At 46.6% G+C, this 218,708-nt stretch overlaps 1 protein-coding gene across 2 annotated transcripts; it reads left to right on the top strand.

The window, feature by feature from the left end:
* Positions 1–527: 527 nt before the first annotated feature.
* Positions 528–209,883, top strand: STAT6 (signal transducer and activator of transcription 6). Of its 2 annotated transcripts, XM_029594880.1 has the most exons (23): positions 528–802; positions 25,376–25,483; positions 71,620–71,754; positions 72,872–73,013; positions 115,247–115,330; positions 116,080–116,241; positions 138,782–138,930; positions 139,850–139,981; positions 140,577–140,765; positions 143,820–143,907; positions 144,174–144,296; positions 144,684–144,776; positions 175,455–175,661; positions 180,455–180,549; positions 181,209–181,345; positions 181,923–182,069; positions 182,570–182,633; positions 183,172–183,261; positions 183,946–184,056; positions 185,426–185,518; positions 193,730–193,801; positions 200,610–200,729; positions 207,399–209,883. In XM_029594880.1, exons 4-23 carry the CDS (start codon positions 72,933–72,935, stop codon positions 207,541–207,543), a joined length of 2,382 nt encoding a protein of 793 aa, XP_029450740.1. In that variant the 5' UTR covers positions 528–802; positions 25,376–25,483; positions 71,620–71,754; positions 72,872–72,932; the 3' UTR covers positions 207,544–209,883. The 2 variants fall into 2 exon arrangements, with proteins under 2 accessions (XP_029450740.1, XP_029450739.1); XM_029594879.1 differs by lacking the exon at positions 25,376–25,483.
* The last annotated feature ends 8,825 nt before the right edge of the window (positions 209,884–218,708 follow it).

Genomic DNA, 218,708 nt, shown 5'->3' with positions numbered 1-218,708 from the left:
TCCTGAAATTCTCTGATGTACATACCCTCCCAGCAGGCCTTCCTCTCCTCCCATTGGCTCTCTCTCCCATGCACCCACAGACAGGGAGCTAAAGGGCACCTATAGGAGCTAGGGGCCTTGCTCTATGCTTACAGTATGGGAAGCAACAGGAAGCGGGAGAGGGGCTGAACAGCACAGCAGCATCTGCAAAGTGATAGGGGCATATGTGCTCCTGCCCAGGCTTATATTAATAGTGTACAGGCACTATAGTTATAACATTCAACCTCTTCATACCCACTTCTGCATTTCTCCCTTGCTGTGTATTTTACTTATTGACTCATAACATCTCAAACAGCAGGGAGAAGGAAATGCACAAGAGGTGGTGGGGGGGAGACTCTTAGAGGAAGTAGGTGGGTTGTTTTTTTTTAATGCTTTATTTTCTGTCAGTGGTGCTGCGAATGCCGGCCTCCCCTACTCTTCCCTGCCTCTTTTCGGTTTTTAACATTCTCCTGGGCAGGGTCACTCATGCAAGCCTCGCCCCCCTTAATCTCTTCCTGTACCTCCTCCTCTTCGTCCCCTTTCGATTTCTCAACACCAATCAAAAACTATATAGAACAAGAGGCACAGGTCGGACTGGTATCAGGAAACACAAACGCAGTCCAAACATTTTGAGGATTTATTTTACAAAACACTCACTTCATCCCTGCAGGGGGCCGCTTCCCCGCGCCAACCGGGAAGAACCCCCCACCTCTAGGCGAGCGCATGGATTAAAAGGCCCAGCCGGATCGGAGAGTTCAGCGCCTGAACAGGATCTCTGTTGGGGGTAAGTTCGTTTTCCAGCTCTGGAATGAGGAGTTCTCCCTTTGACCATTTAGATGGCGGAAGCGGGGCGTTTAGATCTGGGGGGGGTCCTTCTGAGGGATCGGGCGGTGGCCACCAGGAGCTGGCGTGAGCGGCCCCGATCGCCTTAGCAGAGTTCCACCCCCCCTTCTGACGTCACATCGGGTAAAGTTCCCTTGTAACACTGGAAAGTTTCAAGACTTGTGCCGAGACCTGGTCCCTGCAACTGGGCCCGGCTTTACCGACCACCCCCAGGGCTGAGCCAGGTCAGGTTTTGCTCCATTTCATGCATGGAAGGGTAGTTCTGATTTTTCCCATCGATGTCCTTAAGGAGATCGGAATACAACTCCATGCAGGCAAAGCAGTAAAACTAGGACTTGCTCACTTTGTTCAGCCATGCTCTGCTGCACCTGGCTTCCCTCCCTATTCAAGGAATGGTCTCTGGGCTGTAGGGGTGGATTCCTTAGATGGAAGGAGGATTTTTTTTGGGGCGGGGGAATCAGTTTGAATTTTCGCCGTTTTGCTTTTGAGTTCGGTGAGGCCTGGACCTTAGCAAGAGAGAGGAAACTGTGGAAGAAAGTTTTGATGCTGCCACGGCTGCTGAAGTTGGCTCAAGGTTACTTGATCCTTTTTCCTTTTTAGTACCTTCGTGTATTTTGTTTGTTTGTTCCCCTTCCCTAGACTTGCTGTCTTGCAGCACCAGCCCATGTGTGCTCCTCTCGCGACCCCTTTTCCTTTTAAAAGGGAAGGAATTATTTTCTTTATATTTTAGATAGTTTGGGTTTTCATTTCCTTTGATTTGTGTTTGTGGTAGCTTCTCCCCCAACCTATTTATTTTGCAATGCCTAAAACGGGCCGTTGGGAAGAGAAGCAAGAGCAGAAGAAAGCCAGGCATTAAGTCTGCCCCTGTCCCCGAAGTAAGCCCCAAACATCAATGGGCCCAAGGGGGTCCATGAATTTATAAGACCCCCCCCCCCTTAATAAATGAAAGGGCCTTGCAGGCCGAGAGTGCGAGAGAGGAGACTTCTGTCATCAGTGGTTGACCGAGATCAGGACAGCCCCCAGGGAATATCAGGATTTGGTGGCTTCTGTGCCCTAGGGAAGTTAGGGGAAGCAGTCCTCAATCCCTCAGGAGGAGAACACCTTGGTCACCCCTGACCCTCAGGGAAAGAGTGTGCTAGTTTCCCACAACACCTCGAGAGAGAACATCCTGGCTGACCTTGATCCCCCAAAAAGGGATAGCCTGCCCCTTCCTGATTACCAGGGAGGGGATGTGTCTGCTGTCCTTGAAAGGGGATATCCAGGTTGCTCCTGACCACCAGGAAGCACACATGCTAACCATCTGCAATCCCCAAGGAGAGGGGATTTTTCCCCTTTCTGCAGGTGAGCTCCTCTGGGATGAGGCCCTGGAGAGTCTGACAGGGAACAAGGGAGCTCCCAAGACGCTCCTCCCCAAGGAAGCGAAACATGTTCCTCCTTTCTAAGACATGGAATGGGGTCATGGAGACCAGCAGGGGCTGCTGGAGACCGCAGCCGTTGCCTTATCTGCTGCGTGAAAGCAGTTGGTGCCCACCTCCCTCCCCCCCCCCCCCCCCCCCCGACATAATGTTCTTCCCCGGTTGGGAGGGGGGCCTTCTGATGATATAATGGACATGCAAGTGAGTCTGCAGGCTAGGTAGACTGAGGGGAAAATCCCTGGCACCTATTATTACATCTAGTGGTCTGGACCTCAAGACAGAGGGTGTGGCTGAGATGGGGATAAGGGATGCGGGGCTCCCCGCGGAGCATCTACCTGGGCCAGATCTTGATCTAATGACCCAGAGATTCTCCCCACTCCCCTGGCTGAAATGACATCAGTGACTGAGGGCACAAAAGTGGGAGGTGCAGGTGAGAGTGGGCATAATAGCCCCTTGCCACTTCTGGCAGGATAACCCATCTGAAGAGGTAGCTGAAGAGGGGACCACCCCAGTGGTGGTGGAGCCCCCTGTTATAATACTCGGCCCGTCTAGCTGCCCTATGTGTCCCTGGCCTCTTATGGGAAAGGCCCGAGAGCCATAGGCCTGGAGGAGAAGGGGGACAGTTATGCCAGATAGCAGCAGCACACCATCAGAGACAGGTGGTGAGGCAGAGATGGAACCCCCCCCCCCCCCCCTGCTCAAGGCACGAGGAGGAGAGGGCAAGAAGGTAAGGAAAAAAGAAAAACACTTGGCTGATAGAAGCCAATTTGTAACTGCATGTGGATTATTTCTCTTGCTCAACAGAGGAAGAACCTGCCAGGCGGTGGAGCTGTATGCTGGCAGCCTATGGTGTCATGCCGTAGGCTGCCAGGCCTTAACATCCACCAGTACGCCTCTGCTGCAGCTAACTTGGTGGGGACCGACAGCCATGCTGGCCAGAAAAGCAAGTGGGCAGCCTCTGGGGTAGGACATCAAGCTTGGGGGCACAACCCAGTGGTTGCAACCCCTGGAAGAGCCAGGGACAAGGGTGGTGCTGTTCAGATGCACCACACTACCTCTTGGGTGACCTTTTTGCGGCTGCACCTGAGTGCCCTAGGGGAGGTCATACTGGAGATCTTTGCGATTCCCTTGGGGCACAGAGATGCGGAGCTGTGCCACTTAAGTCTTTTAGGCAATGGGTTAATGCCCGGTTGCCTGAGAGAAGCATAATGATAGCAGAAATAAAGCATAAAAACAATCAAATTATAGTAAAATCAATAAAAACAAATTAAAACCAACAGACGCTAAAATTGACAAGAATGGGATAAAGTGCTTCTGTAGCCACGAATCAGGAGGGAGTAATGTCAATGATTCTTACTACTGGCTGGAAGGAAAAGCTTTCAAGAGAAGGTTTGTCTTGAAAGCTTCCCTAAATTTAAAGCAATCCTTTGCTAAATGAAAAGTTAATGGAAAGGAGTTCCCCGGGAGTCATTGTCTGCCCTAGAGACCTTACAGCTGTCATCTGTGCCCCTCCCCTATGAGCTCAGCAGTGGACGATGGGGACCCACGAAGTGGTATGCTGCGTGGCGGTGAATGCAGCCCATGAGCCTGCTGTTTCCACACCGATCCTCCCCCTACCTCTGTAAAGCAGAGGAGTTAGGGGAGAGAGGAGGAGTGCCTTAAACCAGGAACTGGCCTGCCTTACTGTCCCTCCGGCCAGAGGAAGGGTTCCGAGGGGGGGTGTGAGCCCAAACGTAGGACTGCCCTCTTGGGCCGTTTCCTGGGGCTAGGACCCCTGCCCCCTTGTGATGAAGTACAAGACAACCCAGATGCAACCTGGCGCAGAAGCCTGCGTGTTACCTTTTGTGTGTGTCTCAAAATTTGTCTTTTTTTGTTGTTGTTGAAGTAAGCAGCAGCTAGGATTAGGGATCTTTTCGATTTATATCTTTTAAAAAATTTTCCCAAGAATTTATCAGGGTTTATTATGACAAAGAGAATGACAGGAGAAAATCAGTGGGGAAAAATATGACATCATTTTTCTGGGTAAATATCGGAGTTTTGTTTTGGTGGACAGAAGCTAGGACAATAAAACAATATTAAGCAGATTTTTTTCCACTCACCCCACACAGACAGACATAGTTCCCCCATACCTAGACAGACACAGAAAGACAAGGATATCTCACATGCAGACAGAAACCCAACACCCAGTCAATGCACAGAGACCCAAACAAACAGCAGGCAGACCCACCACCCCCGGGCACGGAGAGAAAGCAGGCCGAGGGTGCGCACACAGAGACCAAATCACACCAGTCCAACACAGACACACATGCCACATACTACAAAGGTAAGGGCTGGAAAATCTTTCAAAAAAACTGAAGGTTTCAGCAAAAATTTTGTAGAAGCTGAGAAAACTCCATCCTATACTGCACATTTTTTTTTGTTTTGCTTTTTTGCTGTTTTCACCAATTTTTCCTATTTATCTCTTTTTTTTTTTGTATTTTTCTTAGTTCATCTTTTTTATTTTCTTATGTTTTAATCAGTTTTTTTTTGTTTTTTTTTTACACTTTTTGCCTTTATTTTCCCTTCTCAACCTCCTCTTCCTCTTTCTCTCTGGCCTCTTTGCTCATTCCTCCCTCCCCAACCTCACCACTTCTTTTCTCCGGCGGGCAACAGCTGTGATTTCTCCTCTGGGCAGCAGCAGCGGGAACTCCTCCTGAGGCCTGAGGATGGCAGCTCTTCCTGGGATATGGAGTGCCGCAGTGGCTGTTCCTGTGTTCGGTTCTGCCGCAGAGTTAGCAGCTCCTCTCCCTGGCCTATCAAAAGAGACGCATGGCTAGGCCACGGCACGCTTACACTGATATCACGGCGTTCTGGCAGTTCCCTCCCTTCTGAGCTTGCAGTGGCTCCTTGGCACTGAGACTTGACAGCGTAGCCATTTTGTTTCTGTTCCCTGATTAGGCAGCCGGTCTGCCTGCCCTAGCGTGTCCCTTTCTCTCCCCACTCCACTGAGATTCTCCCTCTTCCGCCGCGCCCATTACAACAGCATTCCTCCTTAAAGGTGGTGGCTCCAGGCTTCTCCTCGCTCCTTCGGCAGCGCTCTTCCCCGAGGCTCCTGCGCCCTGCAGCAGCACTGCGCTTCTGCCTTAGCGCGGGGCCGGGGAGCCTGCCGGGAAGTGCTTCTGGTGAGCTTGGCCCGCTTCAAATGCCGCATTGGCGGCACCGAGCAGCAGGCTCTTTGGCTGCTTGGGGGAGGAGGAGGCGGACGCCACAGCAGCGACACCGAAGAGCGAGCGCTTTCGCTGGGGGGGGAGGGGGATGGGATTTGAAATGCTGCAGGTCCTTTGGCCCACGCTGGAGACCGAGACACTGCATGTGCAGCTCTGGAGCTGCTCTTTAATCAGTTAAAATAAGGGTGAAAATTGGTTTAAACCTCAAACGAAGAACCCTAGGTATGAGTATAGTCTTGTTAGTATCCTGTAGTGTTTAGTTTTCTCCACCACCCCTGTTAAGGAGAGGGCAGAGAAGTAATGATGTGGTCATTTTTTCTGAATATGGCACTAGGGTAGAGAGAGACTCTCTCCTGATTATTATGTCCCTTCCCCAGAGGTGGATAATACTTTAAAATCGTCAGCTCAGTGTGCTGCAGCAGTCAAAAAAGCAAACAGAATGTTAGGAATTATTAGGAAGGGAATGGTTAATAGAACGGAAAATGTCATAATGCCTCTATATCGCTCCATGGTGAGACCATACCTTGAATACTGTGTACAATTCTGGTCGCCGCATCTCAAAAAGATACAGTTGCGATGGAGAAGGTACAGAGAAGGGCAACCAAAATGATAAAGGGGATGGAACAGCTCCCCTATGATGAAAGGCTGAAGAGGTTAGGGCTGTTCAGCTTGGAGAAGAGATGGCTGAGGGGGGATATGATAGAGGTCTTTAAGATCATGAGAGGTCTTGAACGAGTAGATGTGACACGGTTATTTACCCTTTCGAATAATAGAAGGACTAGGGGGCATTCCATGAAGTTAGCAAGTAGCACATTTAAGACTAATCGGAGAAAATTGTTTTTCACTCAACGCACAATAAAGCTCTGGAATATGTTGCCAGAGGATGTGGTTAGTGCAGTTAGTATAGCTGGGTTCAAAAAAGGTTTGGATAAGTTCTTGGAGGAGAAGTCCATTACCTGCTATTAATCAAGTTTACTTAGGGAATAGCCACTGCTATTAATTGCATCAGTAGCATGGGATCTTCTTGGTGTTTGGGTAATTGCCAGGTTCTTATGGCCTGGATTGACCACTGTTGGAAACAGGATGCTGGGCTTGATGGACCCTTGGTCTGACCCAGTATGGCATGTTCTTATGTTCTTAAGATCACATGGATAGCAACTTTGTCTTTGTTGGAGCTTGAAAAGAGCACTGAGCTTTCAGTCTGTCAGGTGGGAAATCGCCAGCCAGTTATTTTCAGAGCTGGTTTCCTTTTTGTGATCACCACGCGGGGATGCGGCTCTCACTGGTTTGTGCCCGTGACGGCCTGGGTCTGCCTTTAAATGGACCTCGGGGTAAGCACCCGTGGTGAGGGCTGCCACATTTAACATTTAGGGCCTGTTTGTGTAACAGATTCCATGGAAACCACCCATGGCGGGGGCGGCCTTTGGCAGCCCTGGCCACGTTCACCAGCGACTTGAAAGAGGTAAGGAGGTCAGCGGCAAAACCAGGACTGGATCAGCCAATCTGGTTGGGTCCCTGCTCCTAGGTCTCCCTAGGCCCTTGCTGGCTCATGAGCTGCAGGGATGGGTTCCTTGGCTGGAAGGAGGATTCTTCGGTGGGGTTTAGTTTCTTTTCCCATTTTCTTTTGTGTTTGGTAAGGCCTGGTCTCTAGCAAAAGAGAGGAAGCTTTGGAGGAAAGTGCTGCTGCTGGCTCAAAGTAGCTTGTCCTTTATTCCTTTTCAGTTCCTTAGGGTCGTGTTTCTTGCCTTGAATCAGAGCAGCAGCCCAGTTCTGCCGCTCCCTATTTAAAAGGGAAGGGATTATTTTCCCTCTGTCAGTATTAATTATTGTAACCCCTGGCCTAGTGTCCCAAAAATCACATCTGTTCAGCTGGTAAAGTCGTCTTCTCCTGATGGTTTTTAACCTCTGAAAGTCCAGAATTCCCCCTGATGGAGGGGAGGGGAGATTACCTCCTAGGTCCTGAGTGTTGTTCCATAGTTAATTTAAAATTAAAGTCTCTTGTATGCAACAGTAAGAATCACATTGGAAGCGTTTGGTGGTTTCCAGCTTTAACGTTTGCTGATTAGTGATGGAAAGTTGATTAAAAATATTCAGTTGCAAGTTCGTTTAGATGCAATGCATTTTACAACCTCAGAGCTTCTAATAAATTTGTGGTTCTCAGCTTCCAGTTAATGTAATTCTGTTACTGATGCCAATTGATATCTCATTCCTAATCCATTCCAATTAATGAGTTAATTTGGTGGATAGGATAATTTTTTTTTCTCAATTCAGTTTTTTGTCAAAGTCACATTTTTCCTATCTTAATCCAGTTGTGCAGTTATTCTCCTTACTTCCCTTAGTTGTACCTGAATGGTACCCTCCATGCTTCTGTCTTTAACATCTTGGTGATGTGGATGTGGCAACACAGATTGGTGCCACAGATTTTCTTCTCCTTTTTTTCCTTGGAGAAAAGATGGTGAAGGGGAGATATCATAGAGATCTATAAAACAAAATGGAGTGGAACAGGTAAACATGAATTAGTTATTTACTCTCTGAAAAAGTACAAAGACCGGGGACACAAAATGAAGTTACTAGGTAATGCATTTAAGACAAATAGAAAATATTTTTTTACCCAATGCATAATTTAACTCTGGAATTCATTGCCAGAGGATGTGATAAAAGATGTTAGTGTGTGTGTGTTTAAAAAAGGTTTGGACAAGTTCCTGGAAGAAAAATCCATAAACCATTATGAAGGTGTTCTTGGGGGAAATCCACTGCTGATCCCTGGGATAAGCAGCATGCAATCCTTTTTATTTTTTTTTTAACTTTCTATTTATTGAGATTTTAAATCATACAAAGAAACCTTTGCACAATAACACCAAGAGAAACAAAAAAAGAAAAATGAAAAGTAATAAAACAGTTTACACAGTTTATATATATATATATATATATATATATATATCTCCCTTAATAATCTGCAACAGAAAGGGGGGAAATCAGAAATTGAGAATTAAGAACATGCCATACTGGGTCAGACCAAGGGTCCATCAAGCCCAGCATCCTGCTTCCAACAGTGGCCCATCCAGGCCATAAGAACCTGGCAAGTACCCAAAAACTAAGTCTATTCCATGTTACCATTGCTAATGGCAGTGGCTATTCTCTAAGTGAACTTAATAGCAGGTAATGGACTTCTCCTCCAAGAACTTATCCAATCCTTTTTTAAACTCAGCTATACTAACTGCACTAACCACATCCTCTGGCAACAAATTCCAGAGTTTAATTGTGCGTTGAGTAAAAAAGAACTTTCTCCGATTAGTTTTTTTTTGAAACCATGTTTTATTGGGTTTTTATAAATAAAGGATACAATAACAGTGAAAACTCGAAAGGTAACAATGTACAATTCCGATGGTACAAAAATCCAAGATAACATATGACAACACAACAAGGTACAGACTTATGATGAAATCATCAATACTATCCCATGAAAGTAAACAGCTAAGGTAGGGTTACCAGCATAAAACAAAATAAATCATATCGAACAAGTCCCTCCTTGTAGTCCTTGTAACTTTGCTGCTCTTTACTTAGTTACCCATTCACATAGTTATGCCCCACCCCCCAGCCCCCCCCATCCCCCCCCTCCTAGTTCCATTTCAGTTAATTGCAGAGAACAATATACACATGAATAAGAACATGAACATGAACATGAATGTGAATGTCTGCTTATAGCAACATCGAGGTCTACATCAAAGTCATAGCATATGGACAATAATGGTAGACTTGGCAAAGTGAATAATACAGTTAAATATGTCCACTGTTATTATTACGGTATGGTATTAGTGGCTTGGATTGTAGGTGACAGGTAATCTGTTAACGGGGACCAAGTAAGCGCAAGTAGAGCCGAATTCTTTGCAGATAAGGTCCTTGCAACTGCCAGTTCAATCGCACAGAGATGGATCAGCTGTTTGAACCACATATCCTTGGTCGGCGCAAGATGGGTGGTCCACGTCTGCAGGATGGATTTTTTCCCCAACAGGCCTGCCTTTGTTAAGAATAGCATGTTGGGGGCACTCAGAGAGCCGACAGTATTTGGCAGCGTTCCAAAAAGCCAGAGAGAAGGATCCATGGGTAGTGTCACATGTAACAATTGCGAGCAGAAACGGGAAAGCTGTGCCCAAAACGATAGGATTTCCCGGCAGTCCCAAAAACAATGGTAATAATCTCCATCTTCAATCGTGCATTTGGGACATTTGTTAGTGGGAACAAGCCGCATGTGGTAGGCTCGGTTAGGAGGAATGAAAATTGCCACATGAATTTATAATGAGTTTCCCGAAGTAGTACATTGACAGTGATTTCAGACGTAGTTACGATACTGCGTTTAAAGTCTTCCAGTGTAATTGTACATTTAGCCCACTGCGCCCACTTACGATAGAGCTGGTCGAGAGATGGCAAGGATGCTGATGCTAGTAAGGACTTCGTAAGTTTGGAGACAGACAGTTTTTTTACTGGGCCCGGTTGTAGGTGTTCCTGTATCCGCTGGGTATTCTGTAAGACCGACGTTGAAAAATTTAAGCTGCGAATGAAATGTCTTATTTGTAGATAAGCAAAGTAATCCGAGTTTGGAAACTTATAAACCACCTGCAGTTCTGGAAACGTGAGAAAGTGACCCGTAGTCGCCTCAAAAAGTTGGTAGACGTAGGTAAGCCCAGCGTTTTGCCATTTGTGAAAGGTACCCCTACAATGTCCAGGTGCAAAAAGCGGGTTGCCAACTATCTGTAGTAAGGGAGTCATACGTGTGGACAAATGATGCTTAGTGCAAAGCATAATCCATGCTTTCCGACAGGAGCGTAGTAGTATATAGTTTTTAAGGTGGTGGGGGAGCAGTGTAATTGGCAAATGCAGTAATGGGTTCAAAGACGTAACTCCATACCACTCCAGGAGGTGGGTGCAAGGGACATACTTGGACGTTGAGAATAACCAATCATTTACATAGCGAAGGGTACATGCCATGTTGTAGGTTAGCAGGTCTGGGCAACCCATACCTCCCGCCTCCACTGGAGCAGTCAGAACCGCCATAGGCAAACGCGCTTTTTTGCCCCTCCAGAGAAAGATTCGCAGTGCCTTTAAAAAAAATTGATAATCCTTTTTGGTGATCCATAAAGGGGCCATTTGCAGAAGATAAAGCCATTTGGGGAGCAAGATCATTTTGACCAATTGAATGCGGCCTGAGAGTGAAAGAGGAAGGGACGCCCATTGATGTAACTTGATGGTGGTTTGATTTAATAGTGGTTGTATGTTCACTTGATATAGCAGATTGATGAGGGTGGGTATGCGAATTCCCAAGTATTTGAGTTCCTTAGAGACCCATCGCAAAGGGAATTCTCCAGTCCAAGTGTTATGTACCGAACCCGTGACGTCAATGACCTCGGACTTATCCAGGTTTATTTTTAGACCTGCGAATTGACCATACTGATGCTGCAACCGTAATACTTCAGGCAATGATTGTGTGGGTTGGGTAATAAAAACCAATACGTCATCAGCGAAGGCCGCTATCTTAAAGTCGTGACATGGCCCCCCAAACCCGTGGATGCTCGACGATTGGTCTAATTTGCGCAGCAAGGGGTCTATAGCCAGTATATAAAGTAGTGGGGATAGAGGGCATCCTTGTCGGACTCCACGCCCTAGGTGAACATCGTTGGAAAGATATCCATTGGCTATTATCCGGGAAAGAGGGCAGTGGTATAAAAGTTGGAGGTATTTCAAAAACTCTCCGCAGATTCCAAAACGTTGAAGGGTGGAAAAAAGATATGACCAGGCTACCCTGTCAAACGCCTTTTCAGAGTCAAATCCGATGGCAAGTGCGGGGATTTGTTGAGATTGGCAGATTTCCATGGCAGACCAAGCTTTAAGATGTTAGCATGCGGGGACCGTCCCTTTACAAACCCTACCTGATGGTGTGATATTAAGAGGGGTAGTAGAGCATTCAAGCGTTCTGTGAGTACCTTCGCTAGGAGCTTTAAGTCGCAATTGAGTAGAGAGATCGGGCGGTAAGATGAAGGTTGTAGGGGGTCCTTGCCAGGCTTCGGTAAGACCGTGATGTGAGCTGTGTTAAAGGAGGAAGGAAAGTGCCCCACCGCCAGACCAGCTGCATAAAAGCTAGTAAGAGGAACAGCCAAATGGGGTTGGAGTATTTTATAGAAGTCATATGACAGGCCGTCTGGTCCGGGCGACTTCCCTGCATGGGTGGAGGATATGGCTTGCGAGACCTCATAAGGTTGAATCGGTCGGTTGAGGAAGTCCTGTTGAGGGGCAGTGAGCTGTGGCAGCGTCAAAGTTTGAAAAAAGTCCTGTTCCTCTGCTTCCCCCTTCCCATGGTCTGGAGTATATAGGTGTTCATAAAAGGTACGGAATGACTCACAGATGTCCCGTGGGTTTGAGGTGATGGTCCCAGTGGTAGAATACATGCGATTTATGAAGGTTTTCCGTCTGGTAGCCCGGACCAAGTTCGCCATTAGTTTGCCAGATTTGTTTCCAAAACGGAATAGATTCTGTTCTCCTTTCTGAATAAAGGCTTGCGCTCTCATATGTAGGAGTGCGTTCAGGCTCCCTAGGATGCTATAGTATTCTTTTCTGTGTTGGGGGGAGGGAGACATGTTAAGTTCACGTTTGCTTCTCGCAAGTCGTTGTTCATAATGCAAGATGTTCTGATTAAGTTGCTTATTTCGCCGGTGGACATAAGCTATGATGTCTCCTCTTAGGACCGCCTTCCCTGCCTCCCAGAGAAGCTGAGGGTCTGAAGCATGTTGTTGGTTATTTTCCATGTAGTCTTTCCATTTAACCTGTAGATAGTCCTTAAATTTATTATCATCTTTCAGATAGCTAGGGAATCTCCATATGCGGTCGCCTTGCTGGCCATGAAGAGGAGATAAGCTAAGAGATATTGGAGCATGATCCGAAATTACTTGTGTTTCAATGGACGCCTTCTGTATCTGGAAGAAGAGAGCCTGCGAAACAAGAATATAATCGATCCGAGATAAGGACAGATGGGAACGTGACACATGAGTATAGTCTAATTCGCCTGGGTGGAGCATCCGCCATACATCCAAGAGTTGTAGTTGGTGACAAAGGAATGCGATACCTTGCTTAGTTTTAGGGGACCGTCTTAGTTGCGGCGGGCTTTTGTCAATGGAGACATCGTGCACACAATTGAAGTCACCTAAAAGGAATATTTGTCCCTGTGCGTGAGTGTGAATTAAATTACTGATGGATGTGAAAAAGGAGTGCGAGTACTCGTTGGGAGCATAAATGTTACAGAGCGTGACTGGTAGGTTGTTCCAATGGCCAATCAGCAAAATAAATCGACCTTCTGGGTCCGCGATGCTTTTGACAGTGTGGAAGTTCGCTGTTTTGCTAACTAGTATTGCGACCCCAGCCTTTCTGTTGACTGCCGCTGAAAAGACACAGGAACCAACCCAATCTCTTTGCAGTTTTTGACTTTCCTCTGTAGTGAGGTGTGTTTCTTGCAATCCGGCTATGTCCGCATGAAGGCGTTTAAGGTGATCAAGGACTTTACGACGTTTGATTGGCGAGCCCAACCCATTGACGTTCCAGGAGATCAGGTTAGGCATGTAACAGGCTGAGCAATTGTTGAAACAGTTGTGAAAATGACCAAATGTAGGTAGAGGTGGAGGCTCCCAGCCTGGCCTCCCCTCCATTCAAAGTAAACTGGATTCCCAACCAGGCCCGTACTATTTGGCTGTGGTATTGTTGCATGGCAACAAATTGCAGATGGAGATAAGAGTGTAGATTTAAGAAGTGATTGAGTACAGAAATGGAACTAGCGCTAACTAACATATCCCTCCCCTCCCCCCATACCATTCCCCCCCCCTGTTGAGTCCTTAGAATAGAAAGCCTCAATCCTGGAGGCGTAGAGGTCATTTGATTTGTGTACGAGCGCTGTAGCTCCATATCGTTGCCAGCAAGACCCCAAGAGAGAAAACACCGAGTAAAGCCAGTGTTCGTGGAGACATACGAGTTAAATTGGCATGGCAAGTAATTAGGGATCTCTAACTGGTTGGAGAACTAGGCAGAGCAAAAAGGGGTGAACACAGGAGATGGTCTTTTCCCTCCTGAACTGAACAAGGCAGAATGGGAATGAGATGAAGCTTCCCCCATATCCACCAAGATGGCGTCGCAGGAGACATAGAGAACGTAGTGAAGCGGCAACGTCCACAGCGCTGTTATCTTAGCCCTGCTCCCCTGATGCTGAAGTGGTCGGGATGGATTTCAAAAAATCAACCGCTGAGTCAGGTGTTTGGAAAAGGAGTTGCTGGTCCTTATGCCAAATCCGGAGTTTCGCTGGATACTGAAGGGCAAACTTAATTTTTTGCTGGAAAAGCTGGGAACAGATAGGTGAGAATCCTTTCCGTAGTTCAGACACCCTTGCGGAGTAGTCCTGGAAGATCCTAATATTGTGCTTCCCATAGGAGATGGTTGGTTTGCGCCTGTAAGCTTTCCAAATTTCGTTCTTATGAGTGAAACTAAGAAACTTTGCTATGACTAGCCGTGGCCTGATGAGGTTTGTTTTTTTTACTCCCAAGCGGTGTGCCCTTTCCACTTTCAGGGAGCCCTTGAACTGTTGTAAATCTAAAACCTCAGGGAGCCATTGCTCTAGTATCTCTCCCATAGCTGCATCCTCCAGCTCCTCAGGAAACCCCAAAAAACGAAGATTGGTTCTCCTTTCCCTGTTTTCTAAATCGTCTACCTTGTCGAGGAGCTGGGCTAACAGTTTCCCCTGCTTTTCAGCTTTAGTCTCAGCACCGCGGGCATCATCCTCCAGCACAGAAATTCTGCCTTCGGCATGGTCAAGACGAGGGGAGAGCTCAGCTATTGCCACATGCACCTCTTCTATTTGTGCCTTCAGCCCTGCCAGTTTTTCATCCAGAGCAGCTTTTATAACGTGCTCAATAGCAGGCAGCGTGAGCCCTGCTGAAACGGGATCCCCGGCGATTTCGCCCGCGGCGGCCATTTTGGCTTCGGAGCCCCGCGTTTTATCTTTATCTTTTTTAGTCGTTCTGGATGCCATCGGGGGTGGCGTTTTATTCATATATTTGGCGATGGACATATGCACTCACAGTTTCTCCGGTGGGATGAAGTTTGGAGCCGTAATTGCTGTTTAAAATCGCGCTGAGAGAGCTAGGCACTCGGAGCTCAAGGGTTTTCCGCCTTCCCCGGCTCACCACATCACGTGACCTCTCTCCGATTAGTTTTAAATGTGTCCCATGCTAACTTCATGGAGTGCCCCCTAGTCTTTCTACTATCCGAAAGAGTAAATAACCGATTCACATCTACTCGTTCTAGACCTCTCATGTTTTTAAACACCTCTATCATATCCCCTCTCAGCCGTCTCTTCTCCAAGCTGAAAAGTCCTAATCTCTTTAGCCTTTCCTCATAGGGGAGCTGTTCCATCCCCTTTATCATTTTGGTAGCCCTTCTCTGTACCTTCTCCATCGCAATTATATCTTTTTTGAGATGCGGCGACCAGAATTGTACACAGTATTCAAGGTGCGGTCTCACATTGGAGCGATACAGAGGCATTATGACATTTTCCGTTTTATTTACCACTCCCTTTCTAATAATTCCCAATATTCTGTTTGCTTTTTTGACTGCCGCAGCACACTGAACCGACGATTTCAATGTGTTATCCACTATGACACCTAGATCTCTTTCTTGGGTTGTAGCACCTAATATGGAACCCAACATTGTGTAACTATAGCATGGGTTATTTTTCCCTGTATCCATCACCTTGCACTTATCCACATTAAATTTCATCTGCCATTTGGATGCCCAATTTTCCAGTCTCACAAGAATTAAACAAATCTATATTTATACAACTGACAGCGTGGATATTTATCACTCTAAATAATGAGCCAGGTACAACCCTGACTCTGGGTTGTCAGCAGAATTTGCACTCTGGTACTTAAAAACATTTCCTCAACTGGTCAGAGTCAAAGAAAATAAGTGATTACTCCCTTCTTAATTACACATTTAGATGGATATCTGAGAAGGAACATAGTGCCTAAAGTTAATACCTCAGGATGCATTAACAAAAAGCCCTTACATCGATCTTGGGTTATCTTAGCTAAGTCAGGATAAATTCTGACCAAGACCACCCCCCCCAAAAATAAATAAATAAATAAAAGAAGCATTGAAATTCAAAAAATAAGACTTCATTTCTAAGGCAACATCTTGCTCATGAAAGAAAGAGAAACCAGCACTGTAGACCTTTTGGCCACTTCAACATTAGAATTCTCCAAATAAGTAGATAAGTTCATAAAATCAAGATTGGGGTGAAAATGAACTTCTTGATTAAAGCTTGGCTTAAAGGGAAGAAACACCTTTTTATCGAGGGAATCTTCAGGACTTCAAGGAAATAGTGTCTAAGTGTTAAATGAGGCAATTCACCCAATAATTTTGGAAAGTTTAAAAATCTCTAATTTAAATGCTTGGCTTGATTTTTCCAAATTTTCCATCCTCCTAGGGAGGAAATGGCACTCCCGAATTATTGTGGCATTCACAGGCTTGATGTCCCCAACATCTCTCCCCAGGGACTGCAAAGTCTCTGAATGCTCCTGCAGGATTTTCTGATGATTCAGAGCAGGTTTATCCAACTTCTGAGAAATAACCTCAACCCGTGAAGCGTGAACTCTGCAGGATTGGGACAAATCTACAATAAAATCCCAGAGAGCATCTAGGGTGACCACTGCTAGCTTTATAATCAAAGGGGGAACCCAAGAAGCAATCTGCTCACCATCCAAAGCGGTTTAAGCCCCTGGCAGATTCGGTTCCAGCGCGGCTGCACTCTTCCGCAGGGAATTGGGAACACTGCAGTGGTGAAGAGTTCAACCCCTCTCCAAGAGAGATGCCGGCAGCACTCTCCAGGCAGGAAGCAACAATGAGATCATCAGAACATGCCCCCACTGTGTCAGAGTTCGTCTGGGGTGATGTATCAGGCGGGCTGAGAGAAACGTCCCCAGGTAAAAATAGAGCTCCCCTCTCTGTCTCGCCAACATGGCTTGAAGCCCGCAATTCAGAGGTGGAAACGGCGTATTCAGCAATAGCCCACTGATCCATGGGGGAGCAAGGGTTTGGAAGAATAGACCCTTACTCTTCCTTTTGTGAGGCATTCTCCAAAACAAGAAATGGACCAAGAAACCAGGAAGTGGAGAGTGACTGAATACGTGACCACTCTTGGAATTTCCCCCCGCAGCATGCAGTCTGTCTGTCCCTTGGGATCCTGCCAGGTACTTGTGACCTGAATTGGCTACTGTTAGAAATAGGATACTGGGCTTGATGGACCTCTTGTCTGACCCAGTACGGCATATCTTATGTTCTTTCCCCCAGGAATGAACCCAGATTCATTCCTCCCAGGCTCCTTCAGGCTCACTACATTAGTTTAGTTTAGTTTTTCCTTTTGGTTGGGTTAACATTTAGAAACTCTCTCCTACAGGCCGATACAGTAAAGTCCGTGGGAGAGCGGGCGAACGCACCGGCCACTTGCCGGTGCGCGCGATGCAGTATTTAAATTAGGTCCGGCGGTAGATCAGGGCAAAAGGAGGCGCTAGGGACATTGGTGCATCCCTAGCGCCTCCTTTTTGACAGGAGCGGCGGCTGTCAGCGGGTTTGACAGCCGACGCTCAATTTTGCCGGCATCTGTTCTCGAGCCCGCTGACAGCCATGGGCTCGGAAAGCGGACGCCGGAAAAATTGAGCGTCCGGTTTTCGGCCCAACAGCCACGGGCCGATTTCAAATTTTTTTTTTAAACATTTTTTACTCTTTGGGACCTCCGACTTAATATCGCCATGATATTAAGTCGGAGGGTGCACAGAAAAGCAGTTTGTTTTTTTTGTAATAAACTGTTTATTCACAGGGTAGCCATCAGTAAGAAAGAGGCACAGCCAGTACATAGTAAGAAAAATTATACAAAGAAAGAGAACAGCAATAATACAGGCAGTACATCCATCACATCAGAACAACCCCGTCTTTTTAACATTAACAAAACCACTCCCAACCCCCCTCCCCCCCAAGGAAGAGAAGCAAGTAGCAAAAGAAAAACGTTGTTCAGAAATAAAGAAAACATAAAACGAAATCAGAGAACATGGGCAGCAGTAAAAACCATTATCCCTATGTCCAAATACAAGGCCTCACCCAAAGCTATTGTAGCATAAAAACCAAAAGGGACAGTCCCAACCACTTAACGCCAGTGGAAAGGTATGTTCAAAGAGGAACCTGACAATGTGACAATTGCCACTGCCGATACCATTTCCAAGGCTCAGCAAAATGCGCTAAACGATCATACTTAATTGCAGTTAATTTCTCCATATAGTACACCCAGTGAAGGCGCCTCAAAACACTATCAAACGGGGGCACATGGGCACTCCGCCAATTACGAGCTAGGACCCCCAGTAGGGCCATTAGAGCAGCCTTCACAAAGGAACATTGAGATTTAGGCAAAGTATCCACAGGAAAATTCAAAAGCGCAATTTGAGGAGATAATGTTACTGGGGTGAGCAGCACCTCACTGAGCCAGCTCTCCAGCTGACGCCACAGGGGCCGGAGAGCAGGGCAAGACCACCACATATGAAAATAGTCGCCAATCTGTCCACAGTTTCTCCAGCATTGAGTACTTCTGCCAGAGAACATTTTAGCCAGTTGAACCGGCGTATAGTACCAGCGTACTAAAACTTTATAACTATTTTCCACTATGGAGGCCGAAATAGTACTCCGGCTAGTCCGCAGAAAGCACTGGTCCCAGTCATCTGCCGGGACTTTAATTTCCAAATCTTTCTCCCAAGCCAAGAGAAATTTTGCGGAGTAGTCGCTCACCGTATTTAATACACCATAAAGTTTAGAAATAACTCCCCGCACCTTATGCGCTTTATCACACATACCTTCAAATAAGGATTTCCCTTTAAGCATATCCGGGAACACATCTTTAGAGTACAAAAAGTGGCGCAATTGGCCATAGGCAAAATAATCCGTAGAGTTCAGGAGGAACTATGTTTTAAGATCAGCAAAAGACATGATAGTATCCCCCCTCCAAACCTGTCCTAGAAGAAAAGCAGTTTTTACTGCTTTTCTGTGCACTTTCCCGGTGCCGGAAGAAATTAGCGCCGACCTTTGGGTCGCACTGATTTCTGAAAGTAAAATGTGCGGCTTGGCTGCACATTTTACTTTCTGTATCCCGTGCGCATACCTAATAGGGCCCTCAACATGCATTTGCATGTTGAGGGCGCTCTTAGGTGCCGCGGGTTGGACGCGCGTTTTCCTCCCCTTACTGAATAAGGGGTAAGGGAAAACGCGCGTCCAAGAGCAGGCTAACAGTGCGCTCCGTCGGAGCGCAGTGTACTGTATCGGCCTGTTGGTTCTTAAACATGCCTAAAAAGGGGCCTTGGTTTGGTTCCTATCTTTCCCCAGAAAAGATGGCTTCAAATTTAAGGGGGTCTGTGGGGGTCATACAGTGGCCTAAAGCCCCCCAATTAATACTTGAAATGGCCTCACAGCTGAGACGTCTTGGGGGGGGGGGGCGCATCTCCATGTCGTGAACATCTCCTCGAAGCGACCCTGTGGTCCCTGGAGTGCCTTCAGGGTCCCTGGAGGTAAAGGAGCAACACATGTTGAGGTGGCTCCCCTGCTGATTCCCCACTCTAAATGGTAGGAGGCCTGAGCAGAGTGAAAGTGGCAGTGAAAAAGGGGTGGTGCATGACAGCCCCTCATTCCGAGGGAGGGACAAGGGACCCAGGGATATTGCATTCCCAAGAGACTGTACAGCTGTCGCTGCTGATCTCCCCGGTGGATGTTGTAGTGAACAAACCCCCCCCCCCCCCCCCCCACTTCCCCGTTGGATCAGACTCTGCATATCCCTGGTGGAGATGGATTTAAAGGGGGAAGCCTCTTGAGGTGGTAATTAGCTTGCCAATTAACATAGCATTTGTACCAACTGCTCCTATGCCGGATTTTCTTCCCACCATGCCAGAACACAGGAAATAGGAGAGAGAAGAGCCAAGAGCTGAAGCGCCTACTTGCCTGTTGGCAAGAGAAGGGTTCTGTGGTGGGGTGAACCTAGAGGCAGGCATGCCCAGGTAGTCATGTGTAGGATCCTTGCCCCCTCCTCCTCCTTTTTTTTTTTTTTAACTCTTTATTTAACATCTTTTTCAACAATACAAAAAAAAATACATTATTCGCACACAAAACAGCATTAATAGGTACAGAATCACCATCTGTACCACAGTTCAATAAAGAATTTAGAATAATTAAGTTATTACCTACAGTACTCCAGAAAGGGACCCCACATTTTGTTCATATTTAAAGCGTGCATTTTAAAATTCATAGCATGACCGTTCAATATCGGCAAGCTCTTGCACCTGAGCACACCAGTAATCCAAAGTTGGCCCAGTTTTCCAGAAAGTAGCTATTGTGAATCTAGCAGCCAGCTAAAATAGCCTGACTAACATCATGTGCCTGACTGGAATTAGTAAGCCTACCCATCTACCCAACAGCTCCAGCCCTGGCCCAGTAAAAACAGGATAACCCAAAATATCCGCCACTGCCAACATGATCTGAGACTAAAAATAACTAGTACTTTGACAATGCCACCATCTGTGTATGAAAGTGCCCACTTCCCCACAGCCATTGCTAGAATCAGTGTATATTTTTGAATAAGAAAGTGGGGTCCTATAAGGTCCGTGTAGCAGTATGATCATCAGAGCCACCCTCTTCGCACAAATGGAAGCATGATGAGAAGTCCATATAGTTTTCCAGTCTTTACTAACTTGCGTCAAATCAAGGTCCATGTTCCAAGTCTTGGTGAATTTAGGAGAGGTTGCTTTTCCATATTTACTGGCTAGAATACCATGATAGATAATTTCAACACCTTGGATTTGTGCATCAGGGTCACCTAAGAATGACTCCATACCATTCAAAGGCTGCAGAGGGCTCCCCAAATCAATCCGTCTCATTAAGGCCTGACGCAACTGCAAATATTGAAGTTGCGATGCTGGGTCAGTTTCAAAGTCTTCCACAAGGGTTTGGAATGACTGTATCCCCTCGTCCATACTCCCTCCACTCCTTAAACACAGGTGAGAAGGTGCAGCTAGGCTAGAGTGGGTTACCGTAAAAGGGAGAAATGGGAAATAATTCCTTTCCATCCAAGTGATGGAAACGGATAACCTGCCACCAAGTCCGCAACGTATGCGCCAAGATTGGACTTCCTCTGCAGAGTTTGTGGCATAGCAGTGAGTCGCGCGGCATAAAGGGAAGCATAGCCAAACTCATGACATCAGCCTGTTCGCTCTCCAAAGCTATCCAATGTGCATCCGAGACACAAATCCAAGCTTTAAGACACACATCTTGGCAGCCCGGTAATAAATATGGAGATTGGACAAAGCCATTCCCCCCCTGTTGTTTACTCATCCAGAGCTGGCTTAACTTAATCCTAGCCGGTTTATAATTCCAAATAAACGTACCCATCAGGCTATGTAAATCGTAAAAAAAAAAACGTATTTGGCATTGTACATGGGACATGCTGAAACTGATATAACAGTCTGGGTAGAATATTCTTTTTTAGCAAGTTAATTCTACCAGTCCATGAAATAGGCAGATCATCCTACATCTGCAGTCTTTTTTTTCTTAATCTCCCCAATAAACCTGCTAAAAAATTTTAACAAACAAACTATGCATATCTCTGGGGAAGTACATACCAAGATATAAAAACCTATCCTGCACTACACAAAAATCAGATAAGCAGCTCGGGATTGGATGTTTACTATTAATGGGGAAAATTTCAGATTTATCTAACTTAACTTTATATCCCAAAAGAACACTCTACTACTATAGAAGATTCAGGAGACCTGGCCCTGACACAGAGGGAACCGACAAATAAATCAGAATGTCAACTGCATAAAGTGAGATCTTTTACTCTCTACCCCCCAAGCTTAATACCACAGATTTCTGAATGTTGCCTTATTGCCACAGCTATATCAAAAAGGGTTGATAAGGGGCAACCCTGGTGCATACCCCTAGCTATATTAATATATGAAGACAGGGATCCATTTATCAAGATGTGGGCCCTGGGCCAGTGGTACATAGTCTTAATCCAGGCGAGGAACTGATGAGGTATTCCAGCATTTGCGAGGGCCCGAAAGAGAAGCGGCCATCCCAAGGCTTTCTCAGCATTTAGAGAGATAACCAATGACACCCCCCTGGCTTGGCCAAATGTAAGATATTAGTCATCTAGTATTGGCAGTAAGACCCTACCCCTCACAAACCCGGCCTGGTCCCTGTGAACAATATTTGATAAAACAATCTCCAAACACTGATGCAACACCTTCGCTAGAATCTTTAGCTCTGAATTTAATAGGCAAATAGGCCGCTAAGAACCACATTCAGAAGCATCTTTTCACTTCTTATGAATAGGAGAGATCATAGTATCAGCCATATTGTGTAATGCTGTTTCCATCTCTGATGCCCTTTGAAAAAGTAAACAAGAAAGGGAGCCACACCCATCAGAGATTTCTTATAAAACGCTACATGAAAACCATCTGGTCCCGGACCCTTCCGACCTGGTAAAGCTTTAACTGCGTTCTGGATCTCCGTCGGAGAAATAGGGGCCACCAATTTATTTTTCTGGTCATTCCATAATCGAGGCAAGTTAAGGCCCTATTTTAAAAAAAAAAATTCTGTGATGTTCTCTTCATTTGGAGACGCAGGCAGATTGGAAAAATACTGCTCAAACAACCGCTCTGTGTCCAGGGCCGGTGCTAGCATTTTTGCTGCCCTGTGTGGAAAAATTGCTGTGCTGCCCTCCACCCCTCCGTCTTTTTTTTTTTTTTTTAACATAACATTTTTGTTGTTTTCCGCAATACCCAACACATAATGCATCTGATGACAAACTATTCTCGAAAGCTCATGCTTTAATAAATTGGTTAGTTTATAATGTGCTAACTCTTTTCATTTCAGCACACAATAGAAACTGGCAGTCTCATGCTCTGTCCCAATCCCCTTTCCGCTGCCAAAAAAAAAGCCCTGCTCCCTCTGGCAATCAAAACTATGAAAATTAACACACTCCTCAAACCTATTTTCCCCCTTCCACAGGTCCAAAATGTCTAAATTGTGAAGGAATGATCCCCAGGGGCTCCTTCTCCACCTACTGGTCCATAAAAGGGATGCTGGCTGGGCCCTGTAACCGACACCAGTTTGCTGTACAGGAAAACATGCATTGCTGTGGTGCCAACCAGAAAACCCTGCAAAAAAAGGACACTTGGAACCCATATAGTACTAAGCCTATTGTAATGCATTTTAGGTGTGGGTTTGGCCCTTGGACAGCCAACAATATAATAAAAATCACATACCAAAACAGTAAATGGCAAGTACTCAAACAGGAACAATCCTATCTATGAAAAGGCAAATATACCTCCTATTAAGAAAGCAGAACAAACCTGTCTGCTCTAAATTCCTACATAGAAACTATACATACTAGCAAAATACCTCACCTCGCTTACACATGCAGAACACAGACAGAACCTGACCAAATACAGAATAAAGAGACCGTAAAATATAAATAGAAATGTGTAAACAGAAACAGCTGGAAACTCCAACAAGTTAATCTATATATTATGAAGCCGTGGAATAACAGAAAATTAATCAAACCTCATAAATCAAACAATAAAATCAAGAAATGTAAATCAATCATAATAAGCCATACTAAGGCAAAGAATATTGCCAAAAAGATGACAAACAGAATAAAATCCAATAATTTAAGAACTCATATATAAAGTTTTAAAAATTTCCAAACGGCAGTGAAATATTTCAAAATAGACACATCAAATACCTAATAATTTAAAACAAAAGGGAAAAATACCTCGCCTCTCATACCTGAAAACTTTTGATTTTGAGTCACCTTGAGCTTGTCATGGATTAGTGGGGGTGACAAAAAATGTTCACTCCCTCCCTCCCCCCTAAAGGCAGGCTCCCATTCACAACCAACCAACTAACCTGTCCTCCCCCCCCCCCCCCCCTTCCAAGGCAGGCTCCCATTCTTGAGCGCTCATTCCAGGCAGGCTTTCATTCTCATATACACAGATCCCACCCCATCCCCCCTCAGGCAGGTTTATTTATATATACATACATATATATATATTTATTTATTTATTTAGTACTTTTTTATACCGACGTTCATGATGCAGATCATATCATAATCGTTACAATAAAACACAAGGGTAATGGAACTAGGGAGATGAAAGCCAGTAGTAGAAAGCTAACTCAGAAACTATAACAAATCAATTACAATGTCTGAGATGGTGTGCACTGAATAGAAGGCCTTAGTATGTGAACTGTGGCATAGCTGAGGCAGGACTGAGTTAGGGGAAGGCTTGTTGAAATAGCCAGGTCTTGAGTTTTTTCCTGAATGTCAACAGGCAGGGTTCCTGTCTGAGATCGGGGGGGGGGGGGGGGGGGATGGCATTCTAGATGACTGGTCCCGCTGTCGAGAAGGCCCGTTCTCTGGTGGTTGAAAGATGGGTGGATTTGGTAGCAGGGGCATGCAGAGATCCTTTGTAAGCTTCCCTGATCGGTCTTGAAGCGGTGTGGAGTCTGAGTGGGAATTGCAGGTCGATGGGGACCTGGTTGTGAATGGTTTTATGAATAATGGTGAGGGATTTGTGTAGGATTCTAAAGCTTATTGGTAGCCAATATAGATTTCTGAGGATGGGTGTGATGTGATCTCTTCTGTTGGTATTTGTTAGGATTCTAGCGGCCGCATTTTGGAGCATCTGAAGAGATTTGGTGGAGGAGGCGGGGAGACCTAGCAGGATGGAGTTGCAATTGTCTATCTTTGAGAATAGAATGGCCTGGAGGACAGTTCTGAAGTCGTGAAAGTGCAGAAGAGGCTTAAGTCTTTTTAGAACCTGTAGTTGTGTGGTTGATGAACTTCTTTAAGTTCAGGTAGTTGTCAATTAATACTCCAAGATCTCTAGCTTGGGTGACTAGAATGTTGGGGTGAGTCAGCTGAGGGATGTCACTGTATTCAGGGGATATGAGGAGAAGTTCCGTTTTGCTAGAGTTAAGTACCAGGTTTAGGCTGGTGAGGAGGAGGTTGATAGCTTGGAGGCAGTTGTCCCAGAACTTAAGTGTTTTCGTAAGGGATTCAGTTATAGGGATCAGGATTTGTACATCATCGGCGTAGAGGTAGTGTTTTAGTTTTAGGCTTGTTAGCAGCTGGCAGAGGGGAAGGAGGTAAATGTTGAAGAGGGTGGGAGATAGGGAAGAGCCCTGAGGTACTCCTAGTGACGAATTGATGCGTGGGGACTCTTTGGTATTGATTTTGACTTTATAGCCTCTACTACTGAGAAAGGAATCGAACCAACTGAAGGCCATTCCTGTTATTCCAATGTCGGATAGTTGATTTAGGAGGATGGAGTGGTTTACTGTGTCAAAAGTTGCCGAGATGTCGAAGTACTAGCAAGAAGGAGTGTCCTTTGTCCAATCCCATGATGAGGTGGTCTGTGAAGGAAATGAGGAGGGTTTCGGTGCTTAGCGATTTGCGGAATCCGTATTGAGTTGGGTGAAGTATTTTATGATCTTCAAGATAATCTGAGAGTTGACTATTGACTAATTTTTCCATAAACTTGGCAACAAAAAGCAGATTGGAGATAGGACGGAAATTATTGGGTTCCCTTGGGTCCAGGTTCGGTTTCTTAAGAAGGGGTTTGAGGGTGGCGAGTTTTAGAACATCAGGGAAGATTCCTTGTGATAGAGAGCACCTCAGCCTCACACACACATATCTCTCTCTCTCTCTCTCTCTCTCTCTCTCTCTCTCTCTCTCTCTCTCTCTCTCTCTCTCTCTCCACACACCATCTACAGATCTTTTTGCCGCTGTTGCCACCTGATGCCTCATTCCTTGGAAGACAGGAGGATTCATCCCATAGCAGAGCTGCAAGCTTTCTTCCTGTTGCTCCTCCATGTGTGCAGGTCAGCCTACGATACTCAACACTGGCAGTGTTCCTGTATGCTCATCTGGTGCATTCGGGGGGGGGGAGGCTGGCCAGCACAAGAGGAGGGATTGCAGAATGAGCTACCTGGTTTTCTTCTGCTGCTGCTGCCTCCTGGGCCCCCTTTCTTCGTAGCCGCCGCCCTACCGGGTGTGCTGCCCCATGCAGTTGCACAGTTTGCACACCCAGTCATGCAGGTCCTGACTATGTCCACTGAATCAGCTGTACACCTTTCCCTTCAAGTCATGAAGTAAGATAATGTTCGATTTTTCCCATCCACTCTTTTACCAACCTAGCCAACAAAGTTCCTGGCTTATGTCCATGCTCATAGAATTTTAACTTAGAATATTTTAAAGTACAGCCAATCTTCTCTATAGCCAGTGATTTTAATTCCCACTGTTTAGCCTCCAACAGTTTGTGTATGTGAGGAGCAATCTTGCTTATGCCTCTCCATCAGTTGTATAATTTCATCAAAGAGATCCACAGCTCTTTCTATGCAGGGTGTGGCCTGCTTGTTACAGCGGTTGCTACCCCTAATTGAGCTGGACGTTCACTTGGATGCAGATACGGCGCTGCTCTCTAAATTGGTGGTGGGGTGGAGGGGAATTAGGGCTGGAGGGTACTGGAAGCCAATAGTAACAGGTGGGAGAGAAAAAAAGGGGAAAAAAATGGATAAAGTGCGTAGCTTGCTGGGCAGACTGGATGGGCCGTTTGGTCTTCTTCTGCCGTCATTTCTATGTTTCTGAAGGAAACTAGCCTATGCAATAATTCTGCCACACATAAAAGCCTTAGAGGCCGCCCATCTAAGACCTGGTTCATGTTACTCTTCTGGATTAAATTATTAAATTCAGAGACTGCTTTTTTGATCAGGTCAGGGAATGTTTTATCACCTAGCAGTGAGATATTTAGATTAGAGGTTGGGAGTACACACAAAATAATCAATTCTACTATACATTGCATGTCTGGGTGAGTAAAAAGTGCAGTCTCTCTCCTGCGGATAATGCTGTCTCCAGACATCCACCAGGTGAAACATTCTGGAAAGATCATTAACATTAGAACTACCAGTTGACTTTAACTTGACTTTTGAAGTTTTATCAAGGGCAGGACATTCCAATCTCCCCCCACTAATAAATTATCAAAACCAAATGAGGCTAGTTTATTCGTCAGATGTTGATAGCAATCTTGCTGCTCAGCGTTCGGACCATATACATTCACAAGCATGAAAGTCAGAGTGTAATGTACATTCCAAAATCACATATCTATCCTAGTGCACCTGCAAGGACAGATTTTTGTCAATTAAGATACAAACTCCACAACTGCGAGAGCTGTACGAGACATAATATACGGTTCTAACCCATCCTGTCTTTAATTTCTTGTGCTCTTGCTTTGTCAGGTGTGTCTTTTGCAGAAACAACATTTGAGCTTTACTCCTACATGCAAACTGCAGAATTCTTTTCCACTTAACTGGGGAGAAAATCCCTCTGACGTTCAGAGAGACACACCTAACACAGTTACTCGTAATACAGACCTAAGAGCAGCAGAAAAAATACAGTAAGTGGAACTAGATCCCCCTAGTCATACTTGCGAGCAACAACTGCAACACTTGAACCTAGAAATTAGTAAAGAATTATCCCGTAAACCAAATTTTCCTGAACTGGCGAAGTATGAAGCAAGAAATTGTGAGTGAGAGCAATGTGTAGAGAGTATGCCTTTTATCCCCAACCAACCCTTACCAACAAGTCAGCTTTAACAGCTCTTGGAACTGAAACCATACCACTGACTCCATGAGCCCATTGCCCCTCAGATGGGATAAACTCTCGGAATCCGAGGAGTCTGCCCAGTATCCAAAAAACCTCCCCAACTGAACAAGAAATCCACACAACACCCCATCCTAACATAAGACGACTTGCAATACATATCCTGTACCATTACCCACTCCCTACTCCTCTCCAATCCATCAGTCTTCTCACAGCTACCCATTCCAATAGAGAGAAAAAACAGAAATTTGCATATGTAGGCATATTACAATTTAATGAATAATAAAGGCTGATAAAAAGAATCAAAAACTGAGTGATATAAACAAGCAGCAGGGCAGCCACCAAAGGTATGTCCGAGTCAACATGCAGTATATCACACTAGCCCCACACTTTACTCCACCCAGAGATGATTATTACTCCCATAAAAGTCTATTGAAGAAGCAAACGCAATGTACTCGCAAGCCGAGAGTGCTGGACTCTAAACTTGAAGGCTGGACTCACACACTACAACCCAAGAAAATCTCGCGTAGTGCAACCAAAGGCAGTAGTAGCTGCAGGCACATCCGGCAGTTCATCAATACTTGTGTATACTGGAGGGTTCCAGAAATATCCTCTTGAGGACGTGCCTATGCCCTTCCAGTTGCTGGCGGTTGTAAAGCATCTGAAGGATGTAGTAGCGGCGCCTTCAGGAAAACTCACTGTCTTGCGTACCGCCTTCAGCGAAAACTAGGGGCCTTCTATTCATCCCCACATATCAGGACAAACCGCCAAGACCCCGTAGCATCCACAAATTCAATGGTAACAGAGAAAAATAAAAACATCAAAAACATTAACCCCACCCTCACCCTCACCCTGGTCACAGCAGTCCAGAATATGGGGCTTGCACGCTGTCCCATCAGCAACCCAGTCCCGTCCCCCCCCCCAATAACAAAAGTTTGCTTAGAGAAAAGACGGCCATAAAATAAATTAAAAAACAAATCTTTTATGTCTCGCTGCTAGTGGAAACAGCCTGCTGCTTTTTTGCAGGATGAGCTTCCCCTGCTTGCTTCAAAAAGCGCCGCACCTCAATCGGCAAATCAAAGAGCCATGTTTTGTTGTACAGGGTGACCCGCAGACGTGCCGGGTAGAGCAAGGCATAGGCCATGCCATGTTTCTGCAGCTCCTTTTTTATCGGGCCATACTCCACCTGCCACTTCTGTGTCGCAACAGAAAATTCCTGAAAGAGCATAGCTTTCTTGCTTTTGTATTTAATTTCGCCAATCGCCTGTGCCTTATCCAGAATATGCACTTTATCTTGATAGTGATGGGACTTGCATAATTATTGTGCGTGGGCACCCGCATGGCCCCGCAGGTGGTACAAACACACGATGCGCTCTCTCAGTTTTTACTCGGCTTCCCTTCCCAGTCTGCCCTACTGTTTCAGGAAGCCAGCGCTTGAAGAAGGAGGTCTGATCAGTACACTCCTCACCCTCCAGGAAGCCTACCAGCTAGATGCCCTAGATTTTCTCGAGTGCCGCTGTAAGCCTCAGTTCCAACGCTCCACTTTCCTACTCACATCTGATGCCGACATCTCTAAGTCCTCCATTCTCGTTTCCATCGCATCGAGCTAGGAAGAATTCTCCTGCACGGAAGCTACAAGTTCTGCTATTTTTTCAACAGTGTTGGCAAGTTCACTGTTGATTGTAGAAGCAAGCTTGATGGAAATAGGCTCAAACAGCTGTAACTGAGCATTAGCATCTAAAGGGTTCCCAAGGACATGTCATTCTTTTTCCATGGCCCGCTCTTCGGCTTCATTCCCCCTTGCTCGCCAGTGCTTTTTTTTTCCCGGATCTCTTGAGACTTGACAGGCTGAGCTGCCTATATAGAGGGCAAGGACTTCATGGGCACATTCCTAGACATCGCTGAGACACAAAAAAAAGGCTGTCTTTTGCAAGGATGTTGAAGGATTTAACTCCAGGGGCCTAGGTGCTCACTCAGGGCACGTCCTCTCACATGCAGCTCATCACGTCAACGGATCACCCCTCCTTCCTCTTGAAGACTGCGAAAACGTTCAGGCTGTTTAACATCCAGGCCCTGGATATTGCTGGAGCACTGAAGTGTGTATGTGTGTCTTGAAATGGTGTTCTGTACGTATCCTTTTAAATGAGTTAGTTATGAGTGTGTTATGTGCAATTGTCGTAACGCATGGGTTCTCCCCTCTCATGCCTACTAGGGCAGGGGTGGCTGACTCCAGTCTTCAAGAGCCACACACAGGCCAGGTTTTCAGGATATCCACAATGAATGTACATGAGAGAGATTTGCATACAATAGAGGCAATGCTTGCAAATCTGTCTCATGCATATTCATTGTAGATATCCTGAAAACCTGGCCTGTTTGTGGCTCTTGAAGACTGGAGTTGGCCACTCCTGTACTAGTGGAAAATGGTGTGCTCTTGTTCTTTAGTTATTGCAGCATTAGAGAAAAGAGATGTTTCCTTCCCTCCTTTGCATGTGAAGAGGGTGCCACCCTAGAAAGTGGGTCACTATTGAGATTCTTAGAGATAAAGCAGCAGTAGTGGGCAGCCATTTGCCTGGCAAACCAAGTGTCAGGAAAGTCACTTGGGACTCCTGTAAGTGGTAGTTCTTTCTTTTGAGCTTTGAAGACCAGTCTGTCAGGTGGGAAAACACCCGGCAGTGTTTCAAGTCATTCTTTTTGATCATCCCATAGGGATATGGGGCCCAACTGATTCATGCCCCTTGGCAGCTCGCAGCCAGGTTAATGCCTGGAGGTCTGTTAAAACAGGTCTTAAGGATAGTACCTGTGGCAGGGGCTATCTAATGGCATCTCCCTACCACCTTAACACTCGGAGCTGTTTCTTTAAATAGATCCTGAGGAAAAATACCCATGGTGGACGCTGCCTTTGGGGGGACCTCACTACATTTACCAGTGGCTTGAAATAGGTCCCTAAAAAGGTCAGAATACATCTCCAGGCATGCAAGGCAGCAAAACTAGGACTGGATCACCCTGTTTGGATGACCTGGGGTGAATGTGCAGTCAGCAGTCTGCAGTGCTGCTCTCACATGCAACTGACGGGTACCACAAATTTGCATAATGCAGTTGATTCTGAAATTTAAAAGGATAAAAAAAAATAAATGGAATAGCCCAAAAGTGTCTGTCAAGGAACCAAAAGGACCATCAAGCCCAGTATCCTGTTTCCAACAGTGGCCAAGCCAGATCACAAGTACTTGGCAAGATCCCAAGGGGTAGTTAGATTCCAAGCTGCTTATCCCAAGAATAAGCAGTAGATTTCTGTAACTCTACCTTAATAATGGTTAATTGACTTTTCCTCCAGGAACTTGTCCAAACCTTTTTTAAATGCAGCTATACTAGAATGCTAGAGCTTAAATATTCATTTAGCTTAAATATTCATTGAGTAAAAAAATATTTTCTCTTATTAGTTTTAAATGTATTACCCAGTAACTTCATTGTGTGTCTCCTGGTCTTTGTACTCTTTGAAAGAGTAAACTGATTAATGTTAACTCATTTCACGCCACTCATTATTTTATAGACCTCTATCATATCTCCCCTCAGCCATCTTTTCTCCAAGCTGAAGAGTCCTAATCTCTTTAGCCTTTCTTCACTGGGGAATTCTTCCATCCCCTTTATAATTTTGGTTGCCCTTCTCCGTACCTTTTCTAATTCTTCTATATCTTTCTTGGAATGTGGTTTCCAGAACTGCACACAATACTCAAGGTGCGGTCTCACCATGGAGCGATACAGACGCATTATGATATTCTCAGTTTTATTCTCCATTCCTTTCCTGATCATTCCTAGCATTCTATTTGCTTTCTTGGCTGCTGCTGCCACTAAGCTGAAGATTTTAACATATTTTCAATGATAGCACCTAGATCCTTTTCCTGAGTGATGATTCCTAATGTGGACCTTTGCATTGTGTAGCTATAATTTGGGTTACTGTTCCCTAAGTGCATCTCTTTGCACTTATCCACATTAAACTTCATTTGCATGCCCAGTCTCCCAGTTTTGCAATATCCACTTGCAATTTCTCACAATCCTCTTGTGATTTAACAACTTTGAATTATTTTGTGGCATCAACAGATTTGATTACCTCACTCATTGCTTCCATTTGCAGGTCACTTACAAAACATGTTAAAAAGCAGTGGCCCCAGAGCAGATCCCTGGGGCACGCCACTATTCCCTTTCTCCATTGGGAAAAGTTACCATTTAGACCTACTCTATTTTCTATCTTTTAACCAGTTTCTAATCCACAAGAGGACACTGCCCCTTTTTAATTTCCTAAGTAGTCTCTCATGAGGGACTTTGTCAAATGCTTCCTGGAAATCCAGATACACTATATCTACTGGCTTACCTTTCTCCACATGTTTATTTACACCCTCAAACAATATAGCAGATTGGTGAGGCAAGACTTCCCATATCTGTGTTGGTTTTGTCCCATTAAACCATGCTTATCTATATGTTCAGCATTTTTGTTCTTTAGGTTAGTTTCTACCATTTTGTCTGGCACAGATGTCATCCCTTGATCCCTTTTTAAAAATTGTCGTTAGTTTATGGCACTGCTTCTGTTGGAAAGCCAGTGCAGAAAGGAGAATTAGACCACAGTTTTTCTCCAGTTGATCTTGATCCCCCTAGCTAGTCTAGTTTTCAGGGTATATGCTCAATTTAACATGCATAAGAGAGATTTATATGCCCTGCCTCCATTGCATGCAAATCTATCTCGTGCATATTCATTGTGGATATCATGAAAACCAGATTGGCTAAGGGGAACTCCAACTTGAAAAACACACAGGCTGCTACAATACAGTGCGCTCGGCTGAGCACACGACTTGACTGGTGCTTGGATGCGTGTTTTGGATGTGCATCCAAAATCCCTCATGCAGTAAGGGGATTAGCACATCCAAAATGTGCATCCAAACAAGCGCGAAGCTAATAGTGCTCATCACATGTAAATTCATGTTGATGAGGCTATTAGCTATTACCCCCAATGCAAAAAAAAAAAAGTGTGCCCAACACACACATTTCAACTCTCAAAAATTTATGCCTGTCCCAGAGTAGGCATTAATTCTTGAGGCATCCCAAAAGTTTACAGAAAAGCAGAAAATACTGCTTTTCTGTAGTTCCTCTGACTTAATATCGTGGCAGTATTGTCAGAGGAACCTAAAAAGAACCAAAAAAAAAAATGTCGCCAGCGGTCAGGTTAGGAAAACGGAGGCTCGTAAAATTGAACGTCCATTTTCTTAACCCGCTGACAGCCATCTCTCCTGGGTGCCCAATGCAGAGGAAGTGCTAGGGACGCAAAATGTTTTTCAGCGTCTCCTTTGTTCCGTGGCAGACCATTTAAATATTAAATCTGGCACCCGGGAGAGTTGGATTGCACACGTTAACAGAGCAGGTGCCCATTTAACATGCACCGATATTGCATCAGCCTGACTATTAGGTTGATGCAGTAAGATGCATTCAGCCGAACGCATGGTTGTACCAGCATTTCAATGCACATTTTCTGCATGCAAGACTTATTGCTGATGCAGCAAGGAATTCTGTGAGTAGAAAATGTGCTTTGAAAATGGAGAGCACTGTTTAGCGCTCTTGCATGGAAATGAGCAGATTAAGCAGTACTTCCCGATGACGAGGGGTGCATTGGTCCTAACCCAAGTTCCATTACCATTGGAAATTTTTCTCCTGGTCAGAGTTGGCGTCCGGACTTACCAGTTACCTGGCCCAACAGGAAAAACATATTTTCTCTGTGATTTCCCCCCCCAACCACCACCACTACCACTTCTTTTTTTTTTTTCTTCATTTATAGAATTTTCAAAACTTACAAGAATACTTCTTGTTTTTGTAATAAAGAGAACTAATAACAATCATTCAATTTGATATAACATTTAGAGGTAAACTAATACATCAGTTGTCTTCTATAATCAAAGAAATTTAAGTGAAACCTCTTAATCATGAGCCAATATTCAGAAACAAAATTTAAAGAAGATAATAATGCAACGTTACTGCCCCTTCTCTGTTCTATAGCCGGTATTTCATTAGCAAGGAAACTTTTAAGATGCATGTTCGGCCTCAGACAGACGGACATTTTGCAGTCTATGCGCTTTTTAAAACTCCCAGTGAATAAGCTTACTGCATCGGGCATTAAAGAAAATTGTTAATCTGTGCGTTAAAACTGTGAGCTGAAATCCAGCACACGGTTTCTTAACCCATAGATTACTGCATCGGCCTATGTGTCATAGAGTATTGGTTCTTAACCAGTGTGTCGGGATATACTGGTGTGTCGCCAAGGAGGTGGAAGGTGTGTCACCAAAAATGTGACATAGCAAGCCTCTGCTTTCTATAACAGCCACATGTGCTTGCTGCTTGAGGAGAGTGCAGAATAAGGCGCTGGTACTTAAACTTCCTCATCACCGCCCCCTGTTGCTGCTTTTTCCTGAACCCTGGCAATCACTGCCACCACCAATCCAGGCCAGAAAGGTTGCTGGCATGCTGTGTCCTGTCTCACCTCCTGCCTCCCCCTTGCTCTTAGAGTTTCAGTTTTTCTCTGTGTGCTTGTTTATAGTGTATGGTCTTTTGTTCTGTATTAGATAAGAGTAAGTCTGCATTTTGCATGTTTGACAGAAGTGAGGGATTCTGCTAACTAGGATGTAGATTCTGTGTTGGAATCTAGAGCAGTCAGGCTTTCTTTCGGGCTGATACAGTACTGTGTTTAGACGAGTGTTTTCGACGCACTAGTTTTACCCCTTATCCAGTAAGAGGTAATAGCGCATCGAAAACGCGCATCCAACCCCCTCCCCCCCCCCCCCCCCCCGCGAAACTAATAGTGCCAGCAACATGCAAATGCATGTTAATGGCCCTATTAGCTATTCCCGCGCATCCAGAAAGCATTCATCTAGGCCAAAAGAGGTCATGGCAGTACCGCTGTCAGTTTCCCCGAGGAACAGGAAAGCTGATGCGACTTATCTGTTTCAATAGGCCATGGGCTTTGAACAGTGGCACCTACCCCACCAGTCTGCGGTGGTGAGTCCGCGCTTAAGAAAGCTAGACATTCCCAGACACATGCTTCTGCCCCTCCGGGGCGTGAACACAGGGAGCTCGACGGCATAGGGGAGAAAAATGTTCCAAGGGGATATGCTGGTGGCCCGTATTGCAGCCTACCAGCGATACATGACCCAATATAACTGCAACCTATGGATGCAAGTCCAGGACTTTGCGGAGGGCCTCTCCCAGAAACAGCAAGAGTTCCTTGCAGCCATTGCGTCACTGGGACTCGAGGCCGGTAGACATGAGGTCAGGTCCACCTATGATGTCTTCGAAACCGCTGCCTGCCTAGCTGCCGGTGGAGTAGGCGCCAGGCGGCTAGCTTGGTTCAGGATAAGCTCACAGACCTCCCCTGTACAGGAGAGAACCTGTTTGAGGATAAGGTGAAAGAGGTCATGACGCATCTGAAAGTTCAGCCTTATACTCTTCAGCAACTCTCCGCCAGTCCTCCAGGCCAGGCTCTAGCAAGTCCTTCTACTGGTCAAGGAAATACTTCCCTTCGATTGCCCGTATTCGCCCACCTCAGTCCAGCCCTTGAGGCTGTGGCCAGCAGCAGCAAGTTCCGAGGGCCCAACCAGTCTCCCAGCAGGCCCCATCTGCCGGCTTTTGACTGGCGACAAGGGGGCACAAGCCAAATGCCAGTTCCCATGGTGGCCAATACCCCAGTCAGCGAAAGGCTTCTTTGCGTTGCCCGTCAATGGGAGACAATCACTTCGGACCATTGGGTCTTCTCCGTTATCTGCCAGGGCTATCACCTGAATTACAGTAGGTGCCCAGAGACTGCTCCCCCATGTCCATCAAAGGGTACGGCCACCCATCATAAGAACATGCCATACTGGGTCAGACCAAGGGTCCATCAAGCCCAGCATACTGTTTCCAACAGTGGCCAATCCAGGCCTTAAGAACCTGGCAAGTACCCAAAAACAGGTCATCCTTCAGTCAGAGCTTTCCGCCCTTCTAGTGACGGACAATGGTAGAACCTGTTCTCTGTGAGCAGTGGGGCCACGGTTTCTACCTGAAGTATTTCCTCATTCTAAAGAGGGATAGTGGCTTGTGCTCCATTCTTGACCTCAGGGCGTTAAACCGTTTTCTCGTAAGAGAAAAATTCAAGATTTCTCTCTGGGCACGCTGATCCCGCTCCTCCAAAGAGGAGACTGGCTGTGCTCCCTCGACTTAAAGGAGGCTTACGCCCATATTGCAGTTGTCCCCAACCACAGGAAGTACCTCCACTTTCTGGTGAGGATGGCACATTTTCAATATCAAGTGCTGCCCTTTGGGCTGGCTTCGCCCCACGCGTCTTCACGAAATGGTTGGCGGTGGTAACTGCCTTCCTCAGGCGTTGCTCGGTCCACGTCTTCCCGTAACTGGACGATTGGCTCATCCGGAATGACTCACACTCCGGAGCCGTGAATGCTCTAACCTTGTCGGTTCAAATCTTACAGGCATTGGAACTCGTTATCAACTTCCCCAAGTCACATCTCAATCCATCTCCACGGCTGGACTTCATCGGTGCCAGGTTGGATATGGCACAAGCGAAAGCTTTCCTGCCCAGGAATCAAGCAGTTGCCCTCTCCTCACCAGCTACCCTCTTTCACAACAGAAAGAAGGTACCGGCCCATCTGCTGCTCCGCCTGCTGGGCTATATGGTGGCCTCAGTCCACGTGACCCCCTTGGCCCGCCTCCGCATGAGGGACCTGCAGTGGGCCTTGCGGTTCCAGTGGCAACCGGAAACATACAGAGAAGGGCAACCAAAATGATTTACAAAAAGGAAGTCTCACCTCACCAATCTCCCTCATTTTTTGAAGGAGTTGATAAACATGTGGATAATAAAGAGCTGATGGATAAAGCGCAGTTGCTTACCTGTAACAGGTGTTCTCCTAGGACAGCAGGATGTTAGTCCTCACATGAGGTGACATCATCAGATGGAGCCCGGCACGGGAAACTTTGACTGGCCGACTGAGCGTGCCCAACCTGCCGCTATCCATGCATCCACACGAGGTCCCCCTTCAGTCCCGGTCCAATCTGAACTCGGGCTCCCATTCCAGCCCATGCCACCCCAGGTAACCCTCGCCATCAATGCCTCACCTTGGGTGGAGGCCCACATGGACAGCTTGCATACACAGGGCCTCTGGACTGCGGCGAGTTCCGCTGCCAGATGAATTTTCTGGAGCTGGGGGCAATCCGGTACGCCTTGTGGGCCTTCCAGGACAGGCTGTCCTCTAAGGGCCTCCTCATCAGAACAGACAACCAGGTGGCGATGTGGTACATCAACAAGCAGGGCGGCATGGGCTCCTTCCTTCTGTGCCAGGAAGCAATACAGGTCGGAATATGCCCTCTCCAGAGGGATGTACCTACGGGCCACATACCTGCCGGGTCACTTGAACACGCTGGCGGACCACCTGAGCCGGTCCTTCCAGCCTCACAAGTTTTCCCTGAACCCGGCAGTGGCAGCTGACTTATTCCGTTGCTGGGGCACGCTGGACATGGACCTGTTCGCCTCTCCCCTCAATCACAAGGTAAGCATGTTCTGCTCCCTGATTCTGGGGAAGAACAGTCTGGCCTGCGATGTGTTCTCCCATCACTGGGGATAAAGTCTCATGTACGCGTACCCCCCTATTCCGCTTCTCTTGAGAACTCTGATGAAGCTGCAAGAGGACGGGGGGACCATGATCCTGGTGGCAACCTCCTGGCCAAGGCAGATATGGTTCCCTCTGTTCCAGGACCTGTCCATGAGCACACAGTTCCGCTGGGGACGGCTCCCGACCTCCTATCGCAGAACCAGGGCACCCTGTGTCACCCGAACCTCCGGGTGCTGGCTCTCATGGCGTGGATGTTGAGCCCATAATCCTCCAGTCTTTATAGCTCTCGGATGGTGGATGGTGTTTCCAGGGTCTTGATCGAATCCCAGAATCGTGTGGTGCTGTACACGCATCCAGAATTTCTGCCGAAGGTGGTGACTGCTTTCCACATCAACCAGTCAGTTATCTTTCTCACCCAAGGGAATGTGCCCTTCACACTCTGGACTGCAAGCAGTTGCTCGCTTTCTACTTGGACCATACTGCAAGGCACAGACAATCCACCCAGCTCTTTGTGTCCTTTGATACCAACAGGCTGGGAGCAGCAATGGGGAAGCAGACCCTATCCAACTGGCTAGCGGATTGCTTTGCCTTCTGCTACGAGCAGGCAGGCCTCCAGCTGGCCGGCAGGGTGAAGGCTCGCTCTTTGCGGGCTATGGTGGCATCAGTGGCTCATCTGCGTGCGGTCCCTGTCGCCGAAATGTGCAGAGCCGTGACCTGGAGTTCACTCCACACATTCACGGCTCACTACTGCCTCGACAGGGATAGTCGCCAGGACCGCACTTTTGGCCAGTCTGTCCTCTGCAATCTATTCCGGTCTTGAACCCAACTGTTCTCACCGTACTCTCTTTGGGGCCAGACTATCCCTGTTTTTCACACAGCGCTGCTGTTGTGTTGTGCCCTTTGACACCTTGTTCGGCAGCTGTGGGGTCCCTCTGATCACAGAGGGGGGGGGGGGCAGTCGAGCTCTGTAAACACCCACATGTGAGGACTACCATCCTGCTTGTCCTGGGAGAAAGCAGAGTTGCTTACCTGTAACGGGTGTTCTCCCAGGACAGCAGGATGGTAGTCCTCAGGAATCCCGCCCACTTCCCCACGGGGTTGGGTTCACCTTCATTTTCTTTTATTTTTCGCTCATATTTTGCAATGTTACGAGACTGAAGGGGGACCTCGCGTGGATGCATGGATAGCGGCAGGCTGGGCATGCTCAGGCAGCCAGTCAAAGTTTCCCGTGCCGGTCTCCATCTGATGATTGATTTACTTATTTTTAGCTTTTATATACCGATTTTCTTGCATTAGATACAAATCAAACCGGTTTACAAAGGACTTGCCTGAAGGCGATACATGGAACCATGAATGTAAACGAAAGAAACTTAGGGTAACATAGTCAGATAGTTAACTGACCAATTTAAAACAATTAGAAATTACATAGTAATAAAGGTCACAGTAAGTGAAACAATCCAATTAATTGTGCAAGGATCCATTGGGATGTAGGTAATAAGAAGTTAAGAAGAGGGTTAGGAATAGAGGAAAGATAAGCAAGAAAAGACTAAAGGGTATCTGAGGGTCACCCTCATGTGAGGACTAACATCCTACTGTCCTAGGAGAACACCTGTTACAGGTAAGCAACTGCGCTTTATCCATCAGCTCTTTATTATCCACATGTTTATCAACGCCTTCAAAAAATGAGGTAGATTGGTGAGGTGAGACTTCCATTTTGTAAATCCATATCTTTTCATATGTTCTGCAATTTTATTCTCTCTTTCTCACACACACACATATTCAGGCCGATGCAATACCATGTGCTGGCTGCAGCGTACGGCGCAACATGCAATTTGTCTCGCATTTTGGACACACGTCCATAACGCCCAATGCAAAACAGGGGTTAGCACATCCAAAATGCGTGACTAACCAAGCACGTAGTTAATAGCGTTCATCACATGTAAATTCATGTTGATCAGGTTATTAACTATTCCCCTCGATAATACAAAAAAAAAAAATGTGCGCCCGAAAAACACATTTTTACCCTCAAAAATTAATGCCTGCCCCGGAGCAAACGTTAATTCTTAAGGAGCCCAAAAAGTTTACAGAAAAGCAGAAAATACTGCTCTTTTGTAGTTTCTCTGACTTAATATCATGGCAGTATTAAGTCGGCGGAAATGAAAAAGGAAAATCTTAAAAACAAAACAAAAAAAAAACAAGTGTGCCTGCAATCAGGTTAGGAAAAAGGATGCTCAATTAACAAGCGTCCGTTTTCCTAACCCTCTAACAGCCACCTCTCTTGGGTGCCTGATGCCGAGGAGGCGCTAGGGGCGCACAATTTCCCCAGCGCCTCCTTTTTACCGCAGCAGCCCATTTAAATATTACATCAGGCTACCCGGAGAGGTGCATCAGCGCATGTTGTTGGGAGAGTGAGCACTCAATGATGAGCGCCCGTTTTGCACGTGCCGATATTGCATCGGCCTGATTGAGTTAAAACATCTCGGTGCCAGGTAATAGAAAAAATGTATTTATTATTAGCTTACTTTTATACTGTTTGTGCCAGCTTTCTCAGACCCTGGTTTTACTTTTAAGTCCTACTTTGTGCCTGGGTATTTACAGCTCCCAGAAGCTCCCAAATTCTTATCCAATAGCTCTCAGGGTTTTAGCACTTAAATGTTTACATCGGTGAATCCTCAAAAGCAATAATCAGCTGACCATCAGGTCATGATTATATGTAATTGCTCTTTTCTGTGGTCTTCTTGCGTGACAGGTTTTTTTTTTCACTTCCTTATTCATCATATGTATGTAAGATATTGCTCCCTTGTGCTGTAAATGTTTAGCAAAGAGGCCTTATGTCTGTCGAGTAAAGGTAATGACCTCTCTGAAATTCCTGCAAACAGTAATAAGGTGATCTTTATGATTTTAAGGTCAGTGTTCATTTCTGCTGAGGCCCAACTGGTGTTACTAACCTTTTTTGATCTGAGTTGATCGGGCTCAGATCAATTCCATAATATATTTTAAAAAGTTTTTATTATGTGTGTTTGTCTCTAGGGCCAACTTCTATTCAAATTCTTTTTTTGCCTGCCTTTTCAGTGTTTACATTTAACTTGACATGCTCATGCTTTTTCTTATTTTCTTCAATTGGATCTTGTTTCCAATATTTGAAAGAAGTTCTTTCGGTTGTACAGCATATAAACATAGAAATGACGGCAGAAGACCAAACAGCCCATCCAGTCTGCCCAGCAAGCTTTCACACTTTTTTTTTTCTCTCATACTTATCTGTTACTCTTGGCCCTTATTAGTAACTTTTTGGTTCTAGTTACCTTCCACCCCCACCATTGATGTAGAGAGCAGTGCTGGAGCTGCATCTAAGTGAAGCATCTAGCTTAATTGGTTAGGGGTAGTAACTGCTGCATAAGCAAGCTACTCCCACGCTTATATGTTTACCCAGCCTGTGCCATTCAGTCCTTGTTGGTTGTTGTCTGAATATAATTCTTCTTTTCTTTATTCCCCTCCTGCCGTTGAAGCAGTGAGTTGCGCTGGATATGTATTCCAAGTGAAGTATCAGACTTATTTGGTTTGGGGTAGTAACCGCCGCAACAAGCAAGCTACTTCTGGTTTTTTATGAATGCAAATCCTTTTTACCACATTTCCTCTTGCCGTTGAAGCATACAGCAATGCTGGAGTCGCATTGACAGTGAGAATGTTTATTGAATAAGGGTATTAATCTCCAGGTAGTAGCTGTCATTCCCGCACGCTACCCCCATGCCTCTTCTCTTCATTCACATCCTCTAGACTTTATGGATCCAAGGTATTTATCCCATACCCCTTTGAAGTCCTTCACAGTTTTGATCTTCACCACTTCCTCTGGAAGGGCATTCCAGGCATCCACCACCCTCTCCGTGAAGAAATACTTCCTGACATTGGTTCTGAGTCTTCCTCCCTGGAGTTTCAAATTGTGACCCCTGGTTCTGCTGATTTTTTTCCAATAGAAAAGGTTTGTCATTGTCTTTAGATCATTAAAACCTTTCAAGTATCTGAAAGTCTGTATCGTATCACCTCTGCTCCTCCTTTCCTCCAGGGTGTACATATTTAAATTCTTCAATCTCTCCTCATAAGGCATTCAATGAAGACCATACACCTTTTTGGTCGCCCTTCTCTGGACCGCCTCCATCCTGTCTCTGTCCCTTCGGAGGTACGGTCTCCAGAACTGAGCACTGTATTCCAGATGAGGCCTCACCAAGGACCTGTACAAGGGGATAATCACTTCCCTTTTCTTACTCGATTATTCCTCTCTATGCAGCCCAGCATTCTTCTGGCTTTAGCTATCGCCTTGCCACATTGTTTCGCCAACTTCAGATCGTTAGACACTATGACCCCAAGGTCTCTCTCCTGCTTGTGCACATCAGCCCTTCACACCCCATCGAATACAGTTCTTTTGGATTTCCACACCCCATATGCATGACTCCTCATGTCTTGGCATTGAATCTCAGCTGCCATATCTTCGACCACTCTTCCAGCTTCCTTAAATCCCGTCTCATTCTCTCGACTCCTTCCGGCGTGTCCATTCTGTTGGAGATCTTAGTGTCATCCGCAAAAAGACAAACCTTACCTTCTATCCCGTCCGCAATGTCGCTCACAAAGATATTTAACAGGACCGCTCCCAACACTGATCCTTGCGGCACTCCGCTTAACACCACTCTCTCTTCAGAGTAAGTTCCATTTACCATCACACATTGTCTTCTGTCCGTCAACCAGTTTGCAATCCAGGCCACCACCTTGGCACTCACTCCTAAGCTTCTCATTTTATTCACCAGCCTCCTGTGCGGGACCATATCAAAAGCTTTGCTAAAATCCAAGTAGATGACATCGAGCGCTCTTATTCGATCCAATTCCTTAGTCACCCAGTCAAAAAAAATCGATCATGTTTGTCTGACAGGACCTTCCCTTGGTGAAACCATGCTGCCTCTGGTCCATCAATTCTGTTGCTTGTAGATAATTCACAATTCTTTCCTTCAGCAGCGACTCCAATACCTTTCCCACCACCGAGGTGAGGCTAACCGGACTGTAGTTTCCAGCCTCCTGTCTGCTCCCGCTCTTGTGAAGCGGGTCCACCGTCGCTCTTCTCCAGTCACTCGGCACCAGTCCCGTTTCCAGGGAGCTATTGAACAGGTCACACAGCGGAGCCGCCAGCACATCTCCGAGCTCCCTCAGTATCCTGGTATGAAGCAATGCCCAAGGTCGGTACAAGGGTGTTAGGCATCCTAGGCAAACCTTACAGCCTTGCACCTCCATCCCACCTTGTCACATCCTCCCTACACACAATTAAAAATTATACATTTATAAGAACAAATTTTACATGAAAAAGGATATTCAAAGTATAGTCTTCTAAGATAAAATATCACTTACAATATGTATATTATATTTACATACACTGCTGTGGTTTCAACTAGAAAACCCTGCAAAAAAGCAAAATAGACACTTGGAACCCATATGGTATTAGGCCTACTGTAACACACCATGGGCTTGGCCCTCTGAAAGTCACAAGAAAACAGAATTACAATACAATAACATTTCTATATCAAAACAGCACTAACTGCCAGCACTCAAGCAACAAAAACCCTATCTATGAAAAGGAAAGCAATGCAGACATTATAATAGGGGGTGTATTGGTGTTTTAGGGCCTATTAGGAAAACATAACAAGCCAAGCTGCTATAGATCTCTACATTGAAACTATACACTAGTAGAATACCTCACCTCTGTTACACATGCAGAACAAAGACAAACCCTCACCAAATACAGAATAAAGTGACCATAAAATATAAATGGAAAAGTGCAGACAAAAACTGAACTGGAAATCGCAAGAAGCCAGAATCTGTATGCAGTGCAATAATGGAAAAAAATAAGCATTAGCATTCCTCATAAAACAATAAAATCAAGAAATATAAATTTCATCAATAGTAGTAATACCACATAAAGAGTATAATTCAAAACCGCTAACAAATAGAATAACAACTAATAATTCAGAAAATATTTATATAAGTTTTTAACACCAATAAAATATTTCAAAACAGACACATCAAATAATACCCAGTAATTAAAACACAAGGATTTTTAAAAATCCCCTGCTTTCCATACCTGAGAACTTTTGATTTCGAGATGCACTGAGATTGTCATGGATTAGCAGGAAGAGAGGACAGAGGTTTGTTGCACACAAGTGTTTTGTTCTATCACACACACATGCTCTCTCTCACACACATATACACATGAACACAAACGAATATGCGCTCTCTCACTCTCACACACACACGTATGCTCTCACTCTCAGACCCACACTCTCACACGTACACATGCACAAACATGCTCTCATTCTCTCAAACGCACACATGCCTTTATTCACTTACGGGTCGATACAGTAAGGACGCGTTAGAGTGCGGCAGTGCTGGGCGCACCCTCGTTTGCCCCATGCACTGTTCTGATCACATACCGCTCGATACTCTATTGAAATGGCATGCAAATGCAAGCCGTGTCTGCGAAGCGTTAGGGGAAGCGTTAGGCCCGCGCAACTGATTTTACTGTATAGGCGCTTAATACAGCGCCTATACAGTATCCTGGGTGCGCTGGTACCTGTCATTTCAAATGACAGGTACCAGCGCCTGGGCTACAGAAGGAACCCGCAGTCTGTCACGTCACGACCATCCCTGTGCTTTCATTGGCATGAGTGCCCGTCAATTTGGGCGCTCATGCCAATGAAAGCACAGGGACGGCCGAGACGTCACGCCCGCCCGTCCCAGTGCTTTCATTGGCTTGAGCGCCCGTCAATTTGGACGCTCAAGCCCATGAAAGTTCGCTTCGCTTCCAAGGCCGTAACTCAGCAGTCTTTTTTTGGGGGGTAGCTTTCAGCCAGAAGTCGAGCTGGAGTACCTGCGGGAACATCGTCGAGAGCCAGGAGAACCGGGACCGGGGGGGGCCGCTGCAAGCCGCTTTCGCCGCTGGCTGCCCCCTCCGGAGGACGGCAGAGAAGGTTGAAGGGGCTGAAAGCAACAAAAAGTAAGTTGATAACATGTCAAGTAGCTTCGGGAGGAGGGGTTTTTAGGTTTCTTTTTGGGGGAAAGTTGCTGTCTACCCTTACCCCTGCCTCTAACGCAGGGGTAGGGGTAGGGGGTAAATTAGCAGGTTAAACGCGCGGCTAAACTCCAGGTTAAAAAGGCGATAGTCAGGGCGCGCGTTACTGTATGGGAGGGAATAGCTAATTCGATGGTTTACATCTAATATATATGCCGCGTGCGGGTTACCCGGTGATTTAAAGAGGCGGTGAGGATGGGTTAAAGGGGATAGTGTATCGCAGGAAGGGCTAACGCGGCCGGAAAGTGAGTAGAAAGCGGGTTAGGAGCGGGGTAACCACAGCCCTACTTTACTGTATTGGCCTGACAGTTAGGTTCCTTGTCTCATTCATACACATAACCTTACACAGGCTCCCTCCCTCTCACACCATTGCTCTCTCCTACACTCACAATCCCGCTTCACCCCCACATACACACCCTCATACAAGCTCCCTCTCTCTCACACTCACATACACATTCCCTAATAAAGGCTCCCTCTCTCTCTCTGTCTGATACACCCCCTCATACAGACACTCTGTTTCTTGCACATACATCCCCTTCACACAGGTTCCCTTTCTCATACACACACGCATATGCACTCTCACTCTCTCACACAGGCTCCCCTCTCTCTATCTCATACACCCACACAGAAGAGCCGCTTGCAGCCTGCCTAGTCTGCTTCTCTTGGCCACGAGCAGGATGGGTGTTGCTCGCAGTTGCCGAATAGTGTCTCTGCCACAAATGAGATGAGCCCCACTCGTGGACCACGGAGTCTCTACTCCTCTTGGCTGTGAGTGGGATGGCTCCACTCGCGGCACCACATGCCTGCTCTATGCTGCCCCCTACTGGATGGCACCCTATTTCTTTTAGAATTGCATTGTCCATCTGTTTGTTTTGTCCAGGCAGATAGATGGTAGTATACCCCAACCACTATACTCTTCCTCCATCACACATGGAACTTCCACCCATAGAGATTATACAGTACATTTAGTCTCCTCAAGGATCTTTCTCCTGTTATATTCTATGCTATACCTAACATAAAGCACCACCTGTCTAGCAAATTGATCCACCCTACCATTGCGATATAATTTGTACCCTAGTATAGCAGTTTCCCATTGGTTATTCTTCTTCCATCTGGTTTCTGAGATGTCAGTTATGTCTACCTCTTCATTTAGTGCTATTATTCTAACTCTTCCATCTTACTTTTTAGATTTTTGGCATTAGCGTACCGACATTTCAAGGTTTGTTTATTTGTAAATATAACTTTCTTAGTAGATGACAGGGATAATTTTGAATCTTTTAATTTTGTTTTTTACTTATGGTCTATGGTAGCTTTTACTGGAACCTCTCTATCAGGATGCCCTAATTCCCTGCTGTTTTAGTATCATTGAAAATGCCTGCCTTCGAACTATGCGCTGCTGAATGACTATCTGCTTTTCCCGTGTTCTAGTTTAAAAGCTGCTTCTATCTCCTTTTTAAAGGTTAGTGCCACCAGCCTGGTTCTACTCTGGTTAAGGTGGAGCCCATCCTTTCAGAATAGGCTTCCCGCTTCCCCAAAATGTTGCCCAGTTACCCAACAGAACTAAAGCCCTCTTCCCTGCACGATCATTTCATTCACGTATTGAGGCTGCCTCTGGGTTCCTGCGAGTGGAACAGGGAGCATTTCAGAGAATGCTATCCTGGAGGTTTTGGATTTCAACTTTCTCCCTAAAAGCCTAAATTTTGGTTTCCAGAACCTCCTTCTCACATCTTCCTATGTTGGTGCTCATCCACAGCACTGTCTAAAATCCTATCTAAGTGATTGTACGGTCCATCACCTTTGTACCAGGCAAGCAAGTTATCAAGTGATCCTTACATCCACTAGCCATCCAGATATCTACATTCCTAATGATCAAATTGCCAGCTATGATGGCCGTCCTAACCTTTCCCTCCTGAACACAAGCCCTTGGAGACCTATCCTTTGGTGCATGAGGATTATACAGGGGTAGCCAACTCTGGTCCTCAAGAGCCACAAACAGGTCAGGTTTTCAGGATATCAGCAATGAATAAGCATGAGATTGCAAATCTATCTCATGTATGTTTATGCTGTTTGTGGTTCTCAAGGATTGGATTTGGCCACCCCTGGGATAATTCATCATCTGAAGAGCAGGTCCTAGTTTCAGGATTCCTTCCTGCTACTCCATCCATGTGACCTTGCTCCTCCAAGGCCTCACAGGTGCTACTAGACTGGAGTTAGGACTTGGCTACTATGTCCCTAAAGGTCTCCTCTATATGACTCTCTGTCTGCCTCAGCTCCTCCAGAGATTGGTCTCATTCTCTGAGAGCCAGGAGCATTTTGCACAGTGTGCGCACACAGAACCTCTCACCAACTGTGTGCTTCATTAAGAAGAAAAGGTAAGTAATTCTAAGTTTGTTTGCCTGAATAGGAAGGAAGGAAAGATAGGTAATTCTTAAGTGTGTCTGTCTGTCTTTCCTTCCCATCCATGCCTAAGCAGATTCTTTGATTTGTAGACTGTCATCCCATTTAAAAGGACAAGAGACATTTTCACACCAAAAATCAATCATGGATTTATCTAAAACAAGAGAGTGATCTAGCACTTATTAGATTAATAATTGACTCCTTGCAGGCCTTTGCCAAATTAACATTAAATACACCACATAATGGCCTGACACTGACTTCTACTACTAATGTTACTGCTTCTAGTGCCTGAAGAGTACTGATTTTTGAGACATATGTGACACTAGGTGAAGTTTGTGAATCACAGTTTGGGAAAACCTGCTTTAGTATGACTTGCTAAAATAGAGAGGGTTGTAAAGAATAGTGAAAGCATGGATTCACCAGGGGAAGATCCTATCAGAAAAATCTGATTTTGTTTTTTGATTGGGTAGCTAGAGTATTGGATCAAGAAAGGGTCTTTTATGTGATTTACTTGGATTTCAGCAATGCTTTTGATATAGGCCCGCATAGGAGGCTTGTGAATAAAATGAGAAGCTTGGGACTCAGTGCCAAAGTGGTGCAATAGATTACAAACTGGTTAACTGACAGGAGACCATGTAATGGTAAATGGAAACCTACTCTGAAGGGAGAATGGTGATAAGTGGAGTGCCACAAGGATTGATTTTGGGACCAGTTCTGTTCAATATCTTTGTGGACAACATTGTGGAAGGGATAGAAGGTAAAGTTGGTCTATTTGCAGATGATACAAAGATTTGCAACAAAGTGGACACTCCTGAAGGAGTAGAGAGAATGAAATGTGTTTTAAGAAAGTTTGAAGAATGGTTGAAGTTTTGACAGCTGGGAATTCAGTGCCAAGAAGTGCAGAGTCATGCATCGGGGTGAAGTAATCCAAAAGAGCTGTATGTGATGGGTGAAAGACTAATATGCACATACTGGGAGAGTGACCTTGGAGTGATAGTATCCAGCGATCTGAAGGTAGTGAAGCAATGTGACAAAGTGATAGCTAAAAACCCGAAGAATGCTGGGTGTATAGAGAGAGGAATAACCAGTAAGAAACAGGAGGTGATAATGCCCTTGTACAAGTCCTTGGTGAGGCCTCACCTGGAATACTCTGATCAGTTCTGGAGACTCTGTCAATCAGGATAGAGACAGGACAGATTTGATCTAGAGAAGGGCGACTAAAATGGTGTGGGGTCTGTATCGAAAGACTTATTGAGAGAGGCTGAAGGATCTAAATATGTATACCCTGGAAAGGAGGAGGTGCTGGGGAGATTTGATACAGATCTTCAGATACTTGAAAGGTTTTAATGATACACGATCTTCAAACCTTTTTCCATTAGAAAGCAGACAGTAGAACTAGGGGTCACGAAATGAAACTCCAAGGGGGACGACTCAGAACCAACATCAGAAAATATTTCTTCAGGATAGGTGGTGGATGCCTGGTAGAGGTGGTGAAGCCGAAAAGAGTAAATGAATTAAAAAATATTTGGGATAAACACTGTGGATCCCTAAAGGCTAGAGGTGGAAATGAAGGAAGGGTGCATGGGGGTAACCTGCAGGAGCAGCTTCTTTCCCTAACAGAAGGTATGGGGTTTACTATCCTTAACCAATTAGCTTTCATGATTCTGATGCGATTGCGACATCATTCTCCACTTCAGCGGTGGAGAGAAAAAAGGGGCATAGGATTCAGACGACAGCCAAAACTGGGCCCTGTCTTTTATAGTCTGGGGTACTAATACGCAGACATTAGGGAAAAAGTACATACAGGACTGCTTCTATAGTCAAGTCCAAAAGCAATGCACAGTCAAGCAGCAATGTCTGAATTATCAAGAAGGCTGCTCGCCTCTTAAAAAAAAAAAAGAAAAGAAAAAAAAAAATGTTAGCATCTATTTTGTTATGGGTTTCACGGTGCTTGGTTTTGATTATCAATATTACTACCTTTGACATAAGGCTTGGGGTTAACCTGCATGGAGCGGCAGTTACTGCCATAAGAAACTTGCTGGGCCGCCTGGATGGACCACCTGGTCTTTTTCTGCCATCGTTACCTTGTTACTATGTTAAAGGACTTTAGTTTATTTTACAGTTTTTAGTTTAGTTTACAGTAGCTGTATATATTGTACACTGTACATATTGTATATTTGTATATAATTAACCTCTTCTATCTCTCTTTAATTCCTCCACCCCAGTTCAACAGCCCTTGTTAATTGTAACTGCATCTCTTCATCACGTTTATTTATGTTCGTTGTTGTATTCATCGCACCCCTGTTTTTTATGTAAACCGACATGATGTGAATTTTTTCATGAATGCCGGTATAAAAAAACCTTAAATAAATAGTTTATGCATCCCTAATCCCTTAGCAACCTAAATTAACAATGAACACAACAATAATATGATTGGGGCAGCAATCCAGCAGTGAGATGGGGGGCCTTCCAGTCTTTGCACCGAGTGCCACATATATGATTATCCAAAGATTAGCTTACCCCCACAATCTGTCTCCCCCCCCCAAACTTTTAAGTCCCAAAATTACCCAGTAAAGTGATACTCACCAATCCTCTTTAGCCCCTAGCAAAATCTTTTCCTCTCAATGTTTCCTCCCTTGCTTATTCACCCACCCAGTAGCTTCTCTCTCTATCTCCCCCCGTACCCTGTCTTACCGTTCCCTCCCATATCTACCCAGTATTAATTTTTTTTGTATTAAAATGTTTTTATTGGATATTGTGCATAAGAAATATAATCCTTAAAAGCAACAATAAACAAGCATCCAAAAAGTTTGTTCAGAACATAGAAACATAGAAATGACGGCAGAAGAAGACCAAACGGCCCATCCAGTCTGCCCAGCAAGCTTCACACATTTTTTCTCTCATACTTATCTGTTTCTCTTAGCTCTTGGTTCTAACAACTCCCAACCCCTCCCTTTATCCCATACAATATGCAAGAAAGTCATATCAAATAAAATAGAATAAAATAATACTGATCAAAAATGGCCATGTGAACATAAATAGATTGATATTCAAAAGCATAGCTAAAAAGGAGAAGAACTGCTCAGGCACAATAACACATTGCGTAGTGCACCAAAAGGATTTCAACAGAACTCAACAAGATTTGACCAGGGGAGTACAAAATATAAGATAAGATAAGCAGAAAGCATAAATGAAGAGTAAAAGGAAAGGAATAGATATCTGAGTGCTAACTGTCTTTCCCCTGCAATCATCTCCATTGCACAAAGGGCCCCATATATCCCTGAAGGCTCTAAGACCATTATGTTGCAGTGCTGTAATATGTGATAAATGATAATGTTTATGTAAACGACAAACTATACTTTAGAAAGAGGGACGATCAGGGCTCTTCCATAGCCGGCCAATTTCGCACCTAGTTGCTATAAAAATCTGCTGGCATAAGCGGTGTTGAGACTTTGGAGACCCCAGCCACTGGTATCCCCAGCAAAACGTGCCTAGCACTGAAATGGTTATCAATTTCCAACATTGTAGATGTCCAATCAATAATTCTGTACCAAAAGGGCTGAATTAACGGGCATTCCCACCATATGTAGATATAAATACCTATATGCCCACAATTTCTCCAGCACAGATTGCTCACCGCTGGAAACAAGTAATTTTAATGGCGTAAGATGCCAGTGAAACATCTTATAGCAATTTTCTTGAAGGTTAGCCGATACTGAACGTTTATTGGCCTTAGAATAGATGTCATCCCATATATCTGTCTCTTAACGCTTCCCCCCAAATCCAACTCCCAGGCCTTAAGGTGTGGAAATTTTTCATCTTTGCAATAACTGAGAATATCATACACCTTGGATACTAGGCCCTTTAACTCATCCGCTTGTTCACAAAAATTTTCGAACATTGATTTACCCTGTCTAATGGCCAAGATCTTCTGTTGCCTATGGAGAAGATGTCTGACGTGCATATTCCAAAAAATGTAGAGAGGTCATATGGTAGCAAGAAATTATGGAATTAACTGATATAACCTCACTACCCTCTATCAAGTGACAAAACTTGTATGTGCCATGGGATTTCCAGCCTGAAAAGGCATGTATAGGCCTACAGATGGGGAAGGCCGTGTTGTGAAATAAATGGGAAAGAGAAAAATAAGAAGCACTACCCACAGCCCTATGTCTCCACTGTTTCCAGACTTGCATAGTAGCTAAGGAAATAGGCAAAGTGCGCAAGGGACATCAAGCAGAACAAGGCTGCCAGGGAAGAGCTGCCAAGGGCAATAGACCCACATGCTCTGCTCCAGTAGCATCCCTTGTTTACGCTCTGCAAAGCGGTGCTGCAGCAAAATACCAAGAAAGGGTGGGTATGTCCAAGCTACCTCTTCTCTGAGGCTGATATAGAATCGCCGTAGCTGCAAGTGGCGGGCGTCTTTTCTCCAAATAAAATACAAAATTTTTTTTTGCCACAGACGTAGAAGGGCATTAGGCATGGGGAGAGTGTTAAATAGAGAAACTTGGGCAAAATATTCATCTTAATAATAGCTATACAGCCTAGCCAAGAAAAGCAATGGGGCAGATTTTAAGAGCCCTGCTCGCCTAAATCCGCCCAAATCCGGGCGGATTTAGGCGAGCAGGGCCCTGTGCGCCGGTGCGCCTATTTTACATAGGCCTACCGGCGCGCGCAGAGCCCCGGGACTCGCGTAAGTCCCGGGGTTTTCTGAGGGGGCGTGTCAGGGGCGTGTCCAATCCACGCAGCGTTTTCGGGGTGTGTCGGGAGCGTTTCGGGGGTGGGCCCGGGGGCGTGGTTATGGCCCAGGGCGGTCCGGGGGCGGGGCCGCGCCCTCCGGACCCGCCCCCAGGTCGCGTCCCGGCGCGCGGGGATTTACGTCGCCCTCCGGGAGGCGTAAATCCCCCGACAAAGGTAAGGGGGGGGGGTTTAGACAGGGCCGGGCGGGTGGGTTAGGTAGAGGAAGGGAGGGGAAGGTGAGGGGAGGGCGTTAGAGAATTCCCTCCGAGGCCGCTCCGATTTCGGAGCGGCCTCGGAGGGAACGGGGGTAGGCTGCGCGGCTCGGCGCGCGCCGGCTATACGGAATCGATAGCCTTGCGCGCGCTGATCCAGGATTGTAGCGGATACGCGCGTATCTACTAAAATCCCGCGTACTTTTGCTTGCGCCTGATGCGCCAGCAAAAGTACGCCAATTCGCGCGGTTTGAAAATCTACCCCAATCTGTTTTACCTGTCCAAATCCCTGCACACCGCCTTTATTAATGGTGTATAGTTCAAATCATATAAGTCATCTATATGATATGAAAACCTAGGCACTTCAGGGATGCTTTTGCCCATTGAAAGGGAAAGATGCTAAGATTAGACTGGGTAATTGTGTCTAAATTGATATTCCAAAATTCTGATTTATCCAAATTGACTTTAAACCCCAAAACCCTGCTAATGCATTGTAATTCTGATATAACTCCAGGTAGCAAAAAAGAGGGATCAGATATAGTGAAAAGGATGTCATCAGCAAACAATAATGACTGCCAACCTCTAACCCCTAATCCGGTGGGATAATCGAATTCGAGTGGTGAAGGGTTCCAAAAAAAGGGGCAAATAGTCTGGTTCCAAAGCCTATTGCAAAACATCCTCCATACCCTCCGTTCACTTTTACCCTCGCTTCAGGAGCGTCATATAATTTTTCAACCCAGTGTAAGAAGGAGGGACCAAACTGCATTTCCCAAAGAGTTTTGAATAAAAAAGGCCAATGTACCATTTCAAATGCCCTTTCGGCATCGATAGACAATAACACAGTTGGTACCTTCTCCCTATGAACCCACCAGAGCAAGTCCACAATCTTTCGCACGTCATCTGCTGTTGATCAGTGTGGAATAAAACCCACTTGGTCATAATGTACTATGTGGTAGAATCTTATTTAAGTGCTCTGCCAAAACTTTAGCTAAAATTTTGAGATCCAAATTAATTAAAGAAAATGGCTGACAAGATCCACACAAAGTAGGATTTCTCCTGGGTTTTGCCAGAACTGAAATACCTGGAACATTGGAGTTAGCTGCTAATGATCCTCCCTCCCTCAGATCATTAAACATATCAGTCAGGGGAGTCCCTAACCACTGGGAGAGTTTCTAATTGTATACACTAGTCAGTCCATCTAAGCCTAAGGATTTGCCCACTTTCAGTATCTTAATATTAATAACCTGAACAACTTCAGGCATGCTAATGAGGCTATCTAAAAGATTTTGTTGCTCTGGGGTATTGAGAGAAGATATTCATCAATGTTAATATCCAGTATAGAGAGATCGGCGCTGTAAAGAGTTTTATAAAACTCTGAAAAGCAATCCTGAATGTTTCTAAATCTCGTGACCATCTTTCCCTGGGCATTTTTAATTTTGGAAATAGAATTTCTAAATTGTAAGGCCTTCAAACGCTGCGCTAGGTATCGGCTAGCCTTATCCCGCCCCCCCCCCCCCCCCGAAATGCTCCTGTTTTATCAGATCAAGTTGGTGAGCAATATTAGCATTATCCTATAGCTGTAATTTAGATCGAATTGAGGATAATTTATGTAACACTGATCTGGATTGTGTATGCATGTGCTTCCTAGAAAGCCACCCTAATTCTGCTAAGCGAACGTTTAGAATTTTGAGATGAGAAGAGATAACGTTTAGAATTTTGTTTGATATTAGAAAACCCCTTGCCACCGCTTTAGAACATTCCCAAATTACGAGTTCAGATGTAGAAGAGGAAGCATGTAGAAGAAAATTCTCCCACATTCTTTGGCACACAGTTTCAACAAAAGCATTGTCCCTCAGTAAATTTTCGTTAAGGTGCCAGAAGCGCTGATCACAATACAAATCATAAGAACATGCCATACTGGGTCAGACCAAGGGTCCATCAAGCCCAGCATCCTGTTTCCAACAGTGGCCAATCCAGGCCATAACCTGGCAAGAACCCAAAAACTAAGTCTATTCCATGTTACTATTGCTAGTAATAGCAGTGGGTATTTTCTAAGTCAACTTAATTAATAGCAGGTAATGGACTTCTCCTCCAAGAACTTATCCAATCCTTTTTTAAACACAGCTATACTAACTGCACTAACCATATCCTCTGGCAACAAATTCCAGAGCTTAATTGTGCGTTGTACATTGTGTAACTATAGCAAGGGTTATTTTTCCCTATATGCATCACCTTGCACTTATCCACATTAAATTTCATCAGCCATTTTGATGCCCAATTTTCCAGTCTCACAAGGTCTTCCTGCAATTTATCACAATCTGCTTGTGATTTAACTACTCTGAACAATTTTGTATCATCTGCAAATTTGATTATCTCACTCGTTGTATTTCTTTCCAGATCATTTATAAATATATTGAAAAGTAAGGGTCCCAATACAGATCCCTGAGGCACTCCACTGCCACTCCTTTCCACTGAGAAAATTGTCCATTTAATCCTACTTTCTGTTTCCTGTCTTTTAGCCAGTTTGCAATCCACGAAAGGACATCGCCACCTATCCCATGACATTTTTACTTTTCCTAGAAGCCTCTCATGAGGAACTTTGTCAAACGCCTTCTGAAAATCCAAGTATACTACTCTACTGGTTCACCTTTATCCACATGTTTATTAACTCCTTCAAAAAAGTGAAGCAGATTTGTGAGGCAAGACTTGCCTTGGGTAAAGCCATGCTGACTTTGTCCCATTAAACCATGTCTTTCTATATGTTCTGTGATTTTGATGTTTAGAACACTTTCCACTATTTTTCCTGGCACTGAAGTCGGCTAACCGGTCTGTAGTTTCCTGGATCGCCCCTGGAGCCCTTTTAAATATTGGGGTTACATTAGCTATTCTCCAGTCTTCAGGTACAATGGATGATTTTAATGATAGGTTACAAATTTTTACTAATAGGTCTGAAATTTCATTTTTTAGTTCCTTCAGAACTCTGGGGTGTATACCATCCGGTCCAGGTGATTTACTACTCTTCAGTTTGTCAATCAAGTCTACCACATCTTCTAGGTTCACCGTGATTTGATTCAGTCCATCTGAATCATTACCCATGAAAACCTTCTCCAGTACGGGTACCTCCCCAACATCCTCTTCAGTAAACACCGAAGCAAAGAAATCATTTAATCTTTCCGCGATGGCCTTATCTTCTCTAAGTGCCCCTTTAACCCCTCGATCATCTAACTGACTCCTTCACAGGCTTTCTGCTTCGAATATATTTTAAAACGTTTTTACTGTGAGTTTTTGCCTCTACAGCCAACTTCTTTTCAAATTCTCTCTTAGCCTGTCTTATCAATGTCTTACATTTAACTTGCCAACATTTATGCATTATCCTATTTTCTTCTGTTGGATCCTTCTTCCAATTTTTGAATGAAGATCTTTTGGCTAAAATAGCTTCTTTCACCTCCCCTTTTAACCATGCCGGTAATCGTTTTGCCGCCTTTCCACCTTTCTTAATGTGTGGAATACATCTGGATTGTACTTCCAGAATGGTATTTTTTGACAATGACCACGCCTCTTGCATATTTTTTACTTTTGTAGCTGCTTCTTTCATTTTTTTTTCTAACAATTTTTCTCATTTTATCAGTTTCCCTTTTGAAAGTTTAGCATGAGAGCTGTGGATTTGCATACTGTTCCTCTTCGAGTCATTATATCAAATTTGATCATATTATGATCACTATTGCCAAGTGGCCCCACCACTGTTACCTCTCTCACCAAGTCCTGTGCTCCACTGAGAATTAGATCTAAAATTGCTCCCTCTCTCGTCGGTTCCTGAACCAATTGCTCCATAAAGCTATCATTTATTCCATCCAGGAACATTATCTCTCTAGCGTGTCCCGATGATACATTTACCCAGTCAATATTGGGGTAATTGAAGTCTATAATAAAGGAACAGTTAATTGCTTAAGTGCAACGAGCTACACTTGTCTCCACACCAAAACGTTGCAAACTACAAATTTCCTGGCGTGTAGCCAGATGGACTCAGGACAAATGGGATAGTATCCGCGTGCTAGCAGTTGGAGACGGATCTGACGTCAGCACGGGGGCGTGTATATATCCCCACAGGAAGCGCAGCTGTTCAGTAATTTCCGTCTCCAAAGCAGTTTGGAGTGCCTGCACGCTGGTTCAGCGTGCTTTCCAAGACTACTTTCATTTTTGTTTTCTTCTCTTCTAGATTCTACTTTACCTTTCTTCAACACCTTTTTGAGCCCCGCGCTCCTCAGGGGCCGTTCTGGCCGTGCCCCCCAGTTGAGCTTCCCGGGGTGACTGCCGTGGTCCCCCGGAGGTGTAAGTCCTCGGTCCCGCCGAGGCCCTCGCTCCCGGCGTGGACGAGGTGGCGGGTGCAGTGCCTCAACCGCGGCGGTGAAAGGTATCGGCCCTTTCCACTCGCAGCCGGAGACCGCCTGTGATCCTGCCCGGCAGCGCTGAAGATTTGGTGCGGCGTACGTCTCTTCACCCAGGTCTCCGCTATCTCGAGGACCGGCGGCGTGGCAAGCCGTGGAGGACGCCATTTGTGGCCTTACTCAGGTATTCCGCGCCTGTAATGGGCGCGGCTTTCTTTCCTCCTTGTTCTTGCTTATGGGCTGCCACTGTGAGTATGTACCGCATATTGCTGCTGTCTGTCTGCCATTAGGTGTATCTTGCTACCTGCTTAGTGTTGTGCGCTTCAGGTAGCGGCGGCGGCCGCACACTGTTGCTATTGTGTGCCTGTTCTACTCAGCGCCTCTTGCTGCCACAGCCTGTTGCTATTGTGCGCCTGTTATTTTCGGCGCCTATTGCTGTCGCATACTCTTGCTATTGTGCGCCTGTTTCTACTCAGCGCCTATTGCTGCCGCTTACTGTTGCTATTGTGCGCTTGTTTTGCTCAGCGCCTATTGCTGCCGCTTACTATTGCTATTGTGCGCTTGTTTTGCTCAGCGCCTATTGCTGCCGCTTGCCTTTGCTATTGTGCGCTTGCTCTATTCAGCGCCTATTGCTGCCGCATCCTATTGCTATTGTGCGCCTGTTCTAGCCTGCGCCTATTGCTGCCGCATACGAAGCGCACGCTTGCTATATTTTGCTCATGGATCAGCTCGCAGCCGCGCCGCCACTTGCCCTAGACGTTTCAGCTCTGGGCCTCTGCTCCGCATGCCACCTTCGTGCCACGCGCGGTACTGACCCCGACTCCCTGTGTACCCAATGTGCGGCGGCCGGGGGACCCTCCGGCCAGGACCAATCTCAGCTGCAGTTTTTTGACAGTTCACCTGCGGCTACCCCGGATTTGGGAGGCAGTCTCGACCGCTCGGGAATCCCGGGGGATCTGGTCCCCCGGCGTTTTGAGGCTGCTTCCATTTCCTGGGTGGATCTTTTTCAGGGAATTCATGCCTTTGTCCAGATGCAGACGGCTTCGCGTCCTGCCCCTACGGTCCTTGCTGCGCCTGCTCTTCCGGCGGTTGCTGCGGTTCCTGCGGTGGCGGCGTCTCCGGCGCATGCTGCGGCTGCCGCCATGATGGCAGCCTCTAGGGATCCTGTTCCGGGACCCTCGCAGCCTTCTCGGGAGCGGGACCTCCCGCTATTGGACAGTCCCGATCACTCGGACCAGGAGGTTTCACCGGACGAGTCTGAACTCCCGGACGAGGGGGACCTCCCCCCGGGGATTGCGCCATATAGGACTATGCGGCGTTTTTTCCCTAAGGAGGACCTCTCGGACCTCGTATCTCAGTGTCTGGCGGAGTTGGAGATCACTGGACCCAGTGCTTCGATTCCTTCTGCGCAGAACCCCCTGCTGGAAGGTCTTCGTCCTACAGCCCGCCATTTTCCTTTCTTGCAGGCAGCTCAGCAACTCATTGATTTGGAATGGGCGGCACCGGCGGCCTCATTTCAAGGGGGCCGGGCCCTGAAAGGCATGTACCCATTGGCACCGGCTCTCCAGGACCTCCTGGCATGCCCTCAGGTGGACGCCTTAATTAGCGCTGTGGTCAAGCGCACTACCATTCCTGTGGAAGGGGGTTTGGCCCTCAGGGAGCCCCAGGACAGGCGGATGGACGCCATTCTGAAGCAAAATTTTGAGGGTGGCGGCTCTTTCTTTGAGGATTGCGGCCTGTTGCACGGTGGTCACTCGTGCCTGCTTGTCTCAGGTCCGGAACAACGCTCCGGCGGCTGACATGGAGCCCGCTCTTTCCTTCCTCACCGATGCCGCATCGGATTTGGTTCGAACCATGGCTAAGGGGATCTCGTCTTCCGTGGCCGCCAGGAGACACCTATGGATCCAGCCATGGTCCGCTGATACACCTTCAAAGTCTCGCCTCACCAAATTGCCTTTTCAGGGCTCATTTCTGTTTGGCAGTGACCTTGATAAGCTTGTCGCTTCCTGGGGTGCCTCTCCTGTGCCTCGCCTACCAGAAGACCGGTCCAGGAGGGGACAGCGCTCCGGTCCCCGGCCCTCCAGGGGCAGGGGTTCACAGCGATTTGTTCCATATAGAGGGCGCTACCAGACGCCGCGTCCTCCGGCCAGGAATCAGTCCTTTCGGTCCAGGCTGCGCAGACGGGGGAACGGGCCGGGCGGGGGTCCCGGTCGCATCCCACAATGAGAATTTGCCGATTCATCTGGGGGACGAAGCCATAGGGGGCAGGTTGACCCTCTTCTACCCCAGATGGGTCGAGATCACGTCGGACCAGTGGGTCCTCGCAGTTATCCGAGAGGGGTATTATCTGGACTTTCATCATCTTCCTCCGGACAAGTTTGTGGAGTCTTCATGTTCCCCGCTCAAGAAGGCAGCATTGGAGGCCACCCTGACGAGGCTCCTGACCTTGAACGCCATCCTCCCAGTGCCTGCCTGGGAAGTGAATTCTGGACACTATTCCATTTATTTCATAGTACCCAAGAAAGGGGGCACTTTTCGGCCTGTGCTGGACCTCAAATCCCTCAATCGGTACTTACGGGTGTCGAGGTTTCGCATGGAAACTCTGCGCTCCATCAAGGCCGCAGTCCAGCCCGGAGAGTTCCTCACGGCATTAGACCTGTCCGAAGCCTATCTTCATATTCCGATACATCCAGATCATCAGCGCTTCCTACGCTTCAAGGTTCTGGACCGCCACTTCCAGTTTCGAGCTCTCCCCTTCGGGTTGGCCACCTCCCCAAGGACATTCACCAAGGTGATCGTGGTTGTGGCGGCGGCGCTCAGGCGGGACGGGATCTTGGTCCATCCCTACCTAGACGACTGGTTAATCAGGGCGAAATCCCGAGTGGAGAGCCTGCGGACAACCGACAGGGTGATCGCCCTTCTGGAAAGCTTGGGCTGGGTCATCAACCTCAGCAAGAGCTGCCTACAGCCTTCCCAGTCCATAGAATATCTGGGGGTACGGTTCGACACTCGGGCGGACACGGTCAGTCTTACGACCAAGAGACAGTTGAAACTTCGGCAGCGTATCCAGTATCTGTTGGGAACCAGTCGGCCGTTAGCTTGGGATTCTCTGCAAGTTCTGGGTCTCATGGCCTCCACTCTGGACGTGGTGCCTTGGGCACGAGCCCATATGAGACCACTACAGCATTCCCTGCTCTCTCGCTGGAGCCCCCATCACCGAGCCTATTCCACGCACCTCCCTCTACCGGTCCATGTTCGGACCCAGCTGCGGTGGTGGTTGCGGTCCGACCACCTGAGCAGGGGGTCGCGGATGTCCTTGCCCACGTGGATCTTGCTCACCACGGATGCCAGCCTAAGCGGCTGGGGAGCACATTGCGAAGAACTCACCGCGCAAGGGCGCTGGAACAGGGAGGAGTCCACATGGAACATCAATCGCCTGGAAGCCCGGGCAGTCAGACTGGCCTGCCTTCGTTTCGCTCCACGGCTGCGGCACAGAGCTGTCAGAGTGATGTCCGACAACGCCACCACGGTGGCCTACATCAACCGTCAGGGCGGAACCAGAAGCCGACAGGTATCTCTAGAAATCGCCCCACTCATGGTTTGGGCAGAGGCGAATCTGCGGGACATCTCCGCCGTCCACATTGCCGGGAAGGACAATACCACAGCAGACTTCCTCAGCAGGGGACGCCTGAATCCAGGCGAGTGGCAGCTGTCCCCCACAGCTTTCCAGATGATTGTCGATCACTGGGGGATCCCGGCCATGGATTTACTGGCAGACAAGTCCAATGCTCAGGTACCCAGATACTTCAGCCGCAGACGCGACCCGTGCTCGCACGGCATCGATGCTCTGGTCCAGCCGTGGCCTCTGGGGACTCTTCTATATGCCTTTCCCCCGTGGCCTCTACTGGGTGCCCTCATCCACAGGATTCGGTCACACCAGGGCCTAGTTCTTCTGGTGGCCCCGGACTGGCCAAGAAGACCCTGGTACGCGGACCTCAGACGCCTGCTGGCAGGGGAGCCTCTCCCCCTGCCTCCTCTCCGGGACCTTCTACGTCAAGGTCCCATTCTGCACGAGGATCCGGCTCAGTTCTCTCTTACGGTCTGGCCATTGAGAGGGCTCGACTGAAGAATAAGGGTTACTCGGGGCCTGTGATTAATACACTCCTCCAGGCTCGCAAGTTTTCCACATCCCTCACCTACGTACGGATCTGGAGAATCTTTGAAGCATGGTGCGACTCTCATGGCACCAGTCCACATGCCGCCACTATTCCTATTGTGTTGGATTTCCTGCAGGATGGGCTTCAGAAGGGTCTCTCCCTCAGCTCCATCAAGGTTCAGGTAGCGGCGCTATCGTGCTATGGGCCCAGGAGAGGTGGCAAGACTATCGCCAAGCACCCTGATGTTTCTCGTTTCCTGCACGGCGTCAAGCATATTCGTCCGCCACTAAAGTGGCCTATACCCTTATGGAACCTTAATCTGGTTCTGGATTTCCTTGCGGGATCCACCTTCCGACCCCTTCGGGGCTTGTCTCTACGGTCTCTGACCCTGAAGTTGGTATTCCTGCTGGCCGTATGCTCCGCACGCCGCGTCTCTGAACTACAAGCGCTGTCCTGCCGTGATCCCTTTCTACGTATCACTTCGGAGTCTATCCATCTTCGGACGGTTCCCTCCTTTCTCCCTAAAGTGGTTTCACAATTTCATCTTAACCAAACCATATCCTTGCCTACCACGGTAGGTTTGAAGAAATCTGAAGAAGGCCGTTTATTACGCCATCTCGACATCGGCAGATTGCTGCCCAGGTATCTGACTATGACTCAAGACCTGCGGAAGACTGACCATCTGTTCGTCCTACACAGCGGGAAGAAGCAAGGTGAAGCGGCCTCTCGGCCCACCATTGCCCGCTGGATTAAAGACGTGGTCAGAGCCGCCTACGTGGCGGCTGGGAAGGCGCCGCCTCTACAGGTTAAGGCTCATTCTACCAGAGCCCAAGCGGCGTCTTGGGCTGAATCCCGGATGCTGTCACCGGCGGACATCTGTAAAGCGGCGACATGGTCCTCCCTCCATACCTTTTCTCGGTTCTACCGTCTGGATGTCCAGGCCAGGGAGGACTCGGCTTTTGCGAGGGCGGTACTGCATGGTCCTCAGGCAGCCTCCCGCCCAGGCGGGGTGTAAAGCTTTGGTACATCCCATTTGTCCTGAGTCCATCTGGCTACACGCCAGGAAATGTTGAGATTACTTACCTGGTAATCTTGTTTTCCTTAGTGTAGACAGATGGACTCAGCATCCCGCCCAGCTGCCTGTGTACATGGGTTTTCACTGATTCCAGGTAAGCCTTTGACTTTTGTTTTCCTAAGAGCGTACACTCTGCCTATATCCACGCCTTCCGGTTGGGAAGGCTGGCGGTCTCCAGCCACTGTCAATCGGTCAGGGGAGGCCTGTTTTCACTTTTTTCTTTACTTTTCATTGAGCGTCAGTACACACATCCATAACAGCTTTTGCAAGGAAGATTACTGAACAGCTGCGCTTCCTGTGGGGATATATACACGCCCCCGTGCTGACGTCAGATCCGTCTCCAACTGCTAGCACGCGGATACTATCCCATTTGTCCTGAGTCCATCTGTCTACACTAAGGAAAACAAGATTACCAGGTAAGTAATCTCAACATTTTTTTTCTTTTTTGTACATTTATTTATTTATTTAAAGCTGTGGGACCATCATAACACCCGCGGTTTGTTTGGCAGTAAGCCAGGCTCTCAACCACAATGGGTCTTGTTTAATCATTGGTCCGTTAAAGTCCTTGAAATACTATTTTATTGTTGAATTTAAACACATTTTTTTCTTTTTTTATATATTATAAAATTTTTATGAAGTGACGGTGTTTGATTAGGAAAGGACGGTATTTTCCTTACTTGTGCGGAGCACCGCCGCGCTTCCTTACTTGTCTGTAGCGCTACCGCGCTTTGTAGATCAAGTTGTTCAGGAGTTTCTTTTAAAGAAATGAAAATTTGTTTAAATTCAACAATAAAATAGTATTTCAAGGACTTTAACGGACTGATGATTAAACATGACCCGTTGTGGTTGAGAGCCTGGCTTACTGCCAAACAACAGCGGGTGTTATGATGGTCCCACAGTTTTAAATAAATAAATGCACAAAAAAGAAAAAAATTTGTAGCTTGCAACGTTTTGGTGTGGGGTAATTGAAGTCTCCCATTATTACCGCACTACCAATTTGGTTAGCTTCCCTAATTTCTCTTAGCATTTCACTGTCCGTCTCACCATCTTGACCAGGTGGACAGTAGTATACTCCTATCACTATAGTCTTCCCCGACACACAAGGGATTTCTACCCATAAAGATTCAATTTTGCATTTAGTCTCATGCAGGATGTTTATCCTGTTGGACTCTATGCCATCCCGGACAAAAAGCACCAACACCGCCTCCTGGGTGCTCCTCTCTGTCATTGCGATATAATTGTACCCTGGTATAGCACTGTCCCATTGGTTATCCTCCTTCCACCATGTCTCTGAGATACCAATTAAGTCTGTCATCATTCACTGCTATACATTCTAATTCTCCCATCTTATTTCTTAGACTTCTGGCATTAGCATACAAACATTTCAAAGTTTGTTTTTGTTTGTATTTTCATTCTGCTTTTTAATTGATAGGGATAAGTTAGAATTTTTTAGCTCAGGTGAGTTTTTAGTTACAGGCACCTGGACTACGTTTCTTATTATTGGAACCTCACTGTTGGGATGCCCTAATTCTAATGCATCATTAGTATCCTTTGAAGATACCTTTCTCCGAACCATGCGCTGCTGAGCGACTGTATGCTTTCCCCTTTGTTCTAGTTTTTAAAGGTTAGCACCAGCATTCTGGTTCCACCCTGGTTAAGGTGGAGCTCATCCCTTTGGAAGAGACTCCCCTTCCCCAAAAAGTTCCCAGTTCCTTACAAACTGAATCCCTCTTCCTTGCACCATAGTTTCATCTACGCATTGAGACTCCGGAGCTCTGACTGCCTCTGGTGACCTGCGCGTGGAACAGGGAGCATTTCAGAGAATGCTACCTTGGAGGTTCTGGATTTAAGCTTTCTACCTAAGAGTCTAAATTTGGCTTCCAGAACCTCCCTCCCCACATTTTCCTATGTCGTTGGTGCCCACATGTACCATGACAGCCGGCTCCTCCCAGCAATGTCTAAAAATCCTATCTAAGTGACGCGTGAGGTCCGCCACCCTTCGCACCAGGTAGGCATGTTACCAGGCGATCCTCACGCCCACCAGCCACCCAGCTATCTACATTCCTAATAATCGAATCACCAACTATGACGGCTGACCTAACCCTTCTCTCCTGGGCAGTAGGCCTTGGGGAGATATCCTCAGTGCGAAAGGACAATGCATCAGCTGGAGAGCAGGTCCTTGCTACAGGATCCTTTCCTGCTGCACCCCGTTGATGCTCTCCAATCATGAGACCTTCTTCCTCCAAGGCAGCACCAGGGCTGGCAGTCTGAAATTGGGACTTGGCTACTATGTCCCTGAAGGTCTCATCTATACCTCTCTGTCTGCCTCGGCTCCTCCAGAGATTGGACTCGTTCTCTGAGAGCCAGGAGCTCTTTGCGTCGCATGCACATGTACAACTTCTCACCAGTGGGTAAAAAATCATACATGTGACACGCTATGCAAAAGACTGGGAAGCCCCCCTCTTGCTGCTGGACTGCTGCCTTCATTTCAATTTTGATCAGTTCCTAATTAGTTTTTTAGGTTTCCTATGGGAGTAGGAATGTGTCTAACGTCCTTTAAATGTATTAGTGAATTCACTATTTATTTATTTATTTTGAATTCTTATATACCGACATTCCTGTAAAATATACAGATCCCACTGGTTTACAGTAAACAGAACTGTTGCGGGAGGGCGTTACATTAAACATTGAACATAAGAGCATAAGAACATTCGAAACATTCGGAGAAACGTTTGGGAGAAAACATTAAACATTGGAAGCAATAAACATTGAACATTAACTAAGAGCATCAGAGCATTCAAAAACGTTTGGAGAAATCAAAGGAACAATTGCAAACCAAAAGAAGCTTAATGCGGAATAACTAAAAGACTTCAGTACAGAAAACTAATGCGGAATAACTAAAAGACTTATCAGTACCGAATAATGGAAAATGAAACATTAGACATGATGCTTGGATTCAGGGGAGTAAGGGAGGGCATATGTGGGAATGAAGAGAGGGAGGAAGGGCTAGGGGGGGCAGGAGAAGGAGGAGGGAAAGAGCGGGCGGAAGTAACTGAGGAAGAAGACATCCCAAAGAGGCCAGGAGGCAGGGTAGAAAGAGTGGCGTGCTCAATTATTCTTTGAGCCTTAGTTCATGTCCTTCGAACGGCATCAGAGTGAGCCTTGGGTTTCCGGGAAAGCTTGACTGAAAAGCCACGTTTTTAAATGTTTCTTAAAGGTTGATGGCAAAGTTCTTGATGTACATCAGTGGCAGTGTTCCATAGAGTAGGGCCCTGCTGTTGATAAAGCTCGCTTTCTTAGAGTGATTTGGCCGGGGGGGGGGCATACAAGGTGCCTTTGTACGCTCTTCTGACTGGTCTATCAGAGGTGTGTGGACGGAATTGAATACTAAGTTTGAAAGGGGCGATGTTATGGTATGTCCTTGTGGATCATCATGAGACTTTAAAAGAGATACTAAATTTGATGGGTAGCCAGTGAAGAAACTGAAGGATGGGGAAATATGGTCTCTTCTATTTGAGTTGGTGAGTATCCTAGCTGCGGCATTCTGGACCATCTGCAGGGTGTTTGATAGTTATTGCAGGGAGACCAAGCAGGAGTGAATTGCAGTAGTCTACTTTAGAGGGGATAATAGATTGAAGCACTAAATGAAAGTCTCTAAAATGCAGGAGAGGTTTTCAGTTTTTTAAGTACTTGTAATTTAAAGAAGCATTCTTTGGTTGTATTGTGGACAATGATTTTAAATTGTATTGGTTGTATAGCCGAACCCCTAAATCTCTGGCAGAAGGGGAATGGTTGATAGCTGTTTTAGCGAATTGAGACGCGCTTGGGGAGTTGAGGAAAACGTGGTTTTCATCCGAGAAATGATGAGGATCTCTGTCTTATTTGGCTTGAGGATCAGGTTTAGGCTAGTGAGAAGACTGTTGATAGATAGTAAACAACTGTTCCAGTAAGACCAGGTTTTTTGAAGAGAATCTGTGATTGGGAGAAGAATCTGGACATCATCAGCGTATAGGTAATACATTAATTTTAGGTTAGAAAGTTATTGGCAAAGTGGGGAGCAGGTAATATTAAAAAGGGTAGGAGAGAGTGATGATCCTTGTGGACTCCCAGGTTTGACCTGATGGGGTGTGATTCCTTATTATTGATCCTGACCTTGTAAAATCTACTGTCTAGGAACGATTTGAACCAACTGAATGCCACTCCTTGGATACCAATGTCTGATAGACCGCTCCAGAAGAATGGAATGATTAACGGTAGCAAATGCCGCAGATAGGTCGAGTAGTGCTAGTAGGTAAGGTTGGTTTTTTTTCCAAGTTTAGGAGGATGGTGTCAGATAGCGAGGTTAGCAGGACTTCGGGATTTGAGTTTTTTGGAATCCAAACTGGAATGGGGAAAAGAATATTGTTTTCCCTCCAGATATTCTGACAGTTGTTTATTTACTATTCTCTCCATAATTTTGGAGATCAGAGGTAGGTTAGCTATCGGTCGGAAAGTTTGCAAGGGTCAGTAGTCGGAAGGTTGGGTTTTTTAGAAGGGGTTTAAGAATGGCTAGTTTTAGTTGGTCTGGTACCCATCCTTGTGTCAAGGAGGCAGTTATGATATCTGCTAAAGTTTTTGAAATAATGTTTGGGATGGAGAGAAGAAGATTGGAGGGTATTGTGTCCAACGGGTGTGAGGAGGGTTTTAGGCTTCTTGAGGATGTTTTCGATTTCCAGCGAAGACGAGGTCTCGAAGGAATCTAGAATGGAGCTTCGATTAGGAGATGTAGTGCAAGAAGGGTGGGTTATCAGTTGGGAGGTGGAGAGGTGGCTTTATGAGGTTAGCTATCTTTTTCTCAAAAAAGATGGCCAGCTCTGTGGCTTTGTTGAAACGCTTGATCATCTGGTATGGTAGGGGGGAGAAGGTTTTGTGAGAGATGAGACATAGGAGAATAAGGCTTTAGAGTAAAAATGAAGTGGGGGATTTTTTTGGAGAAGAAATCTTTCTTGGCTCTGAGAATAGCATTCCTATAGGCATTAAGACGGGATTTATAGTCTGATAGAGTTGAGGTAGATGGGTTCTTGTGCCATCTGTGCTCTTTGCTACTAGATCTTGCTTGAGGGCTTTTGGTTCCGGAGAGAACCATGGTTTCCTATTGTCCTGGGGTGGGTGAAGTGATTTTGTGATGGTTGGGCAAGATTGTTCTGCAACTTTGCTAGTGATCCTGAACCAGGATGTAGTTGCTGAGTGAGCGTCCGTGAGATCGAGTTGAGCTAGATCTTTTGTAAGCAGCTTACTAAGGTGGTCTATAGAGTCAGGGTTTCCTGAACTGAATTGAGGTTTTAGGGAAGACTGGCAAGGGTGATCTTTGATTTGTAGCTCTGAGGAAATGATATGATGGTCTGACCATGGGACTGAAACGCAGGGTTGGGCAGATAGCAGAGGTGATGCCCTCGTTATGAAAATAAGGTCCAATGTGTGGCCTGCTTTTGGTGCATGGGGCTGTTTGACGATTTGTCTGAGGCCCAAGTGGCTGAGTGCAGTGAGTAGAATTTCACAATTGGGGGATTGCGGTGAAGCATCCACATGTAGATTAAAATCTCGCAAACAGATAGCTGGTTTATCCATGTTAAAATGTTAGCAATAAATTCAATCAAAGGAGAGGGGGTCGGAGTCAAGATTTCCTGGGGGTGCGTAGATCAGGGCCAGGTTGGAGATGATCAGAATTGAAAAGGGCTAATTCGAGGTTGTTTGTTATGGTAGATAGTTGCAAAAGCGAGGCCTAGTCCCTTTTTTGCTGCTAGCAGAAGACCTCCTCCTCTTTTTTTTAAGTCTAGGGATTGAGTGGATATCGTTTAGATGATTGGGGAGCTGATTCAATAATACTGTGTCTGTTGGTTTCAACCACGTTTCTGTGATTGCGCAAATATCAGGTTTAGAGCCTATCAGATGGTCGTTGAGAAGATGAGTTTTTTTTGGTGATTGAACTGAGCATTAAGTAAGGTTAAAGAGAGTGAGACCGAGCATTTGAGAGACTGGCGAGATCATGATTGGGATTAGTCTTTGTTGCCGTAAGCCTAGCGCCCGAGGCCTGTTGATCCTGTGATTGAAGGTTATGGGTATAATGAAAGAACGCATCTTGGGGGAGGGGTAGATGAAATGTGAGATGTTGAGAAGTCAAAATGCTTGAGGAAATGGATCGGCGCGCGTGTGGAATGGACCCCGCGGGTCCGGCGTCTGTGTTGAATTCAACGGGTGTATCCTTTCAGTTGTGATAGAAACTAATTGTAAAGACTGATGGTGGATATTTTGTTAGGGAGGTCGAGAGTTGGGGTCCTAGCGATGGAGAGATAGCTTGAGTGCAGGATGGAAGTGTTCAAGTCCTGATAAGATAGTTGTCAGGATGGAGCGAAGCGAGATTAGAGTTGAACTGGAGGTCCAAGAGGATCTGGAGTTCTCGTTGGTTGATGGCAAATTGGGAGCGGTCGAGAATAAGGTCACTGGGTGGTACTCCGGTGCTACACGAAGGGGCGCACAAAGGGGCCTGCACCTTCGTGCGCGACGCTCTGGCGTGCGGCACCTAGATAAGGTTTAAAATTTAAAGCCCCGCCTGTCCTCTTCTGATTGGCTGCCCTGCCGCCGTCGGGTTGATTGGCAACTTCTCTGGGGGGCAGGCTTCAGCCGCGTGCGTGGAGTAGGAGGCCGGAACGGAGCCAGGCCTAGCCTCGCGGTCGGCGGCGGCCCTGCCCGGGTGAGTGTGGGTATGCAAGGCCTTACCCCCGGTGGGGACGCTGGCGCCGAGCGCACAGGCCTGGTAGTCAGATGCTGCTGCTTCCGGAGGTGAGTCGAACGAGAGGGAGCTTCGCGGGCTGGGGTTTAAATTAAAGCTATATGTCTGGTAGTGGCCTATGGGGTCTGATCAAACTTTCAATAAAGGGTTTTTTTTTTTTTGTTTTGTTTTTTTGGTGAAAGTGGCACCTGCCTATAAGTAAAGGATGATCTAGGGGTGGGTGGGCAAGGGGTGGGAGTGTTGGGAAATATAGTCTAACTTCAGTTAGTCAGCCAGAGTGACTCACTGCTCTCTTGATTAACAAAATGTTTGGTACCCCTATTCAAACCAAATCACACTACCTCAACACCTTTCCAAGGTGAGTAACTGAGCTGAACTTTCACTTTTTTACTTAGGTATATAACGCTGCTCCTAGCTTATTTCTAGCTTCTGGCTACTTTTTGGGTTTTTTTTTTTAAATACAAACACTCAGTTTCTGCTTACTAGCTGCCTTATTGATTGACTATTTAAAAATACAAACAGTCTAACTTGTTTATTCACTGCCTTACTGACTATTAAAAGCACAAACACACTAAATAATATTCCCAAATAGTTAACTTTGCCCCAATACTTTTAAAAAGACAATATCCAAAGCAAAAACTTACTAATTCCTTCAGCCACCAGCAAATCAATGAAAGATACTCTAACCCAGAGAGGTGCATGATCAGACCAGGTAATGCTTCCTATCTCTGCCTCAGTCACCCGATTTTGTAAAAGTTTATCCACAAAAAAATAGTCAATGTGGGATTAGGACCCGTGGGGAGCAGAGAAAAAAGTATAAACTCGCGAGAACCAACAATTCCTTCACCCCTTGCATTTGGGAATGAACTTGTGTATTATCTAGCTGTAAACTTCTGGTGAGATTAAAATGCCCCCCATGATCAGCAATTCTTTCAAATGAGAAAGCAAAACTCCATCTAGCCTCTGAAAAAACGAGACCTGGTCACAGTTTGGTGAATAAAATATTAACCAGAGTTATAACCTCACTACCCACCCTGTTAGTCAGCAAGAGATATCGACCATTTGGGTCAGGGAGATGAAAAAGTACCTCCTGTGTGAAGAAATTAGAGATTAGGATAGCAAACACCTGCATATTTATTGCCCACTGAACTTGCTGCAAAAAAATCGATTGGGAAATTCTTTATGAAAAAGTCGGCGTTCGTACTTTTCCCATAAATGAGTTTTTTGGAGAAATGCAATGGCTATATTATGCTGTTTGAGTTCTGCAAATAAGAGTTGGCGTTTCTGAAAAAGTATTAAGACCCTTGACATTCAGGAGAAAATAGTTTAGCCGTCATTGCAAACTACAATCACAGTTAACATTGGGGAGATCATGTATTGTGCTTGAATGCTCCATAAAATGAAATACGAGCAATCCTCTCTAGCAACATAAAAATAAAACCAATATAACAGAAATACCCATCCCAAAAAGAATTCTGTATTTGAACGACCCCCCATCACCCGGGTAAATCCTCCAACTCCTGGGGGACATTAGTGACCGACCAATATAGAGAGAGAGCCAGCCCCCCCCCCCCGACCCTACAAATGAGACACTAGCTAAAGTCAACCAACACAATTTTCCCCACATACTAATTGTGGCCACAACAGGAAAGGCTTTCAAAACATGGCGCAATGAAACTAAAAGTGCATAACCAAGCATGTAAACAAATAAAGTTCAAGCATAGAAAGGAAAAATTCAGGACTCCAGAAATAGTCCATATGGACAGACTGGCCCCTGCAGAGCGTCCACATCTTCCATCATCCCTGATCAGACAGAGCAGAGCAGGAGATCTCCCGACTGTCTGCTTAGTCTCCTTCCACCTGTGCCAATCTCGGCTGCCATCTTTGAACTGGAAAAGTAAGAGAATATTGGCTTGTTTGAAAGCGACTACTGCTTCTGACAACTGTTTTTACTCTGTACATGATTCCCTTGACCACAAATAGCAAGACCAAAAGGAAAGATCTATCTGTAGTGGAGATACGCGTCTGCGATGCTTTGGTAGACCTCTCAGCTCGAAACGTTTGTGGAGAGTAGCAGACGCTAAATCTTGAAAAATAAAAATGGAATGGCCTTCCCGAGTAATCGGACTGCTTCCTTGCCAATTCAAAAATTAGTGATTTTGAGCATAACTGTGCAAGCAGAGTACAATATCCTGAATCTTATCAGATCTAGAGCCCAGTGCTTTATGTGCCCTCCCCCTCTTGACTGGGGTTAAGATGGCTGCCAACCATCCCTGTGTATTGGTCTGAAGCATAGGATATAAGTGCAAATGTTTTTGCCACTAACGTGGCATCTTTATAGTTATCAGATTCAGGGATTCCCTTATCCTTAAATTGCAGCTTCTGGAGCGATTCTCGATGTCCTCTAACTTTTCTGCTAGCGCCGCCATGTCAGTAGAGACAAGTTTCTGCTGCTTCTGAAAGATTTTGTAGTGACCCCGCATGGCCCGTCCGCGCGCATTTCTAGATCATCAATGTGATTACCCAGCGCTGACAAGTCCTCCCTTATTTCAGATATGGACTCAAGTAGCTCTTTTTTTCCTGCTGCTTAAGAACTGACCTATAACTCCAGGAAACCAGCCCCACAGCTCCTCTCTTGACGGGAGGAGATCTGTAAGATCAGAAGCCGTCAGGGGTTACTGCAGATACGTCGCCCATGACCGAGCTTGCAGGAGGGTCTTTGGCAGCCTGCTGTCAGGCCCGGAGAAATCGGCTGCGTGCAGGGAGTAAGAAAACTGCTTGAGGTCGGCAGTTTTGCATTTGGAAACCTTCCAGGTGGTAAAATCAAGAAAGCAGCCACGGCACTCTTTGTATATATAATTTTACCAAGGGGGAAATTGGCAAATAAGATCGGGTTTGTGGAGCTCAGCGCCTATGCGGCCATCGTGGTTGATACAGCATTCGTTTTCCTTTCTCTCCCCTTACATTTGTGTCACCAGGCTCGGGTCCTCTTTCTTAAACTGCCTGGTGAGATGAGGTTTTGCCAGCAGCCACAGGCCTCCTGCATTCCTCGGCTAAATGGTGGGGTGGGCTCTTGGCAGTGGCATTGCCGGCACCATGTGCATTTTTTAAAACTTGCAGATCAGCATGTCCGAAGTCCCGATTTGTGGATTCACAGTGCACAAGGAAGTGCTGACTGCAAGTTTTTAAAAAATGCTTATGGTTGGTGCCGTGGGTTTCTTAAGCCGATAAGCAGCACCTCAGGGATTTAGTCATCCTTCCCCTCCACCCCTCTCCAAATGCTGTTGTTCTAGCTTGACTGCTTAGTTCGCCTAATGAAAGAACTGGCCCCCAACTTTGCCCCGCCTATCATTCCTCACCTTGGGTCCCACATTGACCCAAGTTAACCATTACCCTGCTCCCTCCTATCTTTCCCTTACACCCCCTAATAACCATCATCCTGCCTCCTCCTTCTCATTCCTCACCTTGTGATCTCTACACTGCCAGTAATAACCATCAACTTGCCCATCTTATCATTCCTCACCCCATGTCCCCTACACCAGAAAGTCCAGGGGATGCTCAAACTGGTCCTCGGGTGCCCCCCCCCCCTCGAGGTAATGCATATTCATTAGAGATATCCTGACTGGCTGGCGAAGCCCCCAAGGACCTGTTGGAACCCTGTTGTGTTCTACACTAGCATATCACTTTGCTGGAACTGAATTTAATATGCTGTACACCACACTCTTGTCTATTTCTATATTGTCTGATACATGTCTAATCACCTTTCTAGTTTAGTAACACTGAGCCTGGCTAGAAGAAACCATGTTTGTGCTCAACAATGCATCAGTTCTTTTGGACTCATCTGTGTTTTTTGCTTCTTTTTTTTTTTTTTATTCTTATTGGATTAGAGATTCTGAGATCTCCAAAATGTCTTTGTGGGAGTATCGTATCCAAGATGCCCCCTGAGTGCTTCAGCGCCCTGTATGTGGACCTCCCGCTGAAGCTGCGTCACCTCCTGGGGAGTGGCTGGAGAACCAACCCTGGTAAGAACGGCGAGGATTACCCCACACCTCTCTTTTCCCATCCTGGAGCCCTCTTCCTCCATCAGCTCTTCTCCCTTCCCCCTGCCTTTTGCCTGGCCCTCCTGCCTACCCTACTCTTCCCTTGGGCAACCTGTGTTTCTCACAAGTGTTTGGTACGTTGTGAAAGACCTTTGCTGGAATAAGCTGGGGTCCTTTGTTCTTAACCTGTCAGGTGAGCTGCTTGCTGGGGGAGAATCTGACCAGCAGAAGTCTTCATGCCTTTGGAGCTTGGGTAGGAATTTATTGCTCCCTTGTCTTAGGATTCACCTGCTCTAGGCGAGTAGCAAGAATTGATAAACCCGAGCCACTGAATTACTGGAGGAAGCCCCCTTCCTCACCCGTGGGCCTTTGCTAAGCCCTCAAGAACTTGGCATCGTGACATTAATTGCACATTTCATTTTGGTTATGACTTATTCATGTACTCGTGAATACTGGGGGAGCCATGTGTGCAGTTTTTTATATGGAAGGATGTCCGTATTTGGGACCCGTTGAGTGGGAGGAGTCAGGCGAAACTGCCGCTAGAATTGCCACTGAGCAGACAGGTTCCTAAATATTGGCAGGAACCACCTGTGCATTTTGGGTTTTTGTATGTTTCCTTGACTTTGTAAGCACATGGTCAGAGATGTCGTCAAAGTAATTTCCTGTATGAGAATTGGTTCTTCCTCCAGAGAGCACCTAGCCATGAACCAGAGGGAAAGCTTCATTCCTGAAATTTGCAATGCTCAGTACTGTTTTTCTTTTACTTGCATCCTAGCGTATTGTGATAACTGTGGTCCTGCTTACTCCATTTGAAAGCGGTACTGCAGATTCCAGCATGCACCCGGAGGGCGAGATGGCAGACGTGCCAAGATTGCCTGACACAGATCCTGTGGCTGCTGAAATAGCAGCTGCTGGACGTTTTTCCCATAAACCATTAGTCTCCAAGTGCCTGGTGGAATGCTAAGGTGTTTTTAGAAGTTACTTGGGATACAGGGCCCTCCCCAGCAGCTACCAACTTCTGGAGCCTCAGTTTGCAGATTTAGTTTATTTGCTGTATTGTGGACTTTATGTCTTTCTCTTTCTCTCTTTGGGGCGCCAGGGAATTTCTCCAAGGCTCAGATGCTTTTTGTGCCAGCACAGTCAACACGATCCTATTCAGTATGGCGCAGGAACTCTGCAGTGTGCTACCGGACTGCAGCAGCGAGGCTGAGTGGATTCGTCAGTGCGTGAATGAGCTGGAGGTGCGTTAGAAAACTCTGAGCAAGGTTAAGGGGAAGCTAATGGCACCCCTAGCTTCCTGCAGGGGAGCTGCCCTTATAAAATCATCACGTCTACGTATGAATCTGGCTTCCCTGCACCCGCCTCATCCTCCCCCCCACTCCCACCCCCGCATAACTTTTGAACTGTTAATTATCTGAACGAAAGTGGATGAAGTGTCCAGTGACCTCGCACCACTGGCTCATGCATTTTATGTGCTTCCACTAACACTTCCAGCATTTAGAATTCCTGTTTTCCTACAAGGAAATGGGCCAGGTGACTTCAGTTGAAGTCTCAGGGAGGTCAGAACATATTGCAATATAATTATTAAGCTGCCCTGCTGATGGTTGACATCAAGCATTTTTTTTAAAGCTGCCCCCTCCTTCGGTTAGCATTGAGCACTGTGCAAACTAACCTGCCCTTTGTTTAGTGCCTGTGGTCAGACAAGGAAATTAGGCGGCATCACAGAATGTACACACAGTCTCCATGTGGTCCCAGGTTTTGTTATCCTAATGTATGTGGCTTTCAGTGACTTTAGTAGGGGTTGATGCGCCTCACTGATACTGTTGAAATTAACATGAATTTTATTGAAATAGTTACAGCTCTATTTTTTAGTGGTCTTAAGTGCCCCTAAGTTAAGTGTGGCCAATGAAAAATGCACATAAGTTACTTAACTTTGGTGACTTTATTTGAGTTTGATATTGTTGGAATATTGTTGCCTTTTGGAGTCATTTGTGAGGGGGTGTATAGAGTTCCAGCAAGGTTGGATCTGGAGGGCGGGTTGATGAGCGGAAAAGTGGTGCATTCTCGAGCCAAGTGTGATTTTGATTGTACCATAGATTGTGGAGAATGGTGAGTGTTTTGTATTTTATGCGGGAGGCTATAGGTAACCAGTGGAGGTCTTTTAGGATAGGGGTAATGTGATCAGATTTAAGTGTGTTTGTGAGAATTCTGGCCATGGCATTCTGTAATAGTTGGGGGGTTTGATAGTGGAGAGAGGGAGGCCCAGAAATAAAGAATTGCAATAGTCCAGTTTAGTTAAGATAGTTGCCTGTAGGACTGAGCGGAGGTCTTGGGTATACAGCAGGGGTTTAAGTTTCTTTAGGATGTGCAATTTGAAAAAAACTTGTTTTTTATGGTATTGTGGATGTGAGATTTGAAATTTAAATGTTGGTCAAGATAGACACCGAGATCTCTCACATTGCAGGTGAATGCATGGGAGGAGGGTTGGTGTTGCTTAAGGCAGGGAGCGAGCGAGCTGGGGGATTGGAGATTGTGAGGAGCTCCGTTTTAGTTACATTTAAAGCGATCATCAACCCGCCCCTCCAGATCCAACCTTGCTGGAACTCTATACCTCCCCTCCCTAAAAACTGCTCACCACACCTCAACCAGAGAAAGGGCTTTCTCCATTGGCCGGCCCTTCCCTGTGGAACACCCTGCCCACGGCCCTCCGTCTAGAACCTACCTGTCTAAATTTAAAAAGGGCTCAAAACCTGGCTCTTTACATTAGCATATCCAGATGTTGACCCAAACTTAGCTTGCAACTCTAAACCCCTCCCCCCCCCCCTCATCACTCTCCTCCCTCCTCCTATCTGCCTCTCCTCTTTCTCCCCTTTTCTTCCCCCCCCCAGCAAAGACCCCTAAATACTGTGTTATTAGTTCCCCCCCCCCCCCCCCCCTTCTATCCCTTTCACTGACATCACTGGTCTGGTACCTATCAGCCCACCTGTACATATAGTGTCTATTGTTAATTTATATTTTTTCGAATGCCCACCTGTACATATTTTGTTTATTGTTAATTTATATTTCGAATGTTCCTATAAAATCTCTCTCTTTCTCTATCCTTCCTACTGCTGTCCTCTCTCCTCCTTAATTGCTGCTCCCCCTTCCCCATCCCTGTTTATTGTATTTCAACTCTCTTGTTAATTTGTTACAATGTAAGCCGGCATGATGTTCGGACGAATGTCGGTATATAAAAATCAACAAATAAAAATAAATAAGCATACGTGATTTTGGAAAAGTAGCCACAAATGTATTAAATTGCCTTAACGTAAGTGGTCCTAAGTTAAATGGGCATTCTCCTTAAGATTTAGTTTATTTCTTTATTTAGATGTTTAAATTCCGCTTTCAGCATTTCAAAGCGAATTACATTCACGTACTGTAGGTATTGTCCCTATCCCCAGAGGGCTTGTAATCTAACAAGTCGATTTTTTTAAAATGAGCGTGCAAGCGCCATACGTGTGCACATTTGGCGTGCGAGCAAGGATATGCTAGAATTGTAATCGTGTGCCGCACTTATGCGCGTATGTTTTAACACGCACCAACCGCGTGTAAGTATGCTCTTAATTTTAAGAGGTACTCTTGCACAGCTAGCGCGCATGTGTCTTCAGTAGGGGCCTTGTCTGCTTTTACGTGCTTAGACAGAAAGTTTTAAAACCTGCTCGCAGGAGGCACATTCCCAGTTTTCCAATTAGTCCACCAGTTTGTCCAGTTAATATTGAGGTCTTTCAGACCCCTTCTGGTTCTTCATCCTGCCCAGTTGACCCAAACACCCTCACCCTATCCTTAAGCCCTAAAAACTTGAGATCTAAAGACTTGCTCCTCATCAGGAGCAGCAGTAAAGCTATGTGGATTCTAGCTTATGCATGCTGTGGGATTCATTTTTAAATTCGGAGTTATGCGCGTGGGGCCTGGGCTCTGCCCGGAACACTCAAGCCCCGCCCCTTTTCCACCTCCGTATTCTTCACGAGCGCATGGATTACTTCCACGCACACTTTGCGGCTTTGTAAAATCCACACTGCTTGCACGCGGCCCACCTACTGCGCATATGTAGGCATTTTTGCATGAGCAATGCTTTTGAAATCGACCTGTAAGTTTGTACCTGAGTCAACAAAGGGTAAAGTAACTTGCCCAAGGTCACAAGTAATGTTAGTTGGGGGAAGGGATTTGAACCCTAGTCTTCCCTGGTTCTCAGCTCATCACCTTAACTACTTAGGCCACACTTTGTCTTTTAAATAATTGGTCACTAGGCCTTTCTTTTTCCCCAAGATTAATGGTCATGGGTAGATTGGCCCCAAGTCTAATGATTGTAACATAAGTGGATTAAGTTGCTTTACTTAGCTTCAGTGACTTTATATGAAATTGATGCCGCCGCATTGATATGTCCTGAAATTAAAATGGATTGTAGCGAAGTAGCTACAAATTTTTTGTTTCCTCAAAATGTTTTATCCTGTGAAGACTCGTCAGTAAGAAAATAACCCAGTGATATAGAAATGTTTTCATCAAGTTACCATTACAGAAGTATAGACAACATTGTAACTATTGAGCTCTCTTAATTTAGACCAGTTAGGTTAAGATCACTTAAATTAAAATCACTTCAGTTTACTCAATATCTTAATATGGGGCTGTAATAAAGTAGTCGAGGAGAATGCGTGACCAAGAGAACTTCAGCTGTTCTTAGTAATGAATACCAGTGATAAATTAATCCAATGCTGTTTATTTAGTAGCTCCAAAGGAGAAACTTTAAACCCATCCACCAGCCACCCAGCTATCTACATTTCTAATAATCGAATCACCAACTATGATGGCCAGCCTAACACTCCCTCCTGGGCAGTAGCACTGGAGACTTGTCCTCAATGTGAGAGGACAGCACATCACCTGGAGAGCAGGTCCTTGCTACAGGATCACTTCCTGCTACACCAGGATGATGCTCTCCAACCGGGAGACCTTTTTGATCCAAGGCAACACCAGGGCTGCCAAACTGATTTGGGACTTGGCTACTGTGTCCCTGAAGGTCTCATCAATGTACTTCTCTGTCTGCCTCAACTGCTTCAGGTCTGCCACTCTAGCCTCCAGATATTAGACTCATTCTCTGAGAGCCAGGAGCTATTTGCACTGGGTGCACATATATGATCTCTCACCAGCAGGTAAAAAAAAAAAAATCATACATGTGACACTCGATGAAAAAGACTGGAAAGCTCTCCTCTTGCAGCTGGACTGCTGCCATCATCTTAATTTTGTTGAGTTCCTAGTTAACTCTCTCTTATGTATGTCTGTACAGTGCTGTGTGTGTGTCTAGTAGTGCTTAGAAAGGGGCACATATGAAGAAGCAGGGTGAGGCCTGTGCAGTGCTTGATGCGACCATCAAGTGGGCAAGATTTGACCCCTGGTGGGTGTTAGGGGTAGTGCAGAAGCGTTATTGGACACTTCCAATAGCAGAAAAAAAAAACCTGAATGCTGAGCCTCTTTGTCTCTACTGCAGTCTGCCAATTTTCCCAACAGACTGGAAAATTGGAAACTGCTGGAAGGGGGGATGGAATGAACCATTTCAACCCTATCAAAGGTGAGATGTGAAGATATAGGGAGAAGGGGGTCATTGATGTGTTAGAATGAGAAGATGATAGAGAAACAGTAGGATTTAATGTTTGATTTGGTGGAGAATTAAAAAAATACCCAAGTCATTGTTCCCTTTTAATCTGATTTCCAGCTCAACGCGAATACCCTCTCCGCTCCATCCCCTCATCTCAAACCAGGGCGAGAAGAACCTTATGGTAAGACTATGAACATAGTTAAAAGCATTACAATATATGGAAAAGAGGTTTAATCAGACCCTCAAACCTCACTAGCAGGAGCCCCCCATCCTTCCTTGCTCTGTGCCTCAACGATGCCTTGCCTTGTTAAACTGGTTGCCTACGGCTTAACTTCCTCTGACAGTTGGGGGATGCTGTAGTTGAAGCGTTCACAAAAACCCTGAGGGATGGATCATGGTCATTATTAAGGGTGGCACCCAGTGGCTGTGTTTACAGCCCATGATAGTAAGTTCAGGAAGGAGCTCTAGTGCATGGCTCCTGGACTCAGAATCACTGCTGGCAGTGACCGACTAGGAACATGGGAGGTTGGGTCTATTGAAACGGAGGAAATCTCTGAGTAGTTACAAGTAAACTCTTGTGATGCCAGAACCCCAGCACTGGTTCCAACTGAGCTGGAAGGCGATGTCAGGAGGATTTACCAGTTCTAAAAAAGTTGTAGTGAAATAGCCACAAATTTATTTATTTTTTTTCCAATCTAAACTTTTATTGGAAAACGATGCAAATCAGCAATAAAAATATTTATAGCATAAGCATTACGTCTCAGCCCTTTTTTTCCATTATACAATTACAACTCTACTCCATTATCAACACCCACCCACCCATCCCTCTAAAGCAGAGCCGCAGCTATCCTATGGTCAATGTGGCCTCGGCATAGGTGCCATCTACCAGGAGGCACCTCCACTCCCTGCAGCTGAACAGTTGCCTTCTGTCGAGCCAATAGAACCCTAAGAGCTCTGCACGTGTTCCTGGTGTTCTGTCTAATCTGAGAGAGTTCTTTTCACTGAACGCACAATTAAGCTCTGGAATTTGTTGCCAGGGGATGTTGTTAGTGCAGGTTAGTATAGCTGTGTTTAAAAAAGGATTGGATAAGTTCTTGGAGGAGAAGTCCATTACCTGCTATTAATAAGTTGACTTAGAAAATAGCCACTGCTATTACTAGCAACGGTAACATGGAATAGACTTAGTTTTTGGGTACTTGCCAGGTTCTTATGGCCTGGATTGGCCACTGTTGGAAACAGGATGCTGGGCTTGATGGACCCTTGGTCTGACCCAGTATGGCATGTTCTTATGTTCATATGTGGGGGTAGTGATGTAGCAAATTGGGAAAACCATGACCAACATGCAGCCCAGCTCAGAGGTGGCTTGCGCACCCCCCTCCCCCCACCCTGGATCAACGGGACCCGGAAGACGCAGCTGCAGTGCGAAGCAGCGCGATTGCGGGGCCGCCGGAGCAGTCTCTTCCTCCCATCAGCCCTCTGACAGTGAGGAGCAGCCGGCCGCAGGTGCAACAAGCATCAGCCTCCACCCATCTCTCTCTCCAGAAGTGAAGAGCAGCGCAGCCCGGGCACAAGCATTGGCCCGCCTCCTACTGGCCAGCCGCATGCTGTCAAGAGCATTGTGGGGCCTTGGAAGGAGCATGGACCCAATGGAAGCGACAACATAGCCGGCAGTGCCTGGAGGAGGAGCAGCGCGATATGCGCTGCTGGAAGGAGCAGGAGGCTAGTACAGCAATCGTCCTCTGCTACCCTGAAAGACATTTTTCCATCTGTTGCGGAGCTGAAAAAAAAAAAAAGAGACTTCTGCCACTTCTGCTTTGAGAGGGAGGGGGAAAGTGAGTAAGAGAGAGGGGCATATGAAGAGCATGTGCATCAGTCCAAACAATTAAGGCTGCCTGTTTACAAGAAACCCATTCATGAGTGTTTCTCTTTCAGTTGGGCCTGTATTGTGGAACGCATTGCCGTGTTTTTTTTTAGGAAGCAGTTAAAGGCCTCTCTGATGATTTTCAGCACATAATCACCCCAGGAAGCAGGTAAGTGCTGTGTTTATGATTTCTTGGAGATACTGTTTTATTGTCCAGTTTTCATAATTTATTTGTTTTTTATGTATTGAGTTGTTTTAGTAGATATTTTATTATATTGTGCTGTGCGGATTTATTAGATTGTGAGCTGCCTAGCACAGAGTGTTTCGGTACAGGCGAAATATAAATAATTTTAAAATTTAAAAAATATGTATGTGTGTGAGCGGCAGGTGTGTGTGTGCATGCAAAAGAGGTGAAAGTGTGTGTGCAACATCTCCACTTCTTCTCTCTCCCAGCTAATCCATAACGATCTCGGGCATTCGGAAATCCAACGTTTCCAGGTATGGAGAACAGGAGATTTTTTTAATAGATAGATATCTATATATTATCTAGATCTAGATATCCTTATTAGTTTTAATTATTGGATACTCTTTGTGTCTATTTTGAAATATTTTATTAATTTTTGGAAAATTGCATATGAGTTTTTTTAAATGATTGGATGCTATTCTATTCACTGGCTGTTTTGAATATAGTTTTAGTACTATTGATCATTATATATCTTGATTTTGTTCATATTTTATGAGGAATGGTGATGTTTCTGCTTTTCCATAGCAGTACTTGCATGTAGATTCTGGTTTGTTGCAGTTTCCAGTTCAGTTTTTGTCTGCACGTTTCTATTTATACTTTAAGGGTCTGTCTATGTTCTCTGCATGTGTGAGTGAGGTATTCTGTGCATGGAGCTATAGCAGCTTGGGCTTATTCTGTTTTCCTAATACATGGTGTATTGACATTTGAGGACCTGTTGTGATATTTGCATTGTTGCTTTTCATAGCTGGGTTTGCTGCTGTTTGAGTGCTGGCACGTAGTGCTGTTTTGATGTGGAAGATTTATTGAATTGTAATTGTAATTCCATTTTCTTTTAGCTTGCTTGGGGTCCTGGAGAGGAGAGTGGGAAGAGTGCTAGATCCTCCCACAGGATGCTGACCAGAACTTTAAAGTCCCAAATATGTTACTTGGGGTTCTAGTTTATCTGCACAATTTCTGGTTTCTAATTTATGATACCTTATTCTGAATCTGACGAGTATTTGCCCATGTTCTGCATGTGACAGAAGTGAAGAGTTTTGCTAGTGTTTAATTTCTGTGTAGGGTTCTGTAGATCAGCTTATTCTGTTTTTTCCCAGTAGAGGTTGTATTATATCTATACAGACATAAGATTCATGCTTTTGGAACCAGGGTCACATTTACTGTATGTCTACTATAGTTTTAAACAATAAGTGTTATGTTTTAAAATGTAAACCACAAACCTATAACAGTCCTCCAACTCATGGTGTCATGTGTGTGTAAAAGCAAGTTTGCTTACCGTAAACGTGTTTCCATAGATAGCAGGATGAATTAGCCATGCTGTCTGGGAGCGTCCGTGACCCGGATCAGTAGGCGGAAGTTTTCTCCAAGAGTACAGAGTTTTGAACTCTGTGCGGTGAGGGTTCCCGCGCGATTGCCAATTTACCCTCAGTCCTCTTGTAACAAAGCGAGAAGTACATAGAAAAAAGTAAAAGGTAGAGTCAGTGTAATGTGAAGACTGTCTAGGGTAGGAGGGAGGGGAACGCATGGCTAATTCATTCTGCTATCTATGGAAACACCGTTTATGGTAAGCAAACTGGCTTTTTCCTAGCAATAGCAGGCTGAATTAAGCCATGCTGTCTGGGAGCACCCAAGCTCCCCGTGTGGTGTCAGAGGTGTTTGTTGTGTAGGTCAAGATGCCACCCTTGAATTCTGAACGGTAGACAGTCTTATTTTTGAGCCATGGTTGACAGGAATTGGCCGAACCCATGCTGCATCAGAAGAGCTCTTGCTGTGTAAACAGTAGTGCGCTGTGAAAGTGTGGAGAGAAAAAATGAAGTTGCCGCTTTGCAAATGTCCAGCGGAACGTTTTTGTAATGGGGGGACTGACGTTGCAGTTGCTCGTATCTGGTGTGCTTTTGGTCTCATATTCAATGGTAGATTTGCACTTATTGTAGCAAGACGTAATGCATTGGGACAAACAACTAGCCAGAGTTCTCCTGGAGACAGGTTGGTTGGGAGAATTTGGGTTGAAAGAGAGGAACAGCTGAGATGGCCTGGATTCAGAATGTGTTCTCTGTTTGTACTAAGCCAATGCTCTTTTAACAGTCCAAGGTGTGGAGAAGCTTATCTCTGTCATTCTTATGAGGTTTAGGGCTTGAAGATTGGGAGAGTAAATGACTGGTTGATATGAAAAGCAGATACCACCTTAGGGGAGGAAGGCAGGATGAGGACGGAAGGGTGACCTTGTATGAAAAAATTCTAAGTACGGGGAGTAGTGAACTAAGGCTTGTAGTTCACTTACTCTCCGTGCTGATGTTACCCGCCACCAAGAAAACAGTTTTCCAAGTAAGGTATTTGACATGACAGGAGTCTAGAGGTTCAAAGGGAGGTAACATCAACTGTTCCAGTACGATATTGAGATTCCATGGGTACCGGCGGCTTTGTGACCGGTGGTCTCATTTGCAGAATGCCACACATGAATCTGGAGATTAAAGGGTGGTTGGAAATGGGTAGTCCGTTGTGAGTGCGATGGAAAGCTGCAATTGCACTAAATTGCACTCGAATGGAGGCATATGCTAGACCCTCTGCGAAAAGAGTATGGAGGTATTTCAGAAGATGTGTTATCGTTGTAGAGAAAAGCGGTCTGCACCATTCTGAGTAACGACGCCATTTTTCCGGCATAGTTATGCCTGGTGGATGGGTTTTCTGGATTCAATGAGAACGCCCTCAAGTTGAGATGAGAGTCCTAGGTAATTTAGTACGTGCCATTCAGTCTCCATGCTTTCAGATGGAGGGATTGATGCATTGGATGAAGAAGGGATTCCCCCATCCTGAGTTAGAAGGTTGGGGATGGTTTTCCAGTAAAATTGACCATGGCTGCCTTGGCCAGGAAGGAGGCTATAAGTATCATGTCCGCTGCAATCTCTGATGCATTTTTGTATCATTTTTGATATTAGTGGAATGGGAGGGTAAGCATAGTGTAGGCCCTCCGTCCATGGAATGAGGAAAGTATCTGGAGCACAACGAAGTTTGCTTGGGTAGATGGAGCAAAATGCCTGTGTTTGGCCGTTGCTCTCTGTGGCAAACAGCTCCATGGTTGGAAAACCCACTGTTGGAATATGTTGGACACCACCATCCTGGTTCAAGGTCCATTCGTGTGGATGGAAAATTCTGCTGAGGCGGTCGCTGTTAAATTGTCTAGACCGGGAAGGTAAGTGGCTTGTATCGAGACTTAGTTAGATATTGCCCAAGTCCAGTATCGAAGCGCTTCCCGACAGAGAATCCAGGAACCTGACCCTCCTTCTTTGTTTACGTAGAACATGGCTACCTGATTGTCTGTGTAATACCATGATATGTTTTCCATGAAGTTGGGTAGAGAAGGTTTGAAGTGCCTTCCAAATGGCTCGAAGTTCGAGGAGATTTATTTGAAGGTTGGACTCCCGAAGAGGCCAACGACCCTGAGTTTTTAAGTTGTTTAAAAGGGGCTCCCCAGCCCTTCTGGGATGCATCCGTGGTGAGAGTGACTTGATGAGGATGCCGCTGAAACGGTGCTCCCGAGTTCAGGTGGTTGGTGTTTATTCACCATTGAATGTCTGTAACGCATTTGTCTGGTGAGGCATAATCTGGTCAAGAGTGGTTGGCCAAACTGTGACCATTGGTTCTTGAGTCCCCATTGTAGATGACGCATGTGGAGTCTTGTAATATGGGACTACATGGATGGCTGCGGCCATATGACCCAGTAGTTGAAGAATTTGTCGTGGCCGATGCATGCGATTGAATAGATGCTGAGCTAGAGAAGACAGAGATTGTATCCTGTCGTGTGGTAGGTAAGCCTCTGTTGCACAGTATTGATGAGTGCCCCAATGAACTGTAGAACCTGTGTTGATTGTAGATGGTATTTTTTCGTAATTGATTATGAATCCCAGCTTCTGAAGACAATTGATTGTTTGGAATGCATGGGTCTTTAAAGGTAGTCGGTTACGAGGCTACCAACAGCCAGTCGTCGAGATAGGGAAAAATCTGTATCGAGAGCTGTCGGCGATGAGCCACCACCACCGCTAAGCATTTCGTGAATACCCTCGGGGCTGAGGAAAAGCCAAAGGGTAGAACTTTGAATTGATAATGATTGTTCTGAACTTGGAAACAAAGGGTAATGCTAGGAGGAAGGGTGCATGGGTATATGGGAATAAGCATCCTTCAGGTCTAATGGAGCATAGCCAGTCGTTGGCTTGCAGAAGAGGCAGAATACTCTTGAGAGAATTCATCTTGAATTTTTCTTTTGAATGGGTTTGTTGAGGTTCTGCAAATCTAAGATTGGTCGAAGACCTCCCGATTTTTTTGGAATGAGAAAATAAGGGAGTAAACCCCTCTATTTTTCAATGAGATTGGGATTACTTGAATTGAATTCTGCAACTATAGAGTGACTAGACTGTTCCTGTAGGTCTTTGGAGTGTTGTGATGTGTTCCTGAGAGGGGAAACTTGAGGAAGTGTGGGAAAAAGTTAGAAAATTCAATCTGTAACCTTCTTTTATGATGTTTAGTACACAGCGATCTGAAGTAATCACCTCCCAGCTGGCATAAAAGTGTTGAAGGGAGCCTCCTATGTAGTGCGGTTGGGGGTGGCTCTGGGTAACATCAAAAAAGACTGTTTTGGAGGTGCTGCTGGAGTTGGTTTTGGAGGTCGTGGTTGGCGAGGACGTCCACGTAAGGCTGAGTTTGTGGTTGATAACGCTGATTGGGGTAATACTGTGATCTATAAGTTGTAAAACCGATGCGATGTGCGAACGGCCATCGGTATAAAAGAGACTTTAAATAAATAATAATAAATAAATTATACGCCTTGAAAGATGCCCTTGTATAAGGTCTTCTTCTGAATGAAGGGTAAATCTTTTAGAAGAAGGATGAGGATCTGATGATGTCAAAGATTGAACTGCAGTATCTGTTCTGTCTCCCAGACAAGGAATTCACCAACTTGTCATGGACATCGTCCCTTATGGAACTAGCCCTTAACCATGCCTGCTCCATGCTGCGATTGCTGTCACTGAGGATCTAGGCCGATGATTCAAATGACTCCTAAACAGAACAAGAGTAAATGTCGAAGGCCTTCCTCCATGTCTGTAAGATGGTTGCGGTAGGAGTTATCGGAAGCCACACATGCTGGACGTAATCTCTGTAGCATTCAAAGAGGTATTGGATTAACGTAAAATTGATGGTGCTGTATCTTTGTGGTCAGCATGGAGGAATGATGTACCTACGGCCAAAATCATTCCAGGGATGTAAGATCTTTTCCCGGTGGTGAATTCGCATGAAGTTTTGATCTTTTAGCACGTAATAGTGCAGATTCTCTACTACTACTGAGTTGTGGTGTAATTGAGTGGACTCATAGACCGTGAATTTCTCGTTCGGTATTTTAAAGTCCGTCTTCCTTGAGGCCGCTGAGGTGGTAAAGGGTTTTCCCCACATTTATGTAGAAAAACCCGCGTCTAGTAACAGCATGTGGTGATACAGCTGTTGGCTCTGGCGCATTTCAGATATCTTTAGAATCCCTAGACCTTAGCACGAGGGTTGGGAACCTTTCCTGTTTCAATGTTTAGGAGAGATCCTACTTTTTCTATGAATTTAGCGTAGGATAAATCCTCAGGAGGAGAATAAGGTTCAGGAAGGCCCTCGGGGGGGGGGGGGGGAAATCTGACGGAAATCCTGTAGATGAGGAAGGGGACGAAGTAGAACCATTGTGAATGTGGAGAATCTGGTCGATCCGGAACTGGAATTGATTTTTCTTGTTGCTTTTGTGACGGGACAATCGGTAGACATCGAGGAGAGGTTGGAGAAGATGGACCTGGAATCTGGGGATGAATGGCTTCCAGATCTTGAAAGAATGTATTCAAAGCCAGAGAATTTGTGGACATCGCCTTTGATGCTAGGGTATATTGTGAAGACGTTTGGAAATGGTGCTGAAGGTAGGGGCAGTGTTCCCAGAGACAAGTCCTGAGAAGGACGGCATGGTTCCGATGGTGGATTGAATGAGATCTATGAGAAGAAGACCAATCCGAATGAGAACTATCAGCCTCTGAAGAAACATTAGTAGAGAGGTGAACCTACTTGTGCATCAGAATCCATCCGTGGAGAGTCTGGCATTTGGAGATGTTTTTCTCTTAGCTTTTTGTTTGGAATGGTGTTCACTTTATAGTGTATCCTGGGGAGAGGCAGATGATGGAGCTGTAGGTGGGTCATGATGTTGTGTACGCTTTGCACACCATGATGGTGATGTCTAGCATGTTTTTCTTTTGCGAATTATCATGGTGAGATGACCCAGGTAAGGAAGCAGCTCTTCCAGATGCACTGTCCGACGCAACGATCATCGATTCCAAAGCATCGTGTGCCGATGAAATGCAAGAAGTCGCGACTTGGCTGAGGTGTCGATGCGCGCGTGGGCTGCGCCTTGCGCCAATGTGTCGTGCGTCGTATGCTTGCTCCGTCTTGGTCTCCCATGCTCCGTGTGCTTTCGGCGTCGAGGAGCGGGAATGAGTGGGTACAGAGCCCTGTGACCCAAACGGTTTCATGAGTGACTTTTCTAACGAAGGAATCGAGGGCATCGAGCCTCCTTTTGGCAAGCCCTGGTGGTGTTACCAACCGACCTGGCCGAAGGTGCCCTCCAGTGATGTGGATCTTCTTGCTGGAATTTTCTGAGTTTCTTCCGCCGGGCCTCGGTGACGAATGAGGTTATCGGAGGGCCGCGCGATTTTTTCGGCGCGCTGTCTTCGGGCCCGGGGCGACATCTGACCACAGTCTTGGCATGATGCTGGGTCATGCTCCGGTCCCAAACAAATATAAACAATATTATGTCCATCAGTTATGGACATAATTTTCCCACATTGGCAGTACTTGAAACCCGATGGCGTCTGAGCCATCGCTGCCAAAGGAACGGGAGAAAAATGTGAGAAAAAATTAAAGAGACAAGTGAGGAGAAAAAACCCCGCATGCAGTCCTGCTCACAGAAAAAAAGAGACACAGGTAAATCGGGCAATCGCGCGGGAACCTCACCACGCAGAGTTCAAAACTGGACTCTTGGAGAAAAACTCCACCTACTGATCCGGTCGCGACGCTCCCAGACAGCATGGCTAATTCAGCCTGCTATCGCTGGGAAATGGGTGCCACATTGCTTGGCTATGGCTCTGCTCCAAGGGAGTAGATCATCCAAGATCAAAGCAAAAGAAGTGGCATTAGTAAAGTAGCACTAGCTGTGAACAATTAAGTAGGTAGTACAAGTAAGAACAATCAAAAAGAAATAAATTCACAAGTATCTTTCCGATCTTTCTCAGTGTGCCACAAATGTATTTTGAGTGGTTTTAAGTTAAGTGGGCTTAGGTAAACTGGTCCTAATGAAAATGGATGTCTTTCTTTACTTGACTTCAGTGCTTTTAGGTTAGATGGATGTGCCTTATTATATTTATGAAAGTAATATGGATTATTGTGAAGTAACCATAAACTTATTTTATGGTTTTTAAGGTGAACTGGTCTCAAATTAGGGTGGTCCTAATAATAAAATAATGATTTGAGTTACATTTACTTGACTTGAGTGTTCAACTCCAAATAAGTCACTTTTTTATATTGAAACTTACATGGGCTATAGCAAATTAACATGCGTATTTTAAGTGGATTTAATTTGTGGCCCTAAGTTAGTTTATTTTATTTATATATTTATTGTAAAATCTTTTCTATACCGTCGTTAAGCGGGTGCCATCACAACGGTTCACAATAAGGCACAAAACTATGTTGTTATAAACTGTCCTAGAATTCTAACTCTTAAACAGGTGCCATCAAAAATACTGTAACATAATATCATAATAAATACTATTTGGTGAGTGTTATAAATCATGTCCAGTTTTTCTAACTCCGTTAGAAGATTGGTGTTGCTTAACTCTAGTTCTTTGTTGTTTAAGATAAAAAGAAGAATTTAGAATATAGGAGAGAAGATACACTTTAAGAAGAAAGGTGTGTGTGTGTGTGTGTGGGAGTTTGCCTGACCGCAACTAACATTTCCCTGGGTTCTACTCTCCATTCTCTTTGTGGTATGCTTGCTTAAATAGCCATGTTTTTAAATTTTTTCTGAATGTTTTGATGTCTCTTTCCAATCTGATTTCTACCGGCATGGTGTTCCATATTATAGGTCCTGCTAGGGATGAGGGCCCTGTCCCTTACTTGTGTTAATCTGGCTGGTTTGAATGACGGAATAGTTAGCAGTGCTTTTGTTTGCTGACCCTTAGATTTTCTGTGGGGGTGTATGTAAGCGGAGGGCTGTGTTCAGCCACTCTGCTTTTTCGTCGTGTATTAATTTAATGAATGGTTGCATAAAGCTTTGTAGTGTATTCTTTGTTCAATGGGTAACCAGTGTAATTCTATTAAGGTTTCAGTGATATGGTCTCTCTTTACTTTTCCCAGTTAAAATTCTTGCCGCTGTGTTTTGTTTTAATTTAAGTGACTCTACTGTAAATGGATTTAAGCGATATTATTTATTTGGTACTTTTTTATACCGACATTCATGACACAGATCATATATCGCTTTACATGGAACAAGGGGTTATAACATTAACTTTAACATATAAGCAGATTTAAAAGTTACAATATTGCAATTAGTTGATGTTGATGTGCCTTATTAATATTTTTTAAATTGTCATGAGTTGTAGTGAAGCACCCACAGATTTATTTTAATTGGACTTAAGTGGTGGTCTTAATAAAAGTGGATTTAAATGACTAGAGGTTGATACACCTCATTGATAATTTCTAAATTAATATGGGCTATAGCAAAGTAACCACAAATATATTTTGACCAGACCTGGCACGACTGGGTGTACATACTGTGCATTTGCATGGGACGGCACACCCGGGGCGGCAGCAGGAGATGCCGTGAGGCCATCTTCAGAGCTCAACCCACCGGTGGCTGAAAGAGAGGCCTGTGCTTTTATTTGCGCGTTCCCGCACACAGCTTCCACTCCCCCCCCCCCCCTCCCCAAGCAGGAAGGCTGATGGCCGGATTGGAGCTCATCCCATCACAGCCCGATGACAACAGGAGGCTCTGTGTGTGTGTGTGTGTGTGTGTGTGTGTGTGTGTGTGTGTGTGTGTGAGAGCCTATATGTCTGTGACAGCCTGTGTGCTTTTGTGTGTGTTTGGGTGCCTGTGAAAGTCTGTCTCACATATAGGCTCTCATAGGCACATACATACACATACACACACAATGTATCTGTGAGGGAGAAGGAGCTGTGTATGTGAGAGAGAGTGTGTGAGAAAATTAATGTGGTGTTGTGCGTGTGTGTGATAGGGAAGATAAAATTTGTACAGCCCTACCTTCCCCAGTCCACGATAATCAAGTTTCTGGAAATCAAAAGATCCCAGATATGGAGAGCAGGAGATTTTAAATCCTTATTTCTTAGTGTCCAGACGGATGAATCCAGAACCAGTGGATTATGCACTTCTACCAGCAGATGGAGACTGAGCAAAGCTCACATCACAGTATATATATATCTCTGCAGTGACATCAGCCTGCCAGTATTCTCCATTTCTAGCAGATGATGGACATGCATTCCCTACTGGGGATTGCTTTAGTTCTAGAAGGAGAAATTAAAAGGAAATTTAATTTGCTCCACTCTCCTGTGGTGATACTAATGGTCCCTCCCCCAGTTGAGAATTCATGAGGTGATTTTTGTGGGTCCCTCAGATGAGTGCCTTGTTTGGTAGCTGTTTTTTCAGCCAGCCTGGACTTAGCTGTTGAAACAACTGAAAGGCAGCAGGTAAACGAAGCTGAGCGTGGCGATGACGGTATATGCCCTCTCTCCCCACAGCTGGAGATCAACTCTGTCCTCAGCAGGGATGGGCTGAACTCCAGTAAAGATTATAAAAAAAAAAGGTGTGGTGGGGTTTTTTGTAGGGCTTCCTCTTTCCTCCTGTCTCCGTGCTCAGTGCGCTCATCTGACATTCGTTCCTGCCTCCGAGGGAGTTTAAGGATGTGAGCAGCCCTTTTGGGGCTAGGCCTCACTCTTAGGCTTTTCCCTCTGCGCCACGTGGTAGGCCATGTTGGTTTTCATACTTTTTCCTGCGTGTTAGGCTGCCCTCTTCAGGACCGTTGTTTCTTGCGAGTGCGTTCGGATGTGCGTCCAGTTTTTGGATGCTTAGTAGGACACCTGCTTGGGTGTCCAGTTGGCAGCGGCATCTAATTTGGATGTGTGCTTCCTGTACATATAATCTGGGTGGCATTGAGGGCGCTCAGTTTTTGGGCACTCTTCAAAGGCACAGGGTTGTTAAATTTTGGATGCTTAGATTTTGCATGCCTAAGTTTTGGACGCATACATTTTGGTTGCCTATTTTTTTACAGTGCGAATTCAGCTGGACGCACGCCTTTCAGTCGCCTGCTAAACATACTGACAGTCTGGTGCCTGTAGCTAAAAAACGTAAGCACCTTATCTTCTTTGCTGCTTGTCATATTCGGGCATCTCAGGCTGGCATTCCCTCTAACTTGTGCCAGCGCAGCTTGGAGGCTTAGGGAAAATTGCCTTCTTTTGATTTTACTAAGCCCGTGTCTTCCCAGCCTGATGAGGGCCTAGATAAAGTCATGCCAGAAGGGGCGCCTGATCTTGGAGCTCCCTTCACTGGTCGTCAGTGGGAGGAGGTAGCTCAGTGGGCACAGGACAGATGTCTCCTGGTTTTGGCATGGATCCTTCTGCCTTTTCATTGGTGGAATTTTTTCAAGGATTGCAATCCTTTCTTCAGGCGTAGTCCTTTGCCCCAACCAATCTTGCCAGGTCAGAATCGCAGGTGGTGACTTTCCGCATGCCTGGTGCAGCAGTTAAGTTCCGAAGTATACCTAGATCTGCAGCCGGTATTCCTGATGGGCACCTGAATAGCATGGATGATGAAGCCGATCCTTGCGCCATGGAGGATGGGAAAATTCCTCTGGGATTGAAACCATATAGGACTATGTTGTGGTTCTTTCACAGAGATAAGTTACTGGCTCTGATTTCCCAGACATTAAAGATGTTGGGAGTCCTGGGGCTGAATCCATGTCTGAGCCAAAGAAGAATCCCATTTTGATTTCTTTACGTAAAGCCTCTTGTTTTTTCCGTTATGGAGGCCATTCAAGATTTGATTGATCTTGAGCAAGTTGCCCCGGAGTCTAATTTCAAATGGGAATGAGTCTTGGAAGGCCTGTACGCACTGGATCGAGTGGCGAGAGAGCAGTTGCATTTTCTGAAAATGGATGCACTTGGTGTGCTGTCTCCAACGGATGTCCCCGTGGAGGAAGGAGCGGCCTTGAAGGATGTGCACAAAAGAAGGATGGAGGCCATCCTTAAGCAAGCATTTGAAGCAGTAGCTTCTCTCTCAGGAGGTCAATGAATCTGGTGTGAATTCCAGGGTAGTAATGGAGCCAGCAGCCGCCTTTTTGGCAGATGTGGGGTGCGATTTAGTCTGAACCTCAGCCAGAGGGGTGGCTTCGGTAATAGCAGCCAGGCATCGGTTATGGCTGAGAGACTGGTCAGCCGATGCAACTTCTGAGGCTAATCTTATGAAGTTGCCCATTAAAGGCTTGGTCTTGTTTGGGAGTGAGTTGGAGAAAATGGCCAATAAGTGGGGCGAGTCCCCCGGTTCCTTCATTTTTGGAAGATAAGAAGCGGACACCGTGCTCCTTTAGCATGAAAGGTCGTGTGAGGGGATCCAAGTGTTTTCGACCCTACAGAGGAGAGTGGCCTTTCAGAGGACTTGACCTTTCGGTAGGTCTCAGTCCTTTTGTCCCAGACAGCCCAGACGGGGAACAAGCTCGGGTAGTGGAGCCCCCCCCCCCCCCCCCCCCGAGCCTCCCAATGAAGATGTGTGGACCCACCTCCAGGAACAGGAGATAGGGGGTCGTCTCTCTCTCTTTTATCAGAGATGGGTCACGATCACGTCAGACTGGTTGGTCTTGGAGGTGATACAAGATAGATATGTGCTGGAGTTTTGCAGTGTTCCTTGGGACATGTTCATGGTATCTTCTTGACACTCCCTGCAGAAGAGGCAGGCAGTGGAGTGTACACTGTCAAGGCTTCTTAGTCTGAGGGCTGTGGTTCCAGTGCCCACGTCTCAAGAAAATACGGGCTGATATTACATTTATTTCATTGTGCCCAAGAAGGAGGGCTCTTTTCATCCCATCCTGGATCTCAAAGAGGTCGTCATTTGCAGGTAACTCATTTTCAAATGGAAACCTTGCACTCAGTGACAATGACTGTCCAGTCAGGGGAATTTCTGACCACCTTGGATCTGTCCGAGGCATACCTGCATATTTCCATCTGGATAGAGCACCAATGTTTTCTGCGATTCACAGTTTTGGGATGTTCATCAGTTTCGAACACTGCCTTTTGGTTGGCCACTGTGCCCAGAACTTTTTCAAAGATTATTGTGGTGGTGGCGGCAGAATTGAGAGAGGATGAAATTCTGGTGCATCCATATTTGGAATTCAGGCCAAGTGTGTGGAAAAGAGCCTCCTGGTGTCATGTTAGGTGATCTCCTTGTTGCAGGAGCTCGGTTGGGTGGTGAACCTGGCCAAGAGCAGCCTTTAGCCATCTCAGTCACTAGAGTATCTTGGTGTTTGGTTCAACATGAAGCAGGGCAGGGTTTTCCTGCTGGAGGGTCATATTCAGAAGTTGTTGGCGTAATTGCATCCGATAATCACAATACACGCGACAGTATGGTTATCTACAGGTGCTCGGATTGATGGCAGCAACCCTGGTGCCATGGGCGAGGGCGCATATACATCCTCTTCAGTGCTCCCTGCTGTCTCATTGCAGGCCACCGTCTCAGGGCTATTTGATTTGGCTCCCCTTGCCGATGGAGTTCTGCTCTCAACTACAGTGGTGCTTACAAGCGGGTCATCTAAGAAAAGGGGTGGCCTACATCAATCAGTAGGAAGAAATCAAAAGCCAACAATTGTTGCAGGAAATAGACCAACATGGAAAGGGCAGACGTGCATCTTCAGGAGACCTCAGCTTCGAACATTGCAGGAAAAAACAATGTAAGAGCAGACTTTTTCAGCAGACATAGTCTGGACCCAGGAGAATGGGTATTGTCAGACGAGGCGCTGGAGCCTTCCATTTCTGGATCTGCTGGCAACTTCTCACAATGCAAAGGTTCCTTGATTCTTCAGTCGCAGGAGAGATCCAAAGGCATTGGGTTTCGATGCTCTCGTGCAGGTATGGCCGGAGGACAAGCTGCTATATGCCTTTCCCCCATGGCTCCTCTTTGGCAGAATGGTTCAGAGGGTCAAAAGTCACAGAGGGATGGTGCTTCTGGTGGTGCCAGATTGGCCCAGGAGACCATGGTATGCGTATCTGTGAAGGCTCCTGGTAGACTCCCCCCTCTGGTTACCGGCGCACAGGGATCTGTTGTGGCAGGGGCCTCTTCTTCATGAAGATCTGACTCAATTTTTGTCTTACGGTATGACCCTTGAGAGGGCAATGCTTGCTGAAGCATGGATATTCTACTGCAGTGATTGCCACCTTGCTACAAGCAAGAAAGTTCTCCACTTCCTTAGCCTGTCTGTGGGTTTGGCAAGTGTTTGAGGCTTGATGTGAAGATCGAGGGGTGCCTCCTCGTTCGGTTAAAATCCCACTCATTTTGGAATTTTTGCAGGTTGGATTGAATAAAGGATTGACCCTTAATTCCTTGAAGGTATAGATGGCAGTTCTTGCCTGTTTCAGGGGTCAGGTGAATGGTGGACCCTTGTTGGCTTATCCAGATGTGGCCCTTTTCTTGAAAGGAGTGAAACATCTTTGTCCTCTCTTGCAGTTACCGGTGCTGGTTTTGGATTTCTTAGTGGGCCCTACGTTTCGACCGATACATAACCTTTCCTTGCAGTTGCTGGCATTGAAAACAATGTTTCTTGAGGCGATTTGTTCTGCACATAGAATATCAGAGTTACAGGCTTTGTGTTGTCAGGAGCTGTTCCTTCGAGTGACTCCAGGGGCGATACAGCTGCGTACTGTTCCTTCCTTTTTGCCAAAAGTGATCTTGGATTTTCACTTGAATCAGTCCATTTCCCTGCTGTCTCTGGATAGGGAAAGAAATGCGGAGGAATATAGCCTGTTGTGGCCCTTGGATGTCAAGAGATATATCGTGAGGTATCTGGAGGTTTCTAAACCTTTCTGGAAGACAGATCGCCTGTTTGTCCTCCACGGCGGAGGTAAACAGGGCAAGCTAGTTTTGCGGGCTACAATAGCTCACTGGATTAAGGAGATAGTCATGGCCGTGTATGTCCATTACATAGTCAGGTTAGGGCTCATTCCACTAGGGGTCAGGCAGTGTCATGGTTGAAGGTTAGATTGATGTCTCCCATTAACATTTGCCGAGCTGTGACGTGGTCCTCCTTACACACCTTTTCCAGGTGTGCAGGCCAGTAGGATGCAGCCTTTGCAAGTGCAGTTTTGACCATGGGCAGTCTCCTGCCCTTTTCGGGAGTAGCTTGGGTACATCTCACTGGTTCTGGATTCATCTGTCTGAATGCTAAGAAATGAGAAATTATTACTTACCTGATAATTTCCTTTTCTTTAGGCCAGATAAATGAATCCAACTTCCTGCCCTTGGCTGCCAAATGATTGTGCTATAGTCCTCCTGCATGTCTAAATGTTCCAGGGGTTACTGGTAAGTGTTAATCCAGTCCTTTGACTAGTGTTAATACATTCTTTATCTGAGTTCAGTGTTTCCTGTTGGCTAAGTATTGAAATGGTTATTTGTTATTAATCAAGTTCTTGCTTGACTGACCAGTTGACTTTTGAAGAGAATACTGGCAAGCTGATGTCACTGCAGGGGTATTTATACTGTGATGTCAGCTTTGCTCTGTCTCTATCTGGCTTGTAGAGGTGCATATTTATGTATTAAAAACTTTTCTATACCGTCATTTATTAATGCACCAACACAACGGTTTACAATTAGGCACGTAAATAAGTTTGGTTTATAAATTATCTCAAGGGTGCCAAAATTTTTCGGTTACATGTTTCAATAATATACTGTATATGTAAAATGGATTGGAATTTCCATTTATATGATTAATAGGATAATCATATACATTTTATACTGTCCTTCTCTTAAATTAATAATTATGATAAAAATAATAAAGTAAGCAATTAAGCTTTTAGGTGACTTTCAGCTGTGTGTAGATGTTCTTACTCACCGACCTCACTTTGAAAAGCTTTTTTGAAGAGCCATGTTTTTAAACTTTTTTTTGAAGAGTTTTAAGTCCATAACCCACTGGTTCTGGATTCATCTGTCTGGTCTAAAGAAAAGGAAATTATCAGGTAAGTAGTAATTTCTCATTAGTTTTAATTATTGGGTGTAATTTGATGTTCTGCTCTTTTGAAATATTCATTTTTGGGTGGGGGGGGAATAGAACATTTTTTAATTATTGGATTTTTTTATTCATCAGATGCTTTGAAATATTTTATTGGTGTTTGGGAATTTTGGATATTCTATTCATTAACTGGTTTGAAATATTTATTCTTTTTACAAATATGATTTTATTATATGATGTTTTATGTTTCTTGATTTTATTTAATGTTTTATGAAGAATGGTAATGTTTCTGCTTTTCCATTGTTGCTCTGCATGTAGAGATTGGCTGCTTGTGGGTTCCAGTTCAGTTCTTCTCAGCATGTTTCTGTTTATACTTTCTGATCTCTTTATTCTCTCTTTGGTGAGGGTCTCTCTGTGTTCTGCATATGTGACAGGGGTGAGGGCGAGTCAGTTTTATTTGATGGACTAGGACAGAGACTGAATGAATTGGGGGGGGGGGTGCAGTAATTGTTAGCATAGGGCAGCAAAAAACCTAGCATCAGCCCTGATTTTAAGCGGTCCTAACTTGAGATATGCATTCTTTGTGCATCTGCCACAGATAACCCTATACTATCTACAATTAATACAGCACGTAACTGCATGGATGTTGTACAAACCAAATTATCCTAACTCTCATGGAACCATACTGGGCTACCAGTTCCATACCAGGCAGGGTCAGATTTCCCATAAGGCCAACCTAGGCCATGGCCTAGTGCGCAGCAGTCAGGGGGGTGTATACAGAAGAAATAATCAAACATTTACAAATTTTTCAGTATTGTTTTGAAAAGGCCATGTAAAATGCTGTTTTTAAAATTTACATCCATATACTTTAAATAAATTGAGCGGTACATTTACGTTGCCCATTTCTACAGTTTGCGCTGTCTTGCTCAGTCACAGGCAAAAAGCATTTGCTATTTCTTTCTCACACACTCAGCATAAACCACGTGTTAAAGGAAAATTCCAGATTTGGCGTTACAATAGTGATTCCAAGTGATTCATTATGCTCATAGCGCTTGTCTTCTACATATCTACTGATAATAGGTACGTAAAATATACCGTTACTACTTTTATATACTGTTTTGTTAACTCAGGGGCTGAAAGCCATAAGCAGAAAAAGTTGATGGGGGTGTTCGCCAAATTATAAGGGGGCTGCGATTTTTATTACAAAACATGAAACATACACAACTTATGGCTTGTTTATGCAGCATCATTTAATGTGGTGTAACGTAAGTCTGACACAAAATGCAAAACATTTCAATAAAATTCTATAATGTCTGATGAGAATCAATGTAAATCTTCTGCATTTTATGTCAATTTTATTTGCTGTTTTTTTGTATCGAATACGCCATCTGGGTGAATAATTTGAACTAACCAAAGAAGTAATCGTCGTGCCTCGTATGGGTTATATAGGCAGACGTCTGCATTTTGCGGGCTGGCCCGACCCGAACCTGCGGGCCGGGTCGGGTTCAAAATATTTCAGCACAGGTCGGGTCGGACAGAAGAATGTCCGCTGGGCGATGCGGGTCCCGCGGGCTGAAAAACGTTTTACTGGTTTTGGTCTGTTTTATTTGCTTCTGGGTTCACTCGTCGCAAGCTTAAATATGTTTCGAATAACTGGCAGGGATTACATATTAAATTGAAAATTATAAATCAACCTTTGAGGGGAAGGGGGTGCAGAATTGTGCTTTGGCCTAGGGCGTAGACATGTGTGTAAATCCGGCCCTGATACCAGGCGCAGTTCAAAGCCTTATGCATTGCCTTCAGGTCACTGAAAGCCTATCTAAGAGGCTGCCTAACCCCCCTACAAACCCTCACATCGGCTGAGATCTGAGACATGGGCTCCCCTCCTCTCCCCTCCCCTCCCAAGACTGGGCCCATACCTGTAAGTTCTTGAACCGCTGACCCTGGGAATGGGGGGGCTGAAGCCCTGCCAGGTGAGCTATGTTTTTGGTGGAAAGTTGGGGAAGCAAGTAGTGCTGTTACTTTCCAGGTAGTGTGGGCTGTGTTATGCACAGCCAGAGGCTCATTGGCCCAAGGTAGGCCCAGCCCTTTAGCTCAGCTGTTTTAAGTTCTAGCCAGCAGAGAGTTCTCTCCTGACACAACGTTTTCCCCTTTCCTTAGGGCTGGGTCTGAAGAAGCTGTTTGTACTGCGCTTGTGGCTTGCCCCATAAACGGGCCTATACAGTACAAACGGGCCTATACAGTGTCCAGAACGCGCGATTACACGCGCATTTTGGACACGCTAGCTTTACCCCTTATTCAGTAAGGGGTAATAGCGCGTCCAAAACACGCGTCCAACCCCCCCCCCCCCCGAACCTAATAGCGCCCGCAACATGCAAATGCATGTTGATGGCCCTATTAGGTATTCCCGCGTGATACAGAAAGTAAAATGTGCAGCCAAGCCGCACATTTTACTTTCAGAAATTAGCGCCTACCTAAAGGTAGGCGCTAATTTCTCCGGGCACCAGGAAAGTGCACAGAAAAGCAGTAAAAACTGCTTTTCTGTGTACCCTCCGACTTAATATCATGGCTATATTAAGTCGGAGGTCCTGAAAGTTAAAAAAAAAAAAAAAAAAAAAAGTAAAAAAAAAAAATTGAAATAGGCCTGCGGCTTGCGGGTCGAAAACCGGACGCTCAATTTTGCCAGCGTCTGGTTTCCGAACCCGTGGCTGTCAGCGAGTTCGAGAACAGATGCCGGCAAAATTGAGCATCGGCTGTCAAATCCGCTGACAGCCGCCGCTCCTGTCAAAAAAGAGGCGCTAGGGACGCGCTAGTGTCCCTAGCGCCTCTTTTTACCGCTGGCCCTAATTAAAATAAATTAAAATACTGTATCGCACGCACAGGAGAGTGGCCTGTGCGCGCGCTGGGAGAGCGGGCACTCGCCCGCCCTCCCGCGTTTTTACTGCATCGGCCCGAAAGGAAGCCTCTTGGCTACCTTGTTTACTCTCCTGCTTTATTCTAAGGCAGGAAGCACAGCTTGTGTTTGACCGTGTTCTTTTTATTAAAACTGCTGATGAGGAGAACCTGTTGTGCCTGTGTCTTGATCAGACTCTGGCAACCTTTTGCCCAGTTCATCTCCCAGCTCTGGAACTCTCTTCCAATCGAGAGAGCTAATGTTCAGTTGTTCCCACTGTGTGTGGCCCGTGGCTGGCTTTTTCAGCAGGCCTACCCTTCCTTCCTAGCTGGCCTCATGCTCATGTGACCTGCAGCCTGTCCCTTAGACCTCCACTCTCACCAGAACTATATGTTTATGCTACCTAATGCAGAATATTTGTATGTCTGATATTTAGTGCATTGCCGCTTTTAATTTATAAATCCTGCCTCCCTGCCCCTCCAGTTGCATTATTGATTTTGACTTCTCTGCCCTACAGTTTGGAAACCTCTTGTGCACAACATGTTTTTGCAACGGCTCTATTTTTATTCTTCCCTCTTCTCTCTCGATCCGTCCCCGCTGCGTTATACCAGCCCTATACTTCATATCCCTGTCCTGCAGATGTAATCCTCTCATGTGTTTCATGTTTTGTAATGTTTCTTTAGCCTCTTAGCCACCCCCCCCCCCCTCCGTTCACCCCTATATATATCACATTATCTGCCGACTTGATCCTTGCTACCTAACTTTCAGGAAAACAGCTAAAGGCATGGCTTTCCAACCGGGCCTTCCTGCGTGTCTGCTCGCCCCTTGTTTCAGCAACCTGCACATCTGATTAGGACTTGAAGTTCTCTACCCTAGATTCCCAATGCCGTTCCACTATAAATTTGAACACCACTGTAAATCATTGCAATTCATCTGTATTTCAATTGAGCATAATCTGTCTTTGAGGCCTTTCTTGGTAAAAGGTGGGATATCAGATGTCAATACATAAATATCGTCTCTACCTCACAGGTGTAATCCTCTCTGTAATCCTGTATCTTATTCTGAGTACTCCAGTGGAGTAGTGAGGAATAAACTCTTGTAATAAATAAACAAAGGAGCTTAAGTGGTGCCAAGTTAAATGGTACTAAGACAAGTAATGTAAGTGGTTTTAAGTTACTTTACTCAGCTTAAGTGACTTTAGTTGAGGTCGATGTCTCCTTGATATTTTTAAAATTAACATAGCTTACTAAGTGGGCTTCATAGAAACATGACAGCAGAAAAAGACCATTACAGCCTATGTAGTCTGTCCATCCAGACCAGTTAGCTTTACAATCCCTACCACTCCCCTGTATTTATTTTAGGCTTTCTTGAATTTAGATATTGTCCTTACCTCCACCACCTCCACGGGGAAGCCTGTTCATGCATCCACCACCCTCTTGTAAAGAAATATTTCCTTGTGTTACCCCGAGCCTACCCTCTTTCACCCTCATCCCATGACCCCCCTCGTTCTAGAACATCCTATCTTTTCAAAGAGGCTCGCCTCCTGTGCTTGGAAGTCTTGGAGGTTTTTTAAATCTATCGGTCATCTCTCTCCTATCCCACCTTTTCTCTAGGGTGTTCATGTTTAAATATTTAAGTTTGTCCCATAAGCTTTAGAATGAAGACCACTGACCATCTTAGTAGCCACCCTCTGCACTGACTCCAACCAGTTTATATCCTTTTGAAGATGCGCTCTCTAGAACTGTGCACAGTATTCCAAGTGAGGTTTCACCAGAGACCTATATGGGGCAATATCACCTCCTTTTTTTGTGCCAACCATTCCTCTCCCTATGCACCCAAGCATCTTTCCTGCTTTTGCTGTTGATTTATCCACCTGTTTGGCCTGTCTCCAGTCCTTCAGGACTACTCCCAACTCTTATATCATTTGCCCTTAACCCCCATTACATTTGGAATTGCTTTTTTTTTTTTTTTAAACCTTTATTCCCTGTACGTACTAGGATCAGTCCAGACGGTGGGTTATGTCCCCCGTCCAGCAGATGGAGTCAGAGCAAACTTCGGAGGGTGCTGGCATATAAGCTGGTGCACCCCTCCTGTATCCTCAGTATCTCTCTGACTCCAGCAGATGTGAGAAGGGGAACTCTTGGTTCCCTCTACTCAGTGACTTGTCACTTGTTTTTTCTTATTATTCTGTCTTCCGGTGGATCAAGTAATTAATCTTATTAGTTTGAAAACAAAAAAAAAAAAAAAAAAAGTTTTGTTCTGGTGGTGAGCCGGCTCGGCCGCCGCCACGTTTGTTTCTATTCAGGCTTGCCATTTGGACTGCCTCTTTCTTCCTTTCCCCCCGTCTCGCTTCCTATCCCGGTGGGGCACAGGGTAAGTGGTTTTTTCTTTTTGGGGGGGAGTTTTTGTACTTCTTTCCTTCTAGCTCGCTTTGGCGTTTCTCCGACGGTGGATGCTGGTGGGGCCAGCCTCTCCCCTCACTCCAGTCACGGTCTTTCGCCCTCTCCCCGCGGTCCCGCGACGTCACATTCCCCGGGACCGCAGGCGGCAAGGACGTTGCATTCCCCTGCCGCCCCCGGGGCCGTTGGGGCGAATTTGAGTTGAGCTCGGGCGCGGCGCCCCGCTCCTCCCGCGGCGAGTTCTTCGGCGTTGCTGCCTCGTGCATTGGCCCCCCCTCCCCGGACGCTTGCGATGCAGCGCGTCCGTTGTTCAGCCTGTGGCGGCCCGGGCCAAGCCGCATCGAGGGACGGTCTCTGCGGCAGGTGCCTTCCTGGTGGGGAGACTAGCACCGCTCTCCTGCCCACTTCTCCCCCGCGAGCCGAGCGCCGCGGGCCTCGGGGGCTGGGCCCGCCCCCGTCGTTGGCGGGAGCGGCGGCCATCTTGGAGCTGGAAAGTAGCATGGGCTCTGACGCAGAAGAAACCTCGGGGGATTTTTTACCTCTGGCGACCACGAGCCTGGATCCGGGGCCTCTTCCCTCCTCCTCCTCCTCCGGGCTTTCCAAGGACCCCCTTCCCACCCCATCAGCGGGCCCATCGGGTTTCTCGGCGGATTTTGTGGTGCTCATGCACCAAGCGTACCTACAGAGCCTGAATCCACTGGGGGGCTCGGTTCCCACTCCTCCTCCCGCTAAGGCCCCAAGGCTGGCAGGTGCGTCGGTGGCAGGATTAGGGGCCGGGGGAGGCTCCCCCAGGGCCCCCCTGATTACGCCCGCGCCCCTACCGGGGCTGGGGGGCGACCCTGCGTCGCAGGCGGACGACGAGACACTCTCAGCACACCTGGAATGCGACGACCCACGGGTCCTGCGGATCTTCCGCAAGGAGGAATTGACGGATCTCATTCCGCACGTGCTTCAGGAATTGGACCTTGACCCCCCAGTCGAGCCCCCAGGGCCTCCAGCGCCTTCCGTGGCCTCCGCTACATCCAAGGGTGATCCTGTCTTAGCGGGTCTCCGTCCCATGGCACGGACTTTTCCGATCCATGATTCCTTCCTTCACCTCCTCGTGAGGGAGTGGAATAACCCGGAGGCGTCCCTTCGGGTTAGCAGGGCCATGGATAAGCTCTATCCTCTCCCGAGCGATTTCCTGGATCTTCTGAAGGTCCCCAAGGTTGACTCAGCGGTTTCCGCCGTCACGAAAAGCACCACGATTCCGGTCACGGGAGGCACTGCCCTACGGGATATCCAGGACAGGAAGCTGGAGGTCGCCCTCAAGAAGATCTACGAGGTCTCGGCACTGGGAGTCCGCGCGGCCATATGCGGTTCCCTTACCCAGAGAGCCGGTCTGCGATGGGTCCAACAGCTCCTTACTTCCCAGCAGTTGCCACCGGACGAGGCGGCTCACGCTGACCGGCTGGAGGCGGTGATCGCTTACGGAGCAGACACGTTACATGACTTGCTGCGGGTCCTGGCGAGGACCATGGCGTCGGCGGTGTCCGCCAGGCGCCTCCTGTGGCTTCGGAACTGGGCTGCGGACGCTTCCTCCAAGTCTAGCCTGGGGGCCCTGCCTTTTAAGGGCAGGTTCCTCTTTGGAGAGGACTTAGATCAGATTATCAAGACCCTGGGAGAGAACTCGGTCCACAAGCTTCCAGAGGACCGTCGCCGGTCCTTTCGTCCGTCCACGGGGACTCCCAGGAACAGGTACCGCGCTCAGAGGCGCTACAGGGGTCCCAGACAGCAAGGCCCGAGGACCCCGTCAAACCGGTCGCAGTCGTGGACTCGGCCCTTTCGTGGCCGCAGACCCTCCAGGGACTCCTCGGCTCAGGGAACCCCCGGCAAGTCAACGCAATGATGCCAGGCTGGCCCTCTCCTCGCTACCCCGGATTGGGGGGCGGATTGCTCTGTTTTACGAGGAGTGGGCCAACATCACCACGGACCGCTGGGTCCTCGACATCCTAAGGCACGGTTACGCGTTGGAATTTGTCCGGTCTCCCAGGGACAGGTTCCTCTTTTCTCCCTGCGGGTCCAGCAACAAGCGGCTGGGGATACAGCAGACGCTGGACCGCCTCCTGGACCTGGGAGCCATTGCGCCCGTCCCCTCAGGAGAGGTGGGCTCGGGTCATTATTCAATTTATTTCGTGGTTCCCAAAAAGGACGGATCCTTTCGCCCTATTCTGGATCTCAAGGAGGTCAACAAGACGCTTCGGATCTCCAGGTTTCGTATGGAGACGCTCCGCTCCGTCATCGCGGCGGTTCATCAGGGGGAGTTCCTAGCCTCCCTCGATCTCACGGAAGCTTATCTGCACATCCCGATCCGTCCGGACCATTGGAGGTACCTTCGTTTCAAGATCTTGGGTCAGCACTTTCAGTTCCAGGCGCTGCCCTTCGGTCTGGCGACCGCGCCCAGGACCTTTACCAAGGTTATGGTAGTGGTGGCAGCAGCGCTGAGGAGGGAAGGCATTCTCGTACACCCTTATTTGGACGACTGGCTCATCAGAGCGAAGTCCTTGCCGCAAGGGCGGGCGGCTGTCGACAGAGTTGTGTCCTTCCTACAGTCCCTTGGCTGGGTGGTGAACTTCAACAAGAGCAGTCTCCTTCCGTCCCAACGGTTGGATTTCCTGGGGGCGCGCTTCGACACGGTACAGGGCAAGGTCTTCCTGCGGCCGGACAAGGCGCAAGCCCTTCGGGAGCTGATCATCAGGTTTTCTGCTCTCCAGGTTCACACGGCGCGGGACTACCTGCAGGTCCTCGGCTCTATGGCGTTCGCAATCAGCCTGGTCCCCTGGGCGTTTGCCCACTTGAGGCCCCTGCAAATGTCCCTTCTCTCGAGATGGAAGCCGGTCTCTCAGGACTATCAGGCGATCCTTCCTCTCCCTCCGACAGCCAGGGCCAGCTTGCGATGGTGGTTGGATCCCAGGAATCTATCCCAAGGATGCCCCCTGGAGACGCCGGACTGGATTGTGGTCACCACCGATGCCAGCCTGTCCGGCTGGGGGGCAGTGTGTCTCCGGAGCTCGGCGCAGGGTCTGTGGACGAAAGAACAGACGACCTGGCCAATCAACCGCCTGGAGACTCGGGCGGTCCGGTTGGCTCTCGTGCAGTTCCTGCCCATGATCAGGGGACGAGCGGTCCGAGTCCTCTCGGACAATGCGACGACGGTGGCCTACATCAACCGGCAAGGGGGCACCAGGAGCAGACTGGTGGCGCTGGAAGCGGCGCGTCTGATGGCTTGGGCGGAACGTTTCCTGGACCGTCTGGAAGCCTCCCACATCGCCGGGGTGGACAACATCCAGGCGGATTATCTGAGTCGTCAGGTGTTGGATCCGGGAGAGTGGTCCCTCTCCGACGAGGCGATGGCTCTCATTGTCAGACGCTGGGGGACGCCCGCGTTGGATCTCATGGTGTCAGCGGTCAACGCGAAAGCCTTTCGGTTCTTCAGCCGTCGGCGGGAGCGCGGCGCGGAGGGCGTCGACGCCCTGGCCCTTCCCTGGCCCCCTTGGCTGTTGCTCTACGTTTTTCCCCCCTGGCCCCTCGTGGGCAAGGTGCTAAGGAGAATAGAAAAACATGTCGGTCAGGTCATTCTAGTGGCTCCGGAGTGGCCGCGGCGCCCGTGGTTCGCGGATCTCCTTCGTCTGGCGGTGGGCGAGCCCCTTCGTCTCTCGCACCTCCCACGGCTGCTCCGCCAGGGCCCGGTATTTTCGGAGCAGGCGGAACACTTCTGTCTTGCGGCGTGGCTTATGAGAGGAGGGGCCTCTTGCGCAAAGGCTACGCCGGTCCCGTGGTAGATACGCTCCTCCAGGCGCGGAAGACCTCCACTTCGGTTGCTTATGTGCGGGTATGGAAGGTTTTTGAGGTCTGGTGCTCGGCGCGGGGGGCTCTCGCGACTGCAGTATCCCGTCATCTAGTGCTGGCGTTCCTGCAGGAGGGGCTGGAGAAGGGCCTCTCCTATAATTCCCTGAGGGTGCAGGTCTCCGCTCTCGCGTCGCTGGCTCGTGCCGCGGGACGGCCTGGTCTGTCGGCTCATCCGGACATCTCGCGATTCCTCCGGGGAGTTAAGCGCCTACGTCCGCCGGTACGTCCTCTCTGTCCTTCGTGGAATCTCAACCTGGTCTTGCAGGCTCTAGGGGGTCCTCCCTTCGAGCCCCAGCGGCAGGCCACTCTCAAGGACATCACTCTGAAGGCGGTCTTCCTGGTCGCTATCGCCTCGGCGCGGCGTATCTCCGAGCTGCAGGCTCTTTCGTGTCGGGAACCCTTCCTCCGGTTCACGGACTCGGGGGTTCACATCCGGACTGTCCCTTTGTTCCTGCCGAAGGTGGTTTCCTCCTTCCACGTGAACCAGGTAGTGGAGCTGCCTGCATTCCCGGCTGATGCTCCCCTGTCACTTCGCCGCCTGGATGTGAGGCGCACCCTTCTTCGTTATTTGGAGGTGACTAACGAGTTCCGGGTCTCCGATCACCTTTTCGTGCTCTGGTCGGGGCCTAGAAAGGGTAGGCAAGCGTCCAAGACTACGATTGCGCGCTGGCTCAAGGACGCGGTGACTTCGGCGTACATCGGTTCCGGTAAGGATCCCCCGCCGGGTCTCAAGGCTCACTCTCTCCGAGCCCAGGCGGCCTCCTGTGCGGAGTCCCAGCTCGTCTCGGCGCAGGAAATTTGTCGTGCGGCGACCTGGAAGTCTCTCCACACGTTCTCCAGACATTACCGGCTCCATGTACAGGTATCTGAGTCTGGTTCCTTTGGGGACAGGGTCCTTCGAGCAGGCTTCCCGGGGACCCACCCGGTTTAGGGAAGCTTTGGTACATCCCACCGTCTGGACTGATCCTAGTACGTACAGGGAAAAGAAAATTACTTCTTACCTGCTAATTTTCGTTCCTGTAGTACTATGGATCAGTCCAGACGCCCTCCCTGGACGTATCTTGAGATCTAGGAGGGAACCTGCTCGTTCGTCTCTTCTGTCTCCCTATTCTCCTGGTTATTCTCCCTTCGGGGATCTGAAACTGTGTGTCTGTGTTTGTCCCTGTTTGGACAGTTCTTATTGCACGTTGCATAGTTTTCTTTTTCACGGTTTGTGATTGATTGTGCAGGGTTTTGCTTGATCCACCTGCCTTGGTCTATCCAGTACTCTTCCTTGGCTTTGATATTCTCGATACTGAGGATACAGGAGGGGTGCACCAGCTTATATGCCAGCACCCTCCGAAGTTTGCTCTGACTCCATCTGCTGGACGGGGGACATAACCCACCGTCTGGACTGATCCATAGTACTACAGGAACGAAAATTAGCAGGTAAGAAGTAATTTTCTTATTTTCTATAGGGAGTCAGCCCAATCCAGTTGTAATTTTATCATGATCAGAGTACATTGTGATGCCATCAAGGATTTTGTGTAAAAGCTGCCTCATCACCGGTTAACATCGAGCATTTTGAAAACTGCCGTGCCATTGGTTAGGTTGTCATAACCATAAGCTTTATGACAACCTTGTTTTATGTAACTGCTTTTCTGCACTTTTGTTAAATGGTAAAGTTTCACCCCTGTTTCTTGTGAACCAGCATGATGGGACCACCGTCTTGAATGTTGGTATATAAAAAACTTAAATAAATAAATAAAATAAGCAAATTGATATTCTCCGCCTTGAACAATATGGTTGAATGATGGTGAAATATGAGACTTTTTAAAATATAAATAAATATCCTCTAAAAAGGAAAGTGTGAACATTTCGTGATTCCTCCATCTCCTCATTTAGGGGTAGATTTTCAAAAAACGCGAATAGGCGTACTTTTGCTGGCGCATCAGGCGCAAGCAAAAGTACGCTGGATTTTAGTAGATACGCGCGGAGCCGCGCGTATCCACTAAAATCCTGGATCGGCGCGCGCAAGGCTATGAATTCTGTATAGCCGGCGCGCGCCAAGCCGCGCAGCCTACCCCCGTTCCCTCCAAGGCCGCTTCGAAATCGGAGCGGCCTTGGAGGGAATCCTCTAACGCCCTCCCCTCACCTTCCCCTCCCTTCCTCTACCTAACCCACCCACCCGGCCCTGTCTACACCCCCCCCTTACCTTTCTCCGGGGATTTATGCCTCCCGGAGGGAGAAGTAAATCCCCACGCGCCAGCGGGCCTGTTGCGCGCCGGGACGCGACCTGGGGGCGGGTACGGAGGGCGCGGCCACGCCCCGGACCGCCCCGGGCCGTAGCCACGCCCCCGTACCCGCCCCAAAACGCTGCCGACACGCCCCCTAAATGCCGCGACGACCGGGCCCGCCCCCGACACGCCCCCCTCGGAGAACCCCGGGACTTACGCGAGTCCCGGGGCTCTGCGCGCGCCTAAATCCGCCCGGTTTTGGGCGGATTTAGGCGAGCAGGGCTCTGAAAATCCGCCCCTTAATGTTTAGTATTTTATGAAATTCTGTCCATGTGCACTACACTGTGTCAGGCAAATTACTTGGTCAGCAAGGCCCTGTTTCCCAAAGACCAGGACCATCTTTAGCTAATTAATGTAAAAGCTTTCATGAACTGCTTTCCTGGGTGCATGACCTTCCAGAGTGGTGAATAACATGTCCAATCAAATTGCCTCCAAGATAATACTTAAAACCATATATAAATGTCTTACACTGGAAGCATAAAGAGGTCCATATTTAAAAGATTTGTCCAAGAACATTTTTGAGTTTCTTGGGCAAATCTTAGGTTTCAAATATTTTCCCCGTTCACCGTTTACATTTTGCTCAGTACCCGGATAGAAAAAGAGGCAGGAGTGGGGGAGAGGCTTCCCTTTAGCCGATTAGCACTGATAGCTTTATAAGGATGGTGCTCAGTTATCTGGGTAAGTCTGGTCATGTCGGAGGATTGTCCTAGATAACTTTATGTGAGTATCTTTCACTTAGCCGAGTACAGTCAGCAGAACGTGTGACCAGTTACATTCTGCTGAATATCTGAGTAAAGCTACCCGTATAACTTTCCCGCTACTCGGCTTACTCAATATGGACCTCTAAAATTAATTTAATGACATTGGGCAAAGCATGCCCAGTGTGCAGACTATTGTTTTTCCAAAGCCAGAATCGAAAGGCTGCCTCTGTTCACGTAAAGCCTGCCAAGAAACAACTGTTCTTACATAGAAACATAGAAATGACGGCAGAAGAAGACCAAATGGCCCATCCAGTCTGCCCAGCAAGCTTCCCTCATTTCTTCTCCCATACTTATCTGTTTCTCTTAGCTCTTGGTTCTAATTCCCTTCCACCCCCGCCATTAATGTAGAGAGCGGTGATGGAGCTGCATCCAAGTGAAATATCTAGCTTGATTAGTTAGAGGTAGTAGGGGTAGTAACCGCCGCAATAAGCAAGCTACACCCATGCTTATTTGTTTTTACCCAGATTATGTTATACAGCCCTTATTGGGTGTTTATCTTCTCCCCTGCCGTTGAAGCAGGGAGCTATGCTGGATATGTGTGAGGTATCAGTTTTTTTCTTCTCCCCTGCCGTTGAAGCAGAGAGCTATGCTGGATATGCATCGAAAGTGAAGTATCAGGCACATTTGGTTTGGGGTAGTAACCGCCGTAACAAGCCAGCTACTCCCCGCTTTGTGAGTGTGAATCCTTTTTTCTTCTCCCCTGCCGTTGAAGTTATGCTGGATATGCGTGAAGTATCAGTTTTTCTTTTCCCCTGCCGTTGAAGCAGAGAGCTATGCTGGAAATTCGTGATGTATCAGTCTTTCTCCCATGCCGTTGAAGCAGAGAGCCATGCTGGATATGCGTCGAGAGTGAAGTATCAGGTACATTTGGTTTGGGGTAGTAACCGCCGTAACAAGCCAGCTACTCCCCGCTTTGTGAGTGCGAACCCTTTTTTCTTCTCCCCTGCCGTTTAAGCAGAGAGCTCTGCTGGATGTGTGAAGTAACAGTTTTTCTTTTCCCCTGCTGTTGAAGCAGAGAACTATGCTGGATATGCATTGAAAGTGAAGTATAAGAATGGAGTGATCAAGCTAGTTGAAAGGCATCAGGAATAGAGGAAGGTGGAGGTAGTAATTTGGATATTTGGTTTGGGGTAGTAACCGCCGTAACAAGCCAGCTACTCCCGTCTTTGTGAGTGCAAATCCTTTTTTCCACATTTCCTCTTGCTGTTGAAGCTTAGAGTGATGTTGGAGTCACAGTAACCATGTGTATGTTTATTGAATAAGGGTATTGTCTCCAGGCAGTAGCCATCATTCTGGCGAGTCACCCACTCTTCATTGGCGGCCTCTTGACTTTATGGATCCACAGTGTTTATCCCACGCCCCTTTGAAGTCCTTCACAGTTCTGGTCTTCACCACTTCCTCCGGAAGGGCATTCCAGGCATCCACCACCCTCTCCGTGAAGAAATACTTCCTGACATTGGTTCTGAATCTTCCTCCCTGGAGCTTCAAATCGTGACCCCTGGTTCTGCTGATTTTTTTCTTATGGTAAAGGTTTGTTGTTGCCTTTGGATCATTAAAACCTTTCAAGTATCTGAAAGTCTGTATCATATCACCTCTGCTCCTCCTTTCCTCCAGGGTGTACATATTTAGATTCTTCAATCTCTCCTCGTACGTCATGCGATGAAGATCCTCCACCTTCCTGGTCGCCCTTCTCTGTACCGCTTCCATCTTGTCTTTGTCTTTTTGTAGATACGGTCTCCAGAACTGAACACAGTACTCCAGGTGAGGCCTCACCAAGGACCTGTACAAGGGAATAATCACTTCCCTTTTCTTACTCGATATTCCTCTCTCTATGCAGCCCAGCATTCTTCTGGCTTTTGCTATCGCCTTGTCGCATTGTTTCGCAGTTTACTGCTAAACTGGTCTCAGACTGTACAAACCCCTGTCAACCCTGGGACCCATTAATTTCTTCTTGCCCGCCCGCATTTCCAGCCCAGAAACAGCCATGTCTTGACCTTCTTCCCGAAGGCGAGATAATTTGTTTCTCTGAAGGCAAGATATGCTAGTGATGGTGCAACCAAGGAGTAGGCCCGTGATCTGCATCATATCAGGAGCATCTTTTGCAGATGAGGAATTTTTAGTAATGCACCCTGACTAGACCAGAGGGTTAGGAAGCAAGCCAGAGCTTGCTCCTGTCTGGTGGTCCCTTGGCGCGGCAATGGCCGTCATCAGCGGCGACTTCTTCTGTTGGCAGCGTGGCAGGATGCACACTCTGTCGTGGCTCCTCCCCCTCAGCGCATCTGGCATCCCTGCCGGAAGTTCCCACGCTGAGAGCGGGAACTTGGGGATTTAATCACTGCATCTTCAGCACCTTCCTGCCTCGGCAACAGGCTGGCTCGTGCTGGTGCTTTGTGGTGCGTCTTTTCGTGTTTGCTTCGGCTTGGACCTTGGATTGGATTGTCTGCTGCTTGCCTCTGGTAGCCCTTGCAGGATCCAGGACTGCTCAGGTGTCGAACTCTGTCGCTTCCCTTCAGAACCTGGTCAGCCTTCAGATTTAAGATAAGACTGTTACTCTATTCTATTGGGATCCACATATCAAAACACAGAGTTTGCAACCGGGAGTACACCACTGTAGCTTTCTTGCTAAATAAGAGGGACCAGTTCCCATAGAACCTGAAAAGCCAGAGTCTAGAGTTTAAATTTAGCCCTTTCCACAACTGGAAGCCACTGTAGCTACTGAAGCACAAAGCTTGCACTTGCATGATGTGAGCTCCTGGTTGCCGTTCCTGGTTGGTAATTCATCGTTTACATAACCACTATCGCCTGGCTTATCTAACTGCATTGTGCAACAATCGCTTATCTTCCTTTGAGGCGATATGGGGTCCTTTCGAATCATGGCTTCACTCTCTTTTTTTTTTTTTTTTTATTTGTTTATTCAATTTTACATTTTATACACAAAGAATCCTTTGCATTCAATCAAGAGGAATATTCAAAAGAAAAGTGTTACACCAAATAAATTGTAATAATACAACTATTTTTAAACTGAAATGTTTATCCCCAATTTTTCTAGGTAATAATGGGAAATAGGAACAGAAGAAAAGAAAAAATAGAAAAAGGAGAGAAGGAAGATTTAAACCAATACTCTCTTATCAACCCATTCCTTTATAAATTAGAACCAGATCTTTTAGGTTATAGGGGTTTCCTTTCTAGCATCTATGAAGCCCCTTAACTGTTCTGGATTAAAGAAAATATATGTGTTCCCAGAGTATTTTACTACGCATCTTGCAGGATAACGCAAAAGAAAATTTGCACCAAGAGATATAACTTCAGGGCGCATTGTTATAAAGGATTTTCTGCGTAGTTGTGTAACCCTGGAAAGATCAGGGAAAATACGGATCAATCCACCCAAATATGTTATATTAATTGCTTTAAAGTAATGTTTCATAATTAGGGCTCTGTCGAACTCTGAAAACAGAGAAACAAAGAGTACAGTTCTTTCACATATCTCTAGTCCAGAGCTTTCCAAATATTCAGATAGATTATTAAAATTCCCAATATCCCCTACTGGGGATATCTGTATTTGACTCTGTCTTTGTCTTAAAAATAAGATCTTTTTTACAGCTGGTATCTGCTCTTCTGGAATCTGTAGGATTTCTTTCAGATATCTCTTGAAAGTCAGTAATGGAATTTCCCCCACCACTTTTGGAAAGTTCAAAACCCTTAGGTTTAGTTGTCTGAGATAATTTTCCACAGATTCAAGCCGTCGTGTTAAGACTGCCTGGTCTTTCACACATACAGCATTGATATCCGACATTTGTTTTAAATCTGTTTTTACTTGCTGTAATTCTTGTGATTGTTCTGTTCCCCTCAGATGTAATTGCTTTTCGATAGAGTCCATTTTGAGTGAAATTTCCTCCGTTTTTTGGGTTTGCTCATTAAATGCCATGGTTAACCCCGCAACCAAATCCCAAAGGGACTCTATTGTGATTTCCGCCGGTCTTTTTACCTCTATGGGACCTCTTACTAGGCCACCCGATGCCTCCCCTCCACCCACAGCTGTTCTAGTTCTCTGCAACATATCCTCATTTTGGTACTCACTCCTTGCTGCAGTTTCAAGAGGGCTCGTGGCATCGGGTGATCCCTCCACATTCGCGGTACTTCCCGGGAGTCCGCCCAAAGAAATCGCTCCTGTAGCTCTTCGCACTGGCGACTCAACTTTCCCGGCTATACACGCTGAGGTAGCGTTCGGCGGTAATCGTGGTTCTGGGGGGGACAACGATATTTCCCCAAGCGGAGAGGGGACTCCTCTTCCCATACCGCTAGCGGGGCTCGTTGTTCCTGATGGAATGGGAGATGCATATTCGGTGATTACCCGCTGTCCTGCGGTTGGTGAGGGCTCAGGTAGGTAAACCCTCACCTTCCCCTTTCTTTTATGCGGCATTTAGGAGAAATTATTAAGAAAAGTCCAATATGAGAAAATGAAAGGCAGGAGCGTCAGAAAATGCATCAAGTCAGAGAGCCATTTTAAATCCTCTCCAATTCTTCAAATACTCAAAATTTTCAGTCTATAGCGACACGCGCCGGACGGCGACAAGCGCCGAGGGAGACCAGCTTTTATACTGCCAGTCCCCAGCTGATGACGTCGGCGTCGTCGACTCGTGGGCGGGGCTCCAGGGGCCGGGAAAACGCGTCTGCTCTACCCCTTCAGGAAGAAATCAAAACTCAGCTGGTTAGAAATTCTTTCACAGGTAAATATTTCCTCTGCTCCGTCCATCAAACGCCGAGGGAGACCAGCTTTTATACTGCCAGTCCCCAGCTGATGACGTCGGCGTCGTCGACTCGTGGGCGGGGCTCCAGGGGCCGGGAAAACGCGTCTCCTCTACCCCTTCAGGAAGAAATCAAAACTCAGCTGGTTAGAAATTCTTTCACAGGTAAATATTTCCTCTGCTCCGTCCCCATGACTTCACTCTCAAGATCTAGCTGCTTAATAAGGTACCCAATCCTTTTTGTCTTCTCATTTTGTTTGGTGTTTAATGGTGCCTGGGGAGGTGTTACCCATGTTAATGAGTTTCTTTTAAATGGTTCTATTGATGTAGTTTTGTATTTAATTATGAGCGCTCTGAGCAAGGATGCTTGTTTAATACTGTGTACTACGACTTTTTTACTTCTTCCTTTGGTATGTGTTGACTTGCTCTTGTTCTGCAGGGGGGTGGGTTGGGGAAATCTCTTGGGAAGAACAGATGTCTGTTTGCACGTATTAATACTTTTAATGTGTTTTTTTTTCTGTTACATCCAATAAAAATAGCCAATTAAAAAAAACTCTTTTCCTGTTTTGTTTTGTTTTTCTATTAGTTCTATATCTGGAAATATGTTCCTACGTGAGACTCAATATAAATTTATTTGCTTTGTTTCCCCAACATAGAGCTTTTCTGGCCAAAATGTGTGTCTGAAATGTTCCATTGTTCCTAGTACCTTGGATCACACATTCTGGTCATGCACTTAATCACTCAGTTTTTGGTACAGAATCAAGGTATATATGGCTGATATTGTAGGTTGTTGTCTTCCATGTGCTTCTCGCTTGATTTTGAAGACCACACTTTTTTTTTTTGGGGGGGGGAGGAGGTCACGCCTTTGGTTTAACCTGTCAGAGAAATGCTTTACCTACGTCAGCTGTTACGGAGAAAATGCATGCTAAATGGTCTCTGCCTCGACGTAAGGCAGGGTGCCTACAAATTTGGTTTCCTTACTTAGATGCTCTCCCACCTGAAGCACAGAGCTTGATTTGGGTTGACTGATTTTAATTTGTTGGGTTTATTTTCTTTGTTATTGTGCGATTTTCTTATTTATTGTCTGCTATACATGGATTTGCGCTTATGCCCATTTTGTTTTACAAACTGCAGAATGGGGAAGGTTTGGGGAATAATGGAGGGGAAGGGATGAGTGTGTTCATTTGTATGTATTTTGGTTTGGGGGTTTTATGTTTTGTATTGTGTGTAATTTGTAACTTTAAGAACATGCCATACTGGGTCAGACCAAGGGTCCAACAAGCCCAGCATCCTGTTTCCAGCAGTGGCCAATTGAGGCCTTAAGAACCTGGCAAGTACCCAAAAACTAAGTCTCTTCCATGTTACCATTGCTAGTAATAGCAGTGGCTATTTTCTAAGTCAACTTAATTAATAGCAGGTAATGGACTTTTCCTCCAAGAACTTATCCAATCCTTTTTTAAACACAGCTATACTAACTGCACTAACCACATCCTCTGGCAACAAATTCCAGAGTTTAATTGTGCATTGAGTAAAAAAGAACTTTCTCCAATTAGTTTTAAATGTGCCCCATGCTAACTTCATGGAGTGCCCCCTAGTCTTTCTACTATCCGAAAGAGTAAATAACCAATTCACATCTACCCGTTCTAGACCTCTCATGATTTTAAACACCTCTATCATATCCCCCCTCAGCCGTCTCTTCTCCAAGCTGAAAAGTCCTAACCTCTTTAGTCTTTCCTCACAGGGGAGCTGTTCCATTCCCCTTATTTTGGTAGCCCTTCTCTGTACTTTCTCCATCGCAATTATATCTTTTTTGAAATGCAGCGACCAGAATTGTACACAGTATTCAAGGTGCGGTCTCACCATGGAGCGATACAGAGGCATTATGACATTTTCCGTTTTATTCACCATTGCCTTTCTAATAATTCCCAACATTCTGTTTGCTTTTTTGACTGCCGCAGCACACTGAACCGATGATTTCAATGTGTTATTCACTATGATGCCTAGATCTCTTTCTTGGGTTGTAGCATTGTGTAACTATAGCATGGGTTATTTTTCCCTATATGCATCACCTTGCAATTGTCCACATTAAATTTCATCTGCCATTTGGATGCCCAATTTCCCAGTCTCACAAGGTCTTCCTGCAATTTATCGCAATCTGCTTGCCATTTAACTACTCTGAACAATTTTGTATCATCTGCAAATTTGATTATCTCACTCGTCGTATTTCTTTCCAGATCATTTATAAATATATTGAAAAGTAAGGGTCCCAATACAGATCCCTGAGGTACTCCACTGCCCACTCCCTTCCACTGAGAAAATTGTCCATTTAATCCTACTCTCTGTTTCCTGTCTGTTAGCCAGTTTGTAATCCACAAAAGGACATCACCACCTATCCCATGACATTTTACTTTTCCTAGAAGCCTCTCATGAGGGACTTTGTCAAACGCCTTCTGAAAATCCAAGTTCACTACATCTACCGGTTCATCTTTATCCATATGTTTGTTAACTCCTTCAAAAAAGTGAAGCAGATTTGTGAGGCAAGACTTGCCTTGGGTAAAGCCATGCTGACTTTGTTCCATTAAACCATGTCTTTCTATATGTTCTGTGATTTTGATGTTTAGTACACTTTCCACTATTTTTCCTGGCACTGAAGTCAGGCTAACCGGTCTGTAGTTTTCCGGATCGCCCCTGGAGCCCTTTTTAAATATTGGGGTTACATTAGCTATCCTCCAGTCTTCAGGTACAATGGATGATTTTAATGATAGGTTACACATTTTTATTAATAGGTCTGAAATTTCATTTTTTAGTTCTTTCAGAACTCTGGGGTGTATACCATCCGGTTCAGGTGATTTACTACTCTTCAGTTTGTCAATCAGGTCTACCACATCTTCTAGGTTCACCGTGATTTGATTCAGTCCATCTGAATCATTGCCCATGAAAACCTTCTCTGATATGGGTACCTCCCCAACATCCTCTTCAGTAAACAACGAAGCAAAGAAATCATTTAATCTTTCTGCGATGGCCTTATCTTCTCTAAGTGCCCCTTTAACTCCTCGATCATCTAAAGGTCCATGGGGGCAATTTTCAAAACCCCATGGGAGTTTCCCTTTGAAAATGATAGCCGCAGCTGGGGAAAAGTACTTGTGAAGATTTAAAAATCAAATATCTGTGCATACTTTAACTCCCCCACCCGCAGGCAAAGGTACATGCATTGTGAAACAGCATACATGATTTTAGGTGCAGTAAGGTCAGGTAATTGTTGAAAGCCCATGTTTTTAATGCAGGTAAATACGAGTGTACTAGCATAAAACATTTTTTTTAAATTGGCCTTTCCAGCCTCTCAGTGCTCAGAAAATAAGAATTTAAGCTGTTTGGTTCAGGGATTTTATAACCATATAGATGATCTAGTCTAGTGCATTGCTTGTTGATGGCTCGTATTAAAATCTCTAAAAAGTGTGTGTAGGATCCTTAGCTACTTGCTTTTGCTTGTACTGCAGATCGCGGGCAGGAGGCATCCCCTGAAGTTGGTGGAGGTCTTCACATCTATCCTGGAGGGAGAGAAGAGGGTGATCTTGAAACAGGTATTATATTTTTATGTTTCCTCTCCCTACCCCCAACCTGAGAGCTGCTGGAAGGTTTGCAGCTGGGAACACAAACCATTTTATATTAACCTCTCTGTGCTCCAGCAGTGTTGAAGCAGAGCTGCCATGGGACCTTCTTGCTGGAAGGGAGACTTTTGGATCAATCTTTCATTTTGGACTTTCCATCCCAGTGCAGTGTGGTATTTGTTGTCCCTGCTTCTTTCATTGTGAAATCAGAGCCGCATGGCCAAGACTGCATCCAGACAGGAAGCAGATGTCAAGCCAGACCTTGCAGCTGTGTTGAAGGGCCAGATGCCTTGTATAAGTTCCAGGGTTTTTTTTTATATTGATAAAGAACACCTTTATACAAAATGAATATGTCCAGAAAAAAAACCCAATACGTGAATGAATATGTTGCATGATCAGAACTGTAGATGAAGGGGTCTCTGTACCCTATAGATACACATACATACTGCCCACACTTTACAAGAGTGAGATGGGTGTCTTGTGTAAATGGATTTCTCTAGGAGGCAGGTCTGCCTTATGATGATTAGAAAGAAGCAGTCCTGTAATCACGTTTGTTTCTTGGCTGTCCCCCATCCTTCCCTTTGCCTTTAATCTCTCTACAGGGCCGGCATATGCTGCTGGACTCTGTCCCAAACTGTAACTAATTTATAATGAAGGCATCAAAAAAGTTATAATGATCTTTTTTCTTTATCTTCCTCTCAACCCCCCTCTTGTCCATACAGTTTAATCGCTTGCCAACGAGTTTCTACCAGAAGCAGGAGGAGATTAAATTCAACCTGGCCATCCAGAGACTGCGTTATAAACTTGGCGAAATCCGCACGACGGAAGAGAGCCTGAGGCAGGCCAAGGAAAACACATCAATCCATGAAGGGACGCTGAAAGGGGCAAGTGGAACCCTGAGGATGTCTTATTAAGGGATGGTGGGGAGCTGAAGGATGTATGGAAAAGGATCATAGATTGGGATAGGCTAGGAAAAAAAAATGTTTTAATTTTCTTACTGGGAGGCGTTTTCCACAAATTTAGTTTTGTTTAATGTTTATTTTGTTTTTTTAAATTTCCAAAAACAAAATAAAACATTAAAAAAAAACCACAACAAAAAATGGCCTTAAAAAAAGAAATGGGGCATCTCTACAACCATCCCTTCCACCTGTAAAAAAAAAAAGGCCGGGTCCAGAATCCTCCCTGGTCCCCACTTACCTGGTCCGAGGGGATACAATGACGAGGGCTAGGCCCTGGGAGGGATGGTTGAGATGTCGAGCCTATCCTAAAACCAGGCCCAAAGCTGGGACCCAGCACAGAGCCCAGTCCAACACCAGGGCTTCAGCTAAGGCCTGACGCAGGGACCTAGCCCAGAGGCTGATGCCTTGGCCCAGGCCCAGACCTGGAAACTGGAGACCAGGCTGCAGAGCTCCTCTTCTTTCTTCTTCTCTTCTATTCTTGTCCATTTGAGGATGTGCTGGAATAACTTTTGATTTATAGTGGTTTAAATTAACTCACAATGAAGTGTGGAACGAGGGCAAACACACTAATATGAACACAATCCAACAGGTGTGTAGCAAAAACAAATCAGAAAAAACAATTTAAACAGGAAAAGTTCAATAATTCCAAAATGCCAAATCTTTATTGAAATTGTTGGATTGAGTTTAAATGAACTGCCATACAACAAAATGGCACCCTCTGCTGAGGAAGAAGATGTCAGAGTTGTCAGAGTTAAGTGTCTTTTTAAGAAGAGAGGAAGAAATAAGACCATCTCCAGGGCTGGGCCTATGCCAAGGCCGAGGCTCCAGCACCAGGCCTGGGCTGGGTTCCAGCCTGGAACCTGGGCCTAGCCTGAAGCCCTGGCATCAGGACCAGTTTTTCAGGCCAGGCCTAGGCATCAGAGCTGGGCCACAGCATTAGAGCCACGATGTATGCAGCAAGTGGGGGCCAGGAAGTTTCACAACCCCAGCAAAACTTTTCTGGACTTATGTCTTTATTCAGGTCTCAGCCAAGGCCCTGGTGTCAGGCTGACATAGGGGCCAAGGCTATGGCCCCTATGTCCGGCCTAGGCCCATGCCTAGACAAAGCCCCGGTTTCAGGCTTGGGCTTAGACCAAAGCACCGGCATCATACTTGGGGGTATACCATGGCCCCTACTTTGGTCTTTGGCCTATCCCTAGGCGAGGCCCCTCCCTAGGCCCAAAAGGTGACTTTTTTGTTTTTCAAAACGAAATGCAAAAACCGATGAAAACTTGTCGGATTTTCAATCATTTCGCTTTGAAAATGAAATGAAACAAAGTAGTATATATTGTTATTTCCTATTTCATTTCCAATGAATGCACATCCCTAGTCATAGAATGCAGGTTATCTTGAGAAGCTCAGCTATAAGGCAAGGTGAACAGATGGCACTAGGTCATAAGGGCCGGGCTGAGCCAGTCCTCTGTTTGTCCCCAGCGTATATATGGACTTCTGGAACAAGGGATTCATGACAGAGGCTCTGAGGGGCAGTGTCCCTGTAAGCCATATGTGTGTTTGTGTACATGTAGGTTGTGAAACAAGTGCACAGAGGAAAACAGCACAACAAGAAAAGGAAGATTAGAAGGGTGTTTCAAAGATACTACGCCTGAATTTGTACACACATTGCACACAAGAAGTTTCCTGCACTTACACAGCTCACAAAACAATTAGAGGGAACATTGCTGAGGAGATAGACTGGGGAGGATCATCAGGGAATATGTTTCCATGGAAAGGGTGGCGGTGGCGACTTATTGGTAACAGAGTGGACATGGTATAAGCACAGAGGATCCTTGGTTGCTAAAAGTGGGGAGAGCAGAGAACGAAGAAATTGAATATGAAATGCAGGCATCCATGTGGCCGGGTTATGTGCAGGCTGTGATTGTAGAATTGACTGGCAGCTGGGTCTGTCTGGCAGACTGCTAGTTCTATAATATCTAGAAGTAGTAATAGAAATACAGACACTCACATAGCCGGGGATTGTCTGGCAGGCTCTGCAGGGGACCTGGAGGCTGAATGTTCATAGTTGTTTAGATTATTACAGAACCCTCTGTTTAAGCAATGGGAAAGATGAGGTACTGGAAGGAGCTAAGACAGGATCCTTGGCAGTATAAACAAGAATGACTAGGTAGGCTGGATGGGCCAGATGGTTCTTTTATTGCCACTATTTCTGCCACCAGTTTTCAAAAAACCTTAAAACAGTTACGTTATCTGGCTAACTTTAGCCAGGTAAGTTATCGCAGATATTTAGTAGGCTGAATGTCCTGCTGAATATCCTTGAATCAAGTTATCCGGCTGCCTCTAGCCAGATAACTTTAAAACCTAACTGGCTGAAGGGGTCACGTGATGCGGTAGCCTGGTGAGTCGCGTTCACTAGAGCTCCGGATGCTAGTCCTCCTAAATCTGCCGATCCAGAGTGACAAACCTTAAAAAATTGCATCTTGGAGGAGAGCCAGCAAAGAGGCACAGACCCAGCACAAATATCAACTGTCTGCAATGGAGAGGTGATGTCCGCGAAGCCGCCCCAAAAGGAGAAAGAAAAGGCTAAACCTGGCGGTGCAGATTCTAAAATGGGCGGCAGGAGAGCTTTCTGACGGTGCGGGCCTCGATGAAGCGGCGATTTCCTGGCTGACTGCTGCAGTGATGGCAGCGTTGGAACATAAATTTGAAGGTATTGCAGAGAACCTTTTCGGCTGTCAAGGAATCTTTAGGGGATATTGGCCGACGTATAGAGATTGCAGAGGGCAGGATCGCGGCAGTGGAGGAGGACCAGCAAGCCCTCGTGGCCAGGGTATCTGCTTTAGAGAGTGAAGTGAAAACAACTGAAATTAAACTGGAAGACCTGGAAAATAGGGCAAGGAAAAATAACTTGAAATTCATGGGTCTACCAGAGGATAAGCAGGAGGAACTGCAAAATATTTTGGAGACTTGGCTCCCTGGAGCTTTGAAATTGGAGGCCTTGGAAGGGAAGTTGGCTATTGAGCATGCCCACTGGCTAGGCCCAAGGAGGGAAACAGACGCCCACGCCTAGTGATTGCCTGGTTCCTGAATTGGGCACAATGGTCGGCCGTACTCTCTGCTTATTGAAAAAGCAGGGAATTGAGATACAATGATCACAAAATTGTGATCTTTCAAGATTTTTCAGCAGCAGTGGCAGAGAAACGGAGGCTTTTTTCTACTACCTGCAACAATCTCTATAACAAAAACATCCATTTTGCGCTTCAATTTCCAGCACTTTTGAAGGTGTGGCGTGAAGGCAAGGTGTACACGTTTGGCATCATGGCTGGGCAATAACGTGGGCCCTCAGTAACCATTCAAGATTTTGTCAGGCTATGGAACTCTTTCTCAGGAGTGGAAAATTGTCCCTAAATGATCAGCTGATGCAGTGTGAGGCACACTTGTTAAGTTGTGTGCCGTGTTTTGAACTGATCTCTACAGCGGTCTACTGCGGATGCCGATCACGGTTCTGTTGTAATATTTTACCTGCTTTGGGAATCTAAATATGTACTTTCTCTAACCTAAAGATGTTAAGACACTACTAGGAAGGAGGGTTAGCACCCGAGCGCATTAATTACTGACCTCTAGCCCAGATTTCCGGGCAGTTATATATAAATCACAAGGGGGATGGGGGCTCAATTTACTTCAGGCTACAATTCGGGGGAGGGTGGTGCAGGGTCGAGAGCTTTTGGTGCCGATAGAGACGGGGGACATCAGGGTGGAGGCACTGAGAAGGGGAAGACTGATGATCCAGGCTGGGAGATCATCGAGCCGCCTATGGCAAAGGAAAGTACATAGGTATACAACCCAGATGGCAACAGGATACAGTGAGAGATATATCTTGGAATGTGGGAGGTATAGGTACTCCAATCAAAAGGCAGAAGGTGGGAATTGCAGGAATACAGGAAAACCACTTGTCGGCTGGGGAAAGTCTTAAGCTGAAAAAGCAATGGGTAGGACAATGCTACTACACCCCTGCCCACGGTCGCAAGGCCGGTGTGGCTATTTTGATATTTAAAAATCTCAAGTTTTAATTTTTCCATCAATATTCTGATGACATGGGTAGATATCAAATTGTGGTGGGGAAGATACAGGGGCGGGAAGTTATGATATGCAATATATATATGCCCCAAATTCCATATACACATGCATATTTTCAGGGTTGCTTCCGGTACAAAGAGACCCTCTAATTTTGATGGGGGACTTCAACTGTGTTCATGAACATGGCCTTGATAGATCCAGTCCGACGATACCAATGCCGGACCTCACAGGAAAGGATATAGTTTACCTGTGTGCGAAATTACGCTTGCTGGATATCTGGCGGACATTAAATCCGACTGAAAGGGACTATACACATGTATCGAGGGCTCACTCTACCATGTCATGGATAGACTACATTTTAGTTTCAGAATCTCTATTTGATAGGGCGAGCCAAGTAAAAATTGGGCCGATTGAGATTTCAGATCATGCCCTGATTTGGGCGGATGTGGAAGTGAGAACGGGGAACACCCAGGCTCTTTTATGGTGCTTCCCGAGTCATATGATGGGAGATAGGAAATTTACAGAATTTTTACAGGGGAAATGGAGAGAATTCAAACTTAATAATGCGCAACATAAAATGGACCCATGGTTATACTGGGAGACCAGTAAAGCGGTCATGAGATTACTTCTTATATGATCGCGAAATCCAAGGCGATGTCTAAAAATATCCTAATGCTAGAAAAGAAACTTGCACAAGATAAAGCTAGGTTGGTGCAGCATATTATTAATGAGGCAAAATTAGCATATCAGTCTACCTTATATACTCTAAATTCCCTTCTACATGAAAGGGCGCAACAGATGCTACGTAAAGGGGCTCATAATCTATTCCGGTTTGGCAAAAAATTGGGTCGCTTGCTAGCTAATATGGTGCACCTGACCAGAGGGAAAATTATTATTGATAAACTGAAGAATGGGTCAGGAGAATTGTTGCATATGGGAGCAGACATCTGTGCGGAATTTCGCACTTTTTATGAGCGTTTATACACTGAGGACAGGACAGGGGGACCTCAACAAGAGGAAGAGTTTTTTATGGGCTTACGGCTCCCCCAAATCACTGAAGCAGAGTTGGTTCTTAAATATGCCAATTCGGATAGAAGAACTCATAGGGCCTATTAAGGGAAGTAGGTCTCACAAAGCTTCTGGTCCCGATGGCCTTAGTGCTGAATATTTCAAGTGCCTGCTTAATCAGGCCACAGGAGATCTCCTAAACTTTTACCAGGAAGCTCAACGAAGGGGTCAATTCCCAGGGGGGGTCACTAGGGCTTATATCACGGTACTCGAAAAGCCCGGTAAGGACCTATCATCGCAGTCGTCTTATCAACCTATATCCCTTTTAAATTTTGAAGCAAAATTATATGCTAAAATCCTGGCAGATAGACCATAATAACCTGGAACCAGGTCGGTTTCATCAAGGGTCGGTCTATTAGTACCAACTTGACTAAATTGTTAATAGCTATGGGAGAATGCAAAAAGCAAGACACAGCAGTGCTGATCGTCGGATTTGACTCTGAGAAAGCCTTTGACAGGGTGTCTTGGGACTATATGTTCTCCACATTAAAACGATATGGCTTCTCTGGAAATATTATCCACAATATTGCTATGTTTTATATAGAAGCCCCCACTCAGCGATCTTGGCTAATGGGCAGGTCTCTGAGGATTTTCAATTGCACCGGGGAACTAGGCAGGGGTGTCCCCTGTCCCCACTCCTTTACATTCTCACAATTGACCCCCTCCTTTGCAAGATAGAGGCTGATCCCCTAATAACGGGTTTTAAAGTGGGGTCGCGGGAATTTAAATTATCAGCATTTGCTGATGACGTCCTCGTCTTTTTAACCTCGCCTCAAAAATCGCTGGGGAGAGTTTTGCAGCATCAAGCACTGTTTGGCTTTTTTGCGGGCTTAAAAATAAATGTGGAGAAATCAGAGGCCATGGACTTGGGCGTGGCGGTAAAACAAGGTTGGGAAGGTATATTCCTGTTGAGGTGGATAGACTAGGAAATGCGATACTTAGGCATTCAATTGACCCGTGACATGGTTAAATTATATGAGGCTAATGTAGGACCCTTACTCAAAAACATGGATCACAAATTGAAAATCTGGAGTGCTTTGCCTCTGTCTCTTGACTGGAAAAATGTTCTTGCTGAAAATGATGGAGTTACCTCGCTGGTTCTGTTTTGCAGCAAGTTTCACTCTGGTTATTAAAAAGAGAGATTACCAAAATTAATAGTATGGTGCGCAAATACCTGTTGGATGGTCGGACAGCGAGACTAGCACTGAGGACCCTGCAATTGCCTAAAACTCAAGGGAGTTTGGGATGTCCTAATTGGAGGGACTATAATTTAGCATGCCTTTTGCGACATATTAAAGATTGAATGGACGGAACTGGAAGGTTCACCCCTCGTGTATTCCTTAGTGACTGGTTATACTCTTATACTCCCATAAACATGATGCAGATCCCATACTCCTCGGCCATGGTCCCATATCAAAGTCATTTGATAATTGCTTCGGGGAGACAGGCATGGCGCTATCTCTGCTTACATAAGCTGTGTCTGGGTAGCTGTCTCACACCCTTACTTACCCTGAGGGGCATCCCTCAAGTTCCGACAGGACTTGAGAACCAGGTGTTTCATCGATGGAGCTGTAAAGGATTAAAGGGGGTATATCAATTGTATGACCATAGGACGGGGGTAGTCCGCAGCTTTGGTGACGTCCAGGAACTACACAACATTACCCCGAAGGATTTCTTTGCTTTTCTGCAAGCTAGACATTACATTCAGGCTATGTTCGGGATGCAACCGGTGGGATGGGCTTTGGCAGTTTCTTACCCTGGGCCCTGGTAGGGCCAATTCCTGTTCTACATTTTCTAAAGCCTTACGTGACATCCCTGATCACTCTGCCCTTCGGGCCATTCAAAACAAGTGGGTAATGCTGGCAGATATTTATCTGTCACTAGATGATATTGTTAAGGTACTGGACGGCTGCTATCAGGTCTCTGAAAATATTACTATACAAGAGACAGGGTTCAAGATATTACATTGTATGTTTATGCCTAGAACTAGACTAAGATATGCTAAGATGTGCGATTCCGACCTTTGCCTGAAATGTCAAAAGGAGAGGGATTCCTACTTCCATAGTTTCTGGGAATGCGAACAACTGGTGATATTCTGGGAGGAGGTGTTGGATAGTTTGGGTCAAATGTTACACACACTGATCTCTCGTGATCCCAAATTCTGCCTCCTAAGACTTTTCAATGACTCTCATGCTGGACTTTTGACATACGAGCTTACATTCCTTGGCAAGGCATTACTTATTGCCCTACAAACGATTATGCAATTATGGATTACGACTGATCGACCGATGGGGGAAACACTGGCACTCTCGTCTGACTCACCTGCTACAGCTCGAATATATGACAGCAAGTTCAAGGTCATTGCAGGACAAGAACGTTTGTTTTGCCATATGGAATAAGTTTTGGAACTCGCTACCACGCTCCAAGCAGGACTTTATTCTTACTTATACAAACTATACATACCAGGACTCCACAATGGATACCTCCAAGGCCTAAAAGGAAGGAAAGACTTTGGGCCCTGCAGGGGGGAGGGAGCCTGGGGGGGATTCCAGTGCTGATGGGGGTCACAATTGCTGTTGACTGTTATTAATGTGTTCAGTTGCAATAAAACTTCAATAAAAAAAAAAAAAACCCTAACTGGCTGTCTTTGAATATTGCCAGTTAGGTTTAAAGTTGTCCAGCATCATGTGGCTGGATAACTTAAGTCTTAACTGGCTATTTTCAAAACATGTATCCGGTTAAGTGACACAAGTCTTTAAAAAAAAGAAATGAGGTACCGGGGCCTATCAGCTCGATCCCCAGTCCCTCACTCAATGTTGAAAAAATGTGCCTTGCCAGGCTGAGCCCCACCCGCAACCTCCTAAAACCATACCAAATTCTGTTTAAAAAAGAAAAGTTGGAGGGATTTCTGCCAGCTGCCCCCCTGCCTAGTTAAGGCAACTTCTGAAATCAGTGCTCCTCTTCTTCACCCCCCTATCCTCAACCCTGACCCTCCCAAATGAATCTCTGACGGCACTGCTGGCACTTAAGCTTCAGGCGCTGCTTCTATCAGAGCAACACTGGAGGCTGCCAGGATCGCAGAATACTGCACTCCCAGCCCAGAAAGGAGTTTTTCAAGGTACTGGGCGGATGGGGGGAGGGAGGAAAGGAGTGGGGAGGCATTGATTTTAGAATCAAATAGTGCTGTTGGCTTGACAATTTCACAAGTGCTGCCAAAGTGGTATTTATTTATTTTTAATTTTTATAGACCGAAGTTCTTGTAAGAACTACAAATCACTCCGGTTTACATAAAACGATGAACTGCCCAAAAGAGAAAGGGGCTTTACATGGAACCATAGAACAGTTGGAACAATATAACCAATGACAATTTAACATAGTAATAAATAAATATTATATATACAGTTAAACTATTTAACGTAGAAATAATGACATATTAAGGCTACAATAGAAATACAATAAAATTACGGTGAACTTTTGGATTCAGAGATTGTTGTACAGTTGCAAAGACATGATAATAAGACTTGGTGTGTTATTCATGATTTGGAGATAACTAGTATTTAGGAAGTCCTCCCGTCTAAGTAGCTTTGAGAGTTTGGGAAGGCTTGTTGGAAAAGCCAGGTCTTCAGTTTTTTTTTGAACTCTTGGTGGCTGGGTTCTAGTCTTAGATCTGGGGGGAGTGCGTTCCACTGGTGGGGGCCTGCTGAAGATAGTGCTCGTTTGCTCAACGATGATTTTACTTGGTATATACCTAATGATTAAAATAAAGGGGAAGAAAGGAAAAAAATTGTGGAATGACAACAGTGGAGTAAAATTACAGGTTACAGAAAGTACAGCATCGGGGACCCGTTTCAGGGTTTGGTGCCTGTCAGTATTGTCCCTGGTCAGGTTTCCTTTCTGCCCTGGTAGCAGGATACCATGCATTTTGCTTCTATAGTTGCCGTTTCTCCAATTTCCCCCAGGATTATACAGAGGTTTTCTGCTCATTCTTTTGTGGAAAGTCTTTGATTTTTCTTTTGTCAGTTTTGGGAAAGAGAGCTGTCTCTGATATTTTTGTATTGTGCAGAACACAGGAGGAAATGCAGTTCTGCTTCTCTTTCTCCAGTCTTGCATTGCATGCAGGAGTCTGGCTTCTTGGGGGTTTCCAGTTTGGTTTTTGTCTTCATCTTTCTGAGGTGTATATTCAGTAAGCTGGTGAGCGGACAAGTTATCTGGCCAAAATTAACTGGATGATTTATCCCAAATATTCAGCAAGATAATCAGTGGTATGTTTAAAGTTATCCGGCTTTCAGTAGCTGGGTAACCTGCACCTAATCAGATATCTTTAAAGATACCTGGTTAAGTGGTACTGTTAAATGTTAAAAAGTGCCTTATGGGCCTAGGGCTTGATTTCCACACCCCTCCCCAGTATGTCATAACTGGCCCTGCCAGGCAGAGCAATCTCCACCAACAACTGAAAATAAATTATATAATGGGTTGCAGATCAGCCCTTCCTTACCTTTTTTGTTGTTGTTGTTGTTTTAAAAGTTTCCTCCCACCCTATCTTCTCATCCTCTCCCCACCCGCAACCTCAGGAACATAAACCCCTGCTGGGAGTGATGTATCTCTTACCTCTCCTAGCGCTTCCGGTGCTGCTCTGACCGGAGAAGTGCTCGAAACGTAAGCTACCCGCACCTTATGCTTCCAGTACTTCCAGCGCTGCTGGGACAGCAGCAGTGCTGGAAGAGGTTACAAGTGAAAATCAATTAAGTTAGCTACTTAGGCCTGCCCTCGGAATGCCTTTTTTTTTTATCAGGCTAAGTTTATAGCCAGATAATGGCTTATCCAGCTATGATTTAGCCGACTAATTGGCCCAATATTTAAAAAGGTTGGCAGTTAGCTGGATAACTTGAGAGTCGTACGGCTGAATGGCTTTGAATAGGGACCTCTATATTTCTAGTCTCTGATCACTTATTCTATATTTGGTGAGGGTCTTCCTGGATATTTTTGTATTAATGACAGTGGTGAGGTATTCTGCTAGTCTGCAGTTTCTGTACAGGGATCTTTAGTGTTAAAGCTTACTCTATGCTTATGGCCAGGGACACAAGAACACTTAGACTCAGTAAAAGTATAATGTATTTTTATTAGTCAATATAAGTGTTCTCGGGAGATGCTGGATACTGGGTGCCCTTAGTCTTACAAACTGACCAGCATTTCCTTGTATACAGAAAGTGATCCTTGTTTTATAGATAACATTCAAATACAGGGTAGAAGGTTCTAGAGACTTGCATGACTGCCCAAAGGATCATTTACATAAGTTGTGATGTCAACTGCATGATTAAATCATTGCTAACTATCCCTGATTGGCTTCCCAGGATGTGTAGCCCATTTCCCATGACTTTCTTTGTTCTGGTTAAACTCTTACTGGTCAAGACAATCAACACGTAACCTCTCGCTCACCCACTCCAGCTTTTTACATCCTCCCCACTGAATCTCACCTCCAAGCCATTTTTGTAACCCCGATTGATTATCTGTCATTCCCTTCCTCTCCCTTTTTGTCACATATCCCCCCAGTTGATACTCTCACCCCTAGCTCCTCTTACATCCCTCCTCTCACCTTCCACAGCCAATCCCTCTCCCACTGACCCAACCCTCAAGCCCTTCTGTATCTGATCCCTCCCTTCAAACAGCCCCCATCCAAACATCCCCTTGACTAGGATCAGCAGCAACATTTCCTTTGGGCCTCAGGCGATAAGTGGATGGCAGCTCGTGGGAAGAGAGGGCAGACTGATGACAGGGGCAGCATTTTTCTCTTAGATAAGTTCAGTGATGGGAGATGATAGAGAAGAAGTGACAACCTGCACAGACCTGTGCACCCTCTGCCCACTCTTGCCCAATGGCTGGTCCAATGCCTGATGTTGAACTGCAACTGGCAGCAGCATTAGTAATGAAAGTCAGTACAGGATCTGTGAGCCAGTAAAAGCTCACAGGCCCTGCAGTGGCCCCAGTCCCTCCTCACACATGGTTTCCTGTTAAAATGGAAACTCATGCGAGAGCAGGACCAGAGAGTGCATGCTAGCTCAAAGATCCCATACTGATTTCCACTACTGCTGCTGGTGATGTCTGAAGAGGACTGCCCTTTGAGGCATTTATGACCCCAGCTGGAGGTTTGTGACCCACAGTTTGGGAAGCTCTGGTGTAAGGGAAACACCGCAATGGTCAGTAGGAAGATCTTGGCTGCCATGGTAGGTGGATAAGGGCATCACACCCACTAAAGCTTGTTCAAGCATATTCCAATGTTTCACAGACCTCTTCCTATGCATATCTACCAATGCTCTGAGTGAGGAAACAGCAAAATACCATATCAGATTGGGAATTCCTAAATTGCCCTGCAACTTGTGTTGAAATAGAGTTTACCGGGCAACCCTCAGTCAAATAAAATCAGAAATCTTTTTTTGCCAAGAGCGTAGGATAGGGAGAGTCATAAGTAAATAGAGATGGCGGATAAAGATATTCATTTTGACGATAGCTATACAGCCCAGCCAAGAAAAACTATCCCTATGCCACTTCTCTAGATCCATCAGTGGAATATACTTCAAGGCAATAAATCTGTTATACAAGGACCTATGAGAACCCCCAGGTATTTAAGTGAATGAGTGGCCCATTTAAAGGTAAACTGCTGCTTAATATTGTTAACCTCAGACTCTGTTAAATTAATATTCAAAATTTCAGATTTATAAAAGTTGACCTTGAAACATGAAACCCCACTGAAATTACCCAATTCAGCTACAATACCCACCAATGAAGAACAGGGATTAGTCACCATAAACAGGATGTCATCAACAAATAAAGATAACTTAAAGTGTAAATCCCCCAATCTAACCCCTGTAATCTGGGAGGACAAGCGTACTCTAGTAGTTAAAGGTTCCAAAAATAAGGTGAACAGCAATGGAGACAAGGGACAGCTCTGCCTCGTGCCTCTCCCTGCCCCAAAGCTGTCCCAGAGCTATTTATCTTGACTCTATCTCTCGGTAATTCATATAACTTCTCTATCCATTGAAGAAAAAAAGGCCCAAAGAGCATTTTCCCCAGTGTTTTAAATAAGGACCAATGCACTAAATCAAGTGCTTTTTTTAGTGTCAATGGACAGCAATACAGATGGAATGTTTTTCTTATTGATCCACCACAAAAGGTCAACAATTGCAGCCATACGATTGGGTATAAAACCTACTTGGTCAGCGTGGACCAGTGAGGGCATGATCTTATTCAGCCGTTCAGCAAGAACAGCTGAATATCTTCAGATCTAAGATAATCAATGAAATCAGTCTTTATGATCCACAAAAGGGGGATCTCTGCCACATTTCTCAATGACCGAGAGCCCAGCCACATTGGAGTTCACTGAAAAGGAGTCCCCCTCCCTGATATAATTAAATATATCCGTTAAAGGGGCTACTACAATATGGGAGTACCACTTGTAATAGCTGCTAGAGAACCCATCCAAACCCAGAGATTTACTGGATTTTAACATTTTAATAACGGTAAAACTTCAGGGGTGCTGACAGGGCTCTTTAGTGAGAGAGGGAAGAGATACAGAGTTAAGATAAGGATATAGATGATCTTAATATAATTATCTTTACCATTAAGAGAAGCATAAAACATTATAAAACAATCCCTTATGTCAGAAGACATAGTGACCATTTCACCTTGCATATTTTAATTTTAGCTATAGAACTTTGAGCAGTCATGGCTTTCAGTCACCTAGCTAGTTATCAACAAGTTTTATTTCCCCCCCTTCTAATAATAAACCTGTTTGGTTAATTCACGTCAATGGACCTAATTCATCATCAAGCGATTGAAGCTCAGACTGAGCCTAAGAGAGTCGCTTAAAAATAGATTAGACTGGGTCATCATATGCAAACGAGACGTGAAATTTTAACCAATAATGTAGTCCACAACTTCTCCCTTTCTTACTTATGGAAAGTAGCATGGGGGGTCTCATCAAAGCTTTAGAGCAATTACAAACCGCCTCCTTAGAAGTAGATATGGCAGCATGAATCTGAAATACTCTTGTAATTGCTCACCTAAGGAATTAGAGAAAAGTTTGTCTTTTAGTAAGCTTTCGTTTAAACACCAAAAACGTTGATCTTGATCTACATCCTAAAAATGAACATCGATCCAGGTAGGCGAATGATCGGACCAAGTGATATTCCCAATTCCTGCACTTGGTTCTCTAAAGCTTTATCTATAAGGAAATAATCAGTATGAGGTGAAGAGTAAAAAGTATAAGTATGAGAAGTGGGATATCGCTGCCTCCAAATGTCAACAAGACACCATTGAGGCATTGTTGCGACCGCGGTCCTGATACGGGCGTGGCTGCTAGATCATGGGAGAACATGAGCCCCTGAACCATGGCATGACTCAGAAGAGCCCCAAGCCACACCGTGGGAGGTGAGTGCATGCAAGCGCAGGCGGAGCAGGAACAAAGCAGGATTGGAACTAAAGCAAGGAACTCAGAACAGGACCAAGCAGGATCAGCCCTCCGCTGGTCTCAGGAGTAGCCCTCTGGTCACTCGAAAGCCCTTTCAGACCCGCCGCTTGGGAACGACGACGGCATGAGGCCAGACGGAGGCTGAGGGCAGGAACAAGACGAGAACTTGGAACTTGGAAGGACTCAGATGAGGACTCAGGTTACTCGGAAGGACTCAGATGGAACTTGGAAAGACTCAGACAAGGACTCAGGTTAATCAGAAGACTCGGACAAGGATTCAGGTTACTCAGAAGATATCAGGCAAGATTTCAGGACTCAGGCGAAAGTACTGGGTGAGAACTGCATCGCAGCGTGCCCTACACAGCCGCCCATGGCTGGTCATGGACCACACTGAGCGAGAAGCAGACTCCAGGCGAAGTAGTGGAACTTGAGACTGGAACATGTCGAAGATTCAGTAGAGGCCTGCACTGGGGCGCAATCTACACAGCTGCCAGTGGCTGGTCGTGGACCACGCTGAAGTGGAACAGGTTCTTTCAGAGTCTTGGGTATGGACGGCAGCAGGCAAGAAACTCCAAAGACGGCACAGGATTCAAGACTCAGGATTCAAGACTCAGAACTTTAAAAACAAGGGTCTTCCGGAGACTTGCGCTGCAGACAAGAAGAAGGCCTGGTACCATGAAGCGCCCTACACAGCCCCCCATGAGCTGGTCATGGACCACGACAGTGGCACACCAAGAAAGGTGGATACAGGAAACTGGGAACTGGTTGCAGAGGAGAAAACGAAGGCCCCAGGAACACGGAACATCTGGAAATCAGGACTCAGGAACAGAACCACAGAACTTCTAGAGATCAGGACCAAGGAACAACAGGACATGAACAGGCGACGAAGGAGCTCTGATGAAGGACGAGACCAGGAACACGGAACAAAGAGCCATCTAGACAAGTGAAGACCACGGAGGACCTGGACCAGCACAGAAGAACATGGATGACCATGGAGTCCGATCCAAAGGCCTCGAGGAACTGGAAGTGAGCCCTTTTATAGGGCTGAAGCAGGACGTTGAAGAATAAAAGACTTCTGGTGGGGCCGCAGGCTTTTCCCGCCACTGGCCCTTTAAATAGATTGAAGAGGCGCGTGCCGGCACCTAGAGAGGGCCCAGGGATGAAGCGGGACCATGGACACCCGCCTCACTACACAGACTGAGGAAGGGGCAGGCAGGAGTCAGGAGCGGACTCCAGGCCACAAGATGACATCGCAGCGGCTTCCCCGGCCGCTCAGGGATGACTTCGGCAGCTGTAGGGTCCTGGCGGCGGCACAAGGCCGCAACAGCAAGGAAAGCAATGGTGGTGGCTTCCCGCTACCCAGAAGGTCCAGCGGTGGCACAGGGCTGTGAAACAAGGGCGGTGGTGGCAGCTCCATACCGCAAAGGAACAACAACTTGGCAGCGACACCAGGCTGTGAAAGCGGACAACATCAGCAGCCTGGGGTGGGCTCCGCAAGCAGGATCATAACAGACATAGAGGACAACAGTTTCCTCATCCCTTGCAAAGACTAATTAGCTTGATGAGAATTATACAAATTTGGATTTCTGGTGAAATTAAAGTCCCTACCTAGAATTAAATGACCCTCCACATGGGTTATCAGTATTTTGTCCAAGGTTTTTAAAAAGGAAGTCTGGTCAGAGTTAGGAACATAAATATTTACTATTATGAAAATATCTCTATCCACCCTTAATTTTACTAAACAAAATTGACCTTGAGGTTTAGCAAGTTGAAGAAGCTCTTTGTGAGCAGGGTGGCAAGAAATTAATATGTCTACCCCAGCATACTTGCCCCCTTAAAACTTGCTGATACGTTATGTGGATAATCTTGAAAGGAAAGAATATGCTTGTGTCTTCTGCAAATTCATCTCCTGGATCAATGCTATAGAGGCCTTATAAGCTAGTTCTTGGGATAGAAAGTGATGCTTCTGAAAGGTGTTAAGACCCTTAACATTCAGGGAAACTCTCCTGGCTACCATAGATAAACATATAGTAACAAGTATACCAGGGTTAAAATATTGTGCTCAGATCATTTAAATCAAAAATGCCATGCCAGTTCTTCAGAGTATTTGTAAATACATAGAAAAACGTGAAACATCTCCCCATACGTTCTCCATAACCCATGATATGAACCACCATACCCAATTGGCGGATGCTTCTCCCAGGGGGCTGAATCAGACAAAGATGAACTCCCAACAAATCTCCCCCTTGATAAATAATAAAAACCAAAAAATGTCCAACACAAGAATATAGATTGGACCCTCAAAAGGAAAGCGTTAAGGCATAATCACTCTGTAAACTACAATAGAGATTAAAGCAAGCAACAAAGAGCTTCAGCTGGAATAATCTAAGGACAAAGGGGCCCTGGTTAGACAAGACCAAGCGCGAGTCCTCTGAATGCTGGCGCAGTCTCCTGCTGCCATTTCCTGCTCAAAGCTATCTTAGATGAATGTCCATCTTTGGCACATTGGACACCATTTTAGATACTGCAAAACTGATTAAGTTTTCTTGTTTAAAGGCCTCCGTAGCCTCGATTAGTAATTTTATCCAATAAGTGGTTCCTTTTGACCATAAATTGCAATCCAAAGGGAAAAGTCCAATGATAGCGAGTGCCCGCTATGTGCAATGAGCTCGTCACTTCCCTCAGCTCATAACATTTCTGAAGGGTAGACGAAGCTAAATTATTAAAGATGGCGAGAGTGTGCCCCTTTGAGCCACTCATTCTTTTTCCTCGCCGCATCATATATGAAAGACATTTGTTCAAAGCTGTGCAAACAGAAAAAAATGTCTCTGGGGCGCTTATCCAGCTTAGGGCCCAAAGCTCCGTGGGTCCATTCAATTTTAATAGGCAGCGTACTGCTCCGTAGTATCAGCATTACTGGCAGTAAGTATTAAGGCACAAATTTTCGATGCTATAACTCTGGTGTCCGCAGATTCTGGAACCTCTCAAATGATTCTGGAACCTCTCAAATGATTCTCCAAGTCTTTTATTTTATCAGCCAATAGTGTGCGTTTGGCACGCATTAGCTTCTGTTGAGCGCTTCACCGTGGCTCTCAACTCTGATTCCAACTAATCGACTCTGGCCCCGAGTGTAGCTAGATCTTTTTGCATCTCTGAGATTGAAGCCAGTAGATCAGTTTTATGTTGCTTCATATTGGATCTCGGTTCGAGGAACCAGCCCCGTAGATCATCTCGTAAAAGTAAATCGACAGGCCAGAACTGATTGGGAGTGTAATCATGGAACTTTCTTGATCTTTCCCACCGGCGTCACCTTTGTGGCCTGCTCACCGTCCTCTCCAAGAATCTCCAAGGCTTGCTTCCTAAATGAAAATGGATTTAAATCTGCCAGGATTTTTTTTCCTGCCATCAGGGAGAATTAATTAATAAAATAATGGTTGAGGTGTCTGAAAATCACACTGATAGCAGTTGTTGTCGAAAGATTCAGTAGTCAGGGGTGAGGAGCTCTTCAATTAGACATCCATCTTGGATGATGTCCTTATAGCAGCCCCCTCTCAGAGTATAAATTCTAAAGGTCAAATTGGTAAAATATACAGAACAATGGTACGGAGTGAGGAAGCTCCTGGATTGAATAGCTGGGACAAATGGGATAGGGAGAATGGCAAATCAACTGATCCCACAGAGTGAAATCAGATAATTTAAGGAATTTGAAAGTGTTCGCTCTCTACTGATATAGAATATTATTGAGGGACTGTTTGACTCCGGTGAGGATGAAAGCTGTGGAGGGACAACATCTGATGGAAATAGGTTGTATGGAAATAGGGGAGATCTATGTCACAGAGTCTTCACTCTGTACTGTTGGTCTCAAGAATATGGAGGGGTAGATAAAACAAATGTATTTGACTTCTTATGGTGAGAAGAAGAGTAATTCTGAGAAACTGGAATGTATGTATTTATTCATTTTTTATTGATATTCTACTTTTTGGCACTTCAAATCTGATTCCATTCAGATACTGTAGGTACTTCCGTATCTCCATAGGGCTCACAATGCAATGATACAGTTTGTATCTGAGGCAACGGAGGGTTAAGTGATATGCCCAAGGTCACAAGGAGCAGCAATGGGATTTGAACTCTGGTTGGTAGCCCCAATGTTAATACCCCAATATTCAAGATTGGTTGACAGAGTTGAGTAAACAATTGGAAGGTTTGTCATCAAGATGAAAGGAGAAATATGAAAGAATGGAAGGAAGTCATGAAATTTTTGAAGGACACCAAGGATATGAGCTAAGAGTTAAGGATGGAAGATGTGGCAGGGAGGAGATGGGGAATAGGAATAAAATGGAAAGGAGTTTCCTATCTCAGCTGGTAACAAAGTTGAGAAATGAGATGCTAAGGTAGTTTATTCTGTTAAAAAGTATTTTATTAAAAAAAAGTTACTGAAATTTGAAAATGTATAAAAATTATATGGCAGTTGTAACATGTCCGTTAAAACTAATACAATGGGTTTTTTTTTAGTTTTTTTAAATTATTTATAAGAGATTTTTTACAGTAGCATAAAGAAAAATGTAGTTGAAAAAAAAGTCGATCCAGATTCCATTCCCCAATAAAGAGTTTCTATGGCGTACCAAATATATTCAACACAAAATGAGGAAACAAAAAAACCAGAACAATAACCAAAAGCAATCCAAAATACAGTGAAACCATTAATGAGAACCTAGGGGTAGATATTCAAAAGCTATTTAGACGGATAAATGAAAATATATCTGTCTAAATAGCTGAACTGCAATATAACTCTCTTCAGGCTATATTCTAGCTAGATCAGGCTATCTTCTCCCGATCTTCACCACATCCAGATCTGGAGAGACTTGAGACTCGGATACCCATATATAAAGATCAGGAGAAACTCAAGATTAGCATTCCAGTTGAAACAGCAATTAAGGGAAGTGATGAAAGACGTCTAAGTTAAGTTATAGTGAGTTTGAGAAAGACTGTGTGGTTTTTGATCATCTGTTTGCAAGTTTTGTTGTACGATATATTCCCCTGAAGAAAGACGATAGTGTCTGAAACATGTACGTGTCGGGACTTTTAAACATTGATTCATAACAGATGGTTTTAAGATATATATCATAACAACAGAGCGTCATTACACCGTGGGAAATATCATCCGTAGTTTTTGAGTTCTTCAAATATAACAAGATTTGTGAGTCTTTCAACAAGAATAATCTTTATTGGATGTCATATTTCAAAACACAATTAAAATATTCTTCAAAAAAATATATAAGCAAAAAAGCACTTTCAAAAAAGGTTTATACATCAGGAGGAGGTTGGAGGTTAATGATTATAACAAGCATATAAGGTGCAGGGACGCCTACATGATTATTTGAAACCTTCAACTAAGTCCTATAAACATTTACACTGGACGATAACATTTTTAACAACATTTTTATAAAAATTTGTACCACAGTCGTGTAGGCTATAATAATCAGCACTTTTGAAAATTATTCAAAAAAATTAGTACTTTAGAGAACAAAAATTTAGTATATATAGTAAACATATCTACAGGAAAAAATGTTTTGGTACAGTGATTGAACAGGGTGTTCATTTTGTGATTTAGTATAGATTATACATCCCTGTCAGGTGGCTTTGATTTTTATAACTTTTAAGATAGCCAGGTAAATAAATAAATAAAATAGGTATATTCAGCACTCCCGCCGCACTGCTGAATATCCTGGTTAAGTTGGCCAGATAGGTGTATCTGGCTAACTTATCTAGCCGCTTAGCAGATGAATATGGACCCATTAGTCATTTAGGACATTTCTCTGTCAAAAAATTATCTAAATATGAAACTTTCAAAGAAAACAAATGTATTCCCTTGATAAATAACAATACACTTGCAAGGATATTTTAAGAAAAAAAAGTGGCCCCGTCGCCAACACTTGAGATGTCACTTGAAAAAATGTCTTCCTTATTATAGCCTGCGTTGATCTTGATAAATTAGGGAAAATACTCATCCTCTAACCACAAAAGTGATCAGATCTATTTTGAGAAGAGTTTCAAGACACTGTCCCTGTCTATTTCTTCCGCAAATCGGGCAGTTGGAGTTCCAGTCCCTGTAACGTGTTCTCAAGACGACTCCAATAAACCTGAAATTAAATGTTCCAGATCTCCTCCTTTACTGTATGTCACCCCTTAGCTGCGGGTAAATAAAATAAAGCCTACCCACAGGAAGGATCAGATGTAAAGGAATTTTAAAATTTTATGAAAAATATTTCTTTAAGGCTTCATAAAATGACTCCATTTTGAACTTGGGGGAAATTTATCTTCCTCGAATTTCTGTATCTCTTACAGAATGTTCTAGTGTTTAAACAGTCTTTAATTAAGACCACCTCATTATCATGCATCAATAGTTTGAGAGAAAATACTACTTAGCCTGGACTAGATATATTTTTTTTAATTTCATTTGTTTTATATTTTGTTGTGTTTTAAATAAATGAAACAAAATCCAAAGCAAAATTGTAAATGTCCTGTGCACCCCCCCCCCCCCCCCCCGCCCCTATTGGGTACTGCGTGGCATAAACTCGCTGAAAGCCAAACGTTGCAGGCAGAAAAGCTCTTCCAGGGGCTGTGCTGGCATCAAGCCTCCAGAGAGGGTGCATTGGTGGAAGAGGGTCAGGGAGCCATACTTAGGGTCAATGGGACTAGCACTGGATTGCAATAATCCAGCCGTGCTGTTACCGTGGCAAGAGTCACTATGAAAGTGGCAACTCTTTACTGTTTCCAGGACTTGCTTGGGCATGGTGAATCCTAAATCCAGTAGAATTCTGAAGCTTTTGACTGTATGTTTTGTGTTTTTTTTAATGGGAGGTCATAGGTTCCGAATGGGATTTTCAGGTAAGGAACTTGTGTGTGCATTCTTTGTACCCAGAGAATCTCAGTTTCTTTGAGGTTCAGATGGAGATTCTTATTTTTTTGTCTGTTCTTGGATGGTATGAAACACGTGTTTAGCTTATTTATAGCGGTTGGTAGGTCCAGGTCCAGGTCCATTCTTAATATGAGCTGGATATCTTCCACATAGAAGAGTACTGGTGACAGTATGGAGCTTTGTGGGACTCCCACAGTTTAAGGGCCAGGATGCTGATGTGTCAGCGAAATGTACAAATTGTCTGACAGAAAGGAAATGAACCAGGTTTGGATCTTGCTGTTTAGGCCAGCTTCTGCCAGTTGAAAACATGATACTATGATGTGTCAAAGGCTGCTCAGAAATCCACTAGCACCAGCTGCCTGGCTTCTATCATGATATCTCAGGAGATCATCCAGCAGGGCCATGAGGAATGTCTCTTCCATGACCTTTTTTGAAACTGGACAGATAGGAGTCCAGCCAGTTTTTCTCTGCTAGCCAGTCATTTGGATGAATTATTACTGACAGTTCTACTGATTTCCCTAGGAAGGGATTATTGAACACTAGATGGCAGTTTGCAGGTTTGTCTGGATCTAGGTTTGTCTCTTTTTCATTAGTGGCCACACTATAGCTTTTTTATTTTTTTTAGTAATCTATAAGCAGCAGGCCCTCAGTGAGGGAGGAATTAATAATTTTGGTTGCCTAGGCTGTGAGGCCCTTGCTAGTGAGCTTTGCTAACTTGGATGGACATGGAACAAGGAAGCGCGTTGTTGGATGTAACATGGCCAGGATCTTACTGAGACATGTTCCACGATTGGGGTAAAGACTGCAGACCACTGGGGTAGTTGGTGTTACTATGTGGTTCCTGCTTTTCATAGAGAAACAGGAAGTGAAGCCCATAGGTGTACTGGGGTTAAACCCAGGACTGACTCAACTTGTCCTTGTGACGTGGTAAATAAGGACCTCCAAGTTCATCTCTTCTGCTGCAGACCCTTCCTCTCCATTACAGGTCCCCTGTGCTTTTCTTGGGCTTTCTGGGATTCTGTTACTGGTTTTGTCTCCTCCCCCTTCCTGTTCCCCTCCCTTTCTGAGAAGAAAAATTTCCTGAGTCTGACCCTTTGTTCTAGAATGCCCTTTCCACCGGTAAATGTTTTGCTTTTTTGTGCATTATTTATGCATTTGAATTATTTCAATGTCTCTCTTATCATCTCACACACACATTGGCAGATCGGATCCCCCGTGCAGCTGACGTCATTTGTAATACGATGGCCCATAGATTGGCTCCCAAAGGCAAGATGGGCGGAGAGAGGGGGAGGTGCCAGGAACAGGAAGGCGGAGTCATCTAAAGCAGGGCTTCCCAAGCCTGTTCTGGGAACACCACAGCCAGGCTGTATTGTCAGGATATCCACAATTTAATATGCATGAGATACATTTGTATATGCTGGGCTTCCAACATATGTACATTGTATGCTAATTGTGGACAGGTTTGGGAAGCTGTGGTTTAAAGAGTTTGAAAACTAGTAACATCAAATTATAAGATAACGAACCGCTGCCCCAACTCATCCCATGTGCATTGTTTTTGACTCTGCCCAGGGCACAGTGATCGCTGTCTTGGGAGATATGTAAATAAAAATGGCTAGCAGGAAGCTATAGCAGTCCGGCAGAAAATTCTGCTGGACCAATTCTGTCATTGTGAGATGATGGGCCAGTTCTGGTTTTTGTTGACGCCCATCGCGATGTATTCCGTGGAAGAACAAGAGACCTGATTGCATTGGGATGTGAGTTTGAAAACCAGAATGGGCCAACATCTCACAATGGCATAGAGGGACCGGATTTCGTGCAGGTCTAGTCTCTTGCTGGCCATTGTACACCAATTGCACGTTGCCCGGTTCACTTATTATCTGACGCTGTCCTGTTCACGTGCACTCCCCTTTCCTCCCTCTCTGACTCTTTCACTTCCTCAGCAGCAGTGGGCGAGTCAGATAATGGAGGCAGTGACCGAGCTGGAGAATGTCCAAGTGCAGCTGTTAAAAAGGATCCACATCTGGAAAAGGCAACAGCAGTTGGCTGGAAACGGGGCCCCCTTCAACGGGAACCTGGATGCCATCCAGGAGAGGTGAGCGCTTCTCTGGCCCAAAGGGGGAGGGGGGGGTGGCGGCTATAGTTTCAGAGAGCCAGAGAAGAGGTCCATATTTAAAGGGTCTGTCGGGCTAACCTTTGAGGTTAACCAGACAAGCCTCAGTCTTTAAAATTTCCTCTTCTTCCACATACTTACTGGCTTAAATTTTGTCCAATAAACAACAAACCACAAACCACTCCTGGGGAATTTTCAGTGAATGTGTTCATGACCGGACCCACAAAACAGCAATAAAAAAGCAATGGGAAGGACCAAGGCCCTCAGCCGAAATGGAGCTAAGTAATTTGATATATAAGTAAAGTGAATCAAGTGGGTCTGGCAAACCGAATATAGCATACGGCATTAAAGATTTTTAAAGTAATCAAGAAAAAATTAAAAAATAAGAATAAATAAATAAAACTGAAGATGAAAGTTAAAATTAAATACGGTATACACTAACATAAAAAGATAACCTAGCAGTGGTTTTCATAAGGGTGTTTCTGGGGCATGGCTTCGCTGTGTCCAAGCAGCACTGCTGGTCAGCGCTGGCTGGACAGAGGAGACACAGCTGCCCTAAAGTTAGCCCGACAACTTTATTAGGGTAACTTTAGACCAAGCATTCAACCGGCTTGGAGTGCGGCTGAATGTTTTTGGATAAAGTTAACTGGAGAAAGTTGTTTGGGTAACTTTGTCCAGTGGCCCCACCGGCTGTACATTGGACCTCAAAGTGTACCTGGAAGCCCTCTGCAGCGAAATACACGGAAAGTACGTTGGCAAACGTTTTCAGATGAGTTGCGATGGGCAGTGCATGTGGCACTTTGGGGTGAAATGCGATTTAGAAATTAGCAGCCACTCTGGAGGTGGGAACTGGGCTGTGTTGGCAAACCCTGAGGAGGAGGATTTTTGATTGTTCCCACAGGTGTGAAGGTCTGTTTGATGTTTACCTCCAGTTGCCCCAGGAACTGACAAAGGCGGCAAGTGAGCTGGGAGTGGAACATTTCCGAGGAGTCCCCGAACGCCTCAACAATTCCCTCTGTGCCTTGGTTAAGAGGTAGCTGGCCCTACATGTATTCACCACTATTTCTTGCCTGGCAGCTCTTCAGGGCAGGGACCTCACTGTTTAACTTTCCAGTTACATCCTCCGCACTATAAATAATCAGGGATAGATCCATTCTCTGACGTTCTCTTGTTCTCTATTCCAGGGGGTATTATAAGTGCCATGATAAACTCCAGGGTGGGCATGAAATGATTTGGATGCAATATTTGATCCTTAGGCATAAAAATCCTTTAACTGATCTTTTTCTGCAGAGCTGCTGGGTGACACCCGGCTCTTGGGTGAAAACATTTGGGTCAATCCTGATTTTTGAGTTTCCATTTTCAATGCATTGTACTAGTTGTAGTCCCTGCTTCTTCCACTTGAAATTGCAACTAGAGGTGCCACCGTGCACCAGGGATGTGAAAAGGCCTCCCTAGAGGGGGGACTGAGTGATATGCTGGTCCTGGAATGTGCTATTATCTACATAAGACGTGCACCTGCAGTACCATCTGCAAAGCCTGCTTCCTAGTTCATGGAACAAACTGCAGACTTCACTATTATCAGTTCTTTATTGTTTTCCCTCCCCCTGTCTCCCCACCACAATCTCCAGCTCCTTCCTCGTGGAGAATCAGCCCCCACAGGTCCCGAAGACCCAAACCAAGTTCCAGGCCAGCGTGCGCTTCCTTCTGGGACCGAAGCTGTTCAACGCTTCAGCCAAGATGCCTGTGATCAAGGCCAGCGTGGTGACGGAGAAACAAGCTCGTGACCTAGTGCGGAGCCCTGGGGGTGAGCCCTGGAGGTGAGCGATGCATGGTAGGGGGGATCTTAACTTTCTGATTCTGAGAAGCTGGCAGGGCACCCTCCTCGACTCTTCTCCAAGTGGGCCCAAACATTTTGGAGGCTTCATACCTTAATATGGGGGGGGGGGGGGGGGGGAGCGGGGGCAACCCTACATCTCATGAATTTTGCGGAATTGAGGCTATTAGTTTTATAAGGACGTCCAGAGAGTAAAGATGTTCTTATAAACAGGAATCATGTCCGTAGGAAGGAGCACCCTGGAGCTGTGAGAAAATGTCATAAGCAGAAAGAGGCCAGGCTGTATTTTATATTTTTGAATTTCTGATGCTTGTTATATTGCTGTACACTGCACAGAGCTATTTAAGAGGGGGCAGTATAAAATGCAAATGAAGACCTAGACACCTAGCTCAGAGAAAATTTTCAATTTACCACTCTGAATTTCTAAATTCAGGTACCTAAGATGTAGGGTGGGGCCAGGTTGTAGGAACAAATTGAATTCTGTTTGCTGATTTCCAGCATCAGGTGCCTAAAGTTAGATGAGTGAGTAGCAGGCCTAAAGTTATGGACTCGGGTACTTTTCAAGGCCATTTACGTACATAAAACCTGGTTTTTATGTGCATAAATGCTAGTTACAAAATCGGAGGGCCTCTGGTTGCAGAAAAGTGCACATTTTTAACCTGGTTTTGTGAGTACTTTTATGCAAATTCAGGCGTGTGAGGGATGAAGTTGGGGGTCGGAGCCAGCACGTGCATGCTTACCTTGTAGATGTCCATATTCAGTCACAATACAGCTTACCAAGTTAGCTGAGTAAACTTTATCCAGCTAACTTTTCCTGAGATATTCAGCGGTGCAGCCATGTCCCTGAATCTACTTGGCTGTCTTAAAGTCAGAGGGATAAGTTTATCCAGCTAACTTTAGGACAGCTAAATAGCCGTCCTAAACTTAGCTGGCTATCTAAGATGGATAAGCCAAATATTGACACTTATCTTCCTAAGTTAGCCAGGCAAGTAACTCCGCCCTGAAACAACCCTGTCCCGCCCCTCACTTAGGGGCCGATGCAGTACAGTGCGCTCAGCCGAGCGCACTCTATAACCCCGCAGTCTGACGCGGGTTAAATAGGCGCTAATCCAACCCTAATGCAATTAGGGGGATTAGCGCCTATTTAATGCGCGTCCGACGCGGAGTGAATGAGTTAGCGCTCATCGCATGCAAATGCACGTGAATGAGGCTATTATTCATTCACTGCAATACAAAAAAATAAATATGCGTCTCAGACGCACATTTATCGCTCAGCTATTAACGCCTGCCTGGAGTGCAGGGAAAAAAAAGTACAGAAAAGCAGAAAAACTGCTTTTCATACTTTTAAAAGTTAAAAAAACCAAAAAAAACCCAGCTGGTCGCATTAAGAAGACCGATGCTAATATGCTTGGCGTCTGTATTCTTAACCAGCAGACTGCCGGTAACCACGACCCCCTAATTATAATATAGCATGGCGCCTCCCTTGCAGGCGCCATGCACACAGTAAGAAAGCGGGCGCTGACTCTTCAGCTCCTGCTTTCCGCGCTTTTTTTGTGCATCGGCCCTTTAGCCAGCCATCTATTTAATAGTTAGCCAGCTAAGTGGCAGCCATTCACCATGCCCAAATATTGAAACAGTGCCAGTTAGCTGGCTAAATGGTGCTGAATATTGACCTCCTAGGTTTTTTAAATTATATGTCTGTGTACACTCACAAATTATGCCTTCCGAAGAGGAAGTGAAACTTTACGCGAGTGACTCTCTGCACGTAAATGTTCAATGATGGGGAATTTTTTAAGAGCAAAATTAATTGTACAAATTCACTCTGAAAATCCTTAATAAAATTTGTGTGCAAAGTACCCTTGCAGTCTTTCTTTGCTGCTCTGCAGGGATCCTAATACTGACTTCTCGCAGGCCAGTATTCAATGGCTTTGTACGAGTAACTTTTGCAGTTACCTGGAGAAAACCCGGGATTTAAAAATTTCCCCTCACTCCCTGGCTCCGTTTTTTCTCTGGGTAACGAGTTACTCATCTACCAAGGAGGGGTGCTGAGGCCATTCCGGGAACGCGGTTTCACTTTGTTTGAGCAGCGCTGATATTTAGCTCGAACCAGACCAAGTTATCCTGGTAAGCTTGGTCAGAGAAATACTTGTTTTATTTATTTATTTATTTTATTTTAAAGTTTTTATATTCTGCAACCAGTGTTTAAAATCGACACTTATCCGGGTACCTTCCGCTCAGTATCTGAGTAAAGTTAACCAGGTAACTGTCACACTCGCTCAACCACTGAATATCCTACCTCTCAGCTTATTTTTTTTTTATTATTGGGCCTAAAAGTTGTTAAACTAGGATTTACTGATAACAGGAAGAGGATACCTGAGCGTCTGGAGAAGATTTTCTTACAAAGTATGACAAGTCCGTTCAGGCTGGATTTATACAGATTGTCACTGGCAGGGAAAAGGGGTGCAGGTGGCAGGTTTGGGGACAGTCTGGGGTCTCCTTTTATTTATTTATTATTAGAATTTATTTACTCGTGTTTGCATAAGCATTGCTGTGATTAGCAACGATGAGAGCAGCTGGCATTGCGCCCTGGCAGAGGGACCTCCATGTCTAAAGGTTTCGAGTGGGTGGGGGGATGAGACCAAATAGGGCCATTTTGTGAGGTATTGGGGGTGGGGTGGGGTGGGGAATCAGACCATTGGCTTGAACTGCACTTTTTTTTTTTTTTTCATATATATGGTTCAGTGGCAAGTTATTTGGCCACACAAGGCTAGATACTGTAGACCTGCTCTGAGGCAGATCCTAAAGTTATCTGGCTAACTTATTGCCTGATTCACTAAGTCTTTTCTCCCATTCTGTGTCTATGGGAAAATACCTTGATGAATCAGGCCCTTAGCTGGATACAAATGAAAATCAGCTAAGCTAGCCACATAACTTGGGCCCTCCCCGGAACACCATATTTTTATTTTTTTTAGTCTGGATAGACTTTAGCCAGATAATGTCTTACTCTCTCTGACTCATGTTTTCTCTCTCCATCTAGTGAAAACACGGGTGAGGTTGTTAACAATATGGCACCACTGGAGCTTAACATCACATCCAAGACCTGCAGAGCGATTTTCAAGAATTTGGTGGGTAAAACAGACAGGCATATCCACAGGAACCAGGAATTTTCTTTACTCACCCACAGTGTCCCATCACAGAATAAGTGCAGCACAGGAACACACTCACACTCACACACTTGCACAGACACACATTCCCACTACGGAACAGGTACAGCACAGGCATTTCTCTCTTGCTCTCTGTCTTTCAGATTCTGTCTTATTCTGATTGTCTGCCTGGGTCTGGCTGTCACTTCTCACATTCTGTCTGGCTCTTTTTTTTTTTCTTTACACAGCTGCTGAAGAAGATCAAGCGCTGCGAACGAAAGGGCTCAGAGTCTGTAACAGAGGAGAAGTGCGCTATCCTGTTCTCTACGGATGTCTCTCTCAATGCTCATAATGTTACCTTTCATCTACAGGTAACCTGGGAGAAGGCGAGAGGGGAGGGGGAAAGGGGGAGCAGTGCACCCTGTATAACTCTTCTCACAGCTCCTTCCACCATTTCTTAGTTCCAATGGAAAGGCAGCATTGTGCATGGAATAACAGGAAACTGTGAGCCACCCACAGAATTTTAGATAAGGTACCATCAGGTATATATATATTAGATAATGGTACATGATATACACTGAAAAAAAGCAGGCAACAGAGTTAACTGTTATATAATGTTATGTATTACAAATAGATGTCCAAGTTACCTATAGAATAACTTATGTCCAAGTTACCTATAGAATAATGTATATAGCGCTGTGATTTGGGTACAGATATTCAACTTAAATAGTGTTGGACTTGCGTTGTTGCTCTTGCAGGCCCTCTCCCTGCCCCTGGTGGTGATTGTTCATGGGAACCAAGATAACAACGCGAAGGCCACCGTGCTGTGGGACAATGCCTTCTCTGAGATGGTGAGTGACAGCGGGATGGCCAGGGAGGGAGAGCGTGGCCTTGGATTGTGACAAGTTGTATGAGGGGAGGAGGGGGGGAGGGGGGTAACAAACGACAAGGAAATCAAATCATGATCGTAAAAGAAATGCACCCCCTCCCCCCCCACACACACACACTTCTCATCCCCTCTATCCCAGTTCTGGTGCTGAGTCCTGAAAACAGCCCCGACAAGAGCATCTGGTGTGGGGGAATGCGATAGGGTGGACAGGCCCCACACACTGTGAAACAGGAAGGGGAAGGGTTAAAGCACTGACATTTCTGGATGGGTGCAGGGAAAGCGAGAAACCCAAGTGAGGCTAATTAAAGCAGCCAGTGAGAATGTGTAGTCAAAGCAGGTTAAGTCTCTTAAGGGCTACAATAGGCAGCCCTGTGAGAGAGAAGAAAACCCCAGAAGCCAAGGAAAAGGTATTTAAAAAAGACAGGGGGGATCCAGGACTTAACTTGACAAAACCCCAAGAGTTGAATTTCCTGACCTGCTGAATGGCTACATTTTAGCCAGGTAAGTTATTACCCAACCCAGCGGCATTCACTCCCAGCCTTCAAGGGCTACAAACAGGTCAGATTTTCAGAATCTCCCCAATGAACATTCATGAGACAGATTTGCATACACATTGCCTTCATGGCATGCAAATCTGTCTCATGCATCTACCTTAAGGAGATCCTGAAGCCTGACCCCTTTCTGGCCCTTGAGGGCTGGGAGTGGCTCAGCCAGATAAAAGGAGGCAGGTCAGAGAAATACTGGGGGCTCGGTTTAGGCTAACTCTGGTCGGGGAAAAAAAACACAGGCCTAAAGCTAGTCGGATAACTGAAATAAACCTCCAAAACAAAACAAGTGCTCAGCAGCAGCCAATTCCCTGTACGTACCCGGATCAGTCCAGACAGTGGGTTGAGCCTCCTGTCCATCAGAGGGAGACAGAGAAAAACTGAAAAGGTATCCTATATCAGGACAGTGCTCACCCTGCATCCCTTCAGTATTTCTCTGTCTCCCAGCAGAGGCAAGCCGTTGAACCTGCGGTTCCTTAGCTTTCTCTGTTTTCCACACTGTGGTGATTTCTTTCTTTCTCCTTCTTTTATTTATTTATTTATTTATTTATTTATTAATTATGCATTTCACAAATATTGACAGCAATTTCGGCATGTCAAGGAACGGGTACAAATAATATTACAGGTAATTCAGAGACTGAACTGCACTCTATTTAAATTTAAAGTATAAATTAAATTTCCATTCAATAATTTTCCAAAAGAATACAGTCTGGAATCTAAGCAAACCCCCGTTATAAAGCAAAAGGGAGATCCAAAAATGTTATTCATGAGCAAAAAAATAAAGCATTTATAACTAACATCAAGCAGTTATGCTGTGCTTACTACTACTATTCCCTTAACAGATCTCAGCAAGATCTAGGTAATTTTGCATCAATAAATCTGCGCAGTTCAAGCGGCTCTAAAAACACAAACCTCTCGTTCTGGAATTTAACTACACATTTACAGGGGTAATAAATCACAATCTGAGCCCCAAGGGTTTTCCCCTCTTGGCACATTGAAAGAAAACTTTTTTCTGCGTATTTGTGTAGTTTTAGTTATGTCCGGATATGTCCACACTTTTTGACCCAAAAACTTCTTTTCTCTATTTTTAAGAGATAATCTTAATATTTTATCTCTGTCTGCTGCATTTATAAATTTCACACATAAAGTTCCCCGTTGCTCAATTTGCTCAGTCATGCTTTGTTCCAAAAAAGCTGTGATGTCTTCCATCTCTTGTTGTTGTAAACCATTTTTTTCTTGGTCTTTATTCTCTGTTTTTCTTTGATTTATAAAGAAAATTTTCTCCATTACTGGTATTTCTCCTGATGTTAACTTCAAAACTTCAGATAGATATTTCTTGTACATCTCGTAAGTAGATATTAGTTTAACACTGGGGAAGTTTAGTATCCTAAGATTTTTATATCTCAATTGGTTTTCTAATGTCTCAATTTTCCTGGTATTCGCTGTATCTCCACATATCAGCCCTGTTTGGGTTTTCTCTACAGATTCCACTCTATTCTCAAGAGACTGAAATTTTTCTTTGTGCTCAGACAGTACCGGATCTATCTGGGAAACGCGATTCTGCGTTTCTACCAACGTTTTATTCAGGATCTCAATAGATGACTTCAATTCCATGAGGACTACCCACACATTTTCCAAAGTTATTTTAGACGTTTGTGGAACGCTTATAACATTTTTGTTACTCACTGTTCTCTCCGTGCAGAGTTCTTGCCTCTCTCCTGAGGCCTCTGCTCGGCCCTTGCTCTCCTCCGGTGTTGAAGTTAGAGGATCTCCTCCCCCTCTAACTTTCTGGCTCGACTCTTCTCCCAACGGGTTTCCCTCGAAGGAGTCTGATAAGTCCGGCAACTCCGGTCGGGCTTCCGTTCCCAAGTCCGGGGATAGGGCAAGTCCAGGAGGCAAAGGTTTAAAGGGAGCCCCAGGGCTCAGCGAGGTGTTTGGGCCTTGTTGCGTCGGCGTTTGCTCTTCGTCGACGCCCAAATCGGCCACATCTCCCGGGGCATTAGCACTGCTCGGTGAGAAGAAGTTCCCAATTGAGAGCTGTGTAGAAGAGGGAGTCAGGGCTGTCGAGGTCTCTACCCTGACTCTCCCTTTTCTTTTTGTATGCGGCATAGTTTCGTGGAAATTCTTTCAGCTCGGGAGCTCATTTCTCACACGTCCTGCTTCAGAGACGCCATCTTGGATCTCCTTTCTTTCTCCTTCTGATTGTTTCCAGGATTAAGCATGTATTGATTAATTTCTATATGTGTAAAAAAAAAAAAGAATTTGAAGGAAATCAAACTTCTTGTCTATGTGAGACAGCTCTGTCTCACAGCTCTTACATTTTCCCCTTGAGTACGCAGCCTGGGACCCCTCTTCCTGGTGACCACTTGCCTGGCTTAAAGGGGTGATACTGGTGGTCCAGTCACTTCCCCTTTTCGTGCCTGCCTCAGGTCTTTTAGCAGAGAGGCTCCCATTCCTTTGCTCGTTTCTTTGGGGAAAAAAAATGACCATTGGAGGCACAGCTTACCCACGCTTTTCATTAAAGGCTCCAGCAAGGTAAGCAGTCGGGGAAGTGATTACTGGTGGTCCAGTCCTTCTCTTCACCCGTGTGTGTCTAAGCACTGTGTAAAAAAAAAAAAAGTTTCTTTTCCCTGTACGTACCTGGATCAGTCCAGACCATGGGTTGAGCCTCCTGACCAGCAGATGGAGACAGAACAAAACTGAAAGGGTATCCTATATCAGGACAGAGCCTACCCTGCAGCCCTTCAGTATTTGTCTGTCTCCAGCAGATGCGACAGCTCACCCTGCGGTTTCCTGGTTTCTCTTGCTTAGCCCTTGCTTTGGGGCTCCTTTCTTCTCTAAATATATTGGATCAAGCAAGTATTTGTTATCTTTAAAGTTAAGTTTAAAAAAAAAAAAAAGTTAAAGTTGGACTCTGTTGATTTCCATCCAGGAGACAGTTTTCTGTCTCCTCGCTTTTGGGGGGAGCCTAGGGGGGTTTTGCCCCTTGTTTAATATAGCTTAGACTCCCTATCCCCGGTGTTCCTCGGCTATGGGGTGATACTGGTGGTTCCAGTCACTCCCCCTGCACAGCCTTCTCTCTTCTGGGACGTTTATTCCCCGGTGCTGCCAGCAGGGACGTCTATTTCTCCTGCACTATCCGATTGAAAAAGAAGGTTTCACTTTCCTCTCGGCAGCCTTCTTTGAGAGACGGGAGCGTGCAGAGTTCATTCTCCTGCCTCCGCTCCCTCAGCCTCGGCAGCTCAGCTGATTTTCATTGCTGCTCCTTCTCTGCCTCATGGTCATGCCGCGCTCTTCCCTCTGTATTGCCCGCGGGGGAGTCTTTGATCCGACTCTCTCGTGAAGGGCTGTGCTCCAAGTGTCTGCCGAGGGGAGAGGGCCCCTCCACGGCAACGGTCACGTCAGGACCCCGGACAAGGCCTAGCAAGCGCATGGTCACGCCATTCCTGGGTCGGCAAACCGCGGGAACGGCGGCCGTCTTGGGTTTTTCGGCTGCTCCTGTCTCGGGGCAGCAGGACACGCAGGACCCAGATTTTTTTGATTTTCCCCCCCCCCCCCCCCCAAATTTGTGCCCTGTGCAGTCTCCAGATGCAGGTCCTGATGTTGTCAGTTTCCTTAAGGGTGCTAAGCATTTGAAGCCGCCTATTCGTTCCACTTGTCCCTCATGGAGTCTTAATTTGGTCCTCCGGGCTCTCTGTCAAGCTCCCTTCGAGCCTCTCCGCCGCTCTACTCTCAAGGATCTCACTCTTAAGGTGTTCCTAGTTTCTATTTGCTCCACCAGACAGGTGTCGGAGATTCAAGCATTGTCGTGCAGGGAGCCCTTCCTGCATTTTTTGGACTTGGGGGGTCTCCATCAAGACAGTCCCGTCTTTCCTGCTGAAAGTTGTTTCTTCCTTTCATGTCAATCGTCTGTGGAGCTCCCCGCGTTCTCTCCCGAGGATATAGAGAGTAAGGTAGGGGATGATCTATGCCGTCTTGAAGTGAAGCGCGTCCTCATGCGTTATCTTCAGGTCACCAATGAATTCCGAGTTTCGGATCATCTCTTTGTCTTGTGGAGTGGGCCCAATAGGGGCAAGCAGGCCTCTAAGACTACGATCTCTCGCTGGTTGAAGGAGGCGATCGCTTCTGCCTATCTCTGTCAGGGCCGGGTGGTTCCGGAGGGTCTGAAGGCTCATTCCTTGCGTTCTCAGGCTACTTCTTGGATGGAGAATCAATCGGTCTCTCCACAGGAAATATGCAGGGCAGCCACGTGGAAATTTCTGCATACATTTGCTCGGCATTACCGACTTGACGTACAAGTGCCAGTATTTGGTTCCTTTGTTCGGCAGGTGCTTCGAGCAGGACTGTCTCGGTCCCAACTTGTTTAGGGAAGCTCTGGTACATCCCACGGTCTGGACTGATCCGGGTACGTGCAGGGAAAGGAAAGTTAGTTGTTACCTGTTAATTTCCTTTTTTTTTAAATTTAATTTTTATTAGATTTTCAAATTATACATTCAGACACTTTTGCTACAGAAAGAAAAACAAATTTCAATAGGAACACTAATACATTCTATATAAAGAAAAGAAACAATCTGTTACAAAATCTAAACAAAACATTATAGGCAATATAGAGAGGGCAAGATAATTTTAAGCAGGGTATTTCCGGAAATTTACTACTATAAAGTAAGCATAGCACACGCTCCATTTCTTTCTATTAACCAACTACTCCTGAGAATACTTAGGAATGAGAGTCCAAATATTGCCTCAACTGCTCAACTTCATTAAATATATATCTATTCCCTTGATAAACAATTACACAGCGACATGGGAACCTTAAGAAATATTTTGCTTCTCTAGAAATCACTTCATTTCTCATCTGAAGAAACAATTTCCTTTTCTGCTGCATTGCTCTTGTTATGTTAGGGAAAACTCTTATCTGTTTCCCATAGATTAAATTCTTCTGCTTACGAAAATATACCTGAAGAATTCTATCTCTATCCGAGAGCGATGAAAAAGTTACCAAGAGAGTAGCTCTTTTCTCAATCATTGTCTCATAAGATCTTTCAATTATATCTGACAAATTATCTTCTGATTTTTCCTCTTGGTTCTCTTCGTCTCTTCTTGATGGCAAATACAGAATCTTTGAGATTAGAGGCAACGATGTTTCTGCAAAGCCCAGTATATTTAGAAAATAACTTTTCAAAAGTTCCTTATGTGGAATCCATTTTGTTTTAGGGAAATTGAGGAACCTTAGGTTAGGCCTCCTCAGTTCATTTTCAAAATATTCCACTTTGTGGAGCATTATGGAATCCGATTTAATCAATTCAGTTTGCACTTCTTTCACTTTTGTTACTTCAACCCCAATTTCTGTAATTTTCTTTTCCATTTGGGAAAGCCTCTTCTCTTGACTCTGGACATTTATTACATTCTCGCTAACCATTTTTGTGAGGTCAACAATAGCTTTATTTAATGTCATGATAGCTTTCCATATTACTTCTAATGTTACCTTCTCAGGCATTTCAAGATGTGTCGGCAGGAGTACTTCAAATTTGGATTCTTCCTTTCCTTTCTCCGGAGCACGCCTTTCCTCAGACATACGCAGTTCCCCCTCATACCGATCATCAGACCCCTGATCTTCTGGGCTCCCCGAGATATTCATCTCACCAGCTGTATCTCTCGTGATGGTCGGTGTCCTTGGGGTTAGCTGATCCATTAGTGTTGTCCATAGTTGTTCACCCCTCCATCATCGAGGAGGCCTGTTGGAGGAGTCGGCCTTGTTGGTTGTCCGGGGCTGAGGGATGTTTCTGCTGGCCCGGAGTCTCGCGGCTGCTCCCCGCCAGCTTCTCCTGCGGCCCCTCCCACCGGCAACGGTAGCATGGATCTCCCGAAGGCGTCTTCGATTCTGAGTTGCCTAGCTGCTTCGGTTGGAGTCGAGGTAAGATCACGAATCTTAGCTTTTCGCTTTGTATGCGGCATTATTGCCAAAGAAAGAGCTCAGGAAAATAACTAAAAGTAAGTAATTCAGGAGCTACACAGCCTACGTGCTGCTATGCGGCGGCCATCTTGCCCTCCAAGTTTTTACCTGTTAATTTTCGTTCCTGTAGTACCACGGATCAGTCCAGACACCCTTCCCTTCACTTCCTGCCGTCTGCTCGAAGCTTCCTTCCTCTTTTTGCAGGATATGGAATGTTTTCTCATCTGTGATTATAATTAGAGGAACCGGAAGCATCTCTTTGACAACGGACATTTATGCAAGAGTGCTCATCTACAGAGTCCTTTTTCCATTCCATTCCCTGTTTATATTTGTTAAAGTTTTTGAGTTCTCTGGTTACTTGCTCGAGTTCTCTTGTTACTTGCTTGATTCCTTACTGTTTATCTTCATATTTTCTGCTTTGACAATGGTTATACTGAAGGGCCGCAGGGTAGGCTCTGCCCTGATATAGGATACCCTTTCAGTTTTGGTCTGTCTCCATCTGCTGGACAGGAGGCTCAACCCACGGTCTGGACTGATCCGTGGTTCTACAGGAACGAAAATTAACAGGTTAGAACTAATTTTCCTTTTTTGTCAGCTGCAATCTAGGACCTCTGCCCACCTGAATTGTCGCGTTTTTGGCTGATTTCGTGTTTTGTGAGCCATTTTTTCCCCTACAATGCTGCGGCCATCCTGATGTATAGCATGTGAGGAATCGGCTGCACGGTTTTCTAGGACTTGGATTTGCTCGAGGTGCCTTCCAAGGGGGGGGGGCAGCTCTTTTTCAGGGTCTGCAGCAACAGCCAAGCCTTGTAGGGCTAAAAAATGTCAGGCTCTGCAGGAGCTCAGAGGTGATCCTTTCTCCCTCAGTGCAGGGACGACAGCCATCTTAAGCACATGTGCTGCAGCTCAGGCAAGGGCTGTGGGGGAGGGGGAGCTTCCTCCAACATTGTATCCAGTCCCTGCAACTCCTGATGAGAATGCAGATCAGGATCAGGTTTTTTTTACAGGAGGACCCTGCTTTTCCAGGAGATCAGGATGTTGATTCTGATTCCTTTTCTTTAGATTTTGTCCTCCTTATGCATTGAGCCTTTTTGGCTTCCAGGTCTCTGCAAGGTGGTGCCTTGCCAATCAGACCTACGCAGGGACTGCCCCCCAAGGTAGCCAAGCGTGCTGATGTTCCCGCATCTCTAAGGGTCGCAAATTTAAAAGGCACAGTGGTTTCAGGAGGGTCTGCCACTCTGGACATGCCGGGCAGTGCGGCTGCAGGTGCAGGAGCCTCTCCTCCCCCTCCCACTGGGGGAGGGGGGCATGGATGAGGAGCAAGGGAAACAGGCTTCTTTGGAGGGTGATGACCCTCAGGTGGTACGTCTCTTCCAGAGGGAGGAGTTGGAACCCCTCGGGGTTCGATCTCCACAGTCTGTAGCAGTCTCATGCAGCAAGCAAGCCTCAGGTGGGTTCAACAATTACTCAGCACCCAGGACCTCCCGTCTGCAGAGGCGGTTCAGGCAGAAAGGCTGGAAGGCACAATTGCATATGGGGCTGATGCTCTCTATGATCTCCTCAGGGAGCAAGCCAGAGCTATGGTCTCAGTGGTGTCAGCCAGGCGATTGGGCTGCAGACTCCTTTCTAAATCGCAGTTCGGCTCTCTACCCTTCAAAGGTAAGTTACTTTTTGGCGAAGACCTGGACCAGCTTATCAAATCCTTGGGTGACAACAAGGTTCATAAGCTATCGGAGGACCGTCCCAAGCAGTCCAGATCCTTTTTTTCCGTCGCGCTCTAGTTTCCGGGGGCAGCGCAGGTACAACAAGCTGTGTGGAGCTTTTCAATGAAACACCTCCACTTCGTCTCCAGCATGGTCTCACTCTTTTCGGGGCAGACAGCCCTTCCGAGACTGTACCCATCAAGGCACCGCTGCAAAGTCCTCACAATGAGATACGGTGGCCCATTCCTCCGTTCCAGAATTAGGTGGTCGGCTGTCCCTATTTCTTGAGGAATGAGCCAAAATTACTTCGGATCAGTGGGTCCTCGAAGTAATCGAAAGAGGCTACGTGTTGAGTTTGCTCAGGATCTCTCGGACCTCTACTTGATCTCTCCCTGCGGAACTCGGAAGCGCTCAATGGAGTGCCAGACTCTCGACAGGCTCCAGGCACTTTGTGCCATAGTCCTGGTCCCCCTCCAGGAACAGGGATCCGGCCAGTATTCCATCTACTTCGTCGTCCCCAAAAAGGACGGCTCCTTTCAACCGATCCTGGACCTCGAGAGTCAACAAGGCCCTCAAGGTTCCCCATTTTCGGATGGAGACCCTGAGGGTAGTCATAGCGACGGTTCGTACAGGGGAGTTCCTTGCCTCTCTCGACTTGATGGAGGCCTACCTTCACATCCCGGTCCGCCAGGAATACCAGAGATTTCTTTGTCTCAACATCCTGAGATGACATTTTCAGTTTCAAGCACTCCCATTCGGTCTCACCACCGCACCACGCACATTTACCAAGATCATGGTGGTAGTGGCGGCCTTCCGGTGGGAGGGAGTCCTAGTCCACCCATACCTGGATGACTGGCTCATTCGGGCATGATAGCGGTCAACCGGGTCTTGTCTGTTCTCACCTCCCTCGGGTGGATGGTCCATTTCTCGAAGAGCAACTTCAAACCCTCTCAGGTCCTCGAATTCTTAGGAGCATGCTTCGACACTCGTGTGGGCAAAGTTGTTACCCAAGGCCCGTGCACTCAAGCTCATGGGTCAAGTTCAACATCTATTATCTCTCACGGTCCCCACAGCCTGGGATTATCTCCAGGTTCTGGGCATTATGGCTTCAACTATAGATTTGGTTCCCTGGGCCTTTGTGCATATGCGTCCTTTGCAGAAAGCTTTGCTATCATGCTGGAAGCCAGTCTCTGAGGAGTTTGACACCCTTATCACTTTCCGATGTTACCATCAACAGCATGCAGTGGTAGCTCTCTCTCTCGCCCACCTGTTGAAGGGGATGCCCTTGCAGACACCTCAGTAGATTGTTGTGACAACGGATGTAAAGGATGTACACCTCAGTAGATTGTTGTGACAACGGATGTAAAGGAGGACATCGTGAGGCCAGGGTAAGACCAGTGCATCCACTCCTTCTGAGCAGTGCTCCCTTCTGCGGCTGAAGAATCTGGGGGCCTTTGCATTGCTCAGAGTAATCATCAGGTCTAAGTGAGGGACCCCCCACTTGTGCACGATCATATCCATCAGCTCTCCGGACCACTCCCACTCTCCGGGGTCTAGATTCTGACAACTCAGGAAGTCATCTTGAGTGTTCTCCTTCCCTGTGATGTGCCCCCCCTGGTGATTGATATAAGCTACTGTGGTGGAATTGTCACCGCTGGGGAGCGGTGTGTCAGAATCAGTCTACCCAGGGACGATGGACCCCAATCCAGTCTCAGTGGCACATCAATCGTCTGGAGACCAGATCGGTCCATCTGGCTCTCAAGACTTTTCTGCCCTTGATCCATCACAAAGCTGTGCGAGTCCTTTCCGACAATTCCACCACGGTAGCTTACATCAATCACCAGGGGGGCACCAGTAGTTGTCCGGTTGCCCTGGAAGCCAGCAAGCTGATAGCCTGGGCGGAGCGCCATCTGGAATGGCTAGCGGCCTCCCACATCACGGGGAAGGAGAACACTCAAGATGACTTACCCTGGCCTCACAATGTCCTCCTTTACGTGTTCCCACCTTGGTCTCTGGTGGGAAAGGTACTCAGAAGAATAGAATTCCACAGGGGGCCGGTCATCCTCGTGGCGCCGGAGTGGCCTAGGAGACCGTGGTTTGCAGATCTGGTGAACTTCGCTATGGACTGTCCTCTCCGCCTCGGCCATCTGCCAAACCTGCTCAAACAGGGTCCAGTATTTTTCGATCGGGCGGATCGCTTTTGTCTAGCGGTGGCGACTAAGGAAAAAGGGTTATAAGGAGGAGGTTATCTCCACTATGTTGCAGGCCCATAAGACTTCTACCTCTCTGGCTTATATTCAGGTATGGAGAGTGTGTGAGACTATGTGTGCTGAGTCCGGAGTTCCGGCGCTTAAGGCTTCGGTGTCCCAGGTTCTCTCCTTCCTGCAGAATGGTCTCTCCAAATGTTTGTCTTTCAATTCCTTGCGGGTACAGGTTCCTGCGCTCTGTTCCCTCCTTGGGTGGGTCGATGGTTACACATTGGCGACCCATCCGAATGTCATTCGGTTCCTCAGGGGGGCTAAGCACTTGAACCCGCCTGTCCGGGCTACTTGTCCGTCGTGGAGCCTTAACTTGGTTCTCTGCGTTCTTTGCGAGGTGCCCTTCGAACCCCTTCGGCGAGCCACACTTAAAGATCTGACCCTTAAGACTGTCTTTCTGGTCTCTATTTCCTCAGCAGGAGAGTGTCCGAGCTCCAAGCCTTGTCTTGTAGGAAGCCTTTCCTTTGCTTTTCTGTTTCAAGTGTTTCTCTCCAAACAGTCCCATCCTCCTTGCCAAAGGCTGTGTCCTCCTTTCATGTAAATCAGTCAGTGGAGCTCCCTGCTTTTTCTCCAGAGGACATTAAGAACATAAGAAAATGCCATACTGGGCCAGACCAAGGGTCCATCAAGCCCAGCATCCTGTTTCCAAAAGTGGCCAATCCAGGCCATAAGAACCTGGCAAGTACCCAAAAACTAAGTCTATTCCATGTTAACTAAGTCTATTCGAACATGCCTGGTGCGGATCTACAACGCCTTGATGTGAAGAGGGTCCTACTGCAATATTTGCAGGTGACGAATGATTTTCAAGTCTCTGATCATCTGTTTGTCTTATGGAGCGGGCCGAGTAAGGGGAATAAGGCTTCTAAAGCTATTATTGCTCACTGACTAAAAGGGGCGATTGTATCAGCGTATATTTGTCAGAGACGGTTGGTTTCGGAGGGCTTAAAAGCTCACTCTTTACGTTCTGAGGCTACCTCTTGGGCGGAGAGACTGTCAGTCTCGCTGCAAGAAATCTGCAGAGCAGCTATTTGGAAATCCCTACATACCTTTGCGCGTCATTCTCGCCTTGATGTTCAGGCGCCAGTCTTTGGCTCTTTCGGCAGACAGGTACTTCGAGCGGGACTGTCTCGGTCCCACCCTGTTTAGGGAAGCTTTGGTACATCCCACTGTCTGGACTGATCCGGGTACGTACAGGGAAAGGAGAATTGGTTCTTACCCTCAGCCAGAGGAGTAGCCTCGGTAGTGGCAGCCAGAAGACAGTATTGGTTGCGGAATTGGTCTGCTGACGCGACCTCTAAAGCGAATCTCACAAGGATGCCCTTTAAATCTCTCCTATTCGGAAGTGAATTGGAGAAATTAGCCAGCAAGTGGGGCGAATCTCCAGTGCCTCAGCTACCGGAGGACAGGGTAAAAGAGGAAGACTTACTGTACACCTCCTCCCCCCCCCCCCCCCCCCATGGCCACTACTGGGCAAGGTCATCTGCAAGGATGCAAGGGGACTATTTCTCTTAGTGGCACCGGATTGGCCAAGATGCCCATGGTACGTAGACATGCAAAGACTCCTTGTGGGGAGCCCTCTGTGCCTACCTCCACACAGGGACCTTCTCCAGCAGAGCCCGATTCTTCACGAAGATCCATCTCGATTCTCTCTCTTACGGTCTGGCCCTTGAGAGGACTCACCTGAAGTAGCACGGTTACTCGAAGGCCGTGATTGACACCCTGCTCAGCGCTCAAATTCTCAACATCCCTGGCATACATACCGATCTGGAGAATATTCGAAGCCTGGTGCGAGGACCATGGGATACTCCTGTGGACGGCCAAGATCCCCATGATTCTGGAGTTCCTACAGGACGGTATGAAGAAGGAGTTGTCACTCAACTCCCTCAAGGTCCAAGTGGCAGCCCTCTCCTGCTTCAGAGCCGAAGTGAATGGAATCAGTCTATCAGCTCATCCGGATTTGACCCGATTCCTAAAAGGGGTTAAGCAATTTCGGCCACCCTTAAAGTGGCCAGTGCCCCTATGGAACCTCAATCTGGTATTAGACTTCCTAGCGGGGGCTTCCTTCAGACCAACGTATGGTCTGTCACTATGCCTCTTAACATTGAAGACGGTATTCCTGGTGGCAATACGTTCAGCTCGTCGCATCTCCGAACTACAGGCACTATCCTGTGGGGAACCGTTCCTTAGGTTCACTCCTGGAACCATACAGCTGCACACCGTCCCCTCCTTCCTACCGAAAGTGATTTCAGAGTTTCATTTGAACCAAGCCATCTCCCTACCATCTCCGGATGAACATACGGACTCTGACGACTCACGCCTTCTTCGCCATCTAAGTATCTGCAGACTCCTGGTGCGATACCTGGAAAGATTGGGACCGGTGCGCAAAACGGATCGCTTGTTCGTTCGTTCTCCACAGCGGAAAGAATCAGGGAGAAGTGGCCTTGTGGGTGACCATAGCTCACTGGATCAAGGAAGTAATCAAGGCAGCCTACATAGAGGCAGGAAAGCCCTTACCACTGCAGGTTAAAGCTCATTCTACTAGGGCCCAGGCAATATCTTGGACATAAACCAAGCTGCTGTCGCCCACCCAGATCTGTCGGGCGGCGACATGGTCCTCCTTACACACCTTCTCCAGGTTCTACCACCTGGATGTTCAGGCCCGAGAAGACGCAGCCTTTGCAAGGACAGTATTAAGTGGGCCACGGGCAGCCTCCCTCCCTGTCTGGGAGTAGCTTTTGTACATCCCACTGGTCCTGAGTCCATCTGGCTACACGCTAGGAAATGGAGAAATTACTTACCTGATAATTTCGTTTTCCTTAGTGTAGACAAATGGACTCAGCATCCCACCCACGGCTGCCCCAGAGAAGAAGGACCTCTGAAAGTGAACCTTGAGATTAAGCAGATATGAAGCCATTGCCTACCCCTAGTTCAAGGCACTCGCAGTTTGTCCGGTGTCTGCGTTAATTGGTTGAGTGCACTGGCGGTCTCCAGTTTTTGAAATCAGTTGAATCAAGTTTAATCAGTTTTAAGCAAGTTATTTAAGCAAATATATATCCACAATGGCTTTCGAAGAGAATACTGAAGAGCTGAGCTCACTGCATGGGTATATCTAAGGTGACGTCAGCTTTGAAATCTGACTCTGTCTCCCATTTGCTGGCAGAAGAGCACATAACTCACTAGTCCTGAGTCCATCTGTCTACACCAGGGGTCGGGAACCCATGGCTCGCGAGCCAGATATGGCTCTTTTGAGGGCTGCATCTGGCTCGCAGACAAGTGTCGCCATACTTCGCGGTTCCCCGCTGACCCAGCTGCTCCCCGGTCCTCCGCCGCCCGGGCTTAAAATGCTGTCAGCCCGGGCGGAACGCGGCAGGACAGCTGGAGTCAGCGGCACCGGCGTGCTCTCTTCTCCTCCCCCCCCCCCCCCCCCCCCCCCGCGGCCCGGAAGTGGAGAGCATCGGGTGCCTGCGCGGGAAGAAGAGACCACACTAGCGTGGTCTCTTCTTCCGCGCAGGCACCCGATGCTCACCACTTCCTCTTCCGGGCCGCGGGGGGGAGGAGAAGAGAGCACGCCGACTGGAGTCATCCGGGTGCCTGCGCGGGAGTCATCGGGTGTCAGCCGGGTGCCAGCGCTGGAGTCATCGGGTGCCTGCGCGGGTCTTCCCGCGCAGGCACCCGATGCTCTCCACTTCCTCTTCCGGGCCGCGGGAAGACCCGCGCAGGCACGCTAGTGTCCGACGGGAAGACGACTGCAGCGCGGCTCGGAGGAAAATGAAAATCTTCAACCGCGGCCGGCCAATGGGACTCCGCCTTCGCCTCCGCGAGGGCAGAAAATGAAGGAGGTTAGCGTTGGGAGGTGGCTGCTGCTGCCGCGAGTTCCCTGGGGGGGGGGGGGGGAGAGAGAGAGTGAATGAGCGAGCAAGCATGTGTGTTTGAGATCCTGTGTGTGTGAGTGAGAGATTGCATGTATGTGAATGATTGAGAGCCTGTATATGTGAAAGAGAGTATGTCTGTGATTGAGATCCTGCCTGTGAGAGAGAGAGCATGAATGTAAGTTTACCATTGGGAACCTGTATGTGTAAGTTTGTAATTGAAAACCTGTTTGTTTGAAAGAGTATGTGTGTATGATTGAGATCCTTTATGTGTGAGAAAGATCATGTGTATGTATGATTAAGAGCCTGTGTGTATATAAGTAAGAGAGAGAGCATGTGTGTCTGTGTCTGATTGACAGCTGGTTTAGGTGATGGAGCATGTGAGTATGTGATTGAGAGCCTGTGTTTAAATGAGAGAGAGAGACCATGTGTGTCTGTGTGTGATTGAGAGCTGATTTAGCTGAGGGAGCATGTGAGTATGTGATTGAGAGCCTGTGTGTAAATGAGAGAAAGAGAGGACATGTTTGTAAGCATGTGAATGAGAGTCTGTGTGTGAGAGAAAAAGACAGCATGTATTTATGTGATTGAAAGCCTGTGTGTGTGTAAGCGTGAAAAGATAGACAGCATGTGTGTAAATGTGTAATTAAGAGCCTATATAAGTGAGAGAGAAAAAACATTTGTATATGTGAGTGACTGAGAGCATGTGTGTATAGGTGGGTCATTGAGAGCCAGTGTGAGAGAGAGCGCTGGTATGTGACTGAGAGAGGAGAAAGTTCCAAGCAAACCACCCCACCTCCTGCTAATTCAGAACAATCTCAGGACACCTGGATATCAAACGTTCCCAGGTATGCAGAGCAAAAAAATGTTTGTATCCTTATTATTTTTCATTACTGGATCTTTGTGTCTGCTATTTTGAAATATTTTGTTGGTATCTGGAAATGTTTTATATGAGTTTTTAATTATTGGATATTCCACTCATCAGCTGTTTCGAAATATGTTCTTTTTGTTAGTACAGTTTTACTGCTGATGATTTTATATTTCTTGATTTGTTTTATAAGGATGTGTGATGTTTCTTTTTTCCTTTGTTACACTGCATACAGAGACTCTGGCTTGTTGCAGTTTCCAATTCAGTTTTTTCTGCATGCTTCTTGTTATGCGTTTTGGTCTCTTTATTCTATGTTAGGTGAGGGACAGCACGTGATTCAGGTGAGGTTTTCTGCTGGCGTGTAGTTTCTGTGTAGGACTCTATAGCAGCCTGACTTGGTCCGTTTTCCTAATAGGAGATGTATTGGTGTCTTAAGGCCTGGTGTAATATTTTCAGAGACTTATTGTACTTTAAAAGTGTGATCTTACATAAAATGCACACATTTACTTGTATTTAGTTTTAAACATATTGTATGGCTCTCATGGAATTACATTTTAAAATATGTGGCGTTTATGGCTCTCTCAGCCAAAAAGGTTCCTGACTCCTGGTCTACACTAAGGAAAACGAAATTATCAGGTAAGTAATTTCTCCATTTATTTATATTCTGCTTTTTGGCACTTCAAAGCAGATAACATTCAGGCACTTGTAGGTATTTCCCTGTCCCCAGAGGATTATTGGCATTTCACATACTCAGCCACATCGTCCTGGACCCCGGGCACTGGGAATATTATGATGTGATGAGGGGAGCTGGTGTTGGACCTAATGGCGTTATACAGGATTGCACATGTAGAAAGATTCTACAGTAGAGGAAGAAAAAGAGGCTTGTCCAGGCTGGATGCCTTCCTTCAGACATAGCCAGAGTGGCAACTGCTTTGTATTTCCTTCATGGTCCTTGATAGATGGTCTCCTGCAGAAGGTCACTGGTCTTCGAGGGTCGCTAGCTCTGGGGTTTGGTGGATTTTTGCTGCGCTGCTAAGCAGATTTATTATTGGCAAAATGTTCTTGTTAGAGAAAACATTAAAGTGGAGAGGGTTCCGTAGACTGCCTTGTTAAATTAAAATGTCGACTTAGTCTTGACCTAGAAGCTATTGAAAAGGCAGTAGTTGTTAGAGGTTAGACCTTCAATAAATGAAGATAGGTTTAAGGTCGAATGGGGATCTCTAAGAGAGAAGGTGGTTTGTGACTCTGAGTCCCTTTACCACCTCCTTTCTTGATATCTTAGGGGAGGTTTCACATAAACTTGCTCCTAATCAGAGTAAAGTGGTAAAAGTTAATATTGGGAGCATTTCATGGTACAATAGGGTTTGTATGACAAAAGAAAGGATAGTTAGAAGAGCCGAGCATAGATGGCGTAGGGCACTAACAACACAGCGTATGATATCTTGTCAGACCGCACGAAAGGATTATAGGGCCCAGGTGAACATTGCCCGAAAGGCTTTCTATTCCACAAAATTATTATACTCCATAAATCACCCAAAGGAACTATTTAGCATTATTAATGGCCTCGTTAAGCCCTCTGAAAAAAGAAAATATTTGGAGCCCAGTTTTATATCCCAAGATTTTGCGGACTATTGTATTATGTAATCAAGTACCCTCTTGGCTAAGGTGCAAGGGCTACAGATGAGGGATAATTAAGTAAGTAGCGATAACACCGGGACAGAGTGGGCTATATTTGAGCCTTTTTCAAGAAGGAAATAGAGGGTATACTGAATGAGTTTAACAACTCATACTGTGCCCTGGGTCCATATCCGTTATAGATTTTTTTCTTTACCGAAAGATGAGTTTTCAGATTATTTGATTAATTTGGTGAATCTCTCAATGTCTGAAGGTATATTTCACAAAAAGACAAAAGGTCTGAGATTCGCCCAGTTCTAAAACAAGGGAGCTGCCTCTGATCAGTGTGGTGATTACAGGCCTATTTCTAATTTAATTTCTCTTGAGAAGGTTTTGGAAAGGGCAGCTTTTAAACATCTTAAGGAATTTTTAGATTGGTTCTCATGAAGTATACTGTTCCTATGTGGGTTTAGACAATATCAAAGTACAGAAACAGTTTTGGTTGTGGTTAATGATTATGTTCTTCAGAAAATCGATTCAGGTAAAGGATGCAATTGCTATATATTTGGAGATATCCTCAGCTTTTGATTGTTAATCATTTGTTCCTGTTGGACCAGTTGAGAGAATTGGGCGTTGGGGGTAAGATACTGCTGTGGTTTTAGCCTTTTTTAGAATATAGGCAACAACAGGTTAAGATTGTCATGTTAGTCTGACTGGTTTGTTTCTCTGGTGGGGTTCCTCAAGGGTCCATACTGTTTCCAGTTCTTTTTTTTTTTTTGTAAACACTTTTATTAAAGCAGAGAAATTAGAATGGCACAACAACACAAGTCAAACAATATACAACAGTAATATGTGTACCAAGAAGGATAATGCATATTGAACATGTATTCCAAAGCTTCAATAAAGAATTTTTTAAAATTTGCATCCCCACCCTCCCCTCCCTCCTTCCCCTTGTAACAACAAGTAATGTAGTGTAATGAAGTAATAAATCGAAAACATGGACATGGCATGAGGTCCCTGGTATTCCAGATGTAGGGCAAAGACTGGCACACAAAAAAAAGGAATGTACGGATGTAGCCTCCCGCAAGCCCGAGGTGTTATGCATCATAACAAAGTCCCCGTCGAACATGGTATATCAACACCGTACAAAGTTTTACTCTTGGGTTGCCATCCAAACTTGATAAGGCCCCCATGTCTTGAGAAACGTGGGCATCCTATCATGATGAACCACGGTAAGACGAGCAAGTTGATAAATGCTGTTTCCAGTTCTTTTTAACATCTATGTTCTTTCATTATGTTTCCTTTTGAGCTCCTTTGATGTTTTCTTTAGATGTTATGCAGATGACATTCAGTTGTATTTTGCCTGTTCTGGAGATGTGTTCACTTTTTCACAGATTATACAATGTATAACAGCAGTTTCCCAGCGTGTAGACAGATGGACTCAAGACCAGTGGGTTATGCTCCCCTGCCAGCAGATGAAGACTGAGCAAGCTGATGACACAGTATATATATATACTCCTGCAGTGACCCCAGCCTGCCAGTATTCTCCGTTTCCAGCAGATGGTGGGTGTGCATCTCCCTATGGGGATTGCTTCAGATTTTGGAAGGAGAATTTTAAAATACATGAAGAAAAGCCCTGCTCTCCTACAGTGATACTAAGTGGTCCTTCCCCAGTTGAGAATTCCTGAGGTGATTTCCGTGATCTCTCAGATGTGTGCCTTGGTCCGGTAGCTGGGTTTCCTGGCATGGACTTAGCTAATTGTACAGCTGGAAGGCAGCAGGTGCAGGAGGCAGAGTGTGGCAGTGACGGCAGATGCTTTCTCCCTCTGCGGCCAGAAACTGTCTCTGTACTCAGCCAGTAAGCGTTAAGCTCCGGTAAGTTTAAAAACAAAAGAGTAAAAGAAATGTTTTTCATCTGAAATGGGGACAGATAGAGGGGGTTTTAGGACTTCCTCTGGTCTCCGTGCTCGGCACGCCATTCTGACTTCGTTCCTGCTCCCATTAGGGTTAGGGAAACTGGGCAGCGTGGCGGATTGAGCAGTCTGAGGGCTAGGCCCCACAGTTAGGCTTCTTGCCTGTGCACTGCGTGGTAGGCAGCAGTAGTGTTTTTCACTCGCTTTTGTTTGTGTTTTCTGCCCTCTATAGGACATAGGTGTGCGCAATGTTCAGTTTTGGGTGCGCCTTTTGGACACACAACTTTTTAAACTGGTGACACGCGCAAGTCTTCACACACAAGTTGTGCGTGTGGCTTCAATGGCGCTTATTTTTTTGGAGTGCAAAATTTTTGTGCGCATAAATTTTTGAGTGTAAGCTGTTTGGACGCACATTCACCGCTGCAATGGCGCTGGTGAATAAGAAGCCTAAGCGCCTTTCTCTCTGTGTTGCCTGTCATATCCAGGCTTCTCAGCCTGACATGGCTTCTAGCCTATGTCAGCGCTATTTGGATGCTCAGGGAGAATTGTCTTACTCTGATCTTGCTAAGCCAGGGTCCTACCATCCTGATGAAGGTTTGGTTATGACTTTGTCCGGAGGTTCGCCAGATCTTGGTACTCCCTTAACTGGCTCCTCCACAGGAAATGGCAATTCAGAAAAGAGCCCCACTTCAGTTCCTTCTGGGTTTGGCCTGGATCCGGCTACTTTTTCTTGGGTGGAGTTTTTTCAGGTTTTACAATCCTTCAGGTGCAGTCCTCCGCCTTGCCCAATCCGGTCAGATCGAACCATCAGTTGGTGGCCCCTTCCTCTTCCAATCCTATGGTTCAACGCCAGAGCGCACCTCTGTTCACTGTGAGTCTTCCCGACAGGAACCCGAATGGCACGGATGAGGAGGCTGATCCTGATTCCCTGGAGGATGGGAAAATTCCTCTGCGACAGGAACCATATCAGTCCATGTTACAGTTCTTTCATAGAGATGAAGTGCCGGCTCTGATTTCCCAGATCTTGCAGAAGCTTGGGTGCTCCTGGTGCAGATTTTGTATCAGAACCGAAGAAGAATCCCATTTTGGTTTCCTTGCATAAAACCTCTTGTTTTTTTTCCCCAGTTATGGATGCCATTCAGGAATTGATTGATCTTGAATGGGACGCCCTGGAGGCAAATTTCAAAAGGGGTCGGACCTTGGAAGGCCTGTACCCTCTGGATCCAGCTATCAGAGAGCATTTGCATCTTCCCAAAGTGGATGCGCTGTTCTCTAAGGGGCGGATTTTAAGAGCACTGCTCGCGTAAATCCGCCCAGATTTACGCGAGCAGGGCCTTGCGCGCCGGTGCGCCTATTTTACATAGGCCTGCCGGCGCGCGCAGAGCCCCGGGACTTGCGTAAGTCCCGGGGTTTTTCAAGGGGGGCGTGTCGGGGCGGGCCCGATCGGCACGGCGTTTTTGGGGCGGGACGTGGTGTTTCGGGGGCGGGCCCGGGGGCGTGGTTTCGGCCCGGGGCGGTCCGGGGGCGTGGCCGCGCCCTCCGGAACCGCCCCCGGGTTTCGTCTAGGCGCGCCAGCGGCCCGCTGGCACGCGGGGATTTACTTCTCCCTCTGGGAGGCGTAAATCCCCCGACAAAGGTAGGGGGGGGTTTAGACAGGGCCGGGGGGGTGGGTTAGGTAGAGGAAGGGAGGGGAAGGTGAGGGGAGGGCGAAAGCGAATTCCCTCCGAGGCCGCTCCGATTTCGGAGCGGCCTCGGAGGGAACGGAGGTAGGCTGCGCGGCTCGGCGTGCGCCGGCTACACGAAATCGGCAGCCTTGCGCGCGCTGATCCAGGATTTTAGCAGATACGCGCGGCTACGCGCGTATCTACTAAAATCCAGCGTACTTTTGTTTGCGCCTGATGCGCCTACAAAAGTACGCGAGGGAGCCCTTTTTTAAAATCTACCCCTTAGTGGATGACTATCCCCATGGAGGGAGGAGTGGCCTTGAAGGATATGCATGATAGACGGATTGAGTCTATCCTTAAATAAGCTTTTGAAGCTGTGATGATGACTTTACAGATTGCTTCCTGTTACACTCTTGAGGCCCGTTCTTGTCTGCTTCTCTGTCAGGAAATTGATGATTCTGGGGAGAATTCCAGAGCAGTTGTGGAACCCACTGCCATGTTTTTGGCAGATGCGGGCTGTGATTTGGTCCGTACCTCTGTTAGAGAAGTGGCTTTGGTGGTAGCGGCCAGGTGTCAACTATGGTTGCAAAATTGGTCAGCTGACATGGCCTCCAAAACTAATCTTATGAAAATGCCTTTTAAAGGCTCGCTCTTGTTTGGGAGTGAGTTGGAGAAGCTGGCCAGTAAGAGGGGCGAGTCTCCAGTTACCAGGTTCCAGAGAATAAGAAGCAATTGCAGCATCCCTCTGCTATGAGGGGTCATTTTCAAGGCTCCCGGCAATTTTGCGCCTACAGAGGGTTGACCTTTCAGTGCACTCGGCCTTTCGGTAAGTCTCAGTCCTTTCGTCCCAGACAGCCCAGGAGAGGTGCGGGCTTGGGTGGCGGATCTTCCTGAGCTTCCCAATGAACGTTTGCCGACCTACCCTCAGGAACAAGAGATAGGGGGATGTCTCTCTTTCTTTTATCAGAGGTGGGTCGAGATCACATTGGATCAGTATGTCCTGGAGGTTATACGAGAGGAATATGAGCTGGAATTTCACAGTATTCCTGGGACATGTTCATGATATCTCCTTGCCACTTCTCACAGAAGAAGCAGGCAGTGGAGTCTACGCTTCTAAGGCTCTTCAGGCTGAGGGCTGTGGTTCCTATGCCTCAGGAAAGTATGGGGCAATATTCCATCTATTTTGTTGTGCCCAAGAAGGAGGGTTCCTTTCGTCCCATCCTGAATCTCAAATGTGTCAATCACCATTTGACGGTGACTATTTTTCGCATGGAAAACTTACGCTCTGTGATAATGGCCGTGCAGTTGGGGGATTTCTGACCTCCCTGGAGCATCAACCTGGTGCAGCAGGAAAGGATCCTGTAGCAAGGACCTGTTCTCCAGGTAATGCATTTCACACTGAGGATATCTCCCCAAGGCCTATTGCCCAGGAGGGAAGGGTTAGGTCGGCCATCATAGTTGGTGATTCGATTATTAGGAATGTAGTCAGCTGGGTGGCTGGTGGATGTGAGGATCGCCTGGTAACATGCCTACCTGGTGCGAAGGTGGCGGACCTCACGCATCATCTAGATAGGATTTTAGACAGTGCTGGGGAGGAGCCGGCTGTCGTTGTACATGTGGGCACCAACGACATAGGAAAATGACTTAGAAAATAGTGTGGTTAGTGCAATTAGTATAGCTGTTTAAAAAAAGAATTGGATAAGTTCTTGGAGGAGAAGTCCTTTTACCTGCTATTAATTAAGTTGACTTAGAAAATAGCCACTGCTATTACTAGCAACAGTAACATGGAATAGACTTAGTTTTTGGGTACTTGCCAAGTTCTTATGGCCTGGATTGGCTACTGTTGGAAACAGGATGCTGGGCCTGATGGACCATTGCTCTGACCCAGTATGGCATGTTCTTATGATCTGTCTGAGGCCTAAGTTCATATTCCCATCCGTTTGGAACACAAATGTTTTCTGCGTTTGCGGTGTTGGGGCTCCATTATCAGTTTTGGGTGCTGCCCTTTGGTCTAGCCATCGCCTCCAGAATGCTTTCCAAGGTTAAGGTGGTAGTAGTGGCAGCTTTGCGAAGAGATGGGATCATGGTGCACCCATACTTGGATGACTGGACGATTCAAGCCACATCTCAGGAAGAGAACCACTTGGTGATCAGCAAGGTAATCTCCTTGTTGCAGGAGCTTGGTTGGGTGGTCAACCTGGCCGATTGCAGTCTTCAGCCATCCCAGTCATTGGAGTATCTGGGGGTCTGGTTCGACAAGAGGCAGGGTAAGGTTTTCCTGCTGGAAATTCAGATTCAGAAATTGATCACAAGTGTGTCAGTTGGTGAGCATGATATGCCAGTCAGTGTGGTGCTATCTGCAGGTGCCCTGCTTGATGGTGGCAAGCCTGGATGTTGTGCCATGGGCGAGGGTGCATGTGCGTCCTCTTCAGTGCTCATTGCTGTCTCATTGAAACCCACGGTTTCAGGACTATTCGGTTCAGCTCAACTTGCCAATGGACATCTGCTCTTGCCTCCAGTGGTGGTTGAAGGAGGTTCATCTGAGCAAGGGAGTTTCCTTATCCTCCCCAGCCCTGTTGGTACTCATGAAAGATGCGAGTCTCTAGGGCTGGGGAGCTCACTGTCAGGAACTGACGGCCCAAGGACATTGGAGTGCCAAAGAGTCCTTCTGGAACATCTACCGCCTGGAAGCCCAGGTGGTCCAGTTGGCATGCTTACAATTCAGCAGCAGGCTGCAGGGTCGAGCGGTCCACATGATATCTGACAACTCGACAACTGTGGCCTACATCAACTGCCAGCGAGGAGCCAAGAGGCAACAAATGTTGCAGGAAATAGACCAACTTATGGAATGGGCAGTAGGCCTTCTACAGATGATCTTCGCCTCTCACAATGCAGGAAAAGAGAACGTAAGAGCATGTCCCGGGAGAGGAGTCCAGAGGTCACAGCAAGCAATCCAGGGATTGACTTCCACAGCCCCAGCTTCCAGAGGCCCCGCACCCTTTGTAATAGAGGAGGACCGGAAGTGAATCTCAAACCCTTCAAATAACTGAGTGAAGATTAATTTAACGGTGGTGACTTGTATGGTTGCTGTTTAGGTCCGATTCCCCATTACAGAATACTGGCAGGGTGGGTGTCACTGCAGGAGTATACATACTGTGAAGTCATTTTGCTTAGTCTTCATCTGCTGGCAGGGGAGCATAACCCACTAATCCTAAATCCATCTGTCTACACTAAAGAAAACAAAATGATCAGGTAAGTAATTTCTCCACTGGGGAATGGATGGGCTCCAATGGCTTGGCCTTAAATTTTGATAAATCTAAATCCTTATGGATTTCTAGGAGGCCAAGGCCCCAGACTCTCTTAACTGTTTCAGCTAATGGTGATGTTATTCCTTTTATGGATCAGATGAGGAATCTTGGAGTTATTTTTTATACTAATCTGGACTTTAGAGTCCAATTGTGTACTATTTTTTCTCTGGGATATTATAAACTAAAACTTCGTCGGTGTTTAAAACCAATTTTGGAAATGGTGGATTTCAGCTCTGTGATCCAAGCTTTCATCCTGTTTACTACTAATTATTGTAATTCCTTGTAAATGGGATTACCTCAAAATCGCCTGTGTGCTCTGCTGTTGCTGCAGATTTCAGCTGCATGCTTAATAACTAAGAAAACATAACAGGAGCATATTGCTCCCCAACTGCAACAATTACTTTGGCTCCCTGTTCCTTTTCGATTGAAGTTTAAAATATTGGCAATGGTCTTTAATGTGGTTAAAAATGATCATCTACCTTACTTTGTTAAAATGTTTAGGGCTTACCAGCCATCTCAGTCTTTGTGATCTTCATGCCAGCAGCTTATTAGTGGTTCCCCCAATAGGGGAAGCCCGGTTGCAGGTGACTAGGAATCAGTCACTGTCAATTATTGGCCCCAGACTATGGAATGAATTTCCCATGGAGTTATGATTGATTTAAAGGTTTTCAGGAAATACCTTAAAGTGTTTTTGCTCAATGAGGCATTTAACTGAATGTTTTATTTTTGAAATTATTTTATGTTGTTTATTTTATTGATATACGTTAAGGTGGATTCCGCCTAACCTGATTGTTTTCTTTATAACTGGACTAGAACATAAGAACTTGTCATACTGGGTCAGACCAAGGGTCCATCAAGCCCAGCATCCTGTTTTCAACAGTGGCCAAACCAGGCTACAAGAACCTGGCAAGTACCCAAACACCAAGAAGATCCCACACTACCGATGTCAGTAGTAGCAGAGGCCATTCACTAACAGGCTGATACAGAAAAACGCGCGGGAGAGCTGGCGAGCGCCCAGGCCACTCTCCTGGGCATGCGATTCAGGAGGGTGGCCTATGCAAATTAGGGCCCACGGTAAAAGGAGCAGCGGCTGACAGCGGGTTTGACAGCCGACGCTGAATTTTGCCGGTGTCTGTTCTCAAACCGGCTGACAGCCACGGGTTTGGAAAATGGATGCTGGCATAATTGAGTGTCCGTCTTCCGACCCGAGGGCCGACTTTTAATTTTATTTTATTTTTTTTTAATTTTTACTTTTTTTTTTCTTTTGGGGCTTCCGACTTAATATCGCTATGATATTGTCGGAGGGTGTACAGAAAAGCAGTTTTGTCTGCTTTTCTGTACACTTCCCCGGCGCCGGTAGAAATTAACGCCAGCCTTTGGGCAGGCGTTAATTTCTGAAAGTAAAATGTGCGGCTTGGCTGCACATGTTACTTTCTGTATCGTGCGGGAATAACTAATAGGGCCATCAACATGCATGTTTTGGGTGCTATTAGTTTCGGGGGGGTTGGACGCGCGTTTTCGATCCACTATTACCCCTTACTGTATAAGGGGTAAAGCTAGCGCATCGAAAACGTGCATCCAAACCTGGGCTAACAGTGCGCTCCACCAGAGCACACTGTACTGTATCGACCTGTCAGTCGGCTTGATTAATAGCAGTTAATGGACTTCTCCAAGAACTTCTCCAAACCTTTTTTCAACCCAGCTACACTAACTGCACTAACCACATCCTCTGACAGCAAATTTCAGAGCTTAATTGTGTATTGAATGAAAAATAATTTTCTCCGATTAGTTTTAAATGTGCTACTGCTAACTTCATGGCATGCCCCCTAGTCCTTCTATTATCCGGAAGTGTAAGTAACTGATTTACATCTACCCGTTCCAGAGCTCTTAGATTTTAAAATTCTCTATCATATTCCCCCCTCAGCCGTCTCTTCTCCAAGCTGAAAAGTCCTAACCTCTTTAGTCTTTCCTCATAGGGGAGCTGTTCCATCCCCTTTATCATTTTGGTTGCCCTTCTTTGTACCTTCTCCAGTGCAACTATATCTTTTTTGAGATGCGGTGACGAGAACTGTACACAGTACTCAAGGTGCGGTCTCACCTTGCACTTGTCCACATTAAATTTCATCTGCCATTTTGATGCCCAATCTTCCAGTCTCGTAAGGTCCTCCTGCAATTTATCACAATCTGCTTGTGATTTAACTACTCTGATTAATTTTATATCATCTGCAAATTTGATAATTTCACTCTTCGTATTCCTTTCCAGATCATTTATAAATATATTGAAAAGCACCAGTCTAAGTACAGAACCCTGAGGCACTCCACTGTTTAACCTTTTCCACTGAGAAAGTTGACCATTTAATCCTACTCTCTGTTTCCTGTCTTTTAACCAGTTTGTAATCCATGAAAGTACATCGTATCCTATCCTTCTTAGAAGCCTCTCATAAGGGACTTTGTCAAACGCCTTCTGAAAATCCAAATACACTACATCTACTGGTTCACCTTTATCCACATGTTTATTAACCCCTTCAAAAAAATGAAGCAGATTTGTTAGACAAGACTTCCCTTGGGTAAATCCAGGTTGACTGTGTTCCATTAAACCATGTTTTTCTATATGCTCTACGATTTTGATCTTTAGAATAGTTTCCACTATTTTTCCTGGCACTGAAGTCAGGCTCACTGGTCTATAGTTTCCAGGATCGCACAGGAGCCCTTTTAAAATATTAGGGTTACAATGGCAACTCTCCAGACTTCAGGTACAATAGATGATTTTAATGATAGGTTACAAATTTGAACTAATAGATCAGAAATTTCATTTTTGAGTTCCTTCAGTACCCTAGGATGCATACCATCCGGTCCAGGTGATTTGCTACTCTTTAGTTTGTCAGTCTGGCCTACTACATCTTCCAGGTTCACAGTGATTTGGTTCAGTTCATCTGACTCATCACCCCTGAAAACAATCTCCGGAACTGGTATCTCCCCAACATCCTCATTAGTAAACACAGAAGCAAAGAATTCATTTAGTCGTTCTGCAATGGCCTTATCTTCCCTAAGAGCCCCTTTAACCCCTCCGTCATCTAACGGTCCAACCAACTCCCTCACAGGTTTCTTGCTTTGGATATATTTAAGCAAGTTTTTGTTATGAGTTTTTGCCTCTACAGCCAACTTCAGTTCAAATTCTCTCTTCGCCTGTCTTACCAATGTTTTACCCTTAACTTGACAATGCTTATACCCTATCCTATTTTCTTCAGATGGATCCTTCTTCCAATTTTTGAAGAATGTTTTTTTTTTTTGGCTAAAATGGCCTCTTTCACCTCACCTTTTAACCATGCCAGTAATTGTTTTTCCTTCCCTCCACCTTTCTTAAGGTGTGGAATACATCTGGACTGCGCGTCTAGAATTGTATTTTTAAACAATGTCCATGCCTGTTGAACACTTTTAACCTTTGCAGCGGCACCTTTCAGGTTTTTTTCTAACTATTTTCCTCATTTTATCAGTTTCTCTTTGGAAAATTTAGTGTTAGAACTAAGATTTACTTATTGCCCCCTTCCAGGGGGCAATAAGTAAATCTATTAGTAAATCTATTAGTTCAGGGGGCAATTAGTAAATCTATTATTTCAAATTTGATCATGTTATGATCACTATTACCAAGTGGCCCCATCGCCGTTACCTCTCTTACCAAATCCTGCATTCCATTAAGAATTAAATCTAAAATAGCTCCCTCTCTCAGTTCCTGAACCAATTGCTCCATGAAGCAGTTGTTTAATCCAGCCAGGAACTTTATGACTCTAGCATGTCCTGATGTTACATTTACCCAGTCAATATTGGGGCAATTGAAATCTCCCATAATTATTGCACTGCCAAAATGGTTAGCTTCCCTGATTTCTCTTAGCATTTCATCATCTGTCTGACCATTTTGTCCAGGTGGACGGTAGTATACTCCTATCACTGTATTCTTACCCAACACACATGGGATTTCTACCCATATAGATTCTACTGAGCATTTAGTCTCTTGTATGATCTTTATCCTGTTGGACTCTATACCCTCCTGGACTTAAAATGCCACACGCCCACCAAGTTGATCCTCCCTATCATTGCAATATAATTTGTACCCTGATATAGCAATGTCCCATTGTTATCTTCCTTCCGGGTTTCTGAGATGCCAATTATGTCAGTCTCATCATTTACTGCTATACACTCTAACTTTCCCATCTTACTTCTTAGACTTCTAGCATTGGCATACAGACATTTCAAAGTGTTTTTTGTTTGTATTAACAACTGCTTTTCCATTGATAGGGATAATTTGGAAATCTTTAGCTAAGGTGATTTTTTACGTATAGGCACATGGACTACGTTTGCTTTTATTGGAACCTCTCTGTTGGGATGCCCTAACTCTCCTGTTTCATTAGTATCCTTCAGGGATACATTCCTCCAAACCATGCACTGCTGAGTGACTGTCTGCTTTTCCCCTTGTTCTAGTTTAAAAGCTGCTCTATCTCCTTTTTAAAAGATAGTGCCAGCAGCCTGTTCCACTCCGGTTAAGGTGGAGCCCATCCTTTTGGAAAAGTCTCCCCCCTTCTTCAAAAGGTTCCCTCTTCCTTACAAAACTGAATCCCTCTTCCTTGTACCATTGTCTCACCAACGCATTGAGACTCCATAGCTCTGCCTGCCTCTGGGGACCTGCACATGGAACAGGAAGCATTTCAGAGAATGCCACCCTGGAGGTTCTGTATTTCAGCTTTCTACCTAAAATTCTAAATTTAGCTTCCAGAACCTCTCTCGCACATTTTCCTACTTCGTTGTTGCCCACATATACCACGACAGCCAGCTCCTTCCCAGCACTGTCTATAATCCTATCTAGGTGATGCGTGAGGTACACTACCTTTGCACCAGGCAGGCAAATTACCAGGCGGTCCTCACATCCACCAGCCACCCAGCTATCTACATTTCTAATAATCGAATATGATGGCCGACCTAACCCTTCCCGTGAGGAGGACAACACATCACCTGGAGAGCAGGTCCTTGCTACAGGATCACTTTCTGCCACACCAGGGTGATGTTCTGCAACCGGAAGTCCTTTCTGATCCAAGGCAGCACTGGGGCTGCAGACTGGATTTGGGACTTGGCTACTATGTCCCTGAAGGTCTTATCAATGTACCTCTCTGCCTCAGCTCTTCCAAGTCTGCCACTCTAGCCTCCAGAGATCAGACTCATTCCCTGAGAGCCAGGGGCTCTTTGTACCGGGTGCACACATACAATCTGTCACCGGCGGGTAAAAAATCATACATGTGACACTTAGTGCAAAAGTCTGTAAAGCCCCCCTCTTGCTGCTGGATTGCTGGCCTTCATCTTAATTTTGTTGAGTTCCTAGTTAAGTCTAGGATACTAAGGGAGTTGGAATTAGAATACTTTACAGGTGTTTAATAATTTACAGGTGTTTAATCATCCTACAAGCGGATGATTAAACTCGCAATAAGGGCTGGTGCAATAGTAAGATTTAGATAAGAGCCTGATTGATTTTTAATGAGAAAGTGTCTCCTGCCTAAAAATCAAGGGTTGAGTAGGGGTGGGGTGGGTGGGAAGGACAGATACTAGAATTAACTACCTCTGGCTTGCTTATTATCTCAGACACACACAAATTCTAGAGAATATATCCCCCTATTTCACCTTTCTCCAAAATGTTTTAAGTCCAAAGATTTTCCAAAGCTATACTTACCAATCCTCTTCAACCACAATTAAATTGATCCTCACTCAAAGATTTGAAGGGTTTGAGATTTGTGCGCCTAACAGCATGTGCTTCCGGTCCTCTTCTACTGCAAAGGGTGTGGGGCCTCTGGAAGCTGGGGCTGTGGAGTTCAAACCCTAGATCGCTCGCTGTGACCTCTGGCGTCCTCTCCCGGGCAATGCTGGGAGCAGTATGCAGATGAGCCTTCTGGCCCTCTTCTACTGCAAAGGGTGTGGGGCATCTGGAATGCTTTTAAATAAATAAATAGAGGGAATCTGATACCTTTCATTTGGCAGTGTTTTGCAAGGTCTCGCTGTTGCAGCATGTGCTGCAAAGAAAGTGCCTGAGGGAACTGGAATAGCTATCCTGTGGGCTGGTTTTGAAAAAATTTGTAAGGCTGATATTTTTCTACAGTCTGCCCCTGGCTGTACCAGTATGTAATATTCATGTATTCACTTCAGTCACCAGTATTGGTTCTTTCACTGACAGAAATTTGAATGGGGATCGGTCCTTCTACTGATGGTTGTCAGTGAAGGGACCAATCCGTGGTGAGTGAAGTAAATAATGTAACATTATACCAGGCCAAGTAGCTGGTTTTAATAATAAAAAGTTTTAGCCAAGCAGCTCCCCTCCTACTCTCTGTTAAAGCCAGCAGGAGCAGAGAGGCTCCTTCCTTCTCCCACTGACTTAAATGGTAAATACTGGTACAACTCTTAGCTGTACTGGTATTTAATATTAATTGAATTGGGATTGGGATTGGGAGGAAGGAACTCCACTGTTGGTGGACACCAGTATTCTTTTTTTTTTTTTTTTTTAAAGCAATATTCACTAAGATGGTGATCAGCTAAAGTTGCCCCGATTAATGTTAGAAGAGTACATTCAGCAGGAGACTTGTTTTGCTAGAATATTTGGTTAGTTATTTTACCCGGTTAACTTTGCAGCTCACCAGTTTACTGAGTATGGATCTGATGATGTTATCTTCTGCATTTCCAAATAATTTGAGATATATAGGTCAAATAGTTTGAAGTATGTGTAGTGCTTGCTAACATCTGTTAATTCTCTTCCTGGTGTCTCAGGAGAAGGGGAAGCCTGTTGTGCCCGATAAAAAAACAAAAAACATATGTCGTAGGGAAATAAAAGCATTTGTTTTTATAAGTCGTCGTGCTGAATTGGGAACATTGCAAGGCCTGACCTATAACAGTGCCTTTCTGTGCTGCTTAAAACAGGAGCGACTCCCCTTCGTGGTGGTAGAACTGGTTCCCTGGCCCAGGATGTGCGAGATGCTGAACCTGAGGTTTGTCTCGGAGGTGCAGACCAGCCATGGGCTGACGAGGGATCACTTCTTCTTCCTGGCACAGAAGATTTTCAATGATAGCAGCTCCACAGCAGAGGACTTTCAGGAGCGCTGTGTGTCCTGGGCCCAGTTCAATAAGGTAATGAGCCACTCAAGCATTTGTGCACTGGCTGAGCAGGAATCATACACATTGACATGTCTTGCAGGAAGGTACCTATTAATGGATAAGAGTGTCAGTCACCTGATGCTAATGTGGCTGAGAGATGAGAAGGCAAGGTAAGCAGTACTGCTAGCCAACATTCTCTGAGACACTATTCTTACACAGTAAGAGGTATCTGTTATATAATGCCTTAGCGCTACCCCTAACACCCATTAAGGATTAATCTAGTTCACACTTGGGTTCTTCCAAGCACTACCTAAGCCAGTCTACAATTTGCACATAACCGTACACTGGCAACCTCCCACCCACCAGTTGGTTTGCTGTTTGTTTCTGGGAACGTATCCCACTCGCAAACTATCCCCCTGGCAGTTTATAGGGACACCGAGACCCCACACAACCCAGCAGTTACACAGTTCTAGAAATGCACCTACAGACCAAATACAGAAAATGTTAGGCTTGTCAATCAGTTACAGGACAGAACTAACAAACTAAAGAGTTTTAACAAATATCAAGAACAATGAACAGAAAAAAGTTAGTTTTCAAACAGAAACAGGTAAAATAAAGATTCATAAGTTAATGCTAACTAGACAAGTTTCATTGTAGTTAGCGTGTGCCTGGGGAGTTTCAGGAGAGGCTTGTCCATACAAGGATGTGTAGAGCTGGGACACTGTCATGTCACAGATCTGGTTCCTCTGCACTCCCTGAGATTTCTGGCAAATTTTGGGGAGGTCACTCTGTCAAAACCCAAGGCACCAGTTTTCTGATCATATCAATACAGAATGTTGCAACATTTCACCACCTTATGGAGACTGGGAATATGTATTCCATGCTTCACTTTGGGTATATGGTAGGTTAACCTGTTTAGTCCTAGCCGCCAAAAACTTCAGAGCACAGCACCTGCCTGTCAGTTCTAAGATTGCAAGGGAAAGGAGGTCTTACTGTAGAAACCAAAATCTGAAATCATAATGGGTACCAAGATCCCCATTTCACCACAGTACCTCCAACAGGACATAGTAAAAGCATCTTTGACTGTAACATTCCTAAACAACTAATATGTTTATTTTTTAATAAAGCATTACATGAAGTGAAATTACACACCTGGTATCATACGTCAATTAAGACACAAACATAACAAGGTACTGCCTACACTTTTTCTATAGAAAAAGAAACCTCCCTCTTTCCTCACACTGTGCCCTAGCCTGTAAATCCTGGAGTATCTTCTGCAAAATGTGGAAAACAGCATTGCCTTTCTTGTGACATGGCATTTCATGGTGGTATCTTGGCAATCCAGGCCTTGTGTTGTAGCCTCCGTTGTGCAGTGAAAGCGCGGAAGCAGCTGGAGGGCTGAGACCACTCTAGCTCCGCCCCAAACACTTAGGCATCAAACTTCTGCTTTCCTAAGCAGGACATTTTAACAGGTCATGGGGTGCTGAGGTCAGATCCATTTCAAATGTTTGTTGCCCCCAGGAAAAGGACTTCAGAGTCCTGGATGGACAGTGCATTGAAAATATTCAGCAGCTATCAAAAAAGCAAGCAGTGTTGGGAAGGAGCTGAAAAGGAATGGAGAGTAAAGCAGAAAATATTAGGGATGTGAATCGTTTTAGGACGATTAAAATTATCGTCCGATAATTTTAATATCGTCTTAAACCGTTATGGAACACAATACAATAGAGATTCTAACGATTTATCGTTATAAATCGTTAGAATCGTGAGCCGGCACACTAAAACCCCCTAAAACCCACCCCCGACCCTTTAAATTAAATCCCCCACCCTCCCGAACCCCCCCCAAATGACTTAAATAACCTGCGGGTCCAGCGGCGGTCCGGAACGGCAGCGGTCCGGAACGGGCTCCTGCTCCTGAATCTTGTTGTCTTCAGCCGGCGCCATTTCCAAAATGGCGCCGAAAAATGGCGGCGGCCATAGACGAACACGATTGGACGGCAGGAGGTCCTTCCGGACCCCCGCTGGACTTTTGGCAAGTCTCGTGGGGGTCAGGAGGCCCCCCACAAGCTGGCCAAAAGTTCCTGGAGGTCCAGCGGGGGTCAGGGAGCGATTGGTCGTTCAGCGAGGGTTCCGGCGCCTCGCTGAACAACCTCCTGCAGTCGATCTCCTGCCGGCGCCATTTTCCGTACGAAAACGATTCGCGGCGGGAAATCGCTCCCTGACCCCCGCTGGACCTCCAGGAACTTTTGGCCAGCTTGTGGGGGGCCTCCTGACCCCCACGAGACTTGCCAAAAGTCCAGCGGGGGTCCGGAAGGACCTCCTGCCGTCCAATCGTGTTCGTCTATGGCCGCCGCCATTTTTCGGCGCCATTTTGGAAAATGGCGCCGGCTGAAGACAACAAGATTCAGGAGCAGGAGCCCGTTCCGGACCGCTGCCGTTCCGGACCGCCGCTGGACCCGCAGGTTATTTAAGTCATTTGGGGGGGGTTCGGGAGGGTGGGGGATTTAATTTAAAGGGTCGGGGGTGGGTTTTAGGGGGTTTTAATGTGCCGGTTTTGCGATTTTTAGATTTTTCACGATTTTTCACGATATTTTACCCTCCCAAACGGCAACAATACGATTCCCTCCCCCTCCCAGCCGAAATCGATCGTTAAGACGATCGAGGACACGATTCACATCCCTAGAAAATATCATATTGACTCTGTATCGAGCCACGGTGCAACCAAACTTGAGCATTCTGTGCAGCTCTGGTCGCTCCATCTCAAAAAAAAAAAAAAGGAAAAAGACATAGCAGAACTAGAAAAGGTGCAGAGGAGGGCAATAAAAATGCTAAAGTGGATGGAATGGCTCTCCTATGATGAGAGGCTACCCAGGTTGGGGCTCTTCAGCTTAGAACAGAGATGGCTGAGTAGGTACATGATAAAGGTTTATTTGTTTAAACATTCCTGTATTCCACAACCTCCAATTACAATATTCACATTCATGAATGGCGTGGAATGGGTAAATAAAGGAGTTATTTTTTTTATTTACCCTCTCAAATAGTAAAACCGGGGCACCTTCCATGAAAATAGCAACCGGCAGATTCAAAACAAATCATAGAAAGTATTTTTTCACTTATTGCCTTAGCGCTTACCCCTCTGTTGTCAGAGGATGTAGTCAAGGCGACTAGCATAGCGGGGTATAAGAGAGGCTTGGATAAGCTCCTGGAGGAAAAATCCATAAAATATTAGCCAGGTAGACTAGGGAAAGCCATTGGTATCCCTAGGCATAATTAGGAAGACATAAATCTACTTTTCGGGATCTGTAGGGTACTTGGACTAGCCACTGTCGGAGACAGGATGCTGGGCTCAATGTGCCTTGATCTGACCCAGCATGGCACTTCTTATGTTCCACCCTAGATGGAGGCCTTCAAGAGAAATGAAGGGGAAGAAAGAACTAGGCAAGGAGAGAGGAAAGGAGTAAATGGAAGACATAATGACAAGGAAAGAGGAAAAAGTAATGAAGAATGAAAGCAAGAAATGGAGAGTTTTTCTCCTCTTTGTGGTTGTTGATTTATATTCTGCCTTTCAGGCACTTCAAAGCTGATTACATTCAGGCACTGTAGGTATTTCCCTATCCCCAAAGAGATTACGAACTAACAGGGTCATTTATCAAATTGTGTTATGGCATTTTCACATGCATTAAGGCGTTTTCGCATGCGAAATTGCCTTAACACACACGATAAGCATCATAACGCATGATGCAATGCAAATTTTTTTAAAGGGGAGGGATTGGGAAGGAGTCAGGGGTGGGATTTCAGAAAAAGTGGGCTGGCTTCGCCGAAAATAACTATACCTTTTTCAATACAATATCATGCATTATGCCCATAATGCAATTTGCGTTTTATTTACAAATCCCGTTTGTGGGTATTTTTAGGCTGGGGAAGGGCCTGAGATGTGAGAGGAGAGTAGGGGAAGGGCCTGAAATGAGGGGGGAGAGAGAGCCTCTGGGGGTGGCACCATAGTAAACAGCTATTTATGCTACTATAGGAAGCCCACCTAGTAACTCGGTGTTCTCTCAACCTAGTTGTTCCATCAAACTAGGTTGAGAGAACATTGTACAAATCTCATCGTTGTGTGAGTTTCCTCACTCCGAAGGACATCAAATCTTCACAAGAATGTACTGTTCTGTTCGTATGTCTCACTCTGCATGTCAGTGGCCCCTAACCCCTACACTCCTACCTAAATCTTACCTCGAGTTACTAGATGGGCCTCCTATATAGATATAAATAGCTAACTACTACACGGGCATTGTAGATAGTCTCAGTCTCATTCTCTTGCTGTCTTGCTTTCTCATGCTAACTCTCTGAGATGAAATTAGGTATTACCACAAAGTGTGAAAACTTAACACACCTTTGCAGTAATACCTATGTGAAGCACTAACATAGCACACATTGCAATAATTAGGAAATTACCATAAAACACACCCCCTTTTCATTTGCATGTGATATTTACAGCAAATTGATAAATCTAGGCCTAGGTTTGCAACTGAGGCTAAAATGACTTGCCCAAGGTCACAGGGAGCAGCAGTGGGATTTGAACCCTGGCTTCCGTGGTTTGTAGCCCATTGCTGTAACCATGAGACAGCTCCTCCCGTCCCTACTGATGTGAGTCTCTGTATTGATAGAGACCAGGGGAAGGGCAGTACTGGGCCAGCTGCTCTCTGAAGTTCCTCGGCTGAGTTGGGTCTCCGGTTCTGGTTAATCTTTTAAGTTATAGCAGTTGGGGGGAGGGACAGCTGGTGTTATCCTGATTGTTTTTTTTTTCTCTTTCCGTGTTTGGTTTTGTCCAGGAGCTTCTGCCCACCAGGGGATTCACTTTCTGGCAGTGGTTTGACGGTGTGGTGGATCTGACAAAGAAACACCTAAAAAACTACTGGTCGGATAAGTAAGTGATAAGACTTCCTGTGCAATCCTCGTGCCAGTCTCTTTCCCCTCTCTTGATTATTTTACTAATTAAAAGTGACCAGAATGATTGCCATTTGTAAAGGGCTTTCAATTAACTATGCACAGCGATGGAAGGGATATGCTGTTGGTAGATCCATGCCCTAAAGAGCTTTCTGTCTTCAGCTTGAGCTCAGGGTCACATAGTGATTCAGTGGCGGCCGCAGGCTGGAATCCAGGTCTCCCGGCGTGCCGACCAGCGCAGACTGAGACATTTCTTGCCGTAGCCGTTTGCCAGCCAGAGCGACTGCCACATAGGTGTTGTGAGCTCTTGTGTTCGTACAGCCAGCAAGGTGTTATCTCTCTCAGCCAGGATATTGGCCAGCCCTGAGGATTCTGGGGTGTTTTGGACAGGAGGGCAGAGCTAAGATGTTCCTTATCCCAGGACGAGTGCTGAGAGGGATTGCTCCAGCCGACCACCCTGAAGCCCAGCTGACTTAGGAGAAGCGCATCAGGCAGAGCACGCCCTGCGCAGTGAGAAAATGCAGCAGCAGCACCTCTCGCCTCCGCCTGGGGTGAGGGGGGCGGGGGCGGTGAGCTGGCTTTTGTGTACCATCTGCCAATGCTTCTTGGCTGTTTCTCTTCCTTTTCCCTCTCTCCCAGGCTCATTATCGGGTTTATCAGTAAGCAGTACCTGCAGAAGTTGCTCCTTCCGCAGCCGGACGGCACCTTTCTGCTGCGCTTCAGTGACTCTGAGATCGGAGGCATCACCATTGCACACATCCAGAAAAACTTAGATGGTAAGGGGGAGGGGCAGAGAATACCAGGTCAGTGCTGGAAAAGAGCAAATCCTCTGCAGGCTGTAATACCTTTCACCTGCCCAGCATCAGAATTGGCCCAAGAGCTTTGTAAGGTCCAGGTGACATCGTTCATGGTCCCAATGCTGATGTTAGTCCAGTGGCAGGTGGCAGTCCGTGAAGGATCCAGAAACTACAGAGAAGGGGGCATCAGAGGTTCTGCCGTGACCCCTGCCTGTTCCTTCCCAGATCAGTGCCAGATTTTCCCGCCTGTGTCTGATTCTGATCCTTTTGCTTGCGTTAATAGCCGGCTGCTGGTTGAGAGAAAGTCTGTTTTAAAAATTGAACCCTTTGAATAACGATCAGACATTTCCTGCTCCCTGTGACACTGGCTTCATGCCTGCTTTGTGGGTCTTCTGGGATTCACAGAAGAGCAGGAAATTCGGGATCCCTCTGGCACCCGATGGGAGGAGGAACCCGCTCTGGTGCTTTGGTCTTCTCGCCTGCCTGTTCCTACCTCTTGTCCTTTTCCTCACGTTTCTCTCAGCCGTGATCCCATGTCCTGCTCTTCCACCCTTAGGTTCTGCACAGGTCCAGAACATTCAGCCTTTCTGTGCCAAAGACCTGGTCATCCGGTCCCTGGCGGACCGCATTCGGGACCTGAAGCAGCTGCAGTACTTGTATAAGGAGAAACCAAAAGACATCGCGTTCAAGTCGCACTACACGAGTGAGTGCAGGGCTGGCAGGGGGCATGGGGAAGGGGTGGAGGGCACAGGGCCTTTGCAAGCAGTGGGCAGAAAGGTTTGACTGCCTGGTGTGCCAAGCTGGGGTAGGGGGTGCAAGGCACCACGCGGCCCTTGTGAGTCGGTTTGCGAGCAGGTGAGCCCGAAAGGGAAGGGGGGATGGTGTGGACGCTAGAAGCAACCCTGGCCTGGGGCACCATTTTGTTCAGCAACTGCCCTGGCGACCGCTGTGCAACTAGTGAACCTGGAAACAATACTGAAAAAAAAACAAGAGTGTTAGAGATGGAAAGATGGACGGTGTACAGATTTGTTCTCTTCTTTTTAATCCACAATCTGGGGTGTGCCTCTGCAGAGGACTTCATCTTTTTCTCCTCGTAATGAAGAGTAACCCTCAGACTCTGCATGGGGGAGAGATTGTGTAGAAGGTAGGCATGGACTCAGAAACAAAAAGTGCTGACTTCTTCACATTTCCTTTCTTTCTCAGAGGAGCAGTCTGGGAAAAGCACTGGTGGATACGTACCGGCCAGGATCACGATCATTGTGGAAGGGTACGTGAGGGGAAAGTTGGGCTGTTGAGTATTGCGCCATCCGGCCATCCTATCTTCTATCCATCCCACGTGTCAGTCGGCGAAGCCTTTGATGCCACCTGTGGTCGCATCGGGCACCCCTCTGGTCCCATCCCTCCAGGCGTCCCCATACTCTGTCCCACCGCACCAGGCGTCGCGCCTTCCATTCATCCAGCTCTTGCTGTTGTCATCGATCCATGGTGGAGCCGAGATTAGTTCCAAGGTAGACCGAGGACGCGAAGTCGAGCGGAAAGAGTCCCCAGGGCTTGGCAAAGAGAGAATCCTTTTTTGGGGCAGGAAAAAAGCTCTAGGATCTTCATAGTCAAAGGAGCAGCTGTGTTGGGTTTTGGGCTCCTTGAGGTTGTGCTCTGTGCAGTTCTGCAGCCCCCTTCAAAAAACCAGTCAGGCGGGTTGCGGGCACTCACATTTAGAAAGGATGGATGCATGTTTTGTAGCAAGCTCACGACGGCAGGGTTTCACGTCTGGTTTTGGGTTTGTTTGTTTTTGGGTTTTTTTGCAGGGACCAGAGTCAGCCGCCGCTCAGCAGTGCTCCAGCCTGGTCAGCGGGTTCGCCAGAGTCTGGACAGGAGTCACCCAGCAGCACCAGACAGTAATGCCGCAGAGTTGTCCTTGTGTCCGGCTGTCTACCCTCTGCTTCTCTCATTCTCTGTTTTTTATGTGTATTGTGCAACAGATCCATAGGATAAACAAAATAACCCCAAAAAGCTAGCTTTTACCTTCAGTCTCTGACATGCATCTGCTTCCCCACAGACTTCCTTGGCTGTTTGTGTGCTCTTAGGGGGTAATTTTCAAAAGGAGTTACATGCGTAAATGTAGCTACTATTGTAGCAATTTTCAAAAGCCATTTACTCAAGTAAAGTGCACTTATGTGAGTAAATCCTATAGACAAGTCAATGGCATATATTGTAGCAATTTTCAAAAACCCACTTACTCGAGTAAAGTGAATTTACTCCAGTAAACCTGGTTTTTACTCGAGTAAATACTTTTTAAAATCAGGCCCTTAGCATTGAGATAATGCCAACTGGAACCTGCCTGTCTGTGGGGAGCTCCATAGAAGCCCACCTTTGGCCCTCTTTTTCTGCTGCATGACCAGTAGTTCTTCCTCTAAGTGAGTGCTGGACTGCTCCCTGGCCCCGTTTCCCTCTCTCTCTGTGCCCAAGAATGCATGCATGAGCTGCCCCACCTCCTGCTGTCTCTTCTGCTGCCTCTTGTGCTGCTGACCGTGCACTCTGCTTCCCCTTCACGGTCTCTCCATGTTCTTTATTAATTGCAGATCTCCAGTGTACTCTCCTCCGCCACCTGTTCTGTCTCCATTTCCTCTGACCCAAGACACTAGCCCGGCTCAGCAGCTGCCCCCAGCTCCCCTGGGACAGCCATTCCCCACGTAAGTGTCACTCTAGCTTCTCATTCCTCTTCAGTCCTCTCTTCCATTGATGGGCCTCTGTCCTGATTTCAGCTGCTATTCATCTTGCCCCCAGTGACCAAGCTGCCAGCTGACCTAGTTTCTGGAGCAAGATTTTTTTGCCATTCCTGGATTTTGAACTTGTGTCACAATGCATCATGGGATTCGTGTACTTCCAAGTCTCATTTCAGATCCTGTACTACAGATCCCAGGGTGCATCAGTAGATTAGTTTTTTGATTTTTTTTTTTTCCTATAAAGTCTTACTCCAGGAACTGGATCATTTGTCCCACTTGTCATAGGGTGAAAGGTGATAATTACATTTGTGTTCACTGGAATATAGTGTCCACCCCATGCAGATTTTGCCAGACATATTACCCAGGTGTTATAACCTTGCTGCTCAGCACCTGCTGGATGAGGAGGCCGTTATCCCCATCCAGCTCAAAAAGGGAAGACTGCTGCCCCCTGCAGGAGAATGAAGGTACTGGCATAGCCAGGCCTAACCTGCAGGAGGAGGGAAAGCCTCTTGCCCTGTATATGCCAGGCCAGGCTTTCAGAGTGGCCTGGCCTGGCATATGCAGGAAGGGAGGGTTGCAGAGGAGAAATTTATCAACCCATATGGCAGGAGGAGCCTCACTGTCAAAGGGGGTGGGGAGGGGAGCTTGTCCCTGCAACCCTAGATTCTAAGTGGACCAGTAAGGAAATACAAATTATTGCTCCATCTGACCATCCTATCTGTTGTCTAGTCCATGTGTCGGTCATTCATGTACCCCCACCAGCAAATCCATTGATTCGCATCAGTCACCCCTCTGTCCCATCCCTCCAAGCACCCCCATACTTTGTCCCACCACATCGGGTATTTTGCCTTCCATTCATCCATCTTTTGCTTTTGTCATCAAGTCAGTGGTGGAGCCAGGATTAGTTCCAAGGTTAGCCCTGGCTGGTAGACGGAGGACACGAGGTTGAGCAAATGAGCAGGAAGAGTACCCAGGGCTCGGCCTATCATTTTCTTAATTAGAACGCTGATAAATTACTTCCTACATAATTAAACTGTGATGTCTGTAATTGAAAAAGGTACCCCTTTTGAAGCAGGACAAAAGCTCCAGGATCCTCAAGAGTTAAAAGGGCAGCTGTGTTAAGAAGAGGTGGGGGCGGGGGGTGGGGGGCTCCAGTTTTTGGTCCTCTGGGGCTGCACTCGGCATAGTTCTGCAGCCCTTTCAAAAGCCAGAGTTGGGAGGGATGAGGGTGCTCCCCTCTAGAAAAGTTGGATATCCATTTTGAAGAAGGCTCATGAAGGCAGGGTGATTGGTTTTTCTGGTTTTCTGCTTTGCTAACCTTTTGTGTTCTTTTCAGGGACCAGAGTCTGCCACCGCTCAGCAGCACCCCAGCCTGGTCAGCAAGTCCGCAAGAGTCCGGCCAGGGGATGCCCAACAGCATCAGGCAGTAGTAATACTGAATTGTCTTTTGTATACCTGTGCTTGTGTGCGTCCGTCTGCCTCTCTCATGCTGTGTTTGGTGGGTATTAGCAAGAAGGTCAAGAGGTTGATTCGTTCATCAGATCCTCTGGATCAATAAAACATTAACCCCAAAAAGTTAGCTTTAACCTTTAGTGTCTGATACGCATCTGGTTTTCCCAGCCCGCTATACTTGTCTGCTGCTGCTGTTGCTACTTTCTTTGGATGTTTTGTTGCTCTCAAGATCGAGATGAATGCCAGTTTGACCCTGCCTTGTCTCTACGTGCTCTCTGGAAACCCACATCAGGACCCCTTTTCAGCTATATAATAAATAAAAATGTCTCTGTCTGAATGCTGGACAGCTCACGGGGCTGCATCCACCTTTCTGCTTGCAAATGCTTGAGCTGCCCCCGTATCAGCTGCATCTACTGAGAGGAAAGCAGGGAGGAATACAGAGAGAAGTTTGGGTTGGAGGAAAGGCGAGGGATGCAGAGGAGAGAGAGGGGGCTGGGCCGCATTAGGAGAAAGGAGGGAAGCTGAGTAGAGATGGAAGGTTGGTTGGAGGGGGAGGGGGAAGGGATCCAAAGGGCGAGATGGAGAGAATGGGATGAATGCAGAGGTGATGTGGAGGGTTGGATTGTGAGAAGGAGAAATGATGGGTTATGAAAAGGGGAGGGATAAAGGGAGTAAATGGAGGATTCATTTGGGGTAAGGAGGGATTCAGAGGCTATTTGAAGGGTTGGGCTGAGAGAAGGGGATATGGCTGAATTGAGGAAAGGGGAGAGGAAGGGAAGCAGAGCAGAGATGGAGGGGTGTTTTGAAAGTAGGGAGGCAGAGGGGAGATGGGTTAAGTGGAGGGATATAGAGGACTCGGGTGGGTGGCTGAGTTAGTTGAAAGGAAGAGTTACAGAGGGAAGATGGGGACTGAGTTGAGGAAAGGAGGGATGCAATGGGGAATTGGAGGGTTGTGATAGGGGAAAGGCAGAGATATAGAGGGTTTGGATGGAGGTTTGAGTTAGAATAAGAGGAGAAGCACTGGCAAGGTGGAGGGTTGAGTTGGGGGATGAATGCAGAGAGATAACGTAGAGCTGAGTTGGAGTATGGGGAAGGGAGAAGGGGGGGGGTTGGGGAAAGGGGAGGGATGCAGAGGAGAGATGGGATGGGAGAGGGACGTGAAATCATGAATGGGGTGGATCGGATAAATAGGGAATTTCAAACAACACTAAGACTAGGGGACACTCCATGAAACTAACCACTAGCAGATTTAAAACAAATCGTAGGAAGTTTTTTTTTTTTTTTCATTCACCACACAATCAAGCTGTGGAATCTGTTGCTGTAGCATGTGGTTAAGGCAGCTGACATAGCGGGGTTGAAAAGAAGATTGGATAAGTTCCTGAAGGAAAAGTTCATAAACAGTTATTAGGCAGGTAGACTAGGGAAAGCCAGCACATATCCCAAGGAGTGAAATACAAGAAATAGATCAAAATACAAAGACTTGGGGGCACTCCATAAATTAGTAACTAACATTCAAAAGAAATCAGAGAAAATTCTTTTTTAACTCAACACTGAATGAAGGTCTAGAATTCATTACTGGAGGATGTGGTTAAGGCGGTTAGCGGAGCTGGGTAGAAAAGGTTTGGGCAAATTCCTGGAGGAGAAGTCAATAAACTGTTATTAACCAAGTAGACTTAAGAAATAGCTGCTATTTATCACTGCGCAATAGCAGCATGGGACCTTTTTACTGTTTGGGATCTTGCCAGGTACTTGTGACCTGGATTAGAAACAGGATACTGGGCTTGGTGGACCCTCGATCTGACCCAGTATGGCAATTATGTTCCCTGTACATACCCGGATCAGTCCAGACACCTGGGTTCATCTCCCCCTATCAGCAGATGGAGACAGAGAAGAAAACCTCGCTGACACCGTATCTAAGCAACTGTGCCAGCTGCAGTTCGTCAGTATTTCTCTGTCTCCAGCAGATGGCAGAGGCTGTTAATCTTGCAGTTCTGCAGTTGACTAATTTTTTTCAGCTAATTTTTTTCTTTTGAGCCTTCCTCCCGGGGGTTTCTTTTATTTTTTTAGAATCCTTAGGGTTCTTCCCTGTCTGGTTGAGGCGGCTGAGTCGGGGGTTGGTACCCTTGTGTGTGCTTGGTCTGGGTGCCCGTGAGGTGTAAATCTCGTTGTCCAGATCCCTCCCTTCACGAGGCTGCTGAGGCGGCTGCAGGCTCTTTGCAATACTTTTTTACAAGAATCTTTTTGATTTTTTTTTTTTGCCTATTTTTCAGGGCAGGTTGTTCATTTTTAAATAAAAACAAAAAAAACTGTATTTGTACTGGAGCACTGCTCTACAGGCGAGCGACTTCCTCCCCTTAGGTAAGAGCTTTTTGTGGGGCTCTGGCTGTTTGTTTGGGGGACTTTTGGGTGAGTACCTTCAGGGAAAGGATTTTAATTCTATCTCTACCTTATGGCTCGTGGCAGGGCATGCCGTTCATGTGGCTCTGATTCTTCCCGGCTTAATAGATCGGGGTTATGCTCTAACTGTGCCGATTGTGGGGAGGATTTGTCTGTGGCTCCTTCTCCCGCTAAACAGCGTCGAGTATCGTTGTCTTTTGGACTGGCTGCAACTTCTTTTTTACCTCACCCGGCTGGTGTGGGAACGGTGGCCATTTTGGATTTTGCCATGGCAGTTCCCGCGTCGCCGGGGGGGGGGGGGGGGGTGTAGGAGAGGATCCTCCATCTCTGTCTCCGGCCCATTCTGGGTTGGGGAATGGGCAGGGAGTGCTAGAAGGGGAAGAAAGCTCTGGTTTGCCTGTTTTTCAACCAGACCATGCTGTTTTTGGTGCAGGGAGGCTTTTCTCCACAGACTTTGTTTTATTACTTCATGATGCCTATATGGCCAGACAGAAAGCAGCTTGGGGGACTACACAGCCACAGATTCCACCAGTCCAGCCCACTGAGAGTCCTTTGGTGGTGGTGGTGGGGGGGGGGGGTGGTCCCAGGAGGTCTCCTATGCCTGGTAATAGGGTTCCTTCAGCACAGGGCTTGATTTTTCGCCCGCAGGGTGATGATGCAGCTGGGGCTGTTGATCCGGAGGACGCTATCATAGCTCCTGGTGGTATTGGTTCGGGGTCTGGCTAAGCTCCCCTGGTGACTCAGGTTATTCTGGCTAAGGATGCGGGTCAACGGGATGACCCGTTCTCTTTTATTCATGAGGCACAGGATCCTTCGCCTTTTTAAAAGGGAAGAGCTGGAGGTTTTGCTTCCCTTGGCTTACCAGGTTCTTGGGGTTAAAATGACTCAGGAGAACCAGGATTTGGAGGGCGAGGACCAGGTACTAGGTGCCATCCGAGATCCTCCAACTTCTTTCCCTTACCACAAGTCGGTTAGGAAGTTAGTAGAAGAGGAATGGGGGACTCCTGATTCTGGTTTAAAGGTTGGCAGAGCCTTGGGGAAACTTTCCCCTCTACCAGAACAGGATTTAGAATTTTTTTCTCTCCCGAAAGTAGATATGGTGGTGTCTGCTGTGACTAAGCGCACCACGATTCCGGTTATTGGTTCGGCCGCTTTAAAAGACAAGATTGTAAGTTGGAGTTGCACTTTAAAAGGATTTTTGAGGTGGCGTCCCTAGGTTTGATTGCAGCACTTTGTTCAAGTTTCTTGCAGCATGCTTGTCTCCGGTGGGTACAGCAGTTTCAAGGTAATTTGTCTCAATCAGCTGTGGGCGTGGATACGGCTGAGCGTGTGGAAGCAGCTGTGGCTTACAGTGCGGATTCCCTCTATGATTTGGTGCATACTTCCTCTAGATAAATGGCATCAGCTATGGCCGCCCGAAGGTTGCTTTGGCTTCGCAATTGGGCGGCGGATGTTTCCTCTAAGGCACAATTGGCATCCTAGCCTTTCAAAGGTAAGTTGTTGTTTGGTGAGGATCTAGAGTAGCTGATCCAGTCTCTTGGAGACAGTAAAGTCCTCAGGTTACCCAAGGATAAACCTAAGGGTAAGAAATTTTTTTCAATCACAGTCTCGTTTTTGATCCGACAGAAGATCGTGTCCTACCAGTGGTATGCCAGGACCGCAGAGACAATATTTTTCGCGGGGGCAAGCATGGGGACAATCCTTTCGCGGAGCCAGAAGGTCCTTTAAGGGATCCTCTGGTGGCTCCTCGGCAGAAGGTAAGTCTGCCCAATGATGCCAGGCTGGTCCACTCCGTTGTTCCTATTATAGGAGGTCGCTTATGGCACTTTTACGACAAGTGGTCCAAGATCACTCAGGACCAGTGGGTTCTCAATATTATAGAAACAGTTATGTTTTAGAATTTGTTTTGTTTTATTACTTCATGAATCACGACAAACATCAGCTATCACCAACACAAACTTTGGAGTAGTTAGGAGCTCAGTTCGATACTCTTATAGGCAGAGTGTTTCTCTCTCAAGATTGAATCTTGAAACGTCAGGCCAGATCCGCCAGTTTTTGCGGTTGCAGGTACCCAAGGTCTGGGACTACTTAAAGGTACTTGGCTCGATGGCCTCCATGCTGGACTTGGTTCCCTGGGCGTTTTCCCATAAGAGACCACTACAGACGGCATAGTTGTCCCGCTGGAAGCCAGTATCTGAAGAATATCATATTCGCTTACTTCTCGAGGGTTTGCCGAGAGACAGTCTGTCATGGTGGCTTCAGACTTCCAATCTCAGTCGGGGAGTGAACCTCGAAGTTCCTGATTGGATGGTGGTTACTACCGATGCCAGTCTCTTTGGATGGGGAGCAGTTTGTCAGTCCCATTCAATTCAGGGATCCTGGTCCACAAGACAGTCTACATGGTCTATCAACTATCTAGAGGCCAGGGTGGTTTGCTTGACCTTGAAGAAGTTTCTGCCGTTACTATGGATTCGTCCAGTTCGAGTTCTGTCGCACAAAGCGACAACAGTAGCGTATATAAATCGGCAGGGCGGAACCGAAAGCAAGGCAGTGACTCTAGAGGTGCAGAGGTTGGTGCTCTGGGCAGAACGACATCTAGAGAGAGTAGCGGCATCGCAGGAACAGAGAATGTTCAGGTGGATTTCTTGAGTCAAACACACTTGGATCTAGGCGAGTGGAACTCTCAGAGACAGCCATGCAGTTAATTTGAGATCATTTGGGGTCTACCTCACATCGACCTTATAGTGACCTCTCGGAATGCCAAGGCCTTCCGATTCTTCAGTCACCGAAGACAGTACGGGGCCAAAGGGGTGGATGCTCTGGTTCTACCATGGCCTCAGGGAGTTCTACTATATGTTTTTCCTCTGTGGCCGCTGGTGGGCAAGGTTCTACATTGCATAGAAAAGCATTGCAGAGCGGTGATTCTGGTGGCTCTGGAGTGGCCTCAGCGTCCATGGTTTGCAGATCTGGTCAACCTGGCGGTAGATGGTCCTCTTCGCTTTGGCCACCTGACGCGTCTTCTTCGACAGGGTCCTATATTTTCCGACCAGGCTGCTCGCTTTTGTCTAGCAGCATGGCTTTTGAGAGGAGGCGTTTGAAAAGGAAAGGTTACCCGGACTCTGTAGTCACCACATTGTTACAGTCTAGAAGGAAGTCTACTAATCTCTCTTCTGTTCGGGTATGGAAGATTTTTGAGTCCTGGTGTTCCATCAGGGGAATTCGTCCTCTTAGGGCCTTATTTCCTGAAATATTATCTTTCTTACAGGATGGCTTCACCAAGGGCTTATTTCATAGTTCTCTTAAAGTGCAGGAGCAGCACTGGGCGCTCTCTGTGGCAAAATTGAAGGTTCCTCTATTTCGTCTCATCTGGACGTGGTTCATTTTCTTAGAGGTACGATAAGTCTTCGTCCTCTGTCCGTCCTGGAACCTTAATCTAGTTCTTAAAGCTCTGTGTGAACCTCTCTTTGAGCCGCTCCAAAGGGCTTTGTTAAAGGATTTGACACTTAAGGTAATTATTCTCATCGCCATTTGCTCAGCTAGAAGAATTTCTGAGTTACAGGCGTTATCTTGTCAAGACCCTTTCCTTCAGATTTTGGAATCCGGAGTTTCTTTACGGACACTGGTCGGTACCTTCCTTTTTACCAAAGGTGGTTTCAGCGTTCCATGTCAATAAGTCAGTGGAACTTCTGGCTTTTCCTAACTTACTGGCATCGGATCCTAATGCGAGGGAGCTCAAACATCTTGATGTTCGGAGAGCTTTTTTGCGTTACCTCGAGATTACCAATGACTTTAGGAGGTCCGATCACCTCTTCGTGCTGTGAAGTGGTCCTAATAGAGGCTCCAAGGCTTCTAAAGCCTCTATTGCACAATGGTTGAAGGAGGCTATTTCTTCTGCGTATATTACACTGTTACACTCTGCGGCCTCAGACCACTGCGACCTCTGTTGCTCACCTCCTTTTTCGCTGCTTTGGCTCCGTTGGGTGAACTCGCGGCCTCGGTCAGCTACCACCAGCCTTCCTGCCTCCGTTCCCAGGCCCACCAGAGCATCGTTGGTGCTGCTGACCGCCATCTTACCCTTGGGGTCCCCTAGGCGTGCGCGCGCTCCCAGGCCTGCTTTAACCACGTAATGGCGGGAACCTCTGGGACATCCCCCTCAGATGACGTCACTCATCTTGGGTATTTAAACCCGCCAGCCCAGACAGCTGACGACTTGGCAACAAGTTCATCTTGCTGAATCCACCTACTCTCGCTTCAGTACCTGTTCCGGTTCCTGCTTCCGTGTTGTGAGACTATAAGGTACCCGCCCCTCGGGGGCCCTTCCTCATCTCTCGGCTATCCGCTCCTCGGAAGGCCTTTCACCCGGATTTCTGCCTGCCTTGCTTCCCGAGGCTTTCTACGGAACTACTGCTTGTCTTCAGTCACTGTGAGTAACCACGCTGTGGACAATTGCTGATATCTACGATGGATCTTCTCCAGTGTACCCTGCTCTGAGGACCATTGCCGGATATCACTAGAGGACCCCTCTCCAGTTCTACCCCGCTCTGTGGACTTTATTGTGATATCGCTAGAAGAACCTCGCCGGTGTACCCCGCTCTGCGGACAACTACCGTGACCTTCCACCGAAGAACCTTCTGTGTACCATCTCTATGGACCAGTGTATCTACAGTGACTTTTTTTTTTTTAGCTCGGCACCCTCCGCTCCTTGGGTAGTCCCACACCTTTTGCCTGACTCCAGTTTCCAGAGCTGAGTCTGACATCAGCACCTGCGCTGTCGCTCTGTGACCCGCCTCCTGGGGTCACCCTCTCTCTCTCCTTCTCTCCTGCTGTATACCATCCCGCAGCCGAGACCTCGCCTCCCGACTGTGAGGCTCTGTGGGGCTCCTCCCCTGGGCGGTATCATCTCTCACCTCGACCAAATGGCCCACATACCCACAAATCCTAACATACACGAGGTCATCCAGTTCTGGAAGGCTTGCGTGCTCACTCCATAGGGTAATTACCAGGTTCTTGTGGCCTGCTTTGGCCTCTGTTGGAAACAGGATGCTGGGCTTGATGGACCCTTGGTCTGACCCAGCATGGCAATTTCTTATGTTCTTAGAGTTCTCCGTTCAGCTGTAAGACTGTTCTCTGTTGCATTCCATGTTCTTGTTAATTGTTGTTTAATGGTTCCATATTTTTTGCTATTATCTGCTTTGATACAGATATATACTGACAAACTGCAGGTGGTACAGTTGCTTAGATACGGTGTCAGCGAGGGTTTTTTTTCTCTGTCTCCATCTGCTGATAGGGGGAGATGAACCCAGGAGTCTGGACTGATCCGTGGTACTATAGGAACGAAAATTAGCAGGTAAGAACCAATTTTCCTTTCTTAACTATTGGAGATCTAATGAGTACTTGTGATCCAGACTGCCCACAGTCAGACAAGATGCTGGGCTTAATGGACCTTGGTCTAACCCAGCATGGCATTTCTTATGTTCTTATGATGTAAATGAACCATTCTTGCTTGATTTATAGAAGATGGGGTTTTTGTTTTGTGGCGTGAGGAGAGAATGAGAAAGGTATGTTTGGTCAAAATAATGAGCTTAATCTACATAATGTAATTATAGCCTTTAAACTTTACATCCCTATTCAACCCAGAAAAATATTAATATCTTCACAACCAGATGGAATATTTTTACCACCGTTCTCCCAGTAAATTTCTAGGGAGAACACAGATGTATTTTTCACTTTTTGGCCCTGTGGATTTGACTGTAACATCCTCTTTTGCCTAATTTGCTCTTCTTTTTCTCAGTTCGCCAATGGACATTCCAGGTTTCCCGACACAGACCGCACCTTCCCAGGAGCCGAGCAGTCCTCCATGCCCGTAAGAACATTCATCTTCTGACAAGAGAAGGAGCTAGAACTAGATAACTTTAACTGGCAAGAAAGTACTTTGAACACTCGAGCTAAAGGAGAGGCAGGCCAATCCACACCAGTGAGTTATGCACACCTAACCAGATGTAGACTTAAAAAGAGGACGAGGGAGTGCTTGGCGGTGAAGACTTGAGCCTTCACTCCCCCCACCGGAGACCCGATCAGGAAGGACTGAGCTCAGGTAAAAAAAAAAAGAGTTAGGAAAGAAGTTTAGACTCCCTCTTTCTCGTTACCTGGTCTCTTTTTCTCTTGGTGTTTCCCTTTTCCCTTTCACTTCTCTGGGGAGTTTGTGAAGAGCGGAGGGGGCACAGGATGGTAGGTTGAGCAGCTCAGCTCTGTTCAGTCAGCTGTGTGGTAGGCCACGGCGGTGGGGGTTTTTTCCTGCGTGCTCAAGAGTGCAAGCATGTTGTCGCCACATAGCAGTGTCTTGACATGGGCACACACATGCATAGGTACTTGTGCGCGTAAGGCCACGGCCTAGATTTGAATGCATATTTGCAGGGGTACACCTGGGCGCAGTTGGTGTATGCACAGCAGGCTGCGTAAAGCCATGTTAAGAATAATGGTGCTGGGGACAAAAAAAAAAGTCTAAGCACCTTGCTATTTGTGCAGCTTACCACATAAGGGCGATTCAGCCATCACTCTCTCTCTGCGCCTGTGTCAGCGCTGTTTAGATGCTGAAGGAGATTTGCCTACTGCAGATTTTGCAGATGTTGGGCTCTCCCCTCGGCCTGTAGTGGATCCGGAGGGGAGAGGTGCAGGAGGTGATACAGTGGACAGTTCCCCTCCCCCCTTGTTCAGTGTTTGGGCCTTTGGGCCCCTATATGGATCCATCCTCCTCCTCCTCCTGGGTGAAATTTTTTCCAGGGATTGTAGGCTTTTCTGCAGGGGCGTCCAACAGAGGCGGAGCAACCCGCTGCTAAGGGATCGTATTCTCAGGCCTCCTCCTTGTCATCCACTTCCAGCAAGCGCCGCAGGGAGGCTGCCCTTAGAGATGTTCAGAGGGTTGCGGTAATGACACGTCGGATGATTCCGATGGGACTTGGCTTTCTCACCTCTGAAGAGGGAGAAATTCCGCCTGATTTGGAGCCACATCGAACTCTACTCTGTTTTTTCCACAGACATGATTTGCCAAGTCTGTTGACTCAGACCTTGAAGATGCTAGGAGTAGACGGGGGTGGTGCTATGTGCTCACAAAAGAAAGATCCCATATTGGTCGCTTTATGCAAGGCGTCTTTGTTTCCTTCCCCTTCTGGAATCAATTCAAGTGTTAATTGATCTTGGGTGGAACACCCCACAGATAAAAGGGTGTGCTTTGGCGAGTTTGTATCCCTTGGCCAAAAGCAAGGGAACAGTTTCAATTCTCGAAAGTTGAAGCTTTGGTGTGTGTCGTTGTTAAGTGAACCACCATACTGGTTGAAGGAGGGGCGTCTCTAAAGGATTCTCCGGATAGGACGATTGAAGCCATCCTTAAACAGGCTTTTGAGACCATGGCAATGAATCTGCAAATCTTCTTGCTGCTGCCTGATGGCTCGGGGGTTTGCGTCTTTCTCAGGAGACCCAAGGAACAGGGTCCGATAGTGGGTCAGTGATGAACTGCGAGCTGCATTTTCAGCTGATGTGGGCTGTGACTTGGGTTGGACAGCCGCTATAGAGGTGGCTTCAGTGATAGCGGCTAGGCACCAGTTGTGGCTGCGAAATTCATTGGCAGTCACTATTTCCAAGTCCAATCCCTTTAAGGGTTCTGTCTTATTTGGAAGTGAGTTGGAAAAGATGCTGAATAGATGGGGTGCATCCAAGATTCCTTGATTGACTGGAGGACAGGAAAGCGGTGTCGTGTTCTTTGGGGGTGAAAGGCCGCTCCAGGAATTCCCGTTGATTTTGTCCTTACAGAGGAGCAGCTACTCAAAAGTCTCGTCCCTTTGGAAGATCTCAATCTTTTTGGCCTAAAAAGCCTGATAAGGATGTGGGCTGTGGAACCGCAGCATCTCAATCTTTGCAATGAAAGTGTGGGGGCTCACCTGTTGAATCAGGAGATAGGTCGTCTATCTCACTTTTATCAAAAGTAGGCCCAGATTACAATGGACCATTGGGTCCTGGAGGTGGTAAGGGATGGGTATGCACTAGAGTTTCTCTGAATTCCTCTGGCTGCATTTATGGTCTCTTCTTGCAAATCTTTATTGAAGAAAGTGGCAGTGGAGACTGCTACTTGCATCAGTTAAGGAGGCTGATGGATCTGGAAAATAAAATTCCAGTTCCCATATCACATGAAATTATAGGGCGCTATTCCATTTATTTTGTCGTTCCCAAGAAGGAAGAGGGGTTCTTTCGACCCATCCTGGATCTGAAGGAAGTCAATTGGCATTAGCGTGTGACTCACTTCAGGATGGAGACTCTGCCTTCCTTAATTATTGCAGTACAAAAAGGGGAATTTCTTGCGTCTCTGGACCTGAGGCATATTTGCATATTCCCATTTGACAGGAATATTATTTCCTACATTTTGCCATTCTGGGACATCATCATCAATTTCAGGCCCTGCCTTTCAGGCTCACTACTGTGCCCAGAACCTTCTTTGTGGTCATGGTGGTGGTAGCGGTGGCGTCTCTGAGCAAGGAGGGCTTTCTGGACGACTGATTAATTCGAGCCAAGAGTGTGGAAAAGTAATTTGGCTTCTTGCAAGGTGATTTCTTTGCTTCAGGAACTAAGCTGGGTGGTAAACTTAGCCAAAAGCAGTTTACAATCATCTCAGACCCTAGAGTACCTCAGCGTGCGATTCGATATGGACTGGGGCAGAGTGTTTCTGCCAGAGAGTCACATTCAGAAATCAGTTGTTCAAGTGAGACTTTGAGACGAACTATTCACACAATGGTATGGTTTTATCTGCAGGTGCTCAGATCTATGGTGGCCACGTTGGAAGTAGTGCCCTGGGTGAAGGGTGCTCATGAGGCCCCTTCAGCATGCGTTGCTCTCCTGGTGGAATCCTCAGTCGCAGGAGTACACAGTGAGACTCCACTTGCCATTGGAAGTGAACATTCAGCTGTAGTGGTGGCTACAAGCGGATCATTTCAGGAAGGGGGTACCTTTAGAGACACCGGACTGGTTGGTGCTCACAACAGATGCGATCCTTCTGGGTTAGCGTGCTCACTGTCAAACATTTGTGGTGAAAGGTCAGTGGAATGCTGAGGAGCGGCAGTGGATCATCAATCATTTGGAAGTGCATGCAATTCGACTAGAATGCTTGCGGTTCACTGAGCAGTTGGAAGCTAGAGTGATAAAGATAATGTCGGACATTGCCACGACGGTAGCCTGTATTAGTCATCAGGGCAGAACCAGAAACCAACAGGTGTCAGTGGAGGTATATGCATTCATTGTGTGGGTGGAGTACCATTTTTAGGACATATCTGCCTCTCAGATTGTCGGGAAGGACAATGTATGAACCAATTTCCTTACCAGACAGATTTTGGACCCAGAAGAGAGGAAGCTAGTGATTGAGGCCTATCAACTTAGTGGAATGTTGGGGTTGGCCATGCCTGGATTTGATGGTGAGTTCCAAGAAGGTGAAGGTACCATAGTTTTTCAGTCGTAGAAGAGATCTGAGAGGGCTGGGAATCATTCTCTTCCAGGTGTGGCCACGGAGTGGGGTGTTTATGCTTTTCCACTGTTGCGCCCATCGGTCGCAGGTGGCTGCGCCCTCTCTGTCTCACTTCTTTTCTTTCTCTTTCCTCTCCTCTGGGCAAGATGGCTGCCTCCGCCTCTCCTCGCCAACCTGTCCAGTGTCCTCGGACCGGCATGGGTGATTGCGTTCACCATTCTTACGCTTAGGGCATGCGCGCCACCCTCTCTTGTGAATACGTCAAGGCGGGAACCTCGGGGGCGTCCCCACCGCATGACGTCACTACCTCCGGGTACTTAGCCTCCAATCTCCAATCCAGCTACGAGTTAGCAAGGATTCCACTCCAGCTAATTTTGACTTCCTTCAGAGGCGTCCTGCTCTGAGTTCTCGCTCCTACAAACCCTCCGGGGTTACGCTGGCTACACCAGGGCGTTCTAGGTATCCACTCCTTGGGGGCCTTATTCGCTCCTACTTACCCTCCGGGGTTATGCTGTTCCAGCAAGGACGCTCAAGGCACCCGCTCCTCGGGGGTCTTGCTTCACTCCTGTCTACTCTCCAGGTTTCCCAGCTCCATCAGGACCCTAGGTACCCGCTCCCCGGGGGCCTTGCTCTCACCTGTTTTATTCCTGGGTTAAACCTGCTTCTACAGAGGACATCTTGGCTCCAGCGCTCCGGGCCTTGCATCATCTCTACCTCGGCGGCGGCGCTGCGGAGGCCACCTCTCCTACGCTACCAGCCTTCGTGAGTACTTTCTCTCTTCAGTCTCTCTGCCTTGTCTCACCACAGAATAGATTCTCGGCGTACTCCGCTCCGTGGACCACTACCAGATCTACCATCACTGACTACGTCAACTGTGACTGGGTTCTCGGCCTACCCTGCTCTGCGGACCACTACCAGACCCTTCACTTCTCAGCTTCTGGGGAGACCTTCTCTGCACTTGATACAACACAGTGCCTGGACTGAACTTTATTCATCTGAGACCTGCTCCACTGGCTGAGGAACGCAACCCGCTCCTTGGGCGTTGCCTACTGCTGTATAATAAAGCTTCCATTCTCTCTGTGGTCATTTACTGTAGAGGCAGCCTATTGCTGTGTTTCCCCCTCAGGGCTCCTCCCCATGAGAGGAGTCATCAATACAGCAACCAAGGGTCCACAAACATGTCAAACCCACAACATCCACCTTGGCTGATGATTGGCAGGGTGATTCAGAAGATTGCGGGTCAGACTGAGACCATATTTCTGGTGGCTCCAGATTGGCCACAGAGGTCATAGTATTCTAATCTTCGGTGGCAACTGGTGGACAGACCTCTTGGATTTCCATTCAGGAAGGATCTCTTGCATCAGGTGATTTTGTCTTACAGTTTGGCCCCCAGATTGTTGAAATGTGGTTATTCCTCGGCAGTGATTTCCACTTTGCTTCGGGCCAGGAAGTTTTCTACCTCTCTAGCTTATATTAGGGTTTGGAGAGTGCTTGAGAGCTGGTGTGGCAAGCAAGTTGCTCACCTTATTAAAGTTGAAATTCCACCTATATTGGAATTTTTTCAGGAAGGTTTGATTAAAGGCTTGGCCTTAAACACTCTGAAGGTGCAGGTAGCAGCTCCCGCTTGCTAGAGGGGGAGAGTCAATGGTAGACCCTTGTCTTCCCATCTGGATGTGTCCCGGTTCTTGAAGGGAGTGAAGAATCTTCGTCCTCCCTTGTGTTTACCGGTGCTTCTTTAGGACTTAATCTTGTATTGTGTTTGTTAGCAGGTCCTACATTTCGGCCGCTGCGTGCTCTCTCCTTGCAGCTGCTTACCTTGAAAATGTTTTATCTGGTGGCGATCTGTTCAGCAAGGTGAATTTCTGAGCTACAGGCTTTCTTGCAATGAGCCTTTTCTGCGAATGACTCTGGGGGCAGTACAGCTTAGGACTGTACCTTCCTTGTTACCAAAAGTGATTTTAGAATTTCATTTGAATCAGTCTATTTCTCTGCCAATTCTGGACAGGGATAGAGATGAGCGAGATTATTGTTTGTTGCATGCCTTGGATGCGAAGCAGCATCTGGTGTGATACTTGAAGGTTACTCACTCCTTAAGGAAGACTGATCATCTGTCTGTGCTCCATGGTGGAAGTAAATGAGGGGATCCAGCGACACGGGCAACAATAGCCCATTGGGGTGAAGGAAGTCGTCATGGCTGACTGTGTTGATGCAGAGATGACCATTACCTAGACAGGTCAAGGCTCTTTTGACTAGAACTCAAGCAGTCTCGAGGGCGGAGATTCGGTGGTTGTCTCCTGCTGAGATTTTCTGAGCAGTGACATGGTGATCTATACCTTCCCCAGGCATTGCCATTTGGACATTAAGGCTCAGGAGGTTGCGGTTTTTGTGCAAGCGGTGTTAGTGGGACTGCAGGCAGCCTCCCACCCTTTTCGGGCGGAGTCCACCCAAGGCTGCCTACTTGCTTTTAGTTTGTCCTTTATATGCGGACAATACAGTGTGTTATTTCTTTGATTCAATTGAAGGACTGGTAAGTGAAAGAGCTTTTTTGCCGTGCTCATTGTTTCCTGGTTGGTTGAGTGCATGAGTGGTTAACAGTTAATAGTCATGTTCCAGTATAATCAGTTTTTCCACAGTTTAGCTTTTCTAGAGATACTGGCAGGCTGATGTCAGGGCAGAGCTATATGTCTGTGACATCTTTGAGTCAGTTTTACTCCATCTCCATCTGCTGGTAGGAGTGCATAACCCACTGATGTGGATTGGCCTGTCCTCCTTAGAGAAAAGGAAATTATCAGGTAAGTAGTAATTTCTCCTTAGCTAGTGGTAGTACTGTCACCAAGTTCTTTTGTTTTTTTGAAGTTCTTTTATATTTCTTTGGACATTACTTTCACAAGTTTCTGGAGCTGGTTATATATTCTTTCTTCAGGTACTCAGCCTACACACACACAGCAAATGTTTTTTTTAACCACTCACTATATCTAGGGTTACCAGCTAGTTCCATGAAATGCAGTCAGGCTGGGCCACACCTGGTTTGCTGTCTTTTGTAGATCCAATCTTTGTTCTAAGAAAAGTGGAACTGATACCCTGTATTTGGGAAGTCTCTGGGACCTCCTACCCCTAGATATTCATGTCTATATAACACCTGCTTTTTGCAATTCTCTTTTACCAGGGATTTCCTCCCCTGTCCTTGGCCCCCTGGAGACCCCAGAAGCCTGACCGTGCAGGAGATAGAGAAGGAACTGCATGATCTCCTGCCCTTACAAAATGACATTACCATGGACCCCATGCAGTAAGCCATTCCCACTTCTGGTTGCTTCCTTCCTTTATATTAGATAAGTTTGTTTTCTTCCCTCAGCTCACATGAAGAGTATGGCTGTGGGCTTAACAGGAAATGCTGCAAGCTGCCAGGCAGAAGGATTCTGGTTCAATCCCAGTCCAGACTTCTGTTTCCCATGGCTGATGGGGACTGAGAATGCCCCAAGGTATGGAGGAAGGCAGGGAGTCTTGTCCATCATTTATTACTGACAGCTAGTGACCAGGCTTAGGGGGCAGGCAGGCATAGGATTTCCAACTGTCCTGATTTTTCCAGGCTGTACAGATTTTTGAGATACTGTACTGAAAAAAGAGGGAGGGCTAAAATATTCAAAATGTCCTGTTTCCTAGGTGTAGCCAGATGGACTCAGGACCAGTGGGTTATGTGCTCTTCTGCTAGCAGATGGGAGACGGAGTCAGATTTCAAAGCTGACGTCACTCTAGATACACCCCTGCAGAAACCTCAGCTCTTCAGTATCTCTCTATCTCCTAGCAGATGCGGACACTATCCCACACACTAGAATGGTGTAACAAATACAGCAAAGAAGAAACAAAATTTACCTTAAAGAAGATCAAGCCCCGTTCTCCTGCGGTGATACCTAAGGGTCCCTCCCCCCAGTCGAGAATTCCTGAGGTTGATTTCCGATATCCCTCAGAGGTATGCTTGGTCCAGTAGCCGGTTCCTGGCGTGGACTTAGCCCCCCAGTGTGGCTGAAAGGCAGCGGGTGCAGGAACGAGCGTGGCGGTGAAGGTAATTCCCTCTCCCCCCGCAGCTGGAGACCGTCTGACACATGATCGGTAAGCGCTGAAACCAGGCAAAAAAAAAAATCTTTAAATTCAGGTCTCTGGTCTCCAGAGCTCGGATTGCCATTCCGAATCCGTCCCCAGCGAGGTTACAAGGGAGCACTGATCGGGTTGAACAGCTTTGGTTGGGCTAGGCCCTGATCCGGTGCAAGGGTCCACAAACGTGGAGACCCTCGGGGGGGAGGGGGGAACGCCATCTTACGCGCGGGGATAGTCTGCGCCATCTTCCCTTCTCAACCAGCGGTATGCGCAGGGCAGGCCGGACAGCCGATGAGCACAATTGAGACATGTGCACCCCGCGCGCACAACTGAGCGCACCCCACGCGCACAACTGAGCGTACCTGGGCATGTATCTACACGCACAGCCGCGTTTACAACTGCACATGCGCAAACACATAGGGACAATGGCACCAGCACCGAAGAAGGCCAGAAGGCACTCTCTTTGCACAGCCTGCTACATAAGAGACGCGCAGCCTGAATTGGAGCCCTGCCTGTGTCAACATTGCGAAGAAGCCCAGGGGGAACCAAAGCCTGGCCCCTTACTGTCGGGAGATGGTTTCGGAATTACTGACGATAGCTCCCCATACCTATGCATCTTCGAGATGGCTTCCCCACAGGGCACCTTGGGAGCCCCTATTCCAACTCCCCCTGGGGTTAACATGGACCTAGGGACCATCTCCTGGTTGCAATTTTTCCAAGGGTTGCAAGCCTTCGTTCAGGTGCAATCAGCCCCAGCTGCGCCCCCAGGCTCAACCCCTGCCGGAAGCACAAGATCCTCCCAGCCCAGACATGCCTCGCCTAACCAAGAACTTCCCTTACAGGGACTCAGACACCTCAGATGATGAGTGACTCCCTGGAAGAAGGAAAAATCCCTCCAGGTATGGAACCATACCGAACCATGCTTCGCTTCTTCCACAAGGACAAATTACCAGCCCTTGTTTCCAAGACTCTGAAGACGCTGGGTATTCCTGGCACGAACCGTATGGTGAAACCAAAGAAGAACCCCATCTTGGTGTCCCTTCGTAAAGCCTCATGCTACTTTCCAATGATAGAAGCCATCCAGGAACTGATTGACCTGGAATGGGATGCCCTGGAGGCCAGCTTCAAAGGAGGTCGGGCCTTGGAAGCCCTATACCCTCTAGAACCAGTGACCAAGGAACGCCTGCAATTCCCGAAAGTGGAAGTATGGTCTGTGCCATCTCAAAGCGAACAACGATTCCCTTTGAAGGAGGGACTGCATTGAATGACACTCAGGACAGACATTTGGAATCCATTCTTAAGCAGGCCTTCGATGCAACAGCAATGACACTGCAGATTGCTTCCTGCTGCTCACTGGTGGCACATTCCTACTTGCTCCTCTCGAGAGAAGCAAATAACTCCGGAACATATACCGGTGAGACGATGGAACCTGCAACAGCCTTCCTCACGGACGCAAGTTCAGACCTGGTGCGCACCTCAGCCAGGGGCGTTGCCTCGGTTGTGGCAGCCAGAAGACAACTATGGCTACGGAATTGGTCTGCGCACGCGACATCTAAAGCGAATCTCACAAGAATGCCTTTTAAAGGATCCCTCTTGTTCTGAAGCAAATTGGAGAAGTTAGCCAGCAAATGGGGCGAATCCCCAGTGCCTCGGCTACTGGAAGATAGGAGTAAAAGATCTCTGCGTCCCTCCCCCAGAAGAACCAAGGGCAGAGGATTGCAGTGCTTTAGACTCTATAGGAACTTGCACCAGGCACCTCATCCCTCTGGAAGGTCCTTGCCCTTTCGGAACAGACAGACCAAGAGGGGAGCAGGCCCGGGGGCAGGCTCCAGCCATGCTCCACAATGAGAATGGGCCAACCCATCCACAGGAAGAGGATATAGGGGGTCGACTTGCCCTCTTCTACCAAAGATGGGTCGAGATAACGTCGGACAAATGGGTTCTAAACATCATTCGAGAAGGTTACTCTGGAGTTCCGCAGCATCCCTCAAGACAAATTTATGATGTCAACCTGCCACTCCCATTCCAAGAGACTGGCAGTAGAAACACTCTAGCAAGACTACTCAGTCTGAAGCCAATAACTCCGGTCCCCATGCCCCAACAAAATACGGGGAGCTATTCCATCTATTTTATCGTTGCCAAGAAGGAAGGATCTTTCCAGCCCATCTTGGATCTCAAGAATGTCAACCGTCATCTGCGGATTCTACACTTCCGCATGGAAACTCTTCACTCCGTAATAATGGCAGTACAACCGGGAGAGTTTCTAACCTCCCTGGACCTTTCCGAAGCTTGCCTACACATTACAGTCCACCAGGATCACCAGCGCTTCCTGTGCTTTGCGATACTGGGTCACCATTACCAATTCCGAGCACTACTCTTCAGCCTAGCAACCACCCCCAGAACCTTCACCAAAATCATAGTGGTCGTGGTGGCAACACTGAGAAAGGAAGGGATCTTGGTATACCCTTACCTGGATGATTGGCTAATCATGGCAAAGTCTTCGGAAGAGAGTCAGCAGGTGACCAGCAGAGTCAAGAGCCTACTGCAGGAGCTCAGTTGGGTCGTGAACACAGGTAAGAGCAGCCTGCAGCCCTCTCAATTGCTAGAGTACCTGGGGGTCCGTTTCAATACCAAACAGAAAAATGTCTTCCTCCCTTCCCCGAGGAGAAGGAAACTGATGGAACAATTACGACAATTGATGACCAATGCACTCCCCAAGGGATAGGACTGTCTTCAAGTCCTCGGTCTCATGGCATCAACCCTGGAAGTCATCCCTTGGGCAAGGGCTCATATGCGACCGCTTCAGCGCTCCTTATTGTCATGATGGAACCCACTATCCCAGGACTACTCAATTCGCCTCCAACTACCAGCAGAGGTACATTCTCAGCTCCAGTGGTGGCTACAGGAAGACCACCTAAGCAGAGGAGTAAGCCTGTCCCCACTGAACTGGATCTTGCTCACCATGGATGCGAACCTGCGAGGGTGGGGAGCCCACTGTCAGTAACTGACGGCCCAGGGACAATGGAACAAGGAAGAGGCAGCATGGAACATAAACCGCCTGGAAGCTCGAGCAGTCAGACTAGCAGGCCTGCAATGCAGCCACAGACTCCGAGGCAAAGCAATTTGAGTAATGTTGGACAACGCAACAAAGGTTGCTTACATCAGCCGACAGGGAGGAACCAAGAGCCAGCAGGTGTCTCTAGAGATAGACCCTCTCATGGCATGGGTGGAGATAAAACTACAAGGGATCTCAGCCTCCCACATCGCAGGAAAAGACAACGTCTCAGCAGACTTCCTCAGCAGAGAGAGCCTGGACCCACGGGAATGGATGCTGTCGACCACAGCCTTCCAACTGATAGTAAATTGCTGCGGCCTCCCAGCCATGGACCTACTGGCCACCCGTCTCAGTGCCCAAGTCCCTAGGTTCTTCAGCCGCAGACGAGAGCCACAATCCCAAGGAATCGACGCTCTCGTCCAGACTTGGCCAGAGGAAGACTAACTGTACGCCTTGCCCCCCCATGGCCACTACTGGGCAGAGTTATCCGCAAGATAGAACATCACAGGGGACTAGTTCTACTAGTGGCCCCAGATTGGCCAAGACAACCATGGTATGCAGACAAGCAAAGACTCCTTGCGGGTAGACCTCAGTGCCTACCTCCACACAGGGACCTTCTCCAGCAGGGCCCGATTCTCCACGAAGATCCGTCTTGAATCTCTCTTATGGTCTGGCCCTTGAGAAGGACTCTCCTGAAGACGCGCGGTTACTCAAAGGCTGTGATTGACACCCTGCTCCGAGCACGCAAGTTCTCTATCATACATACGGATCGGGAAAGCATTCGAAGCCTGGTGTGAGGACCGCGGGATTCTCCTGTGGACAGCCAAGATTCCCATGATTCTGAAGTTCCTACAGGATGGTATGAAGAAGGGGTTGTCAAGTAGCCGCACTGGCCTGCTTCAGAGCAGAAGTGGACGGTATCTGGCTATCAACCCATCCGGAGTTGTCCCGCTTTCTGTAAGGGGTTAAACAACTCTGACCACCCCTAAAGTGGCCAGTGCCTCTATGGAATCTCAATCTAGTATTAGACTTCCTAGCTGGGGCTTCCTTCAGACCAACACGCGGTCTGTCACTACGCCTCTTAACATTGAAGCGGCATTCCTGGTGGCAATATGTTCAGCTTGTTGCATCTCCGAACTACAGGCTCTATCCTGTCGGGAAACGTTCCTTAGGTTCACTCCTGGAACTATACAGCTGTGCACCGTCCCCTCCTTCCTACCGAAAGTGGTTTCCGAGTTTCATTTGAACCAAGCCATCTCCCTACCATTTCCGGATGAACATAAGGACTCGGAAGACACACGCCTTCTTCGCCTTCTAAATATCGGCAGATTCCTGGTGCGATACCTGGAAAAATCGGAACCGGTGCGCAAAAGGATCACTTGTTCATTCTCCACAGCGGGAAGAATCAAGCAGAAGTGGCATCACGGGCAACCATAGCTCGCTGGATCAAGGAGTAATCAAGGCAGCCTACATAGAGGCAGGAAAGCCCTTACCCTTACAGGTTAAGGCTCATTCTACTAGGGCACAGGCAGTATCTTGGGCAGAAACCAAGCTGCTTTCGCCCATCGAGATCTGTCGGGCGGTAACGTGGTCCTCCCTACACACCTTCTCCAGGTTCTACTGCCTGGATGTTCAAGCCCGAGAAGACGCAGCCTTCGCAAGGGCAGTACTAAGTGGGCCACGTGCAGCCTCCCACCCTGTCTGAGAGTAGCTTTTGTACATCCCACTGGTCCTGAGTCCATCTGGCTACACACTAGGAAATGTAGAAATTACTTACCTGATAATTTCATTTTCCTTAGTGTAGACAAATGGACTCAGCATCCTGCCCATGACTGCCCCAGAGAAGGAGAACCTCGGGAAGCGAGCCTCGAGATTAAGCAAATACGGGTAAGCTGTTGCCTACCCCTAGTTCAAGACACCTGCAGTTTGTCCGGTGTTGGCGTTAATTGGTTGAGTGCACTGGCGGTCACCAATTTTTTGAAATCATTTGAATCAGTTTTAATCAAGTTATTTAAGTAAATACATATCCACAATGGCTTTTCAAAGAGAATACTGAAGAGCAGAGGTCACTGCAGAGGTATATCTAGGGTGACGTCAGGTTTGAAATCTGACTGTCTCCCGCCTGCTAGCAGAAGAGCACATAACCCACTGGTCCTGAGTCCATCTGTCTACACTAAGGAAAATGAAATTATCAGGTAAGTAATTTCTACATTTCTTCCCAGAATGGGTGGATGGATGCATGGAATGAGCGGCCAGGGGACACGATTGAGGCAAAAACAGAAACAGTTCAAGAAAGTACAGGAAAAGTCAAGTACAGAGGATTGTTAATTGCAAAGAAGGGAGGGGAGAGTCCAAGATCAGCTGGGGCCTATGGCACTGTAGCGGGAAGCAAATGGGGCAGACACGATGGGCCCTTATCGGCTGTTGTAGTCTGTTTCTGTGATTTTCTAATGCTGAAGCGTTGCATCACTGATGATTTTAAAGGGTATCTCTGTATATTCAGACCTTTGGTGGTTGAAAGTTGGCAACCCTACATGCGTGTAAGTTTCTAGAAAGAGCCAGAAGCTGCAGGCCCTGGCTGACGGCCATCAGTATGATGTCTGGGCTGAGCTGGGATGGGGGTGGGAGTGGGGATATAAAACTAGATGCTGAGGGGGAAGACTAGGGGTACCGTAGCCCAGCTGAGTCTGCTTTCAACTGAGCTGAAAGTCTAAAGGAGCAAAAGGAACCAGGTGAAAATAAAATTTAAAAAGCTCCATTCCAGATGGTTTGAGCTAGAGTTTGTTTCCTTTCTCTCTACCGCTTCAGGAACAGCAGCGACTTGCAGGATGATATCTTGATGGAACTTGGACTCTACCCCATGGCGATAGGTGCGTATTCCCAGCCTCTGACGCACAACTCCCCACAGCCCCTGGAAAATAAAAGCATCACCAACCAGAACTGGATGGCGTAGCTCTCTCTGCAGCTCCATGTTGGCGCACCACATGTATCGATACTTGATCCAGATGTGCTGTAAAAGAGGGGAAGAGAGGCATGATTACAGCAGGGGTCTCCAACATTCACCCAACCCGGAACTGCAAACGGATCAGCTCCCCTACCGCCCTCTCCCTTTACAGGGAGGTCTGTAACAAGGAGAAATAACTGAACCTCCCTCCCACCTTTTAACTGCGGCCATTTACAACCTTATTAATGTCATGGAAACATGGGAGGGGAGAAACACACATATTTGTCTCTCAATATTATAAAAATGTTAGGGCTCCGAGTGTGCATCGCAGCACATCTGCGTTAGGTGCAGCATTGCGACGCTTCCCCGGAGCTGGGGCACTGGCCGCAGCAGGAGCAGAATCAGCACTGCGACATTGCCGCAAAAATGCTGGTGGGATTTCCTAGACACCACCCGCAGGAAACAGCCTGAGGTAGGAGGGGTGAGGGAAAAGAGTGGTAGTGAGAGTAAGGGGGAGTGAGAGAGGCGAACAGAGCGTTGGGAGGGGAGGGATAGAATGAGTGAGAAAAGTAGGGGTGCAAAGGGGAGTGTGGAGAAGGGTGGTAATAAGTATGCACAGACATCCCTATCTCCACTCCTACACAGGAATGAGATGAGGGGGTACAAAGTGCACATATACCTTCCTTCCTCGACACTAGCACAGCCCTACATACTCACACACACACACCCGCTGGCAGTGAGGAGAGAGGTACAGAGGGGAGAGTGCAAGGGGAAAGAACATGCTTACAAAACACACATACGTGGGGGTGGAGAGAGGGCTATAGAGAGATCAACATGAAAAGAACAAAATGCAAACCCCTCCCCCACACACACATGCACACACAGAGGGAAGGGGTGCAAGGGCGAAAGAGTGCTGTGAACTTCACACCCGGTTGCCCACACCACTCTCATCCACCTCCCAACATAGTCAACTTCTACCACTAATCCCTACGTTCCTATCACCCATCCACTCACCACACACATATACCACACACATATACCACACACACACACAACGGGAGGAGAAGGGAGGGCTAAAAAGTGAGGACTTACACACAGCCTTCACACTCCATATCTCCACCATATGCTTACTTATACCATCTGCACCACCACACACCCAGCCTTCCCACACATACACCTACCTGCGTCAACATTTGCTGCCCTCACACACATGAGAAGAGGGGCAAAGATTGCCCTCTGTCCATATGTGCGCACACATGCACTCCCCTAACACCCCCCCACACCCCCCCCACACCCCCCCCCCCCCACACACACACACACAAGCGCACAGAGGGGGGAAGAGGATAGGGCTACAAAGTGGAGAGTGCAACTGGGAGACCAAATGCAGCATGCAAGGCAGAAAGAGTCTGCGCACACCCACCTACCCCCCTCCCCCCCCCCCCACCCCTTGCCAACACACACACACACCCAAGGGTGAGGGGCGCAGGACAAAATGGAGGGAGAAAGATGGCCCCCAACCATACCCACACACCCACTGGCAGGGTTGACAAGTGAGGCAGGCAGGGGCGCAGCCCCCTAGTACAAATATAAATAAACTATGAAAGCAAGTTAGCGAAAATGCCTAAACCCCTTCCTGCTTCCTAGGGACCTTGTAGCATTTGGGATTAGGGTACAGAAACAAGCAAGGAGGGTCACCTCGAGTCTAGATGACCCCCCAGCAGGCTCTTGGGACAACTTGCTACAAGTGCTTCATGGATTTTCCTGTGTTAAAACACGAGCAGGAATCCAGCCTGGATTTTGAAGGGCCTTGTGTTGTTGTCACTTCCGTCACTCTGAGTGGGCTGTGGATGTGACTAATAGCAGCCAGGTCTCTGCTGTCTTGCGGGGGCTGCCATTCCAGTGTGTGTAAGCGTTCAGTCATTACCTAAGTGAGAGCTAGAAGGGGCTGGCATGTGCTTATCTTGGGCTGTCCACCCACCAGTAGCCTTAGGAACACTCACCGATGCATTATTCCTGCTTGGCCAGAGAAAGCAAGAGGGAGGGAGAGAGGGAAGAAGGTGGGTTTAAAATCAGTTACATTTTGTGTATATGGCTTGCTACCAGTATGCATAAACATAGCTTTTTTTTTTTTTTTGTAAAACTTTTTTGCAATTTATATTCTTTTGTGTATATATAACTAGAATTACCAGCTGTTTGCACAGGTGAAAGATTTTTTTTTTCTTTGGAAAAAGGAATTGTATAATTTAAAAAAAAACCACACACAATGTACTAGATGGATGTCCTGATATAAAATAATTGCTGGTTTTGTAAAGAAAAATTGCACATTGCCTATGAAAGTGTTGCACTATCTATGTATGCGTGTTTCTTTCTTTTTTATCAATATATTTATTAGGTTTTTCACAGAAGTCAAACACAACATTATAGCACAATTTATAAATGTATGTGTGTTTTTATGTTCTGTGGCTATGTCTGTCAGCTATGGTAAGGGAGGGTATAAGTGATCAAGAAAGGGGCAGCCAGGGCTGGGGATGCTGCAGAGCAGCACTCACAGCCCCTGTGGAGGTGAGAGAATCATTGTGTAATGATAGGTAGTGGCCTGCTTCAGAGCCCCAGGAGGAGCCCTAGTGCCTGGCCCCCAGCCCAAGACCATCATTGCAATGACCAGACTAAAGTAATTGGGGAGGTGATATAAAACAGGGGGGAGGGAGAATCCCTGGGTAGCTGTGAATAGGATTGCCAATGGGCTCCAGATTCAGCCAGCAGTGTTGAGCCAGTCCAGACCCCATTGCATACAGGGACTTGTAGTTCTCATTTCCCTATTGCTGTCCCTAAGAAAGGTAACTCTACAATGGGGTAAGCTCTGGACTGGCTCAACACTGTTGGGTGAATCTGGAGCCACTTGTCAACCCCAGTTGTGAATTCATTTCTTGTAATTAGTGTTTTATCTCATCCTTTCAAAAATGCTCAGGGCAGGTCACAATAAGAACAAAAATCACTGCAGACATATAACAAATACAAAATAATATACACACACAAATTAGGACCTACATATCTAAAAGCGTGGTTCCAAATCCTGACCAAATTAATAGCTCTTGGGGAGGGTTGCCGGCAAGTAATTTTCTCCTTGGGGAAAACAAGGGAGGGTCCCACTTTTCTTCTGCCCTTTGGATCTGCTGTACTAGTTGCACGAATGAGTTGTTTTTGAGGTGGTTGCATGTCGTCAATATAGAGAATGTGATAAGTGTTTTGAGGGGCAGATCTCTGCCATGGTTCTGATTAAGATGGAACCCAAAGCAGCAAAAGGAACCTGCCAAGTCCAAAAAAAAAAGAAGAAAACAAATAGCCGGGCATTTGTGGATGACTGGAGTCAACTGCTTGCTATGAAATGTGCCATTTTAGTTAGAGGTTATTACTACCAGAATAGTAGCATGAACCTGGGTGGAGGGTAACTCCTGCAGTCTTGCTGGACTCGGCACTAGAAGGCTCTATGGCCTTGTCCAAGGTATCTTGGCCCCAACGCATGCTTTGCATGACTGTGTAGCTCTTTACATTGGTGTTTCTTCATGGCCTCCAGGAATTATGATTTATCAAGGTGCTGGTCCTTCATGTGCCAAAATGACCTGCTAGCTGTGAGTCATAGCAGAACCACTCTGAATAAATCAAATAAAATATCTGGATGTAATTTCCTTTCTGATAGCACTATTCAGTCCTTTTTCGACAGACATTCTTCCAGCCAGGGAGGGTCCCACTTTCCTTCTGCCTTTTGCATGAATTAGTCTTGTTTTTGAGGTGGTTGCATGTCGTCAATATAGAGAATGTGATTAGTGTTTTGAGGGGCAGGGAGGTCTTATGTTAAATTCTAAATTTGGTTTTGATCTGGCTCACCAGCCCCCCCCCTCTTAAAGTGGGAATAGAGTGCTGGTCTGTGCCTGTCTGGATCGGCTGTCATTTGCTATTTGAATTCCCTGGTGCTGTCATGATGCATGTTCTAGTTGCAAGGTGACGAGACGTGTTTCAGCAAGTTGGACCCTGTCTGGCTCCCCAGAGACCTGCAATATTGGGGCTGCAAACTGTTCTGTGTTGACTAACAGAGGACTAGTCTGCTCCAGGAGGGGTACGACTCATGGTAGGGGCCTTTCCCGAGCAGATCAACTCTCTTGAGTCTCTCTCAGAGCAGAGAGAGGGGCGTGCAGGCCAAGGCACAGCTTTGCCCATGTTTGAACGGAAACCTTGCTGATGCAGCAAGGATTTTAATGCTCTTAAAATGTACATTCTAAAATGTGAGTACTGCTTAGCACCCTCGCATGGAAATCCCATGCAGCTGAGGGCATATTAAGCAGTACTCTCCAATGCAGACTGGCCAAGCACAGACTCTTTTAACGCTGGAAACTTATCTCCACATTCAGAGATGGGGGCTAAGTTTCCAGCACTACTTAAAACCCGTTAAAATGAACAAAGTTTAAAAAATTAAAAAAAAAATCTGGATTTAACCGGCTAAGGGGCAGAGCCAGTGGCTAATGCGACTGTCGGGAACACTATCCCCTCCTTTTCTGAGTCCTATTCAATGAGTTATTTTTAACTCCCAATGCATTTGTATAGCATTAGATTACTACACTGGGAGTTAAAAAGAAAAAAAATTAATTAATCTGGGCATTAAAAATGTGTGCTGAAATCCAGTGCACGTTTTAACACCCAGATTCCTGCAGTGTCCCGTGAGGGAGTCCATCCTATAAGTGTGAGGCCTTGATCAAAACAATAGTTAACACAAAAGTTCTTTACAGTTCCATCCAATTTCTCGGGTAATGGTGCCACCAGTGGTTCAATTCTGCTTTCCTGTGGGCTCTGCAACATGTTTCCCCAGAACTGCACATGGTGTGCAACAGGGCCCACATAGCCTGGATGGCCACCCTCTGTTCCACGAGGAGCTCTGGGCAGCTGTCTATTTATTTATTTATTTTTATATACTGACATTTGATCTCAATTGAGATATCACACCAGTTACATTCAGGTAATGTAGGTATTTTTCTATCCCCAGAGGCAAATGAGGGTAAAGTGACTTGCCCAAGGTCACAAGGAGTGACAGCAGGACTCAAACCCTGGTCTCCTGGTTTATAGGCCACTGCTCTAACCACTAGGCTATTCTTCCTCCTGCTTCATTGCAGCTTCCCTGTTTTTGCTCCTGCAAATTGTCCAGTAAGATGGGGTTGTGAGCTGCTGACAAAGGAATGAAAGTTCAGGTACAATGTGTGCATTCTGGGTCATTGGGCTCCAAGCGCAGCAGATAAGGTCCCATCAGGATTCCAGGCAGGCTGAGCACATGCACAGATTTCAGGAAGATTTCCTAGAGTTCACTGTTGTGTTAGCAAGAAACAGAGAAGCCCTATGATTCAAACACTCTGATCAGGTCAGGGAGTAGTTCCCTTACTGAAAACTGACAGTGTTCCTTGGGTTTTCTCATCCCTGTGGCACTGAAGGTTAAGATACTGGTCTACTGCCTTTAATTCCCCTGGGTGGTGGGGCTCTCCTGGTAAAAATCCTAACATATTGTCTCTGGGGTTGCCAGTTTAAGGCTTTATGTGTTTGCATATTTTTTGTTGTGTCTCTGCATTTTTTTGAGTATTTGTGTTTAAGGCTTTTTCTAGCTTGCTTTTTTTTTTTTTTTTTTTCAAAAGTGTGCTTGTGTGTGTTTATGTCTGTATGCCCATTTATCTGGGGTGGGGGTGGAAGGACAGAAATGGTCCAGGTGGAGCATGTGCTGTTCTTGGACGGGTGCTAAAAGTTAAAAGCCCTACCCCACCCCACCGATGTCTCACTGAGTGGTCATCCAGTGCCCCAGCTGGAGCCACAGGAGGAGAAGCTCCCATGCTCTGTCATACCCTGCAGCCGGCCTCCATACCTTAGACTCGGCTGGGAGTTGTAGCCCTAGCTCCATCTGCAGGAAGTAGCACCAAGAACAGAACAAGAGATGGGTGGAAGGTCAGCAGTGCTTAGTGTTGCACTATTAGAGGTCTGGGTAAAACATGGATAATGGTATCACAGGAAAGCATGTCCCCTGGGGGGGGGGGGTGGCCACTATGGAACAATGGTGATGCTTTAGCATCCCTTATAGGTTGGCACTGATTCAGCAGGCCCACTCTAATCTGGCCCTTACCAAAAACAAAGCTAGGCAAAGTCAAGGCTGTACAGTAGGCAACTGCACAGACTAGATGGGGCATGAGATCCTTATTTGCTGACACCTCTTTCTAGGAGACAAAACCAGTAGCATTTAAATCTGCCCCTAATGACCCCTAGGCTCCATATGAAGCAGTAATTTTACTGAACCTCTGTCTAAGAGAATGCAAAAGGGTTATTTTCTTAGCATCCAGTCAGATGAATCCAGACCAAGTGTGTTATGCACTCTTACCAGCAGATGGAGACTGAGCAAGCTGATGTTGAGTACACATACCCCTGCAGTGACCTCAGCCCCCCAGTATTCTCTGTCTCCAGCAGATGGTGGACATGCATCTCCCCACTAGGGATTGCTTCAGTTTTAAGGAGAATTCAGGAAATAGAATTAACGCCCTGCTCTCCTGCAGTGATAACAAATGGTCCCTCCACCAGTTGAGATTTCCTGAGGTGATTTCTGTGGTCCCTCAGATGAGTGCCTTGGTCCAGTAGCTGGTTTTGCCGGCGTGGACATAGCTGCTTGAGCAGCTGAAAGGCAGGGTGTGCAGGAAGCTGAGCGCGGTGATGATAGCACATGCCCTCTCCCCCCGCAGTTGGAGACCGTCTCTGTACTCAGCCAGGTAAGACTGAGCTCCGGTAAGTTTAAAAAAATAGAAAACTTAGTAGAAGGTTTTACTGTGCAGGGCTTCCTCCCATCCACTCTCTGAGCTTGGCGAGCCGTTCTGACGTTCATCCTGCTCTGTGGGAGGGCGAGGGACTTGGGCAGCCAGGTGGGTTGAGCAGACTCTGTTGGCTAGGCCCCACTCCGAGGGTTTTCACTGTGCAGGGTGGAAGGCCGCACGAGCTTTTCATGCACTTGCTGAGACTGCCCTCTACAGGCTTGTCAGGCCGGGGTGTGCGTCTCGCTGTGCATCCAGTTGTTGGACACAAGGTAAAGCCTTGAATTCTGAGCGCTTACGTTCAGTGCCACCTATTGGCTGGGTACGACCATTGGCGCACAAGTGGCTGTATGCTTAAATTTTTTGTGCACTTTCATTTTGGCCGTCTAGGTGTGTCGCATAAGTGCTGGGCACATACATTTTTTTTTGGGCACCTAGTTGCGTGCCTATATATATATAAAAAAGAAAACAGCTAGATGCATGCCTTCACATGCTGCTCATCGCATGGTCAGCTATTATGGCACCTGTGCCTAAGAAGCCTAACCGCCTCTCTCTTTGCACTGCTAGTCATATTCGGGCATCTCAGCCAGGAGTCCCTGCTGAATTGTGCCAGCGCTGTTTGGAGGCTCAGGGTGAATTGTCTTCCTCTGATTTTGCTAAGCCTGGTTCTTCCCAGGCCGATGTGGGTCTGGGTAAAGATATGGCAGGTGGGGCACCTGAATTTGGAACTTCTTTGATTCCTCAAGAGGGGAAGGTAGCTCAGTGAGTAGTGCTCAGGTACCTCCCGGTCTGGATACTTCTACTTTTTCCTGGGTAGAATTTTTCCAGGGGTTACAATCTTTTCTTCAGGCACGGTCCTTGATTCTGTCCCAGGCTCTTAGAGCAGAGGCACAGGTGGGACCCTTACCTGGACCTTCTGTTCTGTGCCGGAGTAGTCCCCAAGCAAAGCGTCTCCTTTGGCTGAATATCCAGATGGCACCGATGATAACATCAATCCTGCTTCCCTTGAGGATGGGGAAATCCCTCCAGGAGTGGAACCGTATAGAACGATGTTGTGGTTCTTTCACAGGGATGAACTGCCAGTTTTGATTTCCCAGACCATGCTTGGAGTTCCTGGGGCAGATCCCCTTTCTGAGCCAAAAGAAAAATCCTATTTTGGTTTCCTTGGGTAAAGCCTCTTATTTTTTCCTGTGCTGGAAGCCATTCAAGAACTGATTGATCTTGAGTGGGGTGCATCAGAGGCTAATTTCAAAGGGGATCAGATTTTGGAAGGTCTATACCCTCTGGACCCAGTGATGAGAGAGCAGTTACATTTTCAGAAAGTAGATGCGCTGGTAAATGCAGTCTCAAAGCAGACCACTCTTCCCATGGAAGGAGGAGCGGCCTTGAAGGATACTCAAGATAGAAAGATTGAGACTATCCTTAAGCAGGCATTTGAAACTGTGGCAATGTTCTTACAGATCGCTTCCTGTTGTTCCTTGGTGGTTCATTCTTCTTTACTTCTCTCCTAGGAGGTTGATGACTCCAGCATAAATCCAGGTCAGTTATGGAACCAGCTGCTGATGTGGGTTTGATTTGGTCCACACTGTGCCCAAAGAGGTGGCTTTGATTGTGGCAGCCAGGCACCAGTTATGGTTGAGAAACTGGTTGGCTAATGCAACCTCCAAGGTAATCTCACCAAACTAGGGATGTGAATCGTTTTCCATATCGTCTTAACGATAGAAATCGTGTGGCAGGGCAAGAAAATCGTCTTAGGCACGATTTTTTAGTTAAAAAATCGTTAAAAATCGTTTTTTCCGATTAGTGCGCACTAACTCGAGTTAGTGCACACTAACGGGAGTTAGTGCGCACTAACTGAAAATGATACAATTTGACACTTTTCAGGTCAGTTAAGGTCAGTTTAGGAATGAATATGTATTCCTATTGGCTGCCCTCTTATTTATTCATGTTACCAAGTTTCCTACTGACAGTATATGGGGGATGGGAAATGGAAACAGTTGGTAGCTTGACAAAACAAGTAATGTGATCAGTCAATGTAACTAGAACTTGTGCCCTAACCCTGATACCAGGGGTATTGTGATCTTCCTGCACACAGTGCCCTATCCCTATTAATACCAGGAGTGTTGTGATCTTCCTGCACACAGTGCCCTATCCCTAATACCAGGGGTGTTGTGATCTTTCTGCACACAGTGCCCTATTCCTGATACTGAGGGTGTTGTGATCTTCCTGCACACAGTGCCCTATTCCTGATACCGGGGGTGTTGTGATCTTCTTGCACACATCCCGATATCAGGGATAGGGCACTGCGTGCAGGAAGATCACAACACTCCTGGTATTAATAGGGATAGGGCACTGCATGCAGGAAGATCACAACACTCCTGGTATTAATAGGGATAGGGCACTGCATGCAGGAAGATCACAACACCCCTGGTATCAGGGATAGGGCACTGTGTGCAGGAAGATCACAATACCCCGGAGGAGTGAGGGTCAGGCAGCTCCCCCCTGTCTGTGAAGCCAGCCTCTCACTAGTAATGCAGGGAGGGAGCTGTCTCAGACTTCACCATCCTCCCCCCCCCTTACCCACACACCATTCACTAGCTGGGACATGGGGGAAGTCAGGAGTGAGGGTCAGGCAGCTCCCCCCTGTCTGTGAAGCCAGCCTCTCACTAGTAATGCAGGGAGGGAGCTGTCTCAGACTTCACCATCCTCCCCCCCCCCCTCACCCACACACCATTCACTAGCTGGGACATGGGGGAAGTCAGGAGTGAGGGTCAGGCAGCTCCCCCCTGTCTGCGAAGCCAGCCTCTCACTAGTAATGCAGGGAGGGAGCTGTCTCAGACTTCACCATCCTCCCCCCCCCCCCTCACCCACACACCATTCACTAGCTGGGACATGGGGGAAGTCAGGAGTGAGGGTCAGGCAGCTCCCCCCTGTCTGTGAAGCCAGCCTCTCACTAGTAATGCAGGGAGGGAGCTGTCTCAGACTTCACCATCCTCCCCCCCCCCCCTCACCCACACACCATTCACTAGCTGGGACATGGGGGAAGTCAGGAGTGAGGGTCAGGCAGCTCCCCCCTGTCTGTGAAGCCAGCCTCTCACTAGTAATGCAGGGAGGGAGCTGTCTCAGACTTCACCATCCCCCCCCCCCCCCCCTCACCCACACACCATTCACTAGCTGGGACATGGGGGAAGTCAGGAGTGAGGGACAGGCAGCTCCCCCCTGTCTGTGAAGCCAGCCTCTCACTAGTAATGCAGGGAGGGAGCTGTCTCAGACTTCACCATCCTCCCCCCCCCTCACCCCCACACCATTCACTAGCTGGGACATGGGGGAAGTCAGGAGTGAGGGTCAGGCAGCTCCCCCCTGTCTGTGAAGCCAGCCTCTCACGAGTAATGCAGGGAGGGAGCTGTCTCAGACTTCACCATCCTCCCCCCCCCCTCACCCACACACCATTCACTAGCTGGGACATGGGGGAAGTCAGGAGTGAGGGTCAGGCAGCTCCCCCCTGTCTGCGAAGCCAGCCTCTCACTAGTAATGCAGGGAGGGAGCTGTCTCAGACTTCACCATCCACCCCCCCCCCCCCCTCACCCACACACCATTCACTAGCTGGGACATGGGGGAAGTCAGGAGTGAGGGTCAGGCAGCTCCCCCCTGTCTGCGAAGCCAGCCTCTCACTAGTAATGCAGGGAGGGAGCTGTCTCAGACTTCACCATCCTCCCCCCCCCCCCCTCACCCACACACCATTCACTAGCTGGGACATGGGGGAAGTCAGGAGTGAGGGTCAGGCAGCTCCCCCCTGTCTGCGAAGCCAGCCTCTCACTAGTAATGCAGGGAGGGAGCTGTCTCAGACTTCACCATCCACCCCCCCCCCCTCACCCACACACCATTCACTAGCTGGGACATGGGGGAAGTCAGGAGTGAGGGACAGGCAGCTCCCCCCTGTCTGTGAAGCCAGCCTCTCACTAGTAATGCAGGGAGGGAGCTGTCTCAGACTTCACCATCCTCCCCCCCCCCCCCCTCACCCACACACCATTCACTAGCTGGGACATGGGGGAAGTCAGGAGTGAGGGTCAGGCAGCTCCCCCCTGTCTGTGAAGCCAGCCTCTCACTAGTAATGCAGGGAGGGAGCTGTCTCAGACTTCACCATCCACCCCCCCCCCCCTCACCCACACACCATTCACTAGCTGGGACATGGGGGAAGTCAGGAGTGAGGGACAGGCAGCTCCCCCCTGTCTGTGAAGCCAGCCTCTCACTAGTAATGCAGGGAGGGAGCTGTCTCAGACTTCACCATCCTCCCCTCCCCCCCTCACCCACACACCATTCACTAGCTGGGACATGGGGGAAGTCAGGAGT

Source organism: Rhinatrema bivittatum, chromosome 3, assembly GCF_901001135.1.
Source record: "Rhinatrema bivittatum chromosome 3, aRhiBiv1.1, whole genome shotgun sequence".
NCBI classification, from domain to species: Eukaryota; Metazoa; Chordata; class Amphibia; order Gymnophiona; family Rhinatrematidae; genus Rhinatrema; species Rhinatrema bivittatum.
This window is presented reverse-complemented; position numbering and strand designations above follow the sequence as displayed.

Excerpts from the sequence above, each read along its gene's own strand:
- STAT6 (XM_029594879.1), top strand. The coding sequence starts at position 72,933 with ATGGCGCAGGAACTCTGCAGTGTGCTACCGGACTGCAGCAGCGAGGCT. Across the intron at positions 73,014-115,246 it reads AGTGCGTGAATGAGCTGGAG|ATCGCGGGCAGGAGGCATCC; the intron begins GTGCGTTAGAAA and ends CTTGTACTGCAG. Across the intron at positions 139,982-140,576 it reads CTCTGTGCCTTGGTTAAGAG|CTCCTTCCTCGTGGAGAATC; the intron begins GTAGCTGGCCCT and ends CACAATCTCCAG.